The sequence below is a fragment of the Cupressus sempervirens genome, chromosome 6, assembly GCF_028749045.1.
Source record: "Cupressus sempervirens isolate cs-2001-9-10 chromosome 6, ASM2874904v1, whole genome shotgun sequence".
NCBI classification, from domain to species: Eukaryota; Viridiplantae; Streptophyta; class Pinopsida; order Cupressales; family Cupressaceae; genus Cupressus; species Cupressus sempervirens.
The window spans coordinates 438,047,638-438,335,995 of NC_143123.1; the positions used below are offsets into that span (position 1 = coordinate 438,047,638).

Below are 288,358 nucleotides of genomic sequence, written 5' to 3' on the forward strand. Positions count from 1 at the left end.
ATCAAGGCATGAGCGCCAGGATAAACCATGAGTGTGGTCTTGCAAAACAATCAAGGATGATACATTTATAAGTCAAAGTGTTGAATAGGACAAGCATGAATGCTTACAACACTATAGACAAAAAAAAAAGTATACCCACAAGCAGAAATCAAGAAAATATGTCCCATGCCCCCAGTCTTCTAGTCAATGACATCCTTGAAAGACTATTAGGGAGGGAATACATGGCAAAGAAATCATCATAGACAGCACACAAAGTAGATAAATGTCAGCATAGCTCAGTCATTTAAGTGTTAAAGTGCGTGTGTGTAAGTCACTTGGCCATTTCTTCTAGACTTGATTCTGATAGTGAGAAATATCGCAACATCGGAGACTGTAGGTAAACTATCTGTAAAGTGTTGAAAAACACTTGATGTCAAAGTGGGGGAAGTGTTGAGAAACACTATTTTGTGAGTTGTCAAAGGAACCCTAATGCACAAGAATACCTCAAAAGGCGAAGTAGCTATGCCCCCGGGATGAGGACAAGAAACAATTCCAAGCTAGGAAATGTGTAGTGAAGTGGATGATTGAGATTGATAGACATAGGTGCAAGGGTTTCAAGTAGCGCCTATTTCCAGGTTTGCACCACTTGACAGATTTTTTCAAGACTTTTTTCAAATTTTTTGTATTTTTTCTATTTTTGATTTTTTTGGTGATACATCAAAGTGCCTATTGCTAGGTTTTCACTAAGAAGATCTTTTTTTTTAGGACATTTTCTGATTTTTAGGATTTTTTCAGCATCATATATGATTTTTTTTTTGGAATTTTTTAGAAGGTTTTAGAGATCACTAGTTCTCAAGCAATATCACATCATTTTCTCCCAATGTCTAGCAAGGTATAGGACATGATGGAGAAACAAGCCGATGGATAAGCAAAGATGCATAAGAAAGGAATGTGAAGCAAGTGAAAGTGATCCTCAAGGACTGACTCCTCAAGAGTACCCAAGCTAGGGAAAGAGGTGAAATAGTCATATGAAGCATGTTTTGGATAAGAAATGGAAGTAATGAGAAAGATAGCATGTAGGATAAGCGGTGAAGCCAACAAGTGCGATAGCATATAAGATAAGCGATGGAAGCTAATGAGTAAGATAGCATGAAAGCATGTAGTCCAAAAGAGTAGCCATGTCAAGAGACCTATGAGAACCATGTTTCATTTATTATGATCAAGATCAAGGGGTCAACTAGATAGTATAGCAATGGGATAGAGCAATAAGAATAAAGCTCAAGACAGAGGCTATGAGTGAATGGGAGATCACAATAGAAAATCTGGTGGATAAGATAGCCAATATGCAAAGATAGCTCAACATTGTCAAGATCAAAGAGAGAAGAGGGGCTAGATGGATGATGGAAGAATTATGCTTGATGCCTGTTTGCCAGGTTTTCATCATGGTACTTATCCAAGGTACCACAAGATGTAGTTTTCACCATAGGATGCATTTATTTCTCTTTACTTTTGCTACCAAGGTGCCACAAGAAGTGGTTTTCACCAAGGCACATTTTCAATTTTTTTCATTTTTTTCTTTTTTTTTTTTTTTTTTTTTTTTCCTTTTTTTTTTTTTTTTTTTTTTTTTGAATTTTGAATTTTTAGAAAGAGCTCAAGCTTTTTTGAATGTAGATAGTGCTCCTATAGGAAAGATAAGTCATGATAAGCCAAGACCATAGAAAGGTATGCTCAAAGATGTTGATAGGGTGATGAAAGAGAAATTGTAGTAGGAAGAGTATATGGAGGATAATAGTTCATGTATAGAAAGTTAGTGTAAGCTTTAGAGGATTTCATGAGAGTAGTTGAAATATTGGACAAGATCAACGTTGACACACACCTTGAAGGGTATTGGAATGATGGAGGAATCATGGATGAAGTAGCTTGAGGTTTAGATGTATGAGGTGGTAGAAGAGATTTGGAAAAAAGTGGAGTGGAAGGCTTTGGAATATTTTTAGAAAGATTTTTGAAAGAAGATGGAATGGAAGCCTTTGGAAGCTTGAATGTCAACTTTGAAGTATTTTCAATATTCAAGTCTTTTAAAAGAGACTTGGGAATCCATATAGCTTTAGATTTTCCTTCGGATACTTCAAAACACATTTCTTCAATAATGGGTTTAGGAACCCATATTTTCTTTGATTTAGCTTTTTTAATAGTGGACCTTTGCGGTCTCTTTTGTGCATTCTCCTTCTTAGCATTCACATGTCGATTAGATGAGACATAGTGATCTTTCTTTTTCAATGGATTCTTATGTTTATTCTCACTTCCAAAGGACTTGGGATTTGTGGATGAATAAAGATGATATGATTGGTTTAGATGTATAGATGGGTGAAAAGTCATCAAGGATGAGTGTCTTTGTTGATCTTGAGGTAATATAGGAGAGCTAGGGAATGAGCTAGGAGTGAATGTAGGAGATGGAGGAACATAAGGCCCCAATATAGATTGAAGGTTTGAAGGCTTTAGCTTTGATGGATAAGGACCAAGGATAGATTTAGAAGATGCAAATGGATAGTGAAAAGGGATATCAACATCTTTAGAGTGAGCAACGTGGTCAAAGCCATCAATAGACTCATGAGTACCTTTGATAGGAACACCATTTTTAATAGGAGCACTTGAATCTTGAGCACAATTTTGAAGTGGATATGGAGAAGTAGAACATGAGGGGATGCTTTGATCTTGACAAGTAGCTTTGGATAGCATATGAAGAGAACTTTTCTCATAATTTTCAGTAAGCTCAAGGGAGATAATGGAAGTGATATCTTCATCATACTTAGGAGGTGGACAAGATATAGGATATGGAATGGAAAAATCTTGAAAGAGATGAACGGGTGCTTGATCTTGATCTTTCTTGACATTTATAGCTTTTTCTTTTTCAGAGTCCTCTTGACATGGAGCCACTTCGAAGGACAAGGGAGAATGAAGAGTGAATGGAGTAGTGCATGGATTAGGCATAGTAGTGCATGAAGGTTGAGGATGTTTAGGATTAGTAGCATGGAAAAGATTTGCAGCCAAGTGAAGGTTAGCTTGAGTTTCTTTTAGAGGTAGCCCTTTAGGATACATGTAGTCAATGTGGAAAGCATTAGGTTCTTTATTTGATGGAGGCATGTTGGAAAGCTTTGAGGTTTTGGGAGATGCACAAGTGTTGGAAGAAGTGGAAGATGTAATGGAGCCACTACTAGACATAGGTTCATCAATGTAATCTTGCTCAAGAGAAGTATCTTCACCACATGAGTCACTAGAGGTTCCAAGATCAACAATCTCATCATCAATGAGATCTTGAATTTTATATTTCAGCTCTATACAATTAGAAGTAGCATGGTCATTAGATTGATGATAGGCACAATAGGTATCTAAGAATGGATTTCCATAGGAGCTAGACTTAGGCAACATGATGAGCTTGGTGCCAAGAAGTGTTCTCAAAATGTCATCATAAGAATTCCCCAAGGGAGTAAAAGTCCTCTCAAAAATATGTCTAGGATCTTCTTGTTGTTTCTCAAGTGAATAGAATGCATTCATGTCTTCATCATTATCTTCGTCAAAGATAGGTCCATCATGAAATTTTGGCATAGGCTCAAGTGCTTGTTCTCTACAAAGGTCTTTAGCTCTAGAAGATGAAGACATTTGATGTCTTGAAGTAGAACATGTAGACCTAGAAGAATAGGATGACCTTAAAGAAGGTGACTCACATGCATGTAAAGACCTTAAGGAAGATTCATGTAATGATGCAATCTTATCCTCTAACCTTTTCTCAAGTTTAGACTTCATTTCTGTCATGCGCTTAGAGAGATGAAGGTAAGAAAGATCATTTGTCTCTTCTAGTTCTTTGTATTGTGCATATAGATCTTGAAACTCTTTAGTGACATGGAGGATATTATGATCATCTAGATTTGGTTGAATTTTGGTAGCACAAGGTTTAGATCCCATAGTTTTAGATGCAAAGCCAAGCATAAAAGAGCCTAGAAGATAACTTGATGTTGAAACTATAGGAGGTAGAGTGTTCACTTGCCAAGATAGTAGAGAGAGATTAAAGTGACTTGTCAAACAATATGTCCAAGAAACTTACGACATGAATGACTCAAGTCAATAGCTAGGCAAGATGCCCAAATAGCCAAATAGATAGAGCAAGCAGGGTGACAAGTGAACAACTTTCCCAACTCAAGAGTGTTGTCAAGAAATCAAGGTAACCATTTTAGCAAAAGGATAACTAGAAAGCATGCATAGACCATGAAGACAAAAAGACCAAGAGCACTAAGACCAAAAATTCACTTTAAGCATGTTCAAGAACTAGAGACATAGCAAATCAAAGTCAAATGATGAGACTCCCCTTAGGAAGCAACACAAGAAAAATGTTTGCATTTGATGTTTTGACTTGGTTGACAAAGTTTGACAATAGTTAGTAGCATAGCAAGTTTGATGTTCAAAAATAATTTCTTTCCAAGCAAGATATTGACACATGGAGTAGTCTTCAAACAATCAAGCAAGGGACAAAGCAACCTTGCATGATACAAGCATAGGTGACGTCTCAAAAGAATTCCCTAGAATTATCGTCATGTATATGTTCAAAATATTTTCACAAGTATACCACATTCGAGAACACATCAAGCAATATCTACCTAGAAGTCATGGTTCATTACTCAACAACTTAGCCCACACTTGATGCTCCTTTGCCTCACACCAAGTGGTTGCCCACAAGAGATATTGGCTTTGTCATGGAAGTGCCATAAGCACAACCAAGGGAACACATATGGTGAGTGTAAATCTTGGGGTGATCCGGGTAGTCCACTAGGATCGATCCTTGCACCAAGAAGTTGAGCGGCTAAAAAAAAGGTAGTTACTAACTTAGGGTGTTTAGATAGGGCTTCCGTTCATAGTGTTCCTCTTGCTCCCAATTACGGGACACCTCACCTTGCGATGAGTAACCGATCTCGCGATCACAAGAGTACCTTAAGCATTCTTGCCTAGTGATCTCCTTATGGTCGAAATCCCATAAGCGATCACACTAGACGAAGATAAACACTACGTCTACCAAGGTTTTGTGTCCTTGATAGCCTTGAGTTTATAGTGGGTTGGAAGAGCCAGGTAATCGGCTTGTTCCCACTTGGGTCGTTCCTCTCAGGTTGTCCGAGAGCAGGCCCTCTAAAGGATTCTAAACTACACAAAGAGTGGATCAACTTTTGAAAGTCAAGATTTCTGATTCACCATAAGGGTGAAGAGCATACTCTCCTATTCCAATCATTTTCTCCCAAACACACCAAGAAGATTCTGTTACCCCTTGCTTTTGAAACCAAATGGCAAGTCAAGATTTCTGATTCACCACAAGGGTGAAGAGCATACTCTCCTATTACCAAAAGACTTCAATCACAAGTTTTATGTGCCTAAAGAAAATGAAAAACTATTCAAATGCTGCACATGAAAATAAAAAAACAATTTTTTTTGGGTTTTTATGCTTTGGGCAGCCCTGCAAACAATTTTAGTAGCCCTTGCGCATTTGAAGCTTTGACATGCGTTCTTTTTATGCAATGTTTCAATTTATTTTTTTCACAAGGATGGCAACCTATTATCACAACTTGTTAGCACCAAAAGTTAGTATGAAATAACATAAAAATCTTCAATAAAAAGTGGTGAGTTGCCTCAAAAATCCAATTTATCTTCCAACCAAGTGCATGCAAAGAAAGTGTAAGTTAATCACAAATGCTCTCATTTTTACTCTTTGATTTTGACCTAGTCAACAAGATTGGACTTGTTTACTATGATTTTATATCCAAAAATGAAAATGAAAAGAAGAGACCCCTATTAAAAATCAGAGAGCTTTCCAAAAATGCAAGAAATTTTAAAAAATCTCTTTATTTGCGCTCTAGAGATCAATTTTGTCAAAACAGACCAAATTTATCAAATTGAGTTTTTGATCTTTAATACGACTTCAAAATTTAAAACACAAAAAAAGAACCCCCATTATAATTGAAAAAACTTTCTGAAAATATAAGTTTTTAAAAAAAATTCACTGATTTGCGATCAAAAATGGCTTTTTATGAAAAACTAAGAAAAACTCATAACTCCAGAAAATCACGTCAAAATGCTCTGCAAATCGGACTGAGACATTTTGAGCATATATCCAACTTGCAAAAAAAATTTCAGAACCAAAATCCAAGCGGTTTAAAAGATATGATCAAATCTTTAAACCAACTAAGTTTTTGACCTTCAAACCAATTTACTTATGGGTTGGCCTTAAAATCAAAGTGATAATTCTACAAAAGCATTTGATTAGATCCAATATGCTGCTGTAAAAAACCAAAGATGAAAAATAAAAGCAAATGGAGCTAGAAACTTGATTCAAGCCCCACGGTGGGCGCCAAAAATGTACACTCGAAAGTGTCTCACTCTAAACCCTTCTATCCAAACGATTCCATGAGTTTGAAATGCTTGGATGCCGACTTAGAGATCCCTATCCACGGAGTGCAAGAGAGTGTATTTCAAGTTCAAGGGCTCTCAGATGAGCCTTAGAGAGATACTCTTTTTGCTAGTAAACCATGCAATGGGAGGTTCCAAAGACAAGATGCAAGAATGCAAATGTCCCAAGGAGTTCCTCAAGGATGCAAATGCAAATATGAAGACTACACTAGAATGAATATGCAAAGTGCAACTATTTTAAGCATGGATGAGAGTGTTACAATACCATTATTAAGCTATGTGAGATTAAGCTACATGTAAAAATGAAAGCTAAGCTAAGATGCTATGGTATGAGAGAATGTAGACAAGAAATAGAAGTTCTCCACAAAGTTCCAAAGAAACCTGTTAGAAAACCTGCAGCATAACAATATTCAAAATGAGGATTGAGGGGGAAAGCTCTCTCCCTTTTAAAGATGTATGGATGGTAGAGATCAAGATGAAGATGGTGGATGATCAACGGTGGAATTCAAAAAGAGGAGTGATCCATGTGCACACACAAGTCAACCAATAGAATTTAAGTTGACTTGTCACATAAGACAAAAGTCACAAAGCTTTTTCTTTTAATTGCAAAATAGAAAAAGGACTTTATGTGTGCACTTTAAGTGGGTTAGAAGAATGCGATATTTTATTTAATTAAAAGGGGACATGTTCTTTTAATCAAATAATGAACTTAGGATAGCATAGTCAAACTATAGATTATAATCAAATAAATTGATTATTAGCAATTTGGTCTAGGTAAATGATTAAATTAATTTAGCCAAAATGCTGAGAAGGGGGCTAATAGTCTAGATGACCATTTTTAGGTGATTACAAATAGCAGTAAGGCAAGATGACAAAATATAGACTCGAACCTTAAAAGAAGTTCTAGAATTAGTTCATATTGATTTTTGTGGAATAATTGATGTGAAAAGCTACAAAAGTGACAATACATCATCCTATTTTTTGATGATTATTCTAGGATGATAACAGTTATGTTTTTGAAACAAAAATATGATTTTTTTCAAATGTTTAAGTGGTATCTAGCAAGAGTTAAAAAGGAGACTAGTGTTACATTCTTAGGATAATAGAAATGGTAAATTTGATGCAAAAAGTGAAGAAGGTATATTCCTTGGTTATTACACAAGAAGCAAAGCTTATAAGTGTTTAAATATTAACACTAACAAAGTTGTGAAAAGTACAACTATAAAGTTTGATGAATATATAAAGGTACATGAAACTGAAGCTATGAAGGAATAAATTATTGAACTTGAGGTACTCTACTATGAAAATACAAGTGCTATAAACATAACTAAGAACCTTGTGATGCACACAAAGACAAAGAACATTGCTATCAAGTATCATTACTTGAGAGAACGGGTTCAAGACAAAGAAGTGAGAATGGAATATGTGAATATAAAAGAGCAAATAGTTGTTATATTCACAAAGGCTTTACCTAAGGATGCCCATGAATATATTAGAGGAAAATTAGGGGTGATACCCCTATCCAAATCTACTTGAGAAGCATGAGTAGTGGCCTACATCAACTGAGTTCAATGTTGTATCTTACAACTTGATGCAATGGGTCTTGCTTTAGGGAATGCCTAAAGTAATGAAAGAGCCAAAACAACATATTTATAGTCACATGCAAGGTAATAGAGGGAGGTCCTAAATTGATTATATATGCATGTATAGATGAAAAGTCTTTGGCATTGTTTTCAAAGAGGGAGATATAGAAAGGGAGATATAGGAAAGAGGGAGAAATTCCTAACAACAGAAGATATAAGTCAGAGGGAGAAGATACATTGAAGGAAATTGACAAAGCTTACTTTACCCTATATAGAGGAAGGACATGTATTAATAGAGGGAGATATTTTAAAGATATTTAATTTTCTTTTTGGTATTTTTGTTGATATTGGTTTTCCATCAATGCAAAGAGGGAGATTGTTGAGATCAAATTGTTTAAAGCAGTATTGTTGAGAAAAGAGATTAATAATGAGGGATACTGTTGAGATCAGATTGATGGAAGCTATCATGGAAAAATAATTATTTTGTTAATGATGTCAAACCTACTAATTTTTGGTGAGACAATTTCTTTTTGGTTTGAATGTTATCATTTGTTCAATTAATGAAGAGGATTTGAAAAGAAAAGGTAACAAGATCACCTAGAGAAAGGTTGATTTATTTGGTGTATAAAAGGAGCACTAAGACCAAGTAAGAAATTGATACTATAGTGTATTTTTTATGTACTTAAATTCTATAATGAAAGGTTACTCAAGAAAAGATTGGAAGAATATCAAGTAAAGAAATTTGTCTACCAAGCTTGACCAAGTAAATAGTGCAAGTTGAGCAAATTTTGTTCAAGCCGATTGAAAATAAATAGGTTTCAAGAAAAGAAGAAAAGTCATGGATTCTAAGTGAAAGTTAGTATATGTCGAGTAAAGTTTTGTTGAATTCGAGAATGAGTAAACTTTAGTATGTGTCAAGTGAACTAGTATTGGCCGAGTGACAGAATATTGTAAGTGTTGAGTGATAGTAAAATGTGTTAAATCGAAGATTTGACAAATTTGAGTTGACAAAGTTGATTTCTTGAATTATGTGAAGCGTAGAAGATAAAATTGATGAGTTGGAGGAACTTAATTCAAGATAAAATAATCTTACCTAACCCTAAAATGAATAATTGTGGTGAAGTAGAAAAGACCTAAATTCTCTATTTATAGAGATAGTAGGACAGAAGCAAAGGAAGACAAGAATTCTATAGTGTTGCTTCATAAGATGGCCAAAGGTATAAATCTATGACTAGTATCTTGAGAAAGAAGGCTTAAGGATTTAAATTCTTGAAGAGTGAACAAGTTATCAAAGATGCAAAGGATGAATGCCAAACAGAATGGAGGACTGAAACAAAGATTTGTAATCTACAAGTGAGTTGTATTTTGTTATTAGATCGAGTTATGTTACTTTCTAACCATTGTATTAGTTTGGATAAATCCTTTGGATTAAGGTTGACCTAATAGTCATTTGTAAATCCTTTAACCTGGTGACATTCTAATGGAATGGTCTAAAGTCCTCTAGCAAGGCTCACTCCTAACAGGGTGGTTGAAATCCTTTAACCAAGTCACATTTAATAGTGTGTATTGTAACCTTTAACAAGGTTGGCCTTTCACAGGGTATCACTTCAAAAGAGTGAAATTTGGTAGCATGTTACTAATGGATTTTTCCCAAATTTGGTTTCTACATAAAATCCTTATGTCAAAATGTGTGAATGAGTTTGTGGTGTTTTATGTTTACACTATTGTAAAGTTATTTTGGCCTAGGACAAAAATATGCAAATGTTTAAGGTATTTGTTGATCTAACGGATACATGCATGATTTGGGTATATAGATATGAATACGTTAAGTGTTAAAAAAAATTATTTGTACATTTGGACCTTAGACAACTAATTCACCCTTCCTAGCCTCTTAGTTATTCTAAAGAATTTCAACAATTACTCAGTCTATATTACCCTTTTGATGTTCGGCAAGAGTTGTACTTGGCATACACTATATAACTTGGTACTTGTATACTTGGAATTTACTTCATCGTTGATGATCTCGATTCATATAGAAAATACTCTATGACCAAAAACTTAATTAGCTCCTATAGAGTTCAATACAAACTCACTCATGTACATGACTCAACCTATATAAAGTAGCTCATTTGTAGTGATCACTGTCTAACTTTTCCTTTTAAATGACTAAGTGGTTGACACTAATAGACAATAATGGTTAGAGATACCAAAAATATCCCCCTTTGACATTAGTGGAAAAAATACATTGTCATATTTACATCGTTACATGCAATCTAATAAATGAGCTCTCCCCTATGTCTAATGACTTATGCCTTTATATGATCAATGCAAAAATGAATAAAAAATCCATTTGACCTTTATTGGACTTATGTTCCCATCACATTCTCTTTATCAACTCTATTTCCCCCTTGTCAACTATATTTCCCCCTTGTTTTGAATATTATATGTTATTGTTGTTGTGGTTGAATAGTTGGAAGTAATCCATATTTTTCAATGAATTCTTTTTGAAATCAGTTAAACATGGTCAATGCATGATCCCATGTGATTTGCATTGCCTCCAAAATTTGATTCTACAACTAGAATATTGTAGCCAAATCAATTAAGCTATTAGCCACTGATAGATTATGATATTCTATGATAAGATCCTAGGTTGTTTTTAGTTCTCTCTACATGACCTCCAAATGAGGTATCATCATCTCCTGAATAGAGATCGATTTGGATCTCATGTCAATGTTAGCTACCTAAATCTCAATCAATGTACCTTGAGAATTTAGTAGATTATTATAATGATCTATACTTGATCCTGCTGACTCGAAAATAATATTATTTGATCTCTTCATCTCATCCTGAATTATATTTATTTGTGCTTGAATGTTATTAGTGAATCTTGGCACATCTGAAAAGATTGTGTACAAATTTTGTACCTTTTGAATTAATTCAATCATAACCTATAATTTCTCCTATAATTATACTTTTTGCTTGGAAATGGTTATGGAGACTTTGTCGACAACCTTGGTTTCAAATCTTCTAGTAGACCAATCCATTAACTTCTCATTTGACTCCATACTTATAGCATTCATTTGATCAACTATATTTACAAGTTGATTTATGATTGGTGCATCTTCTTCAAAATTTTGAATGTAAAAAACATCAACAAAAATATGCTTTAAATCATACAATACATGTTTCTATTTTAGCTCTCTTCTCAGCTCTTCTTGTCTCTTTTTCTTTACCAAAACTTCCTACAACAAAATAGTTTGGCCCAAGGTGAGATTTTTCAGGTCCAATTGTATCATCTCAATGATTTCATCCAGACTAACCTCAATATCTGGTGAAACATCTTTTATTGCTTTCCTTTTTCTACTAGGTGAAGGAGTGTTGCTACTCGACATTGTCTTGTGAGTTGGTGAAGGGGTGGTAGCACTTGGTCTTGCTTGTGCATATGTGCACAAGACAAAAATAGTCACAATTTGTTCAACTTTATTTGACTCTTCTCCTTCTTCAATATGAGATGTTGAAACAATCTTATCATTTACACTTGTTTCCTTAGCTTCACCATCTACCTTTGTATCTATGAGCCTTGATTGCTTGGCCTCTGGAGTGTCAAGGGTATCAACATGTATAGGGGGCATGCTAGCTTGTGCACTCAACACACCTGAACTTTCTCCACTACTATAATTATCTTCAATGTTTACAGTGTATATCTCAACTTTCTTTATTGTTAACCAAAAAATGCTCTTCCACAACAACTCACTTTGTTGTTGTTCAAATTCCTCTTTATTTAGTAATATCAAAAAAATCTATACTTAGGAAAAAATCTTCTCATATGTTGCTCCAAAAATGTATCCTTTTTCTCCTGGAATAAGTCAGGCATTACTCTGACTAATGCTTTAGTCCTTATCTTTTTATCTTCCTTCTCTTCCTATTCCCATCTTATATTCAATCTATCATATAGATCTTGAGGTATCTTCTTCTCTATTTCACTAGGAGCTAACTTGAAATTTGAGATGATTTATACCTTAGCCTCCTCAATTTTATTTCTATCATTATTATCTAGTGTGTCATATTCAAAAATTTGTTACCATGCCTTCCTCGGCTTAACTACCTGTACAAAAGAGTTATCTGTATCAACAAGAAAATATATTTCATTGTAATATTTTATGACCAATTCTTTAGGAATCCTCATTCTCCTTTTCATCATTTTCTTAAAATCATCAAAGTAAGCATTCATTATATTTTCAAAATTTTATCCTAATTGAGTAATATACTCATTTACCTGTCTTGTCACTAGTTTGTCTTACTCCCATAAAACATCGCCAATACTAGGAAAATACTTCTGGATGTAAAAGAAAATACAAACAATGAGGGATCCAAACTTACACATTGAATTCTTCACTTTTCTAATCAATGATTTTATTATTCTAATTTATAACTTTTGTAGCTCAGAAAGATCATACTCATGATCTTTCATCACAATGTTCCATGTTTGATTTGTAGCCATACAAGGAATACTATTAAATTTTCTTGATTGATAGAATTTGTGAGCAATGAATCTCATTAAAAGTTCAATTAGTGGAAGAGAAATGTTTGTAATGGATAGACCTTGCCCATTCCACTCGGCTCCTATGTTAGCCTCAACTTCTTCACGACCCAAACATCACATGGTTTTCTTTTTCTCTAGGGTTGGATAACCTATAACCCTGTGAATTATTTTCCTTGAGATCTCCACTGGTCCATTGTATAACCAATACCTCATGTCATGAATTCTACTCAAAAAAATATATATCCATTCCACTTTGAAATTTGTTAAGAATTCTAGGGCACAAGTTAACCCTTTCCTCTCAACAAATTGAAATGTATCCTTCAAAATTCATTCATTACATAGCTTCTCCTAAGCTTCTTTGATTTTATAATCTCCTACCTCTCCAATTTTACACATATAACAACTTCTAACATCATGGATCTGTTAGCCTTAATTTGATTCACCATATTTTAAACTTTCTCTAGTTTCCCTTGAAGCCCAAAGTCATACATTAAACAAGCCTTTGTTGATCTCATATCTTATCAATATCGCTGACCCTTGCATATAGAAACCAACCCTGTGTTGTTCGTCGCAACTTTCATGTCTTGAACCTCTTTGAACCTTGGTTTGAATTAGTTCAAAGTAGTTCAACCAAAGGTTTTGACACTAACTATTTTTTATAGGTGGGACCCACTGAACATAATGAAGATGTTTATTTGAACCTTTTTGAACCTCTATTTGAAGTGGTTCAAAGTAGTTCAATTGCTGAATTTTTTTTGGCAAGCATTGATGATTCTCCAAGGGTGATCGATTCCTGAGAAACTAACTGAGATGATAAGAGTAATGATTGGGGATCGTGTTAGATTTAATTTTTGTTTAAGACATGACATCAGTTGTCATCGTGATTCAAAAAGGCAAATCTTTCACTCATGGGTTAGATTATTTGTCAAAAACTTGTAATTATTGAAAGGACACCCACAAAGAATGCTCATTTAATGAAGGTGTCTTATCAAAGTTTGAAGCATGCAAATCAAGCCAAAATGAAATTGCCATGAATACCTCATAATGGGGTAGTACTTTCACCAATATGTCTCCTTTCCTTTTAAAGTATGAGTTTCCTATTTCATTTCTTTACTATGCAAAAGTGCAAATTGAAGGAGGTGTTAACCTCATAATGGTTTTTAACACTTGAGTGCCAATACACTTAACCACTTTCTATATTGGAGCCAAGTACACCATGTATGCCGAGCCACAACATGAGCCGAGTCAGGAAAGACTTCAAGTGCTGAGTGATCTTTAGGTGTCGAGTAGCCTTCACGTGCCGAGTGAAGATCAGGTGTCGAGTGAAGTTCAAGTGTCGAATGACTTTAGGTGTCGAGCATGATACAAGTGATGAGTGATATTTAAGTGCTGAGTCACAGATGATGTCGAGCAATAAAAATGCAACAGGAGCCGAGTATGCCAGTTTGATATTAGCGTCGAGCATCTGGAATCAGCAAGTGCCGAGTAACACAGAATGTACATATGAGTTTGTAACTTCATTGACTCATATGTAAACCATTTTCATGGCCAACATATGACGAATCTTGAAGGATTAAATGATAAGATCAAATATTTTGTATTTCCTATGCAATCTACTTGCAGCCAATAAGAAAAATGGAGAAGGCATGCAACCAATAAGAAAAGTGCAAGGAATGAGTGGGAAGCAAAGATTCAATATGGATTATAGATCCATGCCTAACCCTAAGTCTTCAAATGTCTTTATAAGGAAGATCAAATCTCATTAGAAAAAGAAGTCGATGTACAAGGGTGTGGAAGGGAAACTATTTCAGATTAAAGAGTATCAGATCTCAGAGGATCAAGATCAGAGAAAGAAAATCAAGTGCCTGTATTCAGCAAATGAAGGATTGTAAGCTATCAGGTTTATTGTACCTAATACTCTCTAGAAATTGTATTAGAATGAAAACCCTATGGTGATAGGTTAGCTTAACAGCTATTTTGTAGATCCTTTAAATAGGTGATTAAATCCTATAATAAGGTGACACTTCATGTAAAGTGTTTGTAAATCCTTTAACCAGGTCACTATTGATACAGTGTAAAGCCTTTAACAAAGCAAGCCTTTAATAGGGCAGATCATCAGAAGTGGTCAAACATTATTACTGCAGTGATTTTGTGGGTATCATCCCCACCCCAGTTTTACCTTCTTATTTTTGGAGAGTTTCTAGGTTACCAAAATCTCAAGTGTTATGTGGTGATGCTTATGTGTTTCTCATAATTGTTTGATATGTTTATATGCATGCAATCTACTTTCAGTCAAAAAGTTTTAATGGTCAAAATACAATACTTCTAATTCACCCCCCCCCCCCCCCCTCTCAGAAGCATTCTTCCTATTTGAATATTCCAACAATTGGTATCAGAGCAAGGTTCTCACAAGAAGAAGTCTAACAACTTGGAGAAAAAGATCTAAAGATGGAAGTCTTCAAACTTGGGAAGATTATTGACAATCAAGTGATTGTTGTGCAACTGGCTCTACACAAAGTAGAGGAAGCAAGGGAGGAATTGAGAAAATCCTTGAAGAGAAGGAAGGATATAGCCATAGCTGAAAATGATATAAACTACAAGGAGATTGATATCACAAAACTGTGTACCAATGGAGACACAAAAGAGTTTGATGCAGCAATAGTAGAACTGATGGAGAAAAATAAAGTTCAAGTAGAAGAGATAAGATCTCTCAAGATGGAACATGAATCACAGGCCATAATGTTATGTGAAATCACTAAACAAAAGAAAAGAGCAGTTGAGGACAAAGTCATGATGGAAAATGACAAAAGAAATCTTGCAAACAGACTTGAAGAAAAATGTACTAAATTAACAAGGATCTCAAACATACAGATGGATACACTTGCCCAAATGATGAACCTTGATCATGAACTCAACCTAAAAGATATTGAGATCTCTACTTTGAAGATGCAGAATGAATAACTGTAGAATGAATTAAAAAAAGAAAAAGAGGTAGCAGAGAATCTCAACAAGTCAAGTGAAGCCATCAAGTATTTTGAACAGTTGCTGAAATCCCCAAGATCTGCCCATGATACATCAGGACTTGGATACAACAGCACTAAAGTTGGAGAATCATCAAAGAGTGTTGAGCAAAAAGATGACATAGGTAAGAATTCAAAACTCACTTGTCATTACTGTAATAAGAAGGGGCATACTACTAATTTTTGCAGGAGTAGGAGATTCAATCAGCCAAATACACCCAAGAGCAAGAGTTACTGTCACAAGTGCAACATGCAAGGACATATGACACAAGATTGCAGATCCAATGTAACAAGGACTCAAAGATTTGATGGGCATTGTTATAATTGCAAGAAGTATGGACATAGAGCATTTGAATTCAGATCAAAGCCTATGTGGACATCAAATCAACCAGCAAAATCAAAAGGAAATGAAAGTCACTATCATTGAGATTAAAACACCAGGTATAGCTGTCATTATTGTCAGGAATATGGACATATACCACAGAATTGCATAAGAACACATGTCAAAGGGAACTATAAAATATGATTGAATCAAACCACATGTTTCAGTTGTCTAAAAACTGGTCATACCAGCAGAAACTATCCTACAAGGTCAAAGGCACCTAAGACTAAATAAAATAAGGGCAAAGAAAAGATAGATGTCAAAAAGATAAGGGGGCAAATGAATAAGACTTGGAAAAAGAAAGATGAGTGCAACACATCAAGTGGAGGGATCACTTCACCCAATGGGTCAAGTGATCACACTTCATCAAACTAAGCATGAGAAGTATATGGGACTGATATAAAAATTTATATCACACATCAGTCCCAAGACAAAGAAGCAATACAAAGTATAAATCTGCATGAGACAAGATGTCAAGACAAAATCTAAATGATGTTGCCAAGCTGTCTTTGGATGTCGAGCTAAACTCCAACACATTCCGAGTTCCTAACAGCGATCGGGTTGATAACTAATGCCGAGTTGGTTAACTCCAATGCAAGCCAAGTAAAGTGGAAGTGTAATACAAGCTAAGTAATGTTAAAATCCTTCAAAAGCTGAGTTGGCAGTTGAGCATTTAATACGATGAAAATAGGGTATATTATCATGATTCCAATAAGTTTTCCTCATCGCAATCAAGAAGCAAAGAAGAGAAAGAGAGCAAAGCAACTTCATAGTAGAGAATCCAACATTTCAAGTAGACTGCAACATCTCTCAATGCGTTTTCATCAATCTTGAGGTATTTTCATTTGTGCCGAGCTATGCAGTTTCATATTTCATAAAAAGGAAACCCTAGTTTGCATAAATGGCATCAAGTTCCAAGAAAATCGAGGACAAAGAGTCGCTTGAAGTTTAGTTAGTGTCCAATGAGGTCAAGCAACCTAATTTTGGTCCCATTCCTAAAGTTGCATAGCAAAACGACCCATTCGGAGCTCTCTCCCAAATTCCCCCAAAAGTTTTAATGGTTTAAGACATGAGAAGATGCTAAAATTGTAAGATAGGAGCCCTAGGAGATATAGAGATAAGGCAAGCCTATGAGAAATTGTGTGTAGATGGAATCTTAAAAGATGAATTCAAAATTTTTGAAAGAAAGGGTTTGACCCGAGTTTTGAGCTTTCCACCGTATTCAAGACAGAATGGGTTAAACTTGTGTTAAGAAGAATTCATGGTGGAAGTTTGTGGTTGGAAGATACTCCCATAAAATTAACCAAAGGAATCATACATAGGGTAACTGGGTACCCTACCCTAGATCGGTTCAAAACCTTGAGAAGTGAATCAAAGGAGGTTATTGAAAGGAATACTGGTGCTCAGTGGAATAAGAGAGGAATGATAATTCACACCATTTAGGATCCTCTAGTTGAGTTTGTTGTTAGAGTCATTGCCCATAAGTTCTATCAATCCAGTAGACTCAACAGTGTGCCATGTATTGTAGTAGATGTAAGTTATAAACTGGTGAAAAAGGATCATACTTATGATCTTGTTGAACTACAACTACAGCAGATAAATGAAAACCTAGCTACCATAAGAAGGACAAAGGGTGCTCAATGCAAATTTGGAGCAATTCTAGTTTGTAAATTCTTTTATGTTCAGAATGAGTTTCCCTCTTTCGAAAAAGTTACATGGAGGAATGATAGAACTATCATTGCCCAAATCAATGAATATATAGAATAGATGGGAGAAAATTTTGATACCCTGATGATAAGTTATTTTGAGGATTTCAAGAAATCCATGAAGCAAAGGGTGAGAATACCAGTTTCTTTAGTAGAAAAACATATTAATGATATATGTTTCTTAGTTGATATTGACTTCACCTACATTCAAGCTGTAATTCCAAGCGTGAGATGGCTAAGGCCATTTGGTTATGAAATCAATGTTGATGAAGCATCTATAGCAAAAACTGCATTATTGGCAGAAGACACAGATAAAAGTGCTCCACACTTTGTCACTTATGATGTGGTAAGATCAAAGATAAATATGGAGTTAAAGACTACCTCCACATTAAAGAAGAAAGACAAATTGTTGAAGAAGATTAAGAAGAAATTTGGTGAAGGAATTGAGGCTAAAGTAGAAGAAGAAGAAGATGACAATGATGATGATGAAGATGAACAAGAACAAGGCCCAATGGAATTAACTCAAGGCCTAGGTGAAGACAAGGAGGAAGGTGTAGAGGAAGAAGAAGCCAAGGAAGCACCAACTGAAGCTAAGTCAAAGAAAAGAAAGGCAACAGAACAGCCTCCAGCTCAGCGAAAACCAAAGAAATCTGCCATGCCATCACCTCAAAAGCCAACAACCCGAGCTGCAACAAGGGCCTCCACTAAAAACGCTAAAGAGGAAGCTACAAAGAAGAAACCAATCAAGGAAACACAAGAAGAGCCAAGGAAAAGAAGAAGATATGTGGCTCAACCTGATATTGATGAAGAAGATCAATCTAAAAAGGTAAGCCATTTTTCAGTTGATACTTTATGTAAAAAGATTGGAAATGGTGATTTAAGCAACTTAAATAAAGTTGATTTCAATAAGTTTACTAAAGAAGAACAGAATATGATAGAGGAAACAGTTTATGGAATGATGGCACAGTTCAAGTACACTCCTCTTGAACTAGATGGACAATTGCCAAACGAACTGTCTAAAATTGTAGAAGACAGATGGCATTTTTGTTTGAAAATGGAGAAGGTGATGAGGGAATCAACCCTAGCAAGCGTATTGCCTGATTTGACTAAGGAACAAATAAAGAAAGCAGTCAAAAGGCATAATACTAGGTTTACACCTAAGTACATGGCATTCTTCATTCTCCAAAACAAAATGGAAGAAATTGTTCAAAGAACAATAAAATCATGGAAAAACTTGAACAAAAAGATTGAAGATTTTCTTGAAGAAGAATACAAGGAAGAAGCTACTGCTCCACTAGAAGAGAGAAGAAAAAGGAGAGAAGAGAAGATAGTAGTAGAAAAGGGAGAAGAAGAAAAAAAGAAAGAAGAAGAAGAAAAGAAAGAAGAAGAAGAGAAGAAGGAAGAAGAAAAGAATGATGGAGAGGAGGAAGAGACACAAAAACAAGATGTAACAGCAATAGCTGAGCAACAACCAGACTAGAGTGTGCAAGACACATAATTGCCACCCTCTAGCCCTCCTCATGTACCCATCACACCTACAAAAACTATAATTATAAAAGATGTTCCAGACACTTCTAGTCGGAACATCAATCCATTAACTGCAGAAGACCTCAAAAGAATCCTTGACCAATCTACGCAGCAAGCAAGATTGTGTACAGATCCAATATTGGTCAGTATGGATGAATTACAAAAACTAGTAGAAAGCACAGTTAGAGATAAGGTGAATCCAAAAGAACCACCTTCCATCATCTCTGCAACTACTAGTGGTCAACCTCAAATGCCCATAGTTATTTCATCAGGCATAGTTGACGCCTCAATACAAAAGCCAAGTGCAGTTATAGAAAAAGAAATAGAACAAACAGGACAAACTAGTACATCTGATCCTATAGCACAAACACAAGGTGCACTTCCTAAGATTACCATAATTGATCAAGGTAGTAGACAGTAGGAGGAGAAAATAGAGGAAATCCCTAAAGAGCAAGAGGCAATACAAACATTGATAAATTTGCCTACCTCGGGAACTCCTTCATAACAGCCATTGCAAATATCTGCACTAGGACCTAGTACTACAAAAGTTGCAAGGGTACTTCACTATGGAGACCCTAAATTAGATGAGAAGATAGTCATACTAGGTTATGACTCAAAAACAATAACCATTGATCAAATCAATGAGGTGCAGGAAGCGCTGAATAGGAGAAAGAGACAAGAGATACTAAGGAAGGAGTATAAACAAAAGCAAACACTACATGAGATTAAGGACATCTTTATGGATGCCTTTAGTTTGCAGTCACCAGATGAGTCAAAGCATATCATGGAGCAATTATTAGATATTGTTGACCAGGTGACAAATAAAGACCAAGAGACAAATGCAAAACTTATAGAATGGTCTGAAAGGAAATTCCAGGGAAAAGTAAATGAGCAAATATCAAGTCAAATTGCACTTTCCCAGGTTGAATTGGCAAAGCTAATAGACAAAGTGAAAAAGGTACCTGAGAATATATTCTCGTTATACAAAAAGTTGTGTGACTTTTCATATTTCACACAAGAGACAGGCCAAAAGATACTGAGCTTGGAAAGAAATTTAAATATTTCAAGCATGCAGCTACCAAAAGATCCAACTCAAAATGAGAAGCATTTTTCTCAATCGCTTCACACTCAGAAAGAAATAGTTGTATTAACAGCAGATGAGGCCAATATCAAGGCAAAATTGATACAGCTCCAGTCCTCCATTACCCCACATTTGGAAATACTCCATAAGGAACAAGTCTATGCAGAAACTGTTCTCAAGAAAGATCCTAATCTTTCTACTTTAGATGGACTTATTCATCTTGCTGCAGAGACTGCCATCCAGCACAAGTCACTGGAAATTGCTTTGAACAATTGGGATGCAGCTCTCAGGATGATTATGGAGTTAAACAGCACATTTTTGGTGAAATATGGTCTTAACCCTTAAAAATCCTTTGACATAAGTGTCAAAAAGGGGGAGATATATATCTTATTGACTAAGGGGGAGATATTATAAGATGCATGGGGGAGATGAGAGAATGGGGGAAACAAAACCAAGGAAACCAAGGGGAGCATGATATACAGATAATGGCACAAACAACCAACTTAGGGGGAGTTACAATAATTTTGAGATTAGTTAATGTACTCATAAGGTCAGTTAAGTGTTTTTGTCACTCATGTCAAAGGGGGAGATTGTTAACCTCATAATGGTTTTTGACACTTGATTGCCAATACACTTAACCACTTTCTATATTGGAGCCAAGTACACCATCTATGCCGAGCCACAACATGAGCCGAGTCAGGAAAGACTTCAGATGTCGAGTGATCTTCAGGTGCCGAGTAACCTTCAGGTGTTGAGTGAAGATCAGGTGCCAAGTGAAGTTCAAGTGCCGAATGACTTTAGGTGTTGAGCATGATACAAGTGCCAAGTGATATTTAAGTGCCGAGTCACAGATGATGCCAAGCAATACAAAATGCAACAGGAGTCGAGTAAGCCAGTTTGATATCAGTGCCGAGCATCTGGAATCAGCAAGTGTCGAGTAACACAGAATGTACATATGAGTTTGTAACTTCATTGACTCATATGTAAACTATTTTCATGGCTAACATATGACAAATCTTGAAGGATTAAATGATAAGATCAAATATTTTGTATTTCCTATGCAATCTACTTTCAGCCAATAAGAAAAATGGAGAAGGCCTGCAACCAATAAGAAAAGTACAAGGAATGAGTGGGAAGCAAAGATTCAATATGGATCGTAGATCCATTCCTAACCCTAAGTCTTTGAATGTCTTTATAAGAAAGACGAAATCTCATTAGAAAAAGAAGTGGATGTAGAAGGGTGTGGAAAGAAAACTATTTTAGATTAAAGAGTATCAGATCTCAGAGGATCAAGATTAGAGAAAGCAGATCAAGTGTCTGTATTCAGCAAATGAAGGATTGTAAGCTATCAAGTTTATTGTACCTAATACTCTCTAGCAATTATATTATAATGAAAACCCTATGGTGATAGGTTAGCTAACAGCTATTTTGTAGATCCTTTAAGTAGGTGATTAAATCCTTTAACAGGGTGACACTTCATGTAAAGTGTTTGTAAATCCTTTAACCAAGTCACTATTGATACAGTGTAAAGCTTTTAACAAGGCAAATCATCAGAAGTGGTCAAACATTATTACTACAGTGATTTTGGGGGTATCATCCCCACCCTAGTTTTACCTTCTTATTTTTGGAGGGTTTCTGGGTTACCAAAATCTCAAGTGTTATGTGGTGATGCTTATGTGTTTCTCATAATTGTTTGATATGTTTATATGCATGCAATCTACTTTCAATCAAAAAAATTTAATGGTCAAAATACAGTACTTCTGATTCACCCCCCCCCCCCCTCTCAGAAGCATTCTTCCTATTTGAATATTCCAATAGGAGGAGGAGCCATAATTGAAGGATAAAGGTTTGGTTTTCTCTCAGCAAATCATAGGTGAGAACCCAAGAAACTCCTAGTTCTTTCCTCTCTGTGTGTGTTTTGAAGAAAACAATAGTGTTGGGTTTTTATTTCCTTTGCTTAAAATGAAGTCTGTTTTACATTTCTTTGGGAAAATTTCCAATTTGAAGTATAGGAGGCATGTTATCACTGATACTAATTTGGAGGGTGTCAAAGTTTAGAAATTTCAAGGAAATTTTATGGAACAAGCTAATAAAGTTAATGGTTGTCTGGAGATTTTGACAAGTGGTTTGGTTGAAGCTGCAACTTTTTCCCTTGCTCTTCTGAGTCCTGAGTTACTCCAATTATGTATTGACCACTATGATGTGAGGACTAAGAGCATTTTTAATAAAGATGGAGAACCAATGTTATCCATCTCTAGGGAGACCATTTCATCAATCTTGTGTTTTTCTGAATGTACTTTTGCCACTTTTAGCCCTACCTAGTCTTTAGTTGAGTATCAAGAAAGCCTAGATAAACACCATAACATGTTGGCTAGGAAGTGGACAGAAATAAATTATAAAGGAATTTCAAGACTCCCCAAGATAATCACCAAAGACCATATGAAATCCCATATTCATGACCTTGTGGTCTTACTACACTAGGTTAAGGGTTCTTTAGATATCTTTCTCTTTGAAGAGTGGATGTATTGTTATGTAGAAATCATTCTAAAGGGAGAAAAGTTATTAGGTTGGGCAAAATTGATAGCCAACTCAATGAGAAATTAGCTAAAACATGCTAAGGTGTCTAGAGAGGATTTCTACATGTCTTCCTACCTAACCTATTGCATTGCTTGTGTCAATAACATTACTTCCCTAAGTTATGAAACTTGGAGCAAAGATGTAACTTTCTACCAATATTGTCCTTTGTTCTAGAGGGATAGAGTATTGGAGGATTTACGAAAACACATGATGTGCTGATAGAAAGTGTGCACCTGAACCTCAAAAAGGCACCCATGCCCAAATTATCCCCAGAGGCCCAAAAGCTAGATTAGGTTTATGGGAGCTATTTTATCCAGTTTCCTAAATTCACATACTTGAGAATGGGAGGATTTGAAGAAGAACCAATAAAATTGCCTCATTATGCTCTAGACTGTTTTGTCATAGCCAAAATTTGTAGATAGCATTTTTTAGTAATTAAAGATAATCTACCTTAGGAAAACTAGGAGTTTGTTTTCCCTATTAGTCTTGGTCATTTGACTTGCAGCAACATGATCAATGCCTCGGTCATTGGGAGTAACTTGCTCAATTTTAATCTTGGATCCTACCATGGAAGAAGAAATTTTGATAGCAAAGGTTTTGCGGTTAAAGTACTTGGTCTGAAGGGTCAATCACACATGGTTCCACATCTAGAAGATTTATGGCAAGATTATAATGATGAAGAAGAAGTGATAAAGAAAGACCATTTGAGACAAATACTCCCACAAATAAATTCTCTCAAATTGAAGCTTCAGTTGGAAGAAGTAGTTGAGGATGGGTTGGATATTATTGAACCAAGATGGGAAGAAGCAAGCAAGCTAAAACAATTGGAGGTAGATTGGAACCTAGGGGAAGATGATGATATAAATTTGAGAACCAGATCTATCCTTACTCACATGGATAATTGGTTAAGAAGAAGAAACATAAAGGCTACCAATGAAAAACAAGCTAGAAAATCTGCAAAGAAGGTTTCTTTCTCTGAGACATTGACCTCTGACATATCAATTTCATCTCATCTTGCAAGTAGTACTTCGACTTCCAATAAGGAGAAAATAACACCATCCCCTAAGCAAAGCATGGCCACTAGAACCAAGTCAAAGACCAAGTCTGAGGCACTCATGTAATGAGAGATTCAAAAAGAGAAGATGATGTCTCAGGATCAAGGTTTGGGAGAAGAACTCAGCTTCTCAGACACTCAAGATGGTGATATGCAATTAGTAGAAGCTCCTAGGTTGAATCAGCATAAGTTTATGACTCCTCCCAGGGGAAGTCAGGGGATGACTGCTACTCCTACTATACCATCATGGTTGTCTAGTTCTATCAACAAGAAGTGAACCATGTAGCCTGTGTTTATGCATGTTAAGGATATTGTCACCAAGTATGTGGCTCATGGTTCTAAAAGTAAAAAGATGAAGAGTGGCACATGGCTAATAAAGATCCAATGATTGGAAGGGTAATGGCATAAGTGGTCACATACAACCAAAAAGAGGAATCTAGAGAAATTGATGTCGAGGGCTTTAAGTTCACCACTATGGAATTAGAGGCTATTACGAGAGACACTGGTAATCATTTCTTCAAATTCTCTACAGACCATATGCTAAAGGCACTAGCAATCACCATGGCAGCTTATATAGATTCACTGATGAATTTAGGAACCCCTCCCTTGGTCCAAACCCCACAGTCTTTTGATCCCAATTCCTTCGACAACCAGTAGTTGGTTAAACATATGCAAAGGGGTAAACTACTCTTAGACGTAGTACCGGATTGGGAGGTGTCCATTGTGAAGGAAGGCAATAAATTCATTTTAGATTTTACTACCACATTCACTGAAGGAGAGATGTTGTTGGGTGAAATTCAAACCCTCGTGCCAGATTGGGAAGCCGACTAGAATAATTTCCAAGTCATTATATTCTAGGTTCATGAAGTCAATAAGTATGAGGCATTAGAGTTTCTAAATGAAAGTCGCATGAAAAAGGTGATTCATGCATGTTTTTCATTCTTAAGAGAAATATGGGATGGAAGGAATCAATTTACAAAGGAGCCATTGAGGAAATGTGATTAGTGGAAGCTGAAATCCTAGGAATGCATAAAGAACTCCTAAAGGACATGTAGGTCATCAACCCAACCACAATCCTGCAATTCGAAGATGGTAACATGGACTTCGAGGCCTTGATCAAAAACTTTGATGATGTTATGACAGAAATCAAAGAAAATGACATGCCTACCCCTAGAGACTTCACTACCCTCGCAAACATCAAATCAATGTTATATCTAAACAAGAATCTCATGTTGAGGCAAAGCCAAATAATTAAGGAGCTAAAATGGAAAAAGGATGCTTGCAGATCGAAGCTACTCAACCTAAAGAATCCCCATTCCCATGCAATGTAGGAGTTCACAAACACCTTCAAGAGCTTAAAACTAGTGGTGCAGACTATGACAGATGGAGAGAATACTGGTGATGGTGTTTAGTTAGGAACAATTATTTTCTATTTTATTTCTCAAGTTGTTTTGAACACTTTTTCTTGTTTCTGCAACTATTTCTAACCAAAAGGTTGGGCTTTAATGGAGGTCTTTTGGGGTTTGTAATGAACTATAAGTGTTGGAGCATTTAGCTAGTTAGGGGTTAGATTTTAAGTAGCCAAAAATATACTCTGATAAAGTTAGTACTATTTTAAGTTAATTATCTGGAAGCAGCAATAGATAGATAGCCATATGTTTGGAAGTACTTTCTTAAATGACTTGGTGCTAACGAAGTCTTTTTGAATATATATCTGTCACATTTTGTCGTGATATAAAACTTAGAGTTTAAAGTGGTTCAATCATAGCTACTTTGTGAGTTGTGGTGATCGGTCCTATATGACATCTATTGTTGTTTCTCATTGTTGATTCTCATTTATTTCTCCTAGTTTCAATTTGAATTTATGGTAAAGTTCAATTTCTTAGTTAAATCCTGCTTATTTGTGGAAAGACTATCTATTTTTCATTCATTAAATCTTTGAGTTTGCAAGTTATTACCTCAACACCCAAGAGTACATGAGTATTCCTTGTGCACTTTCTATAAAAAGTGTACATTTAGTTGATTTCAATCTTTGAATTTATTGATAAATCTTTTGTAAAGGGAGTTGTACCTATGAAATTCAAACGGAAATTAATAACTCAATGTTTACTCAACTATTATGAACTTTATTGGATTTTCCAAGCCTTGGGCATAGATTTAATTGTTGTTATAGTAGGAAAAGACAATTTGTTCACTAATAGGATCATAATGACTTTAGGTGGTATCAAAGATAGTGCACCCATAGAGTCTCCTTTTATAGAAATCTTTGGAATAGCATGAAACTTAGGTGGAGGACAAGCGTCACTCTTCACTAGCTAGATTTTACCAACCTCTTGGTGCATTCCAATGGTTGATGAAGTTGTCATGATCGTAGTTAGGGTTTGAAGTTTTTTCTTCTTAGGATACTCGATACAATTTAGATCTTCACTCATTTAAGCTTCTTCATCCAAATTGCTCTCAAAATCTTTGCTAGTTGCCAAATTGCTTTGTGCTCTTGAAAATATGTGTGCAATGATGTAATAATGTCTTCAAAATTTATTATATACCTTATTTATATCAATTTAGGTTCTCCCTTAATGATATGTACTTAAGTAGGTGGAAGCCAACTATTTCGGTCAATATTGATGCCTTTCAACTAGGTCTTTGTCCTATAGTTCGGTCTATTCCATGTCATTTGATCTCTACCATATCATTTCTAAAGTGCTCAATCTATGTTGCAATGCTCAATCAACATAGAAAACTTTACTGACACTCAACAACCTTTCACAAATTTGTTATTATGCATCTTTTATATGCATATATAAACTTTTGGCAATATTCATGTAAGGAACTGATGCATGATATATATCAAATAATTATATAGTTCCATACATACCTCGTTTGCTTAGTTTGAGATGACATGATCACCTTCTCCATTGGATTGGGTGGCCATAGCACCATTAGCTCCACTATTTCCATATTGTGTTTTCCTTTTCAATTTCTAGTTCATTTCATTCCTAATTTGCTCAATTTCTACTTTCCCTTTGCCTTTGTCTTTTTGTCTGATTTGTTGAATGCACTTGAGTCCTACAATTCTTGCTTTGTCCAAACTTGTGACATTTGGAACATGCATTGTTAGGTGCATAATTATTTCTTTGATTTGTCCAGTAGGGTTTTTCCTATTGTATTCATCCATATGCTCTATGCCCATATTTCTAATAGTTATAGCAATATCCTTCAAATTTAGGTGTAGTAGATGTATTCCTCAATCTTGACATATACTCATGCATTTAATGACCTTGTTTCTTGTAGTATAAATAGTAACCAATAAACTTAGTTTTAGAATTTTGCATACCATGTCTTATTCTATAAATATTTTTAGTATGACCAAGCTTCCTAGAATGATAACATGTTTATTTTGACTTCGCATTCCTTAGTTATCCATTCCTACATGATTCTCCTTTCTCAATACATGAATGTCTTGACCCATCAGAACAACTTGATGACTTCATAAGTTCTTCAAAGTACTTCATTGCTTCTTTTGGTTTTTTGAATCTCTCCATGGATTTTCTCTCATTTTTTAGTTCATTCTCCATGGATTTTCTCTCATTTTTTAGTTCATTCTTCAGTATGTCCTTTTGTGATTTCAATTTTGAAATTTCCACATCCTTGTGATTCAATTCCTGATTTGCTAGCATTGGTTGATTCATCATGTCCAATTGAGTGTTTGTGAGCTTCTACACATCTGATATCCTTTCTTCAAGTCTAGTAGTCATTACCCTTTTGTCTTCTTCAACTATAGTCTTATCTTCTTCAACTTTCTTCTTTTGTTTGGTAACTTCACATAGTCTTATCGATTGGATTTCATGTTCTCTTTTTAGTCCTCTTATTTCTTTATTCAAGTGTTTATTCTTGTCAAATAGGTCAATAGAAGCTTTTTAATTTGGATTGATTGGTTCAAACAGTCCTTTAGTCTCAACTTCTTCATAGGAAATTTGGTTTATCTAAATTGCAATTTCCTTTCTCCTTTTTAGGGAATCCTTCAGATCTTGTCTTTCCTTCTCAAGTTTTGGCAATGTGAGTTGGATGTCAATCACCTAATTGTCAATAACCTTATCCATTTTGAATGCCTACACATCTAAGATCTAATCTCCAATTTGTTAAGATTCTCTTAGATAACCAACATTTTAATACCAATTATTGATTTATGGAGGAATAAACAAGATAAATTAGATATTGAGAGGGGGGTGAATCAAAATCTATAATGTTTTCTAACTTTTCGCCAATTCTTTCATACCTATCAATAACTTATGCATGTAAAACATATAATGTAAAAATATTGTAACATATAAATCTAATCAATCAAATGCATGAAAGTAAAACACAACATAATATTTGTTACCCAAAAACCCTCCAAAGTGAAGGTAAAACTAGGGTGGGGATGACACCCACAAATATTTACTATTGCAGTAATAAAGTTAACCAGCTAAGGTTAAAATGTTTAAGCATAAAATATGATCTACCCTATGAGGATTCTTCCATGTTAAAGGCCTAAGAGATTGTTAGGTCTCACCTTATTAGAGGATTAAACACTTACAATAAAGTAAGGACTCTGTTAGGATATTTACAAAGATTTATTAAGACCACTTTGTTAAGAAATTTACCCTGATTCAAGTTAGTTAAAACTAATTTAGTATGTAACTCTTAGTTTGCTCTACAAACTAATTTTGAGTCTCCTCCTTGCTAACTAATCCTTTCCTCTAATCTGATATATCTTTCTTTCCCTTTCACTTTACTATCATGACTAAGTCACTTTCTCTGTTAGATGCTAATAGAACCCTTCACTGATTTCTGATATATTCTCAATGCTTCTCTTGTATAACACTTTCAGTTTGCATGCATAGACCTCTCTTTCCTTGCTCTTACTTCTCATGCTTATGATCTAGGTTAAGATTGTCACTATTTAAAGAATTGTGTAAAAAAATTTCTAGATGATTCCATAATAGCCTCTTCATCTTGATCATCGAACACACAACATAGTTATATGTGATCCACGTCATATAAATGTTATTTAACAACCTTGAAAAATTAAATATTCCTCCCAAGTTAGCCTAATAATCATTTTACCTCAAACTTTTTCCATTCCTGACCTTGATGTGAATTATCCTTTTCTGGATCTTTATTATTTCTTGATGCTCACCATTCTTGTTGCTTGGTCTATATTACCCTTATGTTGCTTGAAAAATGTTGTACTTGGCACACAATACGTAACTTGGTACTTGTATACTTGGAATTTTCTCAGTTGCTAATGAGCTCAATTCATATAGAAAATATTGTATGACCAAAAACTCACTTAGCTCTAATAGAGCTCGATACATACTTTCTTATGTACATGACTCAGCCTATATAGAGTAGTTGAGTTGCAGTGATGAGCATCTGACTTTTTCTTGTAAATGACTAAGTGGTTGACACTATTAGACAACAATGATTAGAGATACCAATAGCTAGGATCTATTCAAAACTGGGTAGCTTTTGAAAAGTTGTTCTTGGACAATTCAAAACATTTATCAATCTGGTTGTGATATACCACCATTTGATATCTATCAAGAGAGATCCAACAGAGACCATCTCACACTTCAATCATCATTTTCAAATGGCATACCACAAGTTAGAAATCACTTACACCATACCAGTTTAGGCTACAATTTAGATCTATCTAAACTCTATGGACCACCTCACTAGTATCTTCCTAAGGAGGTTTCTTGCTATAGATATTGACACACTAGAAAAGGCCTTCAAAGAAGCAGGCATCTTTACTAAATAGGCTAACACTAATGGAGGAGGGATGATGGTTCCAACTCATTCCAATATGATAGTCCCACCATACCATGCTAGAGTGCAAGTGATGCCTGGTCAATTCATTCAATTAGCTCTAATACCATTACAACAAGCACCAGCTACACTAGCTCTAGCTATGATCAACCTAGGATACAAACCTCCAAAAGCTGCCTACTTTGAGCAAAATGAAGCATCATCACCTGAGGAAGAAAATAATGTCACAACTAAGCTAGATCAAATGAAAAAGACCATGTCTCAAATAACCAATGAGTTAAACCATCTGAGGTTGTCACAAAGGTAGAACTTCAATTTCCAAAGAACAAATGTTGCCCCTTACAACAATATCTATGGTCAAAATTACAACAATAATTTCAATGGAAATAATAATGTAGAGAACAATTTCAACCCACTAGATCATAACAATGGTTGCCAAAGATAGAATTGACAATGGAATACCCATCCAAACAATGAAATTATCCTTGCAGACAACAATAATAATGCTTAGTTCATTTACATCAATCCACTGGACACCAGTCAAAATATACCCAATGATGGCAGCTCATTTTTCAATAGAAATTAAGAAGTGAACCAAAATTTGCATTGCACTAATAATGAGCCCCCTATTTAGTTTAATGCCATGTTGTTAGAATCTTTTGATTCTCCATAGAATAGTGAAGTAGTAGACCAAGCCAATGAAGAATTTTTCTTTTCATTCAATCAAGAATCAAACCCTAAACAAGCAGAGATGTTCACTTTTCAGAATGATAACCAAAATACTTACAACTTATGTAGTTGAAGGAAAACCATGATTGATGAAATTCCCTTTCGAATACAACTTACACCACCAGATCCAAGAGCAAATAATAATCCTACACCTGCAATAGAACCCTTCTTTGGACAAAAAATTCAAACACTGGGATGCATAATCACTAAACCCTATCCCACGAGAAGAAATTATGATGCAGTTCATAGATAGCATGGTTGAAAATATATAGTATTTAGGAGAAGAAGCATATCTAAATATCTTGATCCTTCTAGGATTTTTAGGTTGATAGGGTGTTTCATTCAGAGTTTGAGTGCTTGGATTGTCAAGAAGCAATTTCTCAGTAGTTAACTCGAATAACACACTCTACAACTAGTCAAACCATAAGTGAAATACCAAAAGACAACTCAAGTCATTTGTTCACATCTAAGATCATGAATAATGAAGAGAAGATAAAAGAATATCTAAATACATCATGCAATGACACCTCTTCAAATGGGGGATCTTTTGTTAAGATTAACCTTAGATAGAAATCATTGTTACATTCAAATATAACCAATATCAGAAAATAATAGATCGCATAGAAGAGAACACAAGACACCAAGATTTAACGTAGATCACCCAATCCCTAGGCTACATCCACCAACAACAAGTCCAATGTTATTATTATCCAATGATTACAATATGTAATCCCTTATAGCTCAATACCACCATTTTATTATGAAATCCCTAACTCTAAGCCTTTTTATACAAGCTTTTTATCACTTACAAAATTAGGGCTAGAATAAGTCATCCAATAGGAAAATAGAAGTTGGCATCTTTTACAATATAAGGTCATTTTTGGTTGTGGGGGTGCTACCCTTGAAAACCCTCGCAAGAGTGTTGCCCCTTGACCCCACCCTGTACTATGATAGGGAGTGCACCCAAGTTGCTACTCCTAAGACCCTAGAGGGGCACTGCCCCCAAACCCCCATAGAAATGATATGGGGAGAAAACCACACCAAATAAACCTCTAAGTTTGATTAGGCTCCACATCGCAAAAACTTTATCTTCTCCCCACTAGGAATGAATAAATTTCTTAGGAGATGTTTTGTGAAAGGTCAAGAGTGGACCTTAGTGGTTGTTCGACCTAAACCACAAATTGATAAAATCATGGAACTGATTGGAGAAATCAAAGACCAACAAAGAAATGAACAATCCCTATATCAAAGGTAACCAGTTGTAACTCATCAAGCCCAAGACATGAAAGAATGTAGTGGGTCCCAAAGAAATAATCCTTCAAAGTCAAGTAAAAGAAAAGCTTCGAACAAATAAAAACAAGTCAAGGAAACCAAAAGAACAATCAATATGGACACTTCGGTTTGATGGTTCCATATATAAATTATGAGCCAGAGTAGGTATTGAACTAATTAATCCCAAAGGTAGGTCTTTTTACACTACATATTATTTACAATTCATGTATACTAACAATGTTGTATAATATGAAGCCTTGATATGTGGACTCTTCTTCATATTAGAAAAGGATGTCAAAGCTCTCATAGTTGAAGGAGACTCTCAATTGTTGATTTGACAAATGAAATTAATCTACTCTTGCAATGATAGAAAATTACTTGCTTACTGAAAGAGAGTTTAGGACTTGATGCAAGATTTTGAAGCCCTACATGTAAGATCTATTCCAAGAAGAAGAAATGTAGCAATTGATGCCCTTGCAATCTCAACCAATGCATTACAAATCATTGAAAGACCAAAACTCAAAATATTTTTAGTAGAACTTGTGGTTGCCTCCAGATAATATTACTAACTTCCAGGTCTTCCAAGATGATCAACGCATTCTAGAGTTCATTATGTGCACTGTTTTGTCCAAACAACAAGAAATTGATGACACGACAGATGAAAACCCAAAGAAGATGAATTGGAATATGAAGAAGAGATCATAAATTTGAAAACTAATACTATTCCTAAGGGGATGGTGAAGTTGGAATGTATCTTTGACCAAGATGAATCAGCATGCAGTAAGAGAACCAAAGAAGAAAAGGGAATTGAAGAATGTGACTCTTATAATCTAGGCATGGAAGATGACCCTAAGATGGTGAAAATTGGGAAGGCATGTAATTCCCAAGAATGAGAAAATATGCTCTAGTTACTCACAGAATATAGAGATGTCATTACATGGAGCTATGAGGAAATCAAGACATATGATCCATACATCATCACTTATGATATTCCTTTAAAGCTTGATGATAAGCCTTTTCACCAAAGGCAAAGACCTATAAACCCCATCATTGAACCCTTGATAATGAAAGAAGTCCATAAACTACTTAATGCCAAGATTATCTTTCCTATCTAACATTCTACATGGGTCGCCAACTTGGTACCAGTAAGAAAAAAGATCAAAGAGATTTGCCTTTGTATAGACCTTCAAAATTTGAATCGAGTATCATAGAAAGATAACTACTCATTTCCTTCGCTTGACGAAGTATTGAAAATTGTAAATGGATCTAAAATGATGTCTTTTCTAGATGGATATTCATAATATAGCCAAGTAATGGTAGACGAGGAAGACAGATTAAAGTTGACATTCACAACCAAATAGGGAATATTTGCATATAGAAGGATGCCCTTTGGATAAATCAACGTAGGAGCTACATTTCAAAGAGCAATGGATAAGGCATTTAAGGGATTTATAAAAAATGCATAGTTATTTATATGGTTGACCTAACAATCTTTTCAAAAGAGAGGAGTACTCATATTGTTAATCTAAAACAACTTTTCAACCGATGTTGAAAATATGATATATCTGTTAATCCTAATAAATGTTCATTTAGAGTTGCCAAAGGGAAGCTCCTGGGTCACATCATTTTTGAAGTTGATATTTCAATCGATCCTAAAAGAATAGAAGCAATTATGAAGTTATCATCTCCCCATAATCACAAAGAGCTTAAATCTTTCCTTGGAAAGATTAAATTTTTATGCAAGTTCATACATGGGTCTAATGAGATAGTTTGGCCCCTCAATGACCTACTAAAGAAAGGAGAGAAAAATGATTGGGTTCCAAAAGTCAAGAAATCTTTCAAAGATATCAAAGTGGTCATTTCCATTGTCCCAGTACTCATAAGTCCTATTATGAGTTGCCTTTCAAAATCTATTATTTTTCTTCAAAACACTCATGTGCAAGTATCCTCACACAAAAGAAAGATAAAGAAGATGAGAGACCCATCACATTCATGAGTTTCCCACTGAAAAATGTTGAATTGAATTATCCCAATCTAGGCAAACAATCATTCACTCTAATAAAAGCAGTCAAGAAATTTCACCACTACATACTCAAGAGTAAGGTATATGTTATTGTGTCAGATCTTGAAGTCAAATCATTATTTATGTAAAATGAGTTAGGAGAAAGAAGAGGAAAATGGATGGCTATATTACAAGAGTTTGATTTGGAAATTCAACTAATGAAGCTAGTGAGAGGGCATGGATTAACCAAGATGATAGTTGACAATGAAGAACAAATCATAGTCTCTCAAGTAGACACTAATGAAGGCACAATCACAGATGTTTGGTACCAAGATATTATATATTACCTCTTATAAAATTAATACCCTCAATAGATGAATAGTTCCCAATGTAGAGGACTAAAAATGAAATGTGAAACTTACATGCTTCAAGATAGAAAACTCTACAAGAAAAACTATGAGAGGATTTATTTGAAATGTTTAGGATGTGAAGAAGCAAGAGAAGTACTAGAACAATATCATGATGAGTATGGCACTAGGCATGGATTAGTAGAGGCCACAACCCATTAGATTTTGAGATTAGGGTAATTTTGGCCTACTATTTAAAAGACATGTTTGAGCATGTACGCTCTTGTCACATCTTCCAAATAAGTGCCAACAAAGAAAGAAACCTAGTTATGCCATTGCAACCAATATTTGAGGTACGCCCCTTTTCCAAATGGGGCTAGATTTTATTGGGCTTGTAAACCCACCATCATTAGTAGAGCATATGTTTGTCCTAACAACTGCAAATTATTGCACACAATGGATTAAAGCTTAAACTCTTAGAAATTGTACAACCAAAGTGGTCACTGACTTCCTAGAAGAGCATATTCTGACTAAGTTTGGAATGCATTTCTTCCTAGTGTGTGATAATAGGTAATCCTTTGTGTCAATTTTTCTTACTCAATAGTTATTAGAAAATCAAATCATAATCAAATTCTCATCTAATTATTATCTCCAAGGGAATGGTGTGGCTGAGTCCACCAACAAGAATTTGATTACAGTCATAAAATGCTTGCTCATAGAGAATCCAAAAGATTGGCATACCCAATTTAAATATGCATTATGGACAAACATGGTCAAGATAAAGAATGGTTTGGGAACATCCCTGTATTTATTATATTCTTGCTATTCTTTCAAGATTCCAATGTTGAAATTCATGAGACAATACATTGAGGATGTTGATAAGGTCCAAATCAAATTGATAAATCTTTTGGAATTGGATGTGAAAAGGACATCAAATTTAGAACATGTGTCAAAAAATTAGGTTGTCATAAAATTTTGGTTCAATTTCATAATCTCAAACCTTGTTCTTTTGTGGGATAAGGCAAAAGAAAAACTAGGCAATCGCACCAAGTTTCAGTGCTTGTAGATTGCTCCTTATTAGATTAAAGAGATTATGAGGGAAAATACTTTTAGCCTGAGTACTTTACAAGGGGGATTAGTCCCATTACTAATTAATGGCCAATTTTTGAAACATTATTTCGAAGCCTAACAAAGAAAGCATCTCAAAAAAATAAAATTTGTTTTTTTGTTTTTAGTTGACTGTTTACTTTTAGTCATCTATTTTCTTTACATTTGGTGTGTTTTTCTTATTTTCTTTTTCAATCTGGAGGTTAGGTGTAATAAATATTTCTTCCTGATGCAGACCAAGACCATCCCATTTGGTTTTGATTTTAGGGGAAAATTATGTTAGAAATGATTGAATTGATAATAAGAGTTGTTGGAATGATAAAGAATGTTCTCAATCATTGTTTTGTCATTGATGTCAAACTTGCTACTTGCAGGAATGACAATTGCTTTAGTGATCCAAATACTATCAATTAGTTGGTTGACAAGGTGGTGGCAATCAATAAGATGTAACTAGAACACCTAAAGAAAGGTTGAAGTTATGATGTTGTAATGAAGTACTAGGATCAGCTAAGCCATTGATGAAAAAGTGTATTTGATAACATACTATAATATACAGAAAAAAGGGCACACTGAAACATATTAAAGAGGTTAGGTGTTAGCTAAGTCTTTTACAAAGCTCAACTAAGAGAAGGTGCCGAGTATATCATATAAGCCGAGTGATCTTCAGGTGCCGAGTAAAGAGTAGGTGTCGAGTAACACAGTTTTCTGTAGGTGCCGAGTAACACAGTTTTCTGTAGGTGCCGAGTAACACAGTTTTCTGTAAGTGCCGAGTAACACAGTTTTGTGTAGATGCCGAGTAACACTGAGATGTCGAGCATCAGTAAAACAAATAATGCTGAGTTGCTACATTATTTCGAAGATCAAAGATTCACTAGAACTAAGCCAACAAGGTTATTACTTAGAAGTTTGTAAATTAAATAGAAGATAAGAATGATGAGCTGGTGGCACAGAACACCATGTAAAACGTCTTTGAGGATACAACTGGTGAAGTTTCTAAAAGAGAACAAGATATGGGGTAGATACATTGTATTTTACCTAATCCATATTGAAACCCTAAAAGTGAAGAGGGAGAATTGAGCGGCAAAGGCATATCAGATCTCTATATAAGGAGTCATTAGTTAATGAAAAAAAATGAGAGAGGGGTGGTCAAGCATGAAAGTGTAAAGTGCTGAAGAAGGTGGAAAAGAGGAAAGAGAGCATAGTTACTCTGTTTCAGTAAGAAGACCCCTGATATGGATGCATTAGTACAGTGAGTTAGAAGACTCAAGGAGACGAAGCTTGAATAAATGACAAGCAGTCAGAGCTGAAGAGATAAAAGCCAAGCATAAGGACTAAACTGAAAGTGTGATCTGAAATCTGCAAAGTATGTTGTAAGTTATATCAGATCAAAAGTTCATTGTTGTTACTTTCTAGCAATTGTAACAATTAGTTTAAATCCTATGGACTTAGGTTGGTTTGATAGCCATGAGATAAATCCTTTAACAGGGTGACATTCCCAGTGAATGTTCTAAAGTCCTTTAACCAGGCCCATTCCTAACAGTTTGGTGAAATCCTCTAACAAGGTCACATTTAATAGTGTGTTGTAAGCCTTTAACAGGCCAGGCCTTTAATAGGGCATCACTTCAGAAGAGTGAGAATCAAGTAGCATGTTACTGGTGGTTTTTCCCAAATTGGGTTTCCACGTAAATCATTGTTTCATGTGTTGATCTTGCATGTTTTACCTTTGCATGTTGATTTACTGTAACTTGCTAATATGATTGATTTAAGCTTGGATGGTTAAAAGGTTTATAAGTTCACTACATTTGGTAAAAAAAAAAAAAAGTTTTATTAGGGCATTTGGGACCTTGAATAACTGATTCACCCCCCCTCTCAGTTATTCTAAAAGATTCTAACAATTGGTATCAGAGCCGACTGCTGATCCAATTTAAAAGGACTAGAAGCAGAAAAGATCAAAATGCCTAAGAGAGAAGTTCCCAAGCTCAACAAAGACAACTTTGTTGCATGGCAAAGTTTGATGAAACTACATCTTGGATCCATAGGAGATTATGCCCAAAAATCAATTATTACTGAACATGTCGATCCAACAAGTACTCCTACTATAGAAGATATGAAAAACAAGCAAGAACATAACCAGACAATGCTGGAGATTGCCTCTACACTTAGCTATGATGAATTTGATGATATCAAAGGATGTGACACTGCATTCAAAATGTGGAAAGCCCTATCAGACATCTATGGAGGAGATCAGAATGTACAAAGAGAAAAAAGAGAAAGTCTCAGAGGAAAATTTGATGATATGAGAATGGAAGAAAATGAGAATGTTGTTCAGTACGGTGCAAGAATAAAAGAAGTGGTAAGTGCGATAAGATGTTTGGGTGGTCAATTGGATGAAGATACTGTTAATAGTAAGTATTTGAGAACCTTGCTCCCTATCTATGCTATTAGAGTATTAGCAATACAGGAACTAAGATGTGTGCCAGGAAACAATCTAAGTTTTGAAGGTATCATAGGAAGACTCACTGCATTTGAGTTATCTAACTTTGACAACTACAGACCTGATAATGTTGAATCTGCTTTCAAGGCCAAGTTATCACTGAAAGATGCTAAACAGGTGAAATCTAAGAAGGGAAGAAAGATGAAATATGTATCTAGTGACAGCAGCACAGATGAGGAAGATGTGGATCAATTAGAAGCTTTACTAGCTAAAAGATTTCACAGAGGTAAAGGAAAATTCAAAGGTAAGATGCCTATCATTTGTTTCAATTGCAATGAAGTAGGTCATATTGCTGCAAGATGTCCACAAAAAAAGGATTACAAGGAAAGCAACAAATAGAAGAACAGAAGAGATGATGACAAGAAAGATTACAAAGAAAAAGGTAAGAAGTGTTATATTGTTGAAGAAAATTCTGATGACAATGATGATGAAGTTGTTTATGTAGCCATGAAGGACCAATCCGATGAAGAAGAAGCCACAGCACTGATGACTTGTATAAACAAAAATGACAGATGGATCATAGATAGTGGATGCTCACATCACATGACAGGAGACAAAAGTAAGTTTGTTAACTTTACTCAGTATGATGGAAATAGTGTTAGATTTGGTAATGATGCCCCTTGTCAAATCAAAGGAAAAGGTTCCATCAAGCTCACTGAACAAATCTCATGTGACAATGCATACTATGTTGAAGGATTAAACTACAATTTACTGAGTGTCTCACAGTTAGGCAATATAGGATGCAAAGTGGAATTTGGAAACAAAACTGCAAAAATCTATGATATTGATGGTAAACTAATAGGAAAAGGAGATCAAACGAAGAGTAATCTGTTTTACCTTGATATGGATGATGTTTCTTGTTTTATTGCAAAATTTGATGATGAATGGTTATGGCATAGAAGATTATGTCATGTCAATTTTGATAATCTGGTCAACATTAGTAAAATGAAGAAAGTCAGAGGTTTACCAAAATTGAAGAAGCCTGATAATATTATGTGCAAACAATGTCAACTAGGAAAGATGACAAAGTCAAGTTTCAAAAGCAAAAACTATACATCTAAGGAGATACTTGAGTTAATTCACACTGACTTATGTGGTCCAATGGAAGTACAAAGCTATAGAGGAGATAAATACATCATGTTATTTGTTGATGATTATTCCAGGATGATGACTGTCATGTTCTTAAAACAAAAATCTGATGCTTTCCAAATGTTTAAATGGTATGTGGCTAGAGTTGAAAAGGAAACAGGAAAAAGCTTGAAATGTCTAAGATCAGATAGAGGTGGTGAATTCACATCAAATGAATTTGAGATATTCTGTAATGACAAAGGAATCAAAAGACAAACATCAGCTCCTAGAACTCCCCCACAGAATGGAATTGCTGAAAGAAGAAATAGATCTGTAATTGATTGTGTCAGAACATTAATGATGGAAAAGACTGTTGCTCTAAAATACTGGAGAGAAGCTGTAAGTGTAGCTGTTCATACACTAAACCGAGTACAAATCAAGAAAGGTACAAATGCAACACCTTTTGAATTATGGTATGGTCACTCACCCAATGTAAAACATTTCAAAGTGTTTGGTTGTAAATGTTTTATTCTTAAAGATGTTAGAAATGGAAAATTTGATGCAAAAAGTGATGAAGGTATATTTCTTGGTTACTCCACAAGAAGTAAGGCATATAAGTGTTTGAATGTTAACACTAACAAAATTGTGGAACGTACAAATGTAAATTTTGATGAGCACACAGAAGTTCAAGCTGAAGAACCAAAGAAAATGGAAGAATACAGAACCTTTGTGTACTCTTATGAAGGAATGACTGCTGAGGAGGATGATGTCAATCCAATTGAAACTCAACAACAAGTATCAGTCTCAGCCGAGTCTCAACCAGTGAATGTCGAGCTGCATTCAGAAGCCGAGTTGCAGAATGAAAGAAATGAACAATCTGATTCTGAAGACGGAATACATGATGAAGAACAACCAGACAACGAAGTGCAAAGTGATCCAGAATCTGAAAGATCAAACATGGAAACAAGGATAGAGCCAAGATTATCCAAATATGTAAAAAGACATCACCCTGCTGAACAAATAATTGGTGACAAAGATGCAAGACCAATGACAAGGAACAGACTAAGACATGAATCATGTCTAATTAGCACATCTGAACCCAAGACAGTGTATGGTGCATTACAAGATGATGACTGGTATAAAGCTATGGAAGAAGAAATTGATCAAATAAAGAAAAACAAAACTTGGAGTTTGGTTCCCAGACCAACTGACAAAAATGTGATTGGCACCAAGTGGGTATTCAGGAACAAGCTAGATGAGAATGGTGAGATTACCAGAAACAAAGCTAGACTAGTATGCAAGGGTTATGCTCAAGAAGAAGGAATAGACTATGGAGAAACATTTGCTCCTGTTGCTAGGATGGAAGGAGTAAGAACCTTGCTTGCATATGCTGCCTACAAAATTTTTAAAGTCTATCAGATGGATGTAAAATCTGCTTTCTTGAATGGTATACTAGAAGAAGAAGTCTACATTGAACAACCAGAAGGATTTGTTGACAAAAACAACAGGGATATGGTGTGTAAACTACACAAAGCACTTTATGGTTTGAAACAAGCACCAAGAGCATGGTATGAGAGACTTCACAAGTATCTAGTGCAAATTGGATTTGAAAGAACTAATGATAATAGCAACATGTACATCAAAGTAGAAGAAGGTAAAGACATTATTGTATCTAAAATTTTTGTGGATGACATAGTATTTGGTGGAAAGGAAGTACTTTGCAAAGGCTTTGCTGACAAAATGAGACATGAATTTGAGATGTCTATGTTTGGAGAAATCAAATTTTTTGTTGGCTTACAAGTACATCAACTCAAAAATGGAATATTTATTACACAATCAAAGTACATCAAAGAGATTCTTAAAACGTTTGGACTGGAGGAATCCAAACCAGTCAGCACACCAATGGCCACAGGAAATAAGCTATCCAAAAATGATGAGTCAGCTGAAGTCAATCAAACAATGTACAGATCCATGATTGGAAAATTACAGTATGTAGTACACAGCAGACCAGACATAGCATTAGCAGTTGGAATAGTGGCTAGGTTCTCTGCTAATCCTAAAGAAAACCATCTTATAGCAGTAAAAAGAATAATGAGATATCTCAAAGGAACTGATAACTTTGGTCTATACTACAAAAAGAGTGAGAAATTTGAACTCAATACATACACTGATGCAGATTGGGGAGGAAACATTGATGACAGAAAAAGCACAAGTGGAGGTGCATTATTTTTAGGCAAAAGGCTAGTTACCTAGACTAGTAAGAAACAAACATGCACATCCCAGTCCACTGCAGAGTCAGAATATGTGGCAGCTGTAGTCAATTGCACAAACATTGTATGGCTCACACATCTATTGAATGGAATGAAAGAAGAGGAAACCAAACCTGTGATATTGTATTGTGACAATACAAGTGCTATAAACATATCCAAAAATCCAATAATGCATGCAAAAACCAAGCACATTGCAATCAAGTATCATTATGTCAGAGAATTGGTAGAAGACAAACAAGTGAAGCTGGAGTACATTCACACAAAGGAACAAATTGCAGATATTTTCACCAAACCATTGCCCAAGGATGCTTATGAATATCTTAGAGGCAAGTTGGGGGAATACCCCTAACTCAAGTAGTTTAAGGCAACAAGGAAGCTGCCTTGCATCAATAGAAATCAAACATTGGAACAGTAACAGGTTGATGCAAAGGATGACAGCAGGAACAGAAACTCCAAATCAGTCACAAGCATGGTGGCAGAGGGAGAAAGACAAAGAAAAAGCCAAAGCTTATATTTAGCATGATAAAGATGCTTCATCTTTGGCATTTATGTCAAAGAGGGAGAAATATGACGAAACTGATCTATGCAAAGAAAGAGGGAGATATATATGAAAGAGGGAGATATATGCGCAGCAGCACAGAAAAGAAGCAGATAATATATACAATCAGTTTTGGTGGTAACTAAGTTGATCCATTGATCAGTTTGGTTTGCCATCAATGCCAAAGAGGGAGATTGCTAGAAATGATTGAATTGATAATAAGAGTTGTTGGAATGATAAAGAATGTTCTCAATCATTGTTTTGTCATTGATGTCAAACTTGCTACTTGCAGGAATGACAATTGCTTTAGTGATCCAAATACTATCAATTAGTTGGTTGACAAGGTGGTGGCAATCAATAAGATGTAACTAGAACACCTAGAGAAAGGTTGAAGTTATGATGTTGTAATGAAGTACTAGGATCAGCTAAGCCATTGATGAAAAAGTGTATTTGATAACATACTATAAGATACAGAAAAAAGGGCACACTGAAACATATTAAAGAGGTTAGGTGTTAGCTAAGTCTTTTACAAAGCTCAACTAAGAGAAGGTGTCGAGTATATCATATAAGCCGAGTGATCTTCAGGTGCCGAGTAAAGAGTAGGTGTCAAGTAACACAATTTTATGTAGGTGCTGAGTAACACAATTTTCTGTAGGTGCCGAGTAACACAGTTTTCTGTAAGTGCCGAGTAACACAGTTTTGTGTAGATGTCGAGTAACACTGATATGCCGAGCATCAGTAAAACAAATAATGTCGAGTTGTTACATTATTTTGAAGATCGAAGATTCGCCAGAACTAAGCCGACAAGGTTATTACTTAGAAGTTTGTAAATTAAATAGAAGATAAGAATGATGAGCTGGTGGCACAGAACACCATGTAAAATGTTTTTGAGGATACAGCTGGTGAAGTTTCTAGAAGAGAACAAGATATGGGGTAGATACATTGTATTTTACCTAATCCATATTGAAACCCTAAAAGTGAAGAGGGAGAATTGAGCGGCAAAGGCATATCAGATCTCTATATAAGGAGTCATTAGTTAATGAAAAAAAAATGAGAGAGGGGTGGTCAAGCATGAAAGTGTAAAGTGCTGAAGAAGGTGGAAAAGAGGAAAGAGAGCATAGTTACTCTGTTTCAGTAAGAAGACCCCTGATATGGATGCATTAGTACAGTGAGTTAAAAGACTCAAGGAGACGAAGCTTGAATAAATGATAAGCAGTCAGAGCTGAAGAGATAAAAGCCAAGCATAAGGACTAAACTGAAAGTGTGATTTGAAATTTGCAAAGTATGTTGTAAGTTATATCAGATCAAAAGTTCATTGTTGTTACTTTCTAGCAATTGTAACAATTAGTTTAAATCCTATGGACTTAGGTTGGTTTGATAGCCATGAGATAAATCCTTTAACAGGGTGACATTCCCAGTGAATGTTCTAAAGTCCTTTAACCAGGCCCATTCCTAACAGTTTGGTGAAATCTTCTAACAAGGTCACATTTAACAGTGTGTTGTAAGCCTTTAACAGGGCATCACTTCAGAAGAGTGAGAATCAAGTAGCATGTTACTGGTGGTTTTTCCCAAATTGGGTTTCCACATAAATCATTGTGTCATGTGTTGATCTTGCATGTTTTACATTTGCAGGTTGATTTACTATAACTTGCTAATATGATTGATTTAAGCTTGGATGGTTAAAAGGTTTATGAGTTCACTACATTTGGTAAAAAAAAAAAAGTTTTATTAGGGCATTTGGGACCTTGAATAACTGATTCACCCCCCCTCTTAGTTATTCTAAAAGATTCTAACAAAGTATTCCTCTGTCAAAGCATTTGGATAACTTTGTTTCTTCTACCAACTGAAAAATGGGTGTCACTTGCAATCATGAAGGACTTTTTGCCTTAAATTTAGAATCTAAGATTGATCACTCTCAACACTTTACAAATATAAAGTATTGATCATCTAGGTTGTCTTCAAAATCTAGGTTGGCAGTAGCAAGGGATAATTCAAAACTTATCGGTTCAGATAAAGGGTCTCTTCAAAGATGTGCAAAGATCATTGTTTAGCATGAGAATTTCCCAAAAGTTCATAAAAAGAGGAATGTAAGTATTATCAAACTAGAAATCAATCTAGAAAAGAACACCAATGCCTTGGCAACACAATCCAAATGTGGTTAGGGTAGAAAAGAAAGAAAGAAAGAATCACAAAGTTGTCACATATAAATATTCCAAACAATTGTAAAAGGTAATCAAGTATAGGGATACGCAATTTTGAATTGCTATCATATTCCATACAATTAATAAATAGCTTCAAGGAAGAATCAAGTGGAAACACGCAAGCTCCACAAAACAAGTAAAAAAGGGGATTACCAAAGACTTAAAGAAAAGAAGATTGATAACTCATTCAAAGCCGTCAGAATGGATTCTCTCATCTAGTCATATGGTGATGGATAAATAGGTTGATGGGGATTTCCAATGTTTGTTTTGATTAAGAAAAAGATTGATTCCTTGTTGCTAGACAATCATGATAAATGACACCTTGAGACATCAAAAGGAACTGGAACGCTAAGCACACACTGAGCCTGAAAATTTGAGATTCTAAAGTTTTGGTTTCCAAAGTACTTAAAATTTGTTTGTAGCATTTAGAATCCAATTGTCACTTGACACATCTTGGAAGAATGCTTGCTGATGTAGAAATGCCTTTGTCATTTCTTCCCTTTTATCAAGGCTATTTGTTGTGGTCTTACATACACCCATTTTGAGTCACAAAATGGGAACCCCCCTATTTGAAAATCCTCTTAGAGCACCCAATCAGGTGCCTCGAGAAATTAGGACTCTCCTCTAGGTCTAGGTCAATCCCCAACACCTGTTTAGGCAATCATGAGAAAAATCTAGAGGGTCATAAAAAAAACTTCTTGGACTTATAGTGCAAAAAGTATCTACATGCACATGTGTGATTAGTGTGCATATGTGCACTCACCTCCTATGGAGGATGCACATATGCACACTTGTACATGTTCACACCTTCATAGGTGTGCACCAAGAACACATTAGCCTATAACTAGACACCCCCTTTAATTCACTTTGCATCTTCTAATCATCCCTCCATAGCACCTTCACAAACTCTATAGCTCCACTACCCCAAAGGTCTGCACATCTACATCATCTACTTATTAAAGGTTAAAAAAACACAAGTTGAGGACGTACACATTCGCATGTGCACACCCTCAATAGTGTGCATGTGTGCTAAAAAAGCAATTTTCCCCCTTTGTAAAGAACTATTTTGTATGGATCATGTGCACAGTTACACACATGCACACATGCACTAGCGCAACTACGCACTTTGTATTAATAATTTAATTACATGATCACTAGCGCACATGCACACATTGCACACCTGCATAGGTGCACATTTTAGGCATAATAGAGGATGTTAGCCTATTTCTTCTATTTTTGGTCAAGTTTTTCATCAGTATGAGTTGCACTTTAGCATCATCATGGGTTTACAACATCAGAATACTAAAATTTCTCTTTTTGTGTACATACAATGACATCCTCTATGGTATCAAAGATACTACCAAATCCATTCGATTTCAAGTATCAACGAGCACTTAAGAAATGTCAATTTCAAGACAAACATTCTTAGATCTAAGACATTGAATTAAGGCATATTGACTGGAACATTTTTATGACACTGTGTAACAAACACAAAGAGAGGTCAGCCATGGTATCAACACTAATTCAAAGTGGGTTGGTAAACATAGCTTCTCACCCAATGTTAGTTCAATCATCTAAATTGATCATGACCTTAGCACATCATAATGTGTTAGAAGAGAAGGTGGTCAAGAGTGGGACTAGAGAGATAGTTTTGGATCAAACCTCAAAACATTGAGAAGGTCTTCCACCTTCCATGAGTATACCAATACCTACAAATCAGTTATGATGGTGTAGATAGATGGTACAGAGAGAATAAAATAGAGGCCAAAGAGTTGGTGCAAACAACGTACCTAATTAACAAGAAACCTTTGGCGAGGAGAGGTGGAAAGGTCGACATGACCTGAGGTACATTCCTTAGAAACCATTAGAACTAGCAAGATGTCTATTGATTGGGCCATGATACTCAGCGACAATCTGGATGAGCAGTTGATTTTTATAAAGAACAACCCTTGCTTCTATATGACCTCCTATATGGTATATCTTTTGCTAACAAGAACCGTAGTTATCTGCAATTATACAAAAAAAAAGGAAGCATGCAAGATGCAAATGCTTAGCCTTATGTAGTTTATCCATAATTGGTGAAGAATAAACTCCCACTGCAAAGTTTTGAATTTAGGGTGGTCACTGATGGGTTCATTTTTTCCATCATTAGGTTCATTGAAGGAGATTATGCAAAAAGAATATTAGTAGAGGTTGTAGCATGGATAACACAAGTTGGTGCATATTATATCCAGTTTAAGACATTCACTTATATCTGGGTAGTTGGCACTCTCCTTTGCTTAAAGAAGCTCCCATGATATACATTGGATAGATTATTATTGTTAGAGATAACAAGTTAACTAGCCTCTTCCTATGATAGGGTAAGGAAGCAAAACAAGAAGTACTGGTGTGGCCAATCACCATTGGGGACTTTGAGGTAAAATAGAAGCAAGATATTGTCAAATTTGATTCAAAATGGGATCAATATCCTCTTGAGGATTACCAAACACCTTGCCCTTATTTTGACAATATTAGGTGTTGGGTGATGCAACGCGCTCCCCTGCCCACAGGTGGTTAATTATGTGGTGTTCCATGTTCACTAACAGTCATTTGGTGCAATGGTAAATGGGCCCTACAATTGGTATCAGAGCCTGGTTTTGGCCTGGGCATGGGTTCAAATCTCCCTGGTTCCTTCCCGACTCATGTAAGCACTTGGTATGCGCGTCGAGGGGGAGATTGTTGGGTGATACGATGCGCTCCCCTGCCCACGGGTGGTTAATTATGTGGTGTTCCATGTTCACTAACAATCATGGCTTTTGGTGCAATGGCAAATGGGCCCTACATTAGGATGGTACAACATTTGGTGGTAAAGAAGTTTATGCCCAAAAAGGCAATAGAGGATCACTAAATGAATGGCGTAGATGAATACAAAGTTTGCATTAGGGACTATTGTAGAATGAATCTACAACTTGTTGAAAAGGTTCTCAACATGGAGATACCCCTTAAATCATGGGACAAAAAATTCCCTTAAGATATTAGATCCCTTATACAATAGGGATAAGATTTATGAAAGGCCTATAATGAATACAGAGATTGGATAGGAAGATAGTGATGATGTCAATTACTAGGCCTAACATGTAGTCGAGTTAACAAGAGAATGGATAAGAAAGCCTTTTTGTATGGATCTAGTTCCTCAAGCCCCAACTCTTTAGGCTATAGCTCAACCTAAGAGAGGTAAAGGAGCAAAAGTCATTATACTGACCTACCTTACTAAATCACCACTGAGACCAAAAATAGTACACCAACATGAGCAAGAGGTTGATTACTTTGAGATAGAAAGGGGTAAGGAAAGAAGATAAAGAGAGCCCCTTAGGTAAGGGAGAAATAGGAAGAGGTTCAAGTAGATCCAGCTACCCAAGAAGAAGAAGCCTAACCTGAGCAATAACACGTTCAGCCAACATAGGAAGGAGCTCGAACACCTCAAGACCCTATAGTAGAAGCCTCCCTGTTAGTACCCAAAAGGGCCAAAATAGAGATGATGGTGGTAGGTGTAAAAAGGAGGAGATTGAAGAAAAAGAGCACTCTATCACCTCAAGTGTCAAAAACCATCCCCAAGGTGGAAGATGAGGAGGAAGGGGAGAAATAGAATTTTTCCATTTGAACAAGAGGACTAGATTTTAATTCAAACATCACCTTATGTGCCTCGGGAGCCTATCCATGTTGAGACCTTAGAAGAGGAACAATAAAAGTGGATTGAAGAAATGGAAGGCGAGGGAACATAAGTTTTTGACATCTTAGATTTTGATTTTATGCCTATCGGAACTGAGATGGTAGGAGAGAGGATACAAGATAGTCCTTAGAATAAGACATTGGGAGAAGATTGGAATCAACTACCTCCCTTACCACAAATGTCTCTTGGTTTTCCTTCTCCACTAGCACAGGATGTGCAATCAATATTGGATCAAGATCAGTTTCCCTACCTCCTCCTATTGTTGAACATGAGAGTCAAAATTTAGAGGAAGGATAATATGTTGAACAACATGTCAATGAAGTCTCATAGGAAGGGTAGATTATGGAAGAAAGAAAGAAAGCTTCTCGTAGTACAAAGGCTAGGTCTCCAGTTCAACTTGACATAAAAGCTCACTCTGAAGTTCTTTCTCAAAATAAGATGACTTTGGAGAGGAGTGATAAGGGAAAGGAACATACACCAAAACCTACCTCTTTAGCTTAGTATATGTCACAAATGGAGAAAACACCATCATGGTTAAAGAAGGAGGTCTAGTTCAGACAGAAGAGATAGATGGAGTAAATAGAAGAGGAGGGAATGATAGAGTTGATAAAGGTAATCAAGAAGCCTAAGCCACCCAAAGGTGATGCAAAAACATTGGCATTCATAATGATGAATCAGGATCAGGGCCTTCTGGCACATATTGTCATTTGACCCCCAGACTCAAATACATAAGAATTAACTCCTACGGACTACTACATAAAGGAGGTAGTATTAGGGAAGCCCACAAAAGACACAACTAAGCTTCTGATCAATACAGGTCTCAAACAAGTGTTCACACATCCTGACAAAGATGAATAAGAGCTTTTGATGATGATGAAAAATAATGAATTGTTGAGGGTATATTTGAATGAAGTAGTGGGTCCTATAGACCCTGAAAATCCTAAGGTTTCTTTGTGAGTTGCAACCAATGGACTCATTTTTTGATGCTTGTCAAAGATGGCATCATAGTTCTTGAGGACAGAGGAGTACAAATAATACAAGGTAATTTGAACCTTCTACACAACATCCAAAGTAATGTAGACAAATTTGTTAACATTATAAACTAAGATTTGGCCTAATGGATGAGGTACATACCTAGGCCACTTATTTGCAAGCATTGAAATCCATAAAAGGGAAAAGGTATTGGATTTTAATGGAGATTTTGTAGTGCCTGCCCCTAGTTCGCATTTTTGTTATCATTGTCAATTGGCTTTAGGTTGATTTTGTGCATTGATTAGTTTAGAGATATTGGATTTACAATATTATGATACTATTTCATGACTTTGATTACAAATATATCAGTTATAATTGTTTAGTTGATTTCATTTCACATGACGTTAATGATGTTTTGATGATTCCTAGTTAGTAAGTGTGGTTTCTTTCATAAAAATGTTAACATGATGTCTTTAATGATGATTATGTTGTATTGATAGAGATGCATTATTATATGTACGCATTTGATGTTAGACTTGTGATTTTTACGATACTTACCCCATACTTGCATGTGTATGGTGTGCATGTTTATTTTATCTTTCTGTCTGACGTGTTTGATGTGGTTAAGGGAGGGAGTTGTAGTCACTTGCTAGTCGGGATCTACATGACGAACCACTCCCCACCATTATCTATTTAGTTTAGATATATTATATACATGTACATGCTCGTCTTTTATGCAGGATGTAGGTACCGGGCATCGACTTCCCTGAATTGCCAGGATGAGCATGCCCTATTACAAATACTCAAATGGTGAGAATGGGAAGATAATGATCAGGTCCAATCCTAGCCATAGCCTAAAATACTTGTCTTGCAAGGAGGACTCGTAACAGACTGTCTACCCTTTTTAAAACCCGTGACTATTTTGTGCGTATGTTTTTGATAAGGTAAACAGGTTTTAAGGGGTCTTGAAACCCATAAGTTTAACAACAAGAAAGGCTGAAAATAAGCGAAAAAACGCCCAGCCAAAACATAGTCCTTACAGCTGAAAATAAGCCCAAAGGACCAGCCCGAAACAACTGCCCACTAAAAAGGCCAGAGAGCCAACCAGAAAAACAGAGACCAAACAAAAAGCCAAAGCCAGGAGAAACAAAAACCGAAGGACAGAGACCCAACCTAGCAGACTACTTCTCCATCTCGAGCATGGTCTGGGTAGCTTCGGCGCACTCTTGTTGCTCTTCTACCTTATGATCCTGGGCGTATGTTGTTTTATGAGTCTTTGATGAATTTCTATTAATTAAGTCTAATTAAAAGATTAAATTAATGATTTAATTTAATGGAAAATTATTATGACATTTTAATATTTAATTATATTTAATTAATTGAGAAATTAATTAAATATAAAGAATTGAATTTGAAGATAAAAGTTTTAAGAATAAATTTAGAACGTGATAATATTTATTTAATTTAAATAATAATATATTTAGAGTTCATTTTTAAATAAATGCTACATATTATTGTTATTTAAGTTAATAAATATTTATCAAATTAAACGTTCAAAAAAAAAAATTAAGAAGTGAAAAGATATTAATTTATGAAAAAGTTTTAAGTTTGCATGATGCGTGCATGAGATTAAAATATATGAAATTAATTAAAAAGATAAAAAATGTGAACTTGAATAAAGATATTTTAATAATGTGTACATTAGATTTAAAAAGTTAATAAATTAATTTTAAAAGTGAAGTCTAGTGGAAAGATTAAATAAAGTAATTTAATAATTCACTTAAAATGCATGAAGGAATAATAAAATAATATTTTAATTAAAAATGAATTAATTGTGCATGAAAGAATTAATTAAATAAAATTATTATAATTTTAGGGTTGTGGAGATAGAAACCCTAAAAGGTAATTAGATTCTATATTAGAGGGTTTTGGGGTCATTATTATGGACACAGGTTTTGGAGAGCAACTCAGAGGGTTTGGGAAAGAAAGGAATTTCTCGTGGCTTGAGGATTTTGCGTAGGAATTTTCATTTTATTGTTAAAGGTTAGCATCAGTTCGAGGTAGGGTTTGAAATCCCGTGAATGCATATTCAATTAAAAAAAAAAATCTGTTTCCTCCGTGTTTGATTGGGTGGTTGGAATTATGTCTAGTCATCTTGTTTGTTTCTTGACTGATTGAAAATTCATCTCATTATTTTATAGAAGAAAATCTAAAGGGAAAACGAAATTGGTTCTCTAGATTAAAGAACTTATCGTATTTAATTCGGGTGTATCTTGAAATTTTATTTTTTTTTAAAAGAGGATATTTAAAAATAAAAGAAAATTTGATTAGTTGCTCGAATTTTCTCTATCAGATTAGCATTGAAAATAATTTTAAAAATATATAAATAATAAATATGTTTTTATAAAGAAAGTTTGTTTTATAAATTTTATATGTTTATAAATTTTATTAAAATAAAATTATTGAAGAAAATGTTTTTTTTTTTTTTAAATTAATAAATAAAAATTATTATTAAAAAAATTTTGAATTGGGAAGTGGGGGCCACGACCTCCCCCACCCCCTTGGTGTACTATCCGTCGATAGTCCTGTTGACACAGGTACTGCGCAGGCGAGCTGCCGCAAGCCCTGCGTCAACAGGCCTGCCGCCGGCAGCAGCCTTTTCAAAGGCATGCGATTGTTTTAAAACAATTGGCATTAAAATTAGATTTTTTTTTTAATGTATTTTATTATATTTATATTATTAATGAAATTAAATCGTTTTATTAAGTTTTAAATGAAATGAAATTTATATTGTTAATTATTAATAATTTTATTAATAAGTTTTTATTGTTAATTATTAAATTTTGATTATTAAGTTAATAATTTTATTTTAATTATAATAAAATTTAGCAAATTTTTAATTAATGAATTTGATAAATAAACGTTATTAAAATTTATAATTTGTATAGTTAATTAATAAGTATTGTCATTAATATTATTTAAATAATATTAGGATGGTTTTTGTTTTAAAATATATGTGTATTAATTAATTTAGTTAAAGTCTTATTTAACTAAGGTTAATTAATATAAGGAAGATATTTGAATCAAGTATTGAACTTATCGATAATAACAACCTTAATAAATTGAGAATCTTATTCACTTAAAACATTCTTTGAAACACAATTGAAACTCTACTTTTAACTTTATTGTGTATTATCAAATCAAACCCAAAATGTGAAATTGTACTATTTGCTTGTACTATCTATGCTTTTGGATTTTGGGTTTGTTTAGATCTTGACCAGTCTAGGATGCACACCAGAGGCTTTGTCAGATTTCCTTCATACTATTTATGTGGCTAGTTGTCATGATGAGTTTTGTGATTCAAATTGAGATTATATTTATGAGGTTTATCTTGTGGAGCTTTTATGTGTTCTTGGATGGGAGAACCATCTTATTATCAGGTTGCCTGTTAAGGAACCGAGATGATCTTTATGAGTGTTGCGGTATGGGACACAACTGTGGATTTATGTGCTTAGGAGAGGTTGTATAGGTACATGACTTTGGGAGTGGCTTGCATAGGGGTCCGGGACCCAAAGTGGTCAGTGCCAGGGTAACCTAATGCAAGTTATGTAATAAGTGATAATCTAGTAATTAAAACTTTTGGGGGGAAAACACACTAAAAAAGATAAGTTAGAGATATTTGACCCAACCATGCCTTGAGTGCTTGTATAGACTAAGGATGGGAATGGGATGAGTGCCTCGTCTTCTTGAGAGGGCTTTTTGGTTTCCACATGTGTGATGTTGAGGGTCCGGGGTTCAGAGTAACCAATCCAGGGTAACTCAATGCTTGAGGGTTCAGGATCTATTAAGAGATCAGTCCAGGGTAACTCAAGCAGCCATGTGATGACACTCCCTAGTATGTAGCCTGAGTCTCCTCTATAGATTTTGTGTATCTCTGGTGGTGTACTTATTGTTGGATGTGGTGTACTTATTGTTGGATGTGTTTATTGCGGTTATTACTTTTATTGAGGATGATTGGCGATTCATGGATGATGTACTCTTGATATCTGGTTTTTGACTTGAGGTGATTATCTTTCGTTGACTTTATCTTAGGATCTTGGCATTTGGTTTATACTTGGTTCGTGTATGATGTTTGGTTATGTGGAGTTGGTATTGGATTAAGTGTTCTTGCTTTTGGATTATTTTATCTTCTTGACTAGCATGTGTTACCTTTGAGGTAGTTTTGGCTAGTAGGTATTCCATGCCTAGGAATGTTTTATGTTTGATTGTCATATGTGGATCATTCATTATCTTCCCTACACGGTGGGAGTGGAAGCTTGACTAGGTAACCACACGGTCGGGAGGTAGTGTCTTCTTACCATTTGGGTTCCCCTCACATTGCCAGTTGTTGGATGTTCTTTGCAGAAGATGTACCTTTATCATTCTTATTTCTTATCTCAGAGACTTCTTTTCAGATGATGTATATACGTTATCATGTATCTTAATGTATTGTATCTATTCTCACATACCCTGCGACATGTGCAGTGGATGTTATTAATTGGATGTACTTTCATTGTATTAGATATACTTATGCTATGCTTATGTGATTATGTATCTGTTATTTCTTTATGATATTGAGACATTGTACTTGGAACTTAAACTAATTAATTTAAAATTATTAAATGTGACTCAACGTAAAGGAACCCTTGAGGAATTGAAACTATATCTGTAATTGATTATGTGTATTTGATGTGTATGTTCATGTTGCTTCCACATTAATGTTATCTTGATGTTGTTAAAACTTTTCTTTTTTTTTTTCAAAGTTCAGTAAACATTGTAACATGTTAGGTTTATTTCTCTTGGGTTCCCGAGCGGGGCGTTATAGATTTATTCAAAAAAGGAGTTAGATAAGTTGGATTATTAGACAGATAAGATATTTTTAGGAAATAAAATCATGGAAGGGCTATACGAGGATATTCAAAAAATAAAGAATAAAGCTCAAGGGAAATGTCAAGAAGTAGACAAATACTATAATGCTACTAGCCTTGAGATTTTTGAAGATGAATCAAGGACTAAACTTTTCTCAATGCAGACAATAGTTCAACAATTCAAGGCTCTATTTGAAATAGCTTTGTTTGAAGATGACTTCAGATAAGCATTCAAAACAAAAGAAGCATTGTTGAAACTAGATTCTAAGTTAGAGGATTTTGCTGATACAAGGATAGAAGTAAGTAACTATCGACAGGTAGTACAAAATAAGTATGAGTCACTAGATTTATCAGAGGCTGAGGAAGTAAAGGAGATAATTGAAAAATTCAAGAACAAGAATCCAAACATCATTTTGGTTTAAAGGGGAAGAAATCCCAAATGTTGGAAATCAAGTTTTGACACTTAGAAGAATTTTTGGATTTTTGGGTCATGTTACCATGGTGAGCTTTTCCAAGGTACATTTTACAAGGTGTGCCGACAATTTTGAAGAAAAAGTAGTGCGTCGATAGTTAACTGCCAATTGCTATTTTAGAGCATTTCATGCATCAAACATGTGTTTTGTTGGCAATTCAACTCCCAAAGACACCTAGGGAAGGTCAAGCTTCCATTTTAGAGCTCTCAATGACTCCCAGATCATCTCATTACTTCTATCTTCTTATCTTTTTTTATTTATTTATTATTTTAAGTCATTTAAAGGCTCATCCAACCTTTAATTGATATAAACAAGGGTGGAGACCTACTTAACACCATTTAGAGAGTCAATTTGTATCTAAATAACTTTATTTTATTAGTTTTTTAGCATTAGTTTCATTAGAAGACCTCTCACTTATAACACAAAAGGAGGAGAGGATTTCTTTTAAATATGTGGATGTAATATGTACTCAAGACCAATATTTTGATGCAAAAAATGTTATTGGTGCTCTGATTCTTAGTGTAGTAAATCTTGTCAGAGTATATTATTTTTTGTGAATGCATGTTCATGAATAGTAATGGAGCTAATGGTTTTATTGCATTGTTCTAATTGTTTGATCTTTTATTTTTGGTGGTATCCTTATGTTAACGAATTCTAGTGTTGTGACGAATTGTCGAAAGGACCACTATTGCGCTTACATAGTATTTTGTCCCATGTGAGCACACTTTTCGTGACCTCACAATTTGATGAAACGTGAAACATCTTTCTATTTATTAAAGTTACCTTTGATGTTTGCATCAATGGAGTTGAGGAAGCATTTGTCCTAATGTCATTGGTTTCCTACCAGATCCTTTTGATAATGTAAATCACATATGTGTTGTTACTTTGGCTTATGCTCATTAGGGATCTGCCTTCTCATTATTTTCTTTAATCTCTTATTACTCTATATTTGTTATTTTATTTTTAAAACACTTGGTTAAAATAGGAATTCATATAGTTGCATTGGTTAGAAATTGCATTCATCATAATATAGAAAATAGAAAAATAGATTTTTGTATGGTTACATTTTAGCAAAGTTGTGCAGAATTGGTCAATACCAACAAAGGCTTCCTTGTGAACATTCACATTTATCTCCAATTGAGTTATCCAGCAAGTTGAAAAATAGCCATCCAAAACCTTGGAGTTGGTCATTAATCAACATTTCAAGAGAGAGATTTGAAAGAATTTATGTCGTTAGCATCATGCAAAATGACCACTCAACACTTACCAAATACTACCAATTTACCAGTAAATTATTTCTTGCACATTGATATGTAACCAATATTTACTAAATCAATTGTAACTAATCCAATCCTTCATATTAACATGTACAAACAAAGATGTAGCATTTAAACATATCCAAGAATATGAATCTAAGCCCGCACAACTTAAATTTTTAGATTCAAAAATGAATGGTCAAATCTACCACTATGATGTACATAAACTTTGTCTATTACATACCCAAACACATTTATGTTGACATCAATGACAAACCTATAATGGGTGTAACACTTAAGCATCCAATCCAAGTTTCAACAATCTCCCCTTTGGTATACTCTCAACAATATTTACTATCAAGAATAAAAACCTTGTAGACTATTAAATTCCACCCACGTATATTATTGACTATTGGGTATAAGACCTTGCTAGAATATTTAATCCTATCTCCTTGGCAATTCATAGTGGGACTTATAAATCTCAATGGATGAGGTAGTCAATTATCTCCCTTTTCCTTTCATACTAGTAGATTTCTATCATGGAGTTTATATCATCTATGGTGATGCTCATATCTTTCCTATGTGATTATTTGTGCTTTTGTAATAGCTTTCCAAACATGATATTTGTGTATTAGACATTTTCTATCAAGGTCTCTTTCACTAGTTGATTTGGAGCTTGTTTTCATATTGGCCCCTTTATGTGTATCTATTTTTTTATCTTTTCTTTTTTATTTGTTTTTGTTCCCTTGTATATGGATATGGATTTAGGATCCTTGATTTGGGAACTTATGTCTTCAAGCTTAGTGATGCCCTATCTCTTTATATATTTCACCTCATTCTTCTCTCTCTTCTTCTCTCTTTCTCTTCATTTACTATAAGTATGATTTTCCTCACACTCCACTAAAGTGGGGAATAAATTTTCCATCATAAAAGGGAATCACTTTCATTTGAGACCTTTTAGCTCTCCTTAGCATGGTTTGGTACATTAGGTCATTTTTCTTGCATTTATTTACATAAATTAGGGTTCTTTCTTCTTCCAACCTTGCTCAAATTTCTATTTTGGCACCATTATTCATAAATAGATTCTAATTATTCCCAAAACCACATAAATCATGCTTTAAATGAATTTCCAATCATTCTTCTAACGTACATCACCATTTTCTTTTGTTCCTACAATGTTTCTTGGGTTTGGAGCCAATTTTTGGATTCCAACACCTCTAGGTCAGGGACAAGGTTTTCCCTTACTTATATTAAGCTAGGAGGTAATCACTTACCCAAATTTAAGGGAAAATATCATCCCTTACATTGGTGTTTTTCTAAAGAAATTCAAGACTTGGTGCTAAATATTTCTTTGTCCCACTCTCTTAGGTCGACAATTCTTAGGTATTCTACAAAAATTTTATAAAGGGAGGCTTTTTATCCTCATATTGGAATCCAAAATCATATATTATAATCTGATATACACTCAATATACCCATGCTCAAGATCTCAAAATGCATTCAAGGACTTCTCAATTGAGAAAAAGAGGCATTCTTTATTTAGGCATTTTCAAGATCTTCAACAACAATCATGCATTCGTCCTCCTAGATATAGCTTCATTATTAAGTTTTTCCATCAAAGAGGAGATATAATTTGACACAATCATTCATGTTTTATGCATATATCAAGAACTTTCATACATGATGTTTTATCTTATGTGATTTTATTTTTATTTTTGTGTCGAATCAGAGCTATTGCATTAGCATACTTGATCACATATCAAACTTGACTATATAAACATTGTTATGATATTATACATTGTTAAATTTGATTCCACTTTATTTTATAATTGTATTGTCTATTTTTATTTCAATTTAATATTTATTCCCCAATTAGGGCTTGATCGAGAAAAACCCCTCCCAACCAACTAAAATTCCCTCTCTATTATGTGCAAGTATAGATATATAAGCATGAGGATTGGATATGTAGATATATGGTCTTTAATTTCTAGTAGAGCTTTGGAGTATTCAAATTATCTTGACCTTGACTTTATCTTGTCCTTTATCAAGATCATTGTTTTTTAGAAACCTAGTTCCAATTTTGAGCCTAGATCTAGGTCATAATTGACCTATACCCTCCATTTTAACCTAGATAGCATCTTGATCCTTACCTCATCTTGACCCTTACCTCATCTTAACCTAGACTTGGGAAGTCATCCCTATCCTATGGCCTTTAAATTTTCTAGGTTTGTAGATTTGGAGGTATACAGTGCACATCTCTAACAGTTTCACTTTTGGACATAGTTTGACAAGCTATTTTCAAGTTTTTATATTAGTACTAACCTTTCCCTCTTTTTCATTCCCACTTCTTACTTCTTCACATACATTTGATCACATCTTTATATCTTGAGGATAAAATCCAAGGATATCTTGATGAACTAGCAATGGTTAGGTTTTGTGCTTTAGCCCTTTTTTCTTTAGAGGCTTTAGTTGGATCTGTTTTGTGATTTTGGTCTCTTCCTCTTGATTTTTCAATTATAAAGGAGGATATTATATCCTATTTTCTCCTTTACAAGTATAAACTGATAATTTAAATTTTTTTATGTGTGAGAATAAGTGATTCACCCCCTCCTATTTAATCAGTATGTTCAATAGATTTAACATCTATCTAATATATTTTAAAACTCTATAAAGTATCAAAACAAATAAATAATCCAACAAGTCAATCCAGAAGTTGGAGTAAAAGCTTCTTCAAGATCAATGCCTTTCATTTGTGAGTATCCTTTGCAAAAAAGTATATCTTTATTTCTCATCACTTCACCATTCTCATTCATTTTATTTTTAAAAAACCCATTTATTACCAATCACATTCTTCTCTTTAGGCCTCAGAACTAAGATCCAAGTTTTGTTCTTATGAATTTGATCTAGTTCTTCTTCCATAACTTTGGCCCAACTTTTATCTACGAGGTCTTTTCTAAAGGGGAAATATAGTATTATGTGGTTTCAAATTGGGGGGTTTAAAATGGGCAAAAATGAGAGGCAATATATTTCCTCAATGTGGGGAGAGATTTTTTTAGGGTCAAACAATGGGAGTGTATGTAGTAAAAATCCTAACTTATTTTTTGCAAATAGAAACACCAAAATAATATTTAAATGTTAGCCCCTATCAAATGTAACAAAACAATTTTTTTATTTTTTTAATATATAACCTCTAACTGAGCTAGAACAAGGGAACTTAAAACCTTGTTGATTTGTTCTTTTGAAATATTTGTAGGCATACTCTTCCCAACATAATGATATGAAATCTAATCTGTGAACTAAAGAAATACAAATGTGAGATTTTGTGGAACAAGTATGAGGAACTTGCCCCAAATCTCCCAAGATGGTTTACAAGTTCAAAATATATGAAGAAGATAGTGCACAAGCAATGATGAATGGAAGATTTTGAATTCTTGATAAGAAATGCAATGCAATGCTAAGCTAAGAATAAAGATGCAAGATTAATAAGTAACAAAAATATAGAGAAATTGAGCCTAGAATCTAGCCCTGGTGGGAATGTTGTGACTTGTGAGGAGGATGCTAGTATAGGTCTATCAAATTATGGTGCTCAACTTAAATCTGGTAACAATACTCATATCTTGAAGGATGTAGATGGTGACAAGCCTCCTGGGGACCCACTTGATGGTGGGGGTTGGGTAACTCATGTTTCCCATGACTAGGTGGAGAATACAAACTAGATTTCCTATCCTCATGGAAATATGATAGTTTATTTGGTGGCTTCTGGCACAAGTTTTTCCTATCGCGAGCTCTTTCAAGGCTCTAGTATTGACTCCCCATTCATGGGGAGTTATGTTTGTGGAATAATTCCTAGGTTCCCATTTACTGTAGGTGAATAGATAGCTTGTGTCATGTGACCCAATGAAGACTTCCAAGGTGAATACTTTGTTGGCTGAAACTAAAAAATGGTCTTTGCTTTTTAGAGCCAACCCTATAGGGAAGTCCTCTTTTCTTAAGTTACTGTTAAGTTAGTTTGACAAGAAGGTGAATTTCTATTTTTGTCCCTAATCCCTTGATTGGTCATTTTGTGTATGTTATGGAACTTTTGTTGGTGGGGAAAATTTTGGGGGCATGGCCAAATATTGAGGTGGTTTCTACTTTTTCAAGAAATAACTGGTATCTCAAAGGCCATTTGGATATTACTACCGTTCCTAAAGGGTATCTATCCTCTATTTTTTCCATCAAGGATGATGTGTGTGAAGGAATTTAGATCTAAGATAAAGTCCAATTGTATTTTTTTAATTTAATTCAAATTGATCAACTAATAATATTGATATCAATGAATATGAAATACTTGATATGAACCTTTTATATAGTTCTATAACTATATTAATATGTCTGATATATCTATTATTATATGTGTATAATATTATACTAACTTAATCTTATGTTTGTTGCAAGTACTAAATTGATCAACTACTGGTAGTAATATGTTCATTGTATTAATATATTTCCAATAGTGACCAATGTTTATATATATATATATATATATATATATATATATATATAGATTTGAATAGTCATACCCCATGTCGAAGCATGACTCTACGTGGCTTGGGCCACACAGGGGCATGTTACTATGTGGATGTGACTCATACAAAATGCATCGATTCAACTTAACATAATATCCTATGATGTTTAATGATTGTCAATAGTTAATGACTCTTAAATATCTCAACATTATGATCATGGGTATTACAAGCCATGGTAGAGTGAGATGTTACTTCACTTACACACATTATTGGGTGACATTAAATATGTAGATTTGAGTGTTAAATACATATGTGATTAATTTCAAAATCTTGATATAATCAAAATTAACTATGACTGTAGGGTTCAAAAATTTCCCAAATAATCCAACCTGTAACTTCCTTAGTCAAATTGCTTCTCAACATCCCATAAGGGTTACCATACATTCAACTTCAGTAGAACAATGTGTGACTGTAGACTCCTTCATGTTGAACCAAGATATCATTGCATATCCTAGGCTGAAATAACATTTTGCAGTGCTTTTATGATCAACATTGGCCCAGTCTAAATCTGAATAACCTTAAAGTTATAACTCAATATTTCCATATTTTGAACCAAATCTAATGGTTCCACACAAGTAGCTCAAAATGTGTTTGGCTTCCATGAGGTGAATTTTCTTAGGTTTAGACATAAATTGACTTAATATATTTATTTCATAATAGATATCAGGATGAGTATTCACCAAATACATTAATGAACCAATTATCTATCTGTAATGTGTAAGACCTATAGATTTAGATTCAAATGAATCACTTCTAATCTTATTAAAAAAAATTCCTCCATTGGTGTAGATAATGGTTTGTAGTACATCATTCCAAATTTGTTCAAAATTCCAATAGTACATTTGGCTTGATTTAAGAAAATATAGCTCTCTTTTTTTCTACACTTCTAGTCCTAAGAAATAGTGGAGGAGACTTGTGTCTTTCATATCAAATTCAGATGTAAGGTCTTGTTTACATTTTGTAATGAGATGATCTTCCCTTGATATTAATTTTCAACTAAAGCTTATAACTATTTAAATTTCAACTAAAGCTTTAAACTCTTTAAATTTCAATAATACTTAATTTGACTCTTTAAGCTTTAGAAAATAAATTTAGGTTTTTTTGAAATAGCCATCAACAAAAATGATGTAATATTAGAACCTCCCTAATAAAGGAACTGACATTAGACCATACAAATCCATGTGAATAAGTTCAAGTATAATTTTTTATTTATGTTCACTACATGAAAAATATCCTTTGATTTCTTCCTTAAAGCACATCCCTTACAGGTTCCAACATGTTAAAATTTTAGATTAAGTAATCCTATCACAATATTTTCTCTAAAGGGTAGCGCACAAAAATGAAGGTGTCTTAACCCTCTATGTCAAATTTCATCAGTTTTAGAAACTTCATGATTCCATGCTTGATTTTTAGTATTACAAAGTTTATGTAAACTTCCATCTCTAAAAAATATAGTGATTGCATTCTTGATGTTAGAATGCTTAGGCCAAGATAGAACTTTATCTTCCTGAAAAGTGACACAATATCCTATTGGAAACTACAATAGGAACAATTGTTATGTTGACATTGATGTCAAAACTTATTAGTGAGATAGTTTTCTATTTGATCTAAGTGTCATATGTAATTGATTTTCATAACAAAAGTATCTAGAGGATAGGTTGAGTTATGAAGAGGAAACTACAAGTGGATACTTGATTAGTTGGACTTTGACAAGATAAAGTGATTGTTTAAATCATGTTATAAGTGAAGAAGATAGTTACATTGAAGCCTTGAAGAAAAAGTCAAAGATGCACGAGATGCATAGACTTGACCAGGAAATAGAGCAGAAGATTAAGAATTTTGAAGTATAAGTCGAGTGTTGCTAGTGTTGAACAAGCCACAGTAAGTGTCGAGAAAAATTAGTGTTGACCGAGCACTAGTAGCAATTGAGTGACAAGATATGTGTCGAGCAAGAAATTTAGTAGTGATGGAATAACCCAGTGATGACTGAGTATCAAAATATAGGGTTGGTCAAGAACAACATTTCAACAATTTATGAGAAATTGTAACTTCCAGTTGACTAAGTTGATTTCTTGGAATATGGAAAGTGTGCTAAAGATAGGATGGATGACCTAGAACATTTAAATCAAGGGAAAATGCACAAAGCAAATTTCTATGTAAGGATTTGTGAAGAAGTTTCTAGAAAAGAAGATGATGAACAAGATGGTGATCAGATTCATTGTATATGTTGGATCTAATCATAACCCTAAGATCTGTGGTGGTACTTAAGTGGTAAAAGATCAAAATTACCTATTTAGGGAGGAACAAGAGCTAAATTTCATAGAGGTTGGTGGTTGGTGGTTGAAGATTAGAGCAATTTTCAATTGAGTGGAGAATTTAAGCAGAAGGTTGATATGAATTAAGTGGAAGTGAAGAGTGATTGCTTGAAGGGTTTCTGAGCGAATCAGAGACATAGATGACAATGAGGGCCAAACAATGATGTATCTTGAGAGCCAAATTAAGATCTATATTTTCAAAGTGAGTTGTACTTGATAGATCAAAAACCTATTATTACTTTCTAACCATTGTAAATAATATTTGAAATCCTTTAATCAAGGTTGACCTAATAGTTATACGTAAACCCTTCAATCTAGGTGGCATTCTACTGTTATGTCCTAAAGTCCTCTAACAAGGCCACTCCTAACAGGGTGATTAAATCCTTTATCAAGGTCACATTTAACAATGTGTTTTGTAACCTTTAGTAGGGTTGGCTCCTAAAAGAGCTCACTTCAGAAGAGTGAAAAGTTGGTGACATTTTATTGGTGGTTTTTTCCAAATTGGGTTTCCATGTTAAATCCTAATGTCAAACTTGTGTGGATTCTATTTATGGTGTTTTACTAATTAATGTTTACATTCCGCAAATTTGTTATATTTAGGACAATAGGTCGCTAGTTGATGTTACTGAAAGTTGACTATATAGACTAAGCCATGGAATGTTAAGATATGAAATTGTTTAAGTGGTTTTTTGTTCAATTGGTACATCTAGACCTTGGATAACTGATTCATCCCCCCTCTCACTTATTATAAATATTCTAACATATCCTTAGTCTTCTAGGCTAGAAATGGAGACTAGATTCCTCTTAATTCTTGGTACATACAATACATCTTTTAGTTGTGGGGTAACTCCAATTTTCAATTATATAAAACATGTACCAATTCCTTTCACTGGATAGGTGGAGTTATCACCTACAATAACTTCTGTAGTTGAGTGTCCTTCAAAATTTTTGAATTGATCTCTGAATCTAGTTATATGTCAAGATGCTCCTCTAAGAATTATCCAAGTATTCTTGTTAGTGCTAAGTTTACTTGATAAGGCTAAAAAGAATACTGAATTTTTTGACTTCAACTATAGAGGCATGGGTTTTGTTTCTTTCTGAGCAATACATGTGAGTGTGTCAATTTATCACACTTATAGTATTGTATTTTAGACATATATGTCCTCTTGTGGTTTGTTTAGGATTTATCTTTCCCCTATTTTTTTTGTAACTTCTTTTCTTTCCTTTATTGTTTGTGTTTGCATGTAGAGCTTGTATTTCTCCCTCTTTGTTTAGATTGATCCCTCTCATAATTAATCTTGCAATCATTCTTAAGTTGATTAAATTTAGGTAGTTTAGGTTATGTATTAGTTCCTTGAATAAAGGATTCCCAATGAGTTAGTAACCCCTCCTGAGCTATGAAAGATAGTTCCTTTTCATCTATATGATTTTCAATAATTGAAAGTTAATCTTTTGATTTTGAAATTCTCATAAAATATGATGTAATTATTTCCCCTTTATTCATCTTGATAGGAAGAAGTTGTTGTTGCAAGGTAAGAACATTGCTTGTATTATTGATTTCATATGTATTTTGAATAGTCATGAACATATCATAGGCATTTTTCATTTTTGATATATTTGGTAGTATATGATCCTTTACAACATCTATAATAATTTTCATAGCTATATTGTTATGTCTTTTCCATAGGGTTTAATCTAGTTCATTTTCTAGAATGGTTTTGTTTTCTTCCACATATGATTCTAATTCAAGTTCTCAAAGCATGATCATTATTTGAATTCTCCATGACACAAAGTTTGATGTACCTTCAAGTTTGACACCGTTCACCATGGTTGCACTCTTGAATAGATTTTATGTAAGGTTGAAGTTTGAATGGTAATTTCAATATCTTATTTGAACTATATTAGTTTAGCACTAATACCATGTGAAGGAATTCAAATATGAGATAGAGTCTAACTATATATTTTAATTTAATTCATATTGAGAAACTAATAATACTCATATCAATGAATATGAAATACTTGATACAAACCTTGTATATAGTTCTTTAACTATATTATTATCTGCTATAGATCTATTATTATCTATGTAAAATATTATACTAACTGAACTGATCAATGGATAGTAGTGTTATGTTTATTGTATTAATATGTTTCTAGCAATGATCAGTGGTAATATAAATACGGACCTAAATAGTCACACCTCATGCAAGGGCATGACTCTACATGGCTTGAACCACATAGGATCATGTCACTACATGGTTGTAACTCATATAAATTGCATTGGTTCAACTTACCATAATATCCTATGATGTTTAATGACTGCCGACAGTGATCAACTTTTAAATCTCTCAACATGGTTATGATCATGGATATTACAAGCCATGGTAGAGTGAGATTTCATTTCACTTACAAGCATAATCAAGTGACATTGCATATTGCATATTTGAGTATAAATATGTGATTAGTTTGGAAATCTTGACATAATTAGAATTAACTATTATTATTATTGAGTGTGTGTGTGTGTGTGTGTGTGTGTGTGTGTGTGTGTGTGTGTGTGTGTGTGTGTGTGTAATTATGTCAATCATCTATAATCTGACTTATGCTATTTCATAGATAACAACAACTATGTTCTTTGTGGGGTTCCTTGGATATTTTGTCAAATCATTGCTTCTTTTAGGAAATGGAGTCGTAAATGGGACTATAATGATAATTTATTCATGTTGGCTCTTGTTTTGGTTAGGCTCCCTAGTCTCCACCTTGAGTTTTGGAATGAATAAGTATTTAAGGGGATGACCTCATCCTTTGGGGAGTTAATCATAGACCCTATGAAAACCTCAAACATAAGACTTGTGTTTGCATGTATATGTGTCAATATCTGTCAGTTTGATAATATCACTTTAGTTATCAATATCAACTCCAAATTGGGCAAATGGGCTTAAGAGGTTGAGTTTGAAGCCCTCCCATTTGTGTGTTTTATTTGTAACAATGTAGGCCATTGGACTAAGAACCATCTTGTTGAGCTATCATTTTGCACAATGCTTAATGATAGGAATCCTTTCGAACTTCTCTCTTGAAAAGCTAATTTAGGATCAACTCCAAGGTTCTAGGTGATCTTGTGACCTACTGGAATCCACTCAATTGAAGATAAATGTGTATGTTCATGAGGAGGGCTTTGCTATTTCGATCAATTTTGGATAAGATGTTTGAAATGTTGTTATTTTGAAAAGTAACCACAAAAGAGATATATTTTTGGTATTTTTTGTTTTGTGAGGAATGCAATTTATCAATGCAACTATATGAATTCCTATTTTAACCAAGTGTTAGCAAAGAAAATAAACATAAACCACGGTAACAACATGTTTGCAAGTTAAATCATCAAAAAGATTGGGTAGAAAACCAATGAAAATAGGAGCAGATCTTCCTCAATTCTACTGATGCAATCATCGATCAGAACTCAATAATAATTGAAAAATGTTTCACTTCTCACCAAATTGCAAGGCCACAAAAAGTGCACTCATGCGAGACAAGAAGTTATGTAGGAACAATAGGTGATCTTTTCTCCAACTCAGTAAGTTAGTAGAATTCATTAACACAAGGCAAATACCAAAACTAAAAGATCACACAATCATAACAAAACAATAAAACCATTGGCTCCATTATTATTCATGAACGTGCATTCACACAAATAACACACTCTGGCAAGAATAACTACACTCAATTTGAAAGAACCAATAGCATATATTATTGCATCAAAATAATGGTTTGGAGTATATATTACATCCATGTATTCATAAGAAAACATCCCCTCTTTTTGTGTTGAGAGTGAGAGCTCTTAAAATCCAAATACATGCTATAAACTAATAAAACAACTCTAATTATATACAAACTGACTCTCTAAATGGTGCTAAGTAGGTCTTGACGCTTGTTTATATCAATTAATGGGTGCATGAGCCCTTACATTACTTAAAACAATAAAAGAAGAAGAAGATAAGAAGAAGGAAGTTGCAAGAGGGTCCGAGAGTCACTGGAAGATCTAAAAATGGAAGCTTGACCTTCTCTAGGTGTTTCTAAGAGTTGAATTGCCATCAAAATGTGTTTCTGGTGCATGAAATGTTCTATATTAGGAACTGATAGTTAACTGTCGGTGCACTATTACTTCTTCAAAATTATTAGTGCACCTTTATGAATAGTGCATCTTGCACACTTTCACACCTGAGCACCTTGATGATAGGTTCAAAAAATCCAAAATTTTCCCCAAGTGTCAAAATTGAATTTCCAGCATCTGGGGTTTTTCCTTTCTTATCCCAAAGTGATGTTTGGATGTTTTCTCTTGAATTTCTCTATGTTCTTTGCTACTTGGATAGCTTCTGGTAAATGTAAAGCTCCATATTTATCTTTAACTATTTTTTTTATAATTACTAACCTCCATACAAGTTTCTGCAAAGTCCTCAAAATTAGTGTCTAGTTCCAACAATACCTCTCCAGTCTTAAATGCTTGCCTGATATCTTCATCTAGTGAAGCATCATCAAAAGGTTTTCAAAATTGGTAGACTACTGATTGTACTAAATTAAGCTTGGTTTTTTATTCATCTTCAAAAATGTCCAGGCAGGTAGCATTGTAATACTTCTCTACTTCCAAAATTTGCTCTTGAGTTTGGTTTCTTTATCTTTGAATATCCTCATGTAATCCCTCCATGACTTTATTACCAAAAGCTATCTTCTCTATCCAATTATCAAGCTTATCAAGCTCTTCTGTTCTATATACATCCATGAGTGTACAATACCTTTGACCTTTTATTGATGTCAAAATCTATAGGTCTTTTGTTCAGGTATGTACCTCATCCATCAACCCAAAATCCTAGTTTACTATGGACATCAGTTTATCGCATTCGACTAAATGTAGTGTCACAAGTTCAAATTGCCCTATATTATTTGTACACCCTTTCCCTCAAAATTGTCATATCATTGCTGACATGATCCAAAAAATGAATCCATCTATATAGTCCCCTTCTCCTTTCTCTCTAGTGTCATAGCAAGAGTGATCTCTAGATGATCTAGGTCTATTGGACCCACTACTCCATGCAAATAGCCTCTTAGAAGCTCATTTTGTTTCCGTAGTAGTAGTAACTTGGAATCATCTTGGTTCATGTGACTGAACACCTCTTTTATGCCTATAGTAATCAATACATTAGCAGTATCTTTTGTGGGCCTTCCTAATAGGACCTCCTTGATTTGATAATCTTTAGGAGTCAAATCCTTAGTGTCAACATGTGGAGGGATGACTATGTGTGCAAGCAAGTCCTAATCTTGGTTCTTCATAATGAAGTCCAGTGGTCATGCATCACCTATAGGTGGCTCAAGATTCTTGATGGATTTTACTAGCTCATCCATTCCATCCTTTACAATTACATTCAACTACCTCTTCTATTGAACCATGAACTCCCTCTTTAGCCAAGCAAGTGTAGTGCCCATTGGAGACATATATTTGACCGAAGAGGGGTTTTGCACTACATGTCCCTTTCCCTTATCAATCCTCTCCGGAGTCTTTTCTCATTAAGAGAGATCACCAATTTGAGTCTCTGTATTTGCTTGGGCTAAGGTCCCAGACTCAATTTTGTGAGGAGTTTGTTGAGGTTCCTTATGTATTTACCCCTCCTCTGATACTTTGTCAGCTTGAATTTGTTGGAGCTCTTCTTCCTCCACTACCTATTCTTCTGATTCTATCATGAGAGGAAGTGGCATTGTCAATCTTTTATCTAGGAATGACAAATCTTGAGATGGTAGTGGTGGTAGGCCTAGGGGTCCTTGAGGCAAAGGTGGTAATTGGTTCCAGTCCTCTCCTAGGGATTGATTCATAGGAGTATCCCATATCTTCTCCCCCACCATCTTAGTGCCCACTGAAATGGAATCAAAATCCAAGAGGTGAAAGACATCTATCTCTTGACCCTCCATGTTTGTGATCCAGTGATGTTGCTCATCCTTTGAGGTAGTAACTTGAATAAGTTCTTTTGGAATAGATGGTGGTGTTGTAGTGGAGCTTCTCCTCCTTTCTTCTTGTATGGTCCTAGCCAAGTGATTCCTCTAACTCAAGAGGACATATTCAATTTGTTCCCCTTCTTCTTTTTCTTTAGCTCTGAGAATAGTTTCAAGCACCTATGGGGGAGGAGTATTCTTTTTCTTCAATCTTATGTTATGTGTACCTCCCATAGTGGGCTCAACCCAGGCCTTTTTAGGAGTTGAGGGGGAGGATTATTTCTCTTGACTTTCTGATGACACCCTCTTTTCTTCCTCTTCTTATTGTGGTTCTATTTCCTGTCCTGGTGGAGATACTTCCTCATTCTCTTGGACTTGAGTTGCCAGCTCATCTTGAGGCTCCACTTGTTCAAGATTTTGTTGTGGTTGTTGAGATGGCTAGGCTTGAGCTATTTGTTTCTTACCCTTTGCCCCTCTTTTCCTTTGCATTCCTCTATCTACTTCAAAATACTCAACTTCCCTCTCATGTTGATGAACCATTTTTGGCCTCACTAGGGATTGAGTCGAGAATGTTGGTATTGTAACCTTTACACCTTTGCCTTTGATATGGCATGTTGTGGCTTGGAGTGGAACTAGATCAAGTTTGAAAGGCTTCTTGATTCATTCCCTCATTATTTGGACTATGTGGTGTGCTCTATTATTGATGTCTGCATTCTCATCCCTACCAATCTTTGCATTCATGATCAATCTGTCGTAGATTTTATCACGATTGTATAATGGATCCAAGACATCTTCAGTGTCTTTCTCGATAGCCTTAAGCAAGATCTTCATTTTCAAGGCCTTTTCTGCCAGATATAGAGTCATTCTATAATAATCCCTTATTTGAATATCATAGTCATCTATTACATTCATACAATAGTCCTCCAATGCATCTTCATGTATGACCTACTTCCTTGCCAAATGTATGACCATCCCTATGTTGTCAAAACAAGGGCAAGGGGATTTGTACTCTTCTAAGGGATATTGATGCCACTCAGAATCAAAGGTTTTGATGTCTTGCTTCTGCTTGACCTCGAAAGCAACTATGGTGATTGGCCACACCCATGTCTTCTTGTGTTGTTTCCTACTCTGTCATATGCATATGTGAGTTGCCTGGCTATCTCCAACAAAATGAGCCTATTCGATGGATATCTCAGGAGCTTCTTCAAGTTCACTTGTGTGCCTATGACCCTAAGGTATGTGAATGTTTTGAACTAAATATAGTAGGAGTCGATCTCTATGATTTTTGATGCTGCCTCTATTGATATGCATTTGGCATAATCACTCTCTATGAATCAGATGATTACAAATATAAATTTTTCATTCACTATCATGTACTCTTTGCTTTGATTTGAAAGCTTCTTCTTCATTAGTTGAGGATATACCAGATAGGGCCATTCATTAGCATCTTCCATGCTACCATTTTTGTAAAGTCCTAGGTAGTCGATTGTTTTGGCTGCATATAAGTACATTGAATATGATGTCATGTAGAATTTGGGGTTGGCCTTAACAACTACTAGTTGCTCATCCATGTTATCACTCAACATTATGGCCTACTTAATTGGTATCTTGGTCATTTGGATGGTTTCTACGAAATGGACCATCTAGATATTGAGATGTCCAGCTGCTAGTAGACCCATGACTCTGCTTAGAGAATGATGGCGTATCCCATGTCATCCTTCATGTATCCCCAAGTCATGTCTACTTTGTTGACTTTGTGGCTCACTAGTATTTTATCAATAAAAATTGATGATGAGATTATCTCTTTGGCTTCCTTCTCATGTTCCCAATACCATCTTTCTGATCCTTCATAAGATATCTGTACATAATGATTGACTCTGGACAAGTGGAACACTTTCTCAATGTTTTGAGGTCAAAGGTCCAGGACTATCTCTCTTGTGACACTCTTGATAACCTTCTCTTCAGTGACAAGGTTTTTGGCGAGAGCCATGATGAGTTCTAAAGATTGTTTAGAAGTAGGATGTGACATTGTGTTGACTAACCCTAATCAGATGAGTTCTAACACCATTGCAGATCTTTCTCTTGGCTTGTTCAAAATGGTGAGGAAGGCATTTCAGTCAATGTGTCCAAGCTCAGTGTGTTTGATTTTGGAGCGTTCATCTTGAAAGTGAGATTTCTTTGGTGTACCTTGATATTTGAACACTATAGGTTTCAGAGCAATCTTTTTTGCTAGTGAGGATGATGAAGATACCATTTTATTTACCCAAGTACTTAGACATTAGTCTAGAAAACTAAAATTAGACATAAAAACAAACCCTAATCATCAAAAAACCTAACAAAAATTACCCAAAATAGTGAAAAACTAGTTCAATCCCCTCATAAGTTTTGATATGCATAATAGTGCACCTAGCGCACTTTGACAGGTGCACTAAGTGCATTGCATGGCCATTTGAAGACCATTTTAGCACAGTTGTGCACCTACACATGTGCACATTTAGATGAGGTGCGCATGTGCGGATGTGCACAACTACACACATGCACAAGGACAGTGCAAAAAGTGAGGGAGGAACTTAGTCCTTCTATGTTTGTTCATTGTGCAAAAAAGGTGTGCACATGCACACCTTGATGGGGTGTGCATGTATGCACCCTTATGTGTAGAATTTTCTTTGGAAAGGTGTGCATGTGCGTACCTTGTGGAGATACATACATGCACACCTTTCTTTAGGTTTTAGTTTTCTTAGTTTTAAGGTTCAAAAGAAAAGGTGTGCATATGAGTACCTTGGGGAGGTGCACACATGTGCACCTTTCCTTGACTCAGTGTTGTGTTAGGTTTATTTAAGTTTCTCAAAGGTGTGCACATGCACACCTTTGGTGTTTAACAATTGTTTATCTTTTGTAGGGTTGAGCACACCTTTAAGGGTGCGGAGGTGCAGTTGATTAGGGAGCACAGAGACAAGTGAGTGGAGAGGGAGGGGTCTCGGGTTTATATAGACCTAGACCCAGGGTGTGCACCCTCTGGAGGTGCACAAATGCGCAAGTCCAAAGGGGAACGAGTGCGCACCTGTGCACCTTGGATAGGTGCACATGTGCGCCAAGTGCGGTAGTGCACATTTATGCACCAAAACACTTATAATTTTCCAATTATCTCTTATTATGACACATCGAACTTGCCTAATCAGAGACCGAGGCTAGACCCATGACTCATGAGGAGTTCAAAAATGACCCAAGCCCCGGACTAGGGGTCTAGGAGACAAAAATTCACTAGGGAATCCCCATTTTGAGGAGAAATAGGATGTGCATTGTAAAACCACAACACATCCAAAGAAATCCAAAAAGGTGGATAAGAAAGATGAATCTAACCTAGGAAAAGTCAAAAATCCATATCAAAGAAAATATGAAAAGAAAAGAAGAAAGATAATATGACAATAGTTGAGAAAACCCGAGAAGATAAGGATTTTTCTGGATGAAAAAAGATAGTAGATCATACCAAAAAGCCTAAAAATACTAATAAGCAAGATGGGGAATATCAGGATGCCCATAAAGATATAGGAGATCACATTTCCTCCTAGAATCCAATAATTAAGGTTGGCTCTATTGAAAGGAATGAATATATGAGGAAAGATCACAGTAAGGAATAAGTTGGTATACTAGAAGAAGGGGAAATCAATGAAAGTGTTGGATCTCAATGGGTTCCATATGGTTTATTTCCCTTCTCAGTCCTTGATGGTAAATAAGTCTAGTCCCCTTGAGGGTTGAGGGAACTCATTTTTTGGGACAAATTGGTTTAGTGCTAAAGCAAGAGCAGTCAATAGAAGAATCATTTCAAGATGCTTAGTAGTTCAACATTCTTGGGGAGGGGGGGTAGGGTGGGGGGCATATTTGTCCATAGCCCATTTGTTGATAGGATGGAAGAGGAGGATATGCTCTCTATCTAAGATATTATTTTCTCTAACAACTAGGAGAGAGATACTTCTGATAGAGATACGAAGTTTGCAAACATGTATTGAGTTGATCATTAACATGAAGTGTGTATACTATGTTGTTATAGATGAACTCCGCTTTGTGATAAAGAGTTGAAGAAACAACATGCATGTCATGTAGAAATGGGCATCCTCAAATAATATTATAGCTAAGGGGATCAGACATAACATCAATACATGTATAGGTAAGATAATAAGGCTTGCCTAAATTAGTAAAGTGATAATGCCCAAAGATTGTATATGAACATCATCAGAGATGTGAATAGGAATCATGTCAAATTTGATAGTTGAAATATAAACCTTGATTAATACAATATGTTGATGCTACAAATATTAAGTCCTTAAGTAATATCAATTAAGGTCTTATGAATGGAATTACTATTGATAAGAAAAACAATTATAAGTGCATCATGTTGGTCTTGAACTTCTTTAGAAGTGTTAGGATTAAAGTGACAGAAATAACAATTGCATGCAAATATAACCACTATTTGAAAATAATAAATCACATAGCAGAGAACATAAGACACAAAGTTTTAATGTGGTTCACCCAATCCTTGGGCTATGTGCATCGAGTCCAATATTCTTATTATCCAATGATTACAACTTGATTTCAATTTGTAATCCCTTACAACTCAATATCGCCACAAGAAGTTTCAAACTCATCATACATTATAAATCCCTAACCCTAATCCATTTTATACAAACTTTTTTTTGCTTACAAAATTAGGGCTAGAATAAGTCATCCAATTGAAAAATAGCAGTCGGTACCTTTTATAATAATAAATTTGGTTGAGCTTTGGCACTACCCCCCAAAACCCCTTTAAGGGCATTGCCTCTCGACTCCACCTTGTAATGTGACAAGGAGTGCACATGGGGTTTTTCCCTTGGACTCTACAAGGGGCACTAATCCTTGATCATGTCTTAGGGGTGCTTCCCCCAAAACCCCATAGAATAATCCAGGGAAGGAAAAATAAAGACATTCAAGCACAACCTTCCAAAGGGGACCAAATTAGAGTAACACTACCCAAGGTGGATGCAAGGGGTGTTAATAGAAAATCTAAGTCTTTTTCCAATATGTATACACTTAAAGGATCTCTTTCTATATGATGTTCTTTCCCTTAAATATTACTTGATTTTATTTCTAAGTGTTTACTCAGTGCAAGTAGATTTTCCAATTGAATTGCGAAAGGATAAGATCTAAAACATCAAAGTAAGTCCTATTAAATGAAAAAATGAGGAATAAAACTCACCATGAGGGCTAATATGAGGGATCAATTAAAATATAGAAATTGATAGCCAATTTGTGTTAGAAATTAGAGCAAAATAAGATCTAAGACCATAAAATCAAGATATATTGATCCTAAAAATCTGGGAGCCTCTGGTAAAGTTTAACATAGAGGATCTAAATTGAATTAAGGGCCAAGTTAACCTAGGTTGAGGTTGAGATTAACCTCAACCTTCTCTACACCAAAAACCTAAAACTTGAATGTCCAATAGAAACATAAAACACTAGTTTTGAAATATGAATTCACTGCTCTAAAAACTTGTAGATCTACCCTACACACACACACACACACACACACACACACACACACACACACACACACACACACACACACACTAGAAAGAATGTAAAAAGTAAGAAAAATGTAAATGTTCACCTTACTCATGGAAGGATCTAGATATACTATCCAAAAAGATGTAGAATTCTAATTTGGGACGTCTCCACAAATGCAATATATCTATAATTTCCAAATTATAGATCCATGTATGTAAATATTCTCTTGAATGCTTGAAGTATGCATGCTTGAAGACTAAATGCTTCTAAAATGTTGGTGAATGTAGATCTACTTCCTTGATGACCGAATCTACTATCTCCTATGAAGAAAGAAACTAGATCTTGAGAAGGAAATGCGTGATTAATGACATAAAATGAGGTCCTTTGATGAATACTTTCTTTTCTGGATTGAACTCCTTGAATGCACTTTGAAATGTTGCTTGCAAATGATTGCTTGATGAAGTTCTTGTGGCTCATGTGTATAGATTGCATATAGAATGGGTGACCAGATGAAGTGAGAAGGCCTCCCTTTATAGAGATTTTGGGATGAAAATCACAAGGGCTAACTGCACTAGTTAGGAAACAAAATTAAAAACCCCTAAATGAACCCATGATTCTAAGGCAAAATACCTTAAGTCAAGGCCAACCTCAATCTCAACCCATGAGATTCCGTAAAACATGATGCTCTATGAGATCTTGGGGATGGAGAAAAATAGTCAAAATTAGACATAAATTCAAGGAAAAAATATAATTCAAGCATAAATGCACTTATGCACCTATGTTATAGGATATCACTAAAAGGCCTCCCTTTATAGAGATTTTGGGATGAAAATCACAAGGGCCAACTGCACTAGTTAGGAAACAAAATTAAAAACCCCTAAATGGACCCAGGATTCTAAGGCAAAATACCTCGGGTTGAGGCTAACCTCAACCTCAACCCATGAGATTTCCTAAAACATGATGCTCTGTGACATCTTGGGGATGGAGAAAAATAGTCAAAATTAGACATAAACTCGAGGAAAAAACATAATTCAAGTGTAAATGCACCTATGTTATAGGATATCACTAAAAGGGAAGGCTAAAAGGTCTTACAAAGTAGGTGTACATTTTTAAAGATGATACAATTGTAGCCAACTAACATATGCACTAGTTGTGAATTATATTAGAGGCTATATAGATTTAGATGAATATAATATTTGATTTTGTTTCTCTAGATTTTTTGGGGTTGGATTGTATTTACAATCTTAATTAGTTTATGCAATAATGTCCTATATGATTTTATTTGTTATGCTTATATATCTATGAAAAACTACTTTCTTTAACATCTATTTTTCATAGAGTGGTTAGAGAAACACCTTTGTTAATTTCTATGCAAGGGTTGAAGTTGCGAATGTTTTCTTTTCCTTAATCAACCTTTATGTCATTTCTTTGCACAATGTAATAATTATCCTTAGAGAATATTGATGTAAACATTAGCGATTGACTGATATTTATCACGTGTATAAAATTTTGTAATATATGCTCTTCATGTTCATTCCATGTTTTTGATCACTGACCTAGGAGATGTCTTTAAAGATAATACTTTAGACACCCACTTTAAATAATTTAGCACATAATTAATAGACCAATCATATTTTAAATTTGTTTGACTTAGAGTAGATGAGAAATCAATTTCAAATTAGGTTGACATGGTCATGTGATTGATATTGTCAAAGGAATAAAATCCCATTGTCAAAACACATTCAACAGGTGTAGATGATCAAAAGATAGGATGTGTGAATGTGCGAGGGTTAACGTTACTAGGTGGATTAATATTTTATGGATTAAGTGATACGTTAACATATATTAGGACAAAGCTAGAGTGATCACAATCCTAATAGGAAAAAAAAAGAAAAAGTCTACATGTTTCTCCTCTATAATGATATAAATATATTTTGAGCTTTAAATCGACTTCAACCAACACTTCTTGTCTTACATTACATTGTAAGTTTCAACCTTGACCAATATATTTATAATATTTGTTTAATTATAATATTGTGACAAAATAAAACATGCTAAATTATGCAAAGAAATACTAAAAAGAAAGAAAGATAGGAAACCAATATTTACGTCTAGTATTGTTTTATAATTCAACGTGGTGTTTACAACTAAAGTTGTGTTAAATAAAATTTGATATATTATAGAGTTAACTATAGTTTTCTTTAGGTCATTTCTATATGGGTGAGTATGATGCATAGATATAAAAATTTAAACATTTTATTATTTAAAATGCACAAAACCTGTTTTGATTTTTATGTAATTGCATTTTTCTCTATTTTTGATCATGACTGTACCAATGGACACCAATTGAGTTCGCTTTACTAGATGTGTTAGGTGACTTGCTTCCTTAATTTTGAATAAGTTAATTCTTAAATTGATTTGATATCATTTGACAAGTTGAAATACACTTGCAAATATTTATTGTAAATGTGTTTGTTTTTAAAATCTCAAATGATTCAACTAAATTAATATTTGTTCTTTTATTGAATATAAATTTGAACATTTATAGTGAAATTTACCAATAGTGACTAATACTAGTTGTAAAGAAGTTAGTTTAATGCTTAATTGAAATCAAATTTCAAAATTTAACAATTTGATATAAATTTAACTAAAACAAATTTAAAAACACAATTATATCTAAAAGATTAATGATTTATATTTACTTTTAAACTTTCTCACTTAATTATATTTTTCTTTTTAACTTAATATGAATCTTATAGACTACTTGATTTCATATTAATCTTTAAATCTTTATTATTTATTTGTTATTAATTTTTATGAACATTATACACCAATCTATTTGATAGGAAAGAACCAAATTGAAATATAATTCTATTGTACACCAATCTAAACATTCTATTTGATAGGAAAGAACCAAATTGAGGTCTAATTCTATTATCACGAGAGACGAGTCCTTAAGAACCATTCCCAAAGATGAACCAATAAAAACATTTTTGATGATGTCTGAGTTTTTAAGAATCATTCCTAAAGATGAACCAATAAAATATTTTTGATCATGTCTGCTCGATCAAAATAGATCCAAGTAAAATTGACTCGGCAACTAGCCATACTGTTGAATCTTACAATTATGCACCAACGTTAAAATTGATCGAGGTTCAAAAAAGGACATGGAGGGTGGTGCGGGCCGTTTGAGGGTCACTTGAGCAAACGTTTTTGGTAGAGATTTAGGCGAGTATGGCGAATTCAGCGGCAGGAGGAGGAGATCCCGCGTGGGTGGGAAAGAAGCCACTGAAGCGGCTGGGAGGCATGGCCGACGCTCTTCAAATTGCTTCTGATCTAGGTTTCTCTCTTCCTGCGCAGGTACATTGTCTCTTCTTCATTTCTTATTTCTATATTTTCAAAAATTCAAAGATCTTGCAATTCATAATAATTGGGAAATGAGATTATCCGATTTGTTGTCAGTTTCCATTACAAGATCTAACGTCGTTATTGTCAAAAAGTTTCCCATTTTTTAGCCGGATAAAAACATTTTGAGCATTAAGTTAGGGATGAAGCCCTCAAAGCATGATTATAAAGGGGTGAAACCCTTTTGAACATTGGGGCAGTGTTGAAGCTCCCCCAGAATCATTTTGATTGCCCAAGGAGGGAGTCGGCGTAGCGGTTTGCAAGGGTAGAATTGAACTTAGGCTTTCACTGTGATAATGTTCAACCTTTATCATTCAATCACATCCGCTAGACATTTCTCACTATTACCTATGCTCGGTTTTATTTTCATGTTTTGGTTACTCGATTACGAGAATTTCAGTTTATTTAAATTCACTATGAATTGTGAGCATTCTACTTAATTCTTTATTGTACAGTTTTTCGTTTTCACAAAACTACATTACCCATTCCGCCCCACGTCCCCCTATTTTTCTGCATTTGGACTTTTTTAATGCTAGCTATCGCAGCTATTTTATGCATGGGTCAAATCCCATCGAAACAGGGTTGCATTTGATGCTCACAAAGTTCAGGTTTAATGGTCTTAAAGGTGAGTGGGGATTCCGTCCCACTGAGGGGGAGATATCTGAGATAGTGGTGATGAAAAGAAAAGAAATTATTTTAATGAGATCTGCACCATCTAGCATCCTGTTGGACCACCAATACTACTTCAAATCGCTGAAAGGAAAGCTGCATCACATTCCAATACTCCTGAAGTTCCTATAAAGGCCACCCTGCACATGATTCTGTTCTGACTATTGGTTGAATTTATCCTACTCTTTTACCATTTTAAGTTTTAACCTCTGTCTTTCCAAACATGGATAGTACAAACTCCACCTTAAATTGCAATTTGTGTACTCTCAGGAACTGGAAATGGGGGTTACCTAGCAGTCCATTGAGGAGCTTTCCGGCCTTGGTGCAGCAGCTGATGTGGAGAAAATTCGGGATCCCTGTCCAAGTAAAGTGATCAAATGAAAGATTGTATTTTTTACTTGTACTACATAATTTATGGAATTCAGACAAATTACTGCCCTTAATTATGAGAGGAATAAAAACCATTACACAGTTGTATCCAGAGTCCAGACCTATGTTATTATGTTTACTCTTGAAAATGTTTATGCTTAAACTGAGTACAGTGAAGGAAACCAGGGGATGTTTCCCTGCTTTTGGAATGTTCTGCAGATGGGGGATGCCTTGTGAATGCCTCAGGCTTTCACGGAACTTCCAAACTCATCCAAAACATTTTTGAAACGTGGGGACGTGTTGGAAGAAAAAAAGGGATGACCGGCCGTCTCCAACAAAAAGCAACATCTTTAAATTGAACACAATCAAGGCTTTGAAAAAATAAAACTTATTCGTTGTAGGTGGGCTCCCACCGGCTAGGTCTCCCTAAATGAGGAAACAACCTCATTTGAATGCCATTTCATTTTATGTTTGTCAAAAAATATTGCAGCAGGATCTGAAGGAAAAACAAATTTCTTAGCAAGGTTTGAAGGAGCAATTGTAAGAGAGGCTGAATCCAGGGCATATTTGGTAGTGACTCACGAGACAACAATTTCTTGAAAGGGAAAAATTAATTTTGTACCCTTCTTTTCAATTTTTCCCAAAGCTTAAAGCTATAAATATCGATCATTTTTTTTGTCTGTTTAATTTATTTTTATTGTTTTGTTTTAAGTTAAAATTCTATTACATCTTACCAAAACTAACATGAGCAGTAGTGAGAATGACAGCAGTGACAATGAAGTGGAAGAAACTCAAATAATTGCAAGAGTTTCAGCCTCAATGATTCTGTGGAAGTGTAATAACTTACCCTTATTCTTTTTATATGATGCAAAGTCTAAAGTAATGAAGAATAACTTGCTGATTGAGCTTCAGATTACATGCATGATAATAGACTTGCATATACAAATTCTCTTGGTAACAAACTAGATGAAGTTGAGGTTTGTCACCAGTACCATTCAGTCAAAATAAGATGAGGAAATTGCCATAAACTAGATGAAGTGGGGGTTTTTCATGATCACCAATCAATCAATACATTAGCAAAGAAAGTATCATAGCATTACAAGAGAAAATCTTTCTTCTAACCAAGCATATGATAACTCAGTAAAAATATCAAAGAGGTATGATAAGAAAATTGAAATCAGAGTTCTGATAAAAATCAGACCTGAAATTATTTAAAAAAATCATTTAAGCCTGCCTAGAAATGTTAACAACACTAAGCAAGGCAACTTATGGACTTATGCGATTTTTTGGAATGATAGTTTATTTCCTATGTTCCCTGGGGACGCGTACCCGGCCTAAAACCAGGAGTTTTGGAAAGGGGACGTCCCGGGGACAGGGGGACGGGTAGGGGACGTCCCCAGCCGTCCCCAAAAAGGGAAAATTACCAGGGGACGTCCCCGAAACTTGGGGATGGCTGGGGAAAAAAAGGGGGACGGTACGGAAAGGGGACGCCTAGACATCCCCTTTCCGTACCGGGTACGGCCAGCCATCCCCAATTTTTTTAAAATTATTTTTAAAAAAAATTTTTTAATTTTTTTTTTAATGCAAAAAAAATAAAAAGTGAATATTAAAAAATAATTTCAATGTTCTTTACTAGGTTGCCGAGATGGGCCCCACCCCTCCAAATCCGGTAGAGGCAGAATAGGAGCAGCAGTCTGCTTCATTTTTCTGTGTTATGTTTTCTATGTTGAACGTCAAAATGCTTATGATACATTGATACTTGTTACTTTATGGCAACCCTCTAGCCTTTGGGCGAATAGCTGTAAGTATATTTAGATTTAAATTTAGATTTTCAGATTTATCATGTTTATCATTATGATATTGTTCGCTGATATTGATATGCATTTTGACAATTGAGTACTGAAATCGAATATTATCTCCTACATGGCATTCAAATGTTGTATGTTATGGTTCTATAGTGTTTAAATGACATGCTTTGTGCTTAGTTTCATATGAATGACATGTATATTTGCAAATTTCAATGTATATTTTAAAATTTCCCTATATATATAGCCGTCCCCCCCCCATCCCCAAAATCACCAAAAAAATTTGCCGTCCCAGAAACCCGTCCCGCTGTCCCCTACCATCCCCGTATTGAAAACTCGGGGGAACATAGTTTATTTCACTACCTTCTCCAAGTCTGCTCCAACACCCTCTGTTTGTGACAACAGTATTAGATTCACTTTTAAACCACTTTCCAATGCTTAGATTCCTCTTAACATTTCCTTTCCAAACCCACATGTTAACAAGGAGGTGGCACTCACTTCTAGGGTGATTGGGTATAATTAATTCAGCTCCTTACCAAAGATAAAAAATGGCCATTCAAAATGCATCGCCCAACAAAGAGGAATACCCAAAATGATGGCAAGTCCAATCATTGTAATATGAGCCAAAGTTCAATTCCTAGCTACTTAGCAAAAGCCCACCTGTTGATGTCAGTTTTGTACCACTACATAACATATAGCAATTGAATACTTGATATGAAATATCAAACACTCAACCCTCTCTTGAAAAGTAAATGCTCATGAAGAACATGAGAAAAAATCCAAGGTTCCTTACACCTGTGGATACTAACTTAGTTATATTAATGTGATTTGCTGGTTAATCATGTAGGTGGGCTTACGTTGTTCTTTCAAGGATGTCAGACTTTTGCTGTGATGGTGATGAATTTAGCTTTGCAATGTATACTACTGCCAAATGATGTTGATGGTGATGATGGAGGGAATGTCCACCAATAACGCTCTAATTTTCTAACTAGTTCCAAGAATGAATTCCAACTACTACACTACTTGTTGCTTTATTTCTACTCCTACGAATGGAAAGATTAGCAAATGGACGGGGATCAAATCTGATGAAAGCTTACTATTGGCGCTACCTCCATAGATCTAATGATTCAAGGGAAAAAAGACTAGATTACCACGCAATGCTTCCTAACAAGCTGCTAGGATACTAGTGGCCTAGTTTATGGGTCCCTATCAAACATCCACTAATATCACCATACAACTATCCATCTATTCTTGCTCTTGCTTAACAACTTTCTTGAAATGAAATCTACTTTAACAATTTTAATGGAATTTAAGTCTAACTATTGGAAGTAGAAACCATGCAATAACACCAAGTGTTCTTAATCACCATGCAAGACACAACAATGATAAGAGAAGCAATTTTGGTATCTAAGCAACAATTTTCTTCAACCCTTTACAAATGAGAGCAAATGACCTTATATAGAGGCCAAAATTACAACCAACGGTAGAGATTGAGGCAAAATCAACGGTCCAAATCGAATCCCAGGAACGCTAATTAGGGTTGCCACCTCATCGGCCAATGAGAAGACGCCACCTCATCAATGGACCAATGAAAAAAAGGAAAAGTGGCGACTAATGAGAAGGCACCAAAATGGTAGCCAATTAGAATCAGACACCTATCCTACCTAAGAAGAAAGGAGGATTTGCCATTTGGGCTTATATCAAATGATCCTCTAATATAATTCTACCCTTTTCTTTCATCTTCTTAGCCAAGGCAATGAACTTGGCTAGCCTGTCGTTGACTTCCTTCATGTGAGGGCAAGGCGTGTGCTTCATCTTGAGCTCAACTGAATTTATCATGTTACTTGTTGCTTGCAGTGTCTTCTCACGATCCTTATCATTTTCTTTCGCATATCCGATGAAGGCATTGAGGGAGGCAAGGGTGCCCAAATGCTTCTTCTTGATAGCAACCTTCCCCAATTCATCCGATCTCGACTTGAACTTTGCCCAAATGCTTCTTCTTGATGGCAACCTTCCCCAACTCATCCAATCTCGACCTGAACTCTGTCTCATTGACGTTCTCCTCTTTGATATCTTCAAAATCAAGTGCAACCCCAACATCGCTCATCATGGTTGAAATGGAGGTGTTAACGCCTGGGCTATGTTGTGCAATCTCATTCCGCATCTCTTTAAGTACCCTCAATCTGATGGTCAAGGCAACATACCAAGACTCCACCGTACTCATTCCTCCTCCATCCACTAACTTGGTTCTTTCCAAATATCTCTCCGGTAGCCCAATAAATGCTCATAGCCTGGGAATGGCTAAGTCCTTGACTGGAAGGAAATCCTTCCACTCCCCTTCAAATGTTCTGAATTTGTCTCTAATAGCCGTCAATGACCTAAATGTTGAGATAAAGGAAGGCAAGAAATTTTGCCCATCTTGAATTATTTCACTGATCCAATCTTTGATTTCGTGCAACTGAGCCGATATCCCTTCTATGTTGCTCCCATTGTCTTGCAGAAGGGCTGTCTGATGCAACTGTTGGATAGGTTGGCAATCTCTCCAATACCTCCAACTTTACAATCCTCTCGTTTGCCTTTCTCAACCTTTCTCTAATTGAAACTATGCCTTCTTGGATCTCCTCACATTCCATGTCATTTGTGATTCTTCCCAAGTTATGCTCTACTATCTCATACTCCTAAGCTACAATCTCATCCACTGCCTTGCTAACCTTTGGTATAGCAATCTGAACTTTTCGGTGACCCTCATTATTGCTCCTGATTACCTTTGCCACTGTTTTTGCAATTTGCTATTTTTCACTATCTTCCTTTCTAGTAACCCGTGAATATCTTCAATTGTTCGCACAATCACCACCTTGCCTCTTGGCATAATAAGCATTTGTCTTAACCATAGTGGTGCAGTGCATCTCCCTAAATCTAGATTTGTTTCGACTAGCAAAGCATCACCAATAGCCTCAGGTGCTTGGCTTATTTCCTCAATATCAATTGGCCTATCCTCTTCTTCACTAGTGACTATCATACCATCTCCGTGTTGGTTCTTTGAGAGAGGAGAGTATTTGGTACTGTTACTGTAACCACTTGATTCCGAATCAGAGCTCACCTCTACTGAGACCTTTTGTCCACTTGTATTAACCTCTTCGCTCCTAGCCTCAATTATGCTCTCCCTCGATAGTGCTGCATTCTGTCTTTTTGCTGGAGGCTCCTGATGTTCTTTACTTTTCTCAACCTCCAAATTTCTCTTCTTGCTCTTAACTACTATTTGTTTTTGGCTGCTGCCCCCACCTTTCTGTTCGATTGACTCCACTGGACCTTCTTCCTCTAGTTTCATCTCCTCATAAGTAAGGCGTACTTCCGACTTTGTAATTGCCTTAACTTCTCATTGTACCATGACTCAGTGTGTATATCAACTGTCCTTGTAACCGCCTCTAAGGAAGGATCTTGATGATCATCCCAATCTACTAGACTCAATTCTGTTCCATCCATTGTATCATAATTTTCCCTTAGCACATTTTCATCATCTTCCAGTTGATCGGGAATATCAAGGCCTCTCCATCTGATTGCCCTCATTATGCCCGTTGACAACCTTGAGAAAGCTAGCTTTCTCACATGAAAGTCATCTTGTGCATTGGCTCAAAAATCTTCTATAGTAAGAATATGTTTGAATGTGTTTTCGTGAGATGCCTTGATAAGACTATTAGGATTGAATCCTTGTCTTGCTCTATACCATCCTAGATGATACCATTCTAACTCCTCCGCAACTACAAAGGTGACAGGATTGGGGCAAGTATCATTTGCCTATTCCAAATGAGAAGGTAATCCCTGTCTCACCTTTAAGTTTCATCATTTTGTCATAATGCTCAAGTTGCCTAGACAACTCCAAAACTATCTTGTCGGGTGGGTACCTTGGAAGTCTCTTGGGACAAACTGTACTTCCTACTTTTTGATATATGTGAATTGCGAAAATTAGATGAACCAACTCCCATACTTCTTAACTTTTGCTTCCGCTCTCGATGAGAACCTCCTAGTAGGTGTCCCTTGTAATATCCTTACCGTCTTCATAGCAAAGGCATCATAAAACATCTTATAATCTTTGGTGTTGTGCAAGTGAAGTTGTGGATAGCACTCATGCACTAAACATTGCCCCGGCCCATTGCCAATCACTCCTAAGGCCTTAAGTCCAGGATGTTCATATAGTCTCGTAATCAGATAGAAAAGATATGATCCCATGTAGAATTGCTTTTGAATTTGTATTGTCCTTAGTTGCAACTCTAAATTTTCACTTATAATTCTAGCCCAATCAAATTTTCTCTTTCCATTTTCAATTTCATCAATAAAATAGTACATCTAGTTCTTGAATTTCATACATTGAGCCACACCCATGATTCGGCCGAGAAGTACAATAAGCTCGCCATACTCTGATTTAGAATCTAACTTGGTGAGCTTCGACGACTTGGTAACTCCCTTCTTGCCTTCGTGTAACCAATTCTGCCTTAGATGAATGAAGTAAGCATCATCATTACCATTGTTATGCCTTTCAATTGTACCATGTTCACTGTGCCGATTATCGGTGTCACTTACTCGCCTCACTTTCGAGAAGAAGGTGGTCTTTGGCATCATGTCTTCCTTGTCTTTTTTGGTATTCGTTCCCTTTGGGTTCTTGCTTGCACTAACATCCACATCCTAAACACTTATTTCTGCCCCTTCATTCTAAATGATATGGACTACACTTATCAATCACCAAACTTCTTTCTATCGATGAAATCTAGCTTATTTTTGCCTCTCCAAACCCTATCTCTACACTTATCAATCTCCAAACTTCAATCCTAGGGGTGGGACTACCACTTATTTCTGCCTCTTTGTTACCTTAGGATGGACTACACTTATATCTCCCAACTTCAATCTTAGGGTGGTCTAACTTATTTTTGCCTCTCCAAGTGTCCTATCATGAAATCTACACTTATATCTCTCAACTTCAGTGTATCAATGGAAATGATGAAGTGGTGGATGAAAAGTGCAAGAAGATAAAGGAAACGAACCAAGCAAGAACAAGGAATAAAATTCGCCTTTAAAACCAATCTTCACCTCTAAAAATGAATGAGAATCTTACCTTAAATCTGCCTTCTACCAATGATTGGGCCTCTTCAAATTCAGATCTGATCTCATAAATCTCAATCCTTCTTCAAAATGTGATGCCCTAGCAAGTGAATTACTTGCAAAAATCTGCCCTTTTCATCAAATTTCGTCTTCCTTGCCAAAATCGCCCAACTTGAAGGAAAATCGCTGCCCTAGGGCAGAAAAGTCTGCTCTAAATCAGAATTCCGACTCCCCTAATTCACCCACAATTACAAAAAATCAGATCTTAAATCACCTTGCCTCTTCACCAAATAAAATTGCCATAGTTGGAGGAAGAAATCATTGCCCTTGGAGGAAAAATCAGACCCCAAATTGCTGCCAATCTTGCAAAAATCAAATTTGCTTCTCCAAATTCACCTTAGGGTAGAAATCGCCCATCTCCAAGGAAGAAATCGCTGCCAAAGAATGGAAAATCAAACTCAAAATCGCTGCCAACCTTTGGAAGAAAATCGCTCAAACAAAGGAAGAGGAGGTGGAAAGAATGAGGAAATAAGAGGGGGGAAGCCCCTTCTTATATCCTCTAGTTGACCTCCAGAGTGGGCCGACTTGCCTCGAGGGAAACAAAATTTAAGTTAAACCCCCAAAGATGGCCCAGTTTTAAATAAAATGTGAAAATAACTAAGCCCTATAGTGAAATTGGCTCTTTTAATTGCTGATTTGATCCAAAATTGCAAAATAGAAATAAGGTAGGCCTAGGAGATGTCAAAATTTTCATTTAACATCGTTTTGGCAATTAAAATATCATTAAAATTGAAACTAGCAAGCCAAAAATCAATTTTCAATTCCAAATTACCAATTTCCTTTAACATTTCTAAAATCCTCTAGGCAAAGTTTCAAACAAATTAATGAGATTTTGCAATTTCATCCAATTTTAGTTTTGCAATACAATTTCAAAATTTTAACAAAATAAATCCTTTTCTTGACAATCAAAATTCAAACTCTAAATTCAATTTCATTATCAAAATTTTTTTTCACCGAAAAATTTCAAGATTTTCCAAATGACTAAATCTAAAATTCATTTTGAAAATGTTCCAGCTTATTAAATTAAATCAAATTTTCAAAATCCATGTAAGTCCAAAATTTGCAAATTTGTCCCACCAAATATTATTTTAACATCGAAAAAATGTTGTTGAATTCTGCTAAGCCTAAGGACAAAATTACGTGTTTTTGAAAATCAAGTTTCGCACTGGATGAAAACAAACCACATCCCTTCCTGGCTTGAAGGCGTCCAAGGTGTAAAATCACCACTTCAAAAATCTCTGGACAACTCCAAATTTTGCCAAGGCAATCGAAAAATTCCCAACACCCGTGAAAATTGCCAAGGCTTGCCTGAAAAAAGGGGTTCCCCAAAAATTTTGGGGCGATGGTGTGAAAACCTCACAACACCACCAACATCAAAAAACATCTGCTCTCTACCAAATTTGAACAACACTCCAAAAGGACTCACAGTACACCAAAACCAAGAAACCCACATAAAAAAAAGAAAGCATATTTTCATCTCTCTCAAATACAAAATCACCCACAAAGCCAAAATCACTGTGAACCTCAAAACAAGTATACCGACCAGCTGGGGTGGGTCTCTCATCATTGAAGCCAGCAAACAAGAAGATGGCTTTTGTCCTCAACCAGAAAAAGAACTCCTTGAGCTCATTCCAACAACATTTCATTAAGCTGTCAAATGAAGCATAACCAAATGAGAGCTCAAATGAGAATAAAGAGTGAGGGAAGAATGATGGCAGCCTTTTTTCAAATTGAATTTAGTTGTCTCCAAAACCGCTTTCGTGTAGTTCTCAAATTATAATGTTAAACTTTGCTTTGTTTCCCTTTAATCTCATCATCCACTTTGAAGGCAATAATATTAAAATAGCTTCATAGCTTGGCATCCCCTTAATGAAGTCTTTTCTTGCCTTTTAAATCAACTTAAAATTACCATTGTACTAGGCGATTAAAGGGTTCTTTCATGAACCTATCATCTTCATTCAAGTCAAAGTAATATTATAATTGAGTTAAGTGATGAAAATTTAACGCGGGAATGAAAACACACAACTTTTTCGGCCTGCGTACCATCGCATTGAATATTTCCTTCTTTCCAATAGACATGCGATCATGCAAAAAGGTCAAAAACACACAAAATTTTGACTTTTGCATCATCACAACAAGATTTTCTTTTTCTTCAAACCGACCTGTGATCATGTGAAAAGGTCGAAAATACACTGGCGCAAGATCACAGCATGCATGACTTTGCAACTTGTGCAACTTTGCATGTCGAATGAGCGAAGAAAGCCTCCTTCGATACCAGCTCCTGCGATGCACGAAACACACAATATTTTGGCCTGCGCATGTTGAATGAGCAAACAAGGGTTCCTACGATAAGCCAAACTCCTTCGACCAACTCCTATGACACCCGAAAATGCACAATGTTTGTGAGCACTTGAGAATGCCGAAAATACCCAATATTTCGTGTGCTGAAAATAATAGACTTTAGCTCATGAAAGATGTCTCTAATCAATTACCTGCAAAGAGCTAAAAGGTGACAAAAAATTTCAACATTTCTGGCAACTCAAGGGGGATGCTTGCCTGCTAAGCATATGATTGATGGGGCATGGAGTCATTAGCATCAAAACATAGTGCACATCTTTGTCACAACATAAAATCAGCAACTTTGCAACCTGACAAAACATCAAAAACTACTATCTCCAAAAGGGAAACAATTGTGCTCGTACACTTCTTTGAAAGCTAGAAACATCTAACCTATTATGTACAAGAATTACAAAAATAGAAATTAAACAAAGTCATTAACTAGCTTGTTGAAATAGCTGCCCTTTATAACAAGCTGATTATTCCTTTCATGCATATGGGCAGCTAGATAGGACAACAAGGATGACAGACATAACTGTTGCAATGTGAAATACCTTCCCAACACTGAAAATAAAGAAACTCTCTAATACTGGGACATTGTCTTCTTGAGCAAGACATGCTTGCTCCTCTATGTGATCTTCACCCTCATGCTCTGAAACAAGCACGACTGGGGGAAACTTACTAACTTGTTGCAGAGCTAGATGCCTTATGGGGCATCCTCTTGATGGTACTTGGTCTAGCCAATCAGCCTTGACTGCATTGATGTGCTTTGCAATAATGGTATCTTGCTGGTCTGAAAGTTGCTCCATATTTTCTTATGAAAATAAAATCTCCACCTCTTCTTTATGTTGCTCATGAACCACCTCCCGTGGAGCTACTAGTATGGTGTGAATCTCCACTTGTTGCTGCTGCAACTCATGATCTTCTGATGAAGAAACAAATTTCTTAATGTCCAGGGATGAGCAAAACATCTCCAGCTCATCCCAAGAATTGTCTTCATCAAACTCTTCTTGCTCTGCTGTAGTAATATGCATAGGTTGAGGGGTAACCTCATGCATATCAGTATGTTCTTCCTTGAGGAAAAAGCTATCCTTGGGGTTCTCTTTTTCGTTCTCCATATCATGGAAGACTATGTGCTGCAACAATTGATTTTCTTCTTCCTCCTTCACATGCTGCATTGAAACATCAGGAGATGATTGAGCTTCTGGAACGAGTTTCTCCTATGATAGTATCTGTTGAAGTACAAGCTCCTCTTCTTGATGAGTGAATATAGATTGGTGGATTGGCAGCTCATGTGGGACTACACTGCGCTTTTCTTCTTTTGGCTGATTATGTTCTATCTTAAGCTTGGGTAAAGGCTGTTCCGGATCTATTGGAAGCTTATAACTTAGGAAACTTGGAATCTTAGGCTTAGAAACCTCTTGCATTGCTGGCTGACTTGGGATATAAGTAGCTTCTCGTGCCTCAAGCTCTTGTACTCATGCAATCAACATCCTCATTTGCTCCTTCTTGGCTGTAACCCGGTTAGCAAGTCTCTCCTCAATTTCCCTCTATTGTGCTTTTACTTGCTGCAACAATATTTCTTTCTTCACCTTATGTGATGGCTCATGAGAAGCAACTTGTAACTCTTGTACTTGGGGGTCACTCCTTGGAGGCTCTTGTGCAATGGCTTGTCTTTTTGCAAAGTCCTCCTCAAATTGCCTTTGTTGGACTTCTTCTTGTTGCAACTTAAGGAGAGCCAAGTGAGCCTTTTTGAAAATATTGAGCGACTCAGATACCATGATGCAAATATATGGGTCATGCTTCCTCATTTCTTTGTCATAATGAAACTTCTTAAGCCAAGAATTCATACTGAGAATAATACACAGAAATTTCCCACAATCTGTATGCTCATAAGGATTAGAGACACTCAAAAATCTTTCCATAGTTAGAAAATTCAATGCTCAGATTGATCATACGGTCCGTGAGGTCTCCTAGCTTTGACATGGGATCTAATTTACTCTTCCTCCCTTGTTGCTCTTGGAGAAAAGTTTGGATCTCTTGGGCTGTGATGAACTTTGTGGGGGGAATTTTAATATGTTCATGGCCAAAAATAACATGATGAGTTGGAGTAAAATCAGCCTCTTCGTGACATGGGGCAAAGTGGGAGACATTTCTATGAAGTGGGTCCATGTTAAAACATTTAAACAAATTTTTTTTATAGAAAGCCTGAAAAAACATAAAAGATCTTTACACATACTGGCATTGTTACTGCTTGAAACCAGTAGATACATAGAGTCACCATGGTGTTTGATGAACGCCTCCAAAGGTTGATTTCACAAAGAATAACTCCCAAATTCTCAATGGATGAAGATTGAATTGGCTAACCGGTGGACTTATGAACCCGAAATAATGTCCCACCGGGTGTGCCAAAATCTGTTGTCACTTAGATTGCGCCCTTGCTGAAATGAAACCTTCAGCAATCTAGTGAAACATGCAAACAACTTCCAAGTGTGGGACTTGCGCTTGAGGTTGAATCTTTGAAGAAGGCCGGCTTCCTTACATTCTAGATGCATTGAAATTAAAACTTTGAGGGAAAAGGGAGAAGGAATGCATGAAATAAAATGCTGAAAGGAAAAATGGGGTGATGCACCAAATTGGAACTTAATTACTAACTTTGCCTATGGCTGCACAAAACATGAATACAATTCCCAAATGCACAAATCTTGACTCCAATCTATCTTCCAAGGAATCACATGAAGGCTAAAACTGATGAAATGCTGAAAGGAAACAAGTTCACAATACAATATTCAGCAGCAAGTTAAACACAACACATGAACTTGAAAGAATAGAAAAGAAATAATCCATGTAAGGCAAAAGGCTGTTCAACATATTAGACTAGCAAGATAAGGTAAAAACAAAGATTTCTATTCATGAAAGGCAAAAGGAATTGCAGTTGCAGAGCATAATGATTCTGCAAAAATACAACAAAGAAGAACCCAGAAAATATGTACAAAGTTGCCTTTTAAAATGATCAAGCATAACTCAATTATAGCGGTTGAGTTCAAATTCCCACCAACTGGAGTTAAGATTCTGAAAAAAAGAATCAGAAAAAAATCTGATTCTGTATAAAAATCTGCTTATGAAATGACAGAAAATGGGCAAATAAATGCTCTTACAATCAAGCAAATCATACCCATACCCTTTACAAGTGGGCAACATAGGAAGGAAAAGCATTTATGTTGCATGTAGAAGCCCAAAAAGCAGTTTGGCAATAAATATTCAGCTCTCGGGTCGTATAAAAGTCATTAGAAAAATTTAATGCAGGAACAAAAACACATAACGTTTTCGGCTTGCGCACCATCGCACTAAACATTTCCTTCTTTCCAACTACCGGAGTTATAATTATAGAGTGCAAAATAAGAAAGAATCAGAAAGAATCTGATTCTATACAAAAATCTGCTCATGAAATGACAGAAAATGGGCAAATAAATGCTCTTACAATCAAGCAAATCATACCCATACCCTTTACAAGTGGCAACATAAGAAGGAAAAACATTTATGTTAAGGAAAAACATTTATGTTGCATGTAGAAGCCCAAAAAAGCAGTTCGGCAATCAATATTCAGCTCTTGGGTTGTATAAAAGTCATTGCAGGAACGAAAACACAACGTTTTTGGCTTGCGCACCATTGCATTGAACATTTCCTTCTTTTCAACAGACATGCAATCATGCGAAAAGGTAAAAAACACACAAAACTTTGACTTTGGCGCCATTGCAACAAGATTTTCTCTGTCTTCAAACCGACCTGTGATCATGCGGAAAGGTTGAAAACACATCGGGACAAGATCGCAGCATGTGAGACTTCGCAACCTTCGCGACTTTGCAAGCTACGCAACTTCGCATGTTGAATGAGCAAAGAAAGCTTCTTACGATGCTCGAATTCGTTTGATGCCAACTCTTGCGATGCACGAAAACACAACATTTTTGGCCTACGCATGTTGAATGAGCAAACAAGTGTTCTTACGATAAGCTAAACTCCTTCAACTAGCTCCTACAATGCTGGGAAATACACAATGTTTGTGAGCACCTAAGAATATTGAAAATATGCAAATTTTCTATGCTGAAAATAACAGATAACTGATCAGAGACATCTTTCATGAGCTAAGTTCTGTTATTTTACACAAAAATGGTGGACATGTCACAAAAATGATGCAACACGATTGAGAAGGTTTGTCATTTGCCTCCTTTCACCTGTTGGTTCTTTTTTGTAGAGAGAAATTTGTCAACACATGGCTTTATATACTACATCAAGAGGAACACTTACTTCTAGATGAGTGGAGAAGCTTGTGGCTATGCGTAGTGCTCTTTAACTTCAGGATCGTCAAACTCTAGAGTATTGATAGACTCTAGTTTATCATCGATGTTGATCTCTAAGATGCTGCTCAAGTTGATGAGGAGGCACTGATGGGATTTGTTGGGTTCCCTAAGAAGATATGAACCCTCATAGTTGCAATGAAGTAGATGAATATGATTTTGATGAGTGTGAAGATGCAAATTAGGGGCAGAAATGTGTTTGTTTGTTTTTGTATTTCTATATATTAATTGGAAATTATCAAGGTCACTAGGAGATGGAGAGACTTGGAGGTCTCCGGTACTGGTACTAGTACCGGTACGCCAATTTTTCAAAAATAGGAGACTGGGGTACTTGGAGACAACAATTTTTTTTTTAATAGTTTAAAGAGTCTTATACTAAATACAAAATAATACTACTGTAAAGCTAAAAGAGTGAAGTAGATAATAATAGTAATGTCACATTTAGAGTCAAACATTTCAAAACTCACATAATCATATTATTGTATCTCATAGTCATACTTGTTTTCCGAATATTGCATATGATCATCATCATATTAGATTGATAATCGCTGAGATTATCATTTACATATTCAAATTTTAAATTCAAAAAAGTATAGCTTGAAGCTAAATTGCCGATATGCAAACAAAAATGTACAAACTTAGTATAGTAAACAAAAACTAGAATCTAGTTAGTACTAGTATGTTGATGGTACTATCATCTACTCCACAAGGTAGTGATCCTCCATCTCAAGGTCTTCAGCCATCATGCTCTCCAAAAAATTACTTAAATTGTCATTGGTCTGAATTTTTGCATTAAAAACATTAAAATGAGGGCTAAAATACATAAATAATTTAATAATATATTTTACATTTATTTTTAATCAGAAGATTTCACTTTTGGATTAGGAGACTGGGAGACTTGAGGAGACTTCGTCATGAAGTCTCCAACCTTTTTTGAGGTCTCTGGAGATGCAAAAAGTCTCCAAAACGCGTCTCCGTTTTTGAGACGTGTCTCTTAGGGGGGAGACGGGTCTCCAAATAACCATGGAAATTATACTTACATCATTTGGGCATTTTGTTGTAAGTTGTATACTATTATCTAATATCACATGTATATTGGCAATGAATTATGAAAGCAATTTGAATTTAGTTTTAACATTTGCCATGAGACAGACCTGAGTCCTATTTGATTCTTGAGGATTCAAAGACAATAATCAATCCAAAGTAAATTGGCTGTAGGTGCAGAACAATCGATACTTGAATAGAATGTAAATTGTAGTCTATTTCCAGATTCCAATGATTCAAATCTCATTGTAAACTAAGGCTGTTCCAAAATCCAATGATGACAGAAAATAAGTAGCTTATTCACTATTAGTATGAATTGCGCAATAGGAAATCTTTGATTTATAAGCTTTACTACAAAATAATATGTCTGTCAAACATTTGGAATAACTTGGTGAATTGACAAATTTAATGGACCTGGAAAATGGCTCTATTCACACAATTGAATCCAGAAGCTATGCTAAGATAAAATCATGGATTGTGGAAATCTGCAAACTCTAGCTAGATTGCTGTCTGATATATTTTGATGTCAGTTACTACATAGGCTTAGCTAATATTTCATCGTAGACTTAGACAACTATTTGGTGACTGCCCTCTTAAAAAGTCTGATAAGTTTTTATCTCAGTTATTTCATAGACTTAACTAATATTTGATCTGACTTTGACAGCTGTTTGGTGACTACTTTCATAAAATGTTAACTGAATATTTGCCTATGTAATCAGCAATATGAATATAAATTACAAAAACTATTTTCTACAATAATATTGATCTTAGTTACTTCATAGACTTGGCTAATGTTTGATCTTGGACTCGGGCAGCTATTTGGCGACTGCCTTCTTAAAAAGTTAACTGAATATTTGCCTATGCAATCAGGAATATAAACATAAACAACAAAATCTATTTTCTACAAATAATGTATTAAACTCTATCTTGTTTGCTCTCTATATCTCTATGATATGGAAATGCGCTTAAGTTGAAAAAAAAATGTTTCTCTTTTCCTACATTTTAAACTTTTTTTTACATCCAAAATTTCCCCATTTTTTCCTTGATTTTTTTTCAAAAAATCTTGTACTTTTGGTTTGCCATTTAATTCTCCAAATGATTTTTGCTCCCATGTGCAGGATGATGTTCAAAACTTGGGTAATACGACAGGATTTAGTGATAAAAGTGATAGTTTGGTAAAGGTCTTGAGGGATCTTACGTCTGTCCAAAGAAATCTGGCAAATTTGCAAGTAGAACTCCAAGGTCGGCAGGTAAATTTATTGTAATGAGACTTACAATCTAAAGGGCATGGTTAAATTAAAAAATCCTTTTGTTCTTATATATTTAGGTTGTTTAATAGTATGGCAGAGTCTTCTTTGTATCTGGTTTTATTTCATTTTCTTTGAATGATGTTTCATTTGTAATATGAACTAACCTAATAATATTCTTTTATGTGTTCATTCCTCACCTTATGGCTTTTGGCGTTACACATTCTGAAAACTAGTTGCCTTGCATCTTCAACTTATATTATGTTTTTCTTGACGTTGCAGCAATGTAAACTCATGGTCTAAATGGGATTTTTGGACTAGTACACGCTTTCTGTGTTTGAGATCTGCTTAAATGCACTTTAGGACTCTGTGATGTTAAGTATAATGCTGAAGTTACTCTAGAATGTTGTCTGTTGCAAAATGTGTTCCTAGAGATAAAATATAATTGTTTTAGTATTACCTTTCTGAAACAATCTTTATTTTCATCTTGTGTTTCTATCCCAATACCAAGGGGAATGAACTTACTGGTGCCATTTGTTTTGAAAAACTTAAACCTGGGAATTCTAGCAGCTTGATTTTCTAACAATGTGAAAACTGCTGACATTTTCATTGGGATTACTGTTTGTTTTAGTTTCATCAGTTCAATTTTCCACTTTTTTCTGAAGGCCTATTAAAGCAGTGTAAACTAGCTGAAGTGGAGGGCATGAATGAAAAAAGATTGAAGTCAATACATGACACTGGTTCTCTTTTTCAGGATGATAATAGTGTGGCACATCTCACACATGTGAGTGAAATGGAAAAGAAATGTCAAACACTTTCAAAGACCACTGCTATACTGAAGGATGTCGTTCAAAATAAGGTGATTACTGTAATGATTATAGCTCAAATTGATTCTCTATATTGTTTTAATGCTTTTATTTAACTATAAGCATTTGTAGGTTCAAATATTAATGAAATTATGATTTGAAATGTTCTACTTTTTCGTTTTATTTTAAAAATTTAGATATAATAATAGAATTCAACCTTTTCCGTGCCTGTCCATGTTCACAACTCATGTAGCCCATTGTTATAATTATGAAATACATAGCAGAATTTTCCAACTAGTGGCTTTTCTTGCACATTGCAAGAGCTCATGTCTCTTCACTGTGTTGGAGATAATTTAGGAATATAATTGGAAGGCACCAAAAGTTGCCTTCAATTGACTTACCTTAAGAGGTCTCAGAAAGGCAATGTTATTATTGAAAAAAAGTTAAGAAATATAATTGGAAGGCAACTTATAATATTTCCGTTGACTCACCTGAAGAGACCTCAGAAAGACAATGTTATTATTGAAAATGTTAAGGCTCATCTTTATATATGCCAGGACTTTCTTGCGTAAAGAGGGCACATCTGAAGGTATAAAAGTTCATCAGTTACTGTTAACATTTGTGGCCTCCACAGAAATGCATGGAGACTATTTCAAGGGAATTAAACAGGGAAGAAGATGACAAAGCTAACAACGCTGTGACTTGTAGTATTCTAATATCAATCTTGTGTAATTTTGTTTTCTGCTGTTATTATGGCTATATTGTATATCTCTAAAAGAAAGAGAGTTCAGCAAAGATGGGAGCACAATGCCTGAAAGACTTCGGCAATGGGAATATTAACAAAGCAATCAATTATCATTGTCTATAGGCCCTTTTTGATGTACTGTTTTTCTAATGTATTGATGAAATATATTCTGTTTAAAGATAATAAAGTTGACATTTTATCTAGAAAATAATCCTTTCATAAATTAAATTGGGTGATCCAACACATGACTGCCTTGAGGAGCCAACATGTAGTCAATGTCACAGTTGAAAGCATTAAAACACACATGAAACTCCTTTACCAATTTAGGCACTCATCATTGGTGCACTAATCAACCTTTGTTCAATACTTGACTCCATTCATGTTCAAGGTGTTCAAGGAATAGGACAAACTTCATAAATTGCTCTGTAATTTTTGGTGTGACCCAAAGGGCTTGTATTATTTCCCTAGCTTTGTATATCTACATCTGCAAACAAAAAAAAGAAAAATGCAAAGGAGCTAAGGTTTTGTCAGGAGTAGTGAAATTTAATTCTTTGTATAGTGCAGCAGGTTATTAAGAGTAAAGATGATGCAATACCACCTTGCCTTTCATGTGCATCAGCCCAGACAAATGGAACTCCCTTCATGGAAAAAGGTCCAAGTGGGGTGTGGCACATTTGTGAATTTTTTTAAGGAATAACATGTAGCACCTACAACTACAATGACACATAAAGGATCGTATTGCTAAATCTCAAGGTACTTCTAGATGCAAATTCTTCAGCTGTCTTAAGATGCTTGGGTCATTGATCACAATTATTCAGGAAAAGTAATATTTTCCACGCTGAAATGGCATTTAATATTATATCTGAGCCCAAGCAATCCGAGTCATTGGTGGGTGTTCGGTTTGTTAGCTGGGGGCTATTTGCCCAGCCATTCAGATAGTGGCTGGCATCATTCAGTCTTTTGATCAAGGATATTTGTGCTCTTGACTGGTACTCCCTATCCTTGTCCCTATTGGACTGGGTCCTCATACTGTGGATAGGGGACCCAAAGGCTGCCCTATGACCTGTAGAATGCTGGAGACAGTTTTGTTACAATCACTAGTTCAAGATTACCACTTATCAACTATGCAACATCTTAAACAAATGAATTACTTTCTTTTAGTGCTTAAATTTGCAGTTCAACCTGCTCAACTTTGTATGGAATAAACAACGAAGTTGGCTCACCGAGTTGGTGTTAGAACAAACTACAAAAAGGAAGATCCAAGTGAGTACACTTGGAGGAATCCTTAAAAGCTAAGTTACTGATTCAGATGCAGATTCCAGAGCGGATACAGGATGCGGGATTTTTTTTTTTGGGGGGGGGGATGCGGATGCGTTTGTATATATATATACACATTCCAAATATATATATACTGCATATATGCAAAGAAATGAGATGAGTAATTTCAGTCTTGTATTCTTACCTTCAAGATCATCTTTAAATATACTGTGTATATGCAAAGAAATGAGATGAGTAATTTTAGTCTTGTATTCTTACCTTCAAGATCAAAAGATGATCTACATTGTTTCTTTCAAGTATTTTTTTTCGATGCAAAATCCCAAGAATGTTATTTGTATAAGGTACATAATCTGCAATCTGTTTACTTGTTTCAGATTTTATGTATAGATTAATTTAAAAAAAAAAATCCTGCCCTATAATTTGGAGAGAGAATTTCCTCTCACTATTTGTCACAAAAATGGCAACTTAAAATGCTCTCAAACTTGAAAAGGTTTGCAAAATGCATTTCCATAAAAGCTTAACTAGATAGCAACCCAAAAGAAACACTTGCAAGAAACCTTTTGCAATTCAAAAGGAGCTGTGGAATCAGTTTTGTAAGCCGTTTTTAAGCACTTATCATATAGTATTATTTGGTTGAAGTTTTCACCCACAAAGTTTCTTTGAAGCATCAATGTCTCATTGCTGTTCAAATCTAACGTATCACTCTTATCTTTCATTACATTTGATTAATTATTTCACTCATTTTACTCATGATTTAAGCCTAATAGAACTACGCCACATGTTAAAAAAATATAAAAAAATGTTTGTCTTTCTTTTTTGGGCGAGGAAGCCTGTGGATGCTTCTGGGTGCCCTGTGGGTGCCATCTGGATGTCACTCACAGGCACTCGGATGCGTCCAGATGCTTGAAACAGGCATCTGTCCACATCCAGGTGCACCCACAGTGCACCCATCCGCCTCCAACACCCATCCGTATCCGCTTCTGCATCCAGCCTCCAGGAGACTGAATTGGTAACTTAGCTTAAAAGGGAATCAAATTTTAGAATAGTGAGCTGATGCTCCTTGTATCACTATCTTCAAGTGGATTACAAATGCTGAACAATGTCACTTGGACAAAATATAGATTTCACAACAACTTCATCAAGCTCCAAACACTTTTTATTTGAATGGTTCATGAACCATGGAATTCCTGTGTTTCCTCCTCTAACATTCAAAACTTGAACATTTTGATGCTTGACACCAAAAGGAAGAACTAATGGTGGAAACACAATTTGAAGGTAAAAACATGACTGCTTCCATGCTCTGCACAAGTTGTATCAAAATTGCTTCAAATCCTTAGTATTAATCCCAAAATCAGTGTAAAAGTTGTGAAAGCATCTCCTGGTTAAAACTGACAATTCCATTTCCATTCATTTTATTTTCATTGCAACATCTTATTCTCTATTTTTGCTATCTTTGAGATGCTCTAGATCACCCCTGTGCTGCCTCTAAGCTTGAGATTGATCATCCTGGCTTTGAAAACTGTAATATGGAGGAAACATATGCAACCGTTGCCTTTAATTGTCTTTACAACAGGAAATAACATCTGAGACATGACCACACAATTATTAATCTTATCCATTTTCCTGACTACCCTACCCCTAGAGGTGGTAGAGAGTCCCCTACTATATATAGAGGACCTTTGATAGGAGAGGATTAATGTCCCAAAGGTCCTAATTGGGCATGGCAGTTGGAGCAAAGTGATTTAGAGATGCTGACCACTACCATTAAGCCAATACTTTTGCTGAGGTTCTCATAAGCACTTCTCTAGGTCAATGTTTTGTTGCCCCCAAGTTGATTAGGGTTTTAACTTTAAGTAGTTCCACTGATGTGCGCTCTGGACAACAAAACATTTGGAGTGCTTCAACTTTCGCCTGACAGAAATATACTTAGTAGACATAATATGGTAAGTGAGGCAACGAGGAGATTACTACAGAACATCTCTGTTGTATGTCCTTCAACTAATTACTTGGTCATGCAATTCTTCTTTCATGTACATACTTTAGCTGATTATAAAGAGAGAAGGTTAACTAGGATTGTTGGTCAGAGTATTGTAAACTCTGGGTGGATAGTAGTCTTTTCTTGTCGTTACATTATTGAAGTAGAAAACATTGGTGCATTGGGAAAGCATCGCATGAATTCCAAACTGAATTCAAATTTCTTGAGAGAATACTGAGAAGGAAAGCACAGTTACCGCTATCAGATGCCTCTGAAATTCATAACTTGGCTATTATTCCTTTCTTTTTTCCGCTACTTCATTTTTTTGGTCAAGACTGCATAATATTGTATTTAATCTATCAGCCTTTAAGAAAAGTTCTTATTGGAGAGCAAATCAATATACTGTGCTAGAGTTTTACAGATGATTTGGAATCAGAATTGTTAGTGTTGTGAGTTCATTGATAAACAAAATGAAATAATCACATTTTAAATTCTTGTAAAAATTAGGATGAAAGCCTATTGACCCTGGGGCCTTGTCATGAATAGAGGGGAAAACTAGAATTCATAACTCTCCTTATGTGACTGGAGATGTAGGATTTTATTTTTAGATGCTGTTATGATGGAAAGGATATGGGCCAAAGCCCAAGATTCTATTGTTTTGTCTTCATTTTACATGGGAGTTAGGGGAAATGTTGTGACCTTTTACTCATCACTCATTGCAAATGGGGACCCACTTTTTTGTTTGGGTTGGCAATTATGGTTGCAATTTGTCTTTTTTGGATCCTAGGTTGATTATTGCAGTTTGTTTTTAAGGTTTTATTTGATAAAGTTTAGAGGAAATAATCAGGTTTGGAAAGTTGAGTTTAAATGATTTAGCAATACCATGTTGGTTTTCATCTTTTCCAAGTCAAGGTAAGCTATGCTCAGGAATTTCCTTTTGGGGGTTGTTTTTGCACCCTTTTGTTGGATAAATGAAACCAAGAGTTGAATGTTTTAAGTTTGTTTCAAGGTATGGAAGTGGAATCTTCCTTGTTATGGTTAATTTTCCACTCCTGAGAAAAAATTATAATTGAAGGTAAAAATGAAGAGTGGAATTTCCTTGTCAACCGAATTTCCACCCTTTGACAAGGTGGAAATAAAAAACTCCCTTGTGCCCCTCAAATTTCCACTCCTGCAGATTAAATGTTGATGGAAGAAAGGTGAAATCTTCCTTGTCAAGGTCGATTTTCCACCCTATGCAATTGAGAAAATAATCGAGTGAAAATTAAGAAGAAAAGAAGTGAAAGTGGAATCTTCCTTATGGAGGTTATTGTCCACTCTAAAGGGAAATTTACAAGGCAAAATGAAAGAGAAGAGTGGAATTTCCTTTGCAACCAAGAAATACCAACCTTTCTTAAAATAAAATTTCCTTGTGAGCTTCAATTTTCCACCCTCTGAAACAAGGAAGAAAAAATAAGGAAACTATAATCTTCCTTTTAAGGGTTGTTTTCCACTCTTGAAGAGTAAGGTGTTAAAGGAAGCCAAAGTGTTGAGGAATTAGATCCTCCTATGTATAAAATTTGCATCCTTCGGGCAAACTATGAGAAAGAGTCTTTCTCTAAGGTTTGAATTTCCACATTACCATTGGATTTTAAGTGATGAAGTTGCAAGCTTTTTTTTGTGGTTCAATTTTCAACAATTTCCCACTTTTCCTTGTCACGATTGAGTTTTTGCTCTTCCTTGTCATGGTTAATTTTCCACTCTTCCTTGATTGATTTTCCACTCGAGCAAAAAACTTCCTTGTAGGGCTTGATTTCCACTCTTCCTTGCATGTGTCGAATTTCCACTCTTTGAGCAAAAGGCTTTCTTTTGGATGTTGGTTTTCCACTCCTTGATTAAATAAATTCCTTGTAGCTTACAATTCGAACTCTAGTTAATGAGAAATTAGAGCAAAACCTAAATAAGGTTGACCTTGTAAACCCAATGGTTGCAACTCTTCACATAAAGCTTATATTGAGCGTCAAATGCGAGCTTTTCAATCACAATTCAAAAACAAATAAGTCATTTGTAGAGCAGACGAGAGGTGTAATTGAGTAGAGATAAGATAAATTTATTAGTGCCCAACAAAAGACCAACCAAAGGGACCAAGTGATTGCTTGAAACAAAGTAGTAAGACTACTAACAACAGAAGCACCAAATGCTGTCCAAAAAAAAGAAAGACAAATAAGATAAGATAAGATATTAATGTCCAACAAGAGAGCACAAATGGGTCTAAGGCACCATGAGTACAAACCAAAGTAACGAGAATCGGAATCGGATCGGCCGAATCGAATCGTGAGTCGGCCATGAATCAGAATCGAATTGGCTATGAATCGGCAAATTAAAAAAAGCCCTTTAAATTTAGAGATTTTAACAATTTAAAACTTATTTCATGCACCCCTTATTGAATATAACTTAAACACACTATAACATCATCAAATAGAAGTTAACATACATAAACATGGAACATAAATGATAAATCCATCACATACGTAACTATGTTACACGTAAAATGTAAATTGTAGGCTGTAGCTGAAGTAAATAGAAATCATATGATCATAATGATTAAAATCATAGAATGTATGTAAGATGAAGATCCATAAGACATCAAATCATAAATGTATGTAAGAATCTAAGAGGAAGATTCATGAAACGTATGTCTATCAATATCTATAAACAAAATGAAAAAACAAGGCTCTAGCTCAAGCCTTATCATCATCCTCAGCATCATCCTCAAGCTCGGTCGTAGCCTCAGCCTCAGCTTTTGAGTATCCAGTTTGCCTTCTAGAAAGGTGTCTAAGGTAGGTCCTAGAGGATTGCCGAGCCATAGCCCTTGTATGTAAGATGGGCTCACGAACAACATCATTGCGGCTTGTGTCTGTGTGTGCACGTGTGGGTCTAGCAGTGCTTGAACGTGCTCTAGCTGCCTCCTTTGCCATGGCCACATCCTCAACCTCTCTATCCACCTAGTCAACCCACTCACGGTCTTCCTCAGTGAAGACTGGATCCATAGCCTCAGTGAGCCACTATGATTCTGGATCAATCTCCTCTAGAATGATCGGAGAGGAGTTAGCACCCAAAATCTGTCCAAGACAAGATCATTCAACCTCTGCACAATCAACTTATTTCTCCTCTTTGAATGGATGTGCTCAAACATTGTTAATGTTTGGTAGCTTCAGTCGGTTAAACCTATAAATATACACACAAACACACACACACACACACACATATATATATATTACATATATAAGTGTGATATATATGTATATGTATATGTATATTAATTATATATTTAATAAATGAGATACTATATATATTTGTTATTGTATAATTATAATGGATAGACATGTCTCATGAGAAGACATGTCTCTCCATGTGTCATTTACGATACATATAAGAGAAGATTGATGCATTTGAAAAGCATATACCAATACAGGAAATGCAAGTTCGTTTGCAGCGATTTGAGAAATTCAACATGGTATTAGAGCCGCCTGCAAATGTAGGAAGATGACAAATATAAATGTTGTTAATGAGAGACAATATTTGAATGAACAATGACAATATAAATATCTGTATACAACTTTATGTATTGGTAAAGGCCCTATAAAATGAAAATAAACATAGTTGTAATAATATCTTTAACGTCTAAGTAGTGTATGTTATGGATAATAGAGGAAAGTCATGTACGCAAGCTTCAAACTTTGCAGTTTGCAACTCGCGGACCTTGATAAATTAATCACTGGCAATCATATAAATACAGCTCAACACACGAAAGATGATAAAGAAGTCAGTGATTGAAGCGAAGAAAATAAAATAAAATAATAGTTGAATGCAAAGATAACAGTTAAACCAAATGTATGGGATATAATCGTAGTTCAGTCAAACACACAAAAAGAAGATTGGGGAAGTATAAGCACTGAAGATATATCTGACAATCACATCTACAGGTTTTACCATTCATTGTTATCGGTTCAATGTGAGTCAACCACTATTGTATATGATAGACACCAACCAGCAATATAAAAGGGATATCAGCGTTAGAAATAAGTCAAATCCTTGAAAAATAGTGAGTGTAGAGCACAAGTTGAATGGTAGACCCACCACTTCCTTATTATGTGGTACATAGTGCCATGCCAATATTTTACATACCGCAAGGCCCCACCTTGGGCAATTTTAAAATGTATAAGAATAAACAAAGTAAATAGATGGAAGATGAAATAAGAGCGAAACATTAAGGGCAAGGATGAACATTAGGAATCCATAGCATATGGACTTCCTAACTTGAGTAAGTACATCGTAATAAATTAACTAACCTATGTGCTAGAAAAAAAAGACAAGCATTGCCCAAGCTAAAAAGGAAGATGTTTAGGCTTTAGAACAAGTACCTGAAAGGTATGTCTTCCAAATGTTTATCTTTGCTAAATAATAATTATGAAGTGTGTGTGTGTGTGTGTGTGTGTGTGTGTGTGTATATATGTATATATAACATTTAATTATTATTTATTAAATATAGTATATTAAGGTAAGGTTATAAATACGAAAATAACAAATGTCTTATAAATGATGATATATGAATGAATATCATAGACTAGACATGACTTTCAATATTCTAAAGAAATTTTAATTTTCATATTTCTAATGTTCTTATAATTAAAATATAATTATTGAGAATAATTATTAAATGAAATTTTTATTATTATAAGAGCTATATGTCTTGATCTTTTCCTCTGAGAATATTATTGTAGGAAAAGGGAGATTGATTTCAGACTCAGAGGGAGTTTTGACACCTCTTCAACGGTAACATTGGATAAATAATTATGAAGATTGATATTGAGAAGAAGTCTAAAAGTCCATATGTTTGACTAAATCCTTTTAATGGGCTTGCCCCCTATCTATATCATGAGGAAGTGATGACTTCCACATGATCGTCACTTGTATTTGCAGAAGTTATTGAAAGGTGATGATCTTTCAATAACTTAATCTGTTATGATGGATATCTTACAATGTCTATGTAGATCATGATAAATTATATTTTGCATGTGGATGTTCATATGGTAAGCATTATGAGAATGCTTGTACACGTATCTTATGAACATTTTGAGTACATGGTGAATGTTATGCAAATTGATGTTCAGGAGGCCATTACACAGAGTACTTGATGAATATCAAATGAGTTGACATTCTTGAGGCCATTACTCACAATACTTGGTGAATATCTTGCTATTGAGAAGATAATTATGAAGATTGATATTGAGAAGTCTAATAGTCCATGTGTGTGAATTAATCCTTTTAATGGGCCTGCCCCCTGTATACATCATGAGGAAGTGACGACTTTCACATGATCATCACTTGTATTTGCAGAAGTTATTGAAAGGTGACGATCTTTCAATAACTTAATCTGTTATGATGGATATCTTGTGATGTCCATGCAGATCATGATAGATTATATTTTGCATGTGGATGTTCATATGGTAAGCATTATGAGAATGCCTGTACACATACCTTATGAACATTTTGAGTACATGGTGAATGTTATGCAAATTGATGTTCAGGAGGCCATTGCACAAAGTACTTGATGAATATCAAATGAGTTGACATTTCTTGAGGCCATTACTTACAGTACTCGGTGAATATCTTGCTATTCTACATTCAGGAGGCCATTGCTCAAAGAGTATGCGGTTGTCAAACGAGTTGACATTGAGGAGGTCATTACTCCCAATATCTATATATTACATTGAGGTAATATATGGTCGTATGTTTATCCTCCCTAGCTAAGAGGGAGTGTTAATGTTTGGTAGCTTCAGCCGGTTAAACCTATAAATATACACATACACACACACACACACACATATATATTACATATATAAGTGTGATATATATGTATATGTATATTAATTATATATTTAATATATGAGATACTATATATATTTGTTATTGTATAATTATAATGGATAGACATGTTTGATGAGAAGACATGTCTCTCAATGTGTCATTTACAATACATATAAGAGAAGATTGATGCATTTGAAAAGCATATACCAATACAGGAAATGCAAGTACATTTGCAGCGATCCGAGAAATTCAACAAACATGGACCAACTGCGCTCACATCTAGAAGCGCTGCTTGGCTGACTCAGAATATGGATGGCAATTTTTTGAAGTTTTGGGGTTGTGGACCCAAACATTTGCCACCATCTATCTGAAATAAGGGAAAACAAAAACAATTAGTCTCATTTACAACTTTAGAATTACATAATCAACAATTGAAATGCACAATTTATAAGTCATAAACTTAAGATTCATGAATATATTATTTTTACTTGGCTGTATTGTTGTCCGAGCATCTATGGCCATCCTGCCAGAGAAAGTGGCCCTTCTTTATTATTGAACTTGTCTAGCTCAATGGTTGCAGCTGTGCTATCCCAATCACTACTCTACCTCTAGATCATTGTATATAAGCCGGTGAGAACCTCATAATCCGCCTTGAAGTCTGGACATAAACAAAATGTTGGATTCAGATAGTAAGCTGCTGCATGGATGGGTAGGTGGAGCTGATTCTGCAATCTCCTATCAATGATCTCCCAAATAGGGGCATACTTCTCCTACACTCCTACATACTAGGCTCTAATGGTTTCCTTTGCCCCATCCATGCCCTCATATATGTAGCCCATAGAGGGCTTCTCTCATCAATAGTTCGTAGGAGAGATACAAGGGGCTCAATGAATTGCATATAATGTAAAAAAAACATGTGTCAAAATTTAAATATAAAATAATATAATAAAGTAAAACTAAATCATTAAACAATTAAATAATAAATATTAAATACTAAATAGTAAAATACTAAATGTTAAATTGCAACAAATTTACCTTAAGGATTTCTTTAGCAGGTTTCTGAAAACCATCATCATCAAAGATGCAATTCACCACATCTACCCTTGCAATGGTCGCAACATAGGAAGATGTAATCCACTCCCGCCCAACAAACATGGTCCTTAAATTGTCCCTTGATGTCAACAAGGACTCTAGTGTGATGAGATTTGAGGCAAACCTCGTGATGCTTGGACGAGCTAACTCCTTGCTTCCTGTGTAGTCCCTCATTGTGCTAAGGACAAATGATTGATTGTAGATAAACTTGCATATACTTTTTGCCCTTTCAACACATGATTCGACCCACTCAAGCTTGCCAATTTCCTCCAACATGAGGTTAAGACAATGTGCCACACAAGGAGACCAAAATATGGTGGGGTATCTCTCCATCAAAAGTTTACCGACAATAATTTTAAGTTAATTAGAAATTCAAACATGTTAGAACTTAGGAAACTTAGAATTAGAAAAAGTTAAAAATTCAAATAAAATAATTTTCAAAACTTGAAAAGTTAAAAGTTTATTTGTAGCAACATAACTTACTACATTAGCCGTCACCACCTACACCACATGTTCCTCCACCTCTGCTATGACTTCCTTAATAACCTCACATAAGTATGTTATTTTTGATATGAGTGGAAGCATCAATGGATTTGAGGAACATGGTATATCTTACAAAACAATGAATTATCATGGATCATCAACAAATTAGCAATCAACAAATCAAAATTTGAAATATTCAATCAATGTATGTAGGAAAGTAGAATGATTAATCACCTGCATAGGAAACAAGAAAATTGAGGAGTGTTTTATTCCTCCTATCTATCCAACCATCAGTCATGATGGTGCAACCCTTTTCAATCCACTCCTTTCGGTGGTTCTCAAGCTCAACCTTCATATCCTCTACCATTTCATCCAAGAGGTATCCACTCAACTCAGCCTCAGTTGGGGCTTTAAACCCCAAACCACAAATAGCAACTGCATCTATCATGTTTTGCTAATAAGGACCCCTATCACAAATAGATTATGATTAGAAATTTAGATGAAAAATCATTATGTAAGCTTGTAAAGTGAATCTATGATTAATCAATGAATCATAAAACAAGTAGATATAATTAAAGTTTCACTTTATCCTTAAAGAAAACAAAGAAAAAAGAACCAATCACTTGGTTGCAACAAATGGAATGTTGCAAAAGTACCAAAATTTGCAAATTTCTTTTTTGGCAGCATCATGAATCTCCTTGTTCAAACCCATGCCCTTAAGCGTGAGTTGAGAGCCAAGAGTTGTAACTATCCAATCTGTTCTTCCACACTCTAGGCTACAATAGGTCAGGCTCAATCTTAGTATAAGACTGACTAGCACTAGCACTAGCACTAGCACGAGCACTAGAACTAGGATGAAAAGGAGGCTTGGAAGAACCCTCTCCAACACAACCTATGGATGCGGATGCTGATGCAGATGCAAATGCGGCTACGGGAGCATGAGAGCCAATAGCCCTTAAACCTTCAAGTTGCCTTTTCTTATTCAGTTTATCTTGTTCATATTTTTTTAATGCCACGAAGCAAGTGCATTTTGCCTCAGCAGTTTGTTGAGTGCAAATTGTAATATCATGTCCAGTTATAGCAGCAATGTAGTATTTGAATCTATAAATACCACCAGAATTTATTTCTTTACAAAACATACATTTTGTTTGAAATTTGTTTCTTCCAGGAAAGACGTTGGTATATTTCCAACATTCATCCTTTTCACCCATTGTGGAAATTGGAAGTTAAGGCTGCTGCAATAAGAAAACTCAAGTAAAATCTCAAAGTTTGAAACTAATAAACAAAAGTTACAAAACAACAAACCCTACTATGCAATTTAGTGAAACTAATAAAAAAATTCAAGATTTGCAAATGAAAACTAAAAAAATTTAACAAAAAATGCATAATACACTAATATGCAAAAAAAAAATCAATACTTACCTCTTGCAAGTGAGTTGAGGAGTGTTTCTATTGACTCCTTATTGCATTGGCCACCCCAAATGGACTTGTGATCTCTTTGGTGCTCTTCCTTCTTGCTAGTTGGAAACCTGTGGTTTTTCTGTTCTGTTCTTCTCTCTCACTTTTTCTCTCTTGTACTCATACTTTACAATTAGAAGGCCCTTTAGGGTTAAAACAAAGAGGAAAGGCCAAAAAAAACAAAAAAAACGTGTTTTAATTAAAAAACGAGTTCACTTTTTGCCTTGCCGCGCGACCGATTCAAGGTATTTTTTCCATGAATCACATGAATCGGTGATTCATGGCAAAAAATCACCTAAAACAATTCACAACTCCAAAAAAATCGACATGCCTGAATTGAATCACCAAACCGGCTATTCTGGCAATTCCCAAAATTAAGGTACAAATAGAGGCCAGAAGGCAGCAGGACCACTAAATAGTGTTTGAGAAAAGGGAAAACAATAAAGAAAGAAGTAAACAAAGAGGGACTATGAAACCACCAAACAACTAGTGGTTCATACTTGTTGAAATGTAGCTCAATACTAAAGGATAACTAACAGTGTGTGGAGAAGTCCAAACTCGCTGTCAGAGAGAGGAGGGCCGCTGTCATTGGTGGTACATGTGTGTGTGATCTTTGTGCATTCTCACCGATCTGATGTGAGTAGTAGTGGACGGGCTTCCGCACCGCTTGGTTCCTCTAGGAGAGGTAACCAGAGTGAAGAAGGAAATGATAAGTTGATGAAGGCATGCAAATCAAGAGGGGGAAGATTCCCGAATGCTAAGACCTCGAAGATGGAAGGCCTCTTGGAGATGGAGTGCAAGGGATCGTTGATCATCATACTTGAAGGAGGATAGGGGCCTGCACTCTCCAAAGAAGCAATGGAACCTCCCTTGAATCTCATAGTAGATCAGACATTAGAATAGGAAATGGATCTTTGTCTCAGCCACACCCATGTCACAACACAAACAAAATTGTTCATCTCTGCTGGTGTGGTGATTTGTTTGGATATGGAGCTGGTGAGAGCCAACTTAGCTTATTTGGATACGTAAGGTATGAAGGCACTGTCGGGAAGAGTCGTAAGGTTGAAGAATAATACTATCCTTAATGTCAATATAGTGCTCTGCATAGAAGGCCATATGCAGGTAGAGGCTCCCCAGTGGGTCGACCCAAGTCACATGAATAAACCTCCTGTAGGTGTCCATCCCGGTAATCTCATTCAACTCTGATTGAGAGGGGAGGAGATGAGCGAGAGCATCCAAGGAATATTGAAAGGGAGGAAGGCGATCAATATTGGTACCTACCGCATAGAGGAGACTGTAGGCTTGAGCATACCAACATCGAGTGCTTCTAGTAGAGTTTGAAGTTGCAATTGAAGCTGAGGAATAGTAGGCTAGGTAGGAATAATGGTATTTTCCATCAACAAAATCTACAAAGCCCCTGAGTCTGTAAAGTAACCAAACCAAATCAAAGATTGTGCTAAGTCTGAAGGGATGAGCACCGAATCGACCAAGATAATGTAGGTAGGAGTAGTCGACTGACAACAAATGAGGCATCAAAAGAAGAGTTTGCACTCTTACCACCGAAGTCCAGTCAATGGCTAACAGTGAATAGAAAACAAAGAACTAGAGCAAGAAGAAATTGCCAAACCAAGTAACCCAACTAGTTGTTCCAAGCAATGAAGAGAGTCCAAAACTGATGGATAAGCTTTAGGCCAAGAGATCCCATGCTGTCTTTGAGGGCCCCTGGAAATGCTAGAAGAAGGGTGCTGCTGTGTGTAGGATCTGTGAGGTCTCACATCCCTAGGGGATGCAAAATGAGGATCCAGTGCTTGCTTGGCACCCTGTGTGGGGGGAACCACAATAAAGAGTGAGGTGATGAGCTGGTTGGAGTGGGATCTTCGGGGAAAATCCCCTGCAGAGTGAGGTCCTAGAGCCTTTACGCCTCTTGAAGATAAAGCGGAAGGCAGTTATGGTTTATATATTTGAAGAAGTTTGAGAGAGACTAAGTCTCCCTGAATAAGCAGTAGAATCTCCCTCTGATCTCGTAGTACATGGGGTTATGATAAATAAAGTGAGTCTCTGTCTTAGCCTCCCCTAGGCCACAAAGTTGGTAGATCCTATCCTCTTTGGCCAAATGGCGATTGTTCTAGACGTGGAGCCTATGTGAGCCCACTTTGAATGAGCCAAGAGAAATACAAAGTGCATGAGACCAGCCATGAGAGAGGTACTAGGGATGCACAATGATCCCCTCTTGTAACTCGAGAAAGTGCTCTGCATAGAATGACATTCTCAGGCTCAACCCCTCGAGAGGACTAGCCTAAGTAGTAAGAATTTATTGTCTGTAAACGTCTATCCTGATATGCATGTTCAGCTCTTGTCATTATGGAAAAAGATGAGAAGGGGCGTCCAAGGAATATTGGAAAGGGGGAAGGCTATCGATTTCGATCCCGATTAAACTAAGAAGAGTTTAGGCTTAAGCAAACCAACAACGAGCTTGGTTGGTGGAATTCGAGCATTCAATAGCCTCTAAGAAACAATAGGCTTGGTGTGAATATTTGCGACGTCCCTCAAGGGAGTTCGTGAAGTATACTATAGACGATGTAAAAATCAAACCAAATCTAAGATAGTACCAAGCTTGAAAGGATGGGCCTCAAGCTCAGCGAGGACTATACTTTGCGGAGTAAACCGTCTACATCTAATAATGTGCCAAAGGAAAACAGTCTAGACCCGCTCTCTTGAAGCCCACTCCGACTCTAGTAAGGACAACCCCCAAACAACATAACCATAGAGTACGATTGGTCTAATCAAAGTGTTCAAAAGAGTCAGCTTGGACGTGGCATCTTGAAAGTGATATCTAAAGCATTGTCTCTCAACAAGGACTAAAGAACCATAACCCTTGTTGAATGAGGATGAATTGCCAGTCTTAGGATGAAGCGAGGGCCAAAAACATTGACCCTCAAATAATTGTACAAAGAAGTAATCTCAATCTCCTTTATTTGGTAAAAGAAGTGGAGGTGAGAGGTCTTGAGGCAATTGAAGACCATCACATTGGTCTTACCTAGGTTCACCGTTGGTTGTCGTAAATTGCAAAAAGAAGCGAGGTCATCCAAGATTCTTTGTAAGCCTTTTGGAGAGGTTGCTCAGAGGGCCACATCATGTGCAAAGAGCAAGATAGAAATCAAGATGGTGTAAGAAACAACCATCCCTTGGGAGGGAATACACCTGAAGAAACTCCCACTCATCAATATAGAGTTCGAATAAAGTGAGAGATAGGGGGCAACCTTGTTTCACCCCAATGGTGCTACAAATGAAGTCTAACAACCTTGAGGGGTCTTGATGTGACTAACCACTGCCTTGTAGAGCCTCGTGATGACAATCAAGAGAGCCACTCAAGATGCCAATGTCACACAATCTCTAGAAGAGGGCTGTCCTAAGGACTGAATCATGCTGAAATCCAAAAAACAATAGTAAGCCTTCAAGGATTGATGACACACTTCCGCACTAATAGCCCTGAGAGTCAAGATGCGATCCATGTTTGAAAATCCGGTTGGAAACCCGCTTGCCCCTGGCCCGAATATGTCTTTGATCAAGTTCCCAAGAAATAGTATTGTATAAAACTATGGCATACAATGTAGAGAAAGTGCAGCCCACCATGATGGTCTTGTAATAGTTGGGATCGAAAGCTGGCCCAACCTTATGAATCAGATGGATGATATGATGTGACCAAGAGGAGGGCACCCAATGCAAACCCTTATGTTGAGGAAATCTATGAGGAACAAGCCCAAAATCGAAATGTTGTTCTTGAAGAATTCCCCTTGTAGCCCTTCCTCATTCGTTGCCTTGTTACTGTTCAAGGACCTAACTGCCTTGCTAATGTTGGTGAAGGTGAAAATGTGGCAGTGGGTGGAAGGGGTGACATGAAGTAACGTTGGCTAATGATATCATAGAGGATGGAGTTGTAGGAGACCAACAAGCTATGGTCCGAGGGGGGTGGGGTGGGGTGAGGAATTGTGAGGAAACAAAGTGCCCCATAAAGCCTTGGGGGACTGAAGGAGTGAAGTTCAAAGAGACCAATTGTGGTGTGAGACAAAAGTGCGTTTCTTGTAGTCGAGGAAGTAGCGGTAAGAGTGCTTTATTTTCTCAAAGAAAGTCAATTGAAGGGTGGGAGCTGAGCATGGCATGCAATGAAAGGATTTGCAGTCGTCATCCTACCACTGGTTCATGGAGCAAGAGTTTGTACAAGTAGAGGAGGGAGTCCAGTGGGTGGTGTGATGAGAGAAAGAAAGGAGGGCAACCTCCCAAATGGAAGTGGCAACTTGATTGAACTAGGTAGAGGCGCTCTCGAGGGGGTAGATGTTGACTTGGTGGTCAACACATCCTTGGAGATTCCTAACATGGCTTAATTGCCTCTTGTGGGTCGGGTTAAATCTGACATTGATAGTTTGAACTTTTGGTGCAATGACAAATAACTCCAATAATTGGCATCAAAGCCTTGGGTCACAGGTTCAAGTCTCCCTTTAGTGGGTGTTAAAGGCTCAGTTGGTGTTGAGGGGGAGATTGTTGACTTGGTGGTGAACACCTCCTTGGAGATTCCTAACATGACTTAACTGCCTCCTATGGGTCAGGTTAAATCCGACATTTGTATAGGGCATTGATAGTTCAAGCTTTTGGTGCAATAACAAACAGGAGAAGGAATTTGGAGGAAGGAGTTGCTTGAGGTGTGTGGTGAAGAGATCCTGGTGCCCATTATCAAAGTGATGCAGAAGCATCTTGCATGGGAAAATTATTGGAAAAAAAAAAATTGAAAAAAAAATTGGAAAAAAATAAAAAATAAAAATAAAAATCTGGAGGAGAGAGAAAGTGACGAAAATTAGAGGAGAAATAATTAAAAAAATAAAAAGGGGAAAAAAGGAGAAAAGAAAGGAAAAGGGGATTTCTATTTTCGAGGTGCATAGGTGGCGTAATAGAAAAGTTAAAAATAAAATTAAAAAATGGTTGTCATTTATCGAGGTGTGTTGGTGGAATTTTAGAAAGTTATGGATATTGTAGAAAGTTGTGGATGTTGTAGAAGGTTATGGAAGTTGTAGAAGGTTGTGGATATTGTGTAGGTGGAATTCTAGAAGGTTGTGGATAAGTCATGCATTGGATGGTAAGTGCCTATTTAAGCAAGGCATATGGGCATTTTTAAATGAAGCTCGAGAAGGAAAGCTCGAGGAGTAGAAGCTCAAGGAGAAGCTTGAGAAGTGGAAGCTTGAGAAGGAGGAGCTTGGAAAGGTGAAAGCTTTGGAAGGAAAGCTTGGAAAGGTAAAAGTTGTGGAAGGTGAAGCTTGGAAAGCTTGGAAGGCTTCAAGATGTGAAAGAGGAGGAGGAAGTGAAGAGTGAGTTTTCCTGACTCTGTGGACAGAGTGCCGAATGTGAGGCAGTTTACAGCAGGATTGTGATGGAGTTGTGAGTGTGTAGAGAGAGCGTCGAATGCGAGGCAGTTTACACTTGGATCTTGGATAAAGTAGGAGAAGAGCTAGTGGATGTAGTTTAAAAACAAGGAGGTTACTTGGGAAGCATTTTATCTTGTTGTCTTCATATTGTTGCATTCTTGGTTGTGAGTTGGTAAGGGTGGAGCAACCCTTCGTCAGTGGTATCAGAGCGTACCTTCATCAATGGTATCAGAGCGGCCCTTCATCAGTGGTATCAAAGCGTACCGTCATTAGTGGTATTAGAGCAGGAGTTCTTGAGTGTACAAGCAGATCGCCGAAGTGTGAGGCAGTTTGTACCAGGACCTTGGTTGGGCAAAGTTTATCAGAGCTGGTGGATTGCAAATCCGTTGTCCTAGACTTGTGATGTGGTTCTTGATTGTTTGTGCGAGGTGGCAGGTTGCGATCTGACTTGCAAACAAGTCGAGGTTGTCACAAGGAGCGTGGGAAGGATTTGTTGTAGAGGGTTTACGAAGATCTTGGGAGATGGCTCCAAGAGGATTGGACCCTAGGATGATTGCGAAAATCCATGATATAGTGGAGAGGAATTTTTCTAAGATGATTTCTCGGTTAGATGCTAGATTGGCTAATCAAGCTAAGAAGGTCAAGGTGAAAGAGTTTGGTTTTGCTGATCAGTTTGTGGAGCCTGATGCAGAACCTGCAGAGCAACTAGAGGTTGTTGCTGAAGATATTCATAACCTTGTTGATGTTGGGACAGAGGTTGGTTTTCATGATCAATTGGTTGAGTCTGACATGGAGACTGCAGAGCATTTGGTTGTGGATGATCTAGTTGACGTTGGTGGTGACTTGTATGTTGCAGAGCACTTGGCCGTGGATGATCCGGTTTTTGCTGGAGGTGAGTTATGTGTTGCAGACCATCTTGTTGTGAGCAATGATATTGCTAGTTTGGCATGTATTGATGGAGATCTACATGTTGGTGCTGATATGGAGTTTGTTGTTGTTGATGCGGGGTTTGTTGCTACTGGTGTGAATTCACTAGTTGCTGATGTGAATGAGGGTTTGTTGATGAAGAATTATGTTCAGTTTGTTCTTGGGAGTGAGCATGTTGATTGGATGGTTGAGATGCTAGTGTTTGACATATGGATGCAGATGTGGAAGATTTGCACGTTGGTTTTCTTGTCCCCGTTGAGGTGGAAACTTTTGGTGAAGATGAAGATGGTTGTAGACCTTTCTTTTTGGTGTCAAAGTGTGGGACACTTTTTTATCTACAAGGGCAGTTTGATGCAGGAGCATCTTGCATGGGAAAATTATTGAAAAAAAAAAAAATTGAAAAAAAAAAAATTGGAAAAAAATAAAAATAAAAATAAAAATCTGGAGGAGAGAGAAAGTGACGAAAATTAGAGGAGAAATAATTAAAAAAATAAAAAGGGGAAAAAAGGAGAAAAGAAAGGAAAAGGGGATTTCTATTTTCGAGGTGCATAGGTGGTGTAATAGAAAAGTTAAAAATAAAATTAAAAATGGTTGTCATTTATCGAGGTGTGTTGGTGGAATTTTAGAAAGTTATGGATATTGTAGAAAGCTGTGGATGTTGTAGAAGGTTATGGAAGTTGTAGAAGGTTGTGGATATTGTATAGGTGGAATTCTAGAAGGTTGTGGATAAGTCATGCATTGGATGGTAAGTGCCTATTTAAGCAAGGCATATGAGCATTTCTAAATCAAGCTCGAGAAGGAAAGCTCGAGGAGTAGAAGCTCAAGGAGAAGCTTGAGAAGTGGAAGCTTGAGAAGGAGGAGCTTGGAAAGGTGAAAGCTTTGGAAGGAAAGCTTGGAAAGGTAAAAGTTGTGGAAGGTGAAGCTTGGAAAGCTTGGAAGGCTTCAAGGTGTGAAAGAGAAGGAGGAAGTGAAGAGTGAGTTTTCCTGACTCTGTGGACAGAGTGCCGAATGTGAGGCAGTTTACAGCAGGATTGTGATGGAGTTGTGAATGTGTAGAGAGAGCGCCGAATGCGAGGCAGTTTACACTTGGATCTTGGATAAAGTAGGAGAAGAGCTAGTGGATGCAGTTTAAAAACAAGGAGGTTACTTGGGAAGCATTTTATCTCGTTGTCTTCATATTGTTGCATTCTTGGTTGTGAGTTGGTAAGGGTGGTGTTGCCCTTCGTTAGTGGTATTAGAGCAGTACTTCATCAAGTGGTATCAAAGCGTATCTTTGTCACAAAGCTAAGGGAGATGTGAGAATAAGGAGGCATAGTAAAGGAGGGGTAGTAGGAGTAGGCAGGGGCAGAGGAAGGTTGCAGGGGAAGGCCTAATCGATGAGGCTGAGGGCAAGGTCAGCGAGGGGAAGGTGGGTAGGGAGGAACCAACGAGGACATAGTCAACCACGTTCGAACCCCCATAGCGAGGCCAACAAGTGAATGTATTAGAGCTAGGGCGGCTAGGAAGGCCGTTTAGGATTACCAAATCTGAGGATTCACACATTTGGAGAAAATGACGATCGTACCTTATAAGGGGGCCCAAAACATCATCCAAGGACCTTTGAAAAGCATGGGGGACCAGATTCGACATAGAGGTACTTATTGGATGGACACTCGGGCATGGAGGGAGTCTGCAAGTCTCTAGTTTGTGCAATGAAATCCCCAACAATAAGAATATCCCCCAAAGAAAGAACACAATGTTGTCAAACAATCTCGTAAATGGGTTCCCCTTTAACCCATTGTGTATAGCATGTAGGGGGGAGGCTGATAGAAAGTAACAAACATTGAGGAAAAGATCCTTGAGGCGAGAAGCCACCTGACAAAGACATATCCACATAAATATGGCGAAATTCTCTGAATGAACTACAAAAGTTGCCATTTGAAGTCAACTGTTGACAAGGCAAGCAACCTCGCTAGAGCCCCTGGCACCCCTAGAGCTTCAAATGTCGTCACTGTAAACCGAACACAAGTGAAATCCAGTAATGATAGGAAGGGGTCGACTAGGGCTCTCATGGGTCTTAGTGACAAGAAGATTCGTCGAGTTGACCACATCCTTGAAGCATATGCAACATAGACCAAAAGGTTCCATTGTATACTCTCATAGGGCACTTGACACCAGTATACTCTCTGGTTTTACTCGGCCTCTCCCTACATAACACCATCAATCAACTCCCAAGAGTATAGTGAGTGATTAAGATAATTTAACTAAACATCCTAATCCCTTTTACATTACAAGTTATAAGCATTTTTATAAACTTAATAAATATAAATCCCTTTATATAGTATATTAGATTCTACATGTAAACATTTATTTAGGTATGCATCTACATTGACATCATGTACATATTCCCAAGATATGGACCATTCATAGGAAGGTCTGTATCCTTAATCCCACAATAAACTTATATTTACTTATCCTATTCCTATTTATATATAAATAGGGTTTAGATTAATTATATTTAATCTACCCATCTTTCAACTATACTTGCCTCATCAACAAATATATAATAATATCTCACATATATATTTCATAAATAATATATATTTTTAAAACTTAACAATACTTTTGCAAAATTAATTATATTATATATAACAAAGGTTACTTTTATAGTTGGCCATTTCTTTTATTATAAAATTGTACAAGTTATTTCATATTCCAAGTTTATATATTTTCCTTACTAATTCTAAAAGGGAAATGAATTTCATATGTTAATGGAATTAATTCCTTACTCCTTCATCCCAAGTATTATACATTTTCCTTATTATTGGATCTTTCTATTGTTTCAAACTTCCTTTCATTATCTTCCCACATATATGGGATCTTAGACCTATTAAAATATTTCTTATACCTTTTTCCTATCCTATGCGATGGTTTCACGTCTTTGCCTCTATTAACATTTATATGTTCCTGTGTCCTTTGGGAAAAAATGGGTCGTGACCCATTAGATAATTTACTTTAATTTAAAGTTCAGATTATTTTACCAATAACTATAATTTAAATATTACTTTATTTGTTAGTAAATACTATTGATAGTTACTTCTATTATTATTATTATTTCATATTTTTAAAATTATTTTATTAATATAATTAATTATGCCTATTTCTTAATTAGTTATAAAACTATTTCTTATATATTATCGAATTATTGTTTCTCATATAAATAGTTTATTTGTCTAATTGATTATGTCTCATAAATAAATTCTTTTGAGCTACTTATCATAATAATATGTTTGTATGTACACAAATTATATGGTATCTATAAAATAAGTATACGTGTATTGAAACTTTCTATAACATCAATTATGGGTTCGTTACATTCCTCAACAACATGCTCTGTTACCTGGTTCTAGCTTCGAAGGATAAGTGTTGGAACCTCTGGTACTAGCTTCAAAGGATAAGTGCTGGTACCTCTGGATATCTTTGAGTTGTATTGAATTAAGAGTATTATGTCTTTGTATTTCTCATCTTCGTTCCCTATTGATCTCAATGACTAATGTATACGGATGTTATTTCTTGTGTATTGTCGTAACCTGCACTTACTCTTTTCTTAGTAAGGGTGATTATTTTATTACTTTCTATAATTCTTGTTTATAGGGGTGTTGTCTCAGTCATTATGAGAACTTGGAGTTACTAGTACTGTTGCCATCTCTATTCAAAACAATAATAGCCTCCAATGTTGCTGATTGGAGGACTTGCTTATTACTGTTTGACCAGCTAGGACTCCTTTCGAAATCTGCAACATGCTTTGTTACTCTATCTTTGCCAGGTTTGCTAGTTTATTTGGTTCGATAGTTTTGGGCTCTGACTACATTCTTCTTTTGACGTGACTGGTGCGGTGTCGATGTGTGATGATCCCTTTTTCCCGGATCAAGACTGGATGCTATAACCTTAGTTATTTGCTATTACTGCTTTGATTTCATAGATTGGAATGAAATATTTTGAAGTTTTCCTCTCTTCCTGATATGGATGGCTCGATACTCAGCTATCTATATAAATTCCTTTGTGCTTATTTTGCAAAGACGTTCAGTCTGCTATCTCCCAATACATCTGCGGAGGTTGTGATGGTTCAAATACAATCGGGTATTACTTGATCTTCCCGAGGAGAGTGTGCTCGATCCTCTGTGATGGTATCTCGACTTGGCCTTGGAACCAGTTTGAAGACCTAGGTTGCACTCCTTTTAACGACAATGGTGAATCCTTCCTTAACAAATTCTGCTTGTTCTGAATCTCCTGTTGTGATGTCGGGTGTTGGTGGCAACAACTCTCCTTTTTTGTCATTACCTTGTATTCGATCCAATATGCCCCTCCTTCAAAACTAAGTTCCCTGTTTGCTTATTGTATCTGCCTTATCCATTCTCAAGAGACACGTCTCTTATCGGTCTATGCCACTTTATAATACACACTATAGTATTAATGTTTATTTTTGTATAATTATAATCGTTGATAATTTATTTTGTTGCTTTTGATAGGAGACATTTGATTTATATAATTGGCATTGTATTTATTATTTATTAATCAATTTATATTATTAATTAATACTATTGATTATATATATATATATATATATATATATATATATATATATATATATATATATATATGAATTTGTACTATAATTGTTTGTTTATTATTAAATTAATAATAGGATATTATACTATATTAATATATTTTGCTATTATATATTAAAATAATGTGTGATATATTATTTTCAATTAGTGTTTTATTTGTTTATTTTATTTCTAATATATTATAAATCATAATGTTATTATATTATCATCTAGTAATAATATTCGTATAACTTTGTATTGTATTATTTATTTATTTCTCTATTTTTGTATTATTATTTAAATAATAGAATTCTTAATTAGTTATTCTTATATTTTAAATCTAATTTTTATTAAAATATATCTCGAAAATGGGGACATTACATTTGTTACATTCTTCTACAACATGCTTTCTTACCATGTTATGGTAAATCGATGTTGTTATAGTTGTATTAAACAAAGGAGATGAAAACTTATGTAGATTTACAAAGACGATGTTTTGAAAAGAAACAATCGTGAACTAAAGATGGAAATAGAAACTACCTAATAAACTAAAGAGTAATTAAGATGACCATTAAAGAAAGATTTTAATATTCTAATAGTTTGGACTTAAAATATAAAATCATGTTATATCAATAAAAGGACCATTCCTGAGAACTATTAAAGAGGTTGACTTAAATAAAAGATCTTCATAAGCAATAGAGACGACATTAAGAAAATTTATACATTTTTGGAGAAGCTTGCTTTATCATTCTGAATAGGACAAATGGTATTGGCTTTTTAATTACGGTGTGATCTATAGGAGTGCCCCTGCAAATGTTAAATGTAGAATGTGTTATGCTGATGATACCAAAGAAAATATCCTCAGATGCGTATGCATGCCTCACCAAAATGTTTTGTATTTTTTGTTTATTGATTGTAGCTTGCAAGAGACCAACTCTAACGATGGCAAATCTGGAAATCTTTTGTCAGTTGATATTGTTTCCATACACTAATAAATGTTTGTAGGAAGCTCGTATGTGCAGGTTTTACCAGATTATTTTCTATATTCATATAAATTGATGCAGAAATATAGAATGTAACTCAAACCCTTCTATAAACAAAATGCAACATTAATTATACAAATGGAGTTAAAGTTTTATCATGTAATTCTTATTGCTCTAATGCTTGGTTTTATTTCAGGATAGAATCATTGCTCGTCTTCAACAACCTTATTCGATCGATTGCCTTCCTGTCGAGGCAGAGTATCAGGTATTGTGTCTGTACGTTTTAAGGATCACATATGAAATGCCTTTCAGCTTAATTCTTTACTGGTTAAGTTAATGTACAGATTCATAGGGTGGTGCTTATCGTTTTTTAATACTGAAGAGGAAAATGAGAAAAGCATTGCAACATTTGTACTTTTGCTATCAATATGTCTACCTGCATCATTGAATGTGAACACACAGTTTTTTTGATCTCATGTGAGCATCTGTTGTATTATTGTTGATGCCAGCTATTATAGAATGTAGGCATATACATAATATTCTCTACTTTGGCTCTGTAATCTAATGGGTCATTCACATGAAACTTTATGATTGAGTTAATTAAATTTTTGTTCTCGCTCCTCCTTTTTGAATTCTATCAAGCTCTAGACCCCAGGGGTAAAATACTTGAAACTTGAAAGGAATTAAGGTGATCAAATTAATAATTTACAAAGTCATTATTCATTTGTACAGAGAATTCAATCAGAAAAGAACGATCTTAAATTTTTTTGTTCAATGATATTTTTAGAACATACCATACACCCGTTGTGTCCTTTACAGCTACGTTGGATTATAATTTATAAGGCTCCATCCCATTCTATCTATTCCAGTCCTCTTACAGGTTGTAAAAAGTTCCATCATGAGTAGATTATAGATATTTTCTCTCATCAGAATTCTGTCTGATGTTCAATTTTTAAATTATGAATATTGACCTTTAGTAATAAGTAATAGCTCTGTAACAGCAATTATCAAACAGCGATGAATATGAATAACAACAATATAGAGGGAGTGAATGACATTACACTCAAAAAAGATTTTTACATAAAAAGTGTAAGGTTATCATCAATGGCATTGTTTTTACTGTGAACAACCATGACCAGCTTCTTCTCTAATTGTAGTGTAAAATATTTATCATTTAATACACTTAAAGAAAAATTGAGTTAAAAATCCATGTATAGAATCTGTAGCTGGACTGTACAGCTGCAAATTTGAAAAAGAAACTATAAACAGTAGGCCACAGGGCAAATAATCTCTTAGCGAATATATCAAAGGGAATAAACCCTCCTATGCCCCCATCTGGACCCATGTTGTAGTAGAGAGCCACCCATTTTTGCTAAGTTGCCGGTTCGAGATTGGTTCCAAGTTCGAAGTTCGAGATCCGGTTCGCAAGTTTGTCAAAATTTTGGAAAGGGGTTTGGGTTCGTTAGTGCAAAAGCATGTAAAAATTATATATATACATATTTATGAAGCATGAGTTAAAATTAGAATGTAGTATAGTAGCATAAACACATTTAAACAATAAAAACACCATAAACTTGTAATCATAGTGATCGTACCATCATATAGTTCAACTAACAAGGTCATCAAAGATTCAAAACATTAAAAATAAATCACAGCATCAAGTTCAAGTATCATTGTTCAACTAATGGAATAAAAATCTGTTAATATTCTAAGTTCTTTAATCTTCATCTTCTTCATACTCATCTTCTTCATCTTCATCTTCTTTTTCATCTTCTACTTCTCTGGCATTAGTTTAGCTAAGCCCAATGGGATCAGCAGCAGCAACAGTGGTATTGGTATCAAAGTCGTCAAAATCATCTAGTGTAAGCCGAGCAGTGGAAGCATCCAACTCCGCAACCTCTGCACCTACATCCCACTTCTTTGTCTTCTCTTCTTTGTATTCTTTACTCTTGTGCAAAAGAAGGTGGAAGTTGTAATGCACAAATACCAAGTTCTTTGCTTTTTTTGATTGCAACCTATTGCGCTTCACTGAGTGGATGAAATAATAGGTGCTCCAATTTCTTTTTGATGTAGAAGAACTGGCAACCTATGAAGACTAACACACGGTAAACAATTAAAAAAGAATTAATTCAATCTTATAAAATTTTTAAAATTACTTCGTAGTCATGATTATTTTGAAGATAAAGAGAGCCAATTTTTTTAAAAATAAAACTTACTTGTGATATTACTTTGACTGCAAGGGGCTGCAATGTTTGGAATCTTTGGCCATGGAGGTACCACCAACTACGAGCATTCTTCTTGAACCAATGATGAAGAGCATTGTTACTTAGACCTCTAGCACTCACAAACTCTATGAACTCATCCGTTATTACATCTCTCATATCATCATCAAGAAAGAGTCTTCTAAATGCTGCCTTATGCCTATTAGACACTTCTATATCTCTATAGGGTGGCAACCTTCTTGGTAAATCACTATATTGAGGGGTATAGTATTTGGGCGCCAAGGTATATGCAATCAAATGTAGTGGAGTGGTCATTTTGTTCCATCTTTCAACAATAATTGCTTGCAATTTTTTGAAGGTCTCTTGCAGATCTTGCAAAATGTCATTTATAATTTGCTTGATCTTCTCAAGCATTGAGTTTGTGCCATCATAGATCTCTCCAGGGCAAGGCCTATGGGCTTGGTGAACTCAAGGAGATATTCTACACGTTTCCACCATGAGTTAGTCAATACCCTTTGCTTTGTTTCATTCGCCCTATTAGTGTTACTTTGTTTCCAAACACCCCAATTGTGGCTGATTACCATAGCTTGAAGTGCCTCTTTCACTTACATAAGTCGTCTCAAGACGATTATATTTGACGTAAAATGGGTCTCACAACCCATGTCGTAAATTAGAGCAAAAAACAACTATTAGATACATATTTTATAAAAGCATATACATTGCACAAGCAAAATATGAAAAACCAGAAATTGCCAAATATTAAAAATTAAATTACTAACTTGAGTTCAAGTTCATTTACCTTCAATAGCTCCAATTTTGAGTAGGTTTTGAAAAAGGATTGAGTCGTGGTGGTTTTTGAGAAACATTTGGATGTCCTTAGCCTCTTCATACACTATTTTGATTCACTTAATTTGGTTCCCAATCTTTTGTAGCACAAGATTGAGGACTACACAAGGTGTTCGAAAGATATGCTGATATCTCTCTTCAACCAACAAACTAGCAACTCTACAATTCTTTGCATTATTCGTTATGACTTGGACAACGTTTCTAGCACCCACTTGTTCAATGGCCTTGATTAGGATATTAGCAATAAATGGCCCATCTTTTACTTGGCCCTCACAATCCACTGCTTCTAAAAACATTGCCCCTTTATGGGACATTGCAAGGACATTAATCAAGGGACGGTTCTTGGAATCCTTCCACCCATCTGAAACAATTGTCACCCTTGTCTCAACCCACGAGTCCTTTATGGGCTTCAATTATCTTGAATCAGCTTGACCTCTTGATCCAACAAGGTGGTGCATACTTTCTCAAACCCGAGGCCACAATACCCTCATGGAGCTTCATTGGCACCCCTCAACATGTCCTTCCAAAATGGAGAGCAAACAACTTTAAAGGACAACCCATTTGCATACATGCATCTTCCCACCTTAATGTTAGCAATTTCTCGACTCTTATTTTGAAAAGTGGTTTCTAGTGGTCCCTTTCTTTTGTGTGTAAGAGGTACATATTCCGTCTTAGTGTCTGCTACGGTACTAAAATAAGGGGTGGTGTTGTATAATAATATTTGGGGGGGTGGGTTGCATTCCCTTTGCTCTTTTCTTACTTTTATTGCTACTGAGTTTGGTTGCCCTACATCCTCTCTTCTGCTACCTTATGCTCTTCAATATATTTTAACATGGGTTCATTTGGTATAGCGGCACCTTTTTTGCCAAGGCATTTCTTGACTCCTTTTCCTATGTATCCACACAAATGACCTACCGCACGATAATAAGAACTATTTCTTTCTACATCACGATCCTGACATCTCCAACAAAATGCACCACCTCGTGGAAGGGGTTTTGTAATATCTACATACTTCCATAGAGGAAAATTAGAGTGGGATTCCATTCTTTGTTTGGTATTGCCTATTGATGAAGAGGTAGATGCAATTCTGGTTCCTTTTTCTATGGAAGAAATTAGATACATGTTCAATTTATAATTTATATACAAATTTTTTTTTTTTTTTGAAAAAAATGGAAAGATCTTATGAAGAATGAAAGAGAAATGGGAAAATAAAAAAATAGAACAAAAACAAAAGCAAATGGAACAAGAACTTACTTTTTCCAGCCATTGTAAGCTTGCCAATGTGTAGAAATGAGGCCCAAACACTCGGAAGAACAGCCACAAATCAATCGTCAAACGCCTTCTTGCACAACTGGATTCTTGCTCAACGACTTATGTGTTTTTCCTGAAGACAAATTAACCTATTTGGAAACATAAAATGACAATGAGAGGCCACCAAAAGTAATTCATAATAACCCTCTAGGGTTGTGGACACCAAAATATTATTAAATTTTGCAAAAAACCTTGATTTTTGCCGTCTGCAAGGCCCAGCAAATGGGCAGGTTCGAACTTGGTTCGATTTTCCTGGCTTGGTTTGCCTAGGTTCAAACCCAATCGAATCCACAGTTAGAGAATAACACCCTGCCCAAACTAGAGTTCGAAGCAGACCCGAACTTCAAACCAGTTCAAACTTGTGTTGGTCCGGGGGGGGGAGGGATGAACGATGGTAACTTAGCGCTTTTGGTCACTATTGAAAGTGAAGAACCCACTACAAGAAAAAGACCAAAGGGACGTTTGGAAATTGCATTTCAAATGAGACTGAAGACAGTGCTGATCAACACATAGCAAAGTTTGTTTAAGCAAAGAAGTTTGCTTTCAACATTGATCGTTCAATATTATCAAGAAATGACAAAAATATTTATTGAGGCTCCAAAATGGTACTAGGGCCCAGGTTATGAGAAGGTACATTGCACTTTATTGACAAAACTAAAAAGAGTTCAAGCTTGTAGAAGGATAGGATGTTCATTGTTTCTAATGGGTTGAAAGACGTGCTAAAAATGACCCTTGATCAATGTCATATAGTGTACCCTAAAGAGGCAATGTTTATCAAGGCTGTAAATTGTGCCGGATGAAAGAAAGATGGCCAAGTTATTACTAAAATTCTTATAGTAGCCATTGAGGAAATGGGACCTGATTGTAATAAGCACCCTTATATTACCTTGTTTTGATTTTGGTTTGCTTTTGAGTTTAAGAATGTTGATAAATAGAATAGAAATAGCTGATTTATATTGCAACAAATACAATACTATGACAACAAATATGAGGAGATGCTTGCAATATTCACTTCTAAAATCAGTCCAAAACTAAGAGTACAATTCTAAGATAATGCTGAAGATACCTAGATGTATAAATCTGATTATAAACACAAATACAACATGTCTGTTTTCTGGTAATGAAAATAAATGACTGCAGCAATAACAACTAGTAAGTACAAGTTCCAAAAGCCCTAGATTCTTCACCTAAATGCTCCAAATGATACAGCTAGGTCTAGAAGTGTCTACCAACAGCTAAGATCTTTAGTGAGTGTTGCTATAATTTCCCTAAACCCCAATGGCTGCCTTGAATCCTCATGTTGACCCTCAATAAGTGATATGGCTGGCTGGAAATGATATGGCTAGCAAAGAAGAAGATACAACCAGCAAAATAAAGTTTAACTCTCCTCAATCTTCCCCAAAATCATTCTCTGCAAATCTGGTATCCAATAAGCTCTGCAAATCTGAAAATGTAAATTCCAATATTGCCCAAATGTGTCATTTGAATAATATCACTAAAGTATTCTCTATATTGTATATCTCAACAATTTGGAGTGTTGCATGCATGCAAAGGGTTTCATCCTTGCAAATAAAAGATGATGAAGCAATCTCCTCCAAACAAAAGCAATATCAATAATCAAACTCACATGCCCAAAAGAGTGTGTCCCCCTTTTATAACTTTTAGCTTCTTTTAATTTTAAATTTTTCTTTTCAAGTATTTTTTGGGAATGTTTCTCTTTTCATTTTTTTCTTCCAAAAAATATTTATTTTTTGCTTTTTCTCCATTTCTGCTTGAATGTTTTTTTCTTTTTGCTATTATTTCAGGAATTCTTTTGCTTTGATTTAAATAAGAAACACCTCCATGTTTTATCCAATGTATTATTAAATAATAAAGGTCCATCCAATCAAATAAATTATCTTGAATTTAATATTTGGTCTCTATAGTTCATTAAATAAATAAATAAAAATAAGCTAAAATGATAAAGTGAAATCTTTAATCTAACTTTATTATCATTATTTTAATTAAAAACCTTTGGCCTATGTCAAAGTTGAGATGATCATTTTATAGACCCACTGACCACAATACCTAAAATAGCAAGCATACCGACTCTGTCATGTGGGAGAATTAACTCATCCAATGATCAAAATATGAAATCGCACATGATATTGTTTCCAGATTCCCCAACCTTAATAATTACTCACAAGAATTGATTGTATAGACTAATGATTGTACCATGCTGAACTAGCTTGAGAAGGGGACATTGCTGTCCTTCCTTCCTGAAAGTGCTTGTTTCTTGAGAAAATCTCAACTTAGAGTTTTGCAGAACTTGCTCATTCTCCCGTGTTACATCTTCCATTGGTGAGTTCCTTGGTTTGTGTTGGTGTAAATAAGTATTTCCTATTTACACTTAAGTTTAATTAGGATAATGTATATTCATATTAATTGTCATGTAGATACCTAGGAGTTTGCATATTCATATGAGTTGTCATGTAGATAACACAGTAGTTTGCACTCCAATTGAGCACATGCTGTCTACTACATCTCTTTATGAGATACACCTTTGCATTCTTATCCTCTCATTGTTGCACATACATTCATGCACAATGGAGGATAATCTACTCTTGGTGGATATGTGCTTAGTTGGTATACTTATCTCTTTGCTGACTCCTAGTCATATTGATTGCCTTTATATACAAGGCACTTCTATAATGTATTCATCCAATTATCTGATATCCATTTTCATTTGATCATCATTTGTCTCTTGTGCTATCTATTAAGCTTCTTGATCTTGGTGTTGAATCATTGCCTTAGGCAAATTCTTACATGGTATCAGAGCTATACCAAATTCTTACACGGTATCAGAGCTATACCAAATTCTTATATGGTATCATAGCTGTACCAAATTCTTATATGGTATCAGAGCCACAGGAGTTTCATTGCATAGCCATTGGAGAGATTTTTTTTTTGCAGGTCAAATTGGAGCTTGCAGGTGTAAATCAGATATTGGTATCACATTCAGAAGGTCAAAAAACCCCCAAATCAACTTTTGTTTCATAAAATCGGACATCTGAGGTGAAATCTAGAGTCATTTGATTTTTGGAGGTGCAACAGAGTCAGTTGATTCAAGAAAAATAATTACAGAGGTGATTTTCAAATAGTGATATCTCCCTCATACGAACTCCTTTTTTCGAGCAACTTTTTTTGTTTTGGGGTAGAATTTTGTGATCTACGCATTAGTGTAGGTTTGTGATCTTTGTTCTTGAATTTTTAGGAAAATTGCCAATCTTGATTTTCACAACTTCAGAGGCTTCGATTGGGCTCATATGAACACATTCAAGTGTTATTTTTTTTGAAAGTGTATACTTTTTTGTCTACTTTCCAGATCTGGTATCAGTTTGGAGTAATTTTGAGTAGACATAGTACTTTCAGCATTTGGTCATTTTTTGGCCTATTTTGACACTTGTAATTAAGTAGATCCTTGAGAGGTCTTGTTTCTTATCTTGTTGAGTCATATATAGCTTCATATTTGTTGTTGTAACCATCAAATTAGAAGTTCACTTTGGTTTATTTTGACAAGTGGCAATTGTACATGCACTTAGTATAAAGTGCCAAAAATCTATTTAGAGGGGGTTGAATTGATTAGTACATCATGGATGAGGAAGATTTAATTACCTTGACAACACAAAACTATAAGCAATGGAGTGAATTAGTTCTTACTTATCTTAGTGAGCATAATGTATTGCCATATGTGAAAGGACTTTCATACAATGGTGACACTATAACAATCATTTGTCGTACACTCTTTCTACATATGGAGATGGAGGTTATGGATTCACTTGATGACATGAAGTCAACAAATTTTTATGATATTTGGATCTATCTTTGGGAGATGTATGGACATCCACATGTTCCTCCATTCCGAAAAGATCTTTTACCTTCAGTTGTAGCTACATCCTCTCCAATTGAGATCGCTACATTAACTGTTGCTCTTGATGATGCTTGTATTCACACAATGATGGATTCACATGATTTAGTGTAGCAAGATATTCATCGTCTTCCAGACTCAGTTCCTTGGGATGACTTCTTGACAGACATTGCAGGTTTGTTTGTGGAGTCCTACATTGAGGATATGGGAGACACTATTGATGATATACATCTTCTCTTTATTAAGGATGATCCTTCTTCAATTGTTGTGAAGGAACACTCGAACCCTCATGATTCTCCACTTGATTTTTCTTTCGAGTTTGACATGATTGTGGATACTTTCTTACAACATTTGCAAGAGGTCCCTTTCACTTCAAAGAAGACATATGAGTCTTTGGACATTGCTTTACATGAATCTCAAACTTCACTTGAGATGTCAGATTTCGTGGTTGATCATACTCATATGTTGCAGATTCCTATGCAATTTCCTGAGACAAATTACATTCTGAGAGTTCTTCCTATTGAATGGGGAGGATTCTTTTGTACACCCATGCCACCATTTCTTCCTCATGGTGCAACTTCTACATTGATCCAAGAGCATATTTCATGGGTGTAGATTCTGCATTGAGGGGGGGCTTCTTTGTTTCTCTTCCTACTTCTTTTGAGGAGGCATCTTGGTCTTTGGAGTTTGATCCACATTCCTATATAGAGCAGTTGCCATTGGTTCCTTGTCTGTTACCATCTTCTATTGGACTTGATCTTGATTGGTTCGTGACACCTTCATTATTCAAGGACATGGTGACACATCTTCAGACTTTAGAGACACCATACTTCATATGGATTCCCCTTCCATCTTCCTATCCACAATGGGAAGCCTTCTTGCATTTGTATTTGGTGTATCCTCTTCCTAAAGGGAGAAATGTTGTTTGTAGGCATTGGATTCTCTTTTGTCTTCAAGCACTCATCATTAGGAGAACTAGGCATTGGATTCTCTTTTGTCTTCAAGCACTCATCATTAGGAGAACATTCACTAAGGTGGGGATTTCATTTTTGCTTATTTCCTTTGTATGGAGGGATTCTATGTTGTATATACATGATGTATGTTGTAATTGGGGGGTCTTGATTACTCCATCCATACATGCATTTTACTTTATTTTTTTCTCTCTTTTTGGAGTGGGGTTTTTCCCATGCGGCTTTCCCTCTTTCTTCGCTTTATGAGAGATTGCATTGCATATTGTAGATGGGTACCTAACATGGCATAGTAGGCGGGACCCATATTGCATTATCATCTAGCTTTTGTGAGCTTAAGTACATTTCCCTAAGTTTCACTTAAGGAGGGGTGTTGGTGTAAATAAGTATTTACTATTTACACTTAAGTTTAATTAGGATAATGTGTATTTCTTATTAGTGGTCATGTAGACACCTAGGAATTTGCATATTCATATGAGTTGTCATGTAGACAACACAGTAGTATGCATTCCAATTAAGCACATGTTGTCTATTACATCTCTTTATGAGATACACCTTTGCATTCTTATCCTCTCATTATTGCACACACATTCATGCACAATGGAGGATAATCCACTCTTGGTGGACATGTGCTTAGTTGGTATGCTTATCTCTTTGCTGACTCTTAGTCATATTAGTTGCCTTTATACACTTCTATAATGTATTCATCCAATTATCTGATATCCATTTTCATCTGATCATCATTTGTCTCTCTTGTGCTATCCATTGAGCTTCATGAACTTGGTGTTAAATTATTGCCTTAGGCAAATTCTTACATGGTATTAGAGCTATCCCAAAGTCTTACATGTTATCAGAGCTATACCAAATTCTTACAGCTTGAACAAATGCTTTGTGACGGTCCTCCTTTGAAGAGTCCGCTGTTTCATATCAATGATGGTGTTTGAAATCAAAATCAGCTTCCCCTCCTCATCTAATGATGGTAACTTAGATGAAGGAATCATAGTGTGCCTTGTTGAGTGTGGATACATGAAACACCTTTTGCACTCTACCACTAGTTCGTAATTCAATTTCATGGGCATCATCTTTGGAGGTTTCATAGAACTTGGATTGGAGCTTCTCAACTCCACATCTTTGAAGGGAGGGTAGTCTTAAGGTTGTAATTGCAAATATATTGTCCCTACCGCAAAATTATGCCCGAACTCTTTGTTGACCAACACAAATTTTGCTGATTTTGTTCTTGCTGCAAGCTTTCCTTCAAGTATTTCATTATATTGAAGCTCTCATGTAGTAAATCCTTTTCCTTAGGCACGCTACTATCTCCTAGAAGCAAATCCATTATAGTAGCAGGCTTATAACCAGACAAGGCTATAAATGGTGACATCCTAATGGACATGTGATGAGTGGTAATATGACAATTCTTACTAAGGTGTTGGCATCTCATCCAAGCTCCCTGTTGTCCATAACTAGTGTTACAAGACTTAGGCTTTGCAAGCTGATTTTTGGCTCAGACTCGGGCTCAACAAAGACTTGGCAAATCGAAAAACCCAAGAAATTCAAATACTTTTCAGCATTTAAAACTATTTTCATGCATTATCTAATAAATTAATATTAAAGACAAAATATTTGAAATAAATAGAAGCTACTTTCTACACATACACATGTTTACATTGATCATATATGTATAAATGCAAATTTTAGACTTTAGCTTAAGGAAATAATTTGAACTAAATTATACATTTTAAATATAAAGTTTCAAATGTCTACAATGTTCATGGAATATGAAAACCATAAAATCAATAGTTCGAAGCACATATCAAAATAACAGCCATAGCCTAGAAGATTAAGGCTCAAAGTAGCCTATACTAGTGACTAGTCGACCCTATTATGGTAAATCAATGTTGTATTGAACATAGGAGAGGAAAGCTCCTTATATAGATTTACCATAGGTACACCGCCTTGGGGGATGGGGGGACAAGGGAATGAGTGGACAAGCTTCCGGGATAGGGGGACAAAGGGGCCTTAATTTGGGGACAACAAAGGGATGGTGGAGGGATGGCAATGGGGGACTGAGGGGGTTTGTATATACTATAGATACAATACTTAAAATGCTAGTTATGAAAAAGTGGATTGCAATATAAGATATAAAGATGTAAAAGAGTAAATACTTGAACATTGCATTGAATTAGAATATTGAACATTGAACATATATAGTCAAATCAACAAATAGTTAACATTTGGATGCTCCCCCATCCTTGGTGAAGTTGGTGGAATTTGGTGGCACTGCTGGGGACATGGGAACGGAGTCAGTGAGTCCTCAATGCGTGAGGCAAAGGGGGGGGGGGGCGCACGTCCCCATGTTACTAAGAGATTTATGAAGACAACTTTCTAAAATAAACAGTCATGAACTAAAGACAAAAATAGAAATTGCCTTATAAACTAAAGACTAACTAAGATGACTATTAAAGAAATATTATAATATTCTAAAACCTCCCTTAATGTTCATCGTCTAACTACCTTGTGGAAGACTTTACATGTCTTGTGGTCATAAATTCTTCAGGACATTCTGCTATTGCTGAAATTCTCCTTTGATCTGCACAATGTTAATGACCAAGGGTAGCTGAAATTCGTCCTAAAAACATAGAGAAGGCTACTCCCTTCTTTAGAATGTTCTGCAACAAGAGACAAGAGCTTGCAATTGTCTCTCTCTCACTAAGATGAGTTTTCCATTGACCCTCCTAGAATCGGCACAATTTATGACCAAAAATCATAACAAAACATCCAACTTGATGAGGGATAAGAGAGCTATCCCTTTCTATAGCCAAAGACACACATAAAAAATGACACAATTTTGAGAAAAAAATGACAAATCCTCCAAACTTTTGCAGTTGAGCATGACACCTTAGTACAAATTGCAAAAAGTCACAATTGTTGTTTGAGGAAAATTTCAAAAAGATAAACAGATAGATGACACAGATTGCGAGATACACATCTTCGTACAAAACAACATTTTAAGGAAAAAATGGTAATTTCTTTCTAGAAATTAGATAGACATCCCTAAAAAGAGCAAACCCTTAATTTTTGAGGAACATATATAAACCAATGTTCCCCCAAGTTTTCGGGATGGGAACGACAAGGTATAGCGAGATGGGTTTTTGGGACGACAAATTTTCTTGCTGATTTTGGGGATGGAGGGGGATGGCAAATGGGGACAACTGCATAACAATAGGGAAAATTAAAATATATAGAGAAATTTAAAATATTTATATGAAAACGTGGATAAAGCATGTACTTTTATACTAATAGAACCTTAAAATATAAGAATCAACAGAATTCATATGTCAAATTTGTGTTACTTTGAGAGTCAAACTCTAATTTGTTCTAAAAGTCAAAGTCAAAGTTCTGTAGGTGTCCCCAAGTCTCTGAGACATTTTACGGATGAGGGCTGAAAATATACCCAGGACGCGTCCCCAGGTAACACTGATATAAACCCAAAACAATCTTATTCAAGGACAAAATAGAACCCACTAGAAGTTTTTAGAAGGGGAAAAGTTACAAAAACACATCAATATATTTAAAGGGAAAATATTATAAAAACCCATGAATTTTTTTAAGAGAAAAAATTATGAAAACCCATCAAATTTTTTATAAGGAAAAAAATAATGAAAACCCATTAGAGAAACTTTCATGTGGTAAAACATGAGAATTTGTGTCGTAAACAACATTTACAAGCGACATCTAGATCCCAAAATATCCATGCAACTCACAAAATGGACATGCAAGCAACATGTAAGAACATACAACTCACATGCAAGTACATGCAACCTTTGAAAATCAAAGACTTTTGCTCAAACTAGGAAATTGTTTGACCGAAGCCCTCAACTAGGTTCATGATTTTCAAAAAAAATATTCAAAGATGAATCACAATTTTTTCATAAAATACTTTCAACAATTTCTATTTCATGAAAGTTTTTTTTTTTTTTTTTGAAAAAACACCAGATATGGAGAGCCTCAATTTTCTAAAAGAAATTGCCAAATTTAATGAAATCCCATCAACTTGCTCTGATACCATGTTATGGTTGATCGATTTTGTATTGAACAGAGGAGATGGAAGCTCCTTATATATATTTACAAAGACTATAAAGACATTGTTTCTAAAAGAGGCAATCATGAATGAAAGACAAAAATAGCAACTGCTTAATAAATTAAAGACTAAGGTGACCATTGAAGAAACATTACAATCTTCTAATAGACTCTGAAACCTTTCTACGTGTAGGCCTAAGATAGGTGTAATGATGTAATGATGTGTTTTTGGGGAGGAATAACACATGCTTTTGATAATGCATGTGCTTTTGGGTTCAAATTCCCCAGCTATATGCATTTTAACATAGTTGGAACACTTGACAAGTTTTTAAGCTCGGCGAGGCAAAGAAATCACCGATTAATCAACGAGTTTTTCATTAAAACTCGCGGTGACTGTCAGAATTAAAAAACCCGTGCGTTGTGATGGCAATATAGGGTAAAATTATCATTTTTTTCCTACGTTTGTTTCATTTGTGCACTCTAGAGGCTTGAGTTGTGGAGAGAAGAAGGTTTGGAGGCATTCTTAGCTGATTGCAAGCGATTCAAGGTGGATTTGAGTGGATTTGTAGAGGGTTCTAACTGGTTTTAGAAGACAAAAATATCTTTCTAGGTATGATCTTTTTATCATAATTGGAAAACTTTTAATAGTTTTAAAAAATGTTTTATTGTTTTTTTGTTGCTTGTAAATGAATTCAAATAATTTAAAAGCATTTTAAATCTATATTTGTTTGAATCATTTGAAAAAAAATTAATATTTTCTAAAAACAAACCCTAGTTGTTCTAACTTTGTTTATTCATTTTTCTATAAATTTATGTGTAGAGCAGCGGTTAAGCATCAAAAAAGCATGACGAATCTGCAGGAAGAGTGGCCACAAACACCATGCCCATCTGGATATGTAGGCACTCAGCCTAGAAATGCAAGAGATAAGGCATGATGGTATGCCTATGAAGCTCCAAATGATGTTGGGAAGGTTATATGCATTCCATGTGAAGAACTTATTTTTGGAGGCATAAACCGTTTCAAATAGCATCTTGCAGGCATAAAGAAACATGATTCAAATCCTTGTCTCAAGGTAACTGAAGAAGAAAAACGATTCATCAATGCCTTACTTGCAGCTTCTGAAGAGAAAAAATTGGATAGGGAGAGGGCAAAATTAGCTATGAGGGCAGCCATAGTTGAGTCTCAAGGAGCTCCTTTTGGTATGCAAGAAGAAGAAGTACTTGAGAACATACCAGGATCACTTCGTGGCCCACGGATCTGCAAACAAAATGCATCTTTTGCCAGTTCCACTTCGTCTACATTTCCTAGTTCTTCATCACCATCCACATCAAGGATAGGGAGTTATTTTGTGCCTAGGAACATAGTTGGATCACAACCGTCTTTAGAGGTCACTGGATGGTTCAAGGAGGTGCATGAGCAAACTGATATTGCAGTAGCTGATTTTTGGTTTTTCAACAATTTCTCAATGTATGCGGTTGAGAGTCCCTAGTGGTTGAATTTGGTGAATGCAATTTCAATATCGAGCAAAGGGTACAAGCCGCCTACTCGCAAGGATTTGAGTGGAAGGTTAGTATTTTACTTTTTAGTAATTGTAAATAATTGTGATTCACTTTAGTTCATTCTTATATTTTAAATCTTAATTGTTATTTCCTATTTTTTACTAACACTTTATTACACTTAAATTTTGTAGGTTGCTTGACCATGCATTTGGTAGGGCAAGAGTATTGATAGAAGACCAAAAGAAAGAGTGAAAGAAATATGGTTGCACCATTTTATTTGATGGATGGACAGATGGAAGAAGTAGAGCCATTATTAATTTCTTGGTTGCTTGCAAAGATGATGTGGTGTTTTGGAAATCTGTTGACGCCTCCAATAAAGTGAAAAATGCACACATTGGCTTTAATGTTGGAGAATGTTGTCATGGAGCTGGGAGTAGAGAATGTGATGCAAATCATCACAGAGAATGCAGCAACATATGTGGCAGTAGGTAAATTTATTTTTTTATGTTCAATATGAATCATGAATGTAATGCTATGGTATTATTCAATTTAGATTTGATGTAAATATGGAAAGTTTGTAACTAACTATTGATTTTTTACTAATCTTTTAGGTAGAATCCTCTAAGAGAGGCATCCCACACTTTTTTGGTCACCTTGTGCAACACATGTCCTTGACCTTCTTTTGGAGGACACAAGAAACTTGATTGGGTGAGTCCAGTTGTGGAAGATGCTAAGCGAGTCACCAAATATATCAATAATCACCCATGGGTTCTTAGTTTGATGAGAAAGACCACTAAAGGCAAAGATTTGGTGAGACCCACTATGACAAGGTTTGCAACAATGTTCTTGATGTTGCAAACTATTCTCAACCACATATTGGCTCTGAAACAAATGTTTGTGTGTGTTGATTGGGTTGCTTCATCTTACTCAAAGAAGCCTGAAAGAGAGGTTGTGGCACAGATAGTCTTTGATAATAGTTTTTTTTGCAAAGGCTAAGGAGATAGTGGAAGTAACTTCAAGAATCAAAACAATATATTTTTAGTTGATTCAAGTTTCATTATTAATTCATAACTTACTATGTTATTAACTAATTTGTATCAACTTACTATGTTATTGACATTGAGCCAAAGCTATTGCATCAACATGCTTAGTTACATGAATTGAACAAAACATGAGGAGCGGAGCGGGTGTGGTGAGCGGGAAAGACGGATTCAAAAATTCAGGAGGGAATGGGGCAGAATCGTCTGGATTTGAAGATCAGGTAGGGACGACTGTGGACTCTAAAAAGGGGAAGGATCCCAACAAAGGTGGGACAACAGAGGCTCCGGGGGGTCCCAGGCCTGTTGTTTTTCCAACAAAAAAGTGGTCTAGTCTATTTGGCATCAAGCCGATAGGTAAGTCCCTCTTTTCCACTGGTAAAGAATATTTCTTTGGATGAGCAAGGTACGTTATCATTGGAAATCCCGGATCAAATCATAGATAGAAATACATCTAGGATGGATTCGACTTTGGTGGGGAGGTTTTTAGGAGCCAGGCCCAAAATTGAGGTTGTTCGTGCCTTTGTTTGAAGGAAATGGGTTCTAAAAGGCCAGGTAGACATCGCTGCCATGACGAGGTTGCCTATCCTTTAGTTTTTCCTATGAAGAAGATAAACGAGAGATTGTATGCAATGGTCCCTGGTAAACTTACCTTGATTTTGAAAAAATGGGCACCAAATATGAACTCTCATGATGAATCTAGGATTCAAGCACCAGTATGGATTAGAATGACAGGGTTACCTTTGGAGTTTTGGGTGGAGGATGTGTTTTAAGGTATTGCTAATACTTTTGGTGAACTTCTTTCTATGGACCCAGTTACAGTGTCTAGAAGAAGATTGACCTATGCCAGAATTTGTGTGGGAGTTCTTCAAGGTATGGATATGCCAGAGGTTATTTCTCTCAAATCTAAACTAGGAACATGGAAGCAGAAAACAAAGTATGAATCAATCCTCTTTGCCTATTTTCATTGCAAAAAGTTGGTCATTGGGCAAAAAAACGCCCATCTTTGAATGGAGCTCCTAAAAAATTAAAAAAATTTGGGTATGCAAAGGACTGAATGATCAGGTTGAAGCTGGGAAAAGCAGCTATAAGGAAGGGAATACTCAAGAGGTAAGCGGTATTGAATAATCTTCACAAGCAAGATATAATGAAAAATATGATTAAGGATAACAAACTGGATATTGTTCTTATTCAAGAAACAAAAATGTTAAAGTTGAAGGTCTTTTGGTTTTTCGGGGAGGTAAGATTATTGGGAGTGATTTTGATGGGGCCTCAGGTGGTATGGCAGTTTACTAGAATGACAAATGTATTAATGGGGAACTTATCTCTCATAATAGAAATATGATGAACTTTAGATTTACCAATTTTAAGGATGGCTTTGCTTGGGTGTTCACTAGTGTTTATGCACCCAATTCCAAATGGGGCAGAAAGGCACTTTGGGAAGCCATTACTAGTCAGAGAAAAAATTTTGCGGATGAAAATTGGGTCATTATGGGGGATTTTAATACTCCATTGAAAGAAAATGAGAAGATGGGAGGAAGTCAAACTAACTTGGATAACAGATTGGAATTGACGGATTTTATTGATAATCATCTCTTGCATGATATGGATTTGCATGGGGTTGATCATACTTAGACCAATCGAAGATCTGGGAAGGACCTCATCCAAGTCAGATTGGATAGAGCCCTTATTAATAGTGACTGGTTTTTGAAATATAAATGTTCTCTTTCTGCTCAGGTTCGAGTTGGATTAGATCACTACCCTAGTTTCCTTGTGGCTGATCCTTTAACTTTTAAGAAGAATTATCCCTTTAGGTTTGAAAAAATGTGGAGACCCTTCATCCGAGACTGGAAAACCTTGTTAAGGAATGGTGGAGCATTCAAGTGGAGGGTACTGCCATGTTCAAAGTTGAAACTAAGTTGAAAATGTTAAAAGGAACATCAAAAGATGGAATAAGGATACCTTTGGGAACATTTTTGACAATAAAAGGAAGGTTATTGAGGAACTTAAAGAGATTCAGGATAGTATTCAAGTTGAAGGATATGGGACGGTCTCCAGGGAAGAGGAGAGTGTGAAATTGATTGAGTTGCATGATATTATCACTAAGGAGGAGATGTATTGGAGACAACGGTCTAGAAAAGTCTTTTTGAAGGAAAGAGATTGGAATACTAAGTACTTTCACATGACTACCTTGAAGCATAGAATGGCTAATAGAATTTTTAGAATTTTTGCTAATGTGGTTCCTATTGAGGATGAGGAGATTATAAAAAAGGAAGCCATGGAATTTTTTTCAGTAATTTACTGAAAGGTGATCCCAATCTGGGTAAGGATAAGCAGAAAATGTTTTTGGACTGTATCCCAAAATGTATTTCAAAGGATCAGGATAAATTTCTCACTGCTATTCTGTCTAATGATGAAATTACCAACGTTGTCTTCTCCTTTGATGGAGACAAGGCACCAGAGCCAGATGAGTTACCTTTCCTTTTTTTCCACAAGTATTGGTGTATCATCCAAGAAGATGTTTGTAATGGGGTTAAGGAGTTTTTTGGATGAAGGAAAATTCTCAAGGAGCTGAATGGTACTTTCCTTGCATTGATTCCTAAAAAGCCTGGTGCTGATTGCATTGATCAATTAGACCAATCAATCTTTGTAACTCTTTTTATAAAGTTATATCTAAAGTGCTGACGCTTAGAATTTTATCTTTTCTTCCTAATCTGATTTCCAGACAGCAAAATGGTTTTGTTCTTGGTAGACAAATCTTGGATTTTATCATTACCATGTCCAAGAGAGAGAGGTTGCTTCTTAAACTTGATTTATCTAAAGCTTATGATAGGGTGGATTGAGATTTTTTACAAAGAGGGTTGGAAGCTTTTGGTTCTAATAAGAGATTTAGGGAGCTGGTCCTTGTGCTGGTTTCTTCTGCCACCTTTTTTTGTTTTGGTTAATGGCTCTCCAACTCCTTTTTTCCGGGCTTCTCGTGGTTTGAGGCAAGGGGATCCACTTTTGCCTATCCTCTTCATTCTCATGGCTGAATGCTTAGGTAGATTTGTGGAGAAAATGGTGTCTGTTGGGGATTTTGTTAGGCTCAAACCATCGTCTAATGTAATGTCCCTACTTCTGATCCCTTAATATTTTAGGACTATTTACTTATAACTTCGATTTCAAGAGACTTCTTCCTCTAAGACTTTGATATTGGTATATTGCTTATGTATTTAAACCACTATATATAAATCTTTTTGATAAAGAAACAATATTGACAGAGCTATTACCACCATATAATGGGATTTTCTTGAACATACTAGATTGACTGTATATCCCAAATGTCGATAAAGACTGAAGAAACAAGGCGAGCTTTATTACCATTCCCTCTATTCCAGTTTACTCTCTTGATTGTAATTAAATTGCATACCTCTGTTTTGGTAGTATTCACTCTCAGCTGATATTTTTTCAACCGTTCTGATATCACAGATTGGATGAACTATATTACAGCGATGCAAATATTGAGTATTTCTCTACCACCAGGTATGATGATCTATGTACTTGGGACTATTCGTATGATCTCCATTATTGCTCTGCCCTTCATTGGTGACGTGTCTACAGGGATTACGAAGCTTTAAAGATTGTCTTGATTGAATTGTTTATCCACTCCTAGAGGGGTTGAATGCCCGGTCTTCTCAGTTTAGACTGAATAATAGGTACAAGTATCATGGACTCCAATTTGTCTTCCTTGCAAAAAAATACGTCTCTACATTCATTCTCTCCATGGAAAGGTGTTATGTTTCTGAAACAATTACCTTACGCTTCATTAAAACTACTCTTGAAATTATCCATTTTCTGTGATGGCTCCAACGCTCAGCGCTAACAAGTCTTGCTTGCATTAGGTAGGTGAATACTAACTGGGTGCTACTACTTTGCCGCTTGATCCTTTCGTACCTTGTCTAATGATTATTATTTGATTACCTTGCCCATTTGATTATTGTTCATTTTTTGATTCAATGCCAATTCCGCCATTTTCTGTCAGCTTCAATCAATAGTGATAATTCTTGTCTTTGGTTTGATGATGATCATGTCTCCAGTTTGTGCTGGATAGATCTTTTCGCTATTGTTCGATGGTTTTATGCTACGATTCGATGCTTTATATCCTTGATATTGTCCACTTCATTCATAGTTCCTTATCTCTGTTGTGCGATCTCATTGCATTCAGTGTCTTATCACTTCCCTCCTCCCCTCTTGCTGCTCGTCCATTCTTGTTATATATCTCCCTCTGAATTTGTTGATGAGACGTGACTCTTGCAAGTAGCTATTGTCTATGATTGTATATTTTCACCAATACTTAATCTTAATCTAGAATTAGTTGATGATAAGTGTTTAAATATTTTATTCGATAATCTTATTGTAGATTATGTATTTGATAATAGAGATTTCTATGTAGTTATAATATAAGAATATTATAATGTATTAACAATCATTCAATAATAGATTATAGTTACATATTTTTATTGTTATTATTAATTATATTTTTAATAATAAATATTAATATTTATTTAATGTTTCTTATCTAAAATTTAAATTATTATATTGTAATAGTTTAATATTATGAGACATTTATTAATTTCTTTCTACGTGATTGGACATTACATTAATTTTAAATATAATATTTTTATTTCTTTGACCATGTTGGTGCTATTCATTTGACTAGTTATTTAATTATTTATTTTTATATAATTGCTTTTATTATAATATAATATTCTATATTATAATATAATAATATTTTTATCTTAAAATTATATATTATATTATTATACTATTTATTTTTAACATGTTTTCGTATTTTATTATATTAAAGCTACAATTAACTTAATAATAAATTATAATATAATTTATTATTAAATCAACTCCTTATTTTGTTCATTATTATTAAATTCTAAGGGGCAAAATAGGGGACATGACATCTAAAGAACTGACTTCTTCTCATCAGCAATTTGTGGATGATTCTATAGTGATGGGAGAAGCTTCAGTTAGGAATGCAAGAAATATCAAGAAAGCTCGAGGATTATGGGCAAGCTTCTAGACAAATAATCAATTGGAACAAAATTGTGATATATTTCATCAATGTTAATGATAATAGGCAGAATAAAATTAAAAGAATTATTGGTTGTGAGATTGGTACCTTATCGGGCTCTTATCTTGGTTTACCCCTTTGTCTGGACCCAACTGAGATATTTTGGAGTTTGCTGATTGATAGAATCTATTCAAAGTTAGCAGGGTGGAAAGGGTCCCTCCTCAGCTAGGCTGGTAAGGTTGTTCTCAAATCCACCTTGCAGAATGTTTTGCTGTATGCTTTGAGTGTTTTTAAGATCCCTAGAAAGTTTTCTTTGGCAATTGAAAAAATCCAGAAGCTTTTCTTATGGACGAGTATGGAAAAAAAGAAAAGATTGGCCTTGATTGTATGGGAAAAAGTTTGCATGACTTTCAATAAAGGTGGCCTTGGTCTTAGAAGAGTTGCCTCTATGAATGATTCTTTGCTTGCCAAGTTGATATGGAGATGGTATAAAGAGGAAGGAGAATGGCGAGATATTTGGAATGATAAATATAATAGGGAGAATCAAGATCTTAAACTCTTCTTTTACAATGAGCCTTTACAAGGGGGTTCAATGATTTGGAAACATGCACCAAAAAATAAGTAGATTAATAATAAACGGGTCAGATGGAAGGTTGGAAATGGGAGGAATGTTCTTTTTTGGGATGATATTTGGATTCTTGATCACCCCCTTAGTTCCGATCAAAGATGGAACGACTTTATGGAGCAGTGCAAGGATCTCTTCGGGATTTTTGTTGAAGACTATTGGGAGGAGAATAATTGGGTTAACCTCAATAGAGTGGATAAAAATCTTAATGATTTCAAAAAGATTTTGAATGCTGTCTTTTTAAGCCAAGAGAAGGATGCTCTGATATGGAAATATAATCCTAATAGGTTATTTTTTGTGTCTTCAATCTATGCTAGTACTTTTGAAGAGCATCAAGAGCCTTGTTGGGCCAAAGCTTGGTTTAAATGTATGACTCCCAAAGTTAACATATTTTTTTGGATTCTTTTGCAGGATAAGATTCTGACAACGAACAATTTGTTGAAGAGAGGGTTTAACATTGTCAACAGATGTTATCTCTACAAGGAAGCTAATGAATCAGTTAATCATATGACTATTTATTGTTCTTATACTAGAAGATTATGAGAAAAGGTTTGTGGCTTGTTGAATATTACTTGGGTTTTCCCCCATACAATTCAAGATTTTTTCAATTGTTGGAAGTCTCCCTCAACTAATACTTTGGTTATGAGGTTGTGGGATTTTCTCCTCTCGTTCCTTTGCTTGGGCGTTTGGAAGGAACAAAATGATAGGGTGTTTAGGGGTGAGGAAAATAATCTAGGTCAGTTGTTCTGCAAGATTAAGAATATGGTGTCTAAGAATATCTGATCTTGTGGAAAAGGGCACCAACCTTAGAATGTTTGGGAAGAATCAATGTTTCAGAATTGGAATTTGAATGGTCTTAGTTTGGTGCAAAATGGTCCTAACCACAGGGATTTGATAAGATGGGATTTTCCTCCGAAGGATTGGTATAAGATTAACTTTGATGGGGCCTCGAATGGCGACCTAGGAACAACAGGTTGTGGTATCATCATTAGGAATATGAATGGGGATAGAGTGGGTGGAATGGCCCTTTCTATTGGGGTTCAATCTAACCATGTGGTAGAAGCAAGTGCGACCCTCTATGGTCTTAGCCATGCAAAAAGTTTGAATTTGAATAAGATCTGGCTTGAGGGGGATTCCCTTAATATAATTAATTGTCTTTGTAAAGTTACTAATCCTTCTTAGACTATTAATAATATTATAGGCAAGACCATTAATCTTATCAATTCCTTTGAAAATTGTGTTGTCACTCACAACTATAGAGAAACTAATCAAGTTGCTGACTGGGCAGCTAATGTGTCATGCAAGAGTGATGGAAAGCTAATTTGGTATCAAAGTGATATTATCCCTATAGAGGGGCTTTTATTGATTGAGCATGACAAAGCTAGAAGTAAACAAACATGTTTCATTAATGATGAATATGCCATCAAGGAGTAATAATGATATGGCCATGATTGAGAAGCGGCGGGTGATTATGAGGACAATGTCTTATCATTGGGTCTTTTTTCCCACTAAAATCCTTGGCTGCGATTTCGACTCTGGTCTTCTCTTGCAATGGGGTTTTTTGAGAAGTGAGAGCCACCGTTTTAGTGTGAAGAAGATGGGAGGAAGGAGAAAGAGAATTGAACCGGCAAGCTGCAAAGAGTGGAAGAAGGAGAGTGAGATTTGGGATATACTAGAGCAAGGGAATTTTACAGGATATATGGAGAAACTGAAAGACAGTAACCTTGCCATTACCCGACAATTTGTTAAAACATGGAAAGATGGGAGTATTTTGGTGGGGAATCAGAGGATGGTGGTTTTTGAAGATATCATTGTTGAAGCAATGGGACTTGACACGGAGGGTATTAACTTTTACTGAGATAGGAAGCTTTTAGATAGGGTGGTTGGAGAGTTTGTAGACTCAGCTAAGGAACACAATAGGCTGGTGAAAATTGGTAATTCTTACTTTGGCCTTGGGTCCATTTCTTGCCCTTGGAGATTTGTTATGTTTTTGGTGACAGAGTATCTTACTTTAGATGGCCGTTTTACTAAGATATATGGTCTCCATTTCATGTTGGTTAACCATTTTAGGTATAGGGTTAGGATAAATTTACCCTTTTACCTTAGACAATCTTTGGGTAATTCTATTTTTGCCTTTCAAAATGATCCTAAGGGTGATCATGCTTGTCATGAGGGGTTAATTTTTTTAATAATGAACCTTCTGAAATCCAAAAAGGTGGATAGGCCCCGATAGAGAAAGAAATCTTTAGATTGTGAGATGGAGGGAAGTGAAACAAAGGAGGAATTTGATGAGGATATAGAGGATGAAATGACTGAGGTTGAAATGAAGAAGAGGAAGAAAGGTGATCCTGGGAGCTCGTCCAGGAAGAAAACGAAGGAAAAGGAGATTGAATCGGAACAAGATAGTGATTCTGATGAGTAGGAAAAGGTTATTGAGAAGAGAGGAACATTGGGCAAGGCTTCGGGAAACAAGGGGAAGAATGTTAAAAGAGATTCTATCCCCTCTGATGATGAACTCTTAATTAAGAGGGTGGAAACAAAAAGGAAAAAAGTGCTTGCTCATGATGTGGATGTTGAGAAAGAACTTAAGGAGACAGAGCTAGATAGGAACAAATAGGGGGAGCATGAGGACTTCTTTGAGCGTAATAGGGACGAGGATGACCAGGGGTTTCTAAAGGGAATCTTTGGTAACCTAGGGATAATGATGAAGGATATTGGCACCCTAAAGCAGCAAATGTAGGACATATCAAGGGATTTTGATTAGCTCAGCAAGATGACAAGGGGGGAGAGAACACTGGGTTAGCACATTGATAGACTTTCTGAGGTTATAGGCAACACGGAAGAGGTAAAGAACTTGATGAAGCGTGTGCCACCACTTGAAGCCACGAGCATAAATTTAGATCAGTTGGGCAAAGATCTTCAAAAAAGGATGGATGGTTTGGAAACTACAATGGGTAACTTGGAGAAAATGGTTAAGAAATTGGCATATCAGAATTGCACTATATTGAAGACTGTGGTTGACAACTTCAACACCATGCTGAATAAGCTGGAACAGAGTAAAGGCCAAGACTCTAATGCTATGAAAGAGGACCAGGGCTCGAACAAGCCCACAAGGGCTAATTCCAAGAAGAATGAAGGTGTGGAAGCAAAAAAGTTGGATGACATGAAAGCATTTGCAGAAAATATGAACATCCTAGCAGACCAAGCAGCAGACATTCTGAAGACTTTGTAGCTGTATTTTTGCTTTTCTTTTGCTGTCTTGCCATGCATAGTTGTATTTTGGCCTCTTGTTTTTGGCTTGTATTGTCTGTTCTTTTTTGGCTATGAGACCTTCTGTTGTCCGAGCTTCTCTGCTCTTGTTTCCATGATACTTTGTATAAGGTTTTGGGTCTTTTAAAAACTATTTTTACGTAATCAAAACTAATTTGTATTTTTCAAAGTTGAAATGTAGATGTCTATGCCCTTGGTTAGAGTCTTGCGCATATGTGATGGGCAACAATCCCCAATGGGAGGTCTTTATGAGGCCATGGAGAAGGCCAAAGAGGCTGTTACAGACTTAGATTTGACCTCATTTGGGAAATAATTGATAGGAGGTGGAACAATATGCTCCACCAACCCATTCATGTAGCAGGCTACTTCCTCAACCCCAAATTCAGGCACTATGATTGCCCTTGAAGTTGAGATTTTACCAAGACTTTATTTTACTTTACTTTTTAAGGTTGTGTAGCAAGACTTGATATCATTTTCTATTTGTTTTAGGGCTGATGATTCCTACTCAGATCCTATTAGAGAGGTCATGGAAGGTCTCTCTAAATGCATTGAGAAAATGATATCCAATGAAGCGAAGAGAAACCTTGTTGTGACCGAAAAACAATTCTATGTGCAATCGAAGGGTAATTTGTTCTCTTCTATGGTATCAAAGAGAGCAAGATCTACTCAAGCACCAGGTAAAGCATCAAACTTTAAAACTTTTGCAAATTGATAATTTGTGTTTTCTGATTATCTATTTTCATTGCTTATAAATTTTTATATTTTGTTTTGTAGATGCTTGGTGGGCAAGTTGGGGTGGCAATACCCCCAATTTAAAGAATTTTACTCTTAAAGTCCTATGCCAACCTTGTAGCGCATCCCATTGTGAGTGTAATTGGAGCTTATTTGAGTCCATCCACACAAAGAAAAGAAACAAAATGACTCAAAAACGGTTTTATGACCTTATTTATGTGCACTATAATCTTAAGTTGTGCATAAAAAGGGCACAAAGTTCGGTACTACCTGGTCCACTTGATCTGGAAGAGATAGATCTTTATTCTGATTGGATGGTACAGAAGCCAGGTCCATTGTTTTCACCGGATGAGATTGCTAATTTGGAGAGGCAGGCCATGGAGGGGGATGCTAGAACATATTTACATTTCACAATGGATGACATTGAGGACGAGGATGATGATGGTTCAAGCTCAGAGGACAAGGCATTACCAGTGCCATATATAGGAGGAGAGACATCCTCTTCCAGGGCGTCGAGCTAGTCAGTAGGGATGTCTAGCGAGGAGGCACAGCCACAGACTTCACAATCACGCAGCTCGCACCCTATCCCAGTGTGGGGCACTTCTTCGAGGACTAGATCCCCTCGCTTTCCCGCTACTGCAACTGGAAAGAGGAAGATGTGATTGTATTGAATCTTGATGTATTTACTTTTAGTATTTACTTCTAGTTTGACAGATTGAAACTATTTACTAATTTGCTTCTTGCCATGAGCATTCCGCATGAGAATGCAATTTTGTACCCACTATGCATTTATATATATCTGAACTTTGCTTTGTTCTTTTGTGTTCTCTTTAATTAACATATTAGATGCATCTTCTCATTAAATTTTGCAAAAAAATGTATTTTTAATTAAATTTCAGTGGTTTTTTTAGGTTCCGACTTCTCTTGAGTTTTCTTTTCAAAATCGTTGAGTTTTTCCGATTAAACTTTTGGGGGGCTTGGCGAGTTTTTACCTTTGGCGAGTTTTCCAACTATGCCTTTTAACACTAACTCAAGTTAACAAACACATTAATAAACTTTAAAAGTGCAATTATACGTGCTTTTACGTTTAAATTTCCTAGTTATAAACATTCAAGTGATAAAATAAGATGCTTTTGCCTTTAGAAAGTCTGTTTATATGCAGCGGGGTTTTACTAGGTGTTTAGCATGTTGATATATGCTTTGAGCATTAAAAACCCCAGCTTTATGCATTTTTTATGTCTCATAATTATATTTGATAAAAAATAATAGTTTTCAATAAAGTAACATGAAAATAGATTTAAAAATGCTAATTTTCATAAAATATTAAAAACTATGGTCAAATCAACTCAAAATGAGCTAAAGTTTTAAAATAGAATATAACTTTATTTGGTGCAATTGTGAATGAAAAGCCCACTTTTGGAGGTTTTTAAATCATGACGGGTTGTCACCCTGAAAAACTCCACCTCTTCCTTTATAACTTGAGCTAGGCAACTCCATTTGAGGCCTGAGTTAGTTTGAAACGAGTGGGATTGCAAGGGCTATTTTCACAAGGCAAAAAGAAGACTCAAAACTATTTACCACAAAAAGAAAAACACACAAAATACTTGAAAGTTTACTAAAAATCAAGCGTCCACAGTCAGAGAAGAAAAACTCTTTCTTGCAAACATTAGGGATTAAACTTGATGACAAACTTTAAAAGAAAGGCAGGAATAAAGTTACACAGAATACAATTTAGGAGTAAGGAATTGCCTTAATGATGCTTGTCCAATACGTTAAAACAAAGAGGGTATACCTGCAAATTAATGAGAAAATTGCATAGTGTTGCCTCAATTTTGACATCTTGAGGACAATAGATAGTTAAGTAATGGGTAACTGATAAATGATAAATGATAATAGATAAACAAGAAAACTTTTAGGATGCTATGACATGCCTATCAAATGAGATGAGATGAGATGAGATGAGTATGAAACAACTCCCCTTGAAGATCAATAAGTTGGAGCTTGGTGGGGTGAAGTGGAGATTGGGCTGGTGAGGGATGAAGGTGGTAGAACAACAATGTAGGATTGCTAAATAACTGTGAGAACTGTCGAAGATGATGAAGTGCCAAGAGAGTAGTCAATGTGTCCTGAGAGTCTGAAGGGCCAAGAACAAGACCGACTTAAGCTAAACCATGAAATTTTTAGCAACTCAAATGAACCTGATGTTGGTTGGTGGTGGTAAGAGGTTACATTGGTGGAAATAACAATTATAACATCCCAATGACCACTTACTCATTTGCAGATTCACGGGTTGAGGGTGTAGTGCATAGACGTCTTGGTGGCACGTGTCCTAAGCCGAGTAGTCCGAGGATTCAAGCAAGGAAGGTGACAAAATGGACAAGTTGATACGAGGGCTTACATGGAATTTTGATTTTCAGCTAAGGTTTAGTGTCATGAACCATAATTAATATTTGTACATTATGACAAGTGTACCCTCAATATTAGCAACAGCAATTACTCATTTGATAATTAATTTACGAAATTAGTTAACAATATATGATTAACTAATATTGATATTAACCAATTACTATAATCAATTTATCAATCATTATAATTTTTTGATCAATATATAGTTAACATCAGTAGTATTCCATATTACTAATATCCATTAGTAATCAATCTAATAATATCAACTACTTATTATCGTCCCTATTATATTAACTTCAACTAATAGTAATTATTAATAACAATGTTAATAAGTCGACAATGAATGAGGGTCATGGCCCATGACCCATGACTAGCAATATATAATAAGAGCTTGAATTCTACGAAAAGGAAGGGAAGAAATGAAAAAAGGGATATAGTCAACGATCTGTAGACGAAATATAAAGCAAAGAAAGGTTATGTATTAAATTTGCGAAGGAGAGAAAGGAAAATGAGTCACCAACATATAGATTAGATAAACAAAGGGTGTCTAGAGGGTAAGATACTGTTGAGGCTATCAAGGCATGTATGTATCTCAGATTTATAGGAGTTTTTCATATTTAAAATACAATTAAAGAAGATATATGGTGGACAAGCTTCATGGAAAGGTATTGATAGAAATTGGCAAAAACTACGATTGTAAGCAAAGTTAGCAAACATTACACCCAACGAAGCAACAATAGAGAACAACAATCCTGCTATGAAATTATTGATAAGGGATAAAAGAACAAAATAAAAAACAGAGTCAATGGAAGATAGGTCAGGATTGAAATAAGCGAAATACAATACAATATGTACTTACGGTTCAATAATAAATGAGTGCTGACAATGAGAAATATAGGTAGCACTATAATTGATATCGTCAGCTTAGAAAGTGCCCATGTAGTGCAAATAAATAGAACAATGAAAATATATAGCCCAAATGCATTTAAAGGAGTTACGTATGGTGTTTGTTAGTAGTAATCATATTGGAGAGATATATATGATTAAGGATAAATGTGTGGACTAAGAAACATTAGAGATACATACATCGATATAGATTATCGTATCTATTAGGACAATATATGTATGTCTGGTTATATGAAAAAATATATAAGAGATATACATCTATATAGATTTTCATATCTACCGGGACAATATAGGTATGTTTGGTTATATGAAAGCATAAATAAGATATCTTATTTGTAGTCTCTCGCTTCCTACAAATAGGAAGTTATAAGGTTATCATACATATATTCACAAGGGACTAGGAGATAAATAATGGTATACACACACACACACACACACATACACATGCACACACACATATATACATATACATACATACATACATATATATATATATATATATATATATATATATATATATATATATATATATATATACATTGTCATAGCCCCATTTTAAGATAGAATTTTAATAGTAATTAGATAAGAAAAATCTAATTATTATTAAATAAATAATGATAATAACTTCATTTTAACAGTAATACTAAAATAGAAAAATAGAAAATCATAATTATTTAATTTATATTATCAATAAAAAATAGTTGGTACAATATTTTAGATAATTAGAAAATAATAAAATTAAAATGATTAAATAAATAAATAAAATGAAATACAAGAGATAATATTGTAGAAAGTAGGTTAACTTTCTAAATATAATTTAATAATAAATAATAATAAACACAAAATAAGTAAGTAAATAAATAATATAAACATAGAATAATATAAATTAGCTAAATTTGATGAAAAGTCAAGAGATTTTTAAGAAAGAGACAGGACTCCTTCAAATTAAGATATAAGAGGAAGCAGAGTTTATTTTTAGAGAAAGCGAAAAAAGAAGAGAAGGTAGAAGTTCAAAGAGAAAAAGTGGAAGAGGAAAGTAATATGAAGAAAATAAGGAAGTTACTTTTTGAAAAAGTATTATAAATATTGAAAGGAATGTGAACCTTCGAAAGTGTCAGAATTATGAATAGTTGCGACTCTTCAAAAATGTTGTAATTAGAAAGTATCAAAACATATGCAAATAATTTTAATTTTGAAGTGTTGTGACTTTTTGAAAGGATTATAACTATGAGTGTTGTGACTTTTCAAAGGTTTGTTATTATGAAAGGTTGTGACTGTTGGTAAAGAAGAAACAAAAATATATATTTTATCTTTTCCTTATGAATATCAAAAAAAGAATTATAGAAAGTAAATATAGAGTTGAGATAATCTAGTATGAATAATTCATTGAAGGGCCGACCAAGGATAGAGCCACATGGACCAAGCAGAGGAAGGTAAGAAAGGTATGTTTATGAATTATATTTGTTTAATTATATTTATGAATTTATTTATATTAATGAATCATGCTTATGGATATAATTTATACATATACATATATACATATGTATATGTAAAGGTGGAATTCCAAATGGATAACATGGATGTCTTAATGTTCAATGGTTTAAGATCACGAGAGTCCCTTTTAGGGAAGAGAGTGATCTTAATATGGTTAGTGGTTTAAGATCAAGAGAGTTCCTTTTAGGGAAGAGAGTGATGATAATATGGTTCTTTAAGGTTGGAATATTTTGTTAAAGGTAACATATGCAATGTGATAAGGGCCTTGGATAGAGGATATCTCTTCTAGGAATGACCTTAGAGGGAGCACTTCACAGAAAACAAAGGAGTAACCAAGGATGGTACTAGAATTAATGATATATCATTCAAGGCCTAGAATTCCTCAGGCGGGTTATTGATCTCGATGTGGAGACACCTTTAAGGTTGGGTTAGGAGAGAGGGTAGAATAGTGGAATCTGATTTATTATTATATAAACTCTAGTGTTGATTTTGTAGGTATTCTTGTCCTAGTTAGTGGGGACATTACATACATATATATACATACATGCATGCACACATACAAACATACATTCATACATATACATATATTTTATATATGAAGAATATATGTGAAGTCTATATTTGAATTATGATATGAACAATTAAATATGTCATATATATATATATCCATTAGTAACAATGGAAATCACAATTATATGAGTTATGTCATTTGTAATATGTTTAAGACAATAATATATACCCAACTAATTCTTTAACTATTCATTAATACGACCAAGTGGATAGGAAGTTTGTGAAGGGGAGAGTAATTTGGTCACAGTGAGAAAAAGATTTCCAAAATGGGCTTTAGTTATGAGGGAGCTTCTTAGAGATTGTTACTACCCAAGCATAGTAATTCTACCATTTGCCTTAGGGTTTTGCAATTAGGGGGAGATTAAGGAATGGCTCAAGCATATATTATAGAATAGAGATCGTTTGTTAATTCAATTAAGTACATAATTAGTATTCTCTTAGTAATTTGTGACATTGTAGGTACCTACCTTATTGTATATTTTCTGTATGTAGCATTTGTCATTGCACCAAAAGCTCAAACTGTTAATGCCCAATACAAATGCCGAGACTTACCCAAATCTAGAGCACAAATCCCCAAGGAGAGTCAACGCTCTTAGCAATCTCCTCCTCAACACCAACTCAACTTTTAGCTCCAACTGAAGGGAGACTTGAATCCGTAACCCAAGGGTTGTAATGTCCCCACTATTAGGGTTAGTTTGGGACAAATATTACCTAGCAAATAAATGGTAGAATTTAACAATAACAAGTTTTAAACATACTATTCTACACCATAATCTAACCCCTACCTTAAAGATGTCTCAAAATTGGGTTTCCTAACCCTTAGCTTTCCCACCGTCTTCTCTAGAGTGCCCCCCTTAAGGTTCTTTTTGGACTGGACATCCTCTATCCAAGGCCAATAACACATGCATATGTTGACATCATCAGAATACTCTGGCACATGCAGATTGTCTTTTAATCCTAGTCATGGTGATTAGATGGAGACTTTAACACCTCACATACCCCATGATAAGGATCCCATTATTCTCCATGGTGTCTGTCCCATGGGCTGACACAAAAGGATCAAATATTCCTTACATAAGGAATCATATTGATTATCTCATTAAGATGAATTCTTCATTATTCAATTTGGATAGCATTCCTTTCATTTAACATTTAATTGAATCATGACATACTATAATTATTATTCAATATAAATATTTCATTAAAACATAGAATAACATTATTATTAATTTAAATGTCTAAACTCATTCATATATATATATATATATATATATATATAATTCTTATAAGAATAATATTATATAATATTTGCAAAAAGTTAAATAACATAAAATATACCGTACCTTTTCTTACCTTATATTTTGAGCATTATGTCCACCTTTATAAGTTATCTTTGATGTTATAGATTTCTTAATTATACTTCCCGCTTGGCATACATGAGGGATATATAAGGCTGTACTATCTTTGTTTTATTAATTCATTCTCCTCATATTTGCTGCCATTCATTTTTGGTTCCTTCTACTATATTTTGATTGCTTTTGACTACGTGGGATGTTTCCCCTATACACAATTGCTTTTTGGTGGCATTTATAGTCGGTCTTGTTTGAATTCGCACATGGGAGATTTATCTTCTCGTTTTTTGCCGACCTGTTCATTGTCTGGTCATGCTTTATTGTATGGCCTTGCTTGTTCATGACGTTGGTTGGGAATAGATTAAGGATTAGTTATATATTTGAGTGGGGGGTTCATGGTATGATTATTAGTATATTTATTTATATATAAAATGACTATATTTATTGTTAGTAGGATTTATTTATATGGATTTTTATAACAATCAATTTATTTGGTAATTACCTATTACTATAGTAATCACATATATCGATCATATTTATTTAATTATAAATTTGATTGTAATTTTTATTCGATTATGTTGATATATTTATTTTATTTATCAAATATATTTTCTTTTGGTTAGTTACAGCTATAAACATCAAGTTTAGATTATATTGTTGGGGGGATATTACAAGGGCTCTGATACCAATTGAAGGTAGCATTTGCTGTTGCACCAAAAGCTTGAACTGTTAATGCCTAATACAAATGTCGAGACTTACTTGGATCCTCGGCACTAATCTCCAAGGAGGTGCTGACCACGAAGTCATTGTATTTGGCATTAGGTCCAAACAAGTATTCTCAGTATGGTTTTGCTGTTCCAGGTTTTAACATAAATTTATTTTTCATTTGTGTGGATTTGTGTTCTTTGATTTGTTAGTTCATAATTAAGGAAACATTAGTAAGACCTAGCAAATGATGATTTAAAGTTGACATGAGTTCTGATGCTTTTAGAAACTATTAGCCATAACTAATATTCAATCAAGTTGAAGTTGACATATACTTATTTACCTCCTTATCATCTTAGGATATCATTATACTTGACAATTGGTATCAAAGGTAAGTTCATTGCAAAAAGCTTAATTGTTTGAGTTAGATTTGGGATGGCACACTTAGTTGCTCAAGAAGCTCTCTTTCTTCAAACAAGGCATAATTTTTTGATGGATCCAACAATGTGCTTTTGGATTGTAAGGATCAAAGCATTTTTGATGACCTTATGTTTCAATGTTTTGGTATGCAGTAGTGAACAACTATATCTTCTTTGATAATCCCCTAAGAGACCAGATTAGTATGAAGGGTTTTAAGAATAATGAGAAGGTAAGAAATGCTATTCTATGCTGTTTATCTAACTCTTGAGTTTGGGAATATAATGCATTGCAGGTTTATGAAGGAAATATGGGATGAATTGCATGATATATATTAAGGAGATCGAAAGGTCAAATGAGCAAAACTTTAGACCTTTTGAGGTCAATTTGAGAGTACATTCTTGCTCTGGGTTGATGAAGTAGTCAACTCCATTAGAATGCTTAGCAAGGGTTGAAAGAGTAAGTGATTAAAAGGTACTTTGATCCTTTCCCCCAAGTTTTGAACCCAAGGTTTGAATACACTATGGATGAGTTGCATGGAATTTGATTGGTTATGAGATGAGGGATGGTAATGAAAAATCTCCAATAAAAGAGGCAGCATTCAAAGTGCATAAGAAACAAGGAAATCTAAATACTAATGATGAATTAGATGTGGAATGTTCTTGGGTAACTATGGATTGTTAGTGCTTCTGATTTAGTTGAAGGGGTAGGTAGTTGGGATGGTCATGATGTTTTACATTGCAACCCTTCAACCTCTAGATATGCTATGTAATTACAATTGTGACACATCATTATGATATGAGAGCGGTTGTTAGCATTACGATAAAGTTGTGGTAGACATTGTAAACATTTGATGAATCAATAAAGAAGCTTGTGAGTTCTTTGACATATTGCATTCTTTGTTCTTTTGTTACATTTTTGGTTATTCACGTATGCATTAATTGAGCCTCTACAAGTCAAACATTGGCGCCTTTGCCTATATGGATATGGGAGAGATGGAGAAGAGTAAATGGTAAACAAAGACAAAAGTCGTGAGTAGATAAATGACTTTAAGGCCATAAAAGGGGCCTTGAGACTAGAAGAATAGTTCCGACATAGGAGAAGGCTAAGAAGACTTGTTGAGGAACAACCAGAAGGAGGATTACTCAATAGGAACCTTGGAGGAGCTGCGTTAAGTGAACTTGCCAAAGGTGAAGGTTACGTACAAGGTACAAAATAAGGATATCGTACGGAAGTAAATGTCGATGAGCTAATTGAAGAAACTAGAAACCGGTTAAGTAACATAACCCTTACATCGTGTACAGAAGCAATTGAAGTAGAGGATACTAATGCAACAAGGAGTATCTTAGGGACATAGGGCACAGTGGGCAAAACAACCCGTTCGGTTCTAACACAACCAGTTTGGGAACTCAAACAACAATGGTGAAAAAAACACTGTAGTAATGTCGCAAAAGAAAAAGTTACCTAAATTCATAGGGAACAGGAAGGAGGATTCTATACCATACTATTGAACCAGTGAAACAATTTGGTCAGCCAATGGGATGACCAACCACGATGAACATGATCAACAATTTCTCACAACTTTCCATAGATTGGTACTTCAAGATTGATAAGATAAACATTACTAGATGGGATGATTTAAAGAAACAATTTTAGGGCGAAGTTCGATTGTCATAGAGATTTATAGTATGAAGTAGGAAAATAATGAGACCGTCAGAGAATAAGGTTGGAGATTGAAAGAATTACTAGGGAAGATGGATAGCTAGCTAACATATGACTTAAAGAAAAGGTGGTTCATAGAAGGACTAAAACCTTCCTACAGGAAGAAAATGAAAATTGTTGCTCCCACGTTGTATGTTGACGTGTATAACCAAGCCATGGATTCAAAAAATGAAAACAAAACCTCAAAGAAAAAGAACATGTCATAGGATGATGATGAATCAGATGAAAGCAACAACAATGAGGAGTCCAATACGAAGGTAGAAACTTGTCAAAAGTCATGCATAGGATGACGAGGGAGTTCAAGGAAATGAAGGGCAATACCAATAAGAATGACGAAGGGGAGTTATGGTACACAAACTGCAAGGATGAGGGTCACATAGATCACATGTCCAAAGAAAGCATTTTGTGGCATTTGCCAACTTGTCAGACATTTTGTCGAGGAATGCCCGTGTAATATGAAAATGCACGGTCAACAAGTTCTTTTCACATAAGAGCAACTGTCAACTTCTACAATTGCAGGCATCTCCTAATAGACGAACGGCAACACATCATCTGGTGGATACTGGAACAATTGGTGTAGAAGAAGTGACAACAATAACAACTAAAGATGGATCCAATATGATGCAAAGGGTTGACCAATGATCCAGTGTCATGCCTACAGTTAATGTGGGCACTTTGTGCGTGATTGCATGTAGAAAACCCCAAAATATTTGTGTGGATGGTGTGGTCTGAGTGATTATGAAGATGCTAATAGTTTGAAGCCTAGAGTTAATTTGCTAAAGATTGACAGGCACAAATAAGGGAGTGTTGGCAATTACTCTAGCACAAGCCCAAAGGATAACGTACCTTGACCCCCATATGGAGAAATAGAGAGTATTAGAAGCCAAGACAGACATCGAAAAGAAAATGTTGGCCCAACAAAGGGAGACACATGAGACCACAACCACCTCATCTTAGATAGAAGCAAAGGAGAATATTCTAAGGCAAATGTTGTAGATGGAAGTACTAATAAAGATCAAAGACCTCCTAGAGACCATTCTACAGTTAAGAATGACCTTGATTAGCATTGTATTGATACCAACCCGTACGACAAGATGCATAGATGCACTTGTCGACCGTTTGATAGATCCCATGTTACTTGTAGTAAGTAATGGCTGATACCTTGCAGTCGTTGAGATGGGCATCCTTGGGACCATCCTCATTGACACCATTGTTGACAAAGGGTTAGCGTGAACATACTATCAGAGGAGACACGAAAGAAATTGGGGAAGCCAACATTGTGGCCACCCACTTTTAACCTGGTTGGTGTCGATCAACACGACATCAAGCTAATTGGAACATTGATGGTGCAATGAGTGACAATTGGTACCCAACCGTTTGTCTTGGACCTTGTAAATCCTCTGAAGAAGAAAGGATATGATGCCATTTTGTGGAGAGGGTGGCTTATCATAGCATAGGTTAACAATAACTAGTAGAGGAACACGTTGTCAATGGAGTACAAGGATGTGTCAGCGTGGATGTACAAGGATTTGAAGGGAGTGCCCCCAAAATTGTGCGTACACCCCATCCCATTGGTGCTTGGAGTTGTGCTGATATGGAAGAGGCCATATCGAATGAATAAGAATTATGTTGTGAATAGGTATCCCTAATCATCATATCATTAACAATAGAGACAAATTAGATCCGCATTTGTTTGGACTTCAGGTGCCTCAACACTGTTACGATTAATAACCTCTTTCCTATTCCATTTATAGACGACCTTCTTGAGGAACCTGCTGGGTATGAAATATATTCATTTATGGATGAGCTTTTCTAGTACAACTAGATATCCATTTTGAAGGAAAGTAATATGAAGACAGCATTTGTGGTGGAGGACGATGTGTATACCTATGATAGAATGCCTTTTGAACTCTGCAATGTGCCAACCACATTCTAGAGGATAATCTTGCATATATTTGACAAAATGTCTGTGGGGAACTCTAAGGCATTCCTCGATGATTGGTCCATCTACAACACACATGATATACACTTGGTAGCTCTTTCAGGAGTGCATGCAGAGATGCAAAAGAGTGAGATTGGCACTAAATTCCAAAAGGTGTAGATTCATGGTGCCACAAGAAAAATTGTTGGGGCACATCGCGTGTAAAGATGGAGTAGAAACTAACCTAGACAAAGTAAGGGTAATTGTGGAGACGAAACCCCATACAAACATCACAAGAGTAAAATTGTTCTTTGGCCAGAGTGGTATTATAGAAGACTTATCAAATTTTTTGCACAATTTTCATACTTGTTGGACAAGTTAACACAAAATGATAATCTGTACACTTGGGGAATGATGCAAGGAGAAAGAAACCTTTAAAGAGTTGAAGGCTCGTGGGTGCGCCAATCTTAGCGTACTCATATTGATATAAGGAATTTCACGTTCATGTGGACTCCGCAAACATTGGCGTAGGTGTCATAATGGCTTAGGTGGGTGCCCAAGGGTTAGACCACCCTATATACTAAGCCAATAGGTTGTTGTCCAACGTGGAAAACAATAATAGCACAATTGAGACGGAGACCCTTGGGATGGCGTATGCCATCCAGAAGTTTAAGTACTACTTATTAGCGGCCCCATTTACATTCTAGTGGACCACTAGGTGTTGATGTACTTGGTCAATAGACCCATCATCTAAGGTATAGTCAACAAGTAGTTACTCTTGTTGCAGGAATTCACCTTTATGATCATCGTATGGTTGGGGAAGAGCCACATGATTGTGGACCAGCTATCATGAATCAAGTCTCAAGAACCACCAGAAGGGATTAATGGTGACTTCCTAAACACCCACTTGTTCCATATTGCAATATTGCCCGCGTGGTACGTGAGTGTCAGTGAGGACCTATCAACATCACACTTTTGAAGGGATATGCCATCCGGGGAGAGGAGGAAGCTCGTCCTCGAAAGTAGAACCTTCTAGGTGATAAATAGGCTCCTATAAAAAATGGTACCTGACCAAGTGCTAGGAAGATGTGTCATCAAGGAAGAAGTTTTGAGTGCTCTTACGGAGGCACATGAAAGTCCAATATGTGGATACATGAGACCCGACACAACCACATGGAAGGTGTGGCTTGTAGGCTTTTGGTGACGTATAGTGTACAATGATGCTAGGGAATGGGTTGTAGGTTGCGATAACTGTCAGAGGGATGGGGAAACCTTTGAAGAGGGGCTTTATGCCTTTGAACCCTTTGCACGCATAGGAATGGTTTGAATGGTGGGGGTTGGATTTAATTGTATTATTAAAGGTCAGCCGAGAACAAAAAGGTGGGTGCATAGTAGTTGTGACAAAATATCTAACCAAATGGGTGGAAGCACGAGCCCTACCTGACAACTTGACGTTGAGTATGGTCAAGTTCATTTATGAACAAATCATCATGTGGTTCAGTATTCCCATTCAACTGACGAGTAATCGAGGGGTACATTTTCTGAATTAAGTCATTAGGCTATCGACCAAAGAGTTTAAAATTGTCCACTCTTTGTCTAGCCGCTACTACTCGAGAGTAAATTGGAGGCTGAGGCCACTTATAAGATTCTGGTGTACAAATCGTCTAGAGTGGATCAAGAGGATTGGGAAGAGAAATTGCCTTTGGTGTTGTGGGCCTATTGTATGACCTACAAGGTAACAATTGGTCAAACACCCTCCTAGTTAATGTATGGCCAAAAGGCCATCGTACCTACAAAGTTTTTGATACTAAGCCAATGGTCAGCCATTGAAAATAGGTTGGGCGACACATAAAGCTTTAGAGAAAGACTGTATGCGTTAAGCATGCTTGATGAGCAACGGGTGATGGCACAGTGGGCGATGGAGGTAGCTCAACAACGGAGAAATGTATGGCATGACTAGCATTTGAGGCTAATACGATTCACCTCGGACAACTGGTGTTGAAGTACAATGGAAGAAATGGGATAAAACCCATAAATTTCAATGTAAGATGGCTAGGTCCTTGTAGGTTCGAGAAGTTGCAGAAAACATAGCAATCAAATTGTGGACACTCGATGGGCAGGACGTTTTGAATGTAGTGAATGGATCAAAGTTGAAATTGTACCATGAGAGACGACGAGTGAATGACGATTCATTTGAGTTGAGAACATCCAACAAGAGGTAATGTGTATTATTAAAAAAACCATAAATTTAAGAGAACTCATTGTATGATAACGACACTGCACAGTGGAGTGATTGCATAGGGTGTACACTGTACAACAACCCCATCAAAAGAAGTGGCAAAGGCAAAAGCATTGTAGTAGTTTTATGAACAACACATGGACAATCCCTACTATGAAGGAAGAGTGAGGATGCTTGTGATAATAAAAGAGGCCATTCAAAGATAAACAAGTGCAATACGTGAGTTCAACAATATAAAGTAAATAAATTAAGCTCTTTTAGTGGACAAAGGAGAAGTGTATGTGGGAGATGAAAAACATGTCGATGCCTAGGACGCATATACGATTGCCACCGAATGTCGATGCTAAATATATACAACCATGACATTTACAACAATCATTACACATAGAAAGAGTCTTGTACAAAAGGAAGCAAGGGCTTATTGTGATGCTCCCAAGGGCTTGTGATGTGCATGTAAGATATAGTCCCTATAATAGAACCAATTAAGTCTTACAATGAATGAATGGTGAAGTGCCCATGACAATTTGAAGCAACATTTAGCGATATAAAAGACTGTACAATCAGTGCCTACAAAGCTATTCTCAGGCCTACAGTGAGCATTAACAAAGTTGCAGAGAAGAGAAAAAGGTTTACAGTGGTATAAGGAAAAGGTCGCCGCAAAAAAAAGGAAGTCCCTATGATGTGGTGACATTCTGGAAAACTCGAAATTGAGAAGTCACAATGGCTAATGGTTGTAACAAAGACAATAGAGAATCTTGTATGATGAAGGGTCGTGATGGAAAAAGCGTACTGACTAAAGGAGCGATTGAGCTAAACAGTTGTATGATGTAAAGGAGCCTATGGTGAAAAATAAACCAAGTGCAGCAAGAGTAAGTGCCTACGATAAAGGAAGAAGAATGCCACAATAAGAAGAAAGAGGAGAAGTTGTCTGTAAGTGAAGAGAATGGTTAAGGAAAGAAAACATAGTTAGAGTTGCAACACAGAAGGAACCCATACACGTAGAGGACATTGAGTAGGTAACTAAGGGGAATAGTAAGATTCACATAAAGGATAACAAGCGCCTGTGACAACCATTTGAGACCATGCACTGACATTAGAGCCTACTATGGAAAAACAAACAACCCCAATGGCAAGCTGAAAAGAGCCTCCGGTGAGTGAGGATAAAGCCCATGTGTGCACGGCGAGTAATTGGAGCTTGACATAACAAGTGCAAGATGAGGAAGAACTGCATCTAAAAAGAGAAAACCGCAAGGATAGATATTAGTTGCAGGATTGAAAGAGAATCTAAAAGACAAAAAATAATGTGAGTATTTTTAGACAGTTGATAAGAACGAAGAAGTGCTGATTCCCCTAACAATTTTTGAATACCATACACAAAAAGCCAAATAAACGACAGTTATTGCATGAACTCGAGAGCATCAAGAATAAAACACTGGGAATGATAGTTACAAGCATCACCAAGCAACAATTCTTCCAAAATGAAAAAAAATGGAAGTGTTACCTATTGTGACCTCTTGTCACCATCATCCACATCTGGGGCCCTTCCTTGTTTGTCCGTAGTAGAACAGAGGGTGTAAGCACAACAAACCACCGTGGAGCCTCCTCCACCTTCCGTATTGCACATTCAATTTGGAGAAAACGCCAAATCCACCATGGATCTCAAGTCACAGTTAATATTACCTATCATCGGGAGTCCACAAATTGCGGAGTGTGGTTCAACGCATGTGAGGGAGTGGTCAAAGAAAAATAAATCCATAATGTCCTTAGAACCACACTCTCCGAAGAGCATGGAGCACAATTTTGAGATGATGGAGGAATTTACTTGTCCTTGCAAAATTACTCACTAAGCTCTCACAAAATCCTCTAACCTCTTTTGCTCACCTTGCTCCTTGCTGCTCCAAAACAATGAAATGGAAATGTGAAATGAAAAATGTGGTGTATTGGCCTTATTAAGCCTTGAAATATACCTCATGGGACCCACCTCCAATTAGGGTTCTCATGCTTTAAAAAAACCTAAGTTACCTATGTGTCTGGGAATAGGGAAAATGCAGGTACGGATGCATTTTGATGCTTAGAGGTGTTAGGATGCATTGTGGAAGCTGCCAGGAATTATGCTTCCCTCCTGTAGATGTGCGTGGGATGGTTTGGAGAGCATCTAGAGAGAACCGATTGAACATCTAGATGCATCCCGTGAGCATCTAGTCATTTTGAGCGTCCAGTCACGTAAGTGACTTATTAAAACATGTCTTTAATAGGTTTTTTTAATTATATTTTTCTCCTATTTGCCTCACAACCCTAAAACGACCCTACAAGACGCCATTCATTGCCCATTCTTCTCATCTATTTACAACTGGGCTCTCTTTTCATTTGGTCTCCATTGTGGTATTTTGAAAGCAAGGTCATTAGTTTTGGATAGGACCATTCGTAGGGTGTCTATTGAGCTTCCACAAAGGACGATTAAGCATTTCATCCATTTCATGAGCGTTCTTAGCGATTTTTTGAAGATGTTCATGAAATTTTCAAGTTTTGGAAGAAGTTTTTCAAGATTTTTCTTTTTTTAAATTTATTTTAAAGAAATGAAGGAACAAGTTTGGCCATCTTTTTTTAGTATTTTTGTATTGTATATTTGCACTTGTATGTTTCATGTTCATAGTTTTTTAAAACATTTCTAAGTTAATTTTTTCTATTTTCTTATTAGATTCATAGTTTCTATTGTGCAAGAATGACCACTACTGGTAGTCAAAGTTTAGCGATTGGGCAAGCTGAATGAAGTGATAACTTCAATATTGATGTGGCATCTCCATTATGGAGACACACCACAAGATCATCAAAGGTTTCAGGAGGTGGGTCATACATTTGGAAATGCAATGTATGTCATAGTAAACCATTCAATAACTCATATTCTCGGGTCAAAACTCATTTTATGGGCCCTACTAATAAAGGAATAGCATCGTGCAAGGGAAGTAAAAATGGACAAAGGTTGAGTGATGCACAGTTAGCTGGATTTATGAAAGAACAAGAGGTTGTTGATCGTTTAGTGAGCAAATAAAAAACAAGTTTGTACAAACCTTCATCTACAAAAAGCAAAGTGAATGTGCCCACAGGTCATGTTGAATCCTCCAAACATCCATTCGTGGAAGTGGGAGAGGAAGATGATGAAGTAGAAGTTATTACCCGCAAAAGAGGTCCATTGGATCAAGCATTGAAAATGGAGGCAAGAGAGATTGGTGATGAAGCAATTGCACGTTGTCTTTATGCCAATGGTCTTCCCTTCAATTTGGTAAGATCGCCATATTGGAAGAAAATGATTGCAACCATCCTTAGAGCGCCAACTGATCACATTAGCCCCGGGTTTGAAAAGGTGCATACTACTCTTTTGCAAAAAGAAAAGATTTCTGTAGACAAAGCTCTTCAACCAATTAGGACATCTTGGAAATCTTTCGGCATAACTATTGTGTCTAATGGATGGAAAGACATAAGAAACCGACCATTGATAAATGTGATTGCAATGTCCCTCAAAAGGGCAATGTTTTTCAAGGCAATTGATTGTGAAGGACAAGTTAAGGATTCACAATTCATTTCTAGAGTTCTCATTTAGGCAATATAGATGGTGGTTAGTGAGAATATGGTCTAGGTGGTCACAGATAATGCCACAAATTGTAGGGGTGCAGGTGCTTTGGTTGAGTCTCGATACAACCATATTTTTTTGGACACCATGCACCGTACGCTCTCTTCAACTTGGTCATGCAACAAATTGGCACCCAAATAGATTGGGTGAAGCCAATATACTAGGAGGGAGAGTAGATACTAATGTTGGTGACAAATCACCACATGTCACAATCTATATTCAGATTATTCTCCAAGTTGGAGTTGTTGAAGGTAGCTTTAAAATTCTAATTATTTAGTTTCATTTATTTATTAATTTTGAGTAAGTTTTATATTCATGTTCAATTATCAGATTATTTCTTGTTTATAACTTTGTTTTATATTTGATGTCATATTGTCATCTTGATTATAGGTTGCTAAGACTAGATTTGCATCTCATACTGTTGTTCTGAAACGACTCCTCAAGGTGCGATCAGCATTGGGCCAAATGGTTATTTGTAACTAATGGGCTGTATTGAAGGCTTCAAATTCAGAGAGAGGCTTGAAGGTTGGGGGTATGATCTTGGATGAGCATTGGTGGGCGTGCAATTTGTATTGGATTTCACTGAGCCTATAATGACTATGCTACGCTTTGCCGATATAGATGCACCTTGCATGGGGGATGTGTACAATGTCATGGACACCATGGTAGAAAAGGTAAAGCTTTCCATACAAGTACATGAGACTAACCCCATAGAATGTGAAGCCTTGTGCAAAAAGGTGGAGGATATCATTCATCATCGTTGGGAGAAGATGACTATCCCATTGCACCTCCTTGCATATGCCTTATCTCCAAGGTACTATAACTAGGAAATACTTGCTATGTCGGATAGGATTGCACCATATGCGTCAGAAGAAGTTGCTACTGGGTGCTACACTGCATTTGCAAGATTCTTCCTAGATGATGAAATGCACAAAAATGTGAGGCTAGAATTTGGCTTATTTACTTCAGGATCAACACTTACTCCATATGCAATAAATGACTGAAATGACATGTGAGCTATCACATGGTGGTACATGTATGGTCAACCATTCAAGCATCTACAACCTCTTGCAATCAAGATCCTCTCACAATTAAGTTTTCATTTATTTACCATTTGTATTCTACGCTATAGTGTTTAACGTTCTCTAATTTACTTTTTATTGTATGTTTAATTTTATGAAACAATATTCAGGTTGCAAGTTCTTTTGCTGTTGAACAGAATTGGAGTACATAATCCTATATCCATTCGGTGAAGTGCAACTGGTTGGGCTCAAAGAAAGCTGAAGACTTGGTTTATATACATACCAACTTGCGTCTTTTGTCACATAAGGAGGATGGATACAAGGAAGGGTCAACCAAGCTTTGGGATGCAGCCCCTGAATGTACAAACTTGGATGCAATACTTAAGCATCTTACTGTGATGATAGATGATGATGTTGATAACATCATAGTGCTGCGGGACTTGTAAGTTCATGTGCATCTAGCACAGTTGAAAGCATGTTTGCTTCAAATGAACTTGCAAGTGTTGCAGCAGAAGGAGATGATGTGAATGTGGATTTTTTTGAGAATCCTTATGATTTTGATTGACTGAATCTGATTTGTGAACCTTAAGCCTTGACACTTGAGTGATCAACATTGAACCATGAACTATGTTTTTATTTTGTAATTTGAATTGCATTAGAAACTTGAACTTGAGTAATTTACTAATTAGACATTACTGTTTATTTCAATTCGATTATGATAATGAATGGTTTATTTTTGTATATTTCTTGTATTTCTTTACATACATAAATTATAGTTTACATATATATATATATGGACACTCACAAACACATCCAAAATCTCCCACAAAAAAATCTTCGCCTTCGCATATCAGCACCCTGCACCAGCATCAACATCGGAACCAGCATCAGTAGATAAACAGTTTTTTTTTGACTTTTCATGCAACACGCCAATTGCACCTTGCATGAACCCTAGGGACACCTCGCATGCAACCCTGCACCTCAAAAGCACTTGCGTCCTACCCGAGTGCTCTGACCGGTGCGGCTGCATTTTGGCCATGGTGTGGGTATTTGGGTGGGTGACGTGCCCACACCAAGGACGTACGTGCACCTAGGTTACACTGGATTATTTGTGCCTTTTGTGCTTTTCCATATTCTTACATATGAACATTTGTTGTTTTGCAGGAAGGAAGAATGACATAAACCTGAGGAGTAGGAGAAATGAGAGGACTATTGATAAAAAATGAAAGGACATGATTCTACCCCGAATCCAAAAATCATGTCGAAGTGGGCCGAAATTGAAGATACCATCATCCTACACACCTAGCTACCAGAATCGTGAGAAGTAGAATCGTTGCTGCAGCTGGTTTCCCTCGTGCCATTTAGCATCCAGAGTTGATCGTGGAATGTGCCAAACAGTATAGTCCTTGGGACAGTACATTTAGGGATTCACAACGAAATATTCTTGCAGATTTTTCTCCAACATCCATGATTGAAGCATTTGGGATTCCTTCACATCCGAGAATGGTGACGAAAACATAGAAGCAGGCACTCAAAATCTACACGGATGGAATCCAATTCTGTGAAGAAATAATCAACGAGAGATGGTTGAAAAAGAATAGATTGCAACATTCCAAGATTCCTAAGGAACTAGTATGGCTTGATTTGTAGCGGGAGTATGACAACATGATCATAATGCTTAGTCACATTTTTGGCATACCTCACTCCTATAGATTTGAATCTAGGATGTGGTACTACATTGAGCAGGTGACGGAAGAAGGTGACAGGATAGATTGGGCTGGACTCATAAGTGACAACTTGAATGAGCAATTAATAAATCTAGAGCACACAAGAAAATTCTACATGATCTCATACGTCATCTATATGCTAGCACACAAGATGAATTATGATGGGTTGAGATGCGAAGGACCAATTGAGAGTGGAACCCAACATTTGAAAGTTCATGAATGCTACCTGTAGTTGCATTTGTATTCTAAGGATGATTATGTAAGGGTTAATGATGCCTTTGTCATGCGCATAGTGAGGACCCTACATAAGAAGTTGCATATGAGATTATCAATTCACATAAGGTTGGTGGAAGAATATGACGCTTGGTTCATCCAATTTCCCACCTTTCCATACATCCGAGTTCAAGGATTCTCCATGGAGCTGTACAAACTTCCGAGGTACCCAACAGATAAGATGGTCTTGTTGGAACTCACTCAACAACTTATAGTCTATGAAAAGATCCAAAAGGGGAAGAGGAAGTTGGGATTGTAGTTCTCAATTTCCATTGGAGAAGAAAAAACTGTGACATACCCATGTCTAAAGGCAATAGAGAGATCATTAAATGAGCTCCACTTCTTTTGTCTTCCACTTTATCCAAAGCGGCCCGATTTTGATCCCTACAACAAGATCTCATCAGTAGCGAGATCAAAGGACCAACATAAAATTCACCTTGAAGATTTTTGGGCAAATGCTGCAAATGAGCATGAGATTAGAAAGATGATGCATTTAAGGTTCCTATTGAGCCTTATCAGAGCATGCAACATATTCCAGGTTCCTGATCAGATGGAGGAGGGTCAAAATGTGATGCAAAAATCATTCAATCCAGAAATGACAGTTCAACCATATGATTGGAAAAAGAAAGAGGTTACAAATCTGAAACTCTTTCAAAGACAGTCTTTGATTTTACAAAGTGGTGGATTGAGTGAAAGCTTGAAAAACTAGTTTTGCCAGCAAATGGATTCACGTATAGATTGACTAATCACCGACCGCTCAGAGATGAAAGACCGGGGCAAATATCTGAAGGGACTATTGAAGAAAAAGGAACTCCATTAGAAGGTGTAGAAACTAGGTAAGGGAAAGATGTAGCTCGAGAAAATCATCCTAGGAGTGGGATAGTTGTCCAAGAGCCTCAAAAGAAGAAGAATAAATTTGGAAACGCTCCCTCTTCTCCGAGTTGCACTCCTAGTGTTCAACAGATAGAAACATTTGAAAGGTAGGAAGTAGAGACCAGCATAAGGAGATTTGAGCAAGAAGAAATTTTGTGTAGGCCAGTACATGATAGAATGAGTATAAATACTTAGGAAAAATCCATGCAAGGGAGAGGAAGAGAGCAAGTAGATCTACTGAGGAAAGTCTCGCTGCAATCTTAGAGTGAGAAATGATGGAGGTTGAGGTTGGTCAAGAAGAGAAGAAGCTCCTGCAACAACGATATAGATTCCATCTGTTGAAGTTATAGCTCCTGAAGTGATGGTTGATAGTCTAGGAGGGGAAGAGGAGATCAACTTTCAAACGGTCCAAAAGAAAGAACAATTGGTCATTCTTGGGGACTAGAGTATACCCATTCTAGAATGGTTGAAGTGACGAATTCAAAAGAGTCAGCACCCAACAAATCGATCAGAACAGCAAGGGCAAGCAAAAAGATTCACCAAGGTTGTTAGAGGAGAATTAGGGTCCAGGATTTTGCAGATTGCAACTCCTATAGTTGACAAGGGCAAGGATTAGATTGTTCCAGATGAGTACCATTTCATGGAAATAAATCTTGATTGTACCTCTTGAGAGCAAATCTTAGAGGAATTTGGTGACTCTACTTGAGCTTTGAAAGGTAGATTAAGGAAGCTGCAAGGAGGATACTAGAAACAAAAAAGAGAAATCAAAGCCTTGTTTCAATACATCAATGGCTTGTCTCGTCTAGTAAGAGAGGAAGGTCAATCATTTGTCCCTCTGATGGGTGTTTCAGCTGAAGTAGTAAATGATATTGATAGGCTCAAGTAGACTGCTCAAGGTGCAAAGGTTTGGGTTGAAGGAAATTAGGAGGAAGCCCTCAAACATGTAGAAGAATTAGTGCAAGTACATGGTGGGGCATTAGCTCTACTCTCTAGAATCTAGTACATGGAAGAATCATGGGAAGATGAGTATATTTACCAAGATGAAATCATTTTTGATATTCATAATCTAATGGAGACCCCAAAGCAGACTTTGATCGATGGTCGAGTTATTAGTAAAGGGGACATCTATCATTTCCTTCGATGGTACAATGCGGTGATCATAGTTAAGAAAATGTTTGAGAGCTTCACCAAGGAATCCACTCTATGGAAAAAGGTAGTTGATAACATCAAACAAGGGATATCCAATACAATTGCATCCTTGTTGTCATAGAGATTGGTGGAGGCTGAAATGATGATTTTTAGAGCTTTTCCATCTTCTCGAATACCATGCACACCGCTCAGGACTCGCTACCACACTCAGAGGAAAGTTTGGGAAAAACAGAACGAGCAATTGCAGTTCTAGAACTCAAGCAAGAATGGACACCAAGCATCAATACAGAAGAGTTAGAGATGGTGTTGGATTGATTCCATGCCTTCAAGTGGAGGAATCAAGGGTAGATGCATATAATACATAATGGGTGTTCTTAGTGGGTGCATTTATTGCACCCCACTTCTTGAACGAGCATGCATAGTGGGTATTTATTACCCACTATGTTAGTGGATTCCTTATTGCATTAATTTAGATTCCTTTTCTTTTCCCTAACCCTAATTAGAGCTGATGTGGCGCTATCTAGGCCATCAGTTATTGTGATCATCCAGGCCATCTGTTGTAATCAAGGACCTATACAAAGGCCTCACTCCTCATTTGTAAAGGAGGATTTTTTGAGATTGTTGCTATGAGCTATTGAGATAATAGAGTTTTCATTGAAGTTTGGTGAATACTTGATGTGTCTTGGTGCTTGCTTGTTCTCTTAAATTCCCTCACTTATATTGAGTTTAGTTTAGTTAAAGTGTTGTGATTGCAATGGAGAATGTGATGGTGTATTGATGAATTCCTTTGATTCATACTTTTGACGTTTTAGTGATTCTAAATTGTTGTATAAAGTTATTGTGAACCCCTTTCATGCATATGCTTAACTTCTATCATTCATATACATTGCTCTTTATGATGGTGTATGTGGTGGTTTGAAAATCTTTCGCATAACCCTTGAAGATTGCACTAATTCATGTCTAGTTTTAGTAGAACTTGGCAAAGCAGAGCTCGGTAAATTGGGAAATTTGTCCACCAGGCTACCATCTATTGTCATCATTTCCCTTAGGAATAGATTAGGATCTCTAAACTCTATCTAATTTCATTTCTACATATTTTGTGAAAACTTGAAAAAGTACTTCATTGCAAAACCTTCGAATAGCTCCCACATCCAGTATGGCTTGAAATGAATCTGACTAAACATACGTAATGCCCCTTGTGATCATCAACAAATCACATCAACCACCGATCTTAGCCATGGTCAAGACCTGACCTTGGTGTCATCGTATGATGTTCTAGCAATCTTAGCATATGCGAGATTTTATTCAAGAGTGGATAAGATATTTCAGTATTTTGTTCTACTGTTTGGTGGGTTATAAACATGCATCAACATTACCCTCAGGTGTAAAAGTTGCAGGGAGAATAGACATGGGATATGAATAGAATGCGAGACCAAAAGTACATACACAAGCCCAAGCCTAGAAGGATGGTATCATGCCACAAAATGTTGTTTTCGAAGGCTTAAATGGGTTGAAGCATAGGAGGCGATGGCATGAGACGCTTGAGATTGATATTATGAAGCAACACATGAAGCTTGCAGAGGTATATTGGGTGATGCAGATGCTAGTCTTCTACATCAGAAATTATGAAGGTACCCTTTAGATGATGGTGGATACCTTCGATAGACATAGTCGTGAGAACGATTTTGAATACCTTGGGCACAACCTAAAGATTCCTTTTTCAATAGCATCCTAGGAAGGAAAGGGCAAAATGTTTATATAGCGACAGAAAATGTGACTAGAGAGGAGAAAGAAAACTTGATAAAAATGATTTCTAGGGAGTTAACAGCCATCGAGATTGGTTCCATAGCCAACACCTTTAAGAGTTGCAGAATCAAGAAATCCTTCATTGCACCTAGTGAGTGGAGTTGTCATGAACATGGTGAAGAGTAGGCTCACGAGTTCTAGCAGAGTGTCCGACATTGTGCTCCCACAAATCATTCTAATGAATGGCATTAGGAATGGTATTGTTTACGACTAGTGTCCTTGTTGGTTGAGAGGATGTATGAGTTTATGATGCTCCAACACAAGACATTCTACATGCCACACTAAGCCATTGGGTTCTTCCTCGACGACACCCACATGTTGATACTGCATGATGAGCTAGAGGTAAAGACATAGGGTAGCGTAACACTCGGTGAACCATCTATTCTATACTGGTGGCATTTGGACATAGCTGATGTGATGATAGGACAAAAACAAAAGTGCTAGGTGGTATCAGAGTCTGAGTCGAAGGATGATATGGACAATGACAAGGATGACACGAGTGAGACGTTGAGAACGAATGGAGGTAGCCTCCAGGTTTTTAGCAAAGAGAGCCATGCAGTTCAGGGAGAGAGTAGATTTGGTGGTCATTGTAGGCGAGGCCACGCCTACACCTTCTAGTGGTGATTCGACAAGAGTTTTGTTTACTTGACTACTTCTCTCGAGATCAACCTCTTTGGTGCCTTCTACATTAGTCGGTACCACGACGATAGTTCCGGTACTAGGATTCATAGAGTTAAGGGTCCTAGTTAATATGGGCGCAGTTAGTTTGAGTATGGCAGTACCAATACCTGAATTAAAGTCAAAGCCAATATCAGTGGTGGCATAATCTGCTGGAGTAGAGCTGTTAGCCAAGAGAGTTGAGGCTACAAAGTTGGTGGATAGACCTGGTGAGGCAATTGAGGTGGTAGCCTAGTTAGAGCTAGTAGCTGCAAGGGACGAATTGGCAGAGCTATCGAGTGAGGAGACAACAAGGTCTGGGAGCCCTAAGGCAACCATACTAGACTCATGGCTTACCCATTTTCAGATTAGAATCATGTCACCCATTGGACCTCCCTCTGCCACAACATGCAGGCTAATGATTGTAGAGGTTTTAGATCTAGATGAAGGGGGTGTGCAACTCCTAAATATGGATATCCTTGAGATGGAGGATGCAGGTGTAGGAGGTATGTAAGGTGTGCCTTGGGAGGAGGCCACATCGCAGGGTGAGGCATCTGAGAACAAGGTGCCACAACTATAGTAGTTGCAGCATTTGGCACCTTACACTCAAGATAGGGTAAGTGCTATAGAGGAGTTCATGAGGCAGATGGAGATGAGTGCACAAAGGATTCAAGAGGTTGGGGCACAACAGATTTTGGCCTGAATAGAGGTTGAGGCCCTTTAGAAGGTGGATGGAGCTATACCATATTTGCTGGAGTTTTCAGCAAGCAGATACGTTTAGGAGTTTGAGTAGCATATGGTGCATAGAGGATGACCTACTTTAGACACACTAAAGATGTCGACGGAATGGAGAGTACTTATGCTCAACAATTCATGTCAAGTTCATGGGTTGCTTTGATAGATAGAGAAGAGTTTTAGATAGATATACTACTAGCTTCAACAAGATGAATACTTTGGAGTAGTAGTTGGGGTTGAGCAAGTGGTTACAATAGAAGATTGAGAGGAGGTGGTCACTCGATTGACTGAAGTAGATGCAGAATTGGGCCAAAGGCAAGATGAGTTAGCATGCAAAAAACATCAGACAGCAGATGTGGAGGCATAACATAGGGCTGAGGTGGCTTCTTTGGAGGAGGAGGACCATGAGTAGATAGTCACTTTGGAGAGTCAGCTTTAGGCAGCTCTTGTGGAGGTTGACAAAAAGAGTAAGGGGATTCTGGAAGCCATCCACATGGTGAAGGGTGCATAGGAGCTACAGATGCACGTTGAGAGAGACATGCACCATAGGATGGAGTGGGTGCATAAGATGAGAGCATGGCGAACATCCTCTACACCATCAACAATTCCTTCTTCCCTAGGGATGCTTTTTCAACCTCCTACTTCCTGAGTTGTTTTCTTTTGTATTGTTGTAGTTTTTCATCCTCCTTATTTTGTTGTGTGTTGTTTGTTGGACAAACTTTCTTTTTTTGGGGGTATGATGTTATTGGTTAATTATGAATTGTTAGTACTTGTCACTCAGTCGAAGGGTTAGATAATTGGGATGGTCATGATGTTTGGCTTTGCAAGTATTCAACCTCTATATATTTTATGTAATTACAACTATGAAACATCATTATGACATGGAAGCAGTTGTTGGCATTATCATAGAGTTGTGGTAGACATTATAAACATTTGATGAATCAATAAAGAAGCTTGCGAATTCTCTGGGGTATTGCATTCTTGTTCTTCTATTAAATTTCTGGTTATTCTCATATGCACTAATGAGTCGTTATGGGGCAAACATGGAAGAAGAAAATGTTGTTAGAAAGTTGGCGGGAGGATCCAAAAAATACAAAGTTAATCACCTTTTAAATGTTTCTTTTGTTTTTTTACATGTAATGGCTAAGTATCCACATAAAGAATCTATCAATGAAGATCAAAAGAATTGCGAGAAGTATCTTTCAAAAAGGAAGAGGTTTTAGAAGAATTGGAAAACTTTCCTCACTAATGAAGAACCTTATTAATCCAATGAAGATGACCAATGCACTTTTAGGAATGAAGGTGAAAAAGCCCTATTCATCGCTATGGAAACTTCAATGAGTGATGTAGGAGGCTTGAAACCCAGAAATGAAGATGATGAGATAGATCTTGTGGAAGAATACTATTGTGCTTGTGAAGAAATTAAATGATTGATGAAAAAGAATTACAAAAGTAGTGAAAGCTAAAGACAACTTATCTCAAAACCTTGAGAAAGAAGAGAAGCTTGTCATTAGATCCGTAAATATAGGTGAAAGAAACAGAGAGAATAAAAGAGGTTATGGCAAAAGATGAGGACTATCAAAGACTCAATGTAGAAATTGTGTCATTGAGAAAACATCTAGAAAAGGAAAACAATTAGTTAAAATTAAAGTTTGGAAAAATCATTGAGATCTTAGATGAGCTCATATGTAGTAAGACATTTCCACATATTGAAACCGGTATTGGATTTTGAGAGCAACAAAATAATAAAGTAGTCCATGAAGTCAGTTATTGAAAATCTTGAAGAGAATGACAGGTTTGGAAGTTCGAAGTCAAAGCATTTTTTAGGCAATTGTAGACAACATGATGGAAGATGATGTCTTCAGTCAAGTGCACAGGTAGTATAAGAGATTTTGTAAACAAATTTCAAGGGAAAAAGCATGCAATATCAAGTGTATTATTCTTTTCCTAGTATCTTATTTAATTGTAATTATTATGTGCATAAGGCAATAGTTTATAGATGATTCTCTACAAGGACATGTAACTTTGTGAGCATAAATTTATTTTCTTATTTGGTTGATTTCAATATTGTATGTTACAAGTGCAATGACTTTGTGTACATTGCATAATCCATTTCATGAAAGCATCTAAACCAAATAGAAAGAAAAACACCTTTGCTAATTAGAGAAAGGAATCTAAGAAGTGATTTTTATGACTATACAAACATGCGATATGAAACACTTAGTATCCTAGGATGGAACACTAAATATCTAGTCCCCTCTTGAACAAAGACTGTACGTAAGATCATAGATGCGATTCTAAGATTCCTCGTAATGTTTGACTTAATTAATGATGTGATTTGTTGATAATCACTTGGGGACTTACGTTAGTTCGTTTGTAGATGATCTATTAGTTTCGTGAATGTGAATGATATAGCAATTTATCTCATCTAACTAATCCTAAGAATTGCTTGAAATAAGGTGCACATAGAATGAAGTTTTAGAAATCTAGGCTATTTCTATTGCAAGACAATGTTGATGCTATGGTGGAACCAAACTAGTCCTTGTTTCTTGAAGTCAACTATGCATAGGAGGGTTGATATCTTCTATAACAAACGGATTTTCATAACAAAATAAAGGAGAACTAGTATATGAAAAAGTTTTCCTCAACTAACTATTGAAACAAAATATCTTGAACACTTTTCATGAGACATTAATTGTTTTAACTACTAACGATTAACTGAAATAATAAAAACAATTGAAATAGCTGAAATAACGATTAACTGAAATAACTGTAGTAATGATCAACTAAAATAACGATTAACTAAAATAACTGTAATAACAATCAACTGAAATAATTGTAATAACGATTAAGTATCTTTCCTTGCATACAAGTAAAGTAAATGCATAACATGAAATAGAAAGAGGAACATACAAGAAGTAACTGGTGAGTCTTTAATTAGTTGTGCAAGACTCGACTTTTGGTAGGAGGAGAAGCATTGACTTAGGCTTAACCTCCCAACCTCGGACCATATTCATCCCCACACAATCTATTGAATAGAAAGGCCCTCCCTACCCCGGGATTAGGCTTGGATACTTCTACTCCAGCCACCTAAGCATTCCGATGTTTAGAATGTCTGCACAATTATGGACAGACATGTCTGAATAACTGACACTACCGACATCAAGTGATCATAGAAAGAAAACATGCCTTTAATGACCTTGGCCAAGGTTTTTGGATGAGTTTAATTACCCGATCACCATTGCTCGACTTGACAACAGGAGAAAACAATAAACATGAACATGTATAAGCTATTAAATGATTTTCCCCTTTTTAAAAATATTTATGTGTTTATTATGTCACATCTGATTTTGCTTCCATGTTACTTGCAGATTTCTTTCTCACCTCTTCACCTTTTCCATGGCCATTCAACCGGGTGAGTCCTAGGTGTTTAATTCTCTGAGTTTAACCAACTCATTTTGCTGATTCCACAGTAGGTGTAATACATCACAGCTTATATCACTTGAGGAAAACAAACTTTAAGGCTTGCAAAAGAATATCATTCGATTCTGCTGTACAACAGTAAAATAAAGATGTAAAATATATCATGATCAATGTTCTTGACTTGGTTTGAAAAGTTCAGACTCTCTAAGGAGCTATTCAATAACAGATAACAATGATGATGTACGACATCCTATGGAAAGAATCCTTACTGCTGTAAATACACGCACAGTAATATAGAAAAGAATACAATGTTTCAATTGAAAATGGTATGCTGACCACATAACCTAATTATCTTTTGAGAAGGATGAGCTTTTGTTGGACGCTATTAACCAACCCTTGCTCATGAGATATCTTGAACGCTATCTCGGAGTAAATAACAATTTCGACTTCTAGTAGAAGTAAAGAGAGGGAAAAACGTGGCCACAAGTTCAAAAAAATAAAATCGTGAAGAATGCAATTTGTAAAAAAAAAACATATATCTTGTTCCTCACGACTTCCAAATATTTAAAGAGGTATTTGATAAACTTCATGGCTTCCAAGAAGCTGTAACTCATAAAGAAAAGACTTGGCTTCTTGAATGCCAATATAATATGCCAAATGTGCATTTCGGTCTCTAGCAAGAAATTGAATAAATATGGATAAAGATTTGAAGGTTATAAGTCAAGGATAATTTACAATATATTTATTTACTTGCACATAGATGTATTTATGAGATGCATCATATTATATATTTTATCCAAGGTAGTATCTATTATTATGTATATCTAAATACATGCTTTATTTGGAAGATTATTTTATCTTCTTGTACATATTTAAATGTACGTATTAGATAGAATCTTGTATAAAAATAATATTATGCTGTCACCTTTATTTTTATATCTATATGCACGTACATAATTATACATTATAATGATGTGGTGGAAAAGTCAATCAAAAGCCATTTGAGGTTCGCATTATTTTTAATTAATTAAAAGTAACTATATTTTTAATGTTTATTTTAATAGCTCATGCATGTCCATCAATTGTATCCTGATGTTCAAGTCGTTAGGTCCTTACGAAGATAGTTAAAGGTCATACCTGTCGACTCGATAATTGGACAAAGTTAGTATCCAATTCCGTTGATTCTGTTTAGCAATGCTTCTCCCCTTCATCTTCTCTTGCAACCACCCGCAAAACATTTTCCACAATAATAACAAGTTTCATGATAAATCCATAATAAATTTAATGTAGATAAGGAATTGAATTATTACCCATAATTCCGAATCCAAGCAACTACTAATCATCATATGACAAACAATGGATAACAACCATCATCACTAAACAATTAACATAATGAATACAATGGATATATTTAACTACCCTTTTCACATGATTATGAAAGAAAATCCATTCAATTCAATGGCTATAAATAAATTTAAATTAGGTCAAAAGTTGGGATGTAACATCTTCTAAGGCTTCATGTTTGATTCAAACCACTTGTTCTCATCAAAACCTTAAATAATGCAAATAAATATGAAGTAGTTGAAGTGACGTTCCTAAACTCTTTGTGAGTTGGGCAAGTTGGTGAGCAAGGTCATCCTTGGTGAGTTATGCTAGCTCATCTACTTGACTCGTTGAGTTTTGGGCAAAAGGCACCCAACTCGGCAGATTGGCGAGTTTTGCAAAAGCATGTGAAGGCCGTGGCCAGCATCTCGACCAGCAGTAGTGTCTATTTGGCACTTAAAAATATAAAATATAAAAGCTTTTTAAGACTTTTTTTGCATTTCTTTTCCTTTTAACCCTAGAGGGTCTTCTAGTTGCTTGTTATGGGGAGAAGAGAGGAAATGTGAGAGAGAGGAAGAAAAAAGAGAAGCCATAGGTTTGCAACGATCAAGGAAGAAGAGCATCAAAGAGACCACAAATGACTTTGGGGAGGCCATAGACGTGCGTTGAGAGCATCAAGGAGTCAATAGCAAGACTTCTCAACTCATTAGGACCAAACAGATTTTGGAAACTGACTCCTCATCGATCGCAGAAATTATCATTACTTCAAAATGCAATTATGGTAAACTCACAAGTTTGACTCCCAAAGATGTCCCAACCTCTACTTTTTAGGTCTAAAAAGATTAGGGTGGGTGTACCCTAATTTTTAATCCTAATAAAACACATACCAAATTTTATAACAAAAATTAAAAGAGGAATCTTTTTATCCATGGAGTAAACTGAATTTGTATTTTGGTCAGTCCCTTATCCATTTCTGGGCACATGATCAATCCCTTCAATGTTCAGTTTATCTTTCACATGACAATTCAAAAAACCATTTGAATCAGCAATTACTTAATCCTAATAATGCGAGCATGTTAAAATTGTAGAGTCAATTCGTCTAATTGTTTTTAATTCCTAGAAGGAAACCAATTAGATGGAAGTAACTAGACAACACTTCATAGTAACTATCCATTTATCTTAAATCAAGTTTGCAAATATGTTAACCCATTCACACAAGTTTTGAAAGTAATAATCAAATGCATAGTCTAACTATTGTGATAGAACTAAAACCTTGTAAGGAAAAAGATCATACCTAAGAAATATCAAAAAAGGTCTTCTTTTCCTTATATTCATATCATTGTGTTACATTTCATATCTCCCTTGTCTTCATTAGTCATTATACACACACATATATTGATCAAAATGGTTGCGGTTTCCTAAAAAAGGGAAGCGACAAGCTTCCAACCGTCGTGGTTCCAATTTTTTTGATGATTATAGTTTTCAAAAAGAACTAGCAACCGTTAGGTTTTTTTACAAAGATATTTCATTATCCCTCAAAACATCCAAAAGTTGTTGAGATCCCAATTCTCAACGAGGTCAGTTATTTGCTCCTAAAAATCCATAGGACCCATCCCAAAGTTGATAAATAGGGCACACAGTTTATTTTATCCTACTCAAGCACCGTTATTGCTCCTTTTAGGTTGGTAAAGAGAGTCTGAGAAGCGATCATGAGTTCGGTTTAAACATCACTCGCTCCTCATCCTCTTCCTCCATCAAATTTGGGTTGACAATCGGGCTTGGATTTTTATTCGAAGATACATCTTCAAGAGTCAATTCCATTTTTGTAGTGAAATAGTTAGTTGAAAAGGTGAGCTGCATGCTTGCATATATGGAATGTTTTACAACCATGATCCACTTTGCCAAAAGTGTAATAGGACATTCTACACAAGGTGACTGTCCTTGGGAATGATTCAATGATATAATAAACCTACCATCTTCACGTGTCATCTCCTTGATATTTCATCCACTTATCAACAGTATGTAATTAATACCCCTGCTGATCGTAGTGGTAACCGAACAACTGATTTGCCAACTATACGCTCAATTTCAAGTCATTGGTTCTTCCAATAATCACATGCCATGTGCAAATGATATGACCTTCCTCACTGTATCATGGTACACATATGTCCCTTCCTTGTGATACACCACTGGATTGTAGTTTCACATGAACCGATAGATGTACTTCCTGAAATAGCGACATTGCTAATTCGTGATTGCTATATTATAATGACTTCGAAATAGCGCCAGTCGCTATTTTGGATACCCCTTGGAACTCTCTTTGCAAAATAGCACCAACATATTGTATGTAAAATTCTTAACTAATTTGTGGGTTTCCACGACACTCTAAAGAAGATTGATCTACAGTTTGAGTGGCTCACCTAGGCTACCAATCTAGTTTTCACTAAGGACCATGAGTGGGTTAACTAAGAAGACATAGAGATTGGAGGAGGATAGAGCACATTTCGATACATGCACACACATTGTTGACGTTGATCATGACACCTCACAGGCATAAGACTATGACTTCTTAGTAGTCTAGAACTTTCTTTAGTTGCCTTTGAAGTATGTAGACAAACTATTCTAAGTCTGAGATTGAGGGTGGGGTTGAGGATGAGGTTGAGGCTTGAGCTAGAGCTTGAGTAGATAGACTTGTTTTCTGTTTACAGTATTTACACTTTATAGTTACACATATGTGTTTCATGTAACATTTGATGTCATGGGTTTCATGGATTTTACATTTGATGGCATTTATAATTCTATATATCTATTTCATATGATTCTATGTTTTCTATTTCCTTCAACTACAATTTACATTTTATGTATGTGATGGATTTATCATTTATGTTCCTTCTTTATGTATGTGATGACAAATTGGCTTCTATTTGATAATGTTATAGTGCCTTTAAGTTTTATTCAATAATGGGTGCATGAAACTAGTTTTAATTAATTGAAAATCTCGAAGTTTCAAGGGTTTTTTCATTTTACCGAGTCGTAGCCAATTTGAAGTGAAGTGCTTGCAAGAGGCCTAGAGTAACCTTACATTGTTGTTCTCAATCAACAAACGCCAAAAGGTACGGACAATTGTTTCACCATGATGCCAATAAAAACAATATCATCCATTAAACTATATAACTATCTTACTCCAATTATTTTAAACATCTAATCAACTTAAGAAAATTTAACTAAAGAATTAAGAAATCATTGAACACTGTGAAATAGCTTAAGCAACCCACCAAAAAACCAATAGTGAACTTGCATCTTGGTAGCATTTAGGCAACAATTTCTCCAATTTTCTCTCTCTTACAAATGAGAAGGCCTTGCCTTGTATGGGGAGCTCAAGTACAATGAGTGGCCTTACCTTATATGGGGACCTCAAGTACAATGAGTGGCCTTGCCTTATATGGAGAGCTCAAGTACAATGAATGGCTTTGATTGATTTAAGATAAAGGGTTGAGATTAAGCCAACAAAACCCTAAATCAACTACCAGCTACAAGCGTTTAATGCTTATCCAATACAATTGGGCACCAATCTATGGGCTCAAAAGAGAAAAATACATTGCTTTTATGGACCAATGAGAAAATTGGTAGGTAGAGATATTAGGTGGACTCCACATGCACATTTGGAATGATTTGATCAATTGCTTTGGACATGTCCAATTGTTGTCTTCTGATTGGTTGAAGATGAGTGGGTGCCACCTCAGCAAGCTTCTCATATACACTTAATCAATTGGACTTTTCCATCATCATAAATAAGTCTTTGTACCTCTGGCAATATCTCTTGATTATTAGCTTCTTCAATTTTTAATTGATTAATATGATTCATATTCCCAAACTGTTTCATCTTCATGAATCTCCTCTATCCTTCTTATCTTGAAATCTTCTCATTAACACACACTTGAATTTTCTTGTGTTGATTACTTGCCTTGATTTTGCTCTTGTACAAGTGATGGGTGCATCTTCTTCAGAATTTTTAATTGTACTAGGATTCAAGTTTGTGATGATCTCCATCATTTGCTTGTAGGCTTTTTCATATTCCTTGTACAACATGTCTTTGACTTCCATGTACATGATTTGGACTTGAGCTTGGATTTGCATTTTGACTTGATCTTTAACTTGGAAGCACCTTGCTCACTTGATGAACAATGTGTTTTGATGATTCTCAAGGTCTCTATATTCTCAATGTTACCTTGCTGCTTCATGCCACCGTTGATCTGCAATATAACACTGTATGTTAAACATTTGAATTTAATTCTTTACCTCAAGTTAAACTTAGTACTAAGAAACCAAAGCTCTTGATGAAGTACTCTCCCTCAGTGATTCCTATAAGCATTTCTTTGAAGCCAATTTAAAAGATCAAACCTTTTATCCTTAATAACCTGATTACATCTATTGGCTTCTAGGCTGAATGATAAAATTAAAATAATTAGATCATAAACTTTATCAAGTTTGGCTTTCTCATTTGAACATGCACCTAGAGCCTTCTATTGTCTCTGGATTGCTATAAAAAACCCCACATACCTTGTTAATTGCTATCAAATTCTGAGTTTATAACTCAGATCTGGAAAAAGTTTGAGTTATGCAAAGCCTTCTTCACTTTTAAGTTTGAGACGTTCACACAGATTTATAATTCTCATCCCTTTTAGAGTTGATTTTCTTTGACAATTTCAAGTTTGTACTATTAACTTTCCTTAAGTTTAAGATTTGTCCACGTCTGATTTTGAATGATATTCAACATCTTCCTCAAGTTCAGTCTTGTTCAAGTGTAATTTGCCTGCTTATGAAGGTTGATCTGCTCTTCTTATATGATCAGATTTTAGTTGGGTGTTGAAATGAATTTCAACACGCAACATATATAGGTGATTGGGCAAAGGAGGTGCCTCTTGAGACTAAGCCAGAAATATTAAATCCATTTCAGATTTGTTTAACCCCTTAATGAGCCAACCTTGATTGACTTGTTTTCTCACTGAATTTGAAGGCATTTGAACATGGGGCAGAAATTGCTATGTCATTGAGCTCAACCTTCTTTTGCAAATCAGAATTTGCACCCCTCTTGAGAACTTCGACCTGCGGGACAGAGAATGCATTGCCATTGGGCTTGTGTACTATATCCTTCAGCAGAAAATGCTCGTGTTGGGTGCATGCACTATGTTTAGGTGGAAATTGGCCACTGCCTGGGCTTCATGTATAGAGGCAGGGCAGAAATCACCCTCCTCTTAAGCTTGGTGTATCTAGACTTGAGTGGATTCCATATTCCTTAAGTGGAAATGCATTGGTGTTGTGCTCGATCCTTTGTGAGGTTAGTATGCCTAAGAACTCTGTTACAGTTATCATTATGCCACAGTTTAAGTAGTTCTTGATTGTCTATTGCACTTGTTGTTGTCTGGAAGTATTTGTAGGTTTTTCTCAGCTGTGTTGCTTTGAAATGGTGAGTGCACTTAGTTGCATTGTCACAATATTTGGCTCTGCACTATGACATAGTGTCAAATTATTTCTTGTAGATAGGAAGTAAAGTAAAACTACATGTGAAGCATCATGTTTTAGGGTTTTAGAGGTTGAACTTCAACAAAAGGAAAGAACTGACAAAGTATTCATTGTGCTAAGGTGGCCGATTTTGTTGATGTTTTGGGTGCATGCTCTAGAAGATTCTAACATGTGCTAGCTAGAGGAGGTGTGTGGTTATTTGAATGGGCTAATAGAGTTCATGGTGGGTGATGTATAGCATGGCCCCTCTCCTAGTGTAATGTATAGGCTTTAGTACCTGGCCTCTTACATATTTGGTTTAAGGTTTATTCTTGTGGCTTACTCATGGACGTTGTAGTTAGGTTTCAGTTTGACATGTGAATGTAATCGTCATCACAATGCATATATGTATTATTGTTCTTGGAGTGTTGATATGTGATTATGTGGTTGATGCTAAATATGTAAGCAATGTCTCTGGTTTCATTTAATGATCATATGCATTGTGTGTGTGTGCTGAAGTTGATCAAATAAAGAAAATGCTGAATATACAGCCACATTGTTGATGTGAGTTTTGTGATCACTTCAACATGCAAAATAAACAGTTAGTTTCTAGGATGAAACATCAAATATCAAATACTCTCTTGAATATGAAAGCTGAGATGCTAAACAATGTATATGATTGTGTGATTAGTATTCTAGGATGAAACACCAAATATCAAATACTCTCTTTGATATGGAAGCTGAGATGCTAAGCAATGTATATGATTATGTGATCAACTAAGACAACTGCAAGGTTCCTTTTTATTGTGGGCTTAACTCAGTTGTATGATGTGATATGCTGGGTATCACTTGGGGACTTGCCTCTATTCATTCAATGGTCAACCAACTTTGCAAATTTGAATGGTTTAATAATGTAGGCTCTTGAACTAGTTTTAACCAAGCAAATTGCAAACATAACAAAGGGTTTAAGAAGTCTAATCAAACACAACAATGCAAGACAATGTTGATGGTGAGGCAAAACCTTAGACATTTGTTGCTTCACCAAATCAACTATGCAAAGGAGGGTGCTTGCTTCTAAGGATGTGTGGACAATCTTCGTATTGTGAATATTAATTCAAATACCCAATGAGGGCGCAATCCAAATGAGCATATTCAATTGAAGTTAAAAGCTTCCAATAAGGCCCAAACTAACCTTACACCGATATTCATAATCAACAAATATGAGAAGGAACGGACAGTAGTTTCACCACAAATTCACCAAGAATTATATCTTCCATTCATTTGTTCAATTTGTTCTACTCAACATAAATGATATCCTACTCTAAATGAGGAAATGCAGAAATCATGCAATACTTAAATTTTTGCAAACATTCACCATGATTACAACAATGAAGAAGGAATAATTTTTGTAGCATTATGACAACAATCTCTCTCTCTCTCTCTCTCTCTCTCTGTTAGAAATGAGAATGCCTTGCCTTTTACAGGGGGTTCAATTACAAGGGATGACCAAGATTGATTTGAGATCAATGGTCCAGATTTATGCAACCAAGCCCAAGATTAACTACTAGCTACAAGCATTAAGTGTTTATCTAATTACTAAAACCACCGCCTTTTGGGCCTATGAGAAGATTAGATTGCTTTGACTGATCAATCAGAAAATTGGTTAGGTAGAGACATTGGGTGGACTCCACGTGTATACTTGGAATGATTTGATTGGATGAGCTTGAACACATGCAACTGAACTCTTCTGATTGGTTGAAGATGAATGGGTGCCACCTTAACATACTTATAGACTTGATCAATCCCTTGGTGATAATGGAATATCTCTTGATACTCAACATTATCAAGCCTTCAATAGATTGTGATGGCCCATGTTGTTTCATCTTCATGAAATTTCTCCATCATCTTTCATTTATTAATCTTCTCATTGCCATGATTTTGAACTTGTAGAAGTGATGTGAGTACTCCATGTCATTGGAAGTGTTTAAGTGAACTTGGATTTTCGAAGGAAATTCAAGTTTTTGATGATTCTCTTTCACTTGTAAACTTGTGCATATTATTTGCACAACTTGTTCTTTGCATTCTGTCTTGAGAATGTAGTCTTGAATTTTGATTGGCATACTCACTTTTTCCTTGATCTCAAACCATCCTCTTGTTTGACGTCTTGAGCTTGATCTGGTCATTGTCTTCCTTTGCTTTCAAGGATTGCTCTCCTTCATCACATCTAGCAAAACAAGAGATAAATGCATTAATTCTCTGAGAAATATATAGGAATGCCATTATGAACTTTGCATTTTCACCCTCAAATTATGAGATTAAACAGTCCAAATCAACTTGAAATTTCCTATCTTTAGCATAATTTTAAACCATTTTGACATGAATTTACTAGGAAAAATTGAGTGTGATGAGGGGGCAGCTCAGTTTCAAGTTTGAATTGCCACTCTATGAATTGGCAGAAATCTTGGGTAGCTTAGACAAACTTGTCCAAGGTGAGGTCAGATTTTGACCTCTCTTTGCACAAGATCCAAGTCTCCATCTTTTGAACTCTTAGCCACTTTTTGTCAAAAACTTCTTACATTACTATCTTTGCTTCAACTCTTAATATCTTCTCTGCTTGATTGGAAATTGATTGTTGTGATTGAGGTTCAGTTTAAGCATTGAGATTAAGTCATAAATTTCCCCCTTTGAAGGTCTGTTCCAGTGATCATGGTGGGAAATTGATCTCCCTACATGCCTAGATAAGACTTGTGATATGAATATCAGGATTTAACTGTGTGATTTTGAGTCAAACTCGATGACTCAAAATCACACAGTTAAATCCTGATATTCATATCACAATTTGACTAGCTGTGGAAATTATCTCCTACTTATCAATAGATAAGACTTGTTATGTTTGAAAATGACTATAGTTAAGTTGGGAGCTGATGTGGAGCAAAAATGTGATCTCTCTTTGAGGAACAAAAATTGAGGTTGCTTGGACAAGCTTGTCCAAGAGGGGGTTGAATTTTGACATCCCCCTAAAATGTCGTCAAATCTTATTATGATAATGATTGGGACTGTCAGCTGCAATAAATTCTTGCACCTTATGCAGGTCCATCAGAAATAAGCAAGTGATTTTTCGCCTCTTAAGTTTAGTCATGTTCCCCTCAAGTTAAAGCACGTTCAAAGATTGACTGGCATTAAAAAAGCATGGCAAGGCATGCTTTTACTGCTTACAAGAGAGAAGGATGGATGGACAACTTTGCTTTTTGTTATTTTGATGCAGAAGAGTTTAATGAAGTACACATTGATTATTTAAAATTTATAGCAGCAGGCCATGTCTTCCCCACTCATAAAGAATTGAGCTTTTATCTGGCATTTTATAAAGATGATAGGAGGAGAAAACTGCCTTTAATATTAGAGATAGCATGAAATCGATGTAGAAGATGTTTGTGATTTTAAGTTCAGCATACTGTTGCAAAATGAACAATTAGAGCTTTTTGTTTTGAGTTTGATAATGAAGAGTGCATGACTCTTCAAGAAAAAAATATTAAGTTGTTGTCATGTTTTGAAGATTTTGTTGGAAGCTATAATCCATATTTGGCCCTTGGACCTTGGACCTCCTATAAAGCCATAAAGCCATATAAAGCCTTATAAAGCTTGTTATGGCTTATAAAGCCATAATCCAGATTTGGCCCTTGGACCTCCTATACATACATGGTTCTCATGAAGTTTGCAATGAATTAAAAGTATTGTTATTTAGATAAATCGTTGGTTGCTTCCTAAGGTAGGTCTTTTAGCTGCTAGATTGACTAGTTACTTCTCTGCCCATTTCTTGCCAAAGATACGAATTTGATGTTTTATCGCCAATTTTGTCACTCGAGTGGGCCTACTAGTCACCACAGTTATTTGCCACTCATTTCTCTTCCTCTCTCTTTCGGGTGGTTTTGTATCCTGGACCATATATTGTCATAATTTGTTATTTCTTGGGCTAATGCAATTTACCATTTATTGGTAAACTCACTTTTAATTTCTATTGGTGACTACCCTTTTTCTGTGTTCTCTTTTCTGTTTCCAACATATGGTGGATATTTTAGGAATTCTGTCATTCATTGAGTCTTACCTTGTTGTGCTTTACAGCCCCGTTTGACATTGATTTTTTGTGGCCACTCTGTTGTCTATTTAATAAAGCATATTGTATGTTCTTGGAATTTGCTTTAGGAATAGTTTGGCCTAGTCCAGTGTTCCTTGTAGGATCAGGCTTGTGATCTAATACAGCATCTTGTATTCTGATAAGTAGGAGATAGTTTCCACAGAAAGTCAATGAGTGCTAAGTGTTCCATTTATTCTCATGAGAGATTGGTTCCTATGAACCACTACTCATGAAACATGGGTCAATGAGTTTGAATTAAAAACTATTCGGTTGAATCCTTATAGCAATATCGCCAGCTGGTATTCTTTTAAACACTAATATGCAAGGCTTATGTATTTGTGAAAATTTGAGGGGTTTTTTTTCGTTTTAAAAAAATATTTTTTGTGGTTTCTTTGTTGATTCTTGAACTATTTAAGATTCATATTGCTAGATAATGGATCACATTGAAGCTAACAGGTAGATAAATATGGAAAGTTCGATTATTTTATATGTTTAAGGTTGCTGATATGTGTGTTATCATATATATATATACTTTGTTCTTTTTTAAGGAAGTTTTTTAAAGAAACCAGCAGTGTCACTTATGACTAAATCTTTATCATTGAATCCAGTTGGCAGCCTAATTAAGGGATGGTCTCTTGTCTATATCGTGTTTTGCAGCGGCAATTTTCAGAGTTATTACTTAAAGCTGCAAGTGACTATGGAGCATTAACTACGGCAATTGCAGATTTTCAGTGGAGCCATAGCTTTAAAGATCCACCATCAATCTGGGCGGTAAGCAACAAGAATTACAATTGGCAATGGGAAAGATGCATATTTGAAGCTTATCATTCACAAATAAGTGTTAGAAAGCATGTATTGGTGTACATCTCGGTGTTCATAAGCAATGAATTTTTCTTTCATAACATTTGTGCATTGTAGCTCAAACAATTTAGATGGAATTGTCAGGTGTGGGTAATTATTAGCTAAATTTAAGTCGTGAAGAGCCAGAGTGTAAAGATATATTACTGCGCATCATATGGACAGCTTGGGAAACTTTGGTTTGAAAGGATATTTTGAATAAAATTATAGAATATGCCTCTATTTGGTATATATCAATTAATGGGTTGTATTGGATTGTTAGTTTTTAATTTAAATGTAAGTTGTTTCCTCTTTTTCTATAATACTAAGTTAGAGTTAGGGTATCTGTTTTTATAAAAATGCACTTTCATAAGTGGTATCTCACCTCATTTAGTTTGCTTGGACCTAAACCTTGTCCTTTCTTAGATGCAGTTTCAGAAAAAGAGATTTATGTTGGTTTATCTTTATCCACATCCAGTGCATGGTGAATTATATTGCAATTTTAGCAGTATTTTTTTGTCTTGGGAATCGTTGCTTATTTTATTTTTTATAGCTCTGATAGTATCCTTGATTTATCTTGTTCTCCAAACAAATTAGGCAAAGAATTTGAGAATCAAGCGTGTTTAAGTATTCAACATATAATAGTAAATCTGAAGATACAAGAAGATATGGAAATCCAATAACTCCTTAACGTTTTATCTCCCACAACATCAGTAGGTTTAGGAACTGTTTTTTTTCATGTTTATGGCATCCTTTACTTTCACGCAAAATCAGTAATGTAAATTTTCATTCAAAGTAAGAATTCGATGTGGAACTAAAGTTGTAAGATCCATAATGCAGAAAAGATAGATAAGTGTAGATAAGTGTCGTTTTTCTAAGTGTGTAAAAAAATGATTAGAGGGAAAGGTTTGTTCTCCCTTTATAATTATTGTTGGTGTCCCTTTACTAAGGGTCACTACTCTTCCAAGGTGGCCAATTATATAATTAAATATAATATAATAATAATTATTTTACTATGTAATACAATAATTATACAATATAATTATATTATTGCATAATAACATAATTATATTATCCCACAATAATAACATAATAATATTATCGCACAATAATAACATAGTAATTATGTATTATTATGTTATTATCACATAATAATATAATTATATTATCTTACAATAAGAATACAATAATTATATTATCAATCACAATAATTTTATCATAATAATTATATAATTGAGAACTTTATGTTATGTATAATGGCCTGAAGGAATCCTATCATAGCTACAATAACATCAACAATAAGTAAATATTCAAGAAACACACATGCAACCCTATGTAATATCCCTTTTCAAAATAGGATTTAATAATAAAGAGTAATAATAAAATTACAAAAATATATAAAAATAATAAATTATAATGCAATACGTGAATGTGAATCAAACCTATGATCAGACTGGTATAGTAATGGCTATTTGCAGATTTGAGGAATGCTAATCTATATTTTTGCTTGCAGGTGATAATCAAAGTAGAATGGATATGAATTAAATCAATACTGAAAAATGTTTGCTAAGACTGAATATAATTTGATCACTGGTCTGAAGCCTGATCTGCAGAGATAAATTCAGTTATGAATTTTCAATTATTGATCTCTTGGCTTCAGTCCCTATATATATTCATATCAAGAGGCATGAATTAGGTGGACTTGACAGTTCATATCATGTCTCTTTATGAAGAGACACAAAATCATATTAAGAACTCTCCAAAAGTCCCGATCCTAATTGGACATGTTTAGCAAATAAACTTCTTAATACAAACTGATAAATACATGATTGATATTTGATCAATGATTTATTGCTCTTTCTCCAAGAGATAGTTATAATCTGAACACACAGATTTGCTTGCTTAGTTTGATATGGACAATTTCAGTTAAGTACAAGGGTAATTTCTTGTGAAATTAATGGCAAGATAATTTTCAGGACTATCTACATGTGTGTGTATGCATGTATAGTTCACATGGTAAACTGATATACATACATGCACACACATATGTATACAGTTGCCATGATAGTTTTGTCTTCTCCCCAAATTTTAATGTAATCATTTAATTAAATTAATTAGTTAATGGGTCCCAACATTTAAATAATATAATAAAAGGACCTTTACTTAGTTACTTTAATTAATTAATATGGGGCCCAAGTTAATAATGTGTATTTGTGATTCCGATTGATTTAGTATATTTGGGACCCATTTTGATTTTTAATTATTTCCGTAAGTGTGGTCGTCGGCTATCTTTGTAAACCCTCGAGAAGTTCCTCTAAAGGGTATTTAAGCACAACATGGCGGTAGTAGTTGGTATGCGATTTGGATTATTTCTTTGAATTGCGAATTCCTATTTGAGTTTAGTATTGTTCGCCATTTCAGAAGTGAAAGATCTTCCCTACTTGGCTAATATGGTTTTGGTAGGATTCAACCCTCATCCTACTCCGTCTCTGTATTACTTGCTCAGATCTAGCAATTTCGTACACCATCTTTGTTTGAAAATACATAGATCTATACATCTCTGATTGGATTTCAATATTTGTATTGGCATTAATTGGCATTTTTGGCAAATATATTTTCTGGCATCTCAAAGTGTAGCTCAACCCATCACCCCAATGGCCCTTTGCGACTTCCGTACTCGTCTACACAACTCCCAAGCTTCACCCTATGGCTACAGTTCTAACCGTACAGACACCTCAATCAATACCATATGACTTCTTGTGTTGCACACAAACCATACAACCATTTCCATATCGTACGACCATCTTGCTCCATACCGTATGTGAGCATCTCCAACCAATCGTACAGACACCTTCCATCACCCTCAGGCTATACGACCATATTGTCTTTCTAATATGAATCGTACAAACTACTTGAGGCATAAAGAAAGACTACCCGAAGTATTGAGGGATAACTACCTAATGCATTGGCTACCCGAAGCATTGAGGAAGATTATGAAGCATTGAAAAGGATTACTGGAAGCATTGAGGAAAACTACTTGAAGCATAAAGAAAGACTACCCGAAGCACTGAGGGAGAACTACTTGAAGCACTGGCTACCCGAAGCATTGAAAAGGACTATCCGAAGCACTGAGGAATACCACTTGAAGCATGAAGAAAGACTACTCGAAGCACTGAGGGAGAATTACCTGAAGCACTGGCTATCTGAAGCATCAAGGAAGACAACCGAAGCATTGAAAAAGACTATCCGAAGCATTGAGGAAGACAACCTGAAGCATTGGGAAAGACTAACTGAAGCACTGAGGGAGAACTACCTGAAGCACTGGCGGATGCGACTTGGAGCGCACGACTAGACTACCTGAAGCACATGACAAGACTACCTGAAGCATGGTACGGGATGTTGTTGGAAAGCTGGAAAATAAAGTGACAAGAAAACAACATGCAAAGGGCTAGAGCAAAAATTCCGGACCTTGTATGTGACCAATGCTATCATATTTCAACACAATATGATCTCAAGAGACAAAAATGAGATGATGCATCAAAGGTCATACATAAAGAATAACTAGTGATATGAGATGGAGAATGCACACAATAAAATAATTATTAATATTGATTAAAGATAAACCACCAATAGACAATTATATTTCTGAAAGATAATAGCAATTTGAAGATTTTTCCAAATAAAAATCGTTTTATCTCAAGCTTCATAATATTATTTAACAATCATAATAATGTATTATAAAGATTACAATTCCATCTCTATATATATCTTTGGTGTGAAGTTTAAATCAGGAGTCTATCTATCTATCCTCTATGAAGTGTGTGGTGGGATATAAATTCAGTATCGAGTTCCTTTGTATTTCAATAGATTATTTGGATCAGTGACTGTAATGTGTATTGAGGGCCAATTATTATGACATATTATTTATGTTCCACCAAGTTTCTAGGACAGGGATGATAGGGCACAACAATTTTTTTCCCTGATTTTGGGGATAGTGGGGGGGATGGCTATATACATATAGGGAAAATCCGAAAATATACAATATATAGGAAAATTTGCATATATACATCACATTCATATGAAGACATGGATAAACCATGCCATTTAAACATCATAGAACCCAAACATACAACATTTTAATAATCAAACTCAATGCTCAATATGCTATGATACATTCATAATTTGGAATTATTGTCAATGTGCATGTAGTATTAAAATAACAACGTAAAAATTTGAAATACACCCAAGAACATAATTTACAATTCATTTTCAATAGCAACAAGAACAAAACCCACCTTCCGAATTGAAACACGCTACTATCATTTAATTCTAAAAGCACACTTCCAATTCATTGTAAGTGGACTGGTATTATTATTAATACAAAAAGATCCTCTATACAGTTTTGATCATGATATAGGTTAGTCACAGTAAGACGGTATCTTGATGCGGCTTCCGACATTCACCATATCTTTCACAAAGGACCATATTAACCCAAGACCAACCTAGCACTGATGTATTGTCAGATAATGACATAAGGATGCATGTTCTAGGTCTGTAATGCACTTTTAAGACTTTCCCAACACCTTGCAAATAGTCTGCTATATAATTCTGAGCATGTAGCATGACTATAACAGCAATATTAATTCAATGATTCTTAACTTAATGTTGTCAAATAATAAACGAAGGGCCCCACATAGCAAAAATTAACTACCAAATAGTAATAAACATGTTGGGGTGAACTTGGAAGGAGGGGCCCGCTTTAAAATTAAAGATTTGTTTTATAAGTGTTGATGTTGTCTATAAAATCGGGGATGCCCAGCCATCCCGGGGACTTCCAAGGTGTCCCTAACCATCCCTAGGACGTATGAATGTCTCCGAATTTTTTTTCCGAAGCCCCCGAGTTTCCAGGATGTTTCTTGGGGATTTTTAGAAAAGGGGGATGGGGTGGGGACGTCCCATACCCGTCCCTGGGACGTCCTTGTTTGCGAAACACGACCTTTTTGAGCAGGGACGTGTCCTCGAGGAACATCGCATATTATGCACCAAAGTCAAGTGGCATGAAATAGTCATTAATATTGGGTTTACACACTATAATCGTGACTATTGCAATATTAATTCCATGATTGTTAATTTAATGTTGTCAAATACTAATCAGAGGGCTCCAAATAGCAAAAATTAACTACCAAACAATAATAAGCATTTTAGGGTGAACTTGAAAGGAGAGGCACACTTTAAAATTAAAGAAACAGAATATTTTGTAAGTGCTGATGTTGTCTATAAGATTGGGGATGCCTAGCCATTCTGGGGGCTTCCAAGGCATTCTTGGGCATCCCCAACTGTTCCTGAGATTTACGGATGTCCTCAAAAGCATTTCTTGAACTCCCCAAGTTTTTGAGATGTTTCTTGGGAATTTTCAGGAAAGGGGGATGGGGTGGGGACATCCCATACCTATCCCCCCTTCCCCAGGACGTCCCCGTTTCCGAAACGTGGCCTTTTTGGGTGAGGACGTGTCCTCGGGGAATGTAGAATATTATCCAGTAGAGTCAAGTGGCATGAACTATTCATTAATATCGGGTGTACACTATAATCGTGACTATTGCCTTTGTACAACTCCAATTATCATGTGAGGTCTTAAGCATTGAGTTCGGCAAAAAAATCAAGCGTGATTGTGAAAGGCATGATGGTAATTCCATCATCAACAATTACATAAAGATATTAAATGATAAACTAAGGTCATGCTAACTATAGACTCAATGTTATTACGAAGAGTCATTCATAATATGGTAGCCATGACTGCTATGGGATTTATGAAAGGTATGTAGTAACAAAGAGAGCTATTACACCGATGGAGTATGAAGAATTTAATAATTTATAATTGTGATTACAAGGTGACCAATCAGTATAACAAGCTGATTACCAAGGAAAGGCAGCAGACATGCCCTGTGGAGACATCCCATCCTATTGTAAGATATAAAGACACATTTGATAGTATTTCATTAAGCATCATCAAACAGCACACTGGATTATCCCATTGTGGATTGCTGGAATCAAAAGGGAGTAGATCGAACCATTAGCAAAGGACATATTTGACTGTATGTAATTGCTATTCATTATTTATTAAATTCCAAATACCATAATGTAGACAATTAACAGTATAAGCATAGGAATTACATCTGTGATTACATATTGTTATAACAGATGTGTAAATGAATATGTTAACAGAAACTGTAATACATACATACATACATAATGTTAGTGATAATGTATTTGATTCATTTTAAATATACACTAAATATAAATATATAAATCAAATCATCTATATTATAATACATGAAGATCATTGTGGCCTAACCTTAGACCTTTTGCTAATGCCTTTGGAAGTGTAAGTTGGTCTGCATAGGGAGAGGTGAATAATTCCATTATAAATCAGCTGACTTCCACGTGTTGTTATTGACGGGTGTTCATGAAACCCTTGGGCTTAATTGAAGAGATGGTTTCGAGCACCCTATGACAGTAACTGCTCATCCTCCATTAGTGTAGGAAAGAAGTATGGATGAGGTTTACATATTACAATTATGGATTGTATTATGAACAACTAACTCTCTCTTAACGTAATTAGGTATGATAATGTATAATGAGGCATATTGAACGGACAGTCCCTAGTAGGAGAGATTACGCCCTACCAAATATCCTAAGAGAAATAAAGCCCCTAAATATTACAACTTTTAGTACTTTATCTGAGTGCATGTGACGATGTCAAATATTGGATTATTAGAAGCTTTTATAGAGCCCAATGGTGGGAAAAATACTAAACAAAATAGTTTCTGATACAATAGTAACAAGAAAACTGCACCATTGTATAGAGCTTGGAAAAATACAAACTCAAAGAGAAACACCATGGATGAGTTTGTTCGTGAAAATTATGAGTGCTTTTAAGTTCAAAAAAGCATATCCAAATAGAAAAATACTTGAGAAGAGAAAATTTGAATTTGTAAAATCAGTCAAAATTTTGAAAACGGATTGTATAGGCTGTTGCCAATGAAGAAATGCCTACCACACTATCCTCCACCGAAAAGGGGAAATAAAGATTGCACCTGATTATGACTTTGGATTATTGAGATATGGTCTTTCTAATCTGGTTTAAGAACCCAAAGTTCTCCTTTACATACATTTGTACAAATCTTGCATGACATTGGAAATTATAACATCAAACACAAAAATCAAAAGTTTTGATTGTTCAGCATGCAACAAGTCTAAAATTCCAGATTTTATTTCCCACTTATACAATCACTTTTTCAATTAATGAAAGATAGCCCAATTCATAATAAGTGATTACATATCTAATTCCAACATACCTATTTTCTGACTTTTACTTTACCAGATCTGATATTGGTAAAGCAACACTAAATGGCTCCAAAAAGCAACTCAAAAATTATTTGTCCACCTTGAAATCCACACCAAGCTGAAAATTGCAATCACGTTATTTGAATTTACTAAACACTTGAAATCTAGTCCAATTTGGCACACAAGTGACTTTAGAATGAAGTCATCACTTGTATGCAAAATTCAATGGGTCCTTCACCATTTTAAATTGCTGAAAACATTGAAGAAATTGTTGTCCTGCAATGCTGATGTTGTGCAGAAGCCCTTGTTTCATAGACAGTATTCCCAAAACTTCCAAAAATCAAATAAAAAAGCGCATACGCATAATGAATTCAATTTGCACTTTGCCCTTCTTATAAATCCTTCATGAGGTACTATTAAATAGACTTCACTTAAGTCACATTAATGACTTATTAAAATTCTATGAATTGACTTTATAATAACATTTTATAACCTCCCTGGTTGAGGTGCCCAATTAACGTAATCAATTCATGCAGTTTAATAATGTCTCATGGCCCCCATTTACTTTCTAACTCTATAATTGACTTTATAATAAATTATTAATAAAGTTCTCTTTATTAATAATTTAATAACATGAAGTTGTGCTATCTAATTTAATCACTGAGTTAACTAGAGGTCGAGGGAACCACTGCATTTGCAATGAACAAGTGCCTTGCCAAAAATAGTAGCTTTGCAAAATGGACTAATAATAAATAATAATTACTTGAATATCTGGTCAAGTGTGTTAGCAATCTGACGTAGAAATCAATAATAAACAGCAATAAGGAAAACCATAAAGCAGATACAAGAAACAAAAGAAGATACCCTAGGAAAACCCTTCCAAAATGAAGGGAAAAACCCAACGACACTCCGAAAGATCACTTTATTGATAATGAATATTCAAGTGTACAACATCCTTTGCTTGATGCAATATAAATAACACGAGGAGAGACTCTCCGCATTACAACTGAAGGTCTCTTGAGTTTCTCAAAATATGACTTTATTTTAAATACATTTTGTTGTATTTGCACGCCTCAACGCATGTTGTTTGACACATCTTAGTGTTTAATATTACAATTTATCATAAATGTTATTTTCAGCTGAAGATGACCATAACGGTATTAATGCCCAGAGACAAAGATCTCTATCGTAGCTACAATCTCCAACACTTTGTCTTAGCGAGAGAGAGATTTAGTTGAGCAGTCACACAGGGCTGCAACCAAAATGTCAATGGTAAAATCTAATTACATAAAATTCATGGAATCACTCAACATCAAAAAAACTCTTCAGAAATACAACCAGTGTTCATCACACTCTCTCAATGTAATATTGTCATGGAATCTCTCAACACGACACTAAGAAAACAATTTACTCATTGTTAATATCATGGAGTCACTCAACGTAATAGATGGAAATATTTATTCATAACTAATAATCATGGAATAATTTAACATGAATAAACCTACAAAAAATCACAATCACCTTTCATCACGAACTCACTCATCCTGATGTTGTCATGGAATCTCTCAACATGAAAAATTAGTAAGGTTTACAATTGGCATTTTGTCACGGACTCTCTCAACGTGACACAGTCGTGGACTTTCAACATGACTTCCAACTCCCATCAAGGAATCTCTCAATGTGATGACATCATGGACTCCTTTTACATGATGTTCACTATGAATCTCTCATAAGTGAAAGAGTTATTAGGTTGTCCTTACAACTTATTATTAATTTTTGTTTACCCTTTGGGGTATAACAAGAACTAATGCATAAAGACAAAACAAGATATTGAACACAAGAATTGTAAGGACTCAGGAGCAACTTATGTATTCATTGATTATCGAAGGCAGGATTAAATTTTCAACGCACATGTCCTTTCAAATAAAGAGGATTCATACATATAGTACTTGAGGGGGTGTGCGGCGAACCGTCGCACCTTATAACTTCCCTCAATTATGCCAAACTGTCTAACTATCCAATTTCCCGACAAAATCATCCCCCCAAAAAGAAAGTTGTCTTCGGACAACAAAATACAAAATGTTCGGAAGAGGAAACACAAGATAGGAATGATGTTTTACATTCATACATCAAAGAAAATAATTAAGATAAAGTAGAGGTGACATCCCTGGAACTATGCTAAAGAGTTCAATCTCGTCCAACGCTGATACACTTGCTAGGTGTGGATGTGCAAATCTTCTCGTTCCTTTGAGTTCTCCTCGATTGCCCCCTTCAACATGACTGTAACATCTTTTACTTTAGCCTTCTTCCACTCACATGATACTCAGGTTTCAACTAATTATGCCTCTGTGACAAACTTCTCTTGTGTGAGCTCAGCCAACTATGTCTCTAACATAATCTTATCCTATGTGACTACATCCAACTAAGCCTTTAATGCCTCTTGGTCCTTTGCCCAATCTTCACGTTCCTTTGCCCAATCTGCCTGCTGGGTAGCGATCTCCTCCCAAGATCTCTCTACAACTACCCTATTAGCCTGTGCATGCTACTGAGCATAGTGAGTGTGATGGGGACACAACCCAAGAACAAAATGGACACAACAGAAAAGGGAAAATTATATTAACTGAGAAAATAAGCTAGTACAACAGTACAGGAAAATAAACTTCAAAACATGCCCTAAGGGCTTACAACAGCATAAATTTGGAGATAATTTCTCCTTTCAATACCCCCTCTCAAACTCCACTCCGAACTGCTTTTTACAATGCCAAAGATTTCCTTAAATAGACCCCGGAGGGTTAAGGACTAGGAGTACATTCTAGAAAGTGCTAGTAGGCATCCACCGACCAAATAGAAGGTTTTGGAAGCTGCGGTAGAAGTTGGCACAAATCTAGAAAAATGTAGAAACAGTAACCGAACTTCCGGGAGGCATAACTTTTGAACCGTAGCTCCGATTGACGAACTGTTTACATTTTCGGAAAGCTCTCGAAGCGCTCTATAGCCCTATGGACGCTTCGCTCGTCCCCCATTTTTCGGCCCTTTTCGAGGTCATTTAATGCCCCTAACCTGACTTTGAAGCATTCTTAGGAGGTCTCCAAAACCCAAAAAACTGCAATAACTTTCAAACCGTGGGGCCTTTTGACCTGATTCTTTTTCTGGAATGCTCTAAATCACAATTACATTCATCTGGCCAATTCACACTTTCTAGGTCACCAAAATGATGGCCAAATTGCATGCTCCTATTTTTTCGGGATTTTCTAGCACACTGATAGTTGAACTGTGAGAGTTGGAAACTTTATTTGACCCAAATGGGTATCCAAAAATGTAAAGACATGAAACAGAAACTAAGTCTAAGTACATTTTTTTGGGTGACACAAGATTGCCCTTATAACTCTAGATTCTCCTACATCAGACACCCAGGGTAGATTGAAAAGTGACCCTGTCACTTTATGGATGGTAGAGGAAATCCCAAATGGGAAACCTCAGCTACTGAAATCCAAGTTGAGTCCTCGATCGGCCGTCCTTTCCATTTGACCAAATACTCTTCATACTGCCTGTTTCTGGTACTCCTACTCACACGATGATCTAGAATGTTTTCTATCTCCTCCTTCTTAGAAGCAGGAATTGGACATGGCTCTAACACCAGCTCCTCATCTGCACCATCATCATGATACTCTGTTAAATCTGCAATGTTGAAAATGGGAGAAATGTGAATACCATCTGGCAGCTCCACCTCATATGCATTTCCTGAGTCATGTTTCTTCAAAATTTTGCAGGGGCCAAATTTTTTCATTTTCAGCTTGTTGTAAGTACCGGTTGGAAATCTTTCTTTTCGTAAGTGCACCATGACTAAATCTCCTACTTGAAATTCCTTATGTCTTCTCCTTTGATCAGCCCTAGCTTTATACTCTTGATTCATCTTGGTTATGTGTGCCTGAACCTCCTCATGTAGACGCTTGATATTTTCAGCAAATTCCTCAGGTTCAACACTCGTCCTCTCCTCATGTTCTATCTTCCTCAGCTCTGGTGCAGTCCTTGGGCTATTCCCATATACAATTTGGAATGGTGATTTTCCAGTTTTCCTATTTACAGATTTATTATAAGCAAACTCCGCCTGTGGTAGAATCAAATCCCATCCCTTGGGCTTATCCCCAACTAAACATCTCAGCAAATTGCCCAGACTTCTGTTTGACCGTCAGTTTGTGGGTGATGCATGGAACTGAATTTCAAGTCTGTTCTCAACTTTTTCCACAATGTCCTCCAGAAATACCCCACAAATTTAGTATCTCTGTCAGAAACTATGCTCCTTGGAAGACCATGTAGTCTTACCACCTCTTTGGAAAACAAATCTGCAATATGGACAGCATCGTGAGTTTTGTGGCATGGAATGAAATGTGCCATTTTGGAGAACCTATCAACCACCACAAATACTGAGTCATTACCCCTTTGTGTCCTTGGCAATCCAAGAACAAAATCCATACTTATGTCCTCCCATGGCCTCGATGGAACAGGCAATGGCTGATATAGGCCAGTATTGTGACTAAACCCCTTGGCAACTTGACAAACCTGGCAACTCTGTACAAACTTCTTCACATCCTGTGAAATTTGAGGCCAAAAATAATGTTCTCTAAGAATGGCAATGGTCTTATCTCGAACAAAATGTCCTGCCATCCCTCCACTGCGTTTCTCCTTAATCAGATTTTCCCTCATGGAACTCCTTGGAATGCACAATTGACTACCTTTGAACAACATGCCATACTGAATCAAATAGTCTAACCCCTTGGTTCTACCTACAGCAACAGGCTCTTTACAAGCTTTCCATGCTTCAGCAAAATCAGGATCCTCAGGGTACAAATTCTTGAGTTCATCAAACCCAACTACTTCAACATGCATTACTGTAAGCAACAACTGTCTCCTACTTAGCGCATCTGCAACCCTGTTAGATTTTCCACTTCTATGCTTCAACACAAATGTATAGCTCTGCAAGAACTCTACCCACTTCATATGCCTCTGATTCAATTTACCTTGGCTATTTAGGTACTGTAATGCCTGATGATCAGTATACAAAACAAATTCTTCTCGCAATAAATAATGCCTCCATTTCTTTAAGGCCTGAACTATTGCATAGAACTCTTGATCATAAACATAATACTTCTTCTTTGCATCATTCAATTTCTCACTAAAATATGCAATAGGCTTACCTTCTTGGCTTAATACAGCGCCAATAGCGCTGCCACTGGCATCACAATCTACCTGGAAAACCTTTCTAAAATCTGGAAGTGCCAACACAGGCTGTTCTGTCACCTTTTTCAGCAATTCAAAACTTCTCGCAGCTGCTGCAATCCATTTGAACTCTTTTCTATCCCCTCTTATTGTATCAGTTAGGGGTGCACATACGCCACTGAAATTCTTAATAAACTTCCTGTAAAAACTAACCAGACCATGAAATGATCTTACCTCAGTAGCAGACCTTGGAGTAGGCCATTCCAAGATGGCTTTTACCTTCTCCGGATCCATTTTGAGACCTTCAGGTGATATAACAAACCCCAAATAGACTAACTCCCTTTTTGCAAAGTTACACTTCTTTAGATTAATTAACAGTTTCTCTTCCCTTAGCCTTTCAAGGACACTATGAATATGCAATAAATGTTCTTCCAAAGTCTTGCTGAAAATTAAATATCATCCAAATAGACAATAACAAATTTTCCCAAGAACTTCTTAAGTACCTCATTCATGAGCTGCATGAAGGTGCTTGGGGCGTTCGTCAATCCAAAGGGCATGACTAGCCACTCATAAAGACCCTCCTTGGTCTTGAAGGCTGTTTTCCACTCATCTCCTTCTCGAATCCGTATCTGGTGATAACCACTCTTCAGATCTATCTCTGTGAAGTACTGAGCTCCACTCAAGCAGTCCATAATATCATCCATCCTTGGCAAAGGAAACCGATACTTGATAGTGATCCTATTTATAGCTCGAGAATCTGTACACATCCTCCACTCTCCATCCTTCTTTGGTGCGAGTACTGCAGGTACTGCACATGGACTCAGGCTCTCTCAAATCAAGCCCTTCCTCAATAGCTCTTGAACCTGTCTATTTAGCTCCTCTGTTTCAGTAGGAGTCATCCGGTTAGCAGCCTTGTTCGGCAAACTAGCTCCTGGAATCAGATCTATCTGATGACTGATTTGCCTTACTGGTGGCAATCCATCTGGAACATTATCAGAGATAATATCTCCAAATTCCCCTAGTAAATCTGAAACTTCAAATGGTATTTCACTACTACCTTCTTTATCTTTCCTAGGAATCAAAGCATAGCACATATGCTGATGTTTCATGCCATCTAAAAACTTCCTTCCATCAACAAGACAAATCCTAGCACTGCTACATACCTTTTCACCTTCCTTTTTCATGGGCTTCAATTTGTGGCGAACTCCATCCTTTGTCAGAGAGTATGTGTTTGCATGTCCATCATGCACTGCATGTCTATCAAACTGCCATGGTCTACCCAACAATAGATGGCAAACATCCATCGAAATAACATCACAGAGAAGTTCATCATGGTAACTCCCTATTTTGAATTTTAGTAAACATTGTTCACTTACCAGGACCTTGTGATCATCTTTTACCCAAGCAATCCGATAGGGTTGGGGATGTTTCTCCCTCTTGAGCTTCAGCTTAGAGACCATCTCTTCTGATACCAAGTTATCAGTGCTACCACCATCAATGATCACGTCACAACATTTATCCTCACACTTGCATCTGGTACGGAACAAACTCCTCCGTTGTCCTGGTTCAATCTCACCACTTATTAGGACTCTTTCATTTACCAAGGTCTCTCCTCTTTCTGCATCCTCTGAATGTGATGATTGTGCATCCTCATCCACATGAGCAACCCTAGCTTGGCCCTCAGCTCTCCTATCTGTCCTTCCTTGTCATTGAGGGCATTCAAAGGCACGATGACCTTCTTCATTGCAATGGAAACAGGTACCAGGGAAGCCTCCTCTTCCTTGCCCACGTCCTCTACCTCTTCCTCTCTGATTTCCAAAGTCTTGGTCACGGGAGTGGTTGAAACCCTCATTTCTCTGGTTCCTGCTAGTACCCACATCTTCATTTTTCTTTTGGGTTTCATTGCGGCCTCCAGATGATCTACCGCTTCCCCTTCCTCCTTGACCGCGCCCTCTTTGTCTTCCTTCAAACCTTTTATTTAGCTTCTCTTCAACTCGTAGGGCAAACTGGTATGCCTCTTGAACGCTGGTCATTCTTACCAGACTTAATTCCTCCTGGATGCTAGGTCGCAACCCACTGATATAACGAGCAACCTTCTCCTTATTTTCTTCTGCATGTCCCGCTCTAATCAAGGGTCGGTAAAATTCCTCTGTATATTCTTGGACTGATCTTCCTGCTTGCTTTAACCCATGCATCTTCTTAAACAAATCAAGCTCGTAGTCCACAGGAATGAACTGCTTCTTCAATTTGTCCACCATGCGATCCCATCTTGTGATCTTCTCCTTTCCTCTTCTATTTCTTTCCAATTGGACCTCTTGCCACCAGATTTTGGCATGGCCTTTGCAAACTTAACCCTATCTGGGTCCCTGATATCCTCATACTCAAAGTATTCTTCCAGTTCATTGATCCAATTGATCAACTCATCCGGTTTCAGATTTCTTGAAAATACACCCACTTCAATTGTGGGTCTTTTCCCAAACTTAGTAATGGCCCTAAAAAGCCTTTCCTCCGCATGATTCAGAACTTCCCCGTCAAATTCCCCTTCTGGTCCCATAACTTCTTCTTCATTGTCATCCTCACTGTCGTCACCAGCGGCAACATTTGCTCCTCTTCGGAGCTCCTCTTGCAATGCCTGCACCTGCCTTTGGAGGGCTCTAACCTCCTCAGGATTAATAGCTCTGGCCCTTCCACCACGCTCTCTTCGTGGAGGCATCTTCTAACTCGATCCCACAACCACACAGTCCTGGTGCAAACTGCCTCACAGTCGGCGCTCTGTCTACACACTCAGGAAAACCTGCTCTGATACCACTTGATGGGGACACAACCCAAGAACAAAATGGACACAACAGAAAAGGGAAAATTATATTAACTAAGAAAATAAGCTAGTACAACAGTACAGGAAAATAAATTTCAAAACATGCCCTAAGGGCTTACAACAGCATAAATCTGGAGATAATTTCTCCTTTCAGTACCTCCTCTCAAACTCCACTCCGAACTGCCTTTTACAATGCCAGAGATCTCCTTAAATAGACCCCAGAGGGTTAAGGACTAGGAGTACATTCTAGAAAGTGCTAGTAGGCATCCACCGACCAAATAGAAGGTTTCGGAAGCTGCAGTAGAAGTTGGCACAAATCTAGAAGAATGTAGAAACGGTAACCGAATTTTCGGGAGGCATAACTTTTGAACCGTAGCTCCGATTGACGAACCGTTTACATTTTCGGAAAGCTCTCGAAGCGCTCTATAGCCCTATGGACACGCTTCGCTCGTCCCCCATTTTTCGGCCCTTTTCGAGGTCATTTAATGCCCCTAACCTGACTTTGAAGCATTCTTAGGAGGTCTCCAAAACCCAAAAAACTGCAATAACTTTCAAACCGTGGGGCCTTTTGACCTGATTCTTTTTTTGGAATGCTCTAAATCATAATTACATTCATCTGGCCAATTCACACTTTCTAGGTCACCAAAATGATGGCCAAATTGCATGCTCCTATTTTTTTGGGATTTTCTAGCACACTGATAGTTGAATTGTGAGAGTTGGAAACTTTATTTGACCCAAATGGGTATCCAAAAATGTAAAGACATGAAACAAAAACTAAGTCTAAGTACATTTTTTTGGGTGACACAAGATTGCCCTTATACCTCTGGATGCTCCTGCATCAGAGTGTCTTTATACATTTCCACTATCTCTCACATGATCTTCTCAATGTGGCTCATTGCTCCCTTCGAATTCTCCTCAACAATCCATTCTGTTATCACCTCTAGCGTCTCAGTCATGGGCTATCCTTGTGAGTCAAAGCAAGTACAGAACACTGATGGACATCTTGTCCGCACATATGACAACCTTCTTTAACTCCCTCGTCTTAGACTCTGCCTTGGATTTAATCCGTTGGCCTTGCTCGACCATATTAGTAAGAGAAACAATAAATGAGAAAACTTCCACATCATTTGAGTCGTATGAGGGCACCTCTACCTGCTCCAACTCCTCTACGGTTGATATCATAGCCTCTCTAGATGGACATCCTTTCGCTACATTGTCTTTCATTGCTGCCTTCTCCTTCCCTTCTTCTGCATCATCCATTGTCAATATGGTTACGTCTCCTGTGTGCTATCATCCACCGCCATCACTTGGGGATGGGAACTCTACAGCATGGGAGATTGAATAGAGGGTCCAAATGTCATAGAGGAGAGCTGGAACCATTGCCTTTGGTATTTGCTAGCATGACTCATTACCTGACTCGGCTTGACAAAATGCTCTCCAATCAGGGCAGCCTAGAGTGCATCATCAATGGTCACCATGACATCGGAGTCAATCTCCTCAAGCTAGATCCACGACTCTTGCAATGTACTGCCTTCTATCTCTTAGATGAGCAACATCTGTAGAGGCTCCTCCTCTCGACACCATGCCAACTCAAACTGCATCAACCTAAACTATAGGCATCTCACTCTCTTGCTTTGGAACTACCTCCACGGCTTCTTCTCCAATAGTCTTTGTCTTTGTTGCCATTGGGGGAACTTTCACGGTTGTCACCATTGTCTCAACCTCAACTACCATGGAAACACTATTGGTGGTTACAGCTAGTTGCGTGGTAATCACTGGCGCTCGATTTTGGCCAAACACAGGGATGGGAAGTGTCCTCGTAATAGGCACCAAGTGTACTAAAGAAGACAACACAAAGGGGACGAATAACAACGAAGGCGCCCACACTGTCTCTGTCTCATCCTCCTTCGGTTGGGTGTTGTCCTCCTCTAAAGCACTCTCTCTCTGTGGTATCGTGTCGACTGCTATCCATGTCTCCATGTGTATTCGATTTAACCCTCTTTTGACCAATCAACTTCTGGCTGTGGGTATCCAAATGCCTCCATCTCATAATGGAGGGCTCACCAGGTGCCAACGGTCCCCCTCTAATTTGCTTGGGCAACTTATCGTTCAATATCTGGCTAACTATGGCATCAAGAAGCAATCCAATAGCATAATGCGACATGCAAAATATTTTATGCTGGAGTGTCCTAAACTCATACATGTGCTTGGCCAGGTAACACAACCGAATCATATACCCTTCCTGTCATCAAATTGTTCTCGTGGGTTACTTGTGGATAAGAGATGTCAGAAGCACGGCTAGAGCCTGTCCACTGACTTTTCACCACATCCATCAAACATATCCAATGTCCCTCACAGATAAATGTTTCTTAATCCCTTTGTGGTGTGACGAGCTACAAAGAGACACCTCTGCATTTGTAAGGTCCTCTCAACAAATCATGTTAATGTAATAATCTTTCGTTCCTGTGACATTTCTAATGCTTCAACTTAATCTTATTAATCTTATAGCCCTTTTCTGGCAGCCCAAATACCTCTATTGTTGTGAAGGAGATCACTACTTTATGTTGTAAATAAGTGATTGTGCTCCGTCTGGAAAATGCCCCAAATAATTCTATCATTCAAAGAGTGTTCGATTTCTTTGATGCAAAAGATTGGCATCTGTATCACCCAGTGAATCTAAGCTCTCTGCAAGTGATCTTTGATCAACAGATTATCTGGAGTGTCGAGACAATTAAACCACCACATCTTGCAGTCAAGGTTGTTCAAGCTTCAAAAGCGACTGTCTGAGCCGTGGCATGATCTGTTGACGCATTTGTTTTATACTATTTTTGTTCCACTTTTTGTTTCTTTCCTCTTGCAACTCTCACACCAAAGGATAAGGTTTGGGCGTGTTTATTTGCATTCATACTTTGGCTCCCTGAATTGCCTGCTAGCAATTGTACTTTCCAATGCCTCTTCCCAATGGACAACATAACGTTTTTCTCTTTGGTCTTTTTGTGCAAATGAGAGAAACAGAAAAATGGTTAGGGCTTAGCCTAAATGGCTATAACTCATGGCTATGTTTGCGGTTGGTACAAGTCTCCTCCTCTTAGCTTGTCTACCTTGGAACTCGTCCCTTTCTTGCAACCGCATGCAGTCTCCCTTACTTGCCAAGGAAGTAGCTATCCAAACCCCTTCTATCGTTCTTGTTATGGGAAATAGCTATTATAGCCTTGGATGATGTCCCCTATTGCCATGCCCTGAAGTATTTGTTAGCCTTTTGTTGTCCCTTCACAATTTGTTATACTCATTGTGTAGTGCAATCAATGCCCTGCCATACTCTGTTTTGAATTTTCAGAATGAATTGATTTGGTGTGTGTGTGTCTATGGATGATATACCTCAAAATCAAAAAATAGCCTCCCTCCAAGTGTGAACCCCTGAAGCTTTCCTTGATGCATCTGTTGAGTGCTCAATGTATGTTCATCATGTGATTAATACATTCTTTCAAATGTAACGTTATGTGTAACATGCTATTTTCATGTAGCCATTTAAGAACTATATTTTAAAGTATATTCATGACATGATGACAAAGTGACAGTTATAACAGCTTGTAATGAACCCAAATTAAAAAGGATTTATGAATATTCAATAACATATTATATAATGATAATAATTAAGAATTAAATATTATTATAAATAATATATAAAGAAATATACTAAGTAATAGTGTTAAGAAAAATGATATTACTAATATTATTATTATTAATATAACATATGGTATATTATAATGTCATTATTAATATAATTACAGTTACATGGGAAGAATGGTAAGAAATGAAGAAAACACAAGTACTATTTCAAATGTATAGTATAATTATAGTATAGATAAACAATCATATTAAATTGAAAATAAGTAATAAGCAAATAATCACTATAAATAATACATAATAATTTAGAAGATTTATAATTAATAAATAATATATAATAAGTAAGATATGATCATAATAATATCAATGGTCAATAAAATATATAATCATATATCGAATACCATTAATATATTAAAATAATAACTTTTTTCAAAATTTACAATGCAATATATATCAAATGATAAATGAGAATTTTGAAATATAATATTAATGACCTATTATATAATAAAATATTAACATACTAAATATCATTTTAAAGAATTAACATATTAGCATTTATTAATGATAACCAATACCAAGTGACCCAGAGAAAGGTCGTGACCTTTCCCTCAAAACCTATATATTCTGACTATACTGGAGAAGGATAAAAATATATGAATGGGAAGACATTGACTGAAGCATATTAAAACAGAGGGTAGGACCATTCCTAACAGCCATCAACATTAGTGGAGAGAACTTAAAATACAATTTAATAGTATCAGAGCTATGGAATCAAGCATGAGCCTCAGCCGATTGCTATGCCATAAGATCTCACAGTGATATATGTTTTCAAATATTTGGGCGTCAGGATCAGCATCAATTGATATAAACAGAATCGCATTGAGGAATAATATGGAAAAAGGGAGACAAATAACAAAATGTCGTAAATAAACAATGGACCCCAAGAAGGTTCATTATACAGCTACTTCATATGAAAGAGAAATTTAATGAGCTTATTCAGATGTTTTAAATCATCATTAAAGAAATTACTAATGAACTAATCTAATACACATGAAATATAGTTATAACTTCCATACCTATTTACTTTCCCTTTCTATTACAATCTTTCAAATGATACAATAATGAAATATCAGTTTAATTGACATGATAGAGATAAATGAAATGTACAAAAGAATCAAGTATAATACATGAAGCAAATGACAATTACTGTGTTGTGCAAACCTCAGCATCTGGTGGAGAGGAGAAGCATTGCTATGGACTTGACCTCCCAACCATGGACCTTTATTTATCCCCACACAATCTCTTTTGAGAAAGGCCCTCCATACCCCTGGGTTAGGCTTGGGCATCACGGTCTTGCCACTCTAGCATCTCGGTGTTAGAGTGTCGACTAGGCAAAAGACAAGGCTGTGGATATCCTCCATCGTCCCCCCTGTCAGCTAACATTGTAACCTCTAGTGACCACAGTGACAAGCATGCCACTTACCTACCTTGGCTAAGGATTTCAGTGGGCTACTAATTATACCTGATCACCCATCGTTCGACTTGACAATAAGAGTTATATATTGGACAACCATGAGTTCTTGGTTTTCATTATGCAGCTATATATTTAAATACTTTCATTTATGATCTCATCTTGTTCTTGCAAGGATGTTTTCTCCTCCCACCCTTTTCTCTTGACCATTTCGGTCCTTATGGGTGCTTCCTAGGAGATCTCGTGATTAAATTCAGTTTTGGTATCAATTTGCATATTCTAAATTCAATATCATTGTACAAAATATTTATCATGGCATCATATACTGTTCTTATCTCAGAGGCATATTGCCAACACCTCTATATAAACCACTGAAATTGACAATCTACATAATAAGTATTTTGTTGCTTGCATATATCATATCATATACAAAATCTGCAAGTGGAATATGAAATATGGATCACTTGTAGTGACATGAGGGCAACTTATAATGTTCATAACAATGTTTTCAACATACGATCCTTGTGCTTGCATCATAAACAAAGGAATAATAAATGCATAACCTGTTAAAAGAGGTGTTTTGCCTTGTGCGGTTAGAGATTACTATGCTCGTCTGGCAGGCAGAAATGATAATTCTGCAAAAATGAATGTAAAAAAAGCCTTGGCAAGTTTGATGCTACATGCTAGGCTCCTGAAGATATGGAGTTCGCTCAATGAATTATGCAGTGATCGCAGTCCTTGGCTTATTGCCATGAGGGAAAAATGCAATCGTAGAGCACAAAAGAAAGGCTGGGTAAAAGAATGCTAACATAGCCTTGGCGAGAAAATAAATAAACCGGCCCACAAACGCATGCTCGGTTACAAGGAAGGCCAAGGTGGTAGATGTAAGGCCAGATATCGGTTCTATTGGGTGGATATTTTGCAACTGACAGTTTTTGGTAAAAATCCAGTCACAAAATAGGATGACCAGCGACAACGTGTGAGACAGAGTCTCTCCTACCTTAAAGGGAAGGCTCCCCCTTCTCACCGTTCCTTGGATCAACTCAAGGTAAGAAAGAAGTCAAGAGATTTTTATAAAATGGGTGTTACCAATATCCTTTCTTGTTATCTTTCAAGAAAGAATCCACTTACTCGTGGAGCGAGTAATGGGCAGGGTGAACCTCTAACTACACTTTTATTAAGAGCTAGAAATAGTGATATCGATAAACTTTTACTAACTCAAAGGCTAGCTAAAAATGTACTGGTTTGGTTCTAAGTCCGGTCCTACTTCTATATGAAAAGCTTTACAATTAGGGCACAAAGACTCCTAAAAGTAAGAATACTTAGCTATTTTGCGAATTAAGAAGAAAATATAAGTTACAGACATAGCTTCTAGCTAAATACTTTCACAATTGCTCCTGGTCAAAACTCTGGTTTCAATTGCTTCTTAACTCTTTTCTATTCAATTCATAAGATACAACTACCAATAATGCAAGATAATATGAATCAAAGACAACTTGGATGAATTATAGACAAAGCTTACAATTCACACAAATAACAATCTCACTTAATCAAAGTTAAGTCTCAAATGCTCCTTTGTATTCACTTTCTCTCAAAATGGTTCTTACACAAACAAAGTTCTACTGACACAATTTCTCCAGAGCTCTCTTGCATAAAAGATAATGATGATTTTACAGTGAGGGGTCACTCCTTTATATAGGCACAGGAGTTGAGAAAAAGATGAAGGAAAAAGTGGGAGCAACTCAACCAACTTTGACTTAGTCTAACTACAAAAAATAAAGGGTTGAATGCAACTGCACATGCAACTCGCATTACATCCTTTTATATACATGTAACTTGTATTACATGTAATTACACATCTTCATGCAGTGCATCCTCTCCAACTACAAATATAAAACAAAAAGACAATCTTAGAGATTGTTTCTCAATGCCTTGAATTTGACAATGATGTCACGCACCGTGGGAAGATCAGCAATTTCCATGGTCTTCGATATGGCTTCAACTCTCACTGCATTTGCATATACTGATTGCATGATTTTGGAATTTGTTGCTGTAGTATCTAACAAGTGCTTTGTCAAGGATTTATACAAAACAAACTTGTTCATCGTATGTGAACCAAAATCTTTAGAATCTACATCAGCATTGATCCTGTTGGTATATTCTGAATTTACTATCTCTATTGCACTAAGATTACCAGATACATTAGTAACATGACACCCCATCTGTTCTAAATCACAAGTAACACTTGATTCAACAGCTTGACAATCTCCAAAAGCCACCTGCAACTTTGTGATCAGCTTCCTTAATGTCTCCTCCTTGTAACCAATGAGTCCTTGAAATCTGAAGAACATTTCACATGATTGAAGAATATCACATGAAACCAAAGCATCCAAATCAAATTTCACCATTTCATCCCAATCATCAAGGATTTCCTTAAAGTTATCAGCTTCTTGAGTCAAAAAAGAAATTAAGTTTTGCTCCATTTCATTCATCTCTTTGACATGCCTAAGAACTGCAAATGCCTCTGTGATGGCTCGAACTCCTTCAGAAATGATTTTCTATATCCAAGACTTAGCAGCTTCAATCAACTTTCTTTCTTTAGACGTTTGAGACATAACAACAAAACTTTGAGAAGATTGTTTCTGGATAGCGTCATTCAAATGAGAGATTGTCTGTTTCAACCAATTCTTCTTTTCCCAAAGCTCATGATTGCTTTTTGATACATTGGCCAATACATCTTGAGCACCTTGCAAACAACCCAAACATGATTGCCTTCCAACTTCAATCTTAGTAATCTTGTAGTCAAAACGAGTAAGTTCCTCAACAGGTTTATCTACCAAGGGCTCAACAACCTCAATAAATTTGGTTTTATCAGAATCAACCAAAATTCTGGAAACAATTTTATCTTTCAAAGATTTAGATTTAGTCTTCTTAACAGGAAGATTGTTAGGAGGAACAACCACTTTCCTTCTCTTTGCTGTTATTTTACTCAACCACGCTGGTAGGCTGAAACTTTCATCTACAAAAACAAGCATAGTGGAGACCATTGGCATTGATCTAGATTGTATATCTTTAGTGCCTGAGCAAGATTCAAACTGTACTGCTGAAGGCATAGGAACATGTTGAGAAGACTCCTTCATGAAAAATTCAAATTCTGTCAAAGATGTATCAAGTTGGGAAACTTGACCATTGGTAAGAGTTGGAAAATCTTTAAAGACATTTGCTAAGTGATCATACTGTTCATGTGCAGGGACGTGAGGAGTAGCAGAAGAAATAGGAAGAGCCATGATATTTACCTCTGAGATTGGAATGGAAGGAGTGAAAACAATGGAAAAATAATCCACATTGTTACATACCAATTTTTGACCTAATTTGAAATATAGCCGTTGAGGTTCATTGGAAGTTGGTATTTTAATGTCATAATCTAGCGAAATTGTAAGATAATTAGTCGTTATGATTTCAAGTGAAGATAATATACTAGTTGATTGTTAATCACGAATTCTTGGAATTGAGAAGATGGTTAACCATTATGATTAATTATGATTAAATAATTCGTTATGATAATATAATTTAACTGCAGGAAACATGTCAAAGGGGGTGGAAGCATTGTCAGAAAAGAATTAGGTAGGAGCATCACTATCACTAGGCAGATGGGTAGAGGATCATAGCGACTTGAAACAGGATACATCTATGGGACCCGCATGAGTTATTTTAAATAAATAATTTAATTAAAATAATTGAGTTAAAATATAAAATGTATCTCAAAGGATTTTAATTTATTATTCATCATATTATTTTAATAAATGTTTATATACATGCATATGAATATAAAAATGACTTGGCACCATTATAAATTACTAATTTAATAGAATGATGTTTATATGTACATATAAGATAATTATAATAACATTTGAATTATTATGACCTTCGAATTATAATCTTCCAACTTTATTCTTTCTTTTTAATATTCTTGCTTTTGAATCGATTAACATTTGGCATGATTAATTGATTAATATTTGGCAATTCGAATTGTCTTTCCAACTTCTCTTCAACTCCTTATTTTTTTCCCTCTTTATTTCTTTCTCATATATTTTGTATTTGTGATACATTTGTATGGCCATCTTGATAACTGAAGGAAGCCATAGAGCCTAGGCCAGCCATTTAATAAGAAACTCATTGATCGTTTGTGATATAACTTTCTTTTTCTTCTATCTGCAATCGCGTAACTCCTCTTGGTACTGCATTACATTCTTATACATGCGTCTGGGTTTGGACGACTTGTATGTGAGCTGGGGTTGCCGTTAGTCATTTCTGTGGCGGCATTTGGGTCTATATTTGTCTGCTGGGATCCTTAAAGGCAACTTCTTCACACAAAGGAAGGGCTGTGAGCTGTAAACAAGGCCTTGTGTCCTATGGAATATGGCCTGCGATTAAGATTGTGGGGCCAACATTCAAGATAACTTACCTGTGATTTGTTCTTAGAGGTTTGTGAGTGGCTTGCTAAAGGTAGTTTTAAGTTCTTAACAATATGAAATTACCACTTTTGTTAGACTATAACTTGAGCTTATTTGTTATTAAATTTGGGCTTGGTCTTTATTTGAGATGAATTCTATGTAGTGAACTTTTACATGTATTAAATCCTTTGAATAGAATCATTTGAGAATAATTGTGCAGTCTCCACGTGAATTGTATGGAAATATTTATGATACATAAATCCATAACATAAGTTATCGGTTCAGGTACGGGTATGGGCTAAGTCATAGGATATGTCAAATTTCCTCCATGAGATTTGGATTTCAGCAATTTTACCCTTTATCCAAGGATATTTAATATATTTATGTTATTTGATTTAATATTATTAAATTTGAAAATGATATTGAGTTATTTAGTTAAATCATTTAGCAATATTAAGCTATTTCGACAATTTTGTAGATATATTGTTGATATTTAGAAGTACATAAATTCCTTAGTCAGAGCTTTACAAGAAGTTGATATCATGACATTTGTTTAGTATCAAAAATCATGAGACTGTCTTTGTTATATGGAGGATGGAAAACCATAATGAAACCTGGGAGATAAGGATCCTGTCAGTTAAATTTACTTTCTTTTCTTTTTATATAATTAGTAGAAGTATGAATGATGGCATTATGATCAAGCTTTGAAGAATTCACCAACAAGAACGCCATTAATGGTGGAGTTAATCTGCAAGAACACGAAAGAGGAATCAATTAATTAATTAAACATTCAATTTTGAAATCTTTAAAGAACATAATTATGTAATCACAAAACGTGAAATGCTGGATGTGTTTAATCTTCTTGAATAATTGATAGTCGTCTACTCTGAGAATTCCGAATACCTGGGACTCACTCAACTGTGTGGCCAAGGAGATCGGTGATGAAGTGAGAGAAAGGAATCGTCAATAACATGAATCAGTATCAGTTATGATAGAACGACGTTTATCATTTTTAATATTAATTAATTAATAACTCATGCAGGAATTGTGATCTCATGTTGCCAAGTTGTATGTTAAAATACCAGGATGCCCAATGGATGGCAAGATGAATCCTGTCTGTTCCGGGTAGGGAGGGTCTTTCTCGTTAGAGATTGTGTGGGGATAAGATTTGGTCTGAGGTTGGGTGGTTAAGCCCTTGACAATGTTTCATCTCTCCATAAGTTATCGAACACGCATCAAACAAGGAGAAGTCATACATTCAATTGGTTGTTGGAAACAAGTATTATCACTTTTATGATTAATATGCAAGAAGGTAAGGTTAATTGAGTTTATTTCATCGTTACACCTAGATGCAATAGATAGATTTATGGGTTGTTTTTCATTTATATGAATATCGGATATAAGCATATCTCTAATCTTGAATTTCTGCAGCAGTTAAGTAATTAGATGGAAAGAAATCGGAAGCCCTAATTGATTGAGTGATAGCTAGAACCCTAAATGATACAGCGGTATCATAAGCCCTAATTGAATTCATGGAATAGGAAGCCCTATTCGAATCAGTGGTATCGGAAGCCCTAGTTGAATCGGTGGTATCGAAAACCCTATTTGAATCAGTGGTAGCGGAAGCCCTAATTGAATCCGTGGTAGCGGAAGCCCTAAGTGATATAGCAGTATCAAAAGCCCAAAATGAACCGATGGTAAATGATGCCTTAATTGATACAGTGGTATGTGATGCCCTAATTTTAAATATAGTGGTATTTAATTGTAATCATCATTTGATTTTGAGATAGCGGTTTTTAGATGATAGTCGTCATGTGAAATTGTTATAGTGTATTTGTGAATTATCCCGAGTGGTTGCAGAAGCATTCCCAATTTGATTTCGATCTCAGTTTTCCGAAATGTGGTTTTCAATTTATGTAGTAATTTCATTTGATGGTATTTTAAGTTTTTAGTTAATAAATTTTGTCTAACTGATTTTAACAGTAAAACTTATTCACATGAAATTGTGGTTGCAAAAGCATCCCCAATTTGATTTCGATCTCAGTTTTCCGAAGTATTTGGTTTTCAATTTATGTAGTAATTTCATTTGATGGTATTTTAAGTTTTTAGTTAATAAATTTTCTCTAACCGATTTTAACAGTAAAACTTATTCACATGAACATGAATGATATAACTGTAATAATTGTATTCTTTGAGTATGTTAGATGTTAATTTAGACTCGGGAAAACCGGATGTTACACACATCATCATCAACCTCATGCAAAAAAGGTTCTTCATGTACAGGAGACGTACAAGCTTGTGCAAGCTTTGAAGGAGATATGATCGTGATTTCCCCTTCATCTGAATCTCCCTTATCAAATTCTGTTTCCAATTCTTCTTCTGATTCCGCTATTGATTCTTGAATTGATTCAGGAACTTGAGATGATTTTTTTCCTTTTCCACCCTTCAATTTGAATTTGAGGGAACCCTTGGCATCAGAAGATGAGGCACCATCTTTCCCTGTAATCTCCAATTGTGATTTCCTACCAGGAGGACCAAAATTTCCACAATCCAAGCCCATCTTAGGATTTACTCTTTTAAGGCCTTTACTTTTCAATCATTTGTTGGTGTTTACTAGGATGGATTGAAATCTGTCCATGATAGATGTACCTTCCTTTTGTTGCCATTGAATAAGAAAAAGGCACTTCTTATCAAAACTGGCCTGATGAAACTCCAGATCAAGGATGTCACCATCATCTTCAAGTTGGAAATATGAAAGGATTTCCAACATGTTAAGATCAATTATTTGTTGCAATTTTAATCTGCAGTAATCCATCTTCATGATGTCAAGTTTTGTCCTCATGTTCACCTTCTCCCATGCTACATCAGATACTCTTTTGATAACCAACTGCTTATCAAACAAGCACTAGAAATATCCAAAGAAGGCATCTTGGACTCTTCTATGGTGGAACTTACTATTTGCCAAAGTGATTTGGTCATAGTAGTCCCAAATAGGAACTTGAAGATGATCTCCTTTGGTAGAAAGACCAGAGAAAGATCCCATAGCAGCAACGTGTAGACTAGATAAGAATTCATGTAGAAAGGCACTGATGTTCCCACATTACATATCTGTTGGCAGGGTGCAGTACTGATAAGTTCTTCCCAAAATATGCGTTCTTTATTCTCCATAATCTGAAACATGAACTATACATCCATGACTCAAAATCAGTAGAATCTTTAAGGCCACAAATTCTGTTGAGAAGGATGATGAGATCCTTGTACTCTTGTTTGAAATTTAACCGATAAACAGTCTTTGGCCATCTGAAAAAATTGCTTCTTTTATTGTCTAACCAGTAAAGGTTGACATACTTCTAATAGTTACTCTTTTGCTCATTCCAACAAGCCAATGATGATTCTTTAGTCAAATCAGCACATTCTGATTTATGCGGAACCTTGAAGATTTGTTCTATAACCTCAGGATCTAAGCTAATGATAACTTTGCCATTAATGTTTTTAATAGTTTTTGTCTTAGGAGTAAACCACCGTGCACATCCATAAACGAAGTCAGGTTCTATAGCTGCCATAGGAAATGTGGATACCAAATGAATATTGCTTCTCCTAATGCATTTCATTTCATGACTAGCCAGGGCTTCAACTCTTTGTAGAAAATCAACCACATCTACATGACCAATCTTTGTGTCCAACACGTTATCCAAAACAAATATGACTAAAGAAGAAGTTGTATGAGCCAATTCTTTATCATATTGATATTTCATTTTGCCTCTGGACTTGGATGGCGAGTATATATCTTGTGCTTGTGCTACAATACAAAAATCCCAAAACATAAATACATCATCAGAAGAAACCTCCATACAAGTGAATTCCGGATCAGCAGTGAAGATTCGAAAATGGATTGGAGACTTCACAGATACTTCAAAGAGAAAGCATATGCATATGCAATGGAACGGAAAGTGGAATGAAATGATATGAAAGTGTGAAAATGGAAGATGAAATGAAATGGAATGGACTGAGAATGTGTGAAGGCGAAATGCATGGGAATGCGTGCAAAAATCAAAATTGCTGATTTCAAAAGTGACTTAGCATTTTCAAGGCATTATTATATGAAAAATGAATACATGTAAAAGCAACATGTAACGGGAGGTGGAGGGTGAAATGAGATGCAAACGCGGATGAAGAATATACTTCACATATATGTGCGAATGGAGGATGAGATGGAAAGATGCGGAAACATGTATTTGCTCACAAAAGCGCAAATGCATATAAAGGGATGAAAATGGAAAATGAAAGTGAGATAATGAGTTTTATGTCACTTTTGGTGAAAAAGAGAAGTCAAAGTACGTGGGAAGCGAAAATGACATCTTTTTGAGTTTTCAAATGTGACTTAGTCAAAATTGAATCTTTTGAATGCAATTACACGTGAGACATTTCGTGTAATCGTGTCGTGCGAATGGAAGCAAAAAGTGAGATGGGTGAAAATGGAGATGGAAAATGGGATTACATGCATGTGCAGACGACGAATGGAATGAAAAACATGTAATTGCATTTCGTTGAGTGAGAGATGAAGTGTTGTGACATGAAGCGGAATGTGGAATATAATGATGCTTTCGCATGTAATGAAGCAAAAACAAGTTCTTGGGAAAGAACTTGTAATTTCTCCAAGTGGAGAAAACCGGCAAGCAAGCACTTAACACAAAAAATAAAAGAACAACCTACCTTTGGAAAATAACTCAAACATGCCAAAATGCAATGCACTTCAAAGCTCAAATTTGAAATTGGGACTTGGGAAAGAACCAAAAACATGAAAATGAATAAAAACTTCATATTTAAAGGAAAAATGCACTTCCTATGGCAAAGTTTTTCACAAATGGCAACCATCAAGTAATTTCATGCATAAAATCAACAAGATAAGCATGAATTAAATAGCAAAGAAGAAGAATTCCACTTATATGAAGATTAAGTGCCAAAAATGAAGGAAAAAGATGGTCCAATATTGAAATCTTTTCCAAAAATGTTAAGACTTTTTCCAACCTTGCAAATTTGAATGGGAGAGGGCAGCAAACAAGGAGAAGTTGTTGGAAGATCCCAAAACGTGCCCTAAAAAGTCTCCATGCTCCCATGTTTTTGAAGATGAACATTCATGGGACGTTTTTGGGAAAAACGTGTTTCACCAAGAATCTCAAGTAAATCGATTTGGTGTTTAAACACCAAAATGTTGATCAATATGCAATGTAATCATCCAATAAGAGCAAATCGATTCGTCCTCATGAAAAAACATTGAGCAAAAATGAAGATAATTGGTGTTTTCTCCAAAAATGTGCCCTAAGATTGAGCTCCCAAAAACGATTTTCAGCATATTAAATCCATCTTTGATGCAAGGAAATTGATCACCAAGCAAAAATGCCTTGAATGGAGAAAATTTTGTTCAAATCCATTGAGAAAATCTCAAGATATGAGCAAAATCGGATTCTTGGGAAACACTTGCACATTTCCTTTCAAAATCGGACCTTTTGATGAACACAACACATTTTAAAATGTGCTTTCCTCCAAAATCAGACCTTTTGAGGTCACATACATGTTTTAAAACATGCCAAGTGAAATCGCACTTTTTGGAGTGCATAGCATGTTTTAAAATGTGCTTATGGGTAAAATCAGACCTTTTGAGGTCACTTGCACATTTTAAAGTGTCTCTCACCTTTTAGATGCATAAGCATAAAAACTCCACTTTTGATGTCATAGCATCAAAAAGGTCCACTCTTGACGAACTTTTGATGTAATGACATCGAAAGTGTCCACTAAAGTAGACTTTATATGCAATTGCATGTAAAAAGTCCACTTTTGATAGTTTTTTCACATGTAATTGCATATATAATGCCCACTTATGAAGCCTTTTAAGTCATTTAATTCAACTAAAATTATAAAAATGTTACAAAATGGGTCAAAAACAATATCTATTTTTCATATTATAAAATATAATACATAAACATCATTTAAAAGTAACATTTAAATAAGTATTTGATTTTTAAAACTAAAAATTTAAAATGAAACTATATAGTTATATAGTTACTTTAAGTGAAAAATTAAAAAGTAACTCAACTTAAAATTATAACATAAAGTGCACTATAGTCACTTCAAGTTATAAATTTGAAGTAAAAGTAACTTAAAAACATATCAGAAAATGAGTATAATGTTATATTTTTCAAAAAGTGAATGTCAAATTGAAAATATAACATCATATTTTTAATTCGTGTTGTTGCACCTAAAATGTTCACTTTTACAGCATAAAACGAGCATAACTCTTGACTGACAACTCCGATTGACCTCTAGGTTAGACCGAATCGAAGGGGGAATCGAAAGGCATAACATGAGCAAAACCAAAGGACCAAAAACAAGAAAAAGCAAACTCAAAAGCAAAGAACTGACGATGAAGGCTTCAAAAATCAAGCAAAGGCTCTGCAGAAAGCAAAACGAAAAAGACTTGACGAAGGCCTTCAGTTAAACAATTTGATATTTGAATTGAAATGGATCAATCGATCAACATTAAACAATTAAATATCAAATTCAAGCTTAGAGAAACACAAAACTAGCTTAGAAAAGTTTCGTGCTGTTACCAACATTTTGTGGTGACAAAATGCAGGACAACAGGTTTGATAAAGAAATTACATTTCCAATCGATTCAAATAAGTAACTCCATTAGTTGAAATATTTGAAAAGCGCATTTGAAAATAAAAGTCCGATGGAATGATGGGCAATTGCTCAAAACAATAAGGAACAAATATTAATGATAAATATAAAGGTTCTCCCTCAAAATGAAATTGAAAAATATTGGCAACATGGTATTTGTCACCTCTATTTGTACATACATATATACATACATGTGCATAAATTTAATTATATATATTTTTTGTATCATTATATTGATTTACACGCACACACACACATATATACATGTATGTGCAAGTATGGATGTCATGATAACATGGTGTTAACATATGGAATATAATTAGGAGACCCCATAACGATCTCGATAGAAAAGGTAACAATTTATATTATTTTTCAAATGCTTAATGTTTTTTTTGATCAATGTTATGAACTGACTGGTTAGGTCATGGTTGTCGAAGGTATACTCTTGCTTGCCTAGTCGTTAAATCCTTAGCCAAGGTGGTTAGAATCCATACCTGATGGCTTGATGGTGAACTTTTGGTGCCCCAATCCCTAGCTCTCGTTAAGGAATACTCCCTCCTTCCTCATGTTCTGAAACCAAGAAGAGTTTCCATGATATTAACATATCCCTCAATTTAAATCAAGATAACTATAATGAAAAGTCATTTTTATAATCATCATAACGACTAACCATCATTTCAAACTATGTTCCCCCGAGTTTCTGGGATGGGGACGACATAGGACAACGGGATGGGTTTTTGTGACGGCAAATTGTTTTGCCGATTTTGGGGACAGGGGCGGCGGCAAACAGGGACAGCTATAGACATATAGAGAAAATCCAAAAATATAAAATATATAGGAAAATTTGCATATATGCATTGCAGTCATATAAAGACATGGATAAACTATGCCATTTAAACATCACAAAACCTTAACATACAACATTTCAATAATCAAACTCAATGCTCAATATGCTATAATGCATTCATAATTTGGAATTATTGTCAATGTGCATGTAATATTAAAATAATAACATAAAAAATTGAAATATACCCAAGAACATAATTTAGAATTCATTTTCAATAGCAACAAGAACAATAACCCACCTTCCAAATTGAAACACACTACTATCATTTAATTCTGAAACTAATCATGATATAGGTTAGTAATAGTAAGATGGTATCTTGATGCAACTTCGTATATTCACCATATCTTCCACAAAGAAGCCATATCAACCCAAGACCAACCTAGCACTGATGTAATGTCAGAGAATGACATAAGGATGCATGTTCTAGGTCTATAATGCACTTTTCAAACTTTTCCAACACCTTGCAAATAGTTTGCTATTTTGAGCATGTAGCCGGACTATAACAGCAATATTAATTCAACGATTCTTAACATAATGTTGTCAAATACTAATCAGAGGCCCCCAAATAGATGAAATTAACTATCAAACAGCAATAAGCATGTTAGGGTGAACTTGAAAGGAGGGGTCTACTTTAAAATTAAAGGAAAAATACATTTTTAAGTGCTGATGTTGGCTGTTAAATTGGGAACGCCTAGGCGTCCCAAGGACTTCCAAGGCATCCCCAACCGTCCCTGGGATGTATGGACATCCCCAAGTTTTTGGAAAGTTTCTTGGGAATTTTCAGAAAAGGAGGATGGGGTGGGGACGTCCCATGCCCATCCCCCCTTCCCAACGGATGTCCCCGTTTTCGAAAAGTGGCCTTTTTGTGCGGGGACTCGTCCTCGGAGAACATAGATTTCAAATAAGCGACTTACATTTTCCAAATTTCTTTAAAATAACAAATATTCATTTCCTGTTGAAAATGTAACAAACAACTAACATATCATCTCTACATATATTAAAATGAACAATCATATTTCCATTTCACATGATCATAATATTCAACTGATTTACTAGCCAACTGACATTCACATGAATTACATAATGACTATATGATTATTTAGATTGGCAAAAATTGGGGATGTAACATACCCTCCCCCTTGTGTTTCATCGTCCCGATGAAGTTTACAATATAAAAGAAACAATAAAACAATACAAAGTTCTAGGTTGCATTCCAACAGAGTTTATTCATAGTTCAAGTCCTTGAGAAAAGATGAGAAATTTGGAAGATCTCATCATAGTCTTCCCAAGTAGCATTTTCCTCAGCATACTGGTCCCACTAGACCTTGCATTGGGTTATGTCTTGATTCTATAAGCAAAGCTTACACACCTCGAGTATTTTGAGTGAATCTATTTCCAACACCCCTAAGTCTTGTACCTGCAAGAGGGTCCAGTCAATTACACGCTCATGGGTGATATATTTCTTAGGATATGATACCTGGAATACATTATGCATTCTGGCAAGGGTTGGAGGTAGTGCAATTCTGTAGGCAATCGGGTTTACTTCTAACACCTCAAATGGTCCCACATATTTCGGGCCTAGTTTGGCGTTCCTCCAAAACTTGATAGTGCTTTCCTACGGTTTTACCTTCAGGAGAACCTTTTCTCCTACTGAGAATTCTTGGGGTATCCTTTTTGCATTTGCATACTTTTTTTGTCAGTCATTTTCCTCCTTCAGTCTCTGATGGATTTGAACCACCTGTTTTTCCATCTCTAGAAGCATCTTAGGTCTGATGATGATTCTGTCTTCAATTCAATTCCAACTTACAAGGGTTTTTCCCTTACGCCCGTATAGGGCCTCAAAAGGTGTCATCTTGATAGCAGATTGGTAAGAGTTGTTATAGGAAAACTCTACTATGGGAAGTTACATTTCTTAGTGGTATTGTGGTTCCATGCAATATAGTTAGGAGATCTTCGAATACCTGATTTACCCTTGCTATCTGGCCATCGATCTCAGGGTGATAGGCGGAATTGTTATTTAACTTGGTTCCCAAAGCCGATAACAAGGTTTGCCAACATATGGATGTTATTCTAGCATCTCTATTGGATATAATTTACTTAGGTACTCCATCAAGTACAAAAATTTCTTTCACAAACTTGTAAGCAATCTCTGGTGCTCCATCTGTTAGATTACCTGGTATAAAATGAGCCACCTTGGTTAATCTATCCACAACCACTAGGGTGGTATTATGTCTGTTCCAATTCATGGGTAACCCTTGAATAAAATCCACGGTAATCATCTACCACTTCGAGTCTAGAACCTCATTTGGATGCAATAGCCCAACTAGATAGCGGTGCTCTACCTTGATCCTTTGACATTCGAGGCATCGTGCCATGTATTTTGCTATTTCTCTCTTCATCCCTTTCCAAAAGTACAAAGGTTTCAAATCAGCCAACATCTTGGTCACCTTAGGGTGTTTTAAATACAGAGCAGTATGAATTTCTCCTAAAATCATCTTCGAATTTTTGGATTCTTGGGTATATACATCCTACCCTTTTCTCTCAAGAGTCCATCCACTTCTAAATGGTAACCTCCATATTTGGGATCTTGAGGATCCCTTTGAAGTGCTTGACTAACCTCATTATAGAAGTCCTCACCAAGTAGATATTACAGTACTTGTTCCCTAAGCCCAATATTTATTGCACCATTGCTGATATATGCCTTCGTCGGCTCAAAGGGTCTGCTATCTTCTTTTCTTTACCTTCAATATAATTGATCACAAAGTCATAGTCTACTAGAAACTCTATCCATCTTCTTTGACGAGCATTGGGGTTAGGCTGAGTAAATATATATTTCAGTCCATGATGGTCTGACCGAAGTTCAAACGACTTCCCTATTAGATAGAGCCTCCACATCTGGAGATCTTGAACAATGACTGCTAAATCCAGGTCACGCGGTGCATAATTTTGTTCATAATTTTTCAATTTTCTGGAATAATACGCAATAACTTGATCTTCTTGCATTAATGTGCCTCCTAACCCCTCCCTTGATGCATCCATTATAACTGCGAATTGACCTTGTGGATCGGGTACTCTAAGTATTGGAGCAGTAGTTAACTTTTCCTTTAGTTATTCGAAGGCTACTTGGCATTTCTTAGTCCAAATAAACTTCTTCCCCTTACTTTGGAGTGAGGTGATGGGATATGCAATTCTGGAGAAATCTCTGACAAACTTTCTATAGAATCTAGCTAAGCCCATAAAGCTCTTGACTTTTGACACATTCTTAGGCACCGACCAATCTTTATTGCCTTGATCTTGATGGGATGTACGACTATTCTTTAAGCTAATATAATGTGCCCTAGGTATTGAATTTCCTTTTGATAGAAAGAACACTTGGATAGTTTCCCATATAGTTTATGTTCTCATAGTTTGCAAGACTATCTCTAGATGTCTCTATTGTTCCTCCTCATTTTGGGAAGAGATGAGAATATCATCAATAAAAACTAACACAAATTTGTGCAAACAATCCTAGAAGATGCTTTTAATGAGGTTCATGAAGGTTGCAGGGTGCTGGTTAGCCTGAAGGGTAGTAATGTGAATTCATAGTGTATTGGGTTTTGAAGGCAGTTTTGTAAATTACCTCTTGATCTAAAGCTTGTGATATCTTGACCTTAAATTGATCTCGGAAAATACGGTTGCTTCTCTCATCTGATTGAATAGATTGTCAATTCTGGGAAGTGTATACCTATTCTTAATGGTGATCTTGTTAAGCATCCTATAATCTATGCACAACCTCATAGTTCCATCCTTCATCCTAATGAACAACACTAGAGCTCCCCAAGGTGAGACACTAGGTCGAATGAGTTTCTTATCCAGTAGGTCTTGCAGCTGCACTTGCAGTTCCATTAGGTTGGTAGTGGTCATTCGATAGGGCACTCTTGACATGGGCTCTGCCCTGGGTACCAAATCTATAGTGAAATCAAATACTCTAAATGGAGGTAAATCAAGGAGTTCTTCTAGAAACACATCCTAAAATTTCTTAAGATATAGACTTCAATTTTCCTTTAATTTCCCCATCTTCAAGAATGTAGTCATCTTGGTAAGTGATTTCGAGGGGTTCCCTCAAGTCTTCTATCTTTATAGCAAAGATTTCTAACCCCTTTTTTCTGCATCTTTTAAGCTACATGGCTGAGATCTGACAAAGTTTTGCCTCATGTATAATTCCTTGGATGCACATGGGGTTTATCCGATTATCTAGACACTCTACTTTCTTGGCGAGACAATCTACTTTTGCTTTATGCTCACTGGGCCTATTTATCCTCATAATGATGTCATAGGACCCTAGAGGTGCTACATACAGGTTTACCTCCATGGTTCGTAGAGCGAGGACATCCTCACTGCTCCCTCGATCCTATTATTTAAGCCCATAACGAACTTTCTAACCTTCAAGTTTTTGTCTTGCTAATAAGGGGGAACGTACTATAGCAATCGTGTGAACTCTTCCCAGTACTTGTGCATAGTCAAATCCCCTTGCATAAGGTTCTGGAAGTCTAACAATTTCTGATTGTAGAAGGTCTGGAGCAACCATCAATTTTTGAAAATGGAGACGAACCTGTCCCACATGATTTCAATTGTCTTAATGTTGAGCTCTATTTTAATGTTTCCCCATCAAGTGATTGCTTCTCAGGAGAGATGATATATTCCCCATGCTACCTTGAAAGTTTTAGAGAAACTACTGATTTCGAAATATTGTTTCATCTCAGGTAACCAGCCCTTTGTATCCTCTCCAAATTCAGAGCCTGAGAACCTAGGAGGTTTGATCTTTTTAATATCGGTGGATAAGTCACTATCTCTTGTTTTTTTTGTTTCTCAATTTGGGTAGGTGAGGCTTGGGCACCCCTTCACTTTGGCCAAAACTCTCATGTTCAGTTCTACTAACCTACCTTGGCCAAGGATTTCAATGGGCTACTAATTATGCCCGATTACCCACTGCTTGACTTGACAACAAGAGTTATATACTGGACAACCATGAGCTGACTCAGTTTTCTTTATCCAATTATATAATTAAAGACTTTCATTTATGATCTTGTCTTGTTCTTGCAGGGATGTTCTCTCCTCCTACCCTTTTGTCTTGACCATTCTAGTCATTCCGGTCCTTATGGGTGCTTCCTAGGAGATCCCGTGATTAAATTCAGTTCTGATATCAATTTGTATATTTTAAATTCAATATCATTGTACAAAATCTTTATCATGGCATCATATGCTGTTCTTATCTCAGAGACATATTGCCAACACCTCTGTATAAGCCAAAAAAATTAACAATATGCACATTAAGTATTTTAGGTGCTTGCAAATATCATATCATATACGAAATCTGCAAGTGACATATGAAATACGGATCACTTGCAGTGACATGATGACAACTTATAATGCTCACAACAATGTTATTAACATGCGATCCTTATGCTTGCATCATAAGCAAAGGAATAATGAATGCATAATTTGCTAAAAGAGGTGTGCTGCCTTGTGCCGTTAGAGATTACTATTTGTTGATGCGAGTTTTGTATCACTTACATAACATATTAGCAATTGAACATTTGATACTGAGTATCAAACATACAATTCCTCCCTTGAAAAGTTATTGCTCATGGGACATGAGTATAACTCCAATGTTACTTACACCGTTGGATACTCGCTCTGTTTTATCGATGTGATTTGTTGGTAATCACGTAGGCGGCCTTACGCTATTCATTCAAGGATGACTTGGACTTTGGTGGAATGATGGAGATGATGATGGGTTTGTGAAATATGCGAGTGGCAGATAATGTTGATGGTGGTGATGATGGAGGATGTGTTTGCCGATGATGATGTTGATGGAAAAGCAATGGTAGTGGAAGGTGAATGGATGTGCACTGATATTTGACTTGCTTCTCTAACTTCTCTTTCTAAACTTCAACTATCCAGCTACTCACTATTCTACTCCTACTCCTATGAATGGAAGGTTAGCAAATGGACGGGGATCGAACCTAATAAGAGCTGACCAACAACCTCACTTCCACAGGTGCAATGATTCAAAGGAATAATAGACTAGTTTACCACACAAGGCTTCCCAACCAACCGTTAGGATGCTCGTGGTCTAATATTGATCCCTATCAAACATTTACCAATGCTACCATACCACTATCCATCTACTTTACTCTCACTTAAACAACTTGAAATGAAATTTGCTTCAACAACTTGAAAAGAAATCTAACTAAGTGGAAGTAGAAAACATGCAATAATCCCCAATGTTCTTAATCAACATGCAAATCACAACAATGAAAAAGAGAGCAATTTTGGTATTATCTTCGCAACAATTTCTCCAACACTTTACAAATGAGAGCAAATGGCCTTATATAGGAGCCAAAAATACAACGGACGGTGGAGATCAAAACAAGATCAACGATCCAGATTGGATCCTCAAAACCCTAATTAGGGTTGCCACCCCATCGGCCAATGAGAAGCTGCCACCTCATCAATGGACCAATGAAAAAAGTGCAAAAAGTGGCAACCAATGAGAAGGCACCAAAATGTTGGCCAATCGGAAATAGACATTTGCCCTATTCTAGAAGAAAGAGAAATTGCCATTTGGGATTACATCAAATGATCTTCTAATATAAATCTTCCCTTTTCTTTCATTTTCTTAGCTAAGGCAATGAACTTAGCTAGCCTTTCGTTAACTTCTTCCATAGGAGGACAAGGTGTGTGCTTCGCTCTGAGTTCCACTAACTTCACCATGCTGCTTGCTGCTTGTAGCATCTTTTCATGATCCTTCTCATATTCTTTCGTAAATCCAATAAAAGCATTGAGAGAGGAAAGGGTGCTCAAATGCTTTTTCTTGATAGCAATCTTTCCCAACTCATCCAACCTCGATCCAAAATCTGTCTCATTGATATCCTCTTTGCCAAGGGGGGATTGTCATTCCTTCAGTCTTTCCTTCATCCGTATCATGTCAACTATACCAATATTGGTGTCGGTTATTTTCTTCATTTTTCAAAAGAAGGGCGTTTTGGGCATCATATCCTCTTTGTCTTTCTTAGTCTTGTTCACTTGGGATTCTTACTTGCACTAACCTCTTCCATGCTCATTGCCCTATTACGGGATGGTAGAGTGGTGGACTAGAAGGCAAGTAGAACCAAGGGAAGCAATCCTAAGACTAGAACGAAAGAAGGATGTCAGCTTAAGGACCCCTTGCAACTCTAGATGATGAAAATTCGCTTTAACCAATAATCTTATAGCGACTTTTCAGAATTAGGACTCGACCTTAAGAACTTCAAATCCCTTGCAAATCAGAAATTTATCATGCAATTCACCTCCAAATAAAATTACCCAACCTAGGGCAAAAATTGCAGCCTCTTGCAAAAATCGGAATTTTATCTTCCACAAATTTCGCCCTCCACAAAATTCGGCTCCCACAAATTTCACTCTCAACAAAATTTGGCCTCCACAAAATTCAGCCTCACAAATTTCGCCCTCCACAAAATTCAGCTGCCACAAATTTCGCCCTCCACAAAATTCACCAAGCAAGAAGAGTGCAGATCTGCTCTTGCAAAATCACCAACGCCTTGAGAAGGAGAAGTGAGAAAGAAATGGGAGAGAGGCCTCCTCTTATACCCAACTTTCTTACTCCCTCCTAGCTAGCCGACTTGGACCCTGGGAGAAAAAAAAACAAATAATTAATGCAAAATTATGGCCCACAATTAAATACTTAGCTAAAATTAATTTTGCCATGATGAAAATCAACTTTTTAAATTGCCAATTGGACCAAAATTGCAAAAGAAAATAAATAATGCCTTAGAGGTGTTAAACATTTCCATTTAATTCCATTTAATGAAGATTTAGTAATTAATGTCATTAAAATTGGATTTTGGCTAGCCAAAAGCCATTTTTCAAGTTTAAATTACTAATTTCATTAAAGACTAAAAAGTTTTCAAGGCAATTTAATCCATTTAAAGTCGAATTTTGCAATTTAAATCCCAATCGATTTAGCTAAGCAATTTTAGCATTTTAACACAAATAAAATTATTTCTCTAGAGCCTAAAAATCAATTTTGCAATTTGACTTCACCATCACAAAAATTAATTTTCTTCACCAAAAAAAGAATTAAGATTTTCCAAAAGACCAAATTTAACAAAAATTTCATTTTTTGAAAATTATCCAAATTTATACAATTATATCCAAATTTTCAAAAGGAAATGTCTAAGTACAAAATTCACAATTTTATCCTGCCAAGTTGGAATTCACTTTGAAACTTGTTCGGCCTAAGGATAGAATTGGTGGCTCTGGAAAATCAAGTTGAAACTAGGTGAAAATAAATCTAACCTTTCTCCCACTGGCCTGAAGGTGTCCAAGGCTCAAAATTTTCGAAAAATCAAAATTGTTGGACAATCCAAAATTTGTCGAGGCAATAAAAAAAAAGGGGGGTCCCCAAAATTTTGGGGCGATGGTGTGAAAACCTCACAACACTATCCTCGTTTGGTAGGCAGAAATGATAATTCTACAAAAATGAATGCAAAGAGAGGCTTGGCAAGTTTGATGCGACACACTAGGCTCTTGAAGGATATGGAGCTCACTCTCAATGAATTTTGTAGTGATCGTAGTCCTTGGCGTATTGCCATGAGGGAGAAATGAAATCGTAGAGCACAAAAGAAAGACTAGGTAAAAGAATGCTTGCATAGCACGAGAAGATAAATAAACCAACCTGCAAATGCATGCTTGGTTACAAGAAAGGCTGAGATGAAAGATGTAAGGCCAGATATCGGTTCCATAAAGAAATTACATTTCCAATTGATTCAAATAAGTAACTCCATTGGTTGAAATATTTGAAAATAAAAGCCTGATGGTAAGATAGGCAATCGCTCTAAACAATAAGGAACAAATATTAATGATGTTTGTAAATGTTCTCCCTCGAAATGATTTTAAAATATATATTGGCAACATTGTATCTTTCCCACTTCTATTTGTGCATACATATATACATACATGTGCATAAATTTAATCAGATATTTCTTTTGTATCATTATTTTGATTTACACACACACAGACACACATATACATGTATGTGCAAGAATAGATGTCATGATAAGATGGTGTCAATAAATGGAATATAATCAGGAGACAGTACAACGATCTTAGATAGAAAAAGTAACAATTTATATTATTATTTAAATGCTTGATGTTTTTCTTCATAAGTGTTATGAAGTGACTAGTTAGCTCATGGTCATCTCGTGTACACTGTTGCTTGCCTAGTCATTAAATCCTTAGCCAAGATGGTTAAAATCCATACTTGATAGTCTGTCAATGGACCTTTTGGTGCCCCACTCCCTAGCTCCTGTTTAGCAATACTCCCCTCCCCCTTTGTCGTGTTTTGCAATCAGGAAGGATTTCCACAATATTAACATATTCCTCAATTTAAATCAAGATAGCAATAATAAAAAATCATTGTTATAATCATCATAACAACTAACCACCCTTTCAAATAAGCAATTAACGTTTTCCAAACTTCTTTAAAATAATAAATATTCATTTTCTATTAAAATTGTAACAAACAACTAACATGTCATATATTAAAACAAACAACCACATTTCCATTTCCATTTCCATTTCACACGATCATAATATTCAACTGATTTACTAGCTAACTTACATTCACATGAATTGCATAATGACTATATGATTATACAAATTGGCAAAAACTTGGGTGTAACAGTTGGTTTCAAATTGATGGTTGATAATTGCAGCTTCTGTTCCTTAAGCTTCACCTTACCTTACCTCCTATGGACTTACTAAAGCATTGGATCAAACTTTGAAGTTGAGCATGTGACTGTGGTTCTAAGGGTTGTTTCTCAGATTATTTTAACTTTATAAACAATTGTATATTTTTTAACATTCAGCCTTTTAAGTTTAGATTTTTTTTACTATTAATATTTAATATATTTTAGCTAGATTAAAGTTTAGAAGTCCTTAATGACTGGAGTTTTTCTTTTCTGGTTCTTTTCTCCGGGAGCCATTTTTGAACCAGTTATTATTAATATAAATATCAAGTTTCACAAAAAAAGAAAAAAAAAGAAATTAAAGGTCCAAATAACTTTAAATATTTGTAATCTTAAAATTAATTTAATATATTGAAGTAAAAATAAAAACTGAAGGATATATTATTTGAAGTTTTTCGTACATGTTACATGTTGATGAACTTCTGAAGCTCCTCTTCACCTAACTCCACAAATGGACCTTGTGACATTGCTGTGAAGGATCTGCTGGCACTAGTCATTTAACTAGACATAGTTGCCTATTGTGTTTGATGCTTGTCAATTCTTTAAGAATTTTGCCTCTGAGGTCTTCAATGGAATTCTTGGCAAAGAAATGCAACTGTTTCATGTGAGACAAGGGTGCTGAATTATTTGGCATGTAAAGATTGACCAAAAAGATTTTTGCCTATGGCCTGAGGTCAGCTTGAGTGTCCCTTATGTAATTGAAACTCACACAAGGCAAATTGGACAATAAAAGTGGAGGAAAAGGGTTTTCTCACTCTCCTGCCTATACAATTCTATCATAGTAGATGTGATACCTAGTAAAGGTGATGCAATGGAAGGACTATTAGTTACTAGTTTTTGATCCCTAAGGAATATACTTTGAGGCTCTGGTTATAGGGAGGAGTTTCACATATAAAAGTAATTATTTAGGAATTGCCAGAAAACTCTTGGGGCATTTTGAAGCTACCCTAAGAATCTCTCCCTAAACTGGATGTTACCTGCGGCAGACTGGATAATAAAAATGAAAACAGGCTTCACAAAACTGAGCTACTGCTGTGTGATGTCCCCTTCTAGTTGACAGCAGCTAGCTGAATAGATTGGCCTATTATTGACCCTCATAGGCTAATGAGGATGGGAAGAGGGTCCTCTGAGGGGAGCAGCTTCTTCAGTAGTCAGAGTTATTCAGGATTGGTGTTCATTTGAGTTCTAGGACTCCAGATTCAGACCTTATTATTTATAGTTAGTCGGTGGTGTTGGAGATGGGCACTTGCTATTTTTAGCAAAAGGGGTGTTGGTCATATGCATGCGAAAATGTTGAGTATTAGTGGAGTTATTAATATTTATTTGGCTAAAATATAATTTTATATTATAACTTAAGTGTCTTAATGAAGGGTTGCCTTATCATTGAAAAGGGGGCCAAATTTATATTTAATTTATTACACAATTCCCTAAGTCATTTCAATGTCAAATGAATGAAATAAATGGATTTCATTTAAATCATTTTAAAGAGCTTTTTGGGAGTTCGAACTTGAAGAAGGCTATATATTTTTTCAAGAGATCGAACTTGGGGATCATTACATTTTGAGAATATTTCGATGAGTATGAACTTGCTTGGAGAACGAGGGTTTCTATTTGCAGAAGCCATTGGAGAACATAGTTCTTCTATGAGCGACCATCTGAGCTGGTGAAATACCCAGTGAACCTAGTGATATTGGAGGGTTTTAATCAGAGACTCTAATTGGATTTCAAGTGGATGAATTTGGTGAAGTTTGGGTCAGATTTAAGAGATTGGGTTGGCAGTTTTTGAAAGGGATTATTTTCAAAGGTTTATTTGCTGCTACAGTGTCATGAACAGTGCGCTACAGTACCTGTGAACAGTGTGCTATAGTGCCCTGAATAGTGCACTACAGTACCCGTGAACAGTGCGCTACACTATTCGGATCAACAGTGTGGGCATTTATATCAGTTTTCTTATTAGTTACAGTTGTCAGGTTTCTTATTAGTTATAGTTGTTTTTTGTATAAGCATTCAAAAATGGTTTTTCCATGATAAGAATGAGTATTTGTTTGGCATTCAATATAGTTGTCTATCATTTTCAATATCTCTACCTGATAATCAGTTTATTAGAAGTTGTTTGATTTTTATGTCAAAACCCTCAAAAGCACAAAAAAAATTCAGATACAATACAAAACAAAAAATTAAAACCATCAAAGCACGGTTCAGCTGATAGTGAGTTCAGTGGTTGAACCAAGTTGGGGTTCTTACATGCTGTAAATATCTAGTGAACCTGTTGAAAAAAGATAAAGATGAATGGTTCTCCCCTTATTAACACAAACACACATGACAAAATAGAGAAATAACAACAATTTGTACGAACGGGAAATCGAAAACTTGTTAGCTCTAATAAAATGGAGATACAATATTTAGAAATATGGCATGCAAAGCCACATTGGAATTTTCGTTACAATATTGTGCAAGCCATAGCCACCATATATGTCCCCCATAAATGTTTTAGACAAACCTACAAGCCTTTTTATATAGGTAATTTTAACCGCCCAAGAAGTTTATAGAAATTTTAACCCTAAACTATGAGGCCAACCATCCCTAAGGTAATATTGTTGATATTTTATTACATTAGAGTAGACCCCAAACAACTTCAGAACACTAAAGAAATTCTGAAGGAAATTCATTTTCATCCATTTCAGGTAGTACAACTTCCAGAGACCATAACTCAATGCCACTTGTTCTGATTGGCTATTATGACCCCATTTCAGAAATGCCACGAACTTCTTTACAGTGCTAAACTTGTGCAAGCTCTAGTCAACCAAGGTTTGACATCTTTTTGGACCCTCTAAAGCGTTTGAAACTGAGTTCGAAGTTTCTGTACCCTGCTACCAATATTGAAAATTTTCAGTAACTTCAAAACTAGACTTGATCTTGAAATGAAACTTTAATGACAGACTGATATATCTAAAATAAACCTTCATAGAATAAGCTAGAACATTCTGAAATAGCAACTCTGCACTTGAAAGCTCTTATTGAAAAGACAAACTAAATAATATTTGTGAGCAATGCAAGATTGCCCTTATACCTAGGATGCTCTTGCATCAAAAGATGATAATATAAAAGAGGTTGTTGATTTCCTGAATAATGTTCTTTGAGACTCAGATAGGGAGGAGGGAGTTTATATTGCAAGCAATTTTAGAAAGAATTCCAGCAAAGCTCCATAGGGGCATTGTTCCTTCCACTTATCCTCTAATGCTTTTCTTTAAAGTTTGACTGTCAAGTTTTTAGATCAGTCAAAAGTATATTCTTTTGATGGCTTGATTTATGTAGCAGTATTAGCTCAGGGAAATAGGCTGAGCACTCATTCAGGTTATCACTTTTATTTTGACATGTATTTTAAGCCCCGTTTATGGCTTTTGGCCCAGTCTAGAGCATAATTTTCAAATTTAATTACAATGTTTAACATTCTGTTACGACTCTTTTGATATGATCTTTATGCCACATACATTTATGTGTGCATCATTGCCTATTTTACTGCATTATTTCACATGAAGTCCTGATAATGAAAATATATTGAGAAATTCTTATTACTAGCTGCTTTTGGGGGAAATTGAAATGCTTTACAGAAGTTGAATTAAATCTTCTTTATGACTCCTGCACAGGAAATACTCCGACCAATTCCAGTTGCCTTAGCTTCTTGCACACGGTACTTCGAAGCTGTTTCAGCAATGAGAGAATCAATTGCCGATCTTCATAAATCACGAGTTGGTTCTTCATGTCCTGTTACACCACTGAAACAGGCATCTTGGATGTCAGATCAAGGAGATTCTGTGTGTGCAACTCCTCCTCCTTGGAATGCAACTTATAGTATGGATGAACCAAGCTCAGATGATGTTGTTATTCGTAGCCGTAAGAGACTCGAACAGTTGGAATCTTTGGCTGAAAATAATGATTTTGGAGTGCCGACTAATGCCGGGCAGCCTGATCATGATAATTTGAAGCAAAGACGATTATCATGGCCTCCTCAAAACATTGCTCGTAATATAACATAATAATGTAGATATATTGAGTTATATCAATATTTGTTCTCCCATCAATTACAAAGTGTCCTGAACATGTTGGAATCACTTGTTCGCCATTAGTGTTGTCAGTTAATTAAATACGGAATCTATTTCCTATCTTTAGTTTTTGTTTTTCAAAACACAAAATTCAATCCATATCTTAAGTTTTTGGTTGTTTTGGAATGCACCATCCATTTGTGTGTTTCAACTTAAAGTTAAACCTTTGCCAAGTATTGTCTCTACTTTGGCACTGTTTTTAAAGTAAGGAGTTCACTACTCACTGTAAAGTTACTATTATAATTATACAGGTGCAATATAAAACTCTGTTCTTCCATGACAAAATAGAGATCCTCCTTTCCAAATACTAAATCGTAAATGACGGTATTCCATCACTTACAAGTCATATTCTATGCAGTATTTGAGCATTTGAGCAAGGTGATCTATGGGAACATTATAGTGATGTTCAAACATAAATTTTGGAAGGAAAATGAGGTAAAGAGTATTTTCTGAGTGCATTTTACTCACGATTCTTTTAAAGCTTATAACATACCATTTACTTGGATGTCCATTTTGGGCTCTATCCAGTTTTGTTGTCATTGAAATTAATCAGCCTAGGCTTTGAGGTCTGTATCTCCTATGAATTGCATTATATGAATTCCAAAATAAACAGTTATGTACAACAAAGGTCAGAAAAATATATGCATGTTTAAACCAACATCAAAAGTTCTTAAATAACTAATATTTTAGTGCTTGTTGAAGTAGAGATTGAAGGTTGAATGAGGAAAACACATAGGAAATTGATCCAAGGTTAAAGAAATGCGATCAACAAAATTTACACGTTAAGTTTAGATCAGGTTTAGGCAATTGGATTTTTAATTTATTCCAAATTATTATCTTGAATATAGTATCACTGATATTGTTACCAATATTGTGCTTGGAGAATTAGAACAAAGGATTGAAACATATTTGAGCAAGTATTGCTGCCTTTTGTAACTTGTGTAATATTATACTAAGGATTGCTGCCTTTGTAACTTGTATTCATACTGACTGATTTTGGCGCTTTCCAAGATTCACATTGTTTACGGGGAGACTTGGAGGTCTATGGTACAACAAATTTTGAAAAATGGGAGACGAGGGTACTTGAGCCAACACTCCTTTTTTTTTTTTAGTTTAAAGAGTCTAATACTAAATACAAAAGAGTAAAACTGTAAAACTAAAATACTAAAGTAAATAATATTAGTAATGTCACATTAATATATAGTCAAATATTTCAAAACTCACATAATCACATTATTGTATCTCATAGTCATACTTGCTTTCCAAATGTTGCATATGATTATCGTCATATCAGATTGATAATCGCTGAGATTACCAATGCATATCCAAATTTTAAATTCAAAAAGTATAGTTTGTTGCTGAATTGCTGATATGCAAACAAAAATGAGGAAACTTAGTGTAGTAAAAGAAAATCAGAAATCTATTTAGTATTAGTATGTTGATGGTACTAACATCTACTCCACAAGGCTGTGATCATCCATCTCAAGGTCTTCAACTATCATGCTCTCCAAAAAATCATTTGAATTGTCATTGGTATTAATTTTTGCATTAAAACATATTGAAATGAGGGTTAAAATGCATTAAAAAATTCAATATTATATTTTACATTTATTTATTTTATCAAAAAGCTTTCGAGATACTTCACTTTTTGGATTAGGAGACCGGGAGACCATGTCATGAAGCCTCCAACTTTTTTTGAAGTCTCCATAGATGCAAAAAGTCTCTGAGATGTGTCTTTGTTGCTAAGATGCATCCTTTTAGGGGGAGAAGCCCCCCCACCCCTGCCCCACCAAACACACACACATATAAAGATGTGTCATGCTTCTCCATGATCCATGTCTCACTTGATACAAGGTGACACTTTATAATATATTTGCCTATTTACAAATCACATTTTAATGATGTTGCTTCATTGTGATTGCAATTTGTTAATAATAAAATAAGAAAAGTATCGACTAAGGTGGTCAATATTAAACAATGAACATGGCAAATATCATCGATTCATGGAATAAAAAATAGAGACTATCATACTCAAAATAGATAGGTGTGTGTGCGTGCATGCGCAAGCAAGCAAGCAGTGCGAAGTGCGAAGTGAAATGGTGGTTAGGTGTTAAGTAAGTGCGAAGTGCGAAGTGCGAAGTGCAAAGTGCGAAGTGCGAAGTGAAATGGTGGTTAGGTGTTATGATGCTTTATGAAAAAATAATTTGTTATAGAAACTATGGTTTGAGGAAAATATCATATTACTGTGGACAATTCCTTCTTCCAGTGACATGGTGAAGGCGAGGGAAAAACATGTATGAGTCCTAAACCACCATGGCTAAGAGTGAACGACAAGGCAAACAAGAGTATACTTTGGATGACCATGAGCGAACCAGTCAGTTCATAATGCTTAAGGAAAACATTAAGCATTAAATTATTAAGACAAGTTATCTTTTTATTTGAGATTATTTTGGAGCCTCTTGTTATGCTTAATATATCGACACCATGATATCAAGATACCTATACTTGCACATACATACATACATGTTTGTGTGTGTGTGTGTTTGTGCACGTGTGCAAATCAATATAATGGCCCAAAAATAAATAAAAAGATAAAATTTACGCACGTGTGTGTGTGCGCGTGTGCACGTGTGCGCACAAATAGAGGTGGCATATGTACCATGATGTCGATATACATATTTTAAATCATTTGGAGGGAGAACCCTTATCATTATTATTGTTCCATCGCATAGAGGGCCCCTTGATTTGAGTGACTTCCTATATTTTTCACTGACTTATATTTCTCAAATGTTCTTTTGAAATATTTGAATTGATGGAATTTAATTATTTTGGAATTGATGGCCTTGAGGAATGCCTTGCCACCTTGGAATCTTTTGCATAACTGAGCATGCACACAAGGGACCTTTTTGGCATGTCTATGCATGCCTTAGTTATAGATTTACTCATATATTTTCCTCTTACCATTTAGGTCGATAGTTCCAGATATCATTTTTTGCTTCTTCTTTGAATCATTTTGCTCCATCAGCTTCTACTCTTTCCAAGCTAGAACGTGGTTATATACAACAATTACTCTGAGAAGCCAAGTACTAGCTGAGTTATCTAGTGTCTCTACACTTGATGTAGATATAAGGGTGAACTTGCATGAGAAAGCCGACACACTCAACACCGATTTATTGTATTCTCAGATCAAGCTATGTTATTTTGTGGTCATGCAATTATAATCTGAATTATCTTTATCTTTCAGAAGTCATACTCTTGGATTACCCCATTTTCCTATTAAAGAGGGCTTCATTATTTTCTTTATTTCTTGAGTCTTGAGATGTAATGATCTCAGCTTGCATATATTTTTTTTGTTAAACTGATATCAATAGTAGCCATTTTGCTAATGATAGATCATATCTATAATGACATTTGAGTATAATTTTGCATATGTTTGTTGTCAAAGAGTGCAACTCATATAGAGGTGCTGCTCACATACCCTTGAGATGAGAGCTACACCTATATGATATGTTTATTAATCTGAAGGGGATCATAATCTCATTGTAACACCATAGGCCAAATTGGGCATGATAATATGGGAATGTTTATATTCCATAAACCAAATATCACTTAAGAACAATCCATAAGTTCATCTGTGACGACTAACCTAGTTGAGATGAAGGGTGTGAATGGGAATATCCCTGCATGAAAAAGTAAAACAGAAATAAGTAATAATACTTAGATCTAAATAGCTAAGTCATCTCATGGTAGTCCATTGTATTGAGTCTTCTTGCCAAGCTGAATGATGGGTTGACATTCTAACATCAAGATGCTTAGTGGTTGGATAGTGGTGCCCCAGGCTAACAACTAACCTAGTTGAGATGAAGGGTGTGAATGGGAATATCCCTGCATGAAAAAGTAAAACACAAATAAGTAACAATACTTAGATCTAAATAGCTAAGTCATCTCATGGTAGTCCATTGTATTGAGTCTTCTTGCCAAACCGAATGATGGGTTGACATTCTAACATCAAGATGCTTAGTGGTTGGATAGTGGTGCCCCAGGCCAAATCGTAGGGGAGGGAGGGCCTTTCTCAGTAGAGATTGTGTAGGGATACTTAAGGGTCCACAGTTGGGAGGTTAAGCCCTTGGCAATGCTTCTCCTCTCCACTAGATGCCAAGGCTTATAGAGGACAAAATTATGATTTGCATTTAAATACCTTCTAGTAATAGGTATTTGGGAATGTCCAAGATCATGGTGTGCCAAAAAGTGGTGATATGAAAAAATTGTAGTTATAAAACAACTAAAAGTGTTTCAAATTTCGTTCTGACTTTGTTCCCACCATTCCTGATACCAAAGCAAAAAGTAATACGATACCTTTTCGAGTACCCAATCCCATATTAGGTGCCTGAGACTTGCGACTACAAAAATAAAACCTGAGGGATATTTTACCATTGTGAATTCACTTTTTTCACAGTGTTTGTTGCAAACTAGGGTGCCATTTCACGTATCCTATCTAAGATCGAATATAGGAACAAGGAAACTCAATCCATAATTAATAAGTATTTTTTAATTTTTAATTTTAATTTTTTAAAATTTATTTATTGTTTTCATTGAATTCTATTTAAAATTAGGTTTTTAAAATAGAAATCAGTAGTTTTTTCATTTTAATTATACACTACCAATACAATTAGTAATTTTTGGATTCATTGCAATTAAATAGGCATGATTGACTTGAATGATGATGATAACACTGAGCTACAAAACAATGTTCCTCGAAACCTTCTACCAAATATTCCACAACCTCACCAAAATCCTCAACCTCCACCAAACGATCCACTACCCCCTCAAAACTCTCATTGAAGTGAAGATTTGAGACAAGAAAATCTTACCAAACTGAGGTGTTTTCAAGCAACATATAATAATATACCTACATTGGCTCCCATGTTATCCACGTTAAACACCATAGTGGATAATATTCAGACACTTACTGATCAACAATATGCTGCTCTTCACTGGCATGAGCAGATGCATGCCATATTTGATGATGGGCTGGACTATGATGAGGTTGCAACCCTAAACATAACCAAAGATGATATAGTTAACCTTTTTGTGAACCAAAAAATTGGTAAAACAATAGAATGAACAAGACCCAAATTATCAATTAAATGGTGCACAAATGAGGCTATATGGGCAAATTTTTTGAATCACTAATGTATGGTTTTTGAAATTCCACCACAACAATTTAGAGGTCCCATTCTATTTCATTAAGAAATTGTATTCCGAATTTGTGTTGAGCCTCAAGGTGAACTACTAGAGCATGAGACCTAACATGGGCGTAGGAGGAGGAGTTCCCTAGGATAGACCCTTGCCCAACAGAAGAAAGCTGGCACTTTTGTCCCCCTACTAATGTATCCCCCCCTCCTCTAGTGCAACTCTTAGACTATTAGAGTCATCCACAAATTGAGTAGCCTATTGATCTCCCAGACTAGGTCAGTGTCGCCTCTCCATGTTGATGATGTTGGCATGAGTTCATCATCGACGAGTACATCACATGTTTGTGTGTTCCATACTTGCACAATGTGCAATAATCTTTGTCTAGACCCCGGTGGTGATCATTTTGAGTATCAATTTTTTTTTTGGGGAGAAGGATACAACACACACACCTACCAAGACTGTAGACCCTGAGGTGAGAGAGGAGGGGCATGCAGAGCCATGGGCTCCTTCTATGTCAATACACACATACATTTTTTGTTACGACATAGTTAATTTAAAGTTAATCTTTATAGTAGAATAATTTTAACCCATACTGACTTATACATGTATGTGATCTTCATTCATGTTTAGTTGATGACTGGGGAGGACCTCAGATAGGTCAATGATGTCACACTTTTGGCTATTTCATTTGGCTTTAAGACATCTATGGTACATTATGTTGTGTTCTCTTTGCTTTTCTATTTGATATTGAAACATACATAGTTTCTAATCTTTCTTTTCTCTTGCAGGTGTCACCTGTTAGTGGATGATAGAGTGCAGGGAGTGAACTACAACACATTGACAAGGGAAAGGTAATTAAGTGTTTATAAAGTGATTAAATACTAATGCACACTTGTAGCTTTTGTGTTCTAATGAAGTTTAATTACATTCTCTATTGTATAGGGTGTGGCCATTGGTGATGAGTCTAGATAGATTCAACATCGTAGGCCCTCTAACATTTCCATTCGTAGCGAGAGCCCCATCATATGTATATATATTATATATTTGTTATTTTCCTTATTTTCATAAATAGTTTTAAAATTGATTTTCATGATATTAAAAAATAGGCTTTTGTATCTCATAGGAAACATGTAGTACCCATGAGGTTGGACATTAGAGTTATATATCTTTGTTGACACAACTGATGCTACTAGAGGAGGGGTTGATAGAGGTAAGTTTTAGTTTGAATTCTTGATTATATGTTATACATTTAGTATGATCTATTCACTAGTAGAATTCGCCCCTATTTTCAATAAAAAATGGTCAAATATTCTACCCAAATTAGTCAAACTTTTGACCAATGGTCTTGTCGCTATTTTTCTAGTCAAAATTTTGACACATGCTTGTGGAGGTCAAAATTTCTATGCCAATTTTGGTCGAAATTGGTATATGATTTTGGCCCATCTAACCAGGATGCCAAACCCACAATGTCAACTATGTCGATGCTTCGGTTGAAATTTTGACAAGGTCGAAAAGTCAACTGACCTTGGTGAGAGTTTCGACCGAGCGGTGTCAAAAGTTAGACCAATATGAAATTTTCTATAAAAAAAATCTAAAGATAAATATCCAGAGTAATCATCAACGACATCATGGTCAATGATTAGTCTGGATATTTATCTTCAGTTGTTACTTGATATTCGATTATGATTCATAGCCTTTATGTATTGATCCATGCCCTACATGTTTGACTTACATTTATGGGTATTGCATTATGCTTTACATATCTAACGTCTCTCCATGTATTTTTCCATCATGTTATTGATCATCCTCTTCATCCATATCATCATCATGACTATCATTATCATCATCATCACCATCATCATACTTGTCACCTTGATCATCGTCATCATTATCATCATCATCATGACCAACACCACCACCATCTTCATCACCATCTTCATCATCTTCATCACCATTATCATGACCATCACCTTAATCAACACCATCTTCATCACCATGATCATGATCATGATCATCATTACCATCATCGTTGGCATCACTAGAATCATCATCATTTTCTTCTTCTTCTCCTTCTTATTCATTGTGTAACAATCGTTCTTGATCATCATTTACTTCGTCTTTTGATTCTTCAGTATCTTCTTCTTCTATCACATTATACTTTACCAACCTTCCTCTTGGATCATGTCTAACAACAAAATGACCAACCCAGTTTATGTGGAACACTAAAGTAAAACACTTTCTCACATTGGCTTGAAAAAACATAGGGCTCATCTTCAACTAACTGAAATGACCTTGTATTAATCATTGTAAATCCACTATCATGTTCAATAACAATCCCATCAAGATCATTTCAATTCGGCCATAGCCTGTACCATTTGATGACAAATAGAACTAATTTGAATCAATTAAAGTCACACTAAAATATATCATCTAAAATGCCACAGTATCGATTTTCAGATTGTTTCAGATGTATGTTAATTCTAGATGAAATATTAGTGACCTTGAAGATTGCACTTATCCCAAAATCATTAGTTTTTTTTCATGTCGTTTAACTTTTTTATGCAAAATGTACAACCATGGTAGTACATTGTTTTGTGGTGTTTGATTTGCAATTATTCAAACATATCAAAATTAGTTGCATCGATTCATGAGTTGATATTAAACTTATGGGTCATGGTTAGTAAACTTATACATACCTTTTACCTCTTAAACCATATGCTAGATCAAGTGTCATTGGCGTAACATTGAGATCTTCATTATGATGAGTTTTTTAAACAATGATGCAACACCATCTCATGTTAATGAATGACCATTTTCTTGAGATTATTGAATACATACCACCATCCAATCAAGATTGTTTGCAATATACAAATGTAGTGCATCCCACTCATGACCAACTATAAAGAAAACAAATAGACTGCTTAGAAACAACTTATATTAAAGATTTATAAAAGTTAATAAACTACAATAATATTGTATAATTACCTCTAACTTTTCTCAATCTCACTTTCCCCATCAAGTACTCCCCTTCGAATTTAGCTATAAAGTTGAGATCTCAAATGCGATCTACATGGATATTTACTGCAAACTTATGAAGATATTCACTAATGTACACCATGGTTTGGTATACAATATATTCCTTCACCATAGAACCCTTAGGACGCGTTTTTTGTCAAACCAAGTCTTTCGTAAATTTCAAGTTCCTTTCAAACATCAACATTGACCTAGTTTGTATAGGTCCACACAATCCTATCTCCTAAACTTGATATATGAGGTAGTGTTCTTGAGCATTGCAAAAATTTGGAGGTAGACACTTTTATATTTTACACATAAGCTAGAGAATTTTTCTCTTCCAATATTTTATATTTTTTTAAATCAATTTCTTTAGATGATAACCACCTAAAAAAGATTCAACTCTCAAGAACATATAAACAAGATTTTAGAAAAAATATACAATAAATTACATAAAAAGTAAAGCAAGTCATAAATATAATATTTGTACAAAAAATCTAATAAATAACACTTCTAACTTCATATATTTTTCAAGATCATATATAACTTGTTTAACATTGTTGTCAAACTAGTGTGAGAAGGGTAGAGGTAGAGCATACTTCAATAATTAAAAAATAATCTTTTCAATATATTGTAAAATAATACAATGAAAATTACATGCAATTTTACAAATAAATTGTAAATAGAGAATATGACTTACCTTGACGAAGGTATGCCAATCATGTATTTTCAACCGTGACCCAAAATCACATTTCTTTGACACATGACTGCTTATATTTTCAACAAATCCTGCATGTGTGTGTGTGTGACTTATTTTAATGCATCACTTTGCTGCTCTCGTAATAACTAAGAAAGGGCATTCATATTTATGCGGTCTCCATTACTATTTGATTCAATAAAAAATTTCAGTGCATAATAGATTCATGAATGTCATTACAAATTTTGGCATTTTTTTTCTCTATCACGCCTTTCATCCAATATTTTTCACAGTGTCTCTATTACATTCTTTCCAATATGCATAATATCAAACAAATGCATGATTAGGAGATCCTTGTAGTATGGTAACCTAAGTTAATTGAGTAGAATAACTTTTTATTCCTCTAAGAAGTTGGTCATTGATGCCGTGACGACTTTTACGGGCATCAATTACATTATTACTAAATAAAACACTATGAAAATATAAATTTCAAATAAAAATCATCAGATAAACATTACCTTGGCGATTTAGTTGATTGTATTCCAACTTCCACAGATTAGGTGTTATTCTTTATGACTTTGATGTTGTCTCTTCTTTCCCATTAAAAAATATTTTTCATTAATTCGATACTTGTGATTATTGTTGAGAAAGTGCGTAAACTCATCGGACACCTACTTTTCTAAACTTCTTGAATGAAAAAATTTCATCTTCGAACCACAAACTGAACATGCAAATTTTTCCTTTGTTTGAAGACCTAAAAGATCATGTACAATTATCATGCACAACTTAAACGAAATGACTTAAACATCATACACTAAGCTTAATTCTTAGACCAAAAGTGTTAAATAGTCAATGTTGACTTTTTTTTCGAAGCTTAATTCTTCCCTTAGTGTGTGACATTTAAGGGTGGCCAACTTAAACATACAACAATGTGTAAGCACTATAACGTACAAAAAATATGTGACCTTAACAATATGACATACTAGAAAAATGAGTTAGCCTAGGGGCATCATGTATTGTCCATACAAGCATTTCATGGAATTGAAATATTCTTTGTCCTATTGGTTTAGAGATGTCATACATAGTGACTCCATTCAATAACTTCAACAACTCGTCAATAAAGGGCTCAATATACACATTCATATCTTTAACTTGGTACTTACCTAATAATTGAATGAACATAAATATTACATAATTGTTGTAACCATTTTGATGTAGTGTTTATAAATTAATTTAGATAACTATTAAATGAAAAAAATACCTAGTACAATCATTGACAAGATTATGTTATCTCTTAATGGACATCCAAGGAGGAATGTTATTGTTAATAACAAAAACAAGCCACACTGAGTAAAAAGATCTCATATCTTCAAATGGATTAACATTGTCTATTGCCAATGAAAGCTTGAGATTATGAGGTTCTTTTTTGAAGTTTGTCATGTTTTTTCTGTCTTTAAATGTAGAACCGTTTGCAAACATTCACATAATGACATCTTGACTTATATTGCGTGCATGGTAATCTATAAATTGTGCCAAGCTAATGCACTCGAATAATTGTTCAAGACGTGGAATAATGAGAATGCACTGAAGAGCCTTGTGAGACACCTATTTTGTTATTTGATCTAACTGATATCTATTAATATGACAATCAGGGCATTCTGTTGAAAATTCATGTTGTTTATGATATATAATGTGATCAATGAGGCATGCATGTATTGTTTGATACTTCGTTCTAATTTGATTTATAATGATAGATAATTCTCGATATGAACGAGGTAGAATGTTTGATGGTGGTAACAAAAACTCACCTATCAACCTACAACAACAAATATGAATTGTTAATATAATGAATACTAATGATATGCTAACATTGAAGATGACAAAAATGGAATACCTTAGCATACATGACATTATTACATGGGATAAACCATTCATAACCTTCAAGTTCACTAACAACACTATAGTAGAGAGAAGAGTTGTTTGGGAGCCTTGATATAGGGGTCGTATGCCTTTTCAAGTATAGGTATATCAAGAGCATCTCCATCATCATTATCAGATGCGCTAGTACCATCATCGTGATCAGCTGCACCAATACCATCTTCTTCAATCATGTCCTCTAGCACATTATCAGCTACACAAATACCATTTTCTTAAATTGCATTCTTTGTCATAGGATCGTCTTATTCCATTGGAGCATTATCCCCAGCTTGGATATTCACACCTCCATGTTCTTCCAATTAGAAATCCACATTCACCAATCGACAAAAATCGTGCCCCACTTTAATGTGAACATATTGCCTACAATGACTCTGGGATTTTGTGATTCTTTGATTCTTTAAACCCTTACACTTTTTGCAAGAACAATTACATTTATCAACTTTTCTACAGAACTGAGACGACAATCTAGCAATTGTCTCATTATTTTGTTCTGGGTTCATATTGCTAGGTGTGGTCTTTCTTCATAGGAAAATATTTGGGCTATAAATATAAAAAAATTAAACATACAAGCACTAGTAGTATCTTGTATATAATAGTAAATAATAAAATATTACAACATTATACAAGATTTACAAATATACACACAAATCATGCTCACAAGATTAGGCCAACCAATTTGCACATTCCTTCCCAAATCATCTTTCCTAATATCTTTCCTCCACCATAATTTGGGCTTAGTATTTTCATGTGATTAAGGATTTTTTCATTCTATAATACCACACATACACGTGCATGATCACACACACACACACACATAAAGTACAATCATGTGAAAATTTATGGAACCAAATGTGATGGAACTTAGATTAAATGTTATATGAAGGGTTGTTTTCTTCCTAACCAGGTTTTGAAACATATGATGAGGTGGACTATGAGACTTTTATATTAGAATTCTCGATATCAGTGGGTGGTGTAAAAGGTGTTACATTGTAGGGGGTGGTGGTAAAAGGTGTTACATTGTTAGCATCCTTAGCATTTTCATTTCATAGTTCATGGTTATGTAATGAAAATTTTTTGTGCAATAGTTCATGGTTCATTTATCAATAGTTCATAGTTCATGAAAAATTTCTTTCATGGTTATGTAATGAAAAAATTATTCACTTTGGAGGGTCATTTGATTATTTCATTTTTCATAATACTTTTAAGTTGCTCTAAAATAAAATTGTCCCCAAGCTCCTATTCACTTTCTAAGGACTATCATGGACTAATGTCTAGATATACGTTTGATACATAGATATGATCAAGACCACTTTTTTTTTATTGAAATTAGATACTCTATGGTTCTTAATAGAAATTAAAGAAGGAAATTTGAAAGTAGTTTAGACGTTTCTTTGAGACTTTTCTCAATCAAGTCCTTAGTTTGATGTTGCCACCTTTACAACAACTAGATAAATAGATAACCAGTGATACATAAACAAAGTAATAGAGTATGATAAGAATGATATGATATGGTTAAAAAATTATTGAATGAGATGTGGTGAGAGAATTTCCTTTAAAATAAAAAGATAGGGCTCAATGGAATGAAGACAAGGTAATGATTGTATTAGGAAGACAATATTGGTGCAGAAGCACCTAGGCTAACTCCTAGTTAATCATTAAGGATTTCTTTGTTTCACTAATCATTTCAGTGTATTTGATCCATTTCTTTATTTCATATGCACCATGTCACCATCTTTCATGGTATTGAGTTGTGGCTTTCAAGTATCATTTTATTATTTATGATACTTATCAGTTGTAATCATTCTAGTTATTACTCTTCACCATTTAAAGTAGCATGGTTGATGCTAACTTGGAACTGTCACAGGTTGATCTAGTTGCTTATACATGGTTTTTTTCTTTCATTCAAATGGTATTCAACTAGCCACTTTATTATGAGCTTTGACTTGGTTAAATACACATCTTACATTTAAGGACTTATTTTAGGTAGGCGGGTGAGACGTGTATGTACAAGAGGAAAAAACTATTTGTTATCATTTTATTTCCTACAACCTTAGTGTAACTATAGCGGAGGGTCCTCCCAATCAAACAAGGAATAGGAAGGTGTGGATAATTTCTTGCATTCTTTGAATTGATATGGTTATTATTCAATTGGCATGGTGCAAGAAAGGATACCTTTTGAAACTATAAAGTTCGTTAGTGCTTTAGAAATATGTTTTGCAATTTTTTATTGCTTCAATGTGAAGACATACTATATCTCAAGAACTTCCCTCATGAAGTATTTCGGCTAAGTCAACCTAAGATGATTGTTATGTTCACTGTAGTGTAGAGGACAATGCTTTACTACATCAACCAACTGAATGGAGTCTCATTTCTAGACCAAGAAAAATATCTCCATTAGTTGAAAGCAACATTCACCAAAATATGATAGGTTACATAACAAATGCTAAAATCGTAAAAAATTAAACAACATATAAATACTTGATTCTATAAATCAACAAAGACATACAACCTTAATATTCAGCTTTCAAATGACAAATTGCATAAGATGCAACTCAGCACTTGAAGGCAAGGAAATATATCCGCAATGCATTCACAGTCTAAGAAAGTTATCCTATTTGCAACACAATGTCTTTTAACTATGTTGAGGTTGATGTACAAGTTAATTTGAATGTTTAAAAAATAGAAGGAAGTTATTAAAGTGTCATCATATGCAAAAAAAAAATTACTGCAAAAATTAGTATTATAGAGTGAAGCATCGAATCAGGATGAATTTAAATTGAAGTGTTGTAATGAAATATTGAGTTGGTAGATTTATTAAAAGAAAAGTAGCAACAAAATGTTTGGAACACAATAATTCTTCTAGTTCCTTCATCTTAACCACTGAGATGAACCTACAAAAGATGTAAAATTAAAAAACCATTAGAAGGATAAATATATGGTTGAAGGTAAAGGAAGGAATGACATGAACCATAAAACTATCAAAGTGGTTGTGCATCAGAAAAAAAATACTTGAGCACAAGAGCAACTATAGGTGAGCCTCTACTTTCTTTCTAATAATGTTGTATGGATTCTTTGTCATTTTGCAGTAACATTTGAAAGAGAGAGTAGGTTTTTTAATATCATGCACTACCCTAGGGAGATCGACCCATATTTTGCCACAACTACTTTTTGTATTTAACATTGGTAGGTCTTGTATTGACACAGGGAAATTTATAGATGACAATAAAAAAACCTCTTCAAAAATAATACATGGACAAAAATTTATAGATGTCAATGAAAAAACCTCTTCAAAAATAAATATATGGACAAAAAATAACTTTTTGATACAAAAATTTGGTTGTCATTGTTCTATAAGTAGATTGAATAATAATAATATGAATTTTCCAGTGCTTCAATTATAATCACACAATGCCAATGGTTTCTCCTACCAATCCTATTTTCAATTTCACAACGTTATAACTCTAAACATTTTTAGAGGGTAAGCAAATTCACTCCCGCAAAATAGAAATTTTGATCATAGATTTTCCTAAACATAAATGGACGTAAAATAAAAAGACAACAGATGAAATTCAATATTTATCAACATTGACAAGGGTCATATGCACCACCTTCCATTTGATCACACCAATGCACTAACAGATCTAGGATGAGGGAGCTCAATGTATCAAATGGCAAGCACTAGAAATCCCAAGTGTTGTTTGTGACTTGCATTTAATTTTGGTTATCTAAAATAACTTGTGGGAGTACTTTATGGGTATTCAATATCCCAGGCATCCATAAACACATAATGAAAATGGAGCTACATAATTTGGTTTGTTTCCAATGCTTTGCCAAGCATTTGAAATGATATCGTGAGGATTTTAATCAAGATCACAATGACTTAAATGTGGTTATTAAATTCAAAATACGAAAAAAATTGACTGAAGCTGAAATGAAATATACTTATTTTGTTGAGGAGGTATATTTCATTAATTTTAGTACTAGTTCGCTACTCTACTTCTATAACTCTGTACCCTTAAAAGATATGTAGAACAGAGGCAGGTAATCCAATGGAATATAAATCTGGCAATCTTTAGGCAGGTAATCCAATGGGTAACAAGACGTGTCATCTTTGACAAAGTAAAAAAAAAAGAGTATGAGTGGACTGTAAATGTCCATCACCATCAACGTGAGGCATGTGGACAATGGAGGAAGTAGTGGTTGAGCGAATGAACAATTCTTGATGCCCTAATCGATCTCTGCAAATATATTTTCATGATTCAGTGGACAAAAACGTCTACAATCTCTATGAATGGTTACATGTGTAGTTGGGTGAAAAGAAAAACTATGATATCACTATGTATTGTGTGATCTATATGTGATTAGCTAGATTATTGTGTAATGACTCCTTAGTATCTCTGAGATTGTAGTGTCTATTAATGTATATGTTGCCATTCATAAACAAAGTGCTCTACCTAAAACTAAATAGGAAAGATAGCATCCAAAAGTTTTATTCAAGGTAAACAGACATCCTAACCTAAAATAGCTCTTGCACATGTAAACCACATCCAAACCTCCTCCAGCGAAATAAGAAACTAATGTCACCTTTTTCCTTCTTCTTTTTTTGTTTATGAACCCAATTTGTCTAAATTGAGAAAACCTAATTTGGTCAAAATTTGACCAACTTGGGTATAAAAAACAAAAAAAATGTATTCAACAAGCCAATTAAGGGCTTGGTCAAAATAAAAGGTCAAAAATTGACCTATAATGTACTAGTGATTATAATGTTATAGTTTAAATCGTAAGTCAATCTCATAACCATACTTGAATATATACAGGCCACAACCAATGAGGTTCGAGCATTGCCAAGGACATATGAGAGGAATCTTGACCACCACAAGAGGTCCACAAGAGAGGTAAATGATGAAAATTTGAAATTATAAAGCTTCATTAAAAAATTATCATTATGAATTTGAGTAATTTAATTTTTGATATGTAGAATCATATAAATTCAATAAAATAAGTTTGGGTTTTTCTTTATTGTTTATGTAGGAGGCACCCGATCCACTGATGTAGGAGTATCCAGTGGTGTAAGGGCAATCTTGTATCACCAAAAGAAAATGCTTAGAGATAGTTTCTGTTTAATGTGTTTTTATTTTTGGATACCCATTTGGGTCAAATAAAGGTTCCAACTCTCACAGTTCCACTATTACTTTTCTAGGTTAGAGTTTTTAAGCACCTTGGGATACATGTAAATGTAGAAAATGGGTTATTTTGTAATAGAGCCAAAATTACGATGAGTTAGAGGGTTTAATTTGGAGGGATGATTATACTTGTAATTTAAAGTGCTATAGAAAAAGAATTAGGTCAAAAGACTTTACGGTTAGAAAGTTATTGCAGTTTTAAGTTTTTTGGAGACCTCCTAAGAGCACTTCAAAGTCAGATTTAGGGCACTAAATAGCCTCATACGGGACCAAAAAATGGGGATGAGTGAAGTTGGTCCATAGGGTTGTAGAGCACTTTGAGAGCTTTCTGAAAATGTAAACGATTTGTCAATCGGAGTCCTAGTTCAAAAGTTATGCCTCCCAAAAGTTGGACTACATTTTTTGGATTTTTCTAATTTTACACTGACATCTAATGTGACTTTTGGAACCTTCTGTTTTGGCGGTGGATGCCAACTGGCATATTCTAGAATGTACTCCTAACCCTAAACGAATTGGGGTCTATTTAAGAACATTTATGGCATTGTAAAGTTAGTTCTTAGTGGAGTTAGAGAGAAGGTACTATGTGGAGGATTTCTTTCTCCAGAATCATACTATTGTAAGCCCATAGGACATTTTTTATTGATAATAGTTTTTCCTCTTCCTGTGTGTTCGTTCTGGTCTTTGGTTGTGTCTCCATCAAGTGGTATCAGAGCAGATTTTTCTGAGTGTGTAGACAGAGCACCAACTGTGGGGCAGTTTGCACCAGGACTATGTGGTTGTGGTTTTGAAACAAGAAGATGACTCCATGAAGGGAACATGGTGGAAGGGCCGGAGTTGTTACTCCTAAGGTTAGAGCCCTTTAGAGACAAGTTCAAGCATTGCAGGAGGAGATCTGTAGAGGACTAAATGATGCCATAGGCAATGAAAGTGAGGAAGAAAATGAAGAAGAAAATATTGCATGGGAAGGGGAAGGTGAAGAGGAAGTACTAAATCAGGCAAAGGAGAGGCTTTTTAGGGCCATTTCTAAGCTTGGAAAAAGACCTAAAATTGATGTGGGTATGTTTTCGGGAACTCTAAACTCGGATGAGTTGATCGATTGGATCAATGAACTAGAGGAGTATTTTGAGTATGAGGATATCAGCGACCCATAGAGGATTAAGTTTGTGAAGGCCAAAATGAAAGGCCATGCCAAAATTTTGTGGTAAGAGATTCAGCTAGAAAGGAATAGAAGAGAGGAGGAGAAAATCACAAGGTGGGATCGCATGTTGGACAAACTAAAGAAGCAGTTCATTCCTGTGGATTACGAGCTTGATTTGTTCAAGAAAATGCAAGGGTTAAAGCAAGCAGGAAAATCTATCCTAGAATATACAGAGGAATTTTATTGACTTCTTATTAGGGCAAGGCATGCAAAAGCTAATAAGGAGAAGATTTCCTGTTACCTCAGTGGGTTATGACCTAGCATTCAGGAGGAGTTAAGTCTAGTTAGAATGACTAGCATTGAAGAGGCATACCAGTTTGCCCTGCGAGTTGAAGAGAAGCTAAACAAAATTTTTGATGAAAGGCAAAGAGGGCATGGTCAAGGAGGAAGGGACAGTGGTAGGTCATTTGTGGAGGCCGAAATGAGACCCAAAAGAAAAATGCAGATGTGGGTACTAGCAGGAACTAGAGGAACGAGGGTTTCAACCACTCCTGTGATCAAAACTTTGGGGATCAAAGAGGAAGAGGCAGAGGACGTGGAAAAGTTTCAGGAAGAGGAGGCTTCTATGGTACCTATTTTTATTGCAATGAAGAAGGTCATTGTTCATTTTAATGCCCTCAACGAAAAGGAAGGACATATAGGAGAGCTAATGGTCAAGCAAGGGTTTCTCATGTGGATGAGGATGCACAGTCATCACATTCTAAGGATGCAAAAAGAGGAGAGGTTCTCGTAAATGAAAGAGTCTTACTAAGTGGTGAGACTGAACTAGGACAAAGGCAGAGTTTGTTTTGTACTAGGTGCAAGTGCAAGGATAAGTGTTGTGATGTGATTGTTGATGGTGGAAAAACTAACAACTTGGTGTCTGAGGAGATGGTCTCTAAGCTAAAGCTCAAGAGGGAGAAACACCTCCCAACCCTATTGGATTGCTTGGGTGAAGGATGATCATAAGGTCCTGGTCAGTGAACAATGTTTGGTGAAGTCTAAGATTGGGAGTTACCATGATGAAGTTCTCTGTGACATTATTCCAATGGATGTCTATCATTTATTGTTGGGAAGACCGTGGCAATTTGATAGACATGTTGTACATGATGGTCATGCAAATACATACTCTCTAACAAAGGATGGAGTTCACCACAAACTGAAACCCTTGATAAAGGAAGGTGAAAAGGTATGCAGTAGTGCTAGGATATGTCTTGTTGATGGAAGAAATTTTTTGGATGGTATGAAACATTGGCGTGTGTGTTATGCTTTGATTCCTAGAAGAGATAAGGAAGGTAGTAGTGAAATTCCACCTGAAGTTTCAGGTCTATTAAGTGAGTATGGAGATGTCATTTCTGATAATGTTCTAGAAGGGTTGCCACCAGTAAGGCAGATCAGTCATCAGATAGATTTAGTCCCTGGAGCTAGTTTTTTGAACAAGGCTACTCATAGGATGACTCCTATTGAAACTAAGATGCTAAATAGACAAGTTCAGGACCTATTAAGGAAGGGTTTGATTTGAGAGAGCCTAAGTCCATGTGTAGTACCTGCAGTACTAGCACCAAAGAAGGATGGAGAGTAGAGAATGTGCACAGACTCTCAAGCTATAAACATAATAACCATCAAGTATCGGTTTCCTTTGCCAAGAATGGATGATCTTATTGACTGCTTGAGTGGAGCTTAGTACTTTAGAAAGATAGATCTCAAGAGTGGCTATCACCAGAGACAGATACAAGCGTGAGATGAGTGGAAGACTACATTCAAGACCAAGGAAGGTCTATATGAGTGGTTAGTCATGCCCTTTGGACTGACCAACGCCCCAAGCACCTTCATGTGTCTTATGAATGAGGTACTAAAGAAATTCCTGAGAAATTTTTTTATTGTCTATCTGGATAATATTTTAATTTTCAGTAAGACTTTGGATGAACATTTATTGCACATTCATAGTGTCCTTGAAAGGTTGAGGGAAGAGAAAATGTTGATTAATCTGAAGAAATGTAGCTTTGTAAAAAAAGAATTAGTCTACTTGGGGTTTTGTTGTATCATCTAAAGGTCTCAAAATGGATCCAAAGAAGGTAAAGGCCATCTTGGAATAGCCTAGTCCAAGGTCTGCTATTGAGGTGAGATCATTTCATGGTTTGGTTAGTTTTTACAAGAAGTTCATTAAGAATTTTAGTGGCATATGTGCACCCCTGACTAAAACAATAAGGGGGGATAGTAAAGAGTTCAAGTGGACTACAACAGTTGCAAGGAGTTTTGAATTTTTGAAGAAGGTGACAGAACAACTAGTGTTGGCACTTCCTGATTTTAGTGAACTATTCTAGGTGGATTGTGATGCTAGTGGTAGTGTTATTGGGGTTGTATTGAGCCAAGAAGGTAAGCCTATTGCATATTTTAGTGGAAAATTGAATGATGCAAAGAAGAAGTATTTTGTTTATGATCAGGAGTTCTATGCAATCGTTCAGGCCTTAAAGAAATGGAGGCATTATTTATTGCCAAAAGAATTTGTCTTGTATACTGATCACCAAGCATTGCAGTACCTAAATAGCCAAGGAAATTGAACCAGAGACATATGAAGTGGGTAGAGTTCATGTAGAGCTATACATTTTTGTTGAAACATAGAAATGGAAGGTCTAATAAGGTTATAGATGCATTGAGTAGGAGACAATTGTTGCTTACAGTAATGTAGGTTGAAGTAGTTGGGTTTGATGAACTCAAGAATCTGTACCCGGAGGATCCTGATTTTGCTAAAGCGTGGAAGGTTTGTAAAGAACCTGTTACTGTAGACAAAATCAAGTGGCTAGATTATTTGATTCAAGATGGTATGATGTTCAAGGGTAGTCAATTATGCATTCCAAGGAGTTCCATGAGGGAAAATTTGATCAAAGAGAAACACAGTGGGGGAATGGCAAGACACTTTGGTTGAGATAAGACCATTGCCATTCTTAGAGAAAATTATTTTTGGCCTCAAATGTCAGAAGATATGAAGAAATTTGTGCAAAGTTGTCAAGTATGTCAAGCAGCCAAAGGATTTAGTCACAATACTAGACTTTATCAGCTATTGCCTATTCCATCAAAGCCTTGGGAAGACATAACTATGAATTTTGTTCTTGGATTTTCGAGGACACAAAGGGGTAATGAGTCAATATTTGCGGCGGTTGATAGGTTCTCCAAGATGGCACATTTCATCCCATGCCACAAGACTCATGATGTTGTACATATTGCAGATTTATTTTTCAGAGAGGTGGTGAGACTACATGGTCTCCCAAAGAGTATTATTTCCAACAGAGATACTAAATTTGTGGGGGTATTTCTGGAGGACTTTATGGAAAAAGTTGAGGATAAAAATTGAGGTTCAATTCTACACATCATCCGTAGTCTGACAAACAGACCGAAGTGGTAAATAAAAGTCTAGGCAATTTGCTGATGTGTTTAGTGGGAGATAAGCCCAAGGGATGGGATTTGATTCTGCCACAAGTAGAATTTTCTTACAATAATTCTATAAATAGGAGTACTTGTAGATCACCATTCCAAATTGTGTATGTAAGTAGCCCAAGGACTACCCCAGAATTAGGGAAAATGGAGCAAGGGGAGAGGATAAGTGCCGAGGCAGAAGAATTTGCTGAACTTATCAAGAGCCTACATGAGGAGGTCCATGCACACATCACCAAGATGAATCAATAGTACGAAGCCAGGGCAGATCAAAGGAGGAGACATAAGGAGTTGCAAATAGGGGATCTAGTTATGGTACACTTACGAAAGGAACAGTTTCCAGTGGGTACTTACAACAAGCTGAAGATGAAGAAATTTGGCCCCTATAAAATTTTGAAGAAACATGACTCAGGAAATGCATATGAGGTGGAGTTTCCAGATGGGATTCACATTTCTCCTATCTTCAACATTGCAAACTTAACAGAATATCATGAGGATGGTGCATATGAGCGGTTGATGCTAGAGCCATGTCCAATCCCTACTTCTAAGAAGGAGGAGATAGAAGAGATTCTGGATAGTTGTGTGGGCAGGAGTACCAGAAATAGGCAGTATGAAGAGTACCTAGTGAAGTGGAAAGGACGACCAATAGAGGACTCAACTTGGATATCAATAGTGAAGGTTGCCCACTTGGGTTTTACTCTACCATAAAGTGATAGGGTCACTTTTCAATCTATGCTGGGTGTCTGATGCAGGAGCATCCAGTAATGTAAGGGCAATCCTATATCACCAAAAAAAAATGCTTAGAGATAGTTTCTGTTTACTGTGTTTTAATTTCTGGATACCCATTTGGGTCAAATAAAGGTTCCAACTCTAACAGTTACACTATTAGTTTTTTGGGTTAGAGTTTTTAAGCACCTTGGGATACATGTAAATGCAAAAAATGGGTTATTTTGTAATAGAGCCAAAATTATGATGAGTTAGATGGTGTAATTTGGAGGGATGATTATACTTGTAATTCAAAGCACTTCAGAAAAAGAATCAAGTCAAAAGACTTTAGGATTAGAAAGTTATTGCAGTTTTAAGTTTTTTAGAGACCTTCTAAGAGCGCTTCAAAGTCAAATTTAGGGCACGAAACAGCTTTGTACTGGGCCAAAAAATGGGGACAAGTGAATTTGGTCCATAGGGCTATAGAGAACTTCAAGAAATTTTTGAAAATGTAAACGGTTCGTCAATCAGAGTCCTAGTTCAAAAGTTATGCCTCCCAAAAGTTGGACTACTATTTTTGGATTCTTCTAATTTTACACCGACGTCTAACGTGACTTCAAGAACCTTCTGTTTTGGCGGTGGATGCCAACTAGCATATTCTAGAATGTACTCCTAACCGTAAATGAATTGGGGTCTATTTAAGAACATTGCTGGCATTGTAAAGACAATTCTTAGTGGAGTTAGAGAGAAGGTACTATGTGGAGGATTTCCTTCTCCATAATCATACTATTGTAAGCCCATAGGGCATTTTTCATTGATAATAATATTTTCCTTTTCCTGTGTGTTCATTCTAGTCTTTGGTTGTGTCTCCATCATCCACACAATACAACAAGGAGGCCACATTTTGATGATCCACCAACAACATATGATAGTATAGTTGTCACAGGATGTGTCATGAGACAGTTTGAGATGGAATATGCCACATTGTATGTAGAAATTTTGACATTATACATATTTCACTGGCATGATCAACCACATATTTTTATATGGATATATGTATTTTGATATATATTTTTTTCATTTATGTGCACATGGATATACATATTAATTTATTATAGTATTGTTCAATTTATTGTGCATCATGTGTATTGTTCATGTTTATGGAATATCATTCATTTTGATCATGTTTGTTATATTTGATTCAAATGTACTAATTTGTGAAGTACATTTTATGAGCCTTTAGTATCAAAATATATTGCAATGTTTAATTGAAATTATATCATATGTTTAATTTTAAATTACGTCTACAGTCCCTTAAGATGTCTATAATTAGCCAAATCCACAACCAACTTCATCTTAGGAGCCCATCTTTGGTTTTAAGGGATACTTCAGTATGGGGTGGTTGTGAACATTTGAGGCTCTCCCTAGTTGGAACAAGGGTGTAAGTAGGGTTAACTTTCCCATCTAGATCTAATGACATTGACAATTTGATGCCACAATCATCAGTTTGACAATTACGTAGTGATGCACCAATGAATTGAGGTACAATGCAAGTTTTGGCATCGAATGAGATCACTCTGCCAAATCCAAACAGAATGTGATCTCTTCAAACTGAGAGAGGTTATTATAGACCTCAACATCGTCCTCCTATAGCATTCCATTTTTCATTGATATCCCTCATGAGTTTTGAGTTATGACCCTCAGAAGATCTATCTCCAAATGCACTTGGAGCATCATAGGGATGCTTCGGTATGGGGTGGCTACAATTGTTCGATGTTCTCCATGGTCAAAATAAGGGTGTCACTAGGGTTCACCCACCTATCCAAAGCTAATGGAGCTAAGGATTAAATGTCACAATCATTAGTTTGAAAGTTACATAGTGATGCACCAATGAACTGAGGTACATTACAAGTTTTTGTGTCAGGCAAGATCACTGTGCCAAATCTAAATGAAATGTGATCTCTCCAAACTGAGAAAAATCCTTATACGTATTGACATCATATCCTATAGAATTTGACATTTCACTGATAGCATGTACATGCTTTGAGTTACAGCCCTCGAAAGATCGATCTCCAAGTGCACTTGGAACATCTTAGGGACGCTTCAGTACGGGGTGGCCATGACTGTTTGAGGCTCTCCGTGGTCAAAATATTGGTGTCACTAGTGTTCACCCACCCATCTGGAGCTAACAAAATTGAGGATTTGATGTCATGATCAACGATTTGAAAATTATGTAATGATGCACCAATAAACTGAGGTACACTGCAAGTTTTGGCATTGGGAAAGACCGTTATGCCAAATCCAAATAGAATGTGATCTCTCCAAATTGAGAGAAATTATTGTAGACCTCGACATCACTATCTTGTGGAATTCAACATTTTACTAATAGCCCACATAAGCTATGAGTTACAACCCTCGAAAGATTGATCTACAAACACACTTGGAGTATCATGGGGAGGCTTTAGTACATGGTCACTGCTAATGTTTGAGGCTCTTTGTGGTCAAAATAAGGGTGTCACTAGGGTTCAACCACCCATCTGCAGATAATGGTGTCAATTTGATGCCAGGATCAATGGTTTGAAAGTTACATAGTGATGCACCAATGAATTAAGGTACATTGCAAGTTTTACCATCGGACAAGATCGATGTGCCAAATACAAATTGAATATGATTTCTCTAAAATGAGAGAGGTTATTGTAGACCTTGGCATCACTATCCTACAGGATTTGACATTTCACCAATATCTCACATGAGCTTTGAGTTACGATCCTCATAATATCAATCTCTGAATGCACTTGGAGCATCTTAAGGACACTTCAGTATGAGATGGCTGAGAACATTCTCAACTCTCTATGGTAAGAACAGGGGTGTCACTAGGATTCACCCACCCATCCTAAGATAATGACACTGGTGATTTGGTGCCATGGTCAGTAGTTTGAAAGTTACACAGTGATACACCAATGAACTGACTTACACTACAAGTTTTGGCATCAACTGAGATTGTTGTGCGAAATCAAAATAAAATGTGATCTCTTAGAACTGAGTTATGTTATTATAGATCTCAACATATCTATCCTATATCATTCAAAATATTACTGATATCCCGCATGACCATTGAGTTACAATCCTTAGAAGATTGATCTCCAAACACATTTGGAGCATCTTAGGTATGCTTCGGTACGTGGTGGCTACAAACGTTCGAGGTACTCCATGGTAAGAAAAGGTGTGTCACTAGGGTTCACCTAGCCATCTAGAGTTAACGACGCTGACAATTCGATGCCAAGATCAATGGTTTGAAAGTTACACAATGATGTACAAATGATTTGAGGTATACTGCAATTTTTAGCATCAAGAAAGGTCGCTGTGCCAAATCCAAACAAAATGTAATATCTTCGAATTGAGAGAGGTCATTTTAGAACTTAACATCACTATCCTATAGAATTCAACATTTCATCAATAACCCACCCAAGCTTTGATTTATGACCCTTGGAAGATTGATCTCCAAACATACTTGGAGCATCTTAGAGATGCTTCGGTATGGGGTGGTCGTGAATGTTTAAGGCTCTCCATGGTCGAATCAAGGGTGTCACTAGTGTTCACCCAACCATCTAGAGCTAACAACATTGATAATTTGATGTCACGATCAATGGTTTGAAAGTTATGTAGTGATGCACCAATAAACTCAAGTACACTGCAAGTTTTGGCATCAAGCGAGATTGTTGTGCCAAATCCAAATAGAATGTGATTTCTCACACCAAGAGAGGTTATTGTAGACCTTGGCATCACTATCTTGTAGCATTCAATATTCAACCAATATCCTACACGAGCTCCCTATTACAACCTTTAGAGTATCAATCTCCAAACACACTTAGAGCATCTTAGGGATGCTTTAGTATGGGGTGGTTGTGAATGTTTAAGGCTATTCATGGTGAAAATAAGGGTGTAACTAGGGTTCACCTACCCATCAGGAGCTAATAGTGCTGATAATTTAATGCCACGATTAATAGTTTGAAAGTTATGCAATGATGCACCAATGAACTCAGGTACATTGCAAGTTTTGGCTTCGAGTGATATCGTTATGCACAATCCAAACAGAATTTGATCTCTCTGAACTGAGATAGATTATTGTAGACCTCAACATCTCTATCCTATAGCATTCAACATTTCACCAATATCCCTCATGAGCTTTGAATTACAACCCTCAGAAGATCGATCTCCAAATGCACTTGGAGCAACTTAGGGGTGCTTCAGTACAGGGTGGTTGTGAACATTTGAGGCTTTCCATGGTCAGAAAATGGGTGTCACTAGGGTTCATTTTCCCATATGAGGCTAATGATGCTAACAATTTGATGCCACAATCAATAGTTTCAAAGTTACATAGTGATGTACCAATGAACTGAGGTACATTGAAAGTTTTGGCATCCAGCGAGATCATTGTGCCAAATCAAAACACAATGTGATCTCTCTAAACTAAGAGAGGTTATTGTAGACCTCAACATCTTTGTCCTATACCATTTGACATTTCACCAATAGGCATCACAGACTTTGAGATAGGACCCTCAGAATATCGATCTCCAAATGCACTTGGAGCATCTTAGAGATACCTCTTTTGACAAATTTTTACAATGATTATAATGTGTGTTAGTATTATGTCAATCATGCTTTCAACCTTGTAAAAATTACCAATATTAATTTCATTAAGTAAAAACATCATTTATGATTATATTAAATCAACAAGTTCATATCAATATTTCAAGTGTTTCATCATCATTACATCAATGCAAAACTACCAACAATCAGTAGTGTAAAAAATATAATAATTTTTTCTTCATTCCAGTTCTTATTGGGTTTCTATCTTCATGCACTGCTATTCTTCATGATATACCTACAATACATTATCATACAAAATACTATTTGTATGTAGGAATAAAAATAAGTAGATCGATAACCAAGATTTTATCATAAGTTAATTAAATTTAAATAAGATACTAATTGGTTCACCAAATCACTATGAACAAAAGAACATAAGAAGTAAATATACCTAGTCTAGTGTTCTTGTAGGGTCCTCTCTCTACTTTAGGGTCTCCAATAGGTCTTTTTGATCAACATTACTAATATTAAAAAATTGTTTTACTTTTGGTCTTTCTTGATGCTTCAACAACTTCAAATTTGTTGCTATATCTAGGTGTAAATATATGAGAATTGTTTTGTGCTTTTGATAGTCTTTGAATGTGGGAATTCCATTTCTTATAAGCACGTATGTTCACAACCATGTTCCAACAATAATAACAAAACTAGTAGGATATGTGAATCCATCATTATATGTAATTGGTTATGCAAGACTTTGTTTACCTCTTACACAATGTGCTAACCAATAATTTGATTTCTCATCATTCCCCTATGGTGCAACCAATGTAAGACTTGTACTAGTTGAAGAAGATTTGATAGATGGTTATGCTCAACTAAAATTTCCATGTCATTATTTCTAATAGAAGGTATGAGAGACAATGGAGTAAGATAAGGTGGAGCCCATGTATCCAACCACTCACTTGATGTCTCATAGTGGTCCCAATTACACTGAAAACAACTAGGACAAAATAAAGCCATCCGTCGTGTCCAAATGGTTCATATACTAGAATCAAAGCTATGAAATGAATGCTTTTTTGAAGAATATCTAACAATAGAACAATCTGATCCATCACCTATGGACCCCTCCTCAACCAACCAAAATAACCTATGTACTATTGAATCGAGAGTCCCCCCATTGTGATAATGTTAAACTACACCAATCAATAATGCACGAGCATCAAGAAGCTCTACTCCTGAAGTATTCAATTGCTCCTTAACTAGAGCTCTCTTAACACATGCTCCTGCTCTATCATGTTCTCCTTTCCCATGACCAGACTAAAAAAATTCCAAATATGAGGCACTCTCCCTCTACGTGCATCCTAGACAACCAATAAAACATGCTACCATTTTTGAGTTGACCTATGCAATTATGTGACCAAATGATATGTCTATCCATACCAATATCATGCTCCTACAAGAAATTAAAATAATTCTTCAAACAATGTTGCAAAAACTCATGAGAGTGAGATCTATCATCACTCATGTAAAAATGGTACTCTTTAATAATCTTTTGATTATCTTCCACACTATCAAGGGAATGTTTATATGTTATGTAGACAAAACTAGCAATCTGAATGGAGTTGTAATACTGAGACTATGTCTCATTATGAGGCTGCAATGTGTAGTTTTCTACAAAGTGAACAATTGATATATAATGTCAATGGAAAAATTATCCTTACACATTCTAAATTGTTGATCCAATCATCGAGACCTATGACTATGCCTTGCATACTTGTAATAAATATTTTTCTTGAAATCTGAAATAAAACCATCCACATTTATTTCTTTTGCAACAACCTTAGATCTAGAGCCATCATCTCCACTCTTCAATGTCCATTTCACTATTTGATATACCTTTTTTAATAGTATTGTCATCCCAAGATCTTGTTTTCATCCCTCATGGAAAGATGTTATAAAATTGGATAAGTAACCACATTCTGAACACTTCTCATTTAAGCAATCATTTCTATTATAACAACAACCAGCAAATCTAGGACATAAAAATTGATCTAGCAAGTCTCTTGATGATTTTGGAAGCCCACTAGCAACACAATTCTTTAGCATTTCATTACTATGCAAAGTAGAATGGATGGAGCATAGTAGTTCGTGGTGCATAGAAAACTTCACATGATATTTTTAACATGTATTTCAAATCTTAAGTGGCACACAATAAAATGACTTCAAGAATTTGAAAGCCCTTTGTGAAATATACAATATTTGATGACTCTCTCTAAATTATTTGATCAACATACTTTGACTTACCTCCAAATTATGTATGGGATGTGGTGTGTGGTCTCTAGTGCCAATTCTCAACTTGAACACATATTTAGCATATGATGAGACTCTTGAGCTAGAGTGTCAAAACTGTGTAATTTGTTAATTCACATCATCGATTATCTTCTTATCGAAATGTGGAAGTCTCCAAACAAAATCTCATATATCACTGAAGAGGATAATAAATTCTCTCTCTTCTAGCAAGTGCTCTTCTGAAAGTAGTATGATTTAGTTTCAAGTCAATACAAGTTTTTCTCATTAATCTACCCTTTCTCAAATGATGACTTACCAAACAGTTTGTAATAACCCTTTGAGCATCTCGCTTGTCCTTCTCCCTAGTATTTTTCCCAAAGCTATCAAGAGAATTGGAAATATTCTTTACAATAATGACATTTCTCTCTAATTTCTTGTTGACACAAACATCATTATGACAAGCATATGTCTCATCTTTTGCATCTTTAATAAGTGCACAAAAACTCACTATTGTTCCACCATTGTCTTGTTGCCAAAAAAACTCTCATACAGTTTTGAATCCCACAACCAAATGGATCTTTGTGATTTATTCACTTCCAAATTGCTAATAATGGTTTCATCAATTTCAATTAACCATTTTGGTGTTCTAGGACCTTCATTTTGGTTATAATTAGGAGATATTTAGAGTTCCTGTGCATTTTCATTTTCCACACGGTCAATTTTGGCATTCATATTATGAATTGGTACATTCAAATTCCACATTTTCAATCCTAGCATTGTCCTTAGAAATTGTTACATTTTCATTCCCCAATTGAACATATTCATTTTTTGACTCTATAATTTCACTTTTGATAAATACATTATTAACATACCTTCTCTCTTCCTTTAGTGTTTTTCCTTGTCTCTTTGCCTATATGCTTCAATGTCTTCATTCAATATCTTCCTTTTCTGTTTAGCCTTTTGATGGTTACTGCTCCCCATTCAAACAAAAATCCAAGACATCTTATCGAATTTTTTAGCCACCTTTTCAAGCAATGGGCCCCAAACTATTCCAATATAATTTAATATATACTATAATTACATATTATTTATATATTAGTATTTATAATATAATACTATAAGTATATATTGTATATATATGTGTGTGTTAGTATTTATTATATAGTATAACCTATGATAATATAGTTTAAATATAATTTTTATATGATATAGTATCTACCCCTTTTGATGCATTTCATGACAATACATGTGCCTAGGGGTCCTCAGACTTTTAGGGACATATTATAATTTATTGTGTGGATTAAAAGGGATCATAGGATAACCTATGACCCCTTCTGACACATTTCATGACAACAGATGTCCTTGGGGGTTCCAGGACCCCCACAGACATATTATAATTGATCGTATGGGTCAAAGGGAGTCATAGGATAACCTATGACCCCTTTCAACCCATTTAATGAAAATATATGTCCCTAGGGGCCCTATAACCCCTAGGAATATAATATAATTGATCATATAGATTGAAGGAGTTCATAGGTTCTAACCCATTTTATGACAACATATGTCCGTAGGGGTCGTAAGACCACTAGGGACATATTATAATTGATCATATGAGTTGAAAGGGGGTCATAGGATAACCTATGACCCCTTGTAACCCATTTCATGATAACATATGTCCCTAAGGGTCCTAGGACCACTAAAAACACATTATAGTTGATCTTATGGGCCGAAGGGGATTATAGAACAATCTATGACCCCTTGCAAGTCATTTCATGAAAACATGTCCCTAGGGGTCCTCAAACCCTTAGAGACATATTATAAGGGCCCTTAGAGACATATTATATATGATTGTATGGGTTGAAGGGGGCATAGAATAAGCTATGACCCTTTTTGACCCATTTCATATGTCCCTAGGGGTCCTAGGACCCCTAGGGACATATTATAATTGATCATATAGATCGATGGGGGTCATAGGATAACCTATGACCTCTTTTGAATCATTTTATGGCAACATATGTCCCTATGGATCTTAGGACCCCTAGGGACATAATAGAATTGATCATATGGGTCGAAGGGAGTAATAGGTTAACCTATGACCCCTTTTGAACCATTTCATGCCAATATATGTTCCTAGGGGTCCTAGTACCTATAGGGACATATTATAATAGATTGTATGAGTCGAAGGAGGTCATATGATATCTTATGACCCCTAGGGGACCTTAGACCCCTAATCACATATTATAATTGATCGTATGGGTCGAAGGGGGTTATAAGATAACCTATGACCCTTTTTGATACATTTCATGACAACATATATCCCTAGAGGTTATTGGAACATATTAAAATTGATTGTATGGGTTGATGTGAGTCATAGGTTAACCTATGACCCCTTTCGACCCACTTCATGACAACATATATTCGTCGAGATCCTTGGACCACTAGGGACATATTATAATTGATCATATGGGTTAAAGTGGCTCATAGGATAACATTTGACCCATTTCAACCCATTTCATCACAACATGTGTCCTTAGGATCCTTAAGACCCCTAGGGACATATTATAATTGATCATACAGGTCGAAGGGGGTCATAGGTTAACCTATGGTACCCCTTTCTACCCATTTCATGAGTACATATGACCTAGGGGTTCTTAGACCCCTACGGACATATTATAATTGATCTAATAGGTTGAAAGGGATCATAGGATAACCTATTATCTCTTTTCACAAATTTCATGACAACATATGTCCTTAGGGGTCCTATGACCCCTAGGGACATATTATTATTGATCATATGGGTCAAAGGGGGTCATAGGATAACCTATGAACCCTTCCAACACATTTCATGACAACATATGTTCCTAGGGTTCATAGGACCCCTAAGGACATATTATATTGACCATATGGGTCGAAGGGGGCCATTGATTAACCTATGAACCCTTCTGACACAAGTTATGAGTATATATGTCCCTAGGGGTTGTAGGACCCCCACGCACATATAATACTTGATTGTATGGGGTTAACGGAGGTCATAAATTAACCTATAAGCCTTTTTGACCCATTTTATAACAATATATTTCCATAGGGGTTCTTAAACTGCTAGGGGCATGTTATAATTGATTGTATCAGTTGAAGGGGATCATAGGTTAGCCAATGACCCCTTTTAACGTATTTCATGATAATATGTGTCTATATAGGACCTCCAACCTCTACGGACATATTATAACTGATTGTATGGATTGAAGGGGGTGAAAGGATAACCTATGACCACTTTTGGCACATCTCATTAAAACATATGTCCCTAGGGGTCTTAGGACCCATAAAGACATAATTAATTGTATGGTTCAAAGGGGCTCATAGGTTAACCTATGACCCCTTTCGACCCATTTCATGAAAATATATGTTGTTAGGAGTCATAGGACCCTTAGAAAAATATTATTTAATTGATTGTATGGCTCAAAGTGGGTCATAGGATAACCTATGATCCCTTTCAACCTATTTTATGACAATATATGTCTTGAGGGGTTCTATGACCCCTGGGGACATAATATAATTGATCATATGGGTCAAAGGAGGTCATAGGTTAACCTATAACACCTTTTGGCACATTTCATCATAACATATGTCTATAAAGATTGTAGGACCCATAGGCACATATTATAATTGAGCATATGGGTCAAAGGGACATTTCATAATAACATATTTTTCTAGGGGTCCTAGGACTGCTAGAAACATATTATACTAGATTGTTTGGGTCGAAGGGGGTCATAGGATAACCTATGACCCTTTTCAACCTTTTTCATTATAACATATGTCCCTAAGGGTCCTAAGACCCCTAGGGACATTATAATTGATCAATTTGATTGAAGGGTATTATAGGTTAACATATAACCCTTTTTGAATAATTTCATGATAACATATGTCCCTAGGGGTCATAGGACCCCTAGGAAAATATTATAATATATCATATGTGTCGAAGGGTGTCATAAGATAACCTATGACCCCTTTTGAACCACTTCATGATAACATATGTCCCTAGGGGTCCTCATACCCCTAAATACATAGTATAATTGATCGTATGGGTCAAAGGGGGTCATAAGATAACCTATGACCCCTTTCAACATATTGCATGACAACATATGTCCCTAAGAGTCTTAAGACCACTAGAAGCACTTTATAATCAATCATATGAGTCAAAAAGGGTCATAGGTTAACGTATGATCTATTTCAATCCATTTCATTACAACATATTCTCATAGGATCCCAAGAGACATATTATAATTGATGATATGGGTCAAAATCTATGACCCTTTTTGACCCATTTTATGAAAACATGTCCCTAGGTGTCCTAGGATCCCTAAGGACTTATTATAATTGATCGTATGGATCGATGAGGCTCATAAAATAACCTATGACTTCTTTCAACCCATTTAATGACAAAATAGTTGGGGTCCTTGGACCCTTAGGGACATATTATAATTGATCATATGGATTGAAGGGGGTCATAGGTTAACCTATGAGTTTAAACCATTTCATAAGACATATTATAATTGATAGTATGGGTCAAAGGCCAGAGTCATACAATGACCAATGACCCCTTTTGACCCATTTCATGACAATATATGTCCCTAGTAGTCCGTAGACCCCTAGGGACATAATATAATTGATCGTATGGGTTGACGGGGGTCATAGAATAAATTATAACTCCTCTGGACACATTTCATGATAACATATATGTGTTTTAGGGGTCCAAGTACCCCTAGGAACATATTATAATAGATCCTATTGTAAGGAAATTTACAACAAAAATATAACCATTTCTATACAACCCATAATAGATCTGAAATAAAATGTAATTGAAACCCACATGCAAGTGAGTAGACAACATATCCACCAAAATGTGACACAAGATATACCCTTGAAAACCCTCATTGAGGAAAAAAAAAATCTAGCTTCCAAAATCATCCATCATCATGTATTATTCAACAAAAATACCATTGTAATACAACCATGGAAGCCTTCAAAGCCACAACCACAACTAAGCAATCCATCTGAATAAACATGAATCCACACATACCATGCTATGCTTCCAACCTTCACAAATGCTCCCTTTGCTAACCTATCAAGCCTTGTCTTGCTTGACATTTTCTTTTGTCTTTTTCTATTTTGTCTTGTGTCTACAATTATGTTCATGGCTTCTTATATAGAAAGTCCCACAATACCACCATGTGGTACTACATAAATCATGTGCTACCTAACCCATTGACCCCACATTTGATATTGGACATTTAATTATTTTTCTCAATATTAAATAATTTCATCAAATATTATCACATTGTTATAATACAAATCATCAATTATGATGCAATGCAAGGCAAGAGAATCCCTAAAGGATATTTCCTAGCCCCTAGCTATATAACCATGCAACGAAAACACAACAACAAGAAACAATAATGCAAGATCTGATGCCAAATCACAATTTTTTATTCATTGAATAACTACTACATGAAATGTGCTAGGTTGTAAGGCCTTCCCAGTTACAACCAAATACAATAGCAATTACAATAACAGTTATGCAAGATCCCTCAAGATCCAATCCAAACCCTAGCTAGTCCAGGTTCACACTCTGGTAGGAACCCCCAAGGAAGATCTAAACTTGTGCTTGCAAGCCCACCAACCAATCTCCTTGTTTCCCAAGCTACAACTACTAGCTCTTCTCCAAATTTTCTCTTCCAAGTTCCTCCACTTCTCCGTGATGGATGAATAATCACAATCCTACTGTAAACTGCCTCACATTTGGCACCCTATCCATAGACTCACAAAAACTCACTCTCAAGCTACTTCCACACCCTCACTTCTCTTCTGAGTGAATGAATAATGATGAAAATCTTCCCCTCCAACCCCTACTTATACCAATCTAAGCCACAATTCGGCCAAGAACACAAATTAAATACAAATACATAAATTAAATGCCACAACTCAGCCAACAACAATAATTAAATTCCCAAAATCAATGTCTTAGAAAAATCACGATATCTCCTAGCTTTGAATGACTTAGAACTTGTGCTTCAAACCGTAGGAAGAAATCTAGGCCCTCTTCAATCCCTAAAATTTTCATCCTCTAAGTCATTGTGGAAAATTAGTTACATGACCTACAATAGCCACCAAATTTTCAAGAAAATTTGAGCTCCTCCCAAACCATGCCAAGCAACCCAAGACCATGCTGAGTGACCAAGGACCATGCCGAGTCCCAAGACCATGCTAAGAAATCATAGACCATGTCAAGCTCCAAATACCATGCTGAGCTCCAAGACCATATCGAGCTCCATAGAACATGCCAAACTCCTAGAGCATGTCGAGCTCCTAGAGGATGCTGAGCACCAGTCCAACCACCCTCCAAAGAAACTACTAAGCCTCCTCCCATGAACTCCAAAGTAGTCACCAAGAAAACCCAAGATGCTCCTACATCAGACTCCCTAGTTAAATAGAAAAGTGTGTCCCACACTTTGATACACAAATAAAGAGTAACAACCAACTTCATCTTCACCAAAGGCTTCCACTTTAACAGGGCCAAGAAAACCAATCTACTCATCATCCACATCTGCATCACTCTATCAAACAATAGAATCTCAACCATCCAATCAACATGCTCACTCCCAAGAAAAAATTGAACATAATACTTCATCAACAAGTCCTCATCCACATCAACAACTAGTGGATCCATACCAGAAACAACCAACTCCACATCAATAGAAATATGTAGATCTCCATCAACACATAGCAAACTCACAACACTAGCAATCTCATTGCTCACAACAAGATGCTCTACAACATACAAGTCACCACCAACAAAAATTGGATCATCCACAACCAAGTGCTTTGCAAATTCCATGTCAAATCCAACCAACTGATCATGAAAACCAACCTCTATCCCAGCATCAACAAGGTTAGGAATATCTTTAGCAACAACCTCTAGCTTCCACCTTGACCTTATTATGCCATCTTCTCTCACAAACAAGTCTCTTAACTAGCCAAACAACTCTCTTCCAGATTGATAGACTCCAACTCCACAAATAGCTACATAATTCTTTCCTCACCTCATCCTTAACAAGATTAGCCAAGCTAGCTTCAAATCGAGTTGTCATCTCAGAAAACCTCCTCTCCACCACATTATGGAGATTTGCAAGCATCTCAGGGTCCAATCCTCTTGAATCCATCTCCAAAGATCTTCATAAACCTTCTACAATAAATCCTTCCCACGCTCCTTGTGACAACCTTGAATTGTTTGCAAGTCAGATCGCAACTTGCCACCTCACATGAACAATCAGGAACCAAATCACAAGTCCAGGACCACAAATCTACAATCCTTAAACTCTCTATGATCATGCCTCAACAAGATCAATCTTCCATCTTTGCGTCCATCGATCCATCTATAAGCCCTCTGTAATTGCAAGTCAGAGCCATGATCTGCCACCTCACAACCAAGAGATCTAGGACTCTAGAAAGAAATTTCACCATCAGATCAAGACCAACTCAGATCTACTTCTCCAACTAAGTCCTGGTGCAAACTGCCTCAACTTCAGCGATCTGTCTACATGCTCAGGAAAAACTTTCGCTCTAATACCAATTGATGCAGTGCAAGGTAGGAGAATACCCAAAGGAGATGTCCTAGCCCCCAACTATATAACCATGTAGGGGAAACACAACAACAAGAAACAATAATGCAAGATCTGATACCAAATCACAATTCTTTATTCATTGAATAACTGTTACATGCAATGTGTTGGGTTGTAAGGCCTTCCCAATTATGGCCAAATACAATAGCAATTACAATAATAGTTTTGCAAGATCCCTTAAGATCCAATCCAAAACCTAGCTAGTCCAGGTCCACACTCTGGTAGGAACCCCGCAAGGAAGATGATCTAAACTTGTGCTCGCAAGCCCACCAAGCGATCCCCTTATTTTCCAAGCCGCATCTACTAGCTCTTCTCCAAATTTTCTCATCCAAGCTACTCCACTTCTCTACAATGGATGAATAATCATGATCCTCTTGTAAATTGCCTCACATTTGGTGCTTTGTCCACAAACTCAAAAAAACTCACTCTCGAGCTACTTCCACACCCTCACTCCTCTTCTGAGTGAATGAATAATAACTAAAGACTTCCCCTCCAACCCCTACTTATACCAATCTAAGCCACAAATCATCCAAGAACACAAATTAAATACAAATACATAAATTAAATACCACAAGTTGGCCAACAACAACAAAAAATTTCAAAATCAATGTCTTAGGAAAATTGTGATATCTCCTAGCTCCGAATGAATTAGAACTCGTGCTTCAAACTGTAGGAAAAATTCTAGGCCCTCTTCAGTCCTTGAAATTTTTATCCTCCAATTCATTTTAAACAATTAGTTACACGACCTAAAATAGCCACCAAATTTTCAAGCAAAGCCAAGCTCCTCCCAGACCATGCCGAGCAACCCAAGACCATGCCAAGTGACCAAGGACCATGCTGAGTCCCAAGACCATGTTGAGTTCCAAAGACCATGCCAAGCTCCAAAGACCATGCCAAGCTCCAAGACCATGTCGAGCTTCCAAGACCGTGTTGAGTTCCAAGAACATGTCGAGCTCCATAGAACATGCCAAACTCCTAGAGCATGTCAAGCTCCTAGAGCATTCTAAGCACTAGTCCAACCACCCTCTAAAGAAACTATTGAGCCTCCTCCCATGAACTCCAAAGTAGTCACCAAGAAAATCCAAGATGCTCCTGCATCAAAGTATATCCCATGAGAATCTCTACATGTTGCATGTCCATCTAGGTGCTCTCAGGTGTAACATTACATAATAATACAATATAACAATATTATGCAATGTATGAAACACCCATAATATTAACAATCTCCCACTTTTTGCATACATTGCATAGGGTCAATTCATAGCCACATAAATGAACAAGAGAAATATCCCTCCTAGCACATCCACCATCATATATCAAAGTACACCAAGTGCTCCATCTCGATACTCATAAAAAAATCAAAGTATCCAACATCTCAAACATGAATGATCCCACCTCTTATCATGCCACTGCCACTGGACATTCATAGAAGTCATCCAAAGAGAAAGTTACCCAACCTACCACATAAGAATCATAAAATCCTATACCTACTAAAATGCCAAGCACAAAAGCTTGATCCAAAGTTAATCATACATATCTATAGTTGTCAAATATCCATAGCTGAAATAACACCCACACTAAGTGCTAACCCATCCAACTATCCATGCCTCCAAAGGTACAGACCAAATGAATCTCACATCACCAACTTATCCAATCTGTAACCCATAATCACAATCCTCAAGAGAAATAGCTACTACATATATACCAAAAAGATCCCATTACAAAAGATAATGTCAAATCTATAACAAATTCACTCACAACATCTCATAGAAGTGAATCCATGTAGTATCAAGAAAATCCACAACATATAAACTAGTAACTTGAAAGAATATAACAAGTCTCCAAACGCCAATAGTGGCATGTTGTGATGGTTAAGTTGTTGCGTTGTTATCCTTTCCATCAAGGTTCAAATCTCATGGGGATGAGGTCCCCCGTTTTTGGCCTCACTGGTTCATAGCTCCAAGTCAAAGCGATTACCCCTTTAATAAAAAATTTAAAAAAAAAAAAAAAAAAAAAACAAGTCTCCAATGCTCTCCCATATTCTCCACAATGAAAAAAGCAAAGAGATAAAGGATTAACCATGTCATCTCTCACATGACATAAATGAATATAAACCAATGATCATAATCTCCAACCAATATCAAATCTAATGCAAGTGAAATCGAATATCTAGGAAGATAACCAAGACCCAAGAGAAACCATGTAAATCATAACCTATATCATGTCCTTGTACACACACCTCTTGATGTAAATTGTGCCAAGTAAGATCTTCTACATAAAACCCTTACCAAGAAGCCACAAAAATTTTCAACCAATACCATATAACTAATCATGGATGTAAGCCTCTCATAAGAAGATAAAACTCATAAACCATTCCTAAACAAAGGAACAACCATTCCTAATGCATGAAATATGCCCAATGTAAAACCATCCCCCAAACTCAACCAACATAACAACATATGCACAAGGAGATAACCAATGCTAAACCATTTTTCAAATGAACCCTCCAGAACTAACTCATGTACCATAGCTCAAGATCCATTTCAATAAATGATAAGCATAAATATAATGCACCTGCGAGAAACAATGGTCTATACTTCTCAAGTAGTAAACCACCGACTAGACCAAGAGTAGGGAATGAGAATGATAATCAAGATATCCAAGTCTCCAACCAAGAGCCATCTAAGAACAATCTCCTCTCAAGTCATATTAGGTGAATGCCCCCAGACTTCCTATTAAAATCATTGACCATCCCAACACATACTTTTCTAATCCAAGAGAAATTAGCATCATCAACATCTCTAAATATCCATGACCACCTATAACCAATGGATTCATGCCAACTCCAAATGCAACATTAAAATATCATGAAGTATCCAATAAATGATCAATGTACTCAATACAAAGAAACTAAACCAAGATCAAGATGAAAGTTCCAACCTTGGCCTTAAGAACATAAACATGACACAATGATCTAAACCATCTCAACCGAAGAGATAAAATGCTCTATATGAGCATACTATAACATATCAAAACTATAAATGTGTATCAAGAGTATACCATGATATAACAATGAAACCATCATAACATGAAGGATAACATGTCAAATAAAAGCATAAACCACACCTTTACCAAGAAGACCATGAGTCCTCAAGATGAAATCATCTCCACACACCATTAAGAAAACCATCTCCACACAACATGAAGATAACAAGTACAACATGCAAATGTCAAAGATGCTTCTGCAATAATAGGATCTAAGAAAAACCTCCAACATCTACAAACACTCAATAAATATATCAATGCCAAAAAAACTCTCACTCAATCATGGTACTAAGTTGCCCTTGGTATCATAACATCCATATTCTACAAGAAGATCCTCCAGATCTCCACACACATAACCAAAGTGTTAGTACAAAGTGAAATTAAGATCTTCAAACCAAGAAGATATAAACCAAACTAGGAACTAATCCTACACTGCCACCTCATCACTATCAAAAGCTCCTATTGAACCATTGAGAACCAAAAAAAGTACCTATATATCCAATCATGTCATGCCAAAATCAATGACACCATGATCACATCCATAAACAAAGCAACTAACTCTCAATGTGTCCAACCTGTCAGCATAAAATAGTAAACCACAATCCTTCAATGATAACAACATGTCATTCCTGCTACATGATGAAAAATTAGTAAATCATCTGACAAAGGACATAGACAACCCAAATCTAAGCCACTAATCTAAATATGTATCAATAATGAAAGATCAATGGGCAAAGATAACCCATAACCAAGTGATAAATGCAACTTGTAAGTATAGACTACTTACAACATTGCACAACTTGTAGACCCAACAAGTCATCATACATATCCAAATCAAATACTGATAACCATATCATCATGAGACCAATCTGAAATATAAGTTGAGTATACAATGACATCAAATCTCAAATCTCTAGAATATAGTGTCATAAACTCACAATCATAGTCAATATATATCATAAACCATTTAGATCAATATAACACCAAATAAATCATGCTAAACCTACACCAAATATGAATCAATGTGTAAAGTCCTCCAAGAGCTTTTCATTGACTACTCAAAGTCTAAAATCTGACTCCATATGGCCAAGTTATGACCAAATTTATGCTGAAGATAAACAACATCTAAGTTTTAAGCTCTTAAAACCTAACCAAATATAAAAATCATATAATTAAAACTGCACCAAGTTCTATTGGTCTAAAGTATATTTCCAATGACTATAATAAGTCCAAAGATTTGATATCTCAAGAGAAAGTTATGGCCATTTTACCAAGACAATCTTTTTACTATTTTCAATGGCTGAAACTGAAAACTTTTTGCATTTTTTATCAACATGTCTAAACTAGGGCATATTATATATCAAAAATTAATGGAAAAGCCAACCTAGATGTAATGGTGAAGTTTTTTTTTGCCCAAGAAGTAATTTATACAAGCAACTTCCTAAAACCCTTTTTAAAATGAAGTGTCCAAAAAATCAATTTGATCAACAATTTCACATGCCAAAAATCTACTACCATATCATCATAACAAAAAACCCAAAACCCTCATATCTATAATAAATAACTTAGATATCTTTCCCTTTCTTTTATCCTCTCATGTATTGCCATGAATTCAATCTAGGTTTACAACAACAAAACCCTAGCTCTGATACCACTTATAAGGAAACTTGCAATGAAAAATATTACCATTTCTACATAACCCATAATAGATCTGGAATAAATATGTAATTGAAATCCATATGCAAGAGAATAGACAACATACCCACAAAAGTGTGACACACACTACAACATTTACAGTCAAATTTTGATGTCAATTTGTGATGATAGTGTAATTTCTGGTCATTTTCATATTTTTTTTGCAATTATCCTCGACAACATCACAATATTGAAATTGGCATCATAATTGTGATGCCCTCATGAGAACGAAATAAAAAAAGAAACACGACAATCATTTTCCATTTGTTTTGATTCTGGAGAGAATTATGCGTGAAAGAGGTGGAGAGGTATGAACATTGTCATGGTGCCCTTGTGATCAATGCATTTGGTTGTTGTACCCTTGTGATCTCTGCATTTCATTTATATGCCCTTGCTCTATGATTTCATTGTCGTGTTGTGTCCTTGCTTTGCGATTTCATTTTGAGCCATGCCCTTACTCTATAATCTCATTGCCATGCCCTACCCTTGTGATCTATGTGCCCTAGCTCTGTGATTTTCTTCAAGGGTGAGAAAGGGTATGTATGTAAATGTTTTTTCTTTTTCCTTGTAAACATGTATGTCTTCATATTTCCTTCTAATCAAACAAGCATCTCTTTATATATTTAGAGAGATCTTTTTCAAGGTGCTTATTACATATATGATCCAACTACATACATATTCCAAAATCTAAATAATAAAACAATAAAACTCACTCAACTAGTGCTAAGTGACTTACCTCAAGATCTTGCACAAAAATAATGCAAACCATGAAAAATGGGCCAAGCTCGCACAAAATTTTACAAAAACATATCAGAGCAGATATTTTTAGAAAGAAACAAAGCCATAACTAGTTAAATAGGTCTAGTTGCTAATTAGTTGGGTTGATATATATGTATATTTAACTTGATTATGACATCTGCAAGGGAATGAACCTCATGATTATGTATATGTATTTGGTGCATTTCTTTCCTGTGATATATCTCTACATTTGATTGTTGTGCCCTTGCTTTGCGATTCAGTTTCCATGCCCTTGTGATCTTTGTGTTTCATTGCCATGCCCTTGCTCTACAATTTTGGTGTCATGCTCTTGCTTTGCGATTTTTTTTCCATGTCGTTTCCTTTCTCTACAACTTCATTGCCATGTTGTGCCCTTGCTCTATGATTCTGTTGCCATACCCTAGCTCTACAATTTTCTTTAATGGTATGTAAATGTTAGTTTCTTTTCCTTCTAAAGATGTATCTCTTAATATCTCCTTTTGAACATTTATATCTAGAGATCTTTTTTAATGTGCTTATTACATATTAGCTACACGATAGAAAAATTGATCCAGTTACATACATATTCTAGAATCCAAATAATAAAAAATTAAAACTCATTCAACCCATGCTAAGTGACTTACCTCAGGATCCTCCACAAAAATATTGTAGACCCAAAAAAATGGGCAGAGTTTGCAAGAAATTTTACAAAAACATGTCAGAGTAGATATTTTGAGAAAGAAACTAACCATAATCATGAGGCTCATTCCCTTTTAGAAGACTCTACCACAATGACATTACCTCTAAACCTTGCAAAGGATGTTGAAGTGGTTCCCAACCTTCAAACACTCTTATAAGCATTTGATACTTGGGATCATCGTAGGAGATTGTGTCAATACTTGAAACACTCTTATAGGCATTTGATATTTGGATTGTAAATTCTCAAAGACACTTGCAAGTGATTCCAATGTCATAGTATCTACTACAACACTTTCTTGGATTCTATCTAGTGGCTCCTGTTGGCTCCTGATTTAACAATTTTGAAAATAACCAAGAAACCAGACAAATGCATCTAAGGCTAGCAAATTCCTATGATGAATGCACTTGATTGCAATCTTGGGCCAACTATAAGGATAAATCCTTCTTCATATCAAGCTCTACTAGGCCTAGGTGGGTTAACCTTGAGGTTCTGAGATATAGTACCAGTGCATTTAAAACATAAATCTGAACCTATTTACTGCAGATGAAAACCCTTATATCTCCTAACAACTCATGAAATGACACAAATCTACAGCAATTAAATGTAAATCTATGAATCTCATAAGTTGAGTGAGGGCATTCTATTATAACTCTTCAACATAAAATTTAAAGATGATTTGAATTTGATTTTGATTTAAAGATTTGATTTTCTCAACATAACCTGAGCATGCAACAACAGAGAACATGTATCCTTCAAGCTGGCTAATCCCTTATCCATTGGGCATCAACTAAACCTTAACATGCAAATGGATACCTAAAGTATACTCATATATTTAGCCCTCTGATCTATGTATTTGACTTGCAAACAGACATCAATCTTCATAACAACTCTCGTACTTATTATAATATCCTCCTGGTGTAACCTGTAACCCTATCAATATAAACAAGCATTAACTTGGCTCTTTGTTCCAATAGAAAATCTATTCTGATATACAACCTTAAGGGATTACAACTAAGTTCAAGCTCTTTGTTTTCAAACACAAAACATCATAGATAGCAAAAGAAGGAGATGAGAATCAGAATGAAACTAAGAAGGTTAAAACTCTTTGCATTAATTTCCTTGAAACCAATACATCATCTACATATCAAAACTCAGAAAATACACAAAGAATGACTATGTAATATGAAATGCCTCAAAAGGAATACAATATTCCATTCATAACAGAGGAACACTGGGAAAATTGGTATCACAACTCTAAAAAATGGAGCCAACCTTGTGGTCTCACAAGTCTTAAAAATTGGAACCCTTACAATAAGCAAAAAAGGAAGATATATAGGAGAGAAAATCTTTTTGAGTCTCTCATCTGAATTTTACATGTGTCCCACTAAAAGAGTCTTCAATCTGGAGTTGTTGAGATTGAACTTCCTCATCTACCTGCACCTTGAAAACCATAAATGATGCCAAAATATCTGTTATATCCCTACTTAAAATATGCAAATATCTCATGAGGGAATATCAAGAAATCATCACAATCTACACTGAGGCTCCAAAAATTTGATCTTTACTTGTCCTATCTGCTTTTTCGTGAAGATCAACTTGCATAGTTACCAGAAAAAAAATTTCTTCAAGTACCTCCAAAACATTCAATTCATCCTTACAATGGCTGAAGAAGTTAAATCGAATGAAAATGTATCTAAATTTGATTGTAATTTTATCTGCAACATTAAATTCACACCTCCTCTCTATATAATTCCCGCCGCAACTCTCTGGATCACTGGATGAGATTTCTATGTCCTAGCTTTGAGCTCTATGCCATATTTAACTCTGAGTAATCGTTACCTCCAAATTGCAATCAGCTTTAAATTTTATCCGTAGATTTTCACCACATCGGGTGATTCTAATTTAAAAGGCAACAAAATTTATATCCTTAAGAGTGGGGCCATGTGTCTCATTACCACTTACCCGCATTCCTTAAATTTCTTGCATTTTGAAATTGTGGGTAAGCAGCAACCATTGATCAAGACAAGATCAACAACTACAGAATGAAAACTAGGCTGACCCACTTTCTTCTTAACACGCTGGTAGTCAACATAATAAAATACTTCCATCTATACCTTTCCTTCATTGTTGGTGCTTTTGAACTGGACCTACAAAATTTTGAGGACATGTGTCACTGATTCACTATCTCTCTATTCATATCCTCTGAGCAACTCTTCATGGAAAGATAGCGACTATCGTTGATCTAAGATGAAATCAAAAGTAGAGAAACTACACAAAGTACCCTGAAGAAGTGGTGGGTCCCATACTCACTATGTTGCATAGACTAAACAGCTTGCAACTTTCCATAGTGAGATAGCGAGGACTGTTGATTTTGCATTGATCGTGTGGAAGACATTTGATGCATTAGTGAAGAGAAATATGGTGGGGCCCTTTTTGCTATGTCAGTGTTCGTAGCCTTTTTTCAACTCACCATAGCAAGATAGCGACGATCATAGATATATGATTGATCTGACAATCAAAATCTTTCATATGTTTCATGAATTAGGGCATGGGTCCAGTTATTGATGACGTGAGAAAGCCCTACTCCACTAGCATATAAATTCATATTTTAAAAACTTGTCCATATTACCATGCTGCCTATGTCCCACCGTGTGTTTTTGTTTACCAGCTGGGCACTATGTTGCTAACAGCGAGAAGAACAAGTTTCCCGATAGCAATATAGCAACCTTTGGTGTCGTCACTTGTCCTGGTTTATATGTGTATCCCACTAGATGTCATCATGTGCCAAAACTTTATAACTGATATCTAATAGAGCATTGTCTAGGACCCACTTCCTCTAAAATGTTGTCGCAGGATTACTTTTTGTCAAGGAAAACGGCGAGAAACACAAATTTTTCGATAGTGATATAGCGACCTCTAGTGACTATGCATAATTTGGGGCTGAATTATTAATGCTTCTGACATAACAATAAAATCGCACATCCATTTGACGGCATCGCCTTTCAACTTAGTGGCAATCGCTATGTCGCTAAGGGTAAAACACTCGCATCTTTTCATAGCGAGATAGCGACCATCATGGATCTTTCGAGGATCGGGCGATGAGAAACAAAAAGGAAAAGGGGAGACTCGGGGTGCGAAAAGTTTGAAAAGGATGGAGAACATTCGCATATTTTAAAAATGTTTTTGCGCCATTAGTAGATCCAATCTATTTTTTACCTAGGCAAGGGAAAATTATCATGCGAAAAATCAAACCAACAGTGGCTCTATTTGGGGATGATAGACTACTTGAGTCTATGCAAGAATTTAGAATCTTTGGGAGAGCAGACCACAAACTTGATACAAAAATGACAACTTCTTCAGAGAGTACAAAACAACACACAGAAACAAGAAACCAGACACCAAACTGTATAGAGAGACTATTTACAGGGATTTACAAAATATACAGAATGTACAGACAAGCCAAGAACCCTAATGCTACCATTCATGGAAAATAGATACTTTAAGAAAAGTACCTCTTCAAGAATTGTCCATGAACTGGCAATTCAAGAATACTCCAATTAAATCCTTCAATAAATATGAATCCTCTCCATTTTTATCACAAATGTTATATGGGCCAAGCCAAATTAGGTCAAATTTACCATGCTTTTTTTTATCTTCCATTCTAGCATTCCACATCAGTACCATGTCACCTATTTCAAATTTCCTGTCACTGGCTCTTTTGTCATATAAATGCTTCATTTGTGATTGCAACTTGGCATTTTGAACAACAGATTCTCTCCTTGTTTCTTCTAGTGGCAATATATCATCCATTATGAGTTGCATCTCATCAATGATATCATCTTCATACAATTGAACAAATCTATACATCTCTTTGAAGTTATTTTGTGGAAGTCTGGCATGTATACCATAAACTAAATCAAATGGGGCACACCCAATGGCCTTTTTCACAGTAACCCTATCAGCCCACAGAGCTAATGGCAACTTTGAGTCCCAAGCCTTCTTGTTTTCTCCTAAAATCCTCTTGATAATTTTTAATATACTCTTATTACTTGATTCTACTTGGCCATTCTCTTGAGGATGATAGGGCGAGGATGTATATTCTGTAATGCCATATTTCCTGCAAAATTCTTTATACTCATCAGATCTTAAACACATAGCATTATTAGTTACAATCCTCTATGGGCATCCAAATCTTGTTATAATATTATTTAAAATGAAGTTGATCACCACTTTGCTTGTTGCATTCTTAGTTGGGATTTCCTCAACCCACTTAGTGAAATAATTAGTAGCCACTAGGATCCAAGAATGTCTACCACTGGATTTATTTGAAATCTCACCAATAAAATCAATTCCCCACTGTTGAAAAGGTGCTTGCACCTCAATAGGTCTTAAGGGTAGATTTCCAGATAACTTCAACTTCCTACTGAATCTTTGACAAGTATCACAAAATTTCACAAAGTTATGCGCATCTTTAAAAAGTGTTGGCCACCAAAACCCAGCCCTTAGAATCTTATGTGAAATATTTTTAGCCATATAGTGACCACCACATACACCTTCATGCATCTCTTTTAGGATCCTCTTAGACTCATTTTCACCTACACACTTCAAAAGTACCCCTTCCATATTTCTCCACCATAACTGACCCTGCACTATAACATATCTTATAGCTTGCAACTTCAAAGATCTTTTCTGGTTATCTGTTAACTCTTATGGAGATTTCATGTTTTGCAAATAATAAATTATGTCTTTGTACCAGTCAGATATATCCATATCACAAAGATTCTCCCTGCAACTATCATCAAGTTGATTGATTTGGTTTGCCTCTAGATTAGCTTCTATCATTAATTTGGCTAAACCTTGACTCCTGACTAGCTTAGTAATCTAAATATCAATATTAAATTCTTGTATCCTATTAATCCACCTACATCTCCTGCCAGATACCTCCTATTGTGAAAAAATGTCCTTCACAACAGCAGTAGGAACAAAAGAAATTACAGTAGCTCCCATCAAGTAACATCTAAAAGCCTTAACTCCTTCACGAGTGCATATGCCTATTTTTCATTGATTTCATACTTAAGCTCTACTGCTTGCAAAGACTTGCTGAAGAATGCAATAGGTTGCTCATAACCTTCTTCATTTTTTTGTAACAGTACTGCAGCAACAGTGTGAAATGAGGCAAAAGAAAATATATGCATTGTTCTATCATAATCAGGAGCTCTGAGAACAAGAGCATCTTTTATAGCTTGTTTAATCTTCTGAAATGAAATACTAGGTTCACCATTCCATTTTATCTCAGATCCCCTCTTTAGCATTCTTGATATAGGCCTACTAATCTCTACAAAATTTGTCACAAATCTCCTAAGAAAATTGATCTGTCCAAAGAATAACTGGATGCCTTCAACACTCTTGGGTTTATGAATCTTATCTATTGCTTCTACCCTTTCAGGGTCAATCCTTACTCCATGCTTTCCAACTAGATGTCCTAACAATTTTCCTTCAGTGACATCAAAGTTACATTTCTTTGGATTTAAAGATATTCCATATTTAAAGGCTCTGATAAATACCTTTTCTAGGTGAATGAAATGATCATTTTCATCCTTGGAGTAAGCAGTAAGGTCATCCTGATACACAACCAAAAAAATTTTAATAATATCAGCAAAAGCCACATCCATAGCCCTTTGAAAAGTAGCCCCAGCATTGGTAAGCCCAAAAGGCATCCTAACATAAACATAAGTACCCCATGGAGTAGTGAAAGTAGTTTTAAACTATTCTGATTCCTTAACAACCACCTGATTGTAACCTAAAAACCCATCCATCATTGACATAAGCTCTGAGCTAGTGACCCTTTGCAACATGGCTTCCATATTTGGCAATCCATAATTATCTTTTAAGGAAGATATATTGAGATTCCTAAAGTCAACACATAACCTTATGTCTCCATTTTTCTTCTTGACGAAACTAAATTTGATACCCAAGAAGAATGTCTAATAGGCTTTATAATCCCAACATCTCTTAACTTGATCAATTCTTCTTTCATTTTGGGAGCCAAGGTTGGGTTTATTAGCCTTTGTTTTTGTCTGAAAGGCTTAGCATCTGGTTTCAAAGGGACTTCATGTTGAAAAAGATCTTCTCTATAGGCCTTTAGATCATCATATGACCATGCAAACACATGTCTATACTTCCTTAGTAGGTCTATTAGATCTTTCCTAATTTTAGGAGGCAATTTCTTACCAATATATACCTTTTTAGGTGTTTCCTGAGTTTCCAAGTTCACCTCCTCTAAATCCTTGGCACTATATCCACTAGTGTCCATTTGTGACCTATCTTGGTTATCAAAAATAGTTTCTAAAACAACTAGACCCTCTAAAATTTTATTTGTCTTCAATTGTACAACTTCCTACCCAAAAATTGTATCTTTTCCATCTATATTTTTCACATAGGCTGCATAATCAATTTCTTGTCCTAACAACATATGCTCACAATTCAAAAATTTTAGAATATCCTTATCATCTTCAAACACTTGCCAATTCTAAACATTATCAAGGACAAAAAGTCTAGTTTGAATCTCAATTTTAGACACACCAGCAAATGTGACATCATCAAGTTTTATTGCTATATTTTCTAGTAAATTTTCCATTTTATTATTTGTCCTATTCTTCCAAATTATTCCAAATGCATCAAAACATTCAATCATGTCCCACACTGCATTTCTATACTGTTTCAATCTTTTATTCTTTGACACATAAGCATTTCTTACTTGGGATACCACCAATTCAGAATCCCCTACAACATGTAAACAATTTATCCCATGCTTATGAGATAATCTAAGACCTAAAAATAAAGCCTCATACTCTGCTATATTTTTAGTACAAGGGAAACTCAAAGTAAAGAAAAATTTGTATGTTACCCCTACTGGAGATATCAACAAAATCCCTGCACCAAATCCATCTTTGCAACATGCACCATCAAAAGACATAGTCCATAGATCACCCTTGTCTATTTTTGTGTCAACTTCCACTTCTTACTAAGACTTATGCTTAGATTTATTCAAAATCAAAACCTCAGCTCTAAATGCATTAATGTCTGTATCCACAAAAATTTTCATGTTGTCATCTTCCTCTATCATGTATATACTCTTAGGTTCCCTATTGACTTTTATCAAATTTCCCTCAATATTGAAAGTAGCAAATGACAAATCACACTGTAAACTCCCACCCATAGCAGCACTCCACTTTCTTGATAATAGCATGCCATACTGAGGTGGAATATCAACAACCAATACACTCATAGTAAGTTCTTTGTCAGGGAAGGCTATTAATCTATATGGAAAAGAGTTTATAGTGCCTATGACTGTCACTTCTCTTTTATCCATAGCACAACTCCCTTGAGTAGTAGCCACTTTTAAGCCTAATTCCTTCATTATTTTGAAAGGCATCACAGTGTTGGAAGCACCAGAATCAATCGTGTAATTTTTTAATGTTTTACCATTTACCAAAATGCTCAAGAAAAATGGTTCAACATTTCCCAAACACTGATTTATAGAATTATCTAAAAACATTTGAGGAATTTGAGAGACAACTCCTTCAGCTTCATTGTTCTTTACTTCTTCTTTACTACTTTCTTTGGAACTATGATTTTCGTTACAATCCTGACTTACCTTTACATCAATATTTCCCAACCATGCTATAGCTTTATTTCAGTGTTCAGGGATTCTTAGCAATTCAAACAATGGAACCTTAATAGTAATCTGAGACAAAATAGCAAGCATATATATGGAAGAACCAAAAGGATCATCATTAGTCACATTCCTTTTCTCATCTTGTTTATCCAAAGTGTTCAGAGAATTTTGATGATTCTTATCATGTTTTGTGATGATCTTTGATACCTTCTCATCTGCTTTTCTGGGGAGACTATTTGAAAACTCCATATCTTTAGGATTTCCTCCTTTCTTTTTTTCCCATCTTCTATTAGTAATTTTAACCTTCACAGTAGGAGCCTCTTTAGGTTTCACAATTTCCCCTTTCTTAGGATCAACCCCTTTTATGAAGATTGATGGGGACACAACCCAAGAACAGAATGGAAACAATAGAAAAGGGAAATTATATTAACTGAGAAAATAAGCTAGTACAACCAGTACAGGAAAATAAACTTCAAAACATGCCCTAAGGGCTTACAATAGCATAAATCTGGAGATAATTTCTCCTTATGGTACCTCCTCTCAAACTCCACTCCGAACTACCTTTTACAATGCTAGAAATCTCCTTAAATAGACCCCGGAGGGTTAAAGACTAGGAGTACATTCTAGAAAGTGCTAGTAGGCATCCACCGACCAAATAGAAGGTTCCAGAAGCAGCGTTAGAAGTCGGTGCAAATCTAGAAGAATCCAGAAACGGTAACCGAACTTCCGGGAGGCATAACTTTTGAACCGTAGCTCCGATTGACGAATCGTTTACATTTTCAAAAAGCTCTCGAAGCGCTCTATAGCCCTATGGAGGAGCTTTGCTCGTCCCCCATTTTTTGGCCCTTTTCGAAGTCATTTAATGCCTCTAACTTGACTTCGAAGCATTATTAGGAGGTCTCCAAAACTCAAAAAACTGCAATAACTTTCAAACCGTGGGGCCTTTTGACCTGATTCTTTTTCTGGAATGCTCTAAATCACAATTACATTCATCTGGCCAATTCACACCTTCTAGGTCACCAAAATGATGGCCAAATTGCATGCTCCTATTTTTTTCGGGATTTTCAAACACACTGATAGTGGAACTGTGAGAGTTGGAACCTTTATTTGACCCAAATGGGTATCCAAAAATGTAAAGACATGAAACAGAAACTAAGTCTAAGTACTTCTTTTTTTGGGTGACACAGGATTGCCCTTATACCTCTGGATGCTCCTGCATCAAAGATACTAGCCACTTTATTACTTTCATCTCTCTGAGCCATGTTTCTAGTCTGAACCTAAGCTATCATGTTGGCAATAATTTGATCAATTTCTTCCCTAGAAGGTTTCCTCAGTATTACTTCTTCCTTTGCATTTACCATGTTACACACATTGTCTTCTAGATCACTCTCATTAGAAAATACTTGCTATTGTATGACATTCTGAAACTGTCTTTGGTCATACACATCTCTATCATAATCTTCACAGTTAGAATAATGTGATTCAAACATATTGCATCCTACATCATCATTATTTTCTCCCTGCTCATGACAATTTTCTGTTACAGCTTGATTTCCTAGGAATGACAATGCTACTGAACAAGATTCAGGAGAATGGGGTAATTGACATGCAAAGCACCATGTAGGTTCAGCAAAAAACTCAGGACCAACTACCAAATTTACAGAATTTTTTGACAAAGGATCAGGGGTCACCTTGTTGTTGTTGTTCTTGGGAGGAGGGATACTAGGCTGACCATCCTTCCAGGTAGTATTGTAAGGGAAATTTTGTAGCTTATTTTGTCTATTAAAATTTGATTGATAAGGGACCCTATTATTGGTGGGGTTCCTATCATTCTTCATTTGAGGAAGATTCAGACCTTTTATAGCATTTAGAATCTGACTCATTTCACTAGGCTCTTGCCTTTTTCCTCCTATGACCTTATTTTCTTCCTTTCTATTTCCTTTGTTCCCAAATAACCTAGGATCATCTCTTTTGCTTTCTAATCTCCCTGAAATCCTCAAATTATTTTCTATATTAACGGCAATCCTGAAAGCATCTCTTAAGGTCTTAGGCTCTTTATCCCTAAGCTGGTATGCCATTTTACCATCAAAAGCATTCAGATAAGTGATCAGACATACCTTGTCATCAATTCGCATGGCTTGCATTAGCTTGTACGTACTTTTCTGAAATCTAGTGTTAAATTTAGTAATAGGTTCATTAGGCAACCTCTTGATATTATTGAATTCACTCAAAATATAGCTCTGATTTTTCTTGTCACCATATTGCTCTTTGAAACAATACTCACTATCTTTCCAATCAACAATAGACAATTCAGGAAGTCTCTTGAACCATTCTCAAGCATCTTCAGATAATGACTACACAAACAACTTCATAATGACATCTTCAGCTTCAACCTCATAATCACTCATTATATCAAGAAAACTCCTTAAATGGTCCTCACAAGAGATAGCATTATTTCCATCAAATTTAGGCAATCTTTTCCTTATTTCTTGTGAGATAGGATTTGGAAAACCAGGAATTCCATCAAAGCATATTTGCCTATAGCCTTCTAATTGAACACGTTTTCTTTGTAAATCAATCTTGGGGTGATTGGCACTATTTTTCTTAGTATTATTCATAGTATTACTAGTGCTAGCATCACCAACAGGTTTGTTAAGATCTACCTTTAGTGAAGATTAAGACAAGAAAGAAACAGGTACCTTAGTAGTATTCTGATTTGCATCATTAGATCCATCATCATCTTTAGGCATAGTTGTAGACTGTCTCTCAGTAATTTCCAAGAATTTGATCTTATTGTTCATCTCAGCTATAGTAGCCTCACTTTCTGCAATCTCCAATCTCTTGGCCAAAGCATCCCTTTCTTTCCTTCTCTTTTCCAACTCAATATCAGAGGGTGACATGGAATTATGGATTTGAACTGTCTTTACTGGCTCATTGATCCTAATACCTATCTCCTTTTTTTTTCCTTTATCCTTAGCCCCTACAATAGGTTCCACATTTTTTACTCTATTGTTATCAACTTCTAGAGTAGTATAGTTCCTAATTTTTTGTATTACAAGTCCCTCTAGATTCATTTTTTTAGTTTCCAACAAATTCTGCTCTTGCCTCTTAAGCTGTTCAACTTGTCCCACAATCTCAGGCTACCAAGCACTAGCTACTATCTCATTTTTCTTCTTCATAGCAGCGATTCACCTAAGTAATTCTTGCTTTCTTCATAAGCATTCATGATCTTTTCTTCCCTTTCCCTTTGAAATCTCCTATTTATAGCTTCTTTCTCAGCAAGCTGAGCTTTCAAAATTTCAATCTCATCACGATCAAGGATAGTGAATTCAAATCCAGATGTTTTCTCATCATTGAAACTTTTAGGTTCTAAGTGTCTAGGTCTGACCTTTTTAGGCGAATAATCTGACATGAAAGGGTTTGTACTGCACTGAAAGAGATTGTTACTAGTCCTATCCTCAAGCCTAAAGACATGTGGTTGCACGACCTTTTCCTGACATATCATCTCAAGGGTATTATAGAAATCATCATCAAACAAAATTGGGTGAGACCTCAAACCCTTGGAGAAAGTCACCTTTTCAATAGCAAAATGGTGAGCATTATCTTTCCCAACTAGTTGCTCCTATGAATAGCTTCCTTTCTACATTTGATTTCCCTTCATAGTCCAATTCTATCTTCCTCTAAGAGGGAGATCAGTTTTTAATTTGATTCCCGAGTTTTTCCTCACATTTTCCCTTGTATTTCTTTTATTTTCCATGGTTTTAAGACAACAAATTTCTTAATCTTGCCATTGGTTAAAATCCTTTTGAGTTGCCACCCACCCTATCAAAATGGGAATAAATTTATTGAGTGGATAATGACAGTTATTCCACTTAATAGTTTCAAGCAAAATGTAAACAACTTTCAGACCCACATGAATCTTCTCATGAAATATTTGCAACTCTACCCAAGGGGACACAAATCTCTAATAATTCACTATTTATGGCAACACTAAATGTAAATCCCCAGTAGAGTCACCATTTTGTTGGCTCCTGATTTAACAGTTTTGGAAATAACCAAGAAACTAGAAAAATGCATCTAAGGCTAGCAAATTCCTATGATGAATGCACCTGACTGCATTCTTGGGCCAACTATAAGGATAAATCATTCTTCACTTTAGGCTCTACTAGACCTAGGCAGGTTAACCTTGAGGTTCTGAGATATAGTACCAGTGCATTTAAAACATAAATTTGAACCTATTTACTACAAATGAAAACCCTTATATCACCTAACAACTCATGAAACGACACAAATCTACAGCAGCTAAATGCAAATATATGAATCTCATAAGTTGAGTGAGGGCATTCTATTATAACTCTTCAACATAAAGTGTAAAGATGATTTGAATTTGATTTTGATTTAAAGATTTGATTTTCTCAACATAACCCAGGCATGCAACAATAGAGAACGTGTATCCTTCAAGTTGGCCAGTCCCTTATCCATTGGGCATCAACTAAACCTTAACATGCAAATGGCTACCTAAAGTGTACTCATATATTCAGGCATCTGATCTATCTATTTGACTTGCAAACAGACATCAATCTTCATAACAACTCTCATACTTATGATAATATCCTCCTGGTGTAACTTGTAACCCTATCAGTATAAACAAGCATTTACTTGGCTCTTTTTTCCAATAGTAAATCTATTCTAATATACAACCTTAAGGGATTGCAACTGAGTTCAAGCTCTTTGTTCTCAAACACAAAACATCACAGATAACAGAAGAAGGAGATGAGAATCAGAATGAAACTAAGAAGGTTAAAACTCTTTGCATTAATTTCCTTGAAACCAATACATCATCTGCATATCAAAACTTAGAAAATACACAAAGAATGATTGTGTAATATGAAATGTCTCAAAAGGAATACAATATGTTGTTCATAATCTAGGAACACTGGGAAAATTGGTATCACAACTCTAAAAACTGGAGCCAACCTTGTGGTCTCACAAGTCCTAAAAATTGGAACCCTTACAATAAGAAAAAAAGGAAGATATATAGGAGAGAAAATCTTTCTGGGTTTCTCATCTGAATTTGACATGTGTCCCACTAAAAGAGTCTTCAATCTGGAGTTGTTGAGACTGAACTTTCTCATCTACTTGCACCTTGAAAACCATAAATGATACCAAAATATCTGTTATATCCCCACTTAAAATATGCGAATATCTCATGAGGGAATATCAAGAAATCATCACAATCTAAATTTGATTGCAATTTCATCTGCAACATTAAATCCACACCTCCTCTCTGTATAAATCCTGCCGCAACTCTCTGGATCGCTGGATGAGATTTTTGTGTCCTAACTTTGAGCTCTATGCCATATTTAACTCTCAGTAACCGTTACCTCCAAATTGCAATTAGCTTTAAATTTTATCCATAGATTTTCACCACATCAAGTGGTTCTAATTTAAAAGGCAATGAACTTTATATCCTTAAGAGTGGGGCCACGTGTCTCATTACCACTTACTTGCATTCCTTAAATTTCTTACACTTTGAAATTGCGGGTAAGCGGCAACCATTGATCAAGACAAGATCAATGACTACAGAACAAAAATTGGGTTGACCCACTTTCTTCTTAACACGTTGGCAGTCAATGTAATAAAATGCTTCCATTTGTACCTTTTCTTCATTGTTGGCACTTTTGAAGTGGACCCACGGAATTTTGAGGACACGTGTCAATGAATCGTTATCTCACTATACATATCCTCTGAGCAATTCTTCATGGCAAGATAGCGATGATCATCAATCTGAGACCAAATCAAAGTTAGAGAAACTGCACAAAGTACCCTAAAGAAGTGGTGGGTCCCATACTTGCTATGTCGCATAGACTTAACAACTTGCAACTTTCCATAGTGAGATAGTGAGGACTGTTGATTCTACATTGATCGTGTGGAAGACATTTGATGCATTAGTGAAGAGAAATATGGTGGGCCCCTTGTTGCTATATCATTGTTCATAGCCTTCGTGTAACTCACCATAGCGAGATAGCGATGATCGTAGATATATGATTGATTTGATGATCAAAACTTTTCATATGTTTCATGAATTAGGTTGTGGGTCTAGTTATTGATGATGTGAGAAAACCCTACTTCGTTGGCATATAAATATGTATTTTAAAAACCTGGCCATATTACCACATTGCTTGTGTCCCACCGTGTGTTTTTGTTTACTGGTTGGGCGCTATGTTGCTAACGACGAGAAGAACAAGTTTTTTGATAACGATATAGCAACCTCTGATGCCGTCACTTTTCCTGGTGCATATGTGTATCCCACTAGATGTCATCGTGTGCCAAAATTTTATAACTGATATCTGACAGAGCATTGTCTGGGACCCACATTCTCTAAAATGTTGCTGCAGGATTACTTTATGTCAAGGTGCTATGTCGCTAACAGCAA

At 35.8% G+C, this 288,358-nt stretch overlaps 1 protein-coding gene and 2 long non-coding RNA genes across 3 annotated transcripts; all 3 read left to right on the top strand.

Moving 5' to 3' along the window:
- Window positions 1–76,343: 76,343 nt before the first annotated feature.
- AUG2 (HAUS augmin-like complex subunit) lies at window positions 76,344–232,441 on the top strand. The gene is made up of 6 exons (XM_089788468.1): window positions 76,344–76,805; window positions 93,702–93,833; window positions 94,585–94,689; window positions 119,624–119,692; window positions 185,627–185,740; window positions 231,701–232,441. Exons 1-6 carry the CDS (start codon window positions 76,680–76,682, stop codon window positions 232,088–232,090), a joined length of 936 nt encoding a protein of 311 aa, XP_089644594.1. The 5' UTR covers window positions 76,344–76,679; the 3' UTR covers window positions 232,091–232,441.
- On the top strand, window positions 77,476–78,000 carry LOC149552932 (uncharacterized). The gene is made up of 2 exons (XR_016352983.1): window positions 77,476–77,686; window positions 77,790–78,000. It is a non-coding gene; the product is annotated as an uncharacterized LOC149552932 (long non-coding RNA).
- A 5,698-nt stretch (window positions 232,442–238,139) lies between the features above and the next one.
- Window positions 238,140–238,532, top strand: LOC149552933 (uncharacterized). Its single transcript, XR_016352984.1, has 2 exons — window positions 238,140–238,203; window positions 238,295–238,532. It is a non-coding gene; the product is annotated as an uncharacterized LOC149552933 (long non-coding RNA).
- The last annotated feature ends 49,826 nt before the right edge of the window (window positions 238,533–288,358 follow it).

Excerpts from the sequence above, each read along its gene's own strand:
- AUG2 (XM_089788468.1), top strand. The coding sequence starts at position 76,680 with ATGGCGAATTCAGCGGCAGGAGGAGGAGATCCCGCGTGGGTGGGAAAG. Across the intron at positions 94,690-119,623 it reads AGGATGTCGTTCAAAATAAG|GATAGAATCATTGCTCGTCT; the intron begins GTGATTACTGTA and ends GTTTTATTTCAG. Across the intron at positions 185,741-231,700 it reads ATCCACCATCAATCTGGGCG|GAAATACTCCGACCAATTCC; the intron begins GTAAGCAACAAG and ends ACTCCTGCACAG.